Raw genomic sequence first — 225,085 nt, forward strand, 5'->3', positions numbered from 1 at the left:
ACACACACATCCCAAGATCACCTGACTAAAAGAGAGGGACAAAAATAAATAAAGAAAAACAGCTTGACATTGCAGCATAGCAGAATAATAGCAGAATAATAGCAGAATAATAGCAGAATAATAGCAGAATAGGGTGGGGGGGGGGGGGTTTTGGCGGCAGCTCGTTGTCAGGTCCAATCACAGTCTTTGTGTAAACTGTGGTTTGGGTATAGAAATGTTTGAAACTATAGAACCACTGTAGGAAATGTTAGGGTTCAAGTCAGTAAATTTGATTAAAATACTGGGTTTCTATAGTTTCCTTTCACAGCATAAATAATTTTCTGAGTAACTGCATTGAATTGTTATCCCAGAGTAGCCTTTGTGCTTTGGTCAGAGTTACTTTCTCCAGGATGAGTATAACTCTAGAACTTTCTCAGTCCAAGTGATGAAGGAAGAACTAGAACAGCTTCTGGACTCTCTTTCTACTGGTTGCCTTTCCAGGTTTGGTGCGGGTCGAGGGGTTTTCACCATGAAAATGGACCTCACTGGTACCCACACTGCAGCCTCTGTGTAGCTGGAGAACATTACTGGCTTTGTGGGCAACGACTTCAACAACCTGCATTAACCAGAACTAGCTGGGACAAATGTAGCGGTAATGAGAACACAAGGGTGGTTTCCAGAAGCTTCAGAGAACCTAGCCTCGATACTTTAAAAAAAAACCCTTTCAAAGTGGTGTATTTTTTTGTTCCTTTTTAAAAACGGCATTTGTGAAAATTGCGCTTACTTCTGAAATCAGATTCGTCATGCGGATAGACGCATGGCAGTCATTCAGAACTTAATTAGGTTACTGCTGATTTTCCGGATAAAAGTATTATTCATGCGGCGGTCTGATTTTCATCTGTGAAAAGACACGGCTCTCCTGTTACCGGAGTGTGCTGGGGTGTCACGGGGGGGCGGCTCGGAGGCGGAGCACCAATCAGCCGCCACGTCCCGATTCCCCACAGTGCCAGCCCCCCACGGGCGTGTCCTAAACCCCTGACCCACAAGCCCCCTTTTCTCTGCTGTGCTACCCGCCCCCCCGAGGTTCATTTACAATGTGAGAGAAGATGACAATGATGGAGAAGAAAAAAAGAAGGAAAATAAGAGAAAAAACAGAAGGTGAAGAGGAAGAAAAGGATGAAAAAGAGAAGAAGAAGAAGAAGAAGAAGAAGAAGAAGAAGAAGAAGAGATAACTGGATATTAACTGGTCCATTCATGAAATTTGCACCCCAGAGGTGGGGATGGGGGGGGAGCAGATGAAAGTAGTGCAGTATTATAGTTTGCTTCCTAATTATGAGTGAGGAGAAAGCTGATTGCTATTTAAAACAATCGCCTTGAGCCATTTTGCTTTTATTTGAATATTTAATTCCCCTCTGTTTTCCTTTCTAAATCTAAACAAATGAGCCCCTTGATGTAGAAAATACATGTGGTGTTTGTCAAACAGCACAATTCCTTTGACCTCGATTAGGACCTGGGGACAGGCCCGACGTCTCGGAGAGGGGGGGGCGGAAGGGGGCCCAGGTGGGAGGGGTTGCGTGTCATGGGATCGGGAATTATGCGTGGCAGGCCTGTCTAGGGGAAACATTTGGGTTTCACAAGTTGGCACAAGTGAAGAGCTGCAGCCATAATAAGGGACCTCACTTATCCGCAAGAGTGCTGATGAAAGTCTGAAAACGCTGCCCACCGAGGCTGGAGCCACGGCCATAGTTATGCTCATTATCTCATAATTAATGATCGTCGTCTTAGTCTTATGCCAGATTTGAAGAGTCATGTCCAGACAGTAAGAGTCTTGATGGACGAGTTTTACTGGAAGTTTCTGTTAATTATCTCCTTCAAAGAGCACATTGACTAATTGCACGGCATAAAACCTTTCATTTCCAGCATGCACCCTGAGATTAAAAACGTGCTGACACTTAATGCGTTTCTGACACACCTGAATTTGATGCATTAATGTTGTTTTTCAAAAAACTCATATTTGAATAATCTTGCCTTGCTGGAGTACTGCGAGATTGCAAATAGACTGTTAACAGCAGCTTAACTACAGAATGCTCTCACTAGTTCCTCAATAAAAATGCTTTTTTTTGTGGTGAATTTCCCTTTTCGATAATCCCTTGATTTTAATTAATCATCAAATCAAATGTAGTACTCGTGGCACATTGGGTAGTCTTTGGAAAAGTGTAAATGCTGAGTAAAATCCTCAATCCGCCAAAAGCAGGATATGATGTGTGACACGTGGATGTCATTGACTGGGACTGCTGCGATGACCCGCAAACATGCTGTCCCCGGTTCAGTGCTGAGGACGGTCCCCTGGCCGTGACCTGGAGATCCAGCAGATGTGACGGGGATGGTGGGTCGGTGCCAGCAAGCAGGACCACAAATCAAGGACGTCCATGGAATTATTGGGTCATGAGGTGTCGCCTCTGTGCTCGGCGACGGCTCTTATGAAAACATAACTCCACTCTGCTTAACGAGCCGTGAGCTGTTCCCCCGCCTGCGTGGTGCTAATTCATGCCTGATTTGCTGTTGGATTTGTTGTCCAGATAATTACACCACTGTGACCTCAAATTAGCATAATTATCCACCCTGGTATAAAACATCGATAATATGTGGTTGCATGCAGCAAAACACAAAATTTATCAGAGGGAAAGACAACTGCATTCTTAAGATATCAGCAGCACACAGCAGGAAGGAAAGGTGCTGATACAGTGTGATTTTTAAGTATCTTTTGTGTACATTTTTATAGGAAGTGGATGGAACACTGGAAAAGAATGAATCTCAGCAGTTGAAGCTTCTTGCCCTGAAGGTTGCCTTTTCAGATCCCGAGGGGGATTCTGCTACTGTACCCTTGAGAGATATAGTTGACCTGGATTTCTATAGTCATGTATCCATCTCCGTAAAGATCAAAAGGCTTGTGATGAGAGTGTCTTGCTAAAGCAATCTGAAACAGGAATGTGCTTTTATCCAGTTTAGAGTCGACCTACACTGAGGAAACTGGTTGATTTTAGTATACTACAAATGGTCGTCAGTGATTGATTTTATGCCATTGTTTACGAGGGGTAATATTGAGTATAATGAGGCAGAGACGTACAGCAAATGGCTCCGGTCCGGAGAGGGAAGCCTGTCTCTGCTTAGTTTCAGACAATGGCAGTTATTCTCATGCTTTATGGGGTTTGCGTTTGAATCTGTGGCTCGTAAAAATCTCCAATCATCCCCGAGACTGAGATCTGCTTTTCACGCCAGGGTAGAAGCTGGACTGGACTCACCTTTCCAGGGTTCTTGACACGTCACTGTGGCAATGTGAGGTGACTCCAGGGCTCCTTCTGATTTTAGGAGCTGTCCGTTAGGGAGGCTTTAACGAGGGCTTCCTAGCTTGCCATCAAGCTTCAGCTTGAAAGCTCGTCATGAGTGCTGAGCTGTAAATTACACCTGTTGGCCTGCAGCATAGTGTAAGGTTCATACACCGCGGCTCTTCCCCTGGTCTGCAGGAGTGAAATGCGACCCAGGGTCACTCACAGAATATGGTGAGATGTATGTTGTTTAAAACAAGCCATGTGACAGTCCCTGGGGGGGGGGGGGGCACCGGGAGAAAGGGAACAAGTTGAGGACCCGAGGCGACGTTAAGCCTATTTTTTAGGCTTGTTTATTGGCTTAAGTCATGAATACTTTGCCATCAGCCTCCCCCCAGTAAAAATCTAGCCGCCCTATCCATTCATCTCTAACTATGCTCCTGTTGAGGCCAATCCCAGGTCATGCTCTGGAGGATTTCATTTGAGGAAGAAGATGTCCAGCAAAACATTATTTCTCATAATGGTTTGCCATTATGGGCCAGTCAGAAACATTATGCAGTACAATAAAGCATCTTTCTTGTTTACTGCTTTTCCCAGGATGTCTGGGTTACTGCTATGGAAATGTCATCCTCTCCCTCAACAATGCGACTGTATTGAACTTGTACATAACTGAGAAGCATTAGATTAGGTGCAATCCACTGGAAAAGCCCTGCAGACGTAGTTTTCCCATAATTCAGCTGGGTACCCCTCCATAAGATGAAGTCAGTGACCTGTGTCTGATTCAGTATATGTGCCAGTGGGCCTGCATTTCAGCTTAACTTGGAATCAACACGTCTGGTTGTTCATCTGTAACCTGTTAAACATCAGTTAGCTCTGGGCTTTTCACTGACCAGCTCTGTCACCAAGGGAGGTGTGATGTCACACACGCTGCCTATGCTCTCCGTATATGGTCACGCCTTCTTCAGGGAGTGGGGAGGGGGGCTTGGCGCCATGGTAATTACGGCGTGCCCGATTGGCTGGGGGGCTGCCGGCTTCTCCTAACTTCTGCTGCGGGGTTCTGGGAAATCCGAGGATGCCGGCAGTGCCAAACGGTGGACCGCGGAGGGCACGGCGCGCCATCTGTCAGCAGCCCGTTCTGCCAGAGTGTGCCTGGCTGTTCCAACAAGGAAGCTCTTTGCCGTCGCGGGTGGTGCCTCAATCGCTGCGTGGGGCTGCAAACCGTTCCGTCTCAGTGTGCGCTTGGGGAGCGAGCCAACAGCACGGGATTAACCTCCGTCTTCCTCGGTGCCCAAACCAACCTCAAAGAGGAATTTCCACCGTCGTCCCAGACAGGAGCCTGCGAATGATGGCCGTGCTGCAGAAACCCTGCATGCAATCAGCCCAGAGCGGAGATGTTTGCCTTTTTATTCGTGTTCTTGGCTTCAGTACAGATGAATACATCTTCCAAACCATACAAACTGAATTAATGCTGCTCACTACAGTGTGAACCTGTGAAATACATTTTAAAAGTGGACAGATTGACACATACACTTTATTGATCACAGGGGGAGATTTGCGTACAGCAGGAAGGAACACAAAGCGTGCAGATACAACATACGCATAGAATACAACATAGCATTTTCAGTGTATTGTCATATATATTCTTAAATGCTATTTGGGCATGCGTTATGGCTCGGGGGGGTCAGGATGTCTGAAGGACGCATTGTGGTATCCGATAGGACAGAGGGGGAATCTCCAGTAGGGCTTCATAGAATGCCATAGAACAAGGTTGCCCGAATCCAGTCTGGGAGAGACCTACTAAACCTGGTACTTAGCTCATTAAATTGTGCGTTGAGCCAGGAAATCTGCAAACTGTGCCGGATTCTAGCCTTCCAGGACCAGGACTGGGGAACCCTGCTGTAGACGGCCAGAATTGTTCATAATGTTCTCCGCCACCATCCTCTTCATCACTGCCCCCCAGTGGGTCCAGGGTCAGTCCTGTGATGGAGCGAGACTTCCTGATGAGTTTTAGCAGGTGTGAGCATTTGGCATCGCCAGAACTGATGCCGTTCCCCGGCAGATCACAGCGTTGAAAAGTGCACCGGCTGCTGTGGACGTCCCCAGTAGCTGGCCGTACGCGTCAAAAGGCCGGAGCCATTCTGTTATTCAGGTGGACCCCCAGATACTCGTAGGACTGCGCCACCCCCATATCCTCCGAGCCGTTGGTGAATGGTCTCAGAAGCTCCTTGTCACACCAGAAATCCATCGCTAACTCATTGCTTTGCTGATCTTGAGCTGCAGGTTGTTTTCACTACGAAACAAAATTCTCCACTGACCCCTTAGACTCTTACTACAATGGAGGAGTCATCTGAGAACCTCTGTGGGTGGCAATTCACTGGTGTTGTACAGGAGGTTCATTTTGTAGAGGGTGAACAGGAATGGAGACAGCGCGGCTTTATGAGGTTCCCCAGGATAACTCGTCACCAACTTCGACACACAGCACTAGAACCTCACTGCCGTCTATTGTTCTGGAAGCCTGGTTGGGGGGGGCAAGCTGAGGCCCCTGAGCTTGTGCCCGGTTAGAGGGGGTCCATTAAGGTACTGGAGAAGTAAAAATAATCATTTTGATTCCGTCACGTCCCGATCGTCCGCTCCTCCTGTGTGCCACGCCCCCTCGTTAACCCTGTGTGGATTCCCAGTGTTTTACGGCTGTTTCTAATTGTTGTCATTAGTTCATTGTATTTAGTCCGTGTTTCCGTTTGTTTCCCCAGTCCGTCATTGTATTATCATTCTGTATTGTCAACCTGTATTTGCGTGCCTTTCATCAGATTAAACCCCGTGTTCCCCGATTCTTGGCTTCCAGTACGTTTGTCTGCGCTCCGGGTGTGTACATCATGACAGATTCCATCCATTAAAATAAACACATTCTTAGAGATGAATGCAGATGACAATGGAAGAGTGATGCTTGTATGTTATTACATAGTATCACAGAACGGCAGTTACTATTAGCAGGAGTATATAACAGAGATTGAGGTGCACTAGTGCTTTTAGGAGAGTAATAGTCATGTACTGTCTATTTTTCTTTTATGTGAAAAGTTTAAATGAATATTTCTTGCCATTTAAGTGAAACTAAAGAGAGCTTTTAATATATAAAACCTACACAATCAGATTAACAGTCTGGCACTCTGAACACAAAAGGCTCACAAGCAGCAGAAAAGCCCTTTATTTCATGATACAGATGTTCTTAAGTGACAGCATAATTTAGTTTTTAGAGGTCAGTCATGAATTTGGCAGGTTTTCTTACCAACCTAACAAACTGATGTAATAATTATAGTTTATTTTTATTAAAAACAGCAGCAAAATACTGTTTTCTGCATTTTAAAATGTGAATTATTACAGCAAAATGGCATTTATGATGAGAGAGTATGCTTTAATACAAACTACACATGGTATAAAGGAGGAAGTTAAAAGCACAAAATTAAATTTTCTAAAACTGAAACAAATGTCTGGAATAAAATAGAAATCTTTTTTTATAAAAAAAAAAGAAAAAAAAGTAATGTTTCACTATGACTCTATACTGGAGAAGCGGTTTTGGAAGATGAATAGATGGAATTTAACATTTTAATTCCAGAATAGTGCATTTTGATTCTGCCTTTGACCCCCCCCCCAGGCCTTGTTCCAGTGGTACGATCCCACTTTTCCATTTCTTGAACCCCCAGTGTGATTGATTCCAGCGAGAGATTATATCTAGTTTGCTGGGCTGTCTTCTGTGCCCGTGCCTCGGCGACTGCAATACGCTGCGGATTCAGGAATCTGGAAACTGCCCACAGACTCCCGCCTTATGCCAGGAGAGACTGGCATGCCGGGGGGCATTTCTGGGTCTTCCTGTCTCGCCAAAATCCTACTGTGGTTCTTTGGATCGTCCAGGATTTGAAATGGTGACCGACTGGAGCCAGTACACTGGGACCACGCCAACCATCTCTGTGTTTACGGGGGGGCATGTCTGCCTCATCACAGATACATAAATATATTCACCTCCATACCCATTACTTGTCGCTGACAGGGGAACCAGACCTGAGACAATAGAATTTGGTTCTGTTTCATGGTCTAGACCAGTGTGGTCAGTTGAGACATGCATTACGTGACACTTAGCATCCAGATTCCATGCGTGCACACACACACACATACACACACATACACACATCCATCCGTCCTTAAGCCCTGTTTCATGTTTACCTGATGCAAGGCTCTCAGTCTGCCCCGGAATCTGGCATTGCCAGTGAAGATACTTGGGGTGGCTGTGTACCTGTGAAATTAGTGAATCCAGGTTTAATCTATTTAAGGCAGACAAATATACACTTGTTTTCTCGTGCCAGGCATCGAGGTTGGGCATTTGGTTAGAAAATAAAGCATGCAAACACTGGGATTCGCTGGAATGGAGCTGGTTGGTTTAATAAACATCATTCCTTCCTGGCGTCCTTTAAATAACTGCTGCGGTTTTTCACAGTCGTCATTTCTCTCATGTTTTGTTTTTCGTAAACCATTCATTCCTCTTCTGCTCTTCAAATGCTCTTGCACTCCCTCTTGTGTCCGGTGTGTGTCGTCGTCATTTGAGTGCCCTTATGTCATCTTTCTATCCATGTCTTGTTTGCTATAGACTGATTACACGGCAGTCTGTTACCCTCCTCCCACCCCCCCGTGCCCCTGTTTTTTGCTTTTATTTCTCCCATGGCCAATATTTTATTTTAATAACGGTTTTTAATGCTGCGTATAGTCATTTCAGCATATATTAGTACAAGCATGCACATTCTCCGCTGAGTTAAACAGGAGAAATTTGGTGTATTTTTCCTAAAGGTGACAGCTTGAAGGCCTCGACTAATCAATGTGAACTCAGAAAAGCATAAGAAGCAGAACTATAAAATCAGTAGGATTAATTTTTCAGTGAGTTTTCCATGCTTCCTCAGTCTGTCACCCGTCCTGCTCTCACAGGTAAAATCCAGACTGGGTCATTTGCTTTAGTGTTGGCTTTATTCAGGAGGGAAGGAAGTGGGCTGGCATTGTTCCAGGGTCACCTGCCAGAGGATCACAAAGAGCTGGCATTGGTGCATATCACGTCACTCCTCCAATCAGTGTTTGGCCCTCCTACATACCGCAGCCGATTGGCAGGTTGAAAAAAGATATGGAACACGATTGGTGGGAGACCGTGTCACATAGCAGTTCTGCCCGGGGATGAATAAAATCATGGTGAAAGCTATACGATAAAGACAGACATAGAGTTTGGGTTTCTGTTGCTTAGCAAATTCTAAGCCTGCATCCAAAAGGGAAAGTGTAGTAATTAAGAATTATATTGCTGATTTACATTTGAATTCAGTGGAATATTGTTCTGGCACAGTGGCCCAGTGGGTAGTGCTGTACTTCCTCACCTCAAGGGTTCTTGGTAAGGTTCCAGCCCCCAGCTCTATGTGTGAGGAGTGCATAGTCTCCCTCTGTTTCCAGTGGTTCCCTCCAAATTAGTGTCTCCAAATTGCCCATCTTGTGTGACGGTGAGTGTGTGTTTCGTGATGGACTGGCATCCCATTCAAGGCCTCTGGATAAGAGGAGCTGGACGGATGGATATTTTTCTAAAGAAGAAAAAAAAAGGTTAAACAGCTTGTTCCCTGCTGGGATCTGATCAAACCACCATGTGTATTTCAGGGGTTGCACCATAACAGGATATCCACACTGGACCTTTTTCAGGTGAACATGCAAGACTCCTCAAAAGATGGCATCTTCCCGTAACTTTTGAAGCCCATAAACAGATTTTGTCCTGGCCATGAGATAAACCCAAGATGAAGACCAGCTTTTGTGGCTCAACGTATAACCCGCGAGACAAGCCACGTCACGTCTGCCACGCGTGACCTACAATCCGTATCGGCAGTCGGCAGGTTGCTGATCTCCCTGGGCAAAGGTTTCCATGGGAACGACCTCTGGATCCTAGTGTGCTGCTTTACAGTCTGGGTCTGTCTTCAGATCTGCCTTCTTCTGCTCTAATTCCCTTCCGAGCTCTTCCTCTCTGCCTTGCTCTTCATTTGATGGATTCCCAGAATGCTCCTCTTCATTTCAATGCCTGCTATCTGCTGCAATTAATAGCCTTCCCATCTGGTTACGTCCCATCGTGCTATATGTTGCACAAACGTGACATGTTTGCATATTCAGTCAGGAATATTCCAGCTGGCTCCTCTGATGCTTTGAGTACCACTGGGGTTATCGGGGGATTCTATATATGTTACATTTTACGTCTCGCATCCATGAAAATGTGCTTGAAGGCATTTTTCCCTCTGTGTCTTTGTGGCCTTCTGAAAAAGGGGCCACCGAAATCAGAGCTTGAGAATCCGGCGCAATCACCCGTAATCAAGAGACACGGACCCAACCACAGAAGCCCTCTGACCTGACTGACCTCTCCGGCTATTAAATCTCTTTCAAAGGAACTCATTCGTCTCAGAGCACCATCTGAGCTCCCTGACGGCAGTAAACAGCATACTGATGGAGCAGGACACACGCTACGAGATGCTTGGTGGTACTGAATACTTTATTTAAAAATGCATAATAAAAATATGACAAGAAGGTGTTTGTTCATAAAAGTCTCCTAAGGGTAAAAGAAGTTGTCCAATGATTACATGGTTCTGAAAGAATGAAAAAAAAAAAAAAAAGTGATGATAAATTTGGAGAATTTCTTCCAGATGTAGAGGGTTGTTAATCTCCTTGGTGAACGTGGGCATACAAGGAGAGCAGAAAGACTGGGCGTGTGTGTGTGTGTGTGTGTGTGTGTGTGTGTGTGTGTTCAGGGGCCTCCTCGGCGAGGAGACTGGTCACAGCGCCTGGCATACTGCCGGGGGGGAGACGCGGGCCGCCATTTCCGCAGATGGCGCGGCTCAGACAAAGCGGCCTGCCTACGGCTGGGGGTCAGAGGTCACGGCGGAGGGCTTTGGGCTTGTCTAATCCCTGGCTCCCCTTAAATAACCCCCCTGCCACACCCTGTGGGTGAGGGTGGGGGCCGTACTTGAGGGAAATCCTCTTAGCTCCTAAATCACGCTTTCACACCTCCACAGGCATGGCGTGCTCACAGGAAGGTCTGGCAGGAGCGTCGTCTTGGCACAACCTGCAGCGATGGGATCTACGTCTTCATAGTGAAAAAACGTGCATTATTATTAAAGGTGGGGGGGCGCTTACTTTGAGGGGGCAGCAGCCTGAAGCCAAGTTGGGGGAAGGAGGTAGTTAATCGAGTCCGTAAACAACATTTAGAGCCCAGATATTGTAAATTCACCCTATCAGTTGGAAACCGAATCCGGAGATTATCCGGATCGGGGTTAAACGTTTGACGGATCACTTTCCAAGTCGGAATGTTCACACTAATCTCCTCTCACTCCTGGGAGTTGAGTCCCTTGCTCTTTACCTCCAAAGGAATCTTAAAAGCACACGGAAATGAAGTTCTTTTTTTGTTTTTTAGAGACTCAGGAACAAACACTAGCTGATCTGCAGAGGTGGCATGTTTTCAAACAAACTTGAAGCTTTCGCGGAGCTACAAAGTCAGAATTCATTTGGAAAACTTCATTTTGACTTAAAAAACTAATCAATAACCTGCAGTCCTGAAAATGCCCAGGAACATACCTGAGCTGTTCCGAAGCAGAACCTTATAACTACTGTTGCAATCCATCAAAACTTGACTAGTTTCAATGTGTATCTTATAGGATGATGGAACCCCCCCCCCCCCCATTGCATGTATTTGTTTATTCCAACACTACACCATCTAAGGAAACAATCCAGCTAATCTTGGAGCCTCCCATAAGTCGAATCATGTGTTCTGGTGACAGAACTCAGCAGAAGTTATTAATGGTTGTGGGGTTCCCAGACGAGATGATTTTGGCAGACGAAGCTAGCAGATCTATGAGCGGGATTTCTGGTACGGAGCGATCGCGCGGACCGCAGAAATGCAGGAATGTCCTAGCTAATGCTTTTCCCCTTTGCCGCTAATCCCTGGGCTGGACTGATCCTACAGTAACATGCACGATTTAGCTCTCGAAAAGCCAGCCGATGAGAGAGCCGCTCTTTTTGCAGAGGGCTTACCACTCAACCTTGTATCCTGCAGCTACATAAATGGAAATATATTACAGCTTACTGCTTTTCTAGTACTAAACTTGGGATTATTTTACTTTAACAGGGTTAAGGTGGCCCTGAAGGTCTGCTAGTCACTTTTGCATTTGCGTTATATATTTCAATATTGATATTGCATCCATACATCAACCATCCCCGTTTACCTAATACATGGTCATAGATATTACATATATTTACATGTATGGTGCACATTTCCAAATATGTTCAAAATATGCACCATATGTCTAAAAATATGTGACGTCTTCGCATACGGAAGATAAATATATTTTTGGCCAATTTTTTATATTTAAATATGGGCACAGTCTATCCCTACACATTCAGGAAAAAAAGGTCAAAATTTGTACCTTTGCTTGTCACTGAGGCTGTACCCTCAAGGGTCTGTCAATTGTACCCTTAGATGTAGGTAATTGTACCATTAAAGGTACAGAAATGGACCACTGATGGTACATTAATGCTGTTTGTACCTTTGGGATGTTCCTCAGAGTACCATTTATGTACACCTTAAAAAGTACAATTACAAGGGTACAGCACCAGTGACAAGAAAGGTACAAATTGTTTCTGAGAGTGTATACTACAGGACACATTAATATTGCTACAGACGTATAATATTTACTGTCTTGCGTTTTCGTATCAGTTCAGACTTATGAGCTCTGCTGTAGAACATGATACAGATGCGGAAAGGTAACAATTTAAGTTATGCATCCATCCATCCATCCATCCATCCATCCATCCATCCATCCATCCATCCATCCATCCATCCATCCATCCATCCACTACCCACTTATCCTGCTCAGGCTTCACGGAGGGGCTGCAGGGGGGGCTGCACCCTATCCCAGGCAGTACAGGGCACAAAGCTGAGATACACCCTGCATGGGATGCCAGTCCACTGAAGAGCACAAACACCCACACACTCACAATCATACTCTGTGGGTGATTCGGAGACGCCAGCGAGCCTGAATGCATGTCTTTGGACTGCAGGAGGAAAGCAGAGGGACCCGGGGGGGACCTGCGTGACACTGGGGGCGCATGCAAATGGCGCAGGTAGGACTGCAATTTAGATAAGTTCATTAAATTGATCATTTAAATTTAGGCTAGCCAAAAAGTCAAATCAAAGTAAAGTGAAGAATTATTTATGTTTCTGTCTCGTACTGGAGTGGATTACTGTCCCGTTTTGCAGAGTGTTATAAAATCGCTGAGGTTTTCTGTTGTCAGGGGTGAAAGTAATCAATAACTTGGGGTGAAGGTAATTTATTTCATCTGAGGTGGACAGTGACGGGTTCAGCCAGGTACAAAATTGCCTGCGCATCCACCCGAGACACTGCCAGCGTGTTCGTGGTGCCCGCCGGTGTTTCACGTGGCAGCTTGCGGGCAGCCTGCAGGGAGGCGCCAGCTCCCTTCACCCTGCTGCCCGTGGGAGTAGTGGGCAGTGACGTCAGAACGGGTGTCATGGCGGAGAGACAGATGCCACGGGGCTCATGGGCATCTTTTGAGATGCCTGCCTAGCCACGCCTACCACATGTGATGTCATCATAGGGGGCCATCAGGTGTGAAGTGGGAGTTGTAGTTGTAGTTCCACCTCCCCCTCCATTTATAGTATATTGACAGGTCTATTGAATCAGAATTAAAAAGGCGTGTTGCCCACGGCGACCCTCCTTAAAGGGACATTGCCACGTAAGCGTCACTGCGGGCACTGTGGCACTGTGGCACTGCGGCTTTGCTGGATGCAGCCTTTCCCCAGGAAGCGGTTTTTGTCTTGGGAACTCCAGGCTTTATTCAGAACATCTGTGCCCTCATCTCAGCAATTGAGGGGGGGGGGGGCAGCCACAGCAGATATTTTAATGACAGCGACGGGAAGATGCTCGACGGACATCAACCATCGTGGGGCGCCATGTCTGTCTCCTCAGCGGGGGAGCCTGCCCCCCTCCCTTCACATTTCAAGGTGACTGCTGCGCACGTCATTTACTTATATATATCTGTGTCTACTGATTTATGTGGCACAACTTTTTTTTCCCCGAATCTATTCTCTTTAAGTACATCACTGTAACCTGACCCTCCGGCTGGGACTTGAACCCGCAGTCTTCGGAAATGCAAGACCAATTTCTTAATGCTTAGACTTCCTACTGTCCTTTTTGCTAGAAAGGACATTTGCGCTCTAAATTAAATGAGACAGATTTCATCACCTTCTGCCTTTACATATCATTTACACTTTTTATTTTTCCTGCCTAAGTCTTGCCCCGTGTCCTGTTACTAAGTGTCATCCTAAGTCTTGTTACCTGTGTTGAATTACCCAGCAGGAAATGCATCACACTGTACTCACTACTTCTGCTTTGAATCTCAAGACTAATACTTATTTGTCTAAGACTAAGATTAAGACTTATTTGTCCCTCGGGGACAAATAAAGTTATATGAATTTGAATAAGACTCGTGACGATACTGTTTGAGGGCTGAAGCGCGGCGGTGGATGGGGTTTCAAGGCCCAGCCATTTGTAAATGAAGCCCATCTGACCAACATGTACTTATAACCAGCAGGGCTGAAGAAGGAAGAAAACGTTGCAGGGCATAGCAGAGCAGAGCAGAGTAGAGCAGAGCAGAGTAGAGTAGAGTAGAGTAGAGACCCTTCTCCACATGTACCGGGTCTCATTCTGCTCCAGTTTCTCTCCGTTTTATGCATTCAGCAGTTCACCTTTCTTAATCACTCCGCCCCTGTTTTTTTCGCCTGTGTAACTCGTCGATAAAACGCATTTTCAGTTGGTATCTGGTGCTCCTGACCTGGGTGCAACCAGCGTGAACGTTGCCATGGACGAGAGACAATTTTCACTTTCTTCTATATTTCGCACTTGCCTTTTTATCGTTGCGATAAAAGACAGTCTCAGCCCAGCCCACATGGGACCTCAGAGATAGGTGCCGGTTCTGTTCTATGGATCCAACTCCCGAGTCCCTCTGTGACACGCACCAGACGGTCGGTAAGCATCTTCCCACGGACCCTCAGCGAATACTAATATCGAGTTTGTGAGCTTTTCCAGGAGTGATGCGAGCCTGCAGAGTTCCCCGGCGGCATGGTTCTGGAAGGATCCGTGTACCGCACAATAATCCTGCAGCACCGTTGCTCCAGTATTGTGCTTCCGGGCCTTTGTCTCTTTGTCAGACAGGGAGTGGAGGGTCCCCAACGCTACTGTTTTCTGGGAAATTACTGTTTATTGGGAAGCGACGTGCTTGTCACTGGATTCAAATCAGGCGGCAAGTACGATAATTAATGCGTGTGAGGGATGCGAGATTATTGATTAAAGCTACACACACTGACGGGGGATTCATTTTGATTTTGGCAGACAGGCAACATATGAGACAATAGCTTGATATCTGTGTCTTTTCATAATGGGATTGGGGGGGGGGACTTTATTTTCCAGCTTAACAGTGGAAAGGAAAACACAAAAAAGTGAGGAGAGACGGTAAAAGGGGCAGCGAACGTGACACCTGCAGTGAGAGAAACACGACAATAACCTTTATAGGCCTGCCAGTCGGAATTAAGTTCCCAGGAAATGTTTAGAACGGCCGGCATTCCTGAAGACGCCTCTCTCTGGGATTGGCAGCCGCCCTGAAGAAGAGCTACTATAAATGGGAAAAGGAGAACCTGGGAAAGCGGCGCTGACGGCCGCCGTTATCATTCCGTCATTTGAGAGCAGAGTCGGGGTGTTTCCGGACTCCGAGTCTGTTTTGAGATTCGGGGAGTGAGGGGTTGTTCAGTGTGCCAAGCCTCCCCCCTCCCCCTTCGCAGATTAGAGAGCTGCAGAAATCCACTCGGGGGGGGGGAGCAGGAGTCATGGAACTAGACACGAGCTCCATGAGGTATAGCGCCCTCTTTTGGCTTCCCATGCTCTTTTACACTGGCTCTCTTGTCTATCAGGTCAAGGCAGCCAGGGTTAAAGGTCATGCTCATTTCAGCGCAACATACACAAGAAGAGATACGCATATTGCGTTTTTTTTTTTTAAAGAAGGGATTAGACTGCTAAGCCCCCGGCTGGTCTATGTGTGGTCTGCACAGACAGCCCCCAATGTATCACCACTAACTTATGCTGTTTCCCTGAGTAGGTTTTAAACTGGGCTCTGCTACGTTTGGTCCAGAGCAAAGCTGATTTTTCTGATTTTTAATTTTTTTTACAGTGGCGGGGGTCCCCTCCTCCTTTCCATGACACTGATATTAAGGAGTAGTTCTGGTTCAGACATCAACACTGGAAAGGCTATTGTCGACCCCGGAGAGACCTGTCACACACCAACACACTCAGATCTTTCTCAGGAAAACTAAAAACCACCACTAATCTTACATCATTGACCAAGATGCATTAAAAAGGAAAGCTCTCTTTTCATATGATCATTTTAAAATTTTTGATTATTTCTGATTATTGTGCAGTCCAGTATAAATAATCTACATAGACGGTGTTAGTAGAAGTCTTGATTTTATTAAAACAACTGAGAAATACCTTTGCGCACAGTTTACTTTCATCTCTAGGTGGCAGTGTTGATACAGTTTGGCTACTTATTAGCTAAACACTCGGAAGATATTCCCCAGTGAAACAAAAGTGGCGGGGGGGTTGGGGGATATTTACATATTTATTGAGCCCCTCAAAGCTTCTACGTACTGCATTTGGGCTTCAAGGAATTACTAAAAAAATTGAATTTCAATTCGGTAGCACGGAGCATAGTAATTAATCACTGACCTTTGCTGATTTTTTCAAAGTTTTTTTTTTTTACCATTGCGTTGTGGAGCGGAACTGGCAATCTCCCATGACCCCTATCTGACACGTTCCCCGCTAATACAGAAATCCCTTCATCTAACGTCCCACATCAGTTATGATAAAAAGTACATGACAGTTGCCCGGGCTCCCCAGGGAGCAGCCTTTCAGGGTCTCTGGCTGCGCCGCCTGCGTGTGTCAGTGAGCCATCGGCGTCCCCGTCCCGCACCGCGGCGCTTCCCTGCGTGCGGTTTCTGTCCGACAACATGACATCGGGAAGAGGAGCCGGGCCACATTGTCAGAGAGACGCCAATGTTTTTATCCTCAGAAACCCACAAGAACGTGTCTGTTTCCGATAATTCCGGTATTTTAAAACCAGTTGCCGGAGTTATGAGCAGTTAGCCTGCAATGTTGAAGATGTTCCATCACACCGCCCTTTTAACAGAGATGAATACCTCGTTTAATTCAGTTTTTCATAATGGGAAAATTACCACCAGCACTGAAATTATGCATAAAAAGAATCGTGAAATGTATTATATTATTATACATTTGCATGTTCTGTGTATTTGGAAACACCTGATTTACACTTGAAATGATCACACAATGTCAGTTTCTGAGCAGTTAAACCCTCAAGCTGGTTTTGGTCTGACTGCGGCTTAATGCAAATGATGCTCATCAGGTCTTTACTATGACGAGCAGGTGCAATCGTGCCGTTACCACCCCCAGGTTTTGTGCAATGTAGCTCTGCTTCGACGAGACTCAGGGCATCTGACTGTTAACTTCCAGAACGGTAAACGCTTCAAGGTCGACGGGGGCTCAGCCAGCGTCAGCCCGACACTGGATGCTGTTCCGCTCACGTGATTGGCTAACACAGCCAGTGCAGCACAGACACTGGATTAAGATATGCGTATATACATATAGCCTATAGAAATACGCAATATCACAGAAACAAAACATCGTAATGAAGCGTAATAAGATGATACAACCCTGTGACCCTGCATAGGACAAGTGGGTAGGGAAATCAAATTCATTAATGGAAATTATATAAAAGACAGGTTTGTTAGCCTGTGATCATCAGCGTAGAGTCGAGAAGCTTAGAAGGTAAGACTAGGAGAGGTAAGACTCAGCTGGCCTGACTACAGTGGTATATTTTGGTGTATAGCTTTGAAATGTTTGTGACTGATATGTTAACATTGAGTTCGTGTGTGGACCAAGATTCGGTTTCAGCATTGGTAGGGAGCACATCAGCCCCTAACTCTCAGCCCCCCCCCCCCCCAAACACACACAGTGCTCCCATAAAATTGGTAGAGACATGTCCTTACCATCCAGACCCAAATCTGCACCTGTGGTCCATGGGTGGGTAGGAAATCCACGTCTGTTTCTTGACCGCAATTTATCTTTAAACTTCATCCACTAAAATACATCGAAAAACAAAAACTTGGAAGAATAACATCGGATTTATCTGACAATAACAATAGATGGAGAAGCGGTTGCTGTCTATCTCTCACAGATCAGACTCACGGTGGGGGCTGACCCCAAGTTCGGCTTCCCATGTCGGCCTCTTTTCCAGCCCCCGGGAATGTGTCTCAGCCTCAGCTGCTGGGTTTACTGGGAAAAGGACTGTCCTCTCTGCCTTGAGCCTCCCACCCAGACCAGATAGTCTCTGCGACCCAGTGGGCTGGTGCCACGGAATACTGGGAATGTGTTAAACTCCTTACGTTGTCAAACTCAGCCAGGCAACCCCCCAGATGTATAATCCTTTAATAGTCATTCATTATCCGAAAGTATGAGGTGAAGAAAAGCCAAACCATGCCCAGGACCCCGGTCTGGAGATCAAGGAGTTCTATCTTATCAAGAAGGGCCTCAGAAAGCTTTGTAAGCCCATCTGCTTCTCGGTTCCTCTGCTCTCCAGGGCACGTATGTCCGAAATACGCGTACGTGTAAGAATGCTGGCCAGCCCCGCAATTTAACACGCGCCGTAACACGCCTTCCTGGAAATTCCCCAATGGAGGGCAAGCATTAAAGCCACCAACTGATTTGGGCTGAAATGCCCCGTCAGTGTTTTATTCTCAGAATTACAAATTGCATCATAATGTGTTTTATTCATCTACCTCTGAATTTGGTCTGCAGGGAAATCTGTTTGAAAGGGTTTCAGCGTGGAGTGAGGCAGACCGCACGTGTTAATGGCTCAGGGCTGATTCAGCCAAGAGGAAAAAATTAATGCTAAAGCTTTTGTAAAATGGCAAAAATGTCTCCCAAACATTAAATATAACTACACAATAACTCCACGCTGCTGCATGTAAATAATTATGTTGTTAAGCATGTCAAAAATATTGTTTTACTTATTTTATTGGAATGTTTGCACATGTCATACTGAATTTTTAGCAGCGTAAGTTTAGAGGGTTGCAGTGTCGGAGTCTGATATGCCGATCTGTGGGCTGCGCTGGGTTATTAAGGGATGGATCAGTACGATAATCATGCTGCGTGGCAACCGCAGACATGTAAACACTGCTTTACCTAGTTACCAGGGTGAGGAACAGGTGAGATTCAAAGTTCTCATTAGATTTCACACATTAGATACCTTAGCAACACGTTCAGAACAAGGAACACAAAAAGTATACAATTTAATGGTAAATGATAGGCATGCAGTTAAAAAACTAAAGTATTACGTGTCTAGTTTGTTATGAATTTGTTTATGGTTTAACATTTAATATATAATTTAAATGTTAGTGTATAACTGCATGCAGTGGTGCAGTGGTTAGTGCTGTTGCCTCACAGCAAGAAGGTCCTGGTTTCGGTCCCGGGTCCTTTCTGTGTGGAGTTTGCACGCTCTTCCCGTGTTTGTGTGGGTTCTCACCGGGGACTCTGGTTTCCTCCCACAGTCCAGAAGTGTGCAGGTTAGGTTGATTGGTGAGTCTAAATTAGCCCTGTGTGAGTGTGTCGGCAACTGCCCTGGGTTAGTTCCCGCCCGTGCCCATTGTTCCCAGGATAGGCTCCAGTCCCCGTGACCCCAGTTGCGGTTTCGGGAAATGGATGGATGGATGTATAACTGCATAACAATAAGGGAAAAATGTACATACACAGTGCATTTTATGTATATATAAAATCTATTGCATTAAACTGATAACACTTATTTTTCTAACTGATAAAGTATATTACAAGGTAAATAAATAAAAGTTATGTATATTAGATTCTAGATCCCTAGTCATACAGCTCTGAGATCATACGAGGTGACTTGAAGAGGAACATTGTTTTTTGTAACCTCATGTTTTCATTTATCTTTGCTGAGAATATCTCTGTTAAACCTCCACTGCATTGCGCTGACAAATGGCTGATTCCACAGGGATCTGCAGGCCTCAAAGCCTCCAAGCCAAGCCCTTCACTTACTGAGGTCACGCTCCTTCTCACGGCAAGAGGAAAGTAAAACATTACATTCTAAATTCAGTACCTAATCATTTCTAAGTTGTCTTTCATGCGTATGACTAAACATGATACAACAGGAATGATGAGTCATTGCTGTTGTTATTGATTTTTTGTTCACTGCTAATTAAGCAGTTCAGATTGTTTGGGCAAACGATCTTCCTTCTTAAAGGGACAACAAAATAAATGTAATGAATTTGATTTTTAATCACCAAAAGTCACAAATTACAGTTTAATGGTAATATTCCAACTTTTCCTACGGACACCTGGCCACCCTAGTTTGGCTCACTTTGTCTGTCACACCCTCTAAAATTGTCACAACATGCAAAAGTGTTCAAGGGACTTAATTCTTATTACTTTTCCTTTCACAGATGTCCTCTGATTCAGCTGCATTACCTGCATGCAGAACAGATCACACTTCATGACCACCTTCAAAACGTCACTGTATGTCTCGAAGCTACGCGGCCAAATGGAACTGGGTGTGGACGTCACACAGGCTCTCTGTTTGACGGAGCGTAATCCGGACCGGTTCTTTGCAGAGAAGCTGCAGCGGGGCTGTATATTAAAACAACTTAAAACATCTGACAGATATTTGCTTTCAGTTAATGGGAGGTTTGAATTGCATTCATACACTAAAATTCTGTCAATCAGGTTTATGTCAGTTTGGTTTTTTAAATAACAAATAACACCTAATAATCACTCTTGGAATGGTGGATAGATTAAATGGATTTAACTCCAAAGTTCATTTCTGATTCTTATTGACTGTGAAACTGCAGTCGTTGTGTCACATTATCCAGCTTGCATTCAGACCTGTCTGAGTTACCACTGTCCTCTGAATGTGCACATGTGTGTGTTTTTACATGCCTGACATGTTCTATCCTCATGCTGATTAGGATTTAATAAGCAAATGATTCCTCCCATAACCCCTTCAGTAGCAAGGACAGGTGTTGCCTTTTCATCTTTAGGGCTCCCCTTTTGCAAATGTGTCTCTCCATTCTGTCGTCTGCCTTTTTATCCATATTTGTAAAAACACCAATTAAGAAACAGAAGAACCAAAAAAGACACTAAAGCAGAATACAAATAGTAATTTTTTTTCTGGCCTAATTTTCATTGATTTTTAACCAGCCTATTTTTTTTTTTTTTTAAACAAACTCACCGCAGGCCAAATTAAAGTACATATCATACTACCTCAAACACAACTCATCCTTCATTTGATAGCCTGTAAAACCACCCTTGTAATCACAACATGCCGGTCCTATATAGCGTAGCAGGTATTTCAACTTATTCGTAGAAATTAATACATTACTCTGTAATCTGTTACCTTGGAAATCAACACTGAAAAGGCAAACTGGGCAACAAGTTTTAACAAATAGCTAGACGTCAGAGAGGTGTTAACAATATTCCTGGAATAAGAGGAAGAATCTCAATGATGAAAATTAGTATAATCTTGTAGGAAAACCTTGGCATAATATAGAAAACTGCTTGGCTAATGTGTTAAGCGTCATTGATTGTCAGAACGCAAGAGGGCTCACATCCACTAAGTCTGGAGTTCCTGCCATACAATTAAATGGTTTTATGCCAGACAGTCCGTCCATATTCAGTCATTTATGGTGGCAATGATGACATGACTTTATGTGAGATTTTGAAGAGTTTATCCATTTTGATTTCCTTGCTTTCCAGCACTCAGGATAACCCTGGAATTCCCTTCACTTGAGTCTGGAACAGAAAATGTAATTGTGGTCTGTTTAGAGAGTAAATTAATCATATTTGTGGTTTGACTATATCATAATTCTGCATACCTCGGCCACAGCTGATAGATTAACAAGGAACCGCCCGCGTTACAAATGTGTTATGTGTCAGATTTGTGGACAACTGTCATCACTGCATCATTTTATGTGTCCAGTCACAGAGCCTGATGTTAACTATCCTTTAGTTCTATTGGTGGCAGATGTTAGCTGAATGTCCTAAAATTCTATGTGGGGAGGCATCCACAGCCCATATTACTCTCTGATCAAATTATATATAATGATTTGCTAAGTTAAAGTCGGCTTTCAAATATTTGCCATCATTCAGGTTTTCAGGGCCCTATGGCCGTTCTCAGCACAGTGCTGCATATCGCAACTGCCTGAAATACTTTTCCATTTCAGTAACGGTCACAGTAACAGTGAGCCAAATGCTGAAGTTTTACTGCACCCTTCCATACAACATGGTGGGGGAAAAAAATTCAATACAGGATAGGTGGTTTTTGGTTAGTGGCCCAAAAGGGTCATGGAGTCCGTCCGAGCCTGTTTGGCAGATTGCCCCTCTTTGGACGCCCGAGTTATCCGGATAAACTCCTTCCCTTTTCGTTCCCCATTCATATTTCAGCATCTTCCCAGAATCCTTAGGATTACCCTAACATCTGCAGAGAGAGGAAATCGGTTTTATACTGCTTAAAAGAATTTCCAGATTTCTGTTTGTGGCCTGGCACATTTAACACCATAAATTTAGTCTTCTTTTTTTATTTTTTATTCCCGCCAACCAATAGTGACAGCCCAGGGTCACTTATGAATCAATATTCCGCTCGACAAAGGAAGAGGAGTTTAAAGTTTCTTCCTCCCACTTACCATTCACGGTCACATTTTTATTTTCATAACAAGAAAACCAGCTCCGACTTGGAGAATACGTCACTGCGTGGTGCGAGTACAGCGACACACCAGTCTAATCACGTTACCGCTAGTGTACTGGTTTACACTAAGCTAGCTGAAGAGATTACATGAGCTTTGTTTATGTTTCGAATTATCACCGAGTAGCGACAGGAGATACACAACAGCACGCTCTGTAAACAGAAGTGACAGTGGCTCCCTCTGTTCTGGAAGTTCAGATTTTTGTGCAAGTTAAACTAATTTGAGTGTGAGTGGAGGAAAAAAAGAACTGTTTTCTTTTCAATCGGTGAATAAAAATAAACATGTATTTCTGATTTTTAATATTTAAAGTACAGCATTAAATATCCATTTGTTATTCTGTAACTTTAACATAATCATCCGTACTTTTGCTTTTCCGATTGTTCTGATGTGTCGGAGATGTACTGCTGTAATACTTTATATGGTATAGGTCCCTTCATTATCAACTTTTAAAATACGTCTAAAAACCCATTTTTATTCCCTGGCTTTTGGCCTCAGTGAGACTTAGTGAGATTTTTCTTGTAATTAAATTAGCTAGTAATGAATTAATTTTTTATTTTTTTTTGCATTTTATTTATTTCCTATGAATAGTTGATTATTTGGTTTTAATGTACAGTACTTTGTGTCAGCTGTGGCTGTTTTAAAGTGCTTTATAAATAAAGATGATGATGATGATGATGATTGCCTCAAAGAAAGTTTTCTAACTGCGTTTTTTTTTTTTACGCAAATAAAAATATCAAGTTTTAGAACTGCTGTTTCCGCTTTCACGCTCTTCGCTTTTACTTTTGTATAACATGTATTTTGCAAAGATATCTCAGCTTGTAATTCATGCTAAGGAATAAAAAACCTGCTGTAGGTTAAAATGAAAGTGAACATAAGTGGCAGAATTGCATCAAGGCTTAGAAAGTTGGTAAATTCAATATGGTTCTGGGACTAAATTTTGTCTTTCCACTTGTATAAACATACAAAGTTTGCTACAGAAGTGAAAAACACTGATTTTACAAATGACCTGCCACTTTATGACACATCAAAGTCATATTTTGATTGCAACAATGACTAAATGATTATGACTTACATTACTGCTTTTCTATACAAACAATTGTTTATAATGTTTAATCCATCAATTGTGAATCGGCTCAAAAATCTACAATAGAATGTTAGAATGTTTAAATCCATAAATATTAAATGTTTTGTGTAAGTCTAGGAATATGAATTAACATCATACTTCTTTAGCAACATCAAAATGATAGTATCACAGCGATTACATAAATGAACACAAATTCTTAATTAAATGCAATGTGATGTAAAAGGTGAATATGAACCTCAGTTTAATGTATATGTGTATGCATACAGTATTAAATTGGTAACTGTACTTGCATTCCTACAGTATTAGAAAACAGTGCATATCCATAAAGCTGTTTCTGATTTGGCCAGAAGTTCCATAGTGCACAAAAACAGCCTTCGAAAAACATAGAAGCAAAAAGGAAATATATGTGTGTGTTTTCTGTGCATTTCTATATGTCCTGTTACCATTCGGGACCTTGCCAGGCAAGATAAAGTCATCGCAATGTGGAAGCAGTTTGTTCTGAATAATCTCAAGGAAACCAGCACCGGGTTTTAGGACATGGGAACTAATTGTAGGATTTCTCTTTGCTCCAATTATTTTGTGAAAAAATGATTCCCCCCTCGGAATCGAACACTGGGGCCCCCGTACCTGTCTGCAAACGAGGCACGGCATCTTGCCCGGGACGTGGCGGATTCTTTTCAGCCAAGATGGCCGTGTGTTTTGGTTTCAAGAAGAGGCCCAGTCCTACTATTTCAGTGCAGTGTCTGATCACGCGAAGACAACTATTGTTAATTAGCCTGACACTAAACGTCAGCTCAGTTTTTTGATGATTAATAGGAATGAAACATCTTGAATGGGTTCCATTTCCACACCTATCACATTATGCGATTCTTACATAGTGTAAGTACTCAGATGCAGGCACATTGTTTGTTAGTAGCTGATAGTCGTAGAAATACAACATTGCTTGCTAATAGTAGTAATAATATTAGGTCAATAGGTCAAAGTAACAATCACTAACATTTGGTAATTATAGCTGTAAAATAAATCATTAGGACTGAGTATTAAAACTGATTCATGCTATAAGTGTACACACACACACACACACACACACACAAACACATAGGCCTACATACAGACACGCACAATTTGTGGAAGCCTGTCATTGTGAATCACATGAACCATGTATCTAGATGCATAACTTGATCTGTGAAGATTTTTATGCTTATATAATGTTCCACAATGTTTTTTCCAAGGTTACATTTTGATATTAAAACCGCTTATTCTGGGTGGGAAAATAATTGCAATTAAAATTCCACTAAATTATTCACATGTACTCTATTTACCAGATGCTATTATCCAAGCAATGTACAACTGAGACAAATAAATGTTATTTAGAAATCAAAACTAACAGAAAGTCTGTTGACCTTCGTCATTCATTGTTTCGTGTTTTTGCATATTTTATTCATTTTCATTTAGTTGTAATTTGGCATTTGAAGTGACTTTCTACTTTCTAATAACTTCAACTCTAATAATTTTAAATGGATCCTAAATTATAGTCCTACAGTTATTTCATTAAATTTAGCCAAAATGCTTCATTCTTGTACAAAAAAAAAACAGAACAAAATAAATATATAACAATAAAATAAAATAAAATAAAATAAAATAAAAATAAAAGCTCCCGGGTCGTCTATGACTGGGACTTTCTGCACTTTCCCTCCAAGAAAGTAAGAGTATTCTTATTTAAACTGTTGTTTTAACTCAGAAATCGCCTCGCTTAGTGTAATGTTTTTTCAACAGTTTTTAATACCTGTTTTAAATATCATAGGAGGCTTTAATTGGGTGTGTAATATAGAAGATAATTAAACAGCCCGCACCTGCATTTTATGAGCCACGGTGCACAAATAGCGTCCGATGAATAACATTTTTCCGCACATACTGTACAGGCAAAGAGCTGCTCTCATGTCAGAGGGGAAATGTTTCCTCGCCTTGCATTACAATGAATCCACTTGTTTGTAACCTACTTCCGACTTGTTTTGGCCAAGAAATCGCAGCATATCTTCGCTAATTGTAGGTTTAGGTGACGAATAATCAGCTCAGTCGTATTAGTCGACTTAAACCACGTAATGCATACCCTAATAAACCAGAGCTACCTTACGCGAATTTTCATCAGAGACGGAGTATTCGGGATAGGTATGGGGATCGCGATTCAGACCGGCTGCTGTCACGGCTTCACATTCAGGTCAATCTGTGGATTAACAGTTTCGAGATCTCTTAGGTGCTACATTGTACTTAATCCGCGCAAATCACTTCTCACCTGTCAAGAAAACAAGGGGAACAAAAACAGTCCCAGAAAAATGTGATATATAACACGGTTCCTTAAAAGTTAAATCCCCGATAACAGGGAGATTTTACATACTTGAAAAGTCTGTCCGTACTTCGTTTTTTCATGCCCCTGGTCCTTAAACTCCTTAGAAGTAACAATCACTGATGAACTGGAAAACCCCCACTTCTTTATCTGCCTGATTGACAGCGGGTGGAGGAACTGGAACATTTCAATGGGGTGCGCGTCCATCACCATTCCCATCCCCATCATCCATCTCTCCATGTTGAAAGCCAGCAGAAATCCGAGGCGCAGCCAGCGTTGCACCCGGGTTTTGAAACGAATGACTTTAGTGCATGCTGCGCTCTATTCCCCCAAACGTGACGTGTACGACATGCCACAAACGTATAGATTAGGTCTGGTTGGATAGGCAGTGGCACCCCCCCCCCTTTGTCTGGGTCGTTTTGGTCTCGCCCAAACTTGGTTCGTATTTTTGTTCTCCTTCTATGAGGAATCGCTTCATTCTGTTCTCGCAAGAGGCTGCATACGTCTATATACAGTCCTATGGTCAATGGCTGTCTGGACGTCTTTTATTTGAATGTCTGGGCTTTGTATATTTCTGTCCTGAGAAACCCCATGCAGTAATGGATACCTTATGGATTTTATGGATAATACCCGCAGCATTTGCTGTAGAAGGTAAGACGGTCTCTTCCCCCCCCATTGTGTTTGGGAAGCGTTTCACAGAACGTGCGAATGTATCTGATCGCAAAATCTCATTCCGTGGGGTGTGGAGAAAGAAATCAGTGCTATTTGCAAGCTGGGGAAAATGTGTCTTTAAGGGGCTGGTGTGTTGCGATATTGATGTGGGTTATTAAAAAAAAACATGCATCAGTTTTTGATGAGGAATGCACCAAACAGGTTCTCTTCATTCGCACAGGTATGAGATGCATCGCTTTACAATAAAGGGAGAGCCGGGTTTTAAAACGAACCAATTGTACTTTCACAAATTCTTATACATTCCTATACCCCAAGAGGTAAAAAAAAAAAAAAAAAGTAACCGGGCTTTTGGACAATGTGGCATTGTTTTCCTCACTATAAAATTATTAAAAGGTGTGCCGTAACAAGTCTCAATTCAAAGCCGAAGGGTGCTTGGCTACGTGAAATAATTTAAATCCATCAGCGTGTGGTTCTTCCATCCCTGCTTTAACCCTTGTGTAGACGACACCGCTGTTGTATCACGGTGAGACTGATGGCCAGACGGGCTCTGACAGTGATATTCCCATCTACAAATAAGTGCATTGGAGATAAAAGTAGGTACACTTATGCAGACGCGCATCTGCATGTTAGGAAGCCTTTGCGGTGAGAGACCGGCTTCGCCTGTATAAGCGCGGCGGCTGGCAGTCAGCTGGGGAGCCGATCCTCCACTGAAGTGCGTTTAACGGGCCGGTGACAGTAGGACGAGCCCGTCTCCGCATCTCCAGACTTGCGGCAAATGTTCAGCCCCCCCACCCAGCCCGGCTGAAGCGCAGGCCGGCGGCGAACGCATGCCTCCGCATTTGTACGGCTGCAGACTCAAAATGTCTGGATCTATGTAGCGGCCATGCGGCTTTCCAGTCGTTTACTTCTTTTTTTTTTTTTTTTTTTATTAAGCAGAGCATCTCGAAAATTTGAATATATTATGCAGTACTTTTGCAAATTCATTATATACTGTAGCGTGTGTTTGGCGGTAGCTTAATTTTCTGGTTACATGGGTGGTAATGGGAATAGAATACTTATGGATGTGTTATTAATAGTAAAAAAAATAATAAAAAAAACACAACGGGAGAATTTAATTTTCTAAGCTTTTGGTGCACCTCAAGGAATGTATAAGCGGCACCCAGGATTCACAAGTTGCACAACTATATATTTTAAACATGCATGAAATACTATTTTTCATATTAAGACAGATAATGTCATATATCAAATTTCCTTTGAAGATTTGATTGATGTGCTGAAGGTCTGTTACGGCCTACATGTTTTCATGAGGTATCCAGCAGTTGCCTGAAGTCTGGCAATGCCGTGAAACTTTCATAAATACGCTGATTTATAAGGGAGGAGAAGGAGGGAGAGCGACTGAATATCGGCACCAAGAACACTTTCTTTAATTTTTTTTTCTTCATAATTTTAATGACCAGCTAATTCCTAGACCAGTTTCTGTGATGCCTACTGAAGCTGTTAAATTTCTCTTAAACCTACATGGTGGCATATAAATCCCCCCCCCCTTATTTATTGTGTTAAAAATCTTTTTTGCACTAAATACAATCTTTACCCTGTAATTAGTGATTTGAAAAAACAAATTATTCCTTTGTGTACTATTAGGCCTACTGATTTTTGTTCTGTGAATAAGTACACGTTCTTTTCTTCTGATTTTTTTTTTCCACTAAAAATTGTTCACATCCGAGGGAATTAGACATCATGTCTGGCTTTAATTTTCAGATGATTTCATGTATTCTATATTTGTATTTCGTACAATATTAATTGCACGATTTTTACTTTTTATCTGTACTTTTCTGGAGGAATTTCCACTAAATCCTTGATGTTAGCCTGCGAAGTGTGCATGCTCGTTGTTGTGAGGTTCCAATATTTCTGAGAAGCCAGTGGTTGCTCATGTCCACCAGTGCCATGACGAAGTCCTCCTCCCAGGCCTTACATGGTTAAAGTTTGTAAACGTCCTTAGTCAATGTTTGCTAAATGTTGGGGAGATGATCTGGGGGGGGGGGGGGGACTCCATACGATTCCATTTTTATCTCCCTCATTATGTAGACCTGTTCAGAAAAAAAATGCATGAGCCTTCTCAATAATTCCACCCTTTTTGTAACAAGCTGGTGGTTAATTCTATTCTCAAGCCACTTGAGGGAAACAGTAAGTTGCTCGTGTGAAAAGGCTCCTTCTCTCTGAAAGTCAAATCTCTATCAAACATAGGAGCGACATAACTCTAGACTCTGAAGTTTAATTCTCCACTTTAAAATGATATTGGTACACAAGTATCTTTTCGCCAGTTTTGACCCATCGCCAAATGCATTGTAGGATTGGCTTTTGTAACAATATTTGTGGTGGCTAGAAATCTCACGTATAGACAGATGATGCACTTGTGAGCAGTGGAACACATAACTACTAATGAATCTGTTCATTAAATATCAGCTATATTAAATGTATTGGAATATTATTCCATTTGTTTCTTTTGGGGAACTTTCCTTTTTAATATGGTGAACAAAATATGTTGAAGTACATTAATCAGTGGTCGTAGTAGCCTTTTTTGATTTTTTCCGATAATGCAGGTGGGCAAAAATAGCGCTCCATCACAGTTATCGGCTGAAAATATAATGCTATCGAGCACGCAAAATTCGACGCAATCACGAATTCACGTCATCCTGCTGCCCATCTGTATCTCGCTGTTGGGATTGGCCAGTCACTCACCCACTCCGCCCCTCTGCTCGTCAGTATCACCCTAGCTAACTGTCCAATCAAACTACAGCACCTCAGCTTTGTATTAAAAATCAAGAGTTCACAATAGATCACTATGGCAGCAACAGGAAAAAAATACAAACAAAATAATATGCTACGTGATGGCCGTGATGTAGTCGCAGGTTGGTATAGGATTGTTGCACTACGAAATCACGACTGGTACTTTTCCCAGCAATTGTATATCTTTGATGTTCACCAAACATATCGTTTTGATGTCATCACTATATTTATTAGGCAAAACAAATTTTTGAAAGTAATTTTTCCTCTTGCAACTGATTAGGCATTAACTCAAAGGGGTGGGTTTTTAAAAACTTTGCCTTGTTAATGTACTGAATGTTTTTAAAAAGTCTTCATAGGTACTTCATGAAATTCATCAGGCATTAAGAAATAAAAAATGTAATAGTTCTGTGTCCCCCTGCGCTGTGACTGGGGGGTAGGCCTGAGTAGGCCTAGCCTCAAGTGTGATTAGTCATTTACTACTCTCCAGCACAGAAAGCAGATGAATAAAGATCAAATAACAGTTTCATGTTAAAAAGTCGCAGCGCAGGCAGGATGTTTCCCAGGCGATTTATTTTTTTACCAGTTTAACTACAGTGCTTTTGAACTGGTTTATAGGTTCATTACACATCTTTGGAAGATGGACACACGCTGTGTTAAAAAAAAAAACCCAAGTCCATTTACATGAAGTCGGCTTTTTGGTGTTTATGAAATTCTCAGGTCAGGCTCAGCTTCTGTCAGTGACGAAGTAAAATATGTACAACATTATAGAACGTGGTCTTTGTGGAAAAATGTTAATTCTGTATAAACAGTATTTTTAAGCTGAATTTTACAGTATTAGCCAAAAGATATATTTGCTCAGTATTCTGCTTATCCAAAGATGGCATGGTTCGTTTAAACAGACATGGAAAATATCATCTTAAAACAGACTTTTGGATTAGACAGAGTGCAAGATTTTCCCCTGGAAACCGTTAATGATTTGAAGTATATTCAAAATTCATAATCATATTACCAGTATTCTATAAAATGCATGCAATATATATTTCAAGATATAAATCTGCAAATTGATAGGAATATGAAAAAATACACACCCATTCTCCGCATGATTACGATTATTATTTGCTTTGGACAAAAGTGTCTGCTAAAAAAATGCATGTTAAGGTTCTGTGCATGAACAGTTCCTCAAGCTATCTGGTCTTGTGTTAAAGACTTTAAGTTGATTTATGTTGATGGTTTTTACATCACATGACCCGACAAGGTAGTAAGTTCTTTTCAAGCCATTAAGTTTGCGTTGATGGGTCTGTAATTGCCAGCAGCGACATTGCCTGGACCACCTGCATCTTCCTTCGTTTCCGCTGCAGTTTTTCTTCCACAGTGATGGGCTGATTTTATTCAGCTAGCACCCGAAAAGAAACACAACAATCCCGCCTGCGTGTTTGTTTGGCCTGCCCTTCAGATATCCAAGGACTGCAAATTAAAGTAGCACATTCGTATGTAGCGTTCCGCTGATTAAATAGCCGTCTTCCCTTTTCAGATCGCTCTGCCCATCCGCTCGGCGCTTTCAGTCGGTCGCTAAGTGGTAATAAATTGCTCTTCTGTTTTAATCACGGTCCCGCGTGATGTGAAACTCCTGCGTCTTAATTAATGAAATTAGAGGGCCCTGTGGTGTAGGGTCCGTTTTCTTGTTGGCAGTGGGCGGCCTTGTTTATCTGTTTGCCTCCCCCTCCTTGGCTCTGTGAAATGAGCAGCAGCCAGGTGGAGCCCCACCTTTTTGGGAGGGTGGTGGTGGTCTTATTTTATCATCTGATGAACAGCGAGGGCAGTTTTAAAGTGCGGAACTCGCCTGAAGGTCCTGTAAACCTTTCATACTGGTTCATACTGGTGCGCACTCCAGTCCAGACTGCATAGTGCCCTGTGTCATTTTTGTATCTTTGTGTCATTTCTCTGACCTCCTGAAATAATCTTTTCAGCGGGTCTCAGTGTTTATGGTCCTGGTGCTGTACGAGTTGAAACACTTGCAAATTTTGCCGTTTTCTTTGCATATGAAACGTACAAAAACATTCATCGTTTTAAATGAAATTCAAATTCATTGAGTTTGAATGCATGAAAAAGAAATCTCTTTGGTTGTTTAAATCTAGTATTATTAATACAATGCTTTCTCTAAAGAAAATATTTTCCGTGGGTACAATTTTTTTCACGTAAAAAAATGGAAAACTGCAATTATTTCATGCCTGACTGACTCGAAATCATTTTAAACAGCAGATTAGGCATTGAAAAAGCCCACTTGTTCGTGTGAATTCATTTTACTCCCGTTTTGTGTTCTCTACATTCATTCAGGCGCTTTCTTCCATCTGGAATGCAGGACCCACAGGGATGCCACCTCTTTTTATACATATATCCCGAAGCCTTTGTCTCTCCTGTTCCCGCTGCCGCTGTTGTCCGTGCGCGCCTGCCCTCCGCTTTGGAGGTGTGCTGCGAAGTGTGCAAGATAACTTGGAAGGCAATTCGCCTCAGGTCTGCCTTTTACAGATAAAATAGTTTATCTCCATGCCCCAAAAAAGAACCAATGACGGCGTCGACGCAAAAGCCGACACCCAGACCCTTCTCACAGCGATCATCAGGTGGACCTTCGGTTTTGAGGCGCAGTTGTCAAACTGCATCTATTATAATAGTCATTCACAGCATCATCGGTGAACGTGAAAAGCCGGAGTCTGTCTTCAGACTCGCTTGTACTAATTTCTAGTTCATATAAGGCAGTACAGAAGGCAATAATAGAAAAAAATAAATGGAAAACTCCCGATTTACTCTTACTAAGGGAAACGACCCAGAAATCTCCGTTTTAATTTCGGGAGGCTGCGTATAACGCTATCAGGCTGCTAGAAATCCCCGTGGTTTACGGATTGCTCTCTGTTTACATTTCATTTACGCTTTATACGCATATTTAGTCCATGTTTAAAAACAACGTCCCAATAACAACACACGCCTTTCATATACATTTTAATGACTTGTGTAACCTATCTGCCTGTTTGAGCAAGTCCGGCGCTTTCATTCATTTTTCTGCCAAGTTCTGGCAAGCCGCTTTCAAATGCAAATGGGAGCATTTAACCGTTTCCTTTTCCCCTCGTATTAATTTTTTTATATATATATTTCATCTCAACAATCATTCGCTTCGACCCTGTTTTTACAGAAATATTTTCTGCTCGAATCGATGCACGGCGTTGTCTGAAGTGGGATTAAGGGCAGCGGGGCGGCCAGGCCGGTCGCATCGGGAGCCTCCCGGACCGCGGGCGATACCAGACGCAGCCCTGCTCGCCCGCAAGCCAGCCGACACAAAGAGCTCAGCCCCATTCAAACCGTAATCTTCTCCGGGCCCGCGCACCCCCACCCCATGCTAAATTTCAATTAGTGCTGCTGCCAGTCGCCTCTCTTCAGACCCACCTTGCCCATGCGTTAAATCCTCAGATTATTCATTTTATTTATTTGGCCGCGAATAACCGAAGAGATGCCAATTTGCATGAAGGGGAAGCGCGATCTCTTCTGACTGTGTCCCTGTAGGATCTCCAGGTCCCTCTGTGTCACAAGCTGCACCCCGCCAGCCATGTGAAGGCGAAGGATCGTCTACGGCGTTTTTATGTTTGTACACACATACGCATGGCCGTGAGTTATTTGATTAACTCTAACTTTCGCGAGCAAATAAATCAGATAAGGCCACTCAATGTTATGTGTATTCTGGTTACAAGTAGTCTTAATAATAATAATAATAATAATAATAGCCAACTCACGTTCTTTGCAATAAAAGGCATTTTGAAAATGAATTTCTAAAATTTATATGCAAAGCCGGTGTGCACGCAGATCATAAAGCACACGGATCAGCGCTGGTCCCGCTTTCCCGGTTGCTCCGTCATAGCTCCCGATCTGTGCCGGTAACCGGATACTAGCCGGCTCACGAGGCCGCGGCGTCACTTCACGTACCGGCGCGTCAGATCCGTGCTTTTGCTCTGTTGCGTCCTGTTGCAGGTGTTCCTCATTAACAAAGACAAAACGTCGGTTCTGTGCTTTTAAAATTTAGGCACGGCTATTATTTGTTTATTTGTTTATTTACTTGCTCGGTCCCAATTCACCGACTCCGTTTAATGCGCATTCCTCACTGGTTATGCTGCCGGGAAATACCGCCGTGTTTTTTTTTTTTTAATTTGTGCAGATGAAATTACCTCTCAACAGTAATTCCATACATAGCCTGGTCTAATGCGCGTTTTAATTAATTATTTTTACAAATCGTTCTTGTGTGAAACAAATAATTATGAAAATAATAAGTGGTGCTAGCCTCGGAAGACGCTGTAAGAGCCATTATACAACGACTTAAACAAATATTTTGAGTCAAGCATTAATTTAATGTTACAGCGTCTGTCTTGTTCAGGTTTTAACTTTAAAAGGCTCAACTATTCGGCATTGTTGATACTAAAGTCGATTTTATTTATTTATTTTTGTGTGCTTAACCTGGTACTAAGTATAGGCCTCCTGATTTGTTTGAATATTTTTGTGTTGATATTATAAATGATGTTAAGCGAAAGGGCTGTAGATTCTTTAATTATTATTACCTGGACCAGACAGGTTGCGAAGTAATGACTCCTCAGTAATTGCTGATTTGCATCTTGTGTATAGTACTTAGTACAATAAGTAATAATTTTGCTGTTGTCAGGACAAAATTATTCTTGAGCTATTTTCCTGTCAGAAATGTGCTAACACAACATTCTGCTTGCCCCATAGCTAATTTAGAACTTATATTTTAATGAGCCCAGGTGACAACTTTTAAAATTTAATTTTCAAAACTCGTGGTGGAGGTTTGCCTGGATTGTTCCAGTTAGGAATTTTCCTTACAGTTCTACATCTGGGCTTGAACTCACTTTTTCTTGCACTTTAGTTAATGGGTAGGATGTCTCGAAGGTGACCACATGGATGTCTGTCCAGATGTTTAGGTGATTTGTCTCTCAATCACACATCAGCTTTTTACAGATGCGTAGGCTTCAGGCACCATTAGGAACCTCCATAATCTGCTCAGATCAAGTCCAGACTCTCCCTATCCCTCCAGTGGCCTGTCCTACGAAGCGGTGGTTACTGGCTTATCGGGGTAACTTGTCGGATTTAAGGTACCACAGTTTAACTGGACTTCATATTTGTTCACTCACGATTTGCCCAGACTACCTTAAATCCGACAAGTTACCCCGATAAGCCAGTAACCCCGCTTCGTAGTACAGGCCCCAGGACAAAGCCATCCATCATTTATTCGCTGACATGTTGTCATTTGCAGGGGCTTCCTCTGCCAGAAGACGTTGTCCACGCCTTGGAGTGTGATTAGGTACCTTGAATGTAGCTGTCTCTTGGCATGTCTGATTCAACCACATGGTCTGCTGTGCTGTACAATTACACGTTTCCCCCTGTGATTTGTGTAGCTTATTTTATAATGGATCCCTTATACAGCTGAAGGTTTTTTTAAAAAAAATTAAAAAAAAGAAAGAAAAGAAAAAGTGTTAATAGGTGCAAAATCACAAACCATGATTTATTATGGTTCTTGGTCATGTTTTACGGCATCACAAAAAGTGGCAGGTAGACCAAGCTGATTTCTGGTATATGTCCTCCAGCATCCATGCCATGGACCTCTAAGGAGCCTCAGTCGATTGGCTCAGCACGTTTCAGTGCCACTTTCTGGCCCAGTATCCATACGCCCTTGCAGAAAGTCGAATAAGGAGAGCCCAGACATCATTAAACCCGTAGTCTGTGACGACTGACTCCTTGGGTCTGTGCCGGGTCCTAAGGATCCTTGTGTAGGGTGGGCGAGGCAAGGGCCCTCGTCTTCATGGCTTTTGCCATTTTGGGGGGGCCTGTTGGTGGAGTGGTGTGTGGGTGGGGAGGTGTATGAGGAATGTAACTGAGAGATACAGTTACATGCTTCTACCCCGGGCACCGGAGCTGACTCTAAGGACGCAGAGACGTGGCACAGGTCCTCAGAACGTCCTGCTTCCACCGTAATGAATCTCCCTTCAAAGCCCGGCCCAGTGGCCTGTCCTGCGAAGCGGTGGTTACTGGCTTATCGGGGTAACTTGTCAGATTTAAGGTAGTCTGGGCAAAATGTAAGTGAACGAATATGAAGTCCAGTTAAACTGTGGTACCTTAAATCCGACAAGTTACCCCGATAAGCCAGTAACCCCGCTTCGTAGGACAGGCCCCAGTCCTTGCCGTAAATGTCACCCCGGGGGGAGAGGTTTCCCCATGCGTTGGCCCTGCCGCCGAGGACCCCCTGCCTCCCCCAAGAGCCCAAGCGAGTCTGAATGAGGCAGCCGGCTGCGGCCCTTGTAGCCTCCCTGCCTCAGAAAGGGGCAGACGCACAGAAATCTGGCTGCAGATACTAAACTGGGGCGAAATTCCACTGTGTTCTTATACATACAACATGGGGGGGGGAGGGGGGCATTTGCCCTAAAACAAGAGAAAATGTCAAAATTGTTAAATAATTTTACCATCCATATCCGTAATACCATGTTGAGCAAATAGGAATTATTAAATAAAATCGGCAGCAGTTTAATCATTAACAGTATGCGATTGCTACTTAAATATTTAGCCCAGTTGTTCTGAATACAGCTTAAGGGCTCCTCCAGTCTCCACGTCACAAATACCTTTTCTCTGGGCCTCCTGGCATAGCTGTGGAGTAACCGAACTCGGTCATGACATGAGGTTCAATGCTACTTGATCACATGGCAATCCAAGTGTCCTTTGTTTAGGGTCAGAACTGGGGCGTGTTGTCCAGTTCGATTCTGTCAACCTCATTTATTTATTTGTTGTATGTATTTTTGTTCTCTTTCCTAAAAGCATGTTGGGACACTTGGTGGGGGAGGGGTGATTCTGAAGAGGTAATTGAATGAGTCTGGTTATGTAAGTAGATTAGCATAATGAGTCCCTGGTCAGGGACACCCACAGGCTACGTATCCAGGTCGCCTGGAAAAAAAGGGGGGGTGGGAGTCTGCTTAGGCTTATTTGCAACATGCCCGGCATTTATAATCATCTGCTGGGTAGTTGTGGGGGGCAGAGCAGGGCTGTGGCTGGTTACTCTACTGAGCCATGGTGCATGTAGATAGATGGATAGGTAGATAGATATTTATGTACTTACTTGCATACTTATTTACTTGCATACTTGCATACTTTATTGATCCCAAAGGAAATTTAGGCAGTGTAGTGGATTGATGATGAGACATGTTCTATTAACTTACTGTAACTCACTGTACAGGTTAAAGAAGGACAGGCAGTCTCTGACACACACACACACACACACACACACACACACACACACACGGTTTGCTTTGTGCACTGCTGGAGAGTCTTGTAGAGTGTCTATAATTGCTTGCATTAAAAAAAACAGGGGTCATCTGTGATCTAAACGGTACTTGACATTTGGCCGTAACTCTCCCCCTACAAGAATCATCCATGGATCCCCCCCCCCCCCCCTCGGAACAGGGGTGAAATATTTCAGACTGACCTGTCGATCCACTATATGGCCTGTGACTCCTCACGGTCCCTCAATCTATCACACCCTGTTCCTGTATTTTTACATGGGGGGGGGCACTGGCTTGTATGCAGGTTGCAGAAGGACAAGCTGATTTGTCATGGTGCTGTGGCGGTGCCTTGACCTCACTCCTGTCCTCATCTTGTGTTTTATTCCCTCCCAGTTACCGTCTCTTCCTGAAATCAGCACCTGTCATCATTGCCAGCTCTCTAAATCACACAGCCCTCCAGCGCATTGTGACACCAGAGCAGCCTTTTATATAAAAAAATGAGCTGCTTGTTCCTTAATACAAATATTCATTAAATGTTCCCCAAGATAAATATTTGACACCAAAACGTTTGAACTAAGGTTTTTCTGGGGTAAGCAGATTTCTGGGTCTTTGTTTATAGATCTCATTATGGAATTGCTCTGTAAGTCTCATCTGAAAATGGAATTAATCTCATTTTGAATTACTTTTAATAATACCGGCATCTCTTCCCGATGGAGTTCGCCGTCCGCCCGTGTAACTCATCAGAAACTGGGACTAGGACTCATTAATGGGGTGTAGCAGCTCGTGGACCTCTGGTGGGTCCTGGACTGTTTGGCTAGAGGTCCACGCCATCTTGTCACTGTGCACCATCGTGCCTGTCAGCTCCTGGACGAGAGGCTTGAGGATCCTCCTTGGCTGATCCTATCTAGGGGTATTTTTTTTGGGGGGGCCGGGGCAGACTGCACCAGTCATGTGGTGTGTTCAGGTTTATTCAGGAGCCTAACACTTACCCGTTTGTCAGAAAGGAAGTCCCCCACTGAAAACGTTCAAGCGATATCCAAGGCAGAGTTCTGCGGCTCTGTGGCTCGCGGGAATCCCGCTGGTGCCCGCGGGTCATGGGTTTCCATCCAGCCTCGGTTCTTTGTGAATGTGGAGTCACCGTGTCTCCCCGGGTCCGCGTGGGGTTTCCTCTCAAACGCGCCGCATGGCTAAACCGGCGCCTCCGTTTTAAGGCTCCCGTGAAGCACTGGCTTGTCGTCCAAACTGGGACTCCGATCCCAAGCCCTCCTTCCCACAGGCCCCAGGCTGCCCAGAGCATGCCTGCATAATCGGTTGTTGCAAATGAACACACAGAACTGACCAATCACCGGCCTTCATGCTCAAATCGCAGCACAAAAGGCGGGGAAAAACATCTGTAGTAATCAGAGGCATTTGTTTGCATCCTGTTGCATTATGCAAATGCACGAGACACTGAGGGAGACGATTAACTTCTGCGGCCCCATGAGTTGTGTACTCGTTCCTCACTGCCCCGGGTTTAATAAGCAGACCCCGACACCCGCTTTCTGCTGGGGGGGGGGGGGGGTCGTTTTTGATTTCAAAGCTCCTGGGCGGGCGGGCAGGCAGGGGGGAACGAGTGTTGCTGGTGAGGGAATCAGAAGAAGCCTACAGACGGGACACCGTGACAGGTGCAGGGGATCCTGAAGGAGCGACCCGCCGATCAGCCGCAGTCGGATTACTCAGGCCGCCTCTGGAGCCGAGGGGCTCAAGTTCTGCTCTGGGGCAGAGCCGCTAATCGCCGGCCGTCTCCTCTGGGGTACTGGCCTCTGCCAGGTGGCATGTGTCACTCAGTAATGGAGACGCTCTTTTTGAGGCGTGTAGGTCTCTGTGGGAAATCCCATACGGCTCCACATTCTGGTACGGAGTTCTGCCCACTGCTCTCTGGGCTTGAAGCCCCTTTGTGCCTCTCAGAACCCACCCCAAGGGGGTGCTGGACCCCATGAAAGCATATCATATTGGGCCCTTAACCCAGACCAATCCAGTTATGTTCCGAATATCTTATGGCCCACGTCACTCGGGGCCTCACCCATCCGCCCCACCCCCCATTTTTATGATACACCTCCGCTAAAACTCGGAGTGCAGAAACCGTGTGGAAATGGAAGTGTGGGTTTTTAGGGATGCATCACACTGACGGGCTCCGGATTCCAAGTTCAGAGGAAATTCTTGTGGATTAAAAACCGCTGACATGAGTACTGGGTATCTTCAGGAGACAATCCAACACGGAGGCAGGGGTCTGTCCCCATCGGTACTCAATCTCGCCAAAGCGGGTGAAGGATTGACCCTCTCCGCTCTTCCACCTGCACGCTTCAAGCCTTCAAATTCATAAACGTTTTATTGGGACACGGACGCTTGGCAATTGGCGGGCAGGGCTCTGCGGAGATGGCTGAGCTTTACGGACTGACGTCTGGGAAAGGAAGCTCTGCTGTGGCACGGGGGTGCCGTTCAGAAACGGGAGCAGTGAGGCGTATTTTCCATGCCTTCCACGGGCGAGTCATTGCGGATTGACAAGAGGCTGGGGGATCATTCCGAGGGCGGCTGGAAAACCCATAGAGATTTGAGGGGGCCATTTGATGCCACTACACTGCGCCAGAAGCCCAGCAGAGCCTGTTAAACCTGAGGAGTACAGTCTACGCGTGTGCTGAGCCTATGCAGTTTATGTATATATATATATTTTTTGTAGTGAAATACCGTTAGCGCTTAGCGCTTAGCGGTAATGTAAGACGGAGCGTTTGTTGGCAGCTCTTGGGTTCACGTTGCATTTTTATTTCTCCACATATGCAGGAAGGTCCAGTTATACATTTTTGTACACCTGCTTGTGGACAGCAGGTGTGTGTGTGTGTGTGTGTGTGTGTGTGTGTGTGTGAGCGGATTTACCTATCCTTATGGGGACACAATATCCCCATAACGTGATAAATATCCGTTTTTTTTCCCTTATGGGGACCGGTTTTCTGGTCCCCATGAGGGAAAACTCTATTTTATAAAAATCGGTGACTGCTATGAAAAGACTAAAAATGCAAAAACTCTTGTATTTTGTTAGGTTACTTATGGTTATGGTTAGGGCAGGGTAGGGGTTAAGGTTGTCATAGTTAGCGTTAGCATTTTTCCCATTGAAATGAATGAGCGGTCCCCATAAGGATATGTTTACCCTACATTTGTGTGTGTGTGTGTGTGTGTGTGTGTGTGCACGCACAGGTCTTTTTGATTATTTTATATTTATTCAAGCTAGAAATGACAATAATAACCCTATTGCTCAAACAAAACAAACTGTTCAGATTTCACAGAATTAGGGTAAATTTCCAGTGTTTACAAACCTCATGCATCCCCGAAATAGGATCGATTCTAATGGTCTGGCTTATCGAGCGCCTCAGTGGAGGTGAAGCCAGTCCTCTGCTGTCCCCAGGGCTGGGCTGTGAGCGAGCTGGAGCGGTGATCTGTGACTGTGTGCAGGAGTCAGATGGCACATGCCTGTGGTCTGTTTACTCTGCTGAGTGTTTTTCCAGTTTAAACTGTGCTTGACCACTGCTACTGTGTGTGTGTGTTTATGCAGTCCAGTCATTTTTATTCGTGGTAAAGGATTTACATTTTTCTATCCTTTTTACACCTTGCTGTTCAATTGCTTTGTTTTAATATGAACTTGAACATTTTCTCCATAAATTGGGTGCAACAGTAGATACCACTGAACTTTTAAGTCTGGGATCTTTGCATTTGTCCGCATTCAGCTGTACAATCATAAATTAAATAAACCTGGAAATGCAATGTGTTTAATGCATAACTGTCACTCAAGTATTTAATCTGCGTGTTTCTTCGTTTGTTCTAGCCCAGAATTTCATTTCTGTAATCCTTTTTTAAAATCTATTCGCATAGATCTTATCTGCATTTGTGTACACAAACCGCAGATTTGGATTAATAACAGCGCGAGCATAATGAAACAACGGATGGTTTCAGCTCAAAGAAAGCTTTGGAGAGACCTGAAGGAGCTCATCATAGTACCACCAAATTATCAAGACATTTATTTGGTTCTTAAAAATTTTGTTTTTTAAGTTAAAAAAAAAAGAAGGAATGGAGAAAAATAATCTTTCAGTACACCCAGCGTTTTGGAAGCAATCACATTGTTTTTTTGAAAATTTGGAAATTGCATGTTAATCAGATTTATTACTGATTTTTTGTTACAGTATTTGCACATTTTTGCAGACTTTTCTGAATATTTTTGACAGTATTTTGAAAGTTGTGCAATTACAGCTAATCCATTTTCCTCTTCCACTCAGACTTTTCAAAATCAATGTGTTCTTTCTTGCAGAGCGATTCTAGCCCAGCAGACAAGCACTGATTTGAGCTTAAATGACTTTAAGGAGTAATTGGAAGGGTCTGGAGAGGCGAGTGGAGCCGGCATCTAAATTAACATCAGTCCTGTGTAATTGGCAAGGCTGAGCAGGAACTCTCGGGGTTGTGAATCTCAGCTTCGTAGCGAGAGAGAGAGACAATAGCACCACAGAAAACCACCTTAAGAGATGACCACCTTAAAACCCATTTGTACCAGAGTGTATGTAGCAGACAGGCTGATCCCATGCAGTATCTGAGGGGGCTGCCAGGGTGGACTGTTCCATTGGCAGATCCACTAAATATTCGGAAGGTGATTGAAGGGTATGGGTCCGATTCTGCGGATGGACCATTTGTCTGTACACCTGCCTTCTGCTCGTAGCCTCTGAGATAGGCTCCAGACCCCCCGCGACTGTGAATAGGACAAGCGATTTCAGAAAACGGATGGATGGATGGATGGATGGAGGATGATTCACAGAGCTACAGCAATTGGTGGAACTGGTTGTTCTGGTGTACTGGTGAGGTGTTTTGGTTGATTTGCTTGGGTCAGTTGAACTGGCAGCCTTTGTTAGTCTAAAGGCTCTGTAGGTGTAGCCACTGTCCTCATTTCATAGGTCTGGGTTTATGGGAGGGATCGATATGACCCAGACCTTGGTATTACTGGATCATGTGTTTGTTTTTAAAGTCATGGGGGCCAGAGCACGGCACATACAAGCAACACGCATGAGCTGAAAAACAAACAGCCGCAACACTTACACAATCAGCTTGAGTTATCCTGTTATTCACAATTACAGGGTTACAATGGCAGGTTATGTATATATTACATCGTGGGGACGGTATTTTCAGTCCCCACAAGGGGAAACTGAATTTTATGAAAATCGGTGACTGCAATCAAAAAACTAAAAATGTCAAAGTCTTGTATTTTGTCTAGTTACTTATGCTTAAGGGTAGGGTTGAATAGAGATTAAGGTTGTTATTATTGGGATTAGGGTTTTGCCCATAATAATGAATGGATGGTCCCCACAAAGATGTGGATACAAACGTGTGTGCATGCATGCGCGTGTGCGTGCGCACGCAGTTCGAATTGGCAGAGCATCCAGCTCCATAGGTCAACATAATTTTCACATTTTTTCAGTCTTTCATCAGCAGTATAATTTTGATGCTGAACATCTCCGGCAAAATGTGAAAATCATTTTCATCTTCAAAATAAGACCCTCACCTGTGTCTCCTCACCGGCTGGCTGTGAAACATTGCGGCATACAGCTGGCGTTCTCGAGTTACCGCCGCGCTAATTTACAGTGCGCCTCATCAGAGGAATTCAATGGGAATCTGCAGACGCCTTGGGCTCGCTAATTGCTCCTCTGTCTCTCAAACCACTTTGACTCCATGTAGACACAGGAAGCAGTTCTGCTCCAGCTCTCAGGTTTCCTCCGGTCCGATCAGGGACTCTCAACTTCAGCTTGTCCTCTTCTTATCTCTTTTGAATCTTTCCGGAAAAGTCAGACAGGAGGATGACAAAATGGATAACACATGCTCTATCGCTATCCAGATTTTGTTTACCCTGTTTAGCTGACAGCATTGTCAAATTCCCCTTTGGCTGCCCTCTAATTACTCAGAAATGTAAAGCCTCCACACTGCCGGCATTGCTGTGTGTCCTACACAGGCAAACCACAACCCAGAAGCATCACACTGGCGTTAAAACAAAGGTCCGATGTGTTTGTCATACTGTCAGCATCCCTGCAGCGGCTGGAAGGTAAATCTAACGTTTAATTTGGGCTTTTAAGGCATTTGGAGCCGCTTGGCGCCGGTGGAGTTCGGTGGCTATCGTTCTCATTTTCCCAACAACCCTGCATTCGGGGATCGGCGTTCGCGGAGTTCAGGTTTCTAAGTCCAGCCTGCCTGGCAGAAAATATTTTCACCGTCGTGTGACCGAGATTTGCTTCGGCTGGCAAACCCGTGAATTGCGCTGGTGCAAGCGCGGCCGCCCCGGTCTCGCCGACCCGTTTTCCCTCCTAAATTTAGCGGCAGTTATCTGCTGAGGCGCTTTGTTCCCACTCCGGATCGGTGCCGTGTCAGCTGGGCCTCTGGCCGGACCCCAAAACGCGGCGGCTGCCCAGGCAGAGCTGCCCGGTGGCTTTGCCCCCCCCCAGTGGCCTTGGCAGCTGCGGGCGCTGGCGCTGGCTGCATTCTTAGCCCGTCGCCCATGCTGCTTCTCAGCTGCACCCCAACTGTGTGCGTGTTTATGTGTGTGTGTGTGTGTGTGTGTATGCGTGTGTGTATATGTATATATGTGTGCAGTGGCGTGCACAGACATTTTGGGGGGCAAGTGCTCCAGGGGGAAAAAAGGGCACTTTTTGCATATGTGGAAAACCTTTTCTTTTTATAATAAAAAAAACGCACAGGTTAAATGCAATTTGACTTTTATTTTAAAACATTCTCTAAAAATCAAAAATCACACCTACTAAAGACAGTCAAAGACATTAATTTCAATCTTACCAAAGTAGGACAGTAGTTGACGTTAGTTATGGAAAGGCTAATCCACAAAAACGGAGAAACGTCCATAATTCTATTATTCATAATCATGTCAAGGTTTTAGGTTTTTCTGCAGTTCCATCTCTAAAAAGTGTGATGTCTTCCCGTCACTGACTTCAGTTTGAAAACTTTGTATTTATTCACAGATTTCCGTGAGATCATCCTAAAATTTGTAACGAAAAATGGGCTCAAAAGAGCCCTCTGCCTAACGGCATGTAGCCTATAGCATAACGTGATATTTTCAATAGTGTATGCAAAAAGGTCGGAATTGATGGAGAGTGGGGTTGCCTAAATGGTTTAGGTTACATTTTAAATGTGTCGTTTTTTTGTTTATCCATATGGATGGATGGAGGGGGCAAGCTGGCAAAGTTTGTCATGTGCAGTTTCTGACAGGCTACTTCACAACAAAACAATTGCAGGTTGGTCTTAGAGGGCAAACAGAATAATTTCACTCGATTCATGGGTTACCTGACTGGTTGGGAAGGGAAAGAGCTGCCGTGTTGTCCGCCGTGGCTCCCAGTCGCTATAGTTAGCCTACTATGCCTACTCCAAGTAGTCCTATGTCATGCCGCTGCTACACGCCTCACAACAAATGAACTGCAAGCGTGTTCACGTGACACGGTGACAGTGAAAAAGCGACAGGGTTCGGGTGTCTTTGAAGAAGGGGCACAAATCAAGCCATTATTTTCACACCTTTTTAAATCGCGCAGCTTTAAAAAAAAACAAAAAATCACGTCTTTCAAAAGGGCACTTTTTTGGACTGAGGGCAAAAGGGCAAGTGCTTCAGCACCACCTCGTCTCTATCTGTGCACGCCAGTGTATGTGTGTGTGATTGTGTATGTGTGTGTGTGCGTGTATGAGGGAATCGGATAGGCCTGTGACTTTGAAGGTCTTATAAATACGCTTCTTCCACCAGGCCGAACTGCACACTCCAGTTCGAAGTCTGATATGGTTTCTGTATCCTTTTGATCTTTGCTGAGGCTTTCTCTGAATTGAGGGTGAACATCTAGACCGGTTTTTCCCAACCCAAACTTCGGGGACCCTTAGACCTTCCACCTTTTTGCACCCTCCTATCTCCCTGCCTGACAGTCCACGTTTTTTGCTCCCTCTTGGGAGCTGGAACTTTCTGGGGGGGGGGGTCCCTGGGCACCAGGTTGGGAAACGCTGATCTAGACATCGGAACTTTTTTTTTTCTCCACACCTTTATTGCACGAGCAGTACGAGCTCCACCTTTGCAGAGACGGCCATCTGTAACTCACCAGCTGGGGACTTCTATGGCTGTCGTTGCTGGCTTTGCATGGACATACATGTAGACTGCCTGATTGTCTTAACAAGCCGGCAGTTCGCTAGACCATGTCAGCCGTGAGGAGTGAGACAGACGACACGCTGTGTGAAGACCGACGCCGCAAGCACTCGCCTCCTTCAGGTCGCGGTCTGAAATGCGACAGGTGATGCTGCTTATGGTTTTCCTAGGTCACAGAACGTCAGCCACGATGGAATTAAAACTTTCAAAATAATACGCGTCTGGCTTGGATCACTCAGACGACGTTCCTGTAGAGTAACTCCCCTCGTGGTCGTTAATGATGTGATGCCCTCTTAACCCCCCCCCAATTCAAACACTACAGCAGCTGCAAAAGGAGGAAGGAGCTCATCTTGGGAGCTGTCCCCAGCTGTCAGCCATGTCTCCAGGAAGGTAACAGGGGTGAGACATGGACACACTCGCACACACACAGCCCTGTACACATCTGGTTCCTTTTCTCAACCGTTCTCGGTCTCCCGTGGCAACCCTCCCCCATCCTCTCGCACAGTGCTCTAACACTAAAGCATACCTAACTGGAATGACCAGCCTGTCTCTTAAGAAAACATCCTGTACTCTGACTTGAGGCCTCAACCCTCGCCCCCCCCCGGCGCTTGAAAGATGACAGTTTTACAAGCACACAAGTGCGTTAAGCTAAATTGAAGCAATCGCTCAGTCTGTAGAAGCATGAAACCGCGTTTATTTATTTTTTTCCCCAATCCCCTCCATTCCCTCCCCCCCCCGGGGAGGCCTGAAATCTTAATGGACCTAGATGGAGGGGTGAGGGATTCGATCTAAATAAACTCGTAGCTGTCAGTTTGCGGCGGATTTTAAGGCTTGCTGTGCGGCTCCTGTCAGTCCAGGGTGGGGCCCCTGACCTCGGTCCTGGAGCGCCGAGTCCCGGCAGTTTCGTCTCTGACCCTCAACTTCATTCGGAACCTCCAGATGTCAACAAAATTAGTGGTTATAAATGAAGTCTTCATCTGCTCCATGCTCCCTCCCGGAATGGGTCAGTCGGCGTGATGAAGCTCTCGCCGCGCTTTGCGTCTGAGCAGGCATGTGCAGGCTGTTGTTTTTTTTTCCCCCTTTTATGGGTTTTTTAGCCATTATATATGGAGGGACGTTTTACTGGAGCGATCCTGCTTAAATTCCTTGCTCGAGGGCAGTACAATGTTCAGACTGAACCCTCTACCAGTCTGGCTTCTGTGGGTGGTGAGTTGTGCAGAGTGGAACCAGGGGATCTGTTCATAACACACTAAACGTGTAAAGGAACCCCCGACCCCCCCCAGCCCACCTCCTGAGCCTCTGGATAAGGGGTGGCAGGTAGGTATGGGACTGAGGAATCCCCTGGGACACTCTGCAACAATGTGGAGTACCCAACCGTGGAGCCTGGCGACTTAATTACTGTGGTGTGCATAATTCCACACTCGGCTACTGTGTAATGGGGTGTGTGTGTGTGTGTGTGTGTGTGTGTGTGTGTGCGCGCGCACGCACGCGTGTGTGTACGTATTCTTCCTCCCCCACATTCCCTAGAGGAAATACACTTTACACAGCATAACAGTGCACAAGAACACCCTCTATCTCCCACCCTCCTGGGACTATCTTACCTTTTCATTCTGTATTCATAAGTGCAAAATGTCAATATGTCAAACGTCGGGGTGGGGGGGTGGGTGCAGCTTGGTTCTCTGGGCCGCTCAGTAAACTGGATTTGACTTACAAATTATAACCTTTTCCAGAGTCCTGACTACACTGGAAAACGGCCGAAACGCTTGGAAAAATGAACGCAGTGAACAGGGGCTTCTCTCCTACCAGGTGCCCCCCTCCCCCAAAGCATTGTACAAGTTTGCGGTTTTTAATTGTGGATGGAGTGTGTTTTAGATACGCAGAAATGCCTCGCAACCGGCACTCAAAGAAAGGTATTCCACCACAGAGGTAATTTGGTGGTTTGGCTCGGCAGCCTACGTAATGTGCATGACACACTGAGCTGCTAATTGATGACATACTGCGTCTCGTTAAACACTTCTACTGCATCCATGGAGCCAGTAACGACTGCGGGATGGAAAATAGCAATTAACACAACAGCGATCACACACGCAAGCCTCCTGGATACCCAAGGGGCACGTGGGTAATCGTAACGGCAATGATGCTCAGTCGTTCGGCCTTCAGTCCGAAGGGTTTTTTTTTTCCTTAATTTGCCTCAGGTTGGTACGTGTGGTAAAGACAGTAGCTATGCAGTTGGGGCTAAACTCTCCAGAAGATGGGTCTTTGGGGGCTTCAGCTCTTATGCCCTCTGGAAACATACTTAACTGCGACACTGGAATTCCTTCCACATCAGATTCCTGCTGCACACATCCACATTTTCAAGGTACATGCATGTACCATTGCTTTAGATCAAAATTAAATCCAGAAGGAAGAATTGCTTCACTTGTTCCCGGGTCAGTGTGCCTAGAAGCAGAATGAGGGATTCTCAGTGGAGGAAACACAGCAATCCGCCGTAGCCACTTCAGAGGGGGAAGCCAGAGGACGGGCTCTCCAGCATCCTCAGGTGACCGTGGGGCATCACCAGCCAGTCACAGTGCCCCAATCTCTCTTTTTTGGGGGGGACAGTCCGATAGCCTCCACCCCAAGTTCTCCCCCGCATCATTAGTGCCCCCCTCCAACTCTCTAGTCACTTCCCTAAACGTTAGTGGAGTTTTCTGCTTCATTACGGCCAGATTGGCGCTGCGTGACGTCGCCATGGCGACAGGCCACCGCCGCAGTTTGTGACGGCTTAACCCTCGCCACACCGGGCTAGCCGGGGGGACTTGGGGTGGCCCATTGGTGCTTGGAGGGACACAGGGGTGGCATTGTGGGACGGCAGAAAAGGCTGTCACCTCAAATGCGGCATGGAAAGCATGCAACAGCCGGAGACCCTGACACCTCTTTTCTTGGGTAGATTTATAGCCCGGGCAGTTTACATGCGTGAGTAGAGTGTGAAGGTGCCTCATGGAGTCGACCATCTGTGTGGCTCCTACCAGCCCGAAACATGGCCCTAACACTACACAGGGCTTTGTTGTGGGACTGAGAGGACTATCCATCCATCCATCCACCTTTCAACTACTGATCCAATACTGGATCGTGGGATGGGGTCACAGAGCATGGAGCACCAATGATTGGATGCTAGTCTACGGTGGGGTAGACCTGCTCGCCCACACAGTGAAAGGACTACTGATGGTTCAGTCATGAAGCCTTTTCGTCCAATCAGTAGGACAGCATGAAGGGACAGGCACTTTGGCTCAGTCAAGGCTGCAAACAGCCTCCCTGTTTCCTGTATACTTATTGCAGTTGTTATTCAGTCTTGCTGGTAAGCTTGAGTCATGCCATTTGTGGTTGCTTCTTTTCTCCTTTAAGCAGGGAATGCTCCTCACATTGGAACAATGCCGTCCCCCAGTACCAGTGGGTATTCACCCCCAACAAACGTAGAGATGCTTGTTGGACAAAGGCTCCGTCAACTAGCCGAGAGCATGCTAGAGAGCAAAGGTTCTGGAGTTGATGGTGGCCGTGGTTAACTTGTCTTCAGAAGAGAGCCACTGCATTTCCAGATTCACCTCTGACCTGAGCCATCACTGCTCCTCCAACCTCCGTGATCGATGGTCTCCTTTCTCGCGTTCAGGTCGGTCTTGCCAAAACGGGAGGGTCATGAATCTGCTAGGACACCAGACTCCCTGAATTGCACAGATGGTGCGCCCTTTGAGTTTGCTCTACATCTGAGTTTGATTCCCTTATCTGGGCCCAACTCCAGCACGAGGTACATAGCCAGTGTAAGGAGGGAACCGTAAGATATTTAGAGCATCAATGATTTGTGTGAAAAAGTATTCAGTAATGACAATGCAAATAAGGCCCATTAGTAGATTTGGCTCTGCGCTGAACGTTGAGCCCAGTGCAGTGTGTAGATGTAGTCTGTGTAGTTCTCGTGCTGTACAGCATGTGTGCAAGTCTGCAGTCACCTAGGGAGGCATCCAGTGCAGCACTGGTGTATGATGGCTAGTCTCTCAGGGTTATATATGCCGTCTTTATTACCTGTGCCTTGAAGAAATGGACAGATAGCAGAGGGGAAAACATTTTACTGGAGTGGTATGTGATATAAACACAGGACCGATGTAGGGGACGACTGTTTTATGGCACCATATCATTGTGAGAAGAAACTTTGTTTTTTTTTGTTGTTTTCTTTCTCTTCCCTCTAGTTGTAGATGCATCTGTGTTTCTGCTGCACCCGGTGACTTTATAAAATGCCCCCTCCTCCCCTGAAACTGCAGACACATGTTTCCACCTGCGCAGATAATGGTCTGGAGAACATCTCTGTAACATTTAGGCAGCCGGCATTTACGAGCTGTGGGGAGCTGCTGAAACACAGACCATGTCCCTGACAATAGGGGTCTCATTCTGTGGGGATCTGCCCCCCCCGTCCTGCCACTATCCCACCACAATCCACTCGCTCCTGCGGCAGCATTGCAAGATCCATCAGCCCTGGCTGCACGCCAGCAGTTCCCTTCCTCCGCTGCTCATTCATGAGCCAAAACCGATGCGTCGAATACCCACACAGCCACCCCACTGTCCCATCATTCAGTTGTTTCTGAGATGTTTCTGTCTGGACCATGCTGGGACAGGACTTGGGGGGGGGTGGGGGGGGGGACTTCCTTCAATGGCTGGCAGCAATACAAAAGTCGCTGAGATATCTTAAAGTGAGCTCGGAACTGCATAGATAACTCTGATGTGGGACAGCAGACTGCATTTCTTTCCATTAAGTCAGTCTGACTTGACCGGAGAACCATGCTTGCTGAGTTAACCGGTTCTGATAGTGTTCCCTGTTTTTGAAATTCGGTAGATTTTTCAGGTGTGTAGCATCACCTGAAGACGCTCCACTCTTCTCACACCAGTTCTTTTTCCGATCTTCGCTTGCCTCTTATCGTCAAATGCCCCTTTAAGGACACACTGTCAGATCAGAGGGTACAACTTGGCAATAGTTCACAGTCGCGCATCTGAGAAAAACACTGCAGGGTGACGGAAATATTTAATGATATTTGGCCAGCGGTTTAACAGACGGATTTGACTTGAGTTTGGGAAGAAATTGGGAGCAGAATTTATTGGTAAGGCCATCATGGTGGCCAGCGATCTGAATGCAGGGAGTACGTCTGGCAGTAACGCTATTTGTTGTGCCTGCACAGCCCTGCTAGGCCGTGAAAAATAGGTTGATCTATCATTTGTTCCTGGATGTTCTGATTTGTATCTGTGGAGATTTTTTTTCTGGCGACGAAAGGCGGAGGGCAGGCTTTCCGGAAAGCTCTCCATCCCCCCCCCCGCCGTGATTAAATCTGGAGGTACAGAACGTTCACAGATGTGAGTGACTGCTAGGCTGAACCGCTGTCCTGACCGTGCTGTTGTGGTGTGCTAATGCGCTAAGACCGATGGCACGGCAGCCAGTGCAATGCATGTGACTTGGAATACACATGGTGAAAGCGTCCGCTGCTTAGGGCTAAAATAAGCAGGCTTCAGCTGTTTCTCGGAGAACCTCCCGTTTAGCTGAAAAACCAATTGGAACACCCCCCCCCCCCCCTTTCTGCTGGGTCAGGTTTCCCAGATGACCTACCTCATCTGATGGTGAGTTACCAGTTGCAGTCACAAGAATACAAGAACGCATTCTTAACTAAATCATCATCATTATTATTATTATTTATTTTTTCACTGAATGCTCCCATGGTGTCTTGCCGCTGAGGGTAATTCCATGACAGGCCGGACATGGCCAAGATAGGGACACAAACCCCAGTGATACAGAGGCGATGGTGCTGCGCTCTCCCCTTCATTGAAGGAGCCATGGGTCATTGGAGAGATGCCTCCCAAAGCCCCTAACCGCCATCCATCCTCAGATGCCAGTCTCCGGTGATTTCAGAGGTTTTGGTGGGGGCGTCCAGGGTGCAGTGAAGGGTCCATACAATAAACTCAAGTCTAAAAATAGACAGGGACATCCATGCCAAGAAACGGCTTTCGGTTCACGGCGGGGGGGTTAGAGGAAGAAGCCGATGTCACTCATTACATGTCACTTTTGTCTCCTGTCCATTAGGATAAAGTCCCGGAAGCTGTATCGATACATGCTAAAGCAGATAAAATTGTTTTTTTGTTTGTTTTTTTTTTGCTTTGCTTGTCTTCCAAAAGGGCGATTAGTTTTCCTGTCTTTTCACCAATGCTGTGACTTTGTGCATTTGTTTTGTCAGTATTTGCCCAGTTTCGGTTCATTTTTTTAGTCAACCAGCCCTTGAAACATACAGTTACTCTGCTGCAACAAGATTGCTCTTAGAAACAAATGCAGCTCATGCCGTAGAGTATTGAGTCACCACATTACGGTTGTTTTTGTTTTTGATTTGACACGCAAGTGTCAAAAGATTTAACCGAGAATTGGCGTAGGATGGCTGACTTATGCCCCATTCTTTCCTGTGTAACCATTAGCCTTCTATGGATAAGAAGATTGCAACACAGTTGGATGGACTGCTGGCGTTTGTGCACAGAACGTGGCCCCGATGCAAAACTGAAGTTGATAAAAGTCCTTTGGTAATTGTGAGGCTTGTAGTCTGGATAGAAACACCGATTGTCTGAAATCCTTTTGTAGTTTGTACAGTAGAGTCATTTATCTGGAAATGCGCTTAATCAATCAAGACCTCAGCCATGATTGCATGATGGAACTTTGGCAATAACTGCTTCTATAGAAGCTTCTCTGGTTGGGATTTTTAAGGTTATAAAGTAATCTGATGGGCAGAGGTTTGTAGAGGGATAATATTATACAAGTTCTGTCAGGTTACTTTAGCCACTTATGCTAATATCCGCTAATACTTCCAAAGTGATGTTTAGTAGGCCTGGCTGATGGATCGCTGTGTTTTTCCACATCAGATGGAGTTCTACAAAAAGCAGGGTGTGTCTGGTCTGGCGTGATTTTTAAGTTCAATCCCACCCTTCAGCTTTTCCTTCCCCCGGGACCTCCTCCGTGTTGGACGTGCTGCCTGTGTGTAAAGTCTACTTTGGTGGGTTGCTTGACAAAGGGTGGTGATGATGATGACTCTAACAATAGTAATTATTTATTAAATGTGCTCTCGTGAGCCATTCCGGTTCAGCTTTTGGTCTGAAATGTCGCTCATGGCAGGAGACCGCCTTGTCGGGTGTGAGAGGGTCAGGTTGGCAGGGTAATGGCATTTCAGACCCTTCCGACACCCCTACAGTCAACTTGTGTGCCCACACACATACCTGTGCACATAGCTTGTTGCCTATGAACATGCCCAAGCATAACGTACTTTGATTTATCGACGTGGTTTTCTTATAGCTTACAACATGAATGTCACACACTTGCCACAGTTAGTGTTGAGGCAGAAAAATAACAGACAGGCAGCAGCTAGTATAGTGGATATATACCTGCAGGATGCAGGTTTGAGTCCCAGACTGACCCCTGCTGTACATTTTTAAACCTGAGCTGTTTCATATTAAATGTGTTTTGTAGTGAACTTTAGCAACCAATGAAAGTATGGCTTGTAGCTTAATGATAAACCAATCAGCTGGCACTTTTTTTGACATTTTATTACAGAGGTTAATGCTTTATGGTATAAAGGAGTGAAACTCACGTCTTGATATAGATTGTTGTTTGAATTTCCTGTTTAAACATGCTATAATTGTGTTTGTTTGTATTGGAGAACTTGGTTGTAATCACCTGTAGATCTGTCAGTTAATGCGATTACCAAGTATGTGTGTTGAGAGTTTAGTTCCCCAAAATCACCAAAAGGTGTTTTTTTTTTGTTTTTTTTTTTTAACCAGATGAAGTCACGACAAACTCTTATAAAGGAGTTTCAGCCACCTAACATGGCAAAATCTCACACTAATTTTTATTCCTGTGGTGAGCACTACAGCTTTTCCCGCCGCCTGGGTAATTTTGTGCTCTGGGTGCCAGGGAATGAAAAGATACAGAGTCTGAGGTTGCAGTGGAGGTTGTGTGTGTTGAGAAGCTCATTTGCCTAATCTTGGGAACTAGAGTGGATGCTGGATGTGTAATGAGCGGTAGGCTCTGATGGGGGTGGGGGGGGTGTGGTGGCTTGGGGGGGGGGGGACTTGTTCAGGAGCCGTGAAAGACACGAAGGTATTAATCAGACAAAAGGCCGACCACAAAGTTTCAGTGGCTGGGGGGGAATGCAAGGCGTCCGCAGAATACTTAATGGCTTCACATCCCAATCGCTTATGTGGCCCCCCCCCCAAAGTTGGGGAATAAAGGGGGGAGGGTGGCGGCGGGGGACCAGCATCCCAGAGGCCAGATCTGACTTCTGAGTGACAGTTCATCTCTTATGTCGCTACACATCCCAAGTTTACCTCTATCCCTGTCGCTAGCCCTGAGGCTGCCCTGCCTCGCCTGTCAAACCGTCAGGTCAAAGCGATCCAATCCCCAGATATCAACCAGGAGTCTGCATATCTGGCCTCCCGACCGAGCCGTACTATAGCTGCACTCTTTCCTTATGAATGGAAACGAATTTGCCAGCCGAAAGTGGTTCTTTAATTAAAAAAATGCACATGGTTTGACCCATGTAAAGCCAGATATTGATCATTTTGCATGTTTTTTTGTACTCAGTTTAGCTTTTAAATGTGGCTTCATCGAAATGTTTCTCTGTTCTGTTTCCTTGGCAATTCAGAGGCTGCCAGTTGTCTCCTGTGTTTTGGTTTGTTTGCGCGTAATTAATCCTCATTTCCCCTCTTATGATCGCTGGGGCTCCCAATGCAGACCGCCCCCTTTGCAGTCTCACGTATAGCAGACCACTCCCACAAAAAAACCCATCTCTAGCAGTGTAATTTTGTAATGATGGGGCATTATCCAGATCAATCTGCTAGTAAATTCATCATAGTTAATCACAAGCGACTCCTTACTTCTGCCTTGGCTCTGACTTTGTGCTGCTCGGGTGGTCTGGCTCCCCCACTGGATAAAGCAGTGGTGGTGGACAGATGCCAGTAGACCTCTTCTTGGACCTGCACGCCTGCAGGTGGACATGTCCGCAGGTAAGAGTACACTGGTAGGCTGGAGTAAAATTAACGATTGCAGCAAAGAATTAGTGTTCAGTTTTTGCTGATCCAGTAGAGTTTTACACATTTTTAAAATGATTTAAAGCCCAAAAATATCTCTGTATAATAGAATTCAGTTCTTACTGAGTTTATTTTGTCTTTTGACTCCTTTTCATTTTCTGATACAGTTACAGAAACTGAAATCATGAGAAAAGATTCAAAACACAATTTCTCAAGCGTCACAAAACCCTTAAGTGTGTTTGAAATTCCTGTACAATTTAGGACATAACATACTTAATTCCCAGTCTCAACATGCCAAGGAATGGACTCCTAACGCCCTCCTAACGCTTTTCATGGGCCGAAAGCTTGATTAGGGGAATTCGCTTTCCTTCTGTGGTTTTTGACTTGGGAGAAATGAATTGTGGGTAACTTGAGGAACTGGCCAGTAGATTCCTGCCTGGAGCAGAATGGGTGCTGGAGTTCAGATAGCAACACGGTTCTCACAGCAACACGGAAAACATTTGTATCCCTGCTTCTCGTGTTACCTTTCAGAATCCCATGGTATTTCAGGGTGTTGCTCAGTGTGGGCTGGGTGGTGGTTGGCCTTGTCTTGTCACATGGTCGATTTGGCCTAATTGTACATCGGGAACTACGTGGGGCTCAGGTGGACTGAATGCTTGTCATCACGTTAGCATAGCCGTGATAAAGCCGCCTCAATTTGCATCTTTCAGAAACATGGCAGTCCCTTTATTTTGGAATCTGGGGGATTAGCGTGAAGTCACCAGAACAGGCTCTATCCCCCAAGTACTTGATTTCAATTCAGAGTCGCAGGATCGTCACCATGCAGCGGCCGCGTGGAAGACTGCAGCGGCGGCAAAGGGAGGGCGAAGCATTAGGGGTGTGCTGTGTAATCCCGGATTCAGATTCATGCACACACCGATCGTCCTACCAAGCAGGCACGCAAATATCCATGTCGGCGGGCGCGCACGCAGCCTCATGCCCCGCGGTCACGTCACTGCGGCAGCAAATGCAGACATCTCATGCAGGCACACTCTCCAATCCTGGAGTTGTTGGGGGTGGGGATGGGGGGGTTTCGAAAATGGATGCGCACACGCTTTTGTGGAGATAACCCCCCCCCCCCCAAGAGTCCATTAGGGGTAGGGTGACCGACCATGTCATGAAAGACTTTCCCACGTATTTGCCTTGAAGATTCCGTGGATTTGCAGGAATGTACGGCGCATGCAGCCCAGGGCCTGTTACCGCGGATGGTCCCGTCACTCGACGCCTGTTCTGGATCGTCAGCTGAAACGATCATGGAGCCAAATCGCTGAGAGCCTTTTGCCGATTAACAAGGCGGGTCTCTGGGCCCCCAGGCGGCAACACTGACTCACAGCCATACTTTCTCTCCGCCTGTGATCTCAGCTCACCTGCTTTTGGAAGAAAAAAAACCACAGATCAAAGCAGCCCAATTCTCTCAGGAACTTTGCAAGGAATGCATTTGTCCCGAGAGTCGGTCAGTCATCAGTGTGGTTCCAGTGCTTTGGCGCTATAACTTTCTACCAGCTGGAACCTTTCACTGCAGCACCAGGGATAGACTAACAACACCCCCCATCCCCCCCCACCCCAGGCCCACCCCTCTCGATGTTTCTGTTGCTCCAGCTATGCCTGTTCTAAGGGTAGCAAATGCTAGTGTAGCCTGTCATCATACCATTAAGTCATGCGTTAATTAGCACAAACGAATCAATTAACAGCCTCACATCGGGCTTTGTTCCCCCTTGCGCCTCACCCACACGGCTAAACGTCGTAGTGCCTTAGCAGTTGCTAATTAGTCTAATGAAGTGGCTCATTATGGTGGAGTTCTCAGCTCTCCACCACGTTCAGTGGCCTCCTCAATTCCTTGCTGCAGAAGCATCTGTTTCAACCCTATCCTTTGTATTGGTTTGCTCGAAATCATCCTTCTAAGAGATTCCTTCGGTGGAGATCTCTGGCCACTTGCGCTCTGGCTCTGTGGACCTTTGTCTCCATTCTTTTCTTCTCCATGTTGGTTTGGTTCAACAGCATCCTTCTAAAAGCATCCCCTGGTGGAGATGTCTGGCCACATTCCTTCTGGCTCTGCGGTCCACTGGCTTCACCTTGGCCTCTGTGGGTGGCCTTCCATGTCCTTTTCTCCCAATGGAAGACAGAGGATGTGAACAACTTCTGGGGTGAAAGTAACATCCATGTGCTCCAAATTTCCACCAAAATCTCTCCACATGCATTGAGGCGGGACGATGATACAATAAACCATCCCTCGCTGCATTCTGAATGGACGCCAGAGTAGGAAATAAAATCTTGAGATGGTCCATGTGTTGTTCAAGAAGCTTCCTTGGCAGTCGAGGTGGATGTTGTGCAGAAGTGGCGAGTTATACTTGAGATCCGCAGACGTGGCTCTTGGTGACCTCAGTGCATTAACATCACATTACCCAGAGAGAGTCACAAGACTGGGTCTGAGGAAATCTTCCCCACATGTCATTATGCCAGCGGTTACTCGTAACATCTCAACACATTAATTTTAATGTGTCATGCACCAGGATGCTGAAGGTTACTTAAGCTCCGGCACTGAAGGACCATTAAAAACACCAACTAACCAACTACTCGGCCTAGTAGGTTTAGTTATAACTAATCTTTTCTAGGTTATTAGTAACCCCTATTAGCACCTGCTAACCACCTGTGACTAAGTGTGGTGCTTGTATTTACCTTAGATAAGGGGTATGTGACACTGATTTTGTATGACATAAATGTTATAAAGCTCTGAAGCTATTTTTCTTTTTTGTCCAAACAAGAATTGGTTGATAATGGGATAAATGATTGAAATAATTTTGAGTGGGCTGATTAGTTATTGTGTAGTAATTGGCCTTTTCCTTGGGGGGGGGGGGGGGGGGGGGGGCTTGTTTGGGGCTGTTACTCAAAGCGTAAGCCTATGCTTCTGACATTTGTAACTTTATGACTCCATCCACCCTTGAGTTCCCCCCCCCCCCCACCCTCACATGCCCTCTGGACCCCTGCCTGCCTGGATCCCTCTTTATTCCCGCTTGGGGGGTGGCTCTCACACCCGGTTCTCCCCCCCCCCCCTGCCCCAACTCCTCATGAATCACTCCTAACATTAATAGGAGCTAAAGCGCTGGCACCATACAGCCACCATAGACGCGTAAGGCCCTGGACGTCTGCGTGCCGTGGCTGATTTGCATGGCAGTTGACATTTCTTTAGCTGTTCCGTGCAGACTGCCCCATATGCATATGACTCCCCCCCCCCCACTCCCCCATACCTTCATCTTTAACAGCGGGGCTGACCATGTACTAATCGCCGAACCTCTCTGCTCATGATGGAGGAAAGCTATATAGAGGTGTTTCTTCTAATTTGTGGTTCCCATGTTTTCCTTTTACGGTCTGAATTTGCGGCTTTCACAGAGGATGGGTCCAAACACGTTGGTAAATGCCAGTGTGATGACCCCCCCCCACCCAGCCCCGTCGACGCTTCGTCCTCTTGTTATCAGAAAAGAGAAGGAAGAGGGACTGTTTCTCCAGAACAACTGATGCACTGATACATGTGTGCACATACACACACACACACACACACACAAGTTTGTAATTCTATCTTTGTGGGGACTCACCACAAAATGGGGAAAACTGCAATAACAGCATGACAACCTTAACCCCTACACAGCCCTAACCTTAACCATAAATAACCAAACAAAAAAAGAGACTTATACATTTTTTGTTTTTTGGTTGCATTTCCAGAACTTTGCGGGGACCTGAAAAATGGTCCCCAAAACGTCAAAACAGGTTTTTATCACATTATGGGAAACGTATTATAAACATTATCCACGCGCACACACACACACACACACACACACACGCTTGTGTTCACCTTTTTACGGGGACCGTCCATTCATTTCTATGGGCGTAACCCTAATCCCAGCAATGACACCCTTACCCCTAACCTTAGCCTTAAGTAACCAAACAAAATACAAGACATTTTTAAGGCATTTTTAGTGTTTTGATCGCATTCACAGATTTGCATAAAATTGAGTTTCCCCTTGTGTGGAACAAAAAATGGTCCCTACAACATCAAATTAAGAGGTTTTTATCACATTGTGGGGACATTTGGTCCTCAGAATGTAATATATACATAACAGTCCCCTGCCCCCCCCCCGCCACACACACACACACACACCCATTCTGTAAGGAACCTGACACCTTTACAAAATCCCCCAGCCCTTCACAAACCCCAGGAACACTTGACTCCTGCCGAATCATCCACTTGGCACGGAGCCTTCAAGAACAGGATGAGGTACCTAAAATTGTCCTGGATTGAGGGTTCCGATGAGGATTCCTGTTTTTTTTCTGGCAGGTGCTATTGAGAATTAAACGCGTTATGCAGAAACACAAAATCAGGAAGAGGTTTGTTCTCTTGTTTCCTTGTATATTTATTTTTAATTTGTTTAGTCTTTTCTCTAACCATGTCAGCAGAGTGTGGAACCATATTTGTGTTTTTTGCTGTGTCTGTTTATGGCTGAGGCCTGTGTGCGGTTATGGGCTTTACACTAAGGAAGCTGGCATTGAGCAGCACCCCCCCCCCCCTCCAGTGCCCTCCAGTGTTCGTCAGGGTCTTGGTTAATGGGGGAGGGGGTCATTTCACTGGAGAGATGAGCAGGCGAATGGGCCGTTCTCTCCCAGCGACATCTCAATCACCCATGGCGTCTGCCTTTTGTATTGTCCAGCCAACGGGAAAACGGCGTGGCCCAGCTACGTCTCAGTAATGTAATAACCCAGCCACCACCCACGTCCATTTCGTACCCGACCTGCGGGGGGGTGCACAGCACGAATGGGTGGGAATTAGCTCCCTGTGGGAGCCATGTGTTGGGAGATGGCGGCAAATTGTTGTGATGCTTGGCGCAGGAGAGCAGAATTTTGTGAGAAGAAAATGATGCATCTTGCCACGCTTTGCTTCCTGGCAGCAGAAGCAGATTTTGCACAAGCTTTGTCAGTGTAGTTTGTTTGTTTCGCCTGGTATGCGCAGTCCAACAGAGGCAGGCGGGATTTACATGAAATCTTGGGGAGTTAGTCCGTGGTGTCACTTGAGTACCTTCAGATTTCAGCTTAAATAAAAACCTTAATTTTGTTAACTGTCTGATTTAATGTTTACTTTTTAAAAGTCAGTAGTGTCTCCTGAGATATGTAGGTGGAGCAGTGATATTCTATCTACTGGTGTTTTTTATTTTATACTCTTTGGTCACCCATTGTCAGCTGGCCGTCTTTCCTTCACTGACCTCGGTCCCTGTAAAACAGGGTACTTATATGGGATTGGCGAGAGGAGCTCGGCAAACGAACATGGTAAACAAATTCCAGGCACTGCTGACGCACACAGAGTTCTATCCCACAGGGAAATAATTCACTTCATGGTGTGACGTGACAGTAATTAGCCTATTAGCGAAACGGCTGCTGTCAAACGCGGGTGTGATGGTACGCATGTTCTCCCAAACACCTGTGCGCCCACGTCTCTGCCGTATGATTCTGCGGGGGGGCATCTGAGGTGAAGGAGCGCAGAGGGGCCCGGGGCATGCCAGGTGCATCAAGATCTCCTCGCGGCTCTGCGTCCCGTCTTCGCCTCGATTGTTGGCCCACAAAGCTTTGCATTGTTCTTCTCTGGGTAAGTAGTTAGTCGACTCAGCAGAAAGGGCTTTCTCCTTCGGCCCGGCTGGCGTGCCTGTTGAGGATCAGGCCGACTCAGTTGGAGAGACATAGAGGCCGTAAACATGCGGTGGGTGGTCTGCTCCCTGTCCGGCTTGGCGCGAAGCAGCGTATCCTCTGCTCATCGTGTGGGTGTGAGTTGTCTCCGGGATATTTTCTCCCAAATAGTGACTGAAGACTGGCGTTTTTCCGGCATGTCCTCAGCTACAGCTGCAGGGAGTGTCGTTGTCTCACACCTCCTTGACACTTTCTCTTACACTCCAGCCTCCCGTGATACCCCCCGCTTTTTCTCCATGGAAGTATGGCTGTTACTTGAGGGTTTGGTTGGGTCACCAGCTGCCCAGATGGGGGGGGGGGGGGGGTCATAAAGCACTGAAAGGGAGCCACATTTTCGGGACTCGGGGAACATGCAGATCGGAATGTCATGTCAGCAACTTCAGTGGTCATTACCCGAGTAGGTCGACTGGTAACCCTTCATCGCGTCCTGCTCCAGTACCTGCTGATGAACATACCAGCAAACCACTGACCATTTTTTTTCTGGATCTTAGACTAACAGTAGTGGTGAGGTTCTACCTCATGGACCAGGAATCTAGAGAGGGTCTCACTTGACCCCCCCCCCCCCCCCCCGCAACCCACCCATTCCCACCGTCTCGGTATTTGGAGAACTGTCATGGTTGAGGGGAAGTTCACCCCGATCCAGGGAAATGAAGTGCAGAGAACAAGATTTTAAAGGCTTCTCAAAACTCTGTGGTGGAGTTGAGATCCACACCTACTCGCGTAGAGCAACAGCCAACCCATGGATTTTGGACTCAGCTTTCGGATCTGGAGCTGCTCCTTGCCGAGTTGCTTGCATTTTTCATCCCAGTCCCACAATTCTGCCTCATATTTAACTGAACACCTTGATGCTGAAACATTTATCTGTGTGTGGAAAATATTACCCTGAGGAGAACTGACAGCGAGATCCTATCAGGCGGTCTTCAGTAAACCCGGCCAGCCCCCGGTCCTCAGCGGATGCTGCATTGTTGACCCTCAGTTGATCTGTAGTGTTTTTTTAGGTCCTGCTCTCTCTGGATGTGTAACTGTAGCCTCTGTGGAACCCTCTCTTCAGCTGAAGACTTAACCTCTCTCATTTCTCAGCACATGACTTCACAAGACCAGCTGTGCAGAATAATTACTGCACTCTAATTAACTCTGGGTAGAAGTTCTGTCATGCTGGAGAAGGATATGAGCATTGGGAAGCCGTATTTATATATATATGTTCATGGAAATTATCAGCGTGGCCGGTGACTGCAATGAGAGATGGCCTTGTAGCTGATCAGGGATGGGAGCCGTAAAACTGATTCCTGGAAGATGTGGAGAAAATTCCTCCGATGGCCGCCCAGCTCTCAGCGCGTTTCACAATCTTTTCCTTGGTAGGGGGACCTAATCCGTATTGGTTGTTCTGGTCTTAGACATTTCGACCAGAATGACCTCAGTGGGGAATGGGGCGGCGGAAAGCCGACTTTTTTACGACCCTTTGAGATCCGGAGGCAAGTCCTACCCAAAACCCACTAAGGGACACGATACTCATATGTCCAAAGGGATGGAAAATGCTCTCTATCTGTTTTTAAGCTGCTTTCCCCTCCACACCACACACTGCTAATATAGACAGAGTTAATGACTTTGTTTTTAGAAAAACAAAGCTCATGAAAAGGGAATCCCCAGCTAGCGCTCTCTACTGGAAGGGGCGCTGTCTCCATTTTCATGGTAGACAGAGTAAGATCCACTTGGAAAGACCTCTTGAGAGTAAGCAGACGGCTCTGCTCAGCACGGACGGGAAGCAGAGCCGTGTGTGAGTGTGTGTGTGTGGGAGAAACGTGGCCCAGGAACGTACAGCTGTCTCACGAACATATAGCTGACAGTCTTTTTCCCTCTATAAAGTCCCTGAATAGGGTTACATACGTTTTATAGCCCCATTTAAACTGTAGCTATTCACGTATCCATAACTGTAGCTAAGCTATGACTGTATGCTCCATCCATCTATCTTCCAGGCGTTTATCTTGGTCAGGGTCAGCAGGGGATTTGGGACTGCATGGGAAAAACGGCTGCACTGTACCTGAGAACTTGCCAGTCTGTGTCGGAGCACCTGTATGTATCCTGTATGTATCCTGTATGTATACATGCTCACATGCTGTGGAGAATGTAGAAACGACACTTATCGTAACTGCATGTTTTTGGGCTTTGGGGAAGATCCAGAGTATCTGGAGGAAATCTTCCCAACACTAGGGGAGCTGAAGCTGCAACTTCCGCACACAAGGAGAGGAGATTCAAACCTGCACACATGTGGCCAAGGGGGCACCCATTACCGTATTTTACAGTGTATTTAAATAATACATAACAGCTGTACATTTGGGTGGAATATTTTTATTTTAATGCTTGTTTTAATTTTAAATCCAGTGCATGGATTAGATGGTAGAGCTTTAAGGTTTAATTAAACATGCATCGGAATGGTGTGTGTGTGTGTGTGTGCGCCTCTACGATGGTTTGGTGCCCCATCCTGGGCTGTTCCCTGCCTTGCATCCTTAGCCTCCAGGATAGGCTCCGCGACCCCGAATAGGATAAACGTTTTCAGAAAATGTATGGATGGATAGACATGCATAATATATTGCTTAACATCAGTGTCACGATATCAGCATCAGTCCAGTGTGTCAGTCTAGCCCAGTATCGCTGCCTAATATTAAAACTTTAACGATATTCAAAGTTAGCAGCACCAGGCCTAAAGACATAACAAGTAGGATGAGTGATTCTGTCGGCTCGTTCACCACTTACAGGAGGTGTCAAAGTACCAGGCCGTGAGATGGTTTTATATGGCCTGTTTTTAATTCATTATTAAATCTGGCCCACTGATGAATCTTTAGTTTTCCACAAAAAAAGGAAACGATGTAACATCATTCTGTTAGTCTGTTAGCGGTATTGGTGATATTAGACAAAAATATATTGGTTATCGATTTCAGTCATAATTTTCCCATCGTGTACCACTAGGTTTAACGTGTGTCGTACTGTGTGTGTGTCTTTGAGGAGTAGAAAATTGGGGGCGTGAAGCGAAGCTGATTATCCCACTGCAGCAGGAGAAAAACTGAGATGGACTTTGTTGTTTCGCTCTAAGCGATTATGGAACCATGACGAGCTGCCGGAGCCTCTCTGGGGCCCCTGAGGACCCCGGGGCCTCTGGCCCACTGACCTGCTAATGACCCGAAGTCATTAGCAGGTCTTTCCTTCTCTGAAAACCTGAAAGAGAGACAACCGCAGGTTTATGCCAATGGTGCCACCAGGCTTGATGCGCCGGGCAGCATTGTTGTGAAACCGGAGTCCGATTCTCCGCTTCTGTATCCGGGCCTCTGATCTTCAAAGCGGGACGAGGAACGGGCTGCACCCCGCCTATCCGCAGACATGGGGGCCGCCATCGCTTGTGGGCGTAGCGAAAACCTCAGTGTAGCAAAACAGCCAGTGATTTATACTACAGCAGACAGTATCCAGGAACAGAAAATGTAATGACTCACATTATAACCTGTTTCTGCTGGCCTGCTGGCTTTTTTCCCCCCAGAAACCTTGGCTTCCTTCCCTCTGCTGACTTCTGGGGAAAAAAATGTATTTTGAGTGAGAGCTCCTTCCACAACCGTCCATCCGCTGGATGTCAGAAAGAAAACTGGGTCCTCTGGAAGACCGTTTATGATTTGCTGTAAAGGAGGCGAGGAATTGCTTGGAAATTGAGCTCTTTTTATCTTTGCAGATTCTGGTTTGTTTAATAATTGAGTGGGGCTGCGTGCCCCCACCACTACGCTCCGCCTCCCCTCCTTCATAAAGGACATAAAATTAGCTGTAAACCATCCCAGTATGGCAGAATAATGGAGGGGAGGGCCGTCGATTATCCGGCAAGTTTGCGTTTCGGCCTGCCTCTCTCTGTAAGGCGGACATGCTGTAAATCTGCCAGGCTTACATGGTTGTTAATGCCTCTTCTAGAAGCTGCTTGTCATTTAGCACATGGGGGGATGGATGGTGGCCTGGTGACCCCAGGACCCTGACGTTCAAACCTGCCCCCATCTATGCTTGGAGTCCCCCTTCCCAGGTGTGAACCAGGCTCTCCGGTTGGGAGGTATGCAGTTTTCCAGACTGGAGCTGCTCTTGGTTCTCCCAGCCCCTTGTATTTTCCTTCTAGGCAGACTTGAGCTGCGTTCTCACCTGCTCCTCACACACGGTTCTGGCTCCCCTGCTCTTTTGTAGGTAAGGAATAATTGTTTCCATTAAGCCAATTTGCTTAGAATTTAAGATGTCTGTTTGAACAGAGGTGCTTTTATGTCCCTTTTTTTATTTGTAGGATTTTCACGTACAGTATAAAATACGCAGTACTGTCTGCAAAAACTTGTGCAGGGTGTCCAGAGGTATATTCCGACCAGGCCGAGGGCTTTCTGGAAGGACGCCTCCGAAGGCGTGGCTTCTGGGGGGAGCACTTTCTGCGGCTCTGTCTCTCTGCGAGTTGTTTACATCTGCAGTCTTTCAGATCTGAAGCAGACATGCAGCATGCTGGGGAAAAAAATTGGGGAACCGGCCAAATGGGACACGCTTCATTTTACCCTAGTAAAGAGGGTCTCCACAACATCGCCATGCCTCCTATTTGACCGTGGGCACGCACCTAACCCCTAAACACCAGTAAGATCTGTTCTCTGAAGGTCAGGGATGTGCGTCTGCACTGAAAGGAATGGCCTTTACCAAAGGAAGAAGATAAAAACTGGTTCTTTGGAGAGAGGATGTACAGCAGGCGCTCTCAGAACAGCGTTTTCAAATAAATCAACTCTTGGCAAAGACTTTGTATAATATTTCCCTCTTTCACATTCTTTTTCAAAGTGCTTTACACTTTTTCTTCTGACCTATCTAACACCCCAGGCTAGAGCCGAGGTGTTTAATACATGACAGTGTTTGTCTGAAAAAAGAATGAAACATCCTTTCCCCCCTAAACTATAAAATGAGTCATATATTAGGTATGAAGCCTAAATGACAAATTCTGGTACATGTGATTGCAAAGAATCATTCAAAGTCTCCTTTCTTGTGTAATGAAATTTGGTAACACTTTAAATTAACTGCGCCTTAATAATGCCCTTGTAATACATTCGTCAAACATTCAATGCACCTTCATAATGTGTTTATAAGCAACATATATGTATACCCTACCATCCAAACATACCTTTAATATTCATGAGTATCAAACATTACATGATTATATGATTATCAAAATATATATCAAAGCTGTTAAATTATGGTATACTTACAAGCTGCTTATGAATCCATTATGGAGGTGCACTGAATGTTCAGTGTATGTGTAATGAATGCACTATGAAGGTGCAGATCACTTAAAGCGTTATTCAAAAGTTGTTCATTAGCTTCTAAGCATTTTCTTAAAAACAAAGAAAAGATGCAAGGAACAGTTTTAACGTTAAATAACGGGTCGGCTAGTTTGCAGGTCCCTGGATCACTGTAGCGTAACAGCCACACGCATTGCGTAAACAGCACCAAAATGGATTTATTCAATATCAGTGACCTTTGATAGAGGGTTATATGTTTGCAAAGAATAAACTGATGAATAGTCAAATCCTTTTGAGCGGGTTAGTATCCAGATTGCAGAAACGTCAACAAAGCCAGTGCAGAAAATCTAGTCATGTAATTTGACTTGTGTGCCATGTTAAATTTAGTTTCTGTTTAGTTGTTTTTTTTTTTTTGCTTTTGTTCTGGTGTTTTATAACAAGAATAAAATGAAATTGTGAAGAATCCAGTTATACATGTATCCGGAAAAAAAAATATTTCAAAAAGAATTGTTTTTTTTTTTGTTAAATAGTTGCAATCGGTTACTGTGGAAAGGATTTCATGGCTGGAACAGAGTCAATACAGACCTCATTCCTTCATTTGGATCTGATGTGGAGGAGCATCTGGCCGATGCCCCTCCCCCTTATCAGAAGTGCAACTGCTAGCCTAACTTTGTAGCCATGGATTCATGTTTTAATTTTTTATTGGGACTTTTGCGAAACATCACATCTTCATGTGGAAAGAGCACATTTTAGAAGATTTTGTCAAAACATCAGGGTAACGGGGAATGATGTAAGACTCACTCCAGGAAAATTAATTCAGCTTTTATTTTTTTGGCCAGTGTGTGAAGTAGTCGTCTGTTGGTAAAGCAATTGGTATCCCAGGACCTGCCTGAAGCTGGCTAGCTTTTGCAGTGAGGACTCACAGTGAACAACTGGTGCTTGATGTTTAAAATGGGGCCTGTGACACAGATTTAATATTATTATTATTATTTCTGCTTAGAAATTCTATACGGACATGATGTTCGCTTTCTTAACGGGGTATGGGGCTGTCGGGGGCTTCCATGGATTATACTTATTTTTGATTGTGTGATGGCTTGAGTCCCTCCCCAGTATCCCTGACTCTCATCAGACCACCATTCCCTGGTTTGCCCCTCTCCCATTTGGAGTGGCACTGATACACAGTGCTGGTCACTCATATTTCTACATCCCTCCCTTCCAGCCCCTGCCTCACAGTGGGGCCTCTAGGGCGCCATCCTGGATACTGGCAATATCCAGAGTCTGCACAATTTTCTGTGAAAGAGTGACGTCTCTACAGAGACATATGTAAGGTGTTGCGGCCTTGGAGAGCAGCCCCAGCCCACATGGGACTGATTCCGGCTTTGGGAAACTCCTGCATGTGCACACAGAACCTCGATGTGGGCTCAGCATCGGGCTGCCACACCGCACGCACCTACAGGAATACCACTGGTACCCTTATGAATCCGCATGTCGTGATCTTTTTCTCCCACTAGTTTCACAGTGGAAGCTAAACGCCGTAAGAGGGGGAGGAGCGATGTCACCTTGCCATTCCTCCAGAAGACAAAGGACTTTATCTGCAGTGAATGATGTGAGATTGTGCCAAACACTTATGCTAGACAGTGGAAGCCTTTGTCTGAATTACTACAGAAAGGAGAAAACTCCAACGGCAGCTCCTCCCCTCCTGTGAAGTGTGGTCGCCGCGTTGATGGATCTGTTCCAGAACAGGTCCTTGCAGTGCTTGGGCAGACTGCTTCACATTGCTTGAATAGACATCAGCAGAATATATTCCCTGGGTAACAGGTTATGAATCAAACATACGTTAACGTAACGCACAGTGTGACGATATTGCCTTGATTCCGTTTTTTCGCTCATTGGCCTGGAAGGTGTGGAGTAGCAGCACCGCTTCGCACGTACGGGGTCAGAGGTTCGGTTCCTGCTTCTGGTTCTGAGTGTGGAGGTTGGAGGTTCTCTACCACGTTCCAGCGACATGTGGTTTAAGTGAATCCGTGCCTGTATGATGTGAGAGCGAGGTGAGTAGTGAGGGAGGAAGGCGTGCTTTTTCACACAGATACGTGCTCTTTGTGCTGGAGCCGTGATGCCAGGGAGAGTAAACCTGCAAACGGCGTTTAGGGCCCGGCGCCCGCTTGGGCCCTCGCACAGCGTTTAGGGCCCGGCGCCCGCTTGGGGCCTCGAGCACGGCGTTTAGGGCCCGGCGCCCGCTTGGGGCCTCGAGCACGCCGTTTAGGGCCCGGCGCCCGCTGGGGGCCTCAAGCGTCCTGCGGCGCTGCTGCTCTTCCTCATTTCTACTGGAGCCTAGTGAAGGTTTCCCAGAGGGGAGCTTATGATTATAATGCATTTTGCATTCGTTACAAAGTACGAGAAATTTCCAGTATGGATGAATTCACAGTGACAGAGTTAATGGGGGTCTGCTAATCAAGGCCGTGATTTTAAATGAAAACTGAAGCGAGAAAAATGTGGCGTAAAAAAGTGTTTTGTTAAATAAAACCGAGACCAGGATGAAAATTGCGTGGAACAGCAAAAGCCCAAAATAAAATTAAAATATTGCTTTAAGAACAAAACACTATTTGGTGCTACTTTGTTTCGTTATGGGATTGGAGAAAGGGGATGTTTGGGAACTAGTGTGGAACTAACAGGTGCGTTCATCCGAGCATTCCTCATCAAGCTGTGTATCCTGAACCGAATCGTAGGGCGGCCTGGAGCCAAAATTGGACACTGGAGGGCACATGGAGGTGTTCTCAGGACTGGGTTCCAGTCCATCGCAGGACACACACACTGGGCTATTTAAACACACCAATTGACTAAACTGCATCCAGTGGATCAGTGGGCAGCTCTCTTGCCACACACTGCCAAGGGTGGAGATGTGTTGGAAGTTCAGCACATCAACTGGCTACTGCAGGTACTAACAGTCCATTACTGGGATGCCTCCCATTGAATGGGTCTGGCGCGGCTCCAGCAGAAGGCTGGATGGCCTGATTGATCGCTTGTCCCTTGTCCAGTTCATTGGTTGCAGATTACATTCCAGAGCACCTGGGGAGTCCCTGGTTTGTAGGTCTGATGAAAGTGGGGGAGTGAAAGATTTCCAGAGCTGAATGTAAGTCTGCAATGAGGCACAGGGTGACAGAGAAAAGGGCTGATGAAATGTTCTGACTCACTGCGCTGTGGCGTTTTTAACTTACTGTAAAATGTGTGCTTGACGGTTAATTTTTTTTCTTTTTTATGAGTTAAACACTTTGGTTGGAAGAGTCTGAAATTCTGTCTGGCTGCCAGCGAGATGCATGTTCTTTTAGGAGTTTGCGCCCTTGGGGAAAAACCTCCTGTGAGGCACATTTGTCACGTGGGTAAAATCTCTGCTGACCTGCACATTACAGGCAGAATGACGCATCCCGGAAGGTCCATTTAGCCACTGCTGCCTTGAGGCAGCCCTGCACAGAATATTGAGCAATTCTGTTTATGTGCTAAAGTATCTGGACTTAGTTGACTGTCGCTTTTTGACTTTAGCTGCCAGATTGTGGGGGTGGGGGACCAAGGACCATAGCATAAGTCGGGGGGGGGGGGGGTGGGGGCTGCTTTGGGGCGGCTGGGGTCATCATCATCGCCAAGACAACGCTAGCCTTCCTTCTTAACAGCCTGCATCATCCGCCGTGTAAATAATTTAAGCCGTGTCAGACTGTGCTGGTATTTCTGGAGCACCCCTTCTCCCCCCCCCCCCCCCCCCAGTGGCATGTTTTCACCTCCTCCGGAGTATATGGGGAGGGGGGCAGCATGTCAAGGCTGTGGTAATGAATTGGTGCGTCTACTGTGGCCGAATGATAGGCAGGCTAATCCATCTTTCTGGGTCAACTGCCACTCCAGCCTGCCCCTGGACTGCCGATAGCAGGTAACCGTGGTGCATTATGGGAGACGGCGTGCGTCGCATATTCCCGCCAGGGACACCTCCTGCCAGGCGCTGCCGTATATTTCACCACTGCCTTTGTCCCCAGTTCTCATTACCGTTATGGGCTATAATTCTCATTTCCTTCTGTAAGCTTTGCTACATCACATTATATTATCAATGGCTGTGCAAATTCAATTTCTCCTGCTTAATTACAAGATTAGGGCTTTATGATAAATGGGGGGGAGAGATGAGGTAGAGCCCGCTATTACGCCTGCCTAGAACTGCATGTCTTGGAGATATTGCTCGTCCCTAAAAATAAGTGGGGGCACATGTAAAGCCCTCTTAATTAAAAGTTAGCGGTTCGCACAGGAATATAAATCAGAGAGCTGGCTGCTGTTTGGGGAAGCGGCCATCGCATTTGTCCTTCATTGGCCTCCTCTTTCCGGGAGAGGAGAGGACGGAGTCCTGCTCTGTGTGAGGTTGCGTACGGGATGGACAGTCAGAGGCAGACGGAACGCTGCAGTCTAACCCAAAATCAGTACTGTGGGGTTGGGAGACAGGATTTAGGATTTTGGGAATAGGATTAGTACTTCTACCCACTTAATGACAGGAGTATTTATTACCAGGAATAGCAAATAACTGAGAGGGAAACCATCTTGCTTCCAAGTAAGGGTAAAAAATATCAGTTTTTGTTAATAGCTTGTAAATCTGCGGTCTAAAGTGTGGCATCAGCTACACAAGCCGACAGGACACCTCTTCTTCTACAGATGTAGCAGTTGACAGATTGCCTTTTTAAAAACCCTAATTCTGTAGGTTTTCCTCCTTGCCGGCCCTGTGATGTAGTAATTTGCCCAGCGCCCCACTGATCCGCCCATTCTCCCCTCCCCCGCTCCGCTCTCCGTCTCGAGCCCGGAATGAACAAGCAGATGAATGGGACCCGTCTGCCGGTCCCTGCAGAAACCTGACGGACGATGCTTATGTCCGCCGTCTCCCTGGGAAACGGCCAGCACAAAGGCCCTACCTGATTTCCGGAGCGCCGTCTGCCTCCATCGTCGCGGCGACCGTAGGCAGGCCTTCTCTGCACACCGGCTAAAACCCAGAATCCCAGAGATTACCTTGGGAACTCCCAGATCCTTACTTCGGCGAACACAGTAGCTCAGCACACTTCTTGTAGGTGTGATTGTTATTCATACACCTTCACACCCCTGTTGGAAGATGTTGTGTAGCTCTTGCTTCAGTACCTCTTACACCTGTACCTGGGCATTCCCTGGAAGCTCAGCCTAGCTGCTCTTGCTCCTCCACAGAGCTCCATCCCCCCTCCCTCCCCCAGCGTTTGCTCCTCTGTTATTTATGTAACTTTTATTGTGCTGTTTGTTGAGCTCCATGACATTCAGATGCTGTGCGTTTTGGCTGTTACTGGGGGTGGGGGAGTTCTGGTGCTCCGCCCATGTGGGTTACGCGTCCCGGCAAGGTAACCTCTTCCTCTCTAAACTGAGATACGGCTCCCCAAGGATCTGGGGGGGGGGGGGGGGGGACTGAAATGGTTGACACGAGGACCCAGCCTGTAGCGTTAATGTTTGCCGGCTAGTGTGGCGACATTGGACCTGTGTGTACATGGCAGGCAAAGAGACAGAAATGTGTTTCGTATCAGCCCACCAAACTTGAAGCGCAAACAAGCACGGCGTGGACCCGGGGGGGGGGCGCATAACGGGGCACCCCCATCACTTCTGCTGCTATTTGCTATTCCCATGTGATGTCTCCAGCTTAGAAAGAATATAGGGTACCTATTTATACGTAAACAAAGCTGCTTGTTACCTCGGCTTACGGGCTGTGAATCATGGGGGGTGGGGGGTGATGGAATAACATTGCATACATTATAAGCACCGTGCGTATTTTTCCCAAATGTGGCCGCCTGGGGGCCGTGGTAATGAGTTCGAAGTGGGGAGCACTTATAAATCCTGGACGGTCACGGCGGAAAAAGCTCCACGTGCTTCTTGTTGAGTAATCTTAGGAAGCCCCGTACGTTTAATGCTTACCCTCCTTAGGGATGAATTCCAAACGCTGCTCGGCAGTGGGGGCGCAAAAGGGGGGGGGGGGGGGGTGGAGAAGGTGCCGAGGAAAGAAAACAACAAAAGGAAGCAGCGGCTCTTTCTGGAGAAAAGACGGTTGGGAGTGGCACCAGGGGGGGCCCTGGCGTGGCGGGGGGGCCGCTGGCTTAACGCGGCCGCTTGCTCTTCCACTTACATCCCCCCTCCTCCCGTCCGCTTTGCTGGTTCCAGTCCAAACACGGGACTCTTGTCTTTCACTTGTCCTCAGGTTTGAGGGCTACGCACTTGGCGAGGCCCCCCTACTGGAGCAGTGTGGCCCCCATTGTCTCCTGCTTGGCTCTGTGAGGGCCCACGGGTGCGGGGAACGTTCTGGCGGCGTTTGGGATGGGTGCACTCACTGTCAGCAGAGAACCTCAGCCAGTAGAGGTCGCTCCCAGGAACCGGGAGGCAAAGGTTTCTGTAAAAACCTGACTCAGAACACAAACTCAAATCAAGAGGGGTCATTCAGTTTCTGCTTGTTTGTTTATTTTATGGGCTTTTTTTTATTTCCATGGCCTATTCCAAAAAAATGTAATTATGTCCATATTAATGAAATTGGGGTGTAAAAATCCAGGCCAAGATTTTGTTTCAACCCACTAGTTGAGCACAGTCACAGAGTACTCAACTTCTTGGTTAAATTAGCGGGAGAACATTTTAAAACAAATTTGAGGAAGCACTTCTTTACACAGCATGTAGTCAGAGTATGGAATAGTCTTCCTGCTAGTGTAGTGGAAGCTAAAACCATGGGTTCCTTTAAATCAGAGCTAGATAAGATTTTAACAACTCTGAGCTATTAGCTAAGTTCTCCCCAAGCGAGCTCGATGGGCCGAATGGCCTCCTCTCGTTTGTAAATTTCTTATGTTCTTATGTTCTTGTGAAACAAAATCGTGGTCTGGATTTTTACTTTCTGGACCGGAAATGTCCACGTTTGTCATTTGTTGTAGGGAAGAAGGGAAGGCAGGAATGTAGTCTGTTGTCCACAGAATTTAAAATATCTTTCCCACTTCTTGAGCACGAGCAATTAATTACCTGTGAGTGTAAAGCACTGATCATGGCTTACACATTGTCAGGTGGGGGTTTTAGAAACCCATACCGAGGGGGGGAACTCAGAGGTGAAAAGTCAGATCGATTATCTCTCTCCAAGTCGGAACTCAGATAAAAACATTATGAAAAACGTCACTTCCTGTCCTAAACACGCCTCCTTTCCGACGTTCATGTCAGAGAGTATTTTGTTGTCCGAGATTCCCTATGACGTCATTTCAATATGGCCACTTACACAGTCAACAGTAAATCTATCTTATAAATATTTTAAAATGCATATTTTGTTAAATGTATTAATAGTTATAAATGCAATTGCACGTGTTCAATTAAGAGAATACCATATTATGACTGTCAACAGTATCCTAGCATGCAATATCATATTTTTGTATTTCTTTTGTTTTTGTTTGTTTGTAGTTTGTTTGCCTCTTGAAAAAAGAATATCACTATGAATCTACTAAAATATTATAAAGATTTTAAAATGGTTTGACTATTTCATGTTTCTTGTTTGTTTCTTGGAAAAAAGAATCTCACTCCAAATCTGCTAAAATATAAAGCAACAACACACAGCAGCGTTTTCATGGAGGCAGCCATGTTTGTTCCGAGATGTGTAGCTCGAACGGGAGACTGGTCAGACGTGACATCACGCACCTCAGAATTTACGACTTCGGAGAGATAATCGAATGCACCAATAATATCTTAGGGCCAGCAGAATTGATGAGCCCCTCTCTGAGTAGACTGCTCTGGGGTCAGAGGTCAGGGTGCATCTACTGGACCTGTTTGATGTTGGCAGTCTCTAATAGCCGCTCTTACCGGGTTTTCAATGCTCAGACATGTTGCCTTCGCCTGGTTTGCTCTCTCGGGGAGAGGCCTGAAGTTCCAGTTTCACTGCCATGTTTAACATACGATTGTGACGGTTGGGGACGGACTGGGGCTGACCCATTTTCATTCTGTGATAGATCAGCAGGCTAACTGTAAATTCTACCCCCCCACAGAGACGCTGATGGATTCCACCACGGCCACAGCTGAGCTGGGCTGGACGGTGTACCCTGTCTCCGGGGTGAGTGACAACAGTGTAAGTATTTTCATTTTTTTCCCCCTTACACATTTTTGTTTCATGTCTTTTTTTTAGCACTTCATGTGGAACGATTTACGGCGTTATTGAATTTGCTAAGTACGTGTTTTCTGCTTTTTAAGTTCATAGAACTGCTCGTTGCCCCATATTTGTCTTTTATTCTCTGTTCTGTTTTCAGTTTTTTGTTCTGTTTTATTTCTCTGCTCTTAAACCAAAAAAATATGGATGAAACGCGTCACAGTGTCCCAAAGTGCGTACAGCCTTCTCCCGCCCAGGGTGGCAAATGGGGCTGCACCTCCGTCAGCGGTTTTTTAAGGCCGTGGTTTGGCCACAGTCCCCTGGCGGGCCCAGAAGTGATGCGGTCTGGGTCGAAGGTCGCCGAGCCTCGCAGACTTTTGGAGGACGACCGGGGGATCTGAGGGAACGAGGCCACGTCTGCAAGTCTGCGGCACCCGGAGCTTCTAATCTGCGTGTTTGTATCTCTGAGGGCCTCCAGTCGGTTGTTCTAATCTAATTTTAAGGAGCTGTGAGGAGCATGCTGGTGGTTTTCAACCAAATGTCACTATTTTCTGGTGGCTTTTGCATACACACTGATGCTACTATTTTTCTAGGGGGTGGGGCAGGCAGGCAGGATCCATCCATCCATCCATCCATCCATTCTCAGAAACCACTGATTCAGTAAAGGGGTGCAGTGATCATGGAGCCTATTCCAGAAGGCACTGGAAACGTGCTGTGGGCAACCCAGAGAACCTAATTCACCTAATTAACCTAATACGTCTATCTCCAGAGCCTGGCCAGGAACTGATCGTATGCAAACATAAAGAGCACAGCCCAGAATAAGATTAGGTTATTTTTCTCTAGTGATCCACAGCTTGTGACTCCAGTCTTTAGACTAAATATTTAACCGTACTCTAACTTCTTTGCAGTTAGGTGATTCTTTTGAGTGCCAGTCAGGGGCGTGTACAGCGGTGGGTCCGCTGGCTCCAGCTGAAAGCTGATTGGCCCGTGGAGTGCCCCTGCCCCTGTCACTCGCTGTTTCAAAGCATATCATTGGTTAATGATAAGGTTGACACTCGCACATGCATTATGGTCCCTATTATACCCGCCTGCATCAAAAATTCCTATAGTTGCCCTTGGTGCCAGACAGGTGCTACGTATATTTTTTCTGGCCTAAAAAACCACACCTCTTTGTGAACCTGCCTTTAGAAACCAACATGGGGCAGCAGGTAAGATTGTTCCTTGACAGCGGGTCGAGCCCCCTCCTTCCCTTCTCTCTGCACACGATCTGGCATCTTCAAAACAAGCTTCAGTAGAGAGAAAAAAAACGTACTATAATTTGCCGGTGCACCCTAAAATAAAAACAAACAAACAAAATGCGCTCCATTTTATTTAATTATTTATGCTTCTGTGGAATGGATTTGGGCTGGTTTAAATTATACACTGCCTTCTGTCAAAAAAAAAGCAGAAACAGACAGACAGGAAAAAAAGACAACACTTTCTCAACAGTTCTTTTGTGGAACTACAAAGTTTTTTTTTCTTATTTTTTCTTAATGCTAATAGTCTGAATTCACCATCAGTGCCGTTTCCTCAAACCTGAGGGCAGGCAGACGGCCTCTTCCCCGCTGCCTGGACCGTGGCAGTGACAGCAGAGAGCCTTGGGCTGCTGACTCTCCTTCCTGCTGGAGCCTCAGTCCTTCCTTTCTCACAGGACCTTGCAGCCATTCTGCATCACTCATCTCCTCATCTTTACCCCTCATAGAAAACTTTCAAGAGCCCCATTAGATTTTAGAGCTGTGTGGCACAAAACTTTCTGCCCAGAGTAAAAGAACCATTAAACAAAAACTTTTGTATATTATATCAGTCTCTGCCTGGGGGTAAATGGTGCCCTCAGATGGTGCCCCTTGTTGTTTCTTGGGGCACCGCAAGGAAAACCGGCTTTCCCTGTTTTCAACATGCAGACGTAATATTAATCCAAAATGAGCTATTATAAAATGAGCTTGTATTTTCATATCTCGGGCAGTAGATGGTGTGGCAGTTAAGGATGTGGATTTCTAGCTTAAACTGTAGTTTTATGTCCCATGAGGGACTGATTGCCGTACCCTTGAGAAATGCACTTAACCTTCTGAAATGTTCCGGTGAAAATATCCCAGCTCATAAATGGGTCAGTTGCCTCCGATAAAAGCCAGGCTGCGAAACGGCAAATACCATGATCTCAGCAGGACAGATGATTTATCTTTCCCCCTAAATTTAAATATAAAACAATTTTTAAATTAACATATTTATATTCACGCGCAATCATTCACTGCTGTGTTTTTTTAAGCAGCTTATCCAGGATCCAGCCCTGGTGGAAAACATGAAGATTATTAAGATTCCGAACAGGGAATTCACACTGCACACTCGTGCAAACGAGCCGGTAGCCACACGTGCTGAAAGTCACGCCAGCAATCCTGTGCATCCCGATACACTAACAGGCTCAGACAGAAACAAGATGAATCTGTACCGACATACATGCATTGAGCTGTACAGACTTCCTGTCACTGCCAGAAGTGCCCAACCTATGCTTCCTGCTCTCCCAGTCTCAGTGTGGCGATCCCTCTTCCCTGGGCGCCCTGACAGCTCTGAGGCACGGTGAATCCCAGAGAGGAAGCGTGGGGGGGCCGGCGACATGGGGGCGGCGCACGTGTGAAAATCATTACCGCCGCTGCGCCGAGGCAAGAGCCTGTCAGCAGCCTCGCCGGGGTGCTAACCCCCCCCCGTAATGGATGGCCCCCTTGGGGTCTGGCCGGTCTGACGGCCCGCGGCGTGTTCTCGGCACGGCAGAGGAGCTCGGGGGTCCCAGGTACACGACGGCGCGCGGCGTTAATCATTCGTTATGACATGTCAGCAATTAGCAGCAGGCAGAGGCGGAGATTTCTCCATCAACGAGATCGTCCTCACAAAGCGTCCTTTGGCTGGGTAAGAATGTATTTTTCTGTATTGCTAAAAGTTTATGATGGTGATCTTCAGACTAAAATTAAAATAGGAAATCAAAGCTTTTTTCCTGCTGTCGCTGAAGGCAAATTGGTTGGACAGAGCAATCTGCCTATGGGTGCGGAGGGAGGGGCAACAGCACGCCCCCCTTCCTCATTTTCATAGAGACCCCCAAACAGCTAGCAGCAGCTAAGCTCTAAGGCTTCTCAGCGGCTCTGAGGGGGGACGTCTTGTGTTTTGGGTCCAGCACATCTGCATTCGCGCTCTCTGAGCTCCTGTGCAGCTCAGCGAATCATAGCACTGGAATGGGTGCAAGTGGCAGTTCACTGGGCCGTCCCAGATAGGCATTAACGGCCGTTACGAGCAAGCCCCCCCCCTCCCACCCTGTCCATGCAGAGGCACCTATTGGCGGGACGTGTGTCTCCACACCTCCGTCAGTCGCGTTTGCCAGATGGCGCTGATGACACGGTTCTACTGAACCCAACCCCCCCCCACAAAATCTGTCCAAGCCTGACATCAGACGGGGGAATCCCCCGGACACTATCAAGCGAAAGCTGCGCAAAAACAGATGGCCCCCGAAACGGGCGCGTCTGGCTACCGGCGGGGGCGTCTCGCGCCGTGCCGTGTTCAGTACTGAGGCGGCTTTGTGGAGGTGTTCGCTCTGTGTGTGTGTGTCTGTGTGTGTGTGTACGTGTGTACGTGAGCTGGGGATTCCCAGTGTCACTGAGCGCACTGCATGACACACAACCCATACTGCCGCGTACACTCACACCTCGTCCCGATGATCCCAGCTGAGCAGTCCTGCCTGTATTATAATATCATTTCTGGATATGCTAAACCAGAAATTGTTTCAGTTGAGGAATGCATGTGAAAATTTAGTTTGGAGACTAATATGTGTGTTAGATTAGTTTAGTTTAGTGTTGCTTGACGAATAATTGCTTATTGAAGTAAGTCTGACAGTCACATATGCTTCAATTAAATAGGTAAAATTTCATCAAAAGCATGCTATTTAAAAGGTTGTTATTCTGCAGTGTAAGGGTTTAAATACCAGATCAGGTGATTTGAGTCAGGTGATTGATTTGGTTAAGGCCCTAACCTTAACCATATGTAGCCAAACAAAATGTCTTTTGGCATTTTTTAGTTTTTTGATTGCTGTCAGAGATTTCTCTAAAATTGAGTTTCCCCTTGTGGGGACCAAAAAAATGGTCCTCACAAGGTCAAAATAGCAGGTTTTTATCACATTGTGGGGACATTTGGTCCCCATGATGTAATGTATACATAACATAGGCAGACAGAGAGACAGACACGTCTCATGACTCCCCCACAGGAGCCCAGCTTCTGTATGGCCGTTCTTTTCCTCTCACCCCACCAATCAAACGTTGTTACACTTGACAGGTTTCTCCCCGTTGCATTATTGCTAAAGCTGCATCCTTTCAGCTCTGAATTATTTACTCACCAGGGTGCATGGGGGGGGGGGTTCTGTCAATCCTATATATGCTTTCTGCTCCCTTCTGAGTGGTCATCTGGAAGTTTCCATAGCTATCGCGCTGCCGGGACCCTCTGTCCGCAGATCAGCAGAACCGTCCGAAGGATGCGTGTGATACGCCTCACCCCGACTTCATCACACCCAGGTGGGGGCGTGAATACACGTCTTGAGGAGGGGTCTCACCAAAAAGCGGGTGTCTGAATGTTGGGTGTCACAAAACCGATTTTCGGGATTTTCGTAGAAGGAGCATCACAGATCAGCGAGCCGCTGCTTGAGCGGCGGGAGTTTGACTTTGCGGGAGAAGCTCACGGCTCCTGTGGGTCTTATCTGCCCCCCCTCCTCAACCCCACCCTCAGTCTGTCGTTACACAAGGTCTTGGAGCTGTTTCGGGAAGGAAAGCATTTCTTAGACCATAGTAATAGTAATTACCCTTCTTACATAGTGAGATCTAATCTTACCGTATTCCGTACGTCACATTATATCATTACAGCTAATGTGAGTGAAAATGTATCGCGCTATTAGCACGCGGCTGCTATTAAATAAGCCAGCAGTGGTCTGACTCAGCAGAGGCACGGCAATTCTAACTGACACCTGGACAGACCCTCAGCCCAGACTTTCCCGGTTGCGGCGTGAGCCTAGTCCCGCGTTGAAGGTCTCCATTTTGGCCTTTCTGACATTCCCTGAACCCCCTCAAAAAAGGTGGCGTCGCGTGGTATTGGCCAATCCCAGGTGTGTGACCCCGCCCCCTCTATGCTAGCTAGTCTTCGCTCCTTAACCAAACAAGGAGCAGTAATTGGTGGCGGCCTCTCTCCAGACCCATCGGTGTCGGTGGGTGATGTCATGTGAAACAGCCCTTTGATTAGCAACGACACTCAGACATTTTCTGCATTTCGGTGGCTAACAATAATACAGCGAACGGGGAAATATGACAGCGCAGGTCAAAACAAGAACTGACGCCTGGTACGGACGCGAGTTCGGCTGACGCCTGGCTGTGGCATTTCTGTCACATAGCTACATAATTTCTTCTTTGTTTAGCAAACACTCTAGAGTGGTTGGGGGAAAATTAAATAGATTGCTGGGCCAAGAAAGGGTGAAACGTTTCTATTTCCATTTTCACCCCAAAGACCTTAATTCCCTTAGTCCAACCAACCACCTCCTTCATACCTTAAAGCACATGACTGTACCAAAGCTGATCTGACGCGGGGGGAAAAAAACTGTGAAAATGAAGACTCTTTTCCTAATTTCACACTCGCTGTTTGATCGCTGGCCTCCTCATCACGCTCCATTGGGTTCCCTCCATGACAGGATCAGGAGGGGGAATTATTTCATGGTAAAACTTAGTTTCTAAACCCCTGTCGAGGTGGTGGGAAATGGAAGGGCCCTCACTGACTGTCCCACCCCCTGCTCTGATTCTGGGGGAGAGGTGACAGAGGTCGGTATCGATGGGCATGGCCGCCCAGCGCAGAGCCAGTTCTTGTCGATTTCTGTGGGCCAGTTTATCAACGGCCGCCACATCTGTCACTCCCTGGCTTTCTGCCAGGATGCAAAGCGTGATTTATCTTAAATGTTTGTGAAGTCTTTAATGGCTGTTTACCTACAAATCTCAGCGCTGCTTCATCATTCGTTAAATATTTGCGCGGGTGCCCCACCCCTCCGCCGTGAGGGAGATCCACACGGCATTTATTTGTTTTTGTCACGCTGCGTGTCATCCGCAGCCGTAGTGACAGGAAGCAAAGCGTTTAGCGTTTAACGAGCCTGGTAGCCGTGCGGTGAGTGCGGGGGGCCGGCAGCATGAATGGAATGAGAAAAAATGAGAGAGACGGGGTCTTAAACTCGGAGGGGGACTTGAGCCCTTTCCCCATCTAAATCCTCATTAAGAAACCACTAATTTGGGGAATTATATCAGCTGTGAAGTGAGGAGTGAAGCCTTGTTTGGGGGGTGGCCTTGGTAAATGGACAGGGCTGGTGCCCCTGGGCAGAGGGGTTAGCGAGGCTGTAGAAGTCTCACGTCAGAATTTCCGATTCTCACCAGTGAGGAGCATTGGGTTAGCCTGGGCCCTGGAATGTTCCAGAACACCTGCCTGATCTCTCACAGTGATGCAGAAGTGGAGCAACTGATTGTTTCGTGTTTTTTTGTTTTATTTTGGACTACACCCTACTTCCTTTTTGACTGCAGAAATACGCTACGGCAGATGAATATTTATCATGTGTGTAATAAAACACTGAAGCGAGGCTCTCATTTCATTTTTAAATACAACAATATCAGTTGCAAACCTTTCCGACTCCTGATATTGATTTGACCCTTAAATCTTAACTCCAGCAAGCCATGATCGCTTTAATTATAAGACAGATTAAGAAGTTTACAGGATGTAATCCAGGGCTGGGTGGGGGCTTGGCTGGGTTCCCGAATGCCACAATCCTCCAGCGAGCCACTTAGGACTCTGAGCATACGGCTCCTTGCATTAATCAGCGGTAATTACTGAACTTGATCGTGTTGTCAAGTAGGTTCAGTCATGATCCCAATTCATCCTTATGCTTCTGAATTATGTTAATGCGTCGATTGGTCTTTGTTGAAGGTGTATTTATAATACAAAAAGGCCCAGGAGCCCAGATATTCATTAAAGGAACAGAGTGGCTCCAGATGCAACTAATATCAGTTATTTTAAGGGAGTACTTTGTTGCTGTATGTACTTCCATTTGAGGTGACTAAGCCGGCTAAAGTAAATTTAGTCTAAGTCTAAGTGAACTTTATTGTCATCTCCACTATATACAAGTATACAGAGAGACAGAACAAAAGGCACGTAGAATTTGCATATACAGTATAAATACCAGAAAATACACTATAAAAATATAAACTCTAAACATTAACCTAAGTAGACAAGATGAAAATATAGACTCTAAACCTAAGTAGACAAGGAAAATGTGCAAATTAGTTAGATGCAGTGTTTTGATGGTATGTGCAAGTATTACCATTCAGTATGACTTTTTATTTTTTTTATGGTTCTTCAGAAGATACCCCATAATAGGCATGTAGATCCTGTGGCACTTAGATGGTGATCGATTGTTCATTAGCATGAGTTTTTTTAAGTGGTTGGCATGAACAAGCAGGTTGAGTGTGACTGTTCCCCGAGTGGTTTTGCGAACCTTGGAACTGAGGGGTGACGATGTGACGATCATCCCAGCCGGCCTTAGAGACCTTTGACGGGTTGTGAAAACAGAACGTATGATCTTCTGGTGTGGAGGGAATGCAATTGAAGCCAAGTTGGCTCTGCCGACACACTGCAGATGCCAGCACAGCGCCGACCGAGACGGAGGACGCTTCCAGACACTACTGAAACACGCGGGAGCGGGAGGTGGTGAGGTTCCTGCACTGTGCTTGGGGGGGGGATCTCCGTCCTCAAGGTTTCAGGCGTTTCTTTTTAATTAGCAGCTGACCGATGCCTGAAAGGCCAGGTGATGGACAGGGAGCAGAACGCAGGGGCGGCCGAAGGTGTGCTGGGGGTGAGAAGGGGCTGAGGTTCCTGCCACCTGAGACCAGGAACCGAGTGGGACTCATTTTCAGTCCAGGATTTTCATGCTGAAGACCTTTTGTCTTTGTTCTTGCGAACTTTGATGAATGATGCCACACTTCAAGTGTTATCATCCCGATAACTTTACTAAGGACATTTCAAGAAGAAAATAAATAATAAATAGCATATTGAACTGGTGAAGCAGTCTGACTGTTTCCGCCTCGCCTGGTCTCTTTCTAACATCCATCGTTTGAGGAACCTCCCGTGATTAGCAATAGCGAGCGGTTACCTGTGATTCCACTGCGACCGCACGCTGCGATCAATCAGTTCGAAATGACACGCGATCACGCTGACACACGTGCCACTTTTTTGTGTGTTTCTCTATGCAGAGCAGTCGCGGTTTATTGCATGTGCATGTGCATGTGCATGAGGAAACTCACTAGTTAGCATTCCGAAGTGCTGCTACAGAATTTTTAAATTGGCAGATTATTTGGTTGACCGGCACAGCAGCTGAGCTGTCTCCCGACTGACCACCCAGGGACTTCCTGAGACTAGTTTTATATACTTATATCTACCCAACTGGACCTCTGTTCCTTCAGCTTTTATAAATTAATTGCATTTATTTATGTGACTCAGGATTTTGATTCTATGTTTTAACCATATGACATATGAACTTATTTTGTATCTAACGAAGCAGGTTGAGGAGAAACGGGTCAGAGGTCACCCGCCGATGAGTGTGTGCATTTCTGAAGGCTTGTGTCTTTGCCCCTGCAGTGGGAGGAGGTGAGTGGCTATGACGAGAACATGAACACCATCCGCACCTACCAGGTGTGCAACGTCTTCAGCAGCAACCAGAACAACTGGGTGCGCACAAAGTACATCCGGCGGCGCGGCGCGCTCCGCATCCACGTGGAGATGAAATTCTCCGTGCGCGACTGCAGCAGCATCCCCAACGTGCCGGGATCCTGCAAGGAGACCTTCAACCTCTACTACTATGAGTCCGACTCAGACACGGCAACCAAGACCTTCCCCCCTTGGATGGAGAACCCCTGGATCAAGGTGGACACCATCGCGGCCGATGAGAGCTTCTCGCAGGTGGATCTGGGCGGTCGTGTGATGAAGATCAACACGGAGGTGCGCAGTTTCGGCCAACTGTCCCGCCAAGGATTCTACCTGGCCTTCCAGGACTACGGCGGCTGCATGTCGCTTATCGCCGTGCGCGTCTTCTACCGCAAGTGCCCCCGCGTCATCCAGAACGGCGCCATCTTCCAGGAGACCCTGACTGGGGCAGAGAGCACTTCGTTGGTGGTGGCGTGGGGCGTGTGTATCCCCAATAGTGAGGAGGTGGATGTCCCCATAAAGCTGTACTGCAATGGCGATGGGGAGTGGATGGTCCCTATCGGGCGCTGCATTTGCAAGGCTGGTCACGAGGCATCCGAGAACAAGACGATCTGCAGAGGTGAGGCTGTGGGGGTCCTTCCTGTCCTTTCTGTCTCGGGGGGTACACTTTTCATCTAGACTGGTTGCAGCCAACTGTTCATATCTCAGACGCCCGTAGACTCGTAGGGAACGGTGCCATACCATGCGTGGTCTCTGGCAGCACAACTTCCTCTCCTTGATGACCGACGGTGTCTCAAACGCCCCTGGTCCTTTGGTGCCTCATTTGTTGTTAGTGTCCCGTGACCGGTTAACGTCTTCCTCCCTCCCTTCCCTGATGGCCGTATGCCTTCAGCAGCTGCAGGGCTCCTCGATGGAAGCGGCCACACCATTAGTTTGAGTAATGGGATCAAAAGGTGTCATTTATCGCCCTGGCAACTCTCCCCGAAACTCTTTCGGGGTGCGACCAATGGGCTTTCTGTGCCGCATGCGACTCGGAAAAGTTCCAGTGACGAGTCGCAGTGGTCATTTCACTTCTGTCATGGCCCCCTTGTCTTGTGTGGGGCCCGGATCAGCGCACACATGCACACACACACACACGGAGTGACACAGTACATGAGGAAATGTATATGAGTCAGGATTAATTCCCTTCACCGTCCTGTGGCAGGGAAAGGAACCCCTGGATTTTGTACCTCAGTCACATGCCGGCTGCGAGCCCTTTCCTTTACGAGGTGGTCATTTCCCACATTCTGCTCAGTGTAACGAATGTAATTTCACCCGTCCTTCCATCCATGGCTTGAAAGGACCGTGCTTTCTTTGTTGAGGGTGTCCTGTAATGTAACGTAAGGTAATTCCCACATGAGAAATAATATATCCGTGAAAAACCCGCCGGTCGGGGAATGTAATTTCGTATCCTTATTCTATTATTTATTTAATCATCCTGTCGTGATGAATGGTTTTCCTATTACGCTCTAAGTTTTAGCCTTTTGTCTCCAAATTGTCTTGAGTCGTTTTTGATAGCAGGTACTTTGTAGGTGAATCGAGAATCTGTTTTAAAGATTTGAAAAATGAAATTATTACCTGTAAAAACATAGTACTGCTTAGTGGCTGTAGAGGGTAAGACAGCTTTCTCCAGGGTACCATAGCTGGACTCTCTGATCCTGGAGTTGGGATCCTGGATTTTGTGTTTCTTGTCAACATAAAACCCTCACATCCCAGTTCTCTGAGCTCTGAGCTCTTGTTTCCACCCGCTACCGATTTGACTGTTGATTCAGCAGTCATCCTTCTCAGGTACTAATTCATTTATCACAAAAAAAATCACAACACATAATAGACTGAAATGGTGCTTCAGTGGATATTAAGATATTGTTTCTTCAGTGGGTTGGAATCGGTAGCCGTGGGGGTGGAGCTTGAGCCATTTGGGCGTTCTGGGGTCTCATGAGCTGATTGACTCCATTCAGCATCAGAATTACTGTAACCTGCATAGATCTGTCATATTACAGTAACTAGAATAGGTCTGTTGCATTTCTGTAACCTGCACTGATCTGTCACCTCATTGTAACTTGTGCAGATTTCTCACTTCACCTCATCCTGCATAGATCTGTCACATTTCAGAACCCTGCATGGATCTGTCACATTGCTGTAACCTGTATAGATCTGTCACATTACTGTAACCAGAAAAGATATGTTGCTTTTCTGGAACCTGCATAGATCTGTCACGTTACTGCAACAAGCAGAAATCTGTCACATTTCTGTGTCCTGCATAGATCTATCACATTTCTGTAACCTGCATAGATCTGCTATCCCGGGAAGCAGCTTTCGTGGTGCCGTGGCCCTGAGCAGGGGATGCTTCACAGCGAGCCTCTTCACACTGACACTGAAGGAGAGAGGCCGAGGCAGGAACACTTCCTGTTATTTATTCGAGTCGCTGTCACAAATTTAACAAAACCTGCAAGAAACTCGCAAGAAGAAAAGCAAACGCTGCTGGGATGAATCAAGACTTGGGTTTCAGAATGTCAGGCTCTCTGGGGGGTGGGGTGTGGGGGGGGGGGGGTGCATGAGAGGCTCCACGTCATTTTTCAGAACCTCTCCATCCCCCGCAGCGTGGCGGAATGCAGAATGTTAACGAGGGGACTATCCGCGTGCCTGCCCCCCACCAGCACACACATGAACACACACACACACACACACACACACACACAGGTGGTCTGTTTTTCAGACAGTATTATATCTGTAAGAGTCACGGATGCAGAGAAGAAACTCGTTAAACTCGTCAATAAATAAATAAATGAAGCAGGAGAGGAATTAAATGGTTATTATGGGCTGTGTTTCCTGCACATATGCTCCATGCATGGAGAGCAGAACTCAGACACCCCCCCCCCACCCTGGTTGGATTTGTTGACAGTGTAAGCCGATCCAGCCGTGTGGGACATGATCTCGCCGTAGCCTGCAGTCATTGCCTTTTACGCACCCACGACCCCCCACTATGGTGCGTCAATTCAGGAAGGGCTGCGTTACTTATGACCGGGGTGACACCATGGTAAGGGGGGGGGGGGGTCGTCACCTGGTGTGGATGGTGTGGGGTGAGGGTCCCCGAGACAAGTGTGCTGTCAAAACAGGAAGATAAATAACCACAGACCGAAGTTATATTGTTTGAGCAGCTTGTAATTACGCTCAAATCACTTAAAGCCTCTCTGGGCTTTTCTTTGCGGAAATAATTACAAGCCAATGTGAAACCTGTCAAAATATTTGACGATATCCAGGGACATTTATGTTTCTTTTTGCCCCTGATCATTTTACTTACCAGGTTTGATTTCCATTATTGGAAGCACTTAAGGAGATTTTAGTCATCTTGCAAGCAGACATTATCATGCGAAGAACAGCCGAACGGAAAGATGAAGGCCACATGTTGCTGTGGAATGATGACGTTCATTTCTGTAACATGCATCTGCATTGTGTCCATTGGTAAAATTTTAAACATTATGCACCAGGACCTGTTTTGTTACTTTCGTCACCTCAGCTGGGTCTTCATGCAAGTCTCTTCAGCCAGCCCTGTGTGCTTTTTAGTAATTTGCATTTTTAAAGTCTTCCTGTACTCATTCAATGGCAGCCAATTATGGTGCACGGAACATTACATGGAACATCGCTTAGCCGAGCCCGGTCGGTCATGTGACCTGGTGCCTGTAATTTTATCATCCGTCTTGTTTTCTTAGAAAACCTCCCGGCAGCTGGGTTGAAGATTCCCGCTGTCTCGTAAAGGGCTACAGTAGATGAGGGCAGGACAGAGGACGACCGCAGCTTGGATATCGTCTGACAACAAGCTGGAAAAGAAGCCACCAGTGTTCAGTCGGTAGCAAGAACACATCATAGTTACTCAGCCCTCTTAAAGGAGCCCTCTGGTCCAGGGGCTACAGTCCTGCCATAAAGATATCCATGTGGTTTCTGGGAATATACAGTCAATGCCTGTGACAAGAACAGGGATGTTTCTATGTGTAGCTGGGTACCATGGAAAGAGGTTGGTCTGAAGGACATGGGAAGTGTGGTGATGTCACCTGGCTTTGTGTGGGGTGGGGTGGGGATATCCTTGCAAATTGCCCAGGGGTGAGAGTAAGTGAGGGGGTGGGGAGTGAAAGTGGGCTTCCCTCACATCTCGTTAATTCAGCATCAGAAACCTGTGTATATAGAGGTGGAAGATTCAGCCCAGTGAATAACCACCTCTCAGCAGAAGGGCAGTGGCGCCCCCTGTCCCCCCCCCCTCATGCCCTCCCTGGCATGCATGCTTTCCAGGACATTCCGTTCAGGCTGGGCCAGGGCATGAAGCCCGGTACCCTTGCATCTGTGGAGAGGAGACTAAGGACGTGCCGTAGACCTCCCGCGCCAAGTCAGATGTAGACGTACCGGGTCAGTATTGCAGAGCCGTTTCTGTGATTGGGGGGGGGGGGGGGCGTGCAGCCAGGAGGTAATTAGCGGGGGTTTCTCTCCGAGGCCAGCTAACAGGAGCAAAATCACTCACTCCGTTTGGTCTGGAGATGTTTAAGGCTGGAAATGGACAAGGCTCCGAGGTGTCTGCTGCAGTCACGGACGGTGTGGCTGTTTGTGCCGCCCTGCTTCCTCGCTTTCGTCCTCATTACTCACCTAGCAACAAGCTTGCGGGAGATTTCCACTCGAGCAAGAAAGAACCTCCTCCCCAAAAATGGAAACTGATTCCCGACAGGAGAGACAGCATTCTTTGTAACTCTAGACGAAAAGAGAACTGGCACCAAAGCCAACTGATTGAAATTTGCCGTCATTTTGGTTTTTTTTTTAAAAGTATTTGTGGGCTTTTATTGGGAGGATGAAAATGGCTCTTCAGTGATACGGAATGAAAGCGTGTTTTAAATAAGTAGAAGCTTTCAGGAAAGCACGCAAATTCGAATCTACGTTTTGCGCTCATAATAACAGCTCAGCTGTCCAGCAATTTGAAAGCAAATGTTAGTGGTGGGGCTCGGCTACATTCAGGACATGGGTGCTGTTCCATCTGCAAGCAAACATTGCAAACTTTTGCTTAGTGTTACTTTGAACAGCAAAAAAACTAAAATCATCTCATATGTGGGGAGTCTGGATAACACTATGAAGATTATTCCTAAATTACTTTTGATTGATTCATCTGTGGCAAAACCGACTTTCAAAAAGACATTTCGTTGACTGTGACTTCTCTACAGGGCCTTGTCCTTGCGCTTGCCCAAACCTTCTGCCTCCGCCCTCAGATCTGATTGGTTGCTGCTGGGTAGGGGGGTGGGGTCTGCAGCCCCCAGGGCAGCTTCTCTTGGCATATGGATCTGTGGTGTCGTTGCGAGCTGGACCTTCAAGGCTTGTCTGTCACCACTTGTGAAAACAAGGAAAGGAGAAAGAAGCCGTCCAAGCGGAGAGCTCTGGCGTACGAATGGCCGCTGAGCCAAAGCATTATCACATGGAAAGTCCTCCATGCTAATTTAACCACATTGCTGCATCAGCATTGAAGGCAGTTTTAACCCGTTCCGCTAAGCTCAGCTTGACGTTGTTGGGTGGGGGTAGGGGCTGAGGGGGTGAGAAGAGGGTTTATGATTCTGTCAACGCTCGACAGCAGGTCTTATCTGTGAGATACTGGAGCCCAAGCTTTCGGTCATTTTCTGAGTGCTAATGTATTTATTATCCAAAGTGACCTTGCCTAAACCTAACCCTAAACCTAACCCTAACCCTTTTCACCATTTGTACTGGGTCATGAGTAAAACTGCAGGTCCTCCTTGGACATGATCTGGCCCCACCCTTCCACACTGTGGGCCTGATTACAGCGAGTCTCATTCCTGGGTTCTTTTGGGAGGGCGATGTCAGGCAGTACGTGAATCTGGAAGATGGCCAGTTTTGCAGCTACCAGGCAACTATGCATGCGTTACCAGCACCTGTCATGGGACAATTATTTCTGAAGGAACACTAATGGCTATTGTGTGTTTTTCTTTTTACTTTTTAAATACAATAAATAAATAAAATTTGTTTTGTTACTCATATTTAATTGATATAGGTTTATTTGCTGTGTTGACAATTTTATCCAAAGAGTTTTCATTTTTTCATGCAGTTTTGCAGTTGGGTATTTCCCCAAGGCCGTTCTGCTGAACCTTTGGCTTCCGTTGAACCTGCTCACCTCATTTGTTTGAATATCAGAGTACCGGCTTGTCGTCATGACGTTCCGGTAACCGGCCACGTGAAGCCTGAGCTGCCAGCGGGCTCTCCCCAGCCCCCCGCATTCCCGGCTGGCCCCGTCTCCACTTACCACTGGGTGCAAACAGTCGGCGGTGAAAGATTAGCCTGCCGCCTCACGCTGCTGGCCCCCAGGCGCCGGTAATCGTGGCTCGGCTTGGAATGGAGAGTGTTTCCGGGGGCAGCCGCCATTGTAATTTGTCACGGAAAAAAACGTTTGCGGGTGAAAAATAAATAAACGTTTTCCAGTGCTGGGGAACGGCCCCTGGAATGGGCGGCTTCCCGCTGAGCCCCTGGGGAGGCACGTGACATGAGTTGTTTCGTATTCGTGGCTGTCACTGAGAATCCAGCTATGATGTGTGGTTTTGCCATCGGCTGCAGTGGGCTTCGGGGGGGGGCGGGGTAGGAGGAGTCCCGGCAAAGTGCACTCCAGGCCATGGGTTCGACCTCCTACGTTGTTTGCCACCCTGCGAGTCAAAAGAAGATTCTCCACAACACACACCCAGCAATGTGCCATCCCATCTCCCCCCCGAGCGGGAGTGTTTGTACTGGATTTTCCCCAATCTGGGGGGGTCCACCTTCTCTTTGCTCATCGCTGAGGATTGGAATTCCCATGATGCATTTCAAGGCCACACCCACTTCCTAACCAACTTATTCCACCTAATATAAACTCAAAATCCCTTATATAAAATCATCTATAAACACCTGGTCGAAACCAATACCTGGTGGCTCTGTGGTTCTGCATTTGATTATAACTAAGACATGTGAAGGTCAAAGGTGAAGTTTTGAAGTGACCCCGCTCACCTGAATTCCTTGGAATAGGCTTGATTACACTCTATGGTAGACAGGTGGTCCTTATTATAGACCTGGGAGTCACAGATATGTGTGCTGTTAATCATTGGCTACACTCAGGCCATTTCAAGGTTAAGGATTATACCTTGCAAAACAGTGTGTACTGATTATTTTTGTACCCAGAGACGAATTATGTGGCCATGGTTTCTGAGTGAAGAGGAGAGAAAATAATTCTTCACTGTTCATGATGACAGACGGACATGTCTGGCTCGTCCTGGCGACAGTTGACATTCGGACACCACTGGAATATGTAATCAGGATTGCGATGGGCAAAAAATTGTCCTTGTGATCGTTCTCCTTCGGTTTTATTTATTTATTATTTGTTCAAGTGCATGAAAGGAAGGAGAGCGAGTGTGGAGAAGGACTGGAGTTCAATGTGGTGTTACTGCAAGAAGAGTGTGACAAGCTGCTTCTGTTCGAATGACACAAGGGCCACTGTCAAGCTGCATTTCGGTTACCTGATTCGTTGCCGACCATCAACTTAGACAGAACACACGCTACCACTGACGTGTCTTCAGAGCTCGTTTCATGGATCAGCACAGACATCGGCACCAATTCAAAGGCCACCACCACTGCCTTGATCCAAGTTCTTGTGCTGTTGGCCCAGAGACCAAAATGGTCTCCAGTGTTCATCTTTCATAATTGCACGTTGTCCCAGCTGGCCGTCTTGGGGAGTATAGTCTGGATCGGTAGACAGGCAGTGATGACTTTCCGAAGGCCAACTAAGGGAGTATAGTCAACATCGATAGACAGACAGTGATGACTTTCTGCTGGCCGTCTCAGGGAGTATAGTCAACATCGATAGACAGGCAGTGATGACTTTCTGCTGGCCGTCTCAGGGAGTATAGTCAACATCGATAGACAGGCAGTGATGACTTTCTGCTGGCCGTCTCAGGGAGTATAGTCAACATCGATAGACAGACAGTGATGACTTTCTGCTGGCCGTCTCAGGGAGTATAGTCAACATCGATAGACAGGCAGTGATGACTTTCTGCTGGCCGTCTCAGGGAGTATAGTCAACATCGATAGACAGGCAGTGATGACTTTCTGCTGGCCGTCTCAGGGAGTATGGTTTGCAATGGTAGACGGGTGTAGACAGGTTTCCACTGGCCGTCTCAGGAAGTATAATTTGCATCAGCAGACAGATGGAAATGGGTTTCCACAGGACAAGAACAGTAACCGTAAGATGACAAGTGACTGTGAACTGCAGGCACTTAGGTGTGAAACGGTATACACTTGTCAGCCTCCGACAAGAAGATTAAGGCCTCTCTTGTATCACAGACACATACTTCTAAGGATTACCGCTTGTTGGCTTTGTCAGATTACTGCCGTGATCCCCTGCACTAGGGTTTGAGGTTTTCTCCTTGTTTCCCCATCTATTCAATCACTGCACCCCTCCCTCCCCATGGTAACAACAGCTTCATTTGGCACAAAGTCTGCCAAGATGCCCTTCGAAAGTCCTTCAGAAGTTCTTTACACTTATCTGTAGAGAGGCACTCCTCTCCTACTTCCGTTGAACGCTAGCAAGAATCCACTCCCGGTGGAGGACAGATATTTCGAGAGACATTTCCAGAGTCTGGTGCATAAATTAAACTGCGGTTCTTGGCGTATCCCCTTTAGGCTTTGGTGCCGCTAACCTCTTGACTTGGTAATTCTGAAGTATATTTTGTAAATGTAAAACAGCAAGTCAAATCTCAGGACATGTACTGAAAACCTTGGAGTTGTATGTTTTTCCAGTGTGTCGCATCTCAGGGCATGAACTGATTGCCTGAGGATTACGACCCCATGTCAGTACCTGCTGGACCGGAAAAGAGAAGCTGCCAAACCCTGGAGGCGACCGCTCTCCACGTTTTGCTTTTTCAGCTAATGCGGTGTATCGTATCACCCTGGATTAAAAGCACATCCATAGTCATTGTTCCGTCAGCTTAGTCTGAGCTAAAGAAATGCCTGTTTTCAAGTCAAGTCAGTTTTATTTGTCACAGGTTTAGTCAATGTTCACACCACATGGGCTGTAGGAGGGTTTAACCTCTGTCTTCATTTCTTCTGTGATACATAGATAGTCCTCTGTTTCTTCCTTTGCCTTCTGTCTGTCCTGTTAAGATGCTATACTGTCCTGACATTGATGGGAGGCCAGTACATTCTTCATGGAGCACAAACATTCACACTCGATCACACACTGAAGTCACCAATCCATATACTTCTTATTTTTGGATTAGGGGAACTGATGCAGGGAGTGAAACCCACAACCCCAGAGGTGTGAGGCTGCAGCACTACTCACCACGTCCACCAATACGCTTTAAGCTTGAAATAAGAAGCACCTAATGCAAAGGTGGTGGGTTTTGTGGGAACGCTGCACCTGTTTCTGAACTGGGGGCCAGAGTCAGTGTGACGTGGATCTTGTGTGGCTGCACTCTCTCATTGGTTGCTTGTGGTCAATTAGATTGCTGTGATGCCTTTTTATCCCAGTCGGCAATTTATTCCCCACATCCCAGCAAGCTGTATGGTGTAAACAGATGCTCAGTATACTAGGAGTGAAGAAGAGTGGAAAAAAACAGGTGAGCGGATGAACGATGTAACACACATGTCCAGCAGGCCCCCTCAGATGTGAGGCATGTCAGTGGCCTTGAGCTGCTCACATGTCAGTGGTGCTGCAGTGCAGTACGGCCAGTTTGGAGCGTTCTGTTAATGGGGATTTCATGGGGTAATTTTATAACTGCTCCAGTGCCAGCAGAGTCTAGGTACTGGTGCTATTAGTGTAATCTATTTATGATTCTTATTATTCTTCTGTTTTATTATTATTATTGTTATTATTATTATTATTAATGCAATTGCTTCTGCTGTTGGTAGGCGAAGTTCATGCAAGAGCCAATTTGGTTTATAGCCTGGCTTTGTCTGTCTATAAACATCATGCTAAAATCTTTTAGATTTTTTTTTTAGGGAGTGGCCTAAATTCTTTGCCTCTTATTGAGAGGCTTGCAGATTTTACGCAACTGGCCATGACATTATGACCCTCCCCCGAGGCAGTTAAACCCAACCCGGGACTCGGCGCTTGACTGTGAGTCCTTTCGGCTTCCCAGATGACCCGTGCCACCTGCTGCACTGTAGTAATGGTGGATGGGGGCAGGGAAAGGAATTTGTTCATGTTTCAATGACGACCCCGCCCCCCTCCACGTTACTCAGGATGGTTCCTTACCCTTTCTGTCCCCGGCAATCATGGCATAATGTCCCATTTCCCCCCCTCCCTCCGCTAAAGCAGACCGTAGCTGTCTGTAGCTCCACACTAGTTATGAGAACCCAGGAGTAACCACTCTCATTGAGCTTGGCTGGCCTTTGTGTTGCTCCTCAAGAGATATAGAAGCCTTCGACAAATGTATTTTCTGAACACTGACCCTCACGGTTTATGATGACATACAGCTATGTTTCTCCCGGTTTCCAAAGGCCATCTACAAAACTGAAGTGCCCGTTTAGAGCCTGTTCCCCCCCCCACTCACTATTTCTATTACCAGATGCTGTTTTTTCTGTCTTTAAACTCCAGATATAAAATGATACATCGAGGAATCTGCAAAACGTCAGAGGGGTTCAGAATGTCGGCTGAGGTTTCTAAATATATGCGTGACATTGACGTTGAGCGGAACGTCTCGTGGTTCGCCGCGTTGTGGGATTTGGCCAAGCACCACGTGGGAATCAACCTTTAGCGAGATCCTTTAAGGAGACACCGGCGCCTAAATTAATCGTTGGCCCCCATTCAATACATGGGCAATGCCGTTCCATCTCTGTGCAGCCTTAAGAGCCTTTGTACTGTGACCTTGTTTCCAAATATAGAGCCTTCACGTATCGATTTGACTCCTCGAAGACACGCTTTACATACGGTGACCTATTTTGCCTATTTGCACCCGACACGCAACAGTAATCAGAAGGATCTCTCCTAATTATGTGTCAACGTCTCTGGGCAACATTCTGTCACTTGTAGGGTGCCTATTTAATAATGTACATGTGCAGAATTCATAACAAAATAGAGAGACGGTCAAGAATCAATGCCAAAAAGAATTAACATAAGAAAATGTAATATTAAATGTATAACATATCTTTGAAGCTCATATGTTTGAAGATTTTTATCTGGGAAATAAGTGAATATTTGGCCAGGAAAACACAATTTAACATTAGAATATATGCAAATGAACAATAACAGAATAGGAAATAACAAGAATATCTTTGGTTCTCCAGAAAGTTACTGATATCTTGTTGGATGGCTAGATGTTCCCAAACCTCTCCTCAGGAGCAGCCCAACCATTCCATGTATTTCTTTCATTTCACCACCAGCTAACATTTTACTTCATTAGTTCAATCACTTGCCCAGGTATTGATTGGGCAAACATGATATGCTAGTGGTCGAGTCAACAAATACTTGGATATATTGGATAGTTACTGTAAATATTAGTATGACTTTAGCAGAGGTTTTGAAATGTCTAAGCTGACATACTTTGCCAGACATATCTTAGGTTTATTTCAATGTGACAATCATTTAAACATTATTTTCTTTGACTAAGATTTTTGCACAGTACTATATGCGTGTTCATATCCTTTTTTTTTATTGTTGTTGGACTAAACAGCATTGGCAGGAAGTGATGTCACGTGAGCATGGCAGCTATCACTCCTCGTGGGCTGGTATGGAGGCCTACCTGAAAAAGCAGGGCCACATTTTCGAATTATGTGTGTGGTGAGGCACCAGTACCAGCGATATCCGTGGTGCTGGCGATTAGAACTTGCTGGCCAGGTGCCAGCGCTCTGGGTGTTGGGGGGCTGCCAAGCTAATGGGTCCCAGAAGTGGACTGGTTTTCCCAGTCTGCAGAGCTCCTAAAACGGCCTGGCTCACATTCTGGATGCGAGGCCCTGGTGGTCGGTACAGTGCTGACAGGATGACAGAGTTCTCCACAAGCTCACTGCGGCTCGCTGACATAGACAGGAAGTCCCATCCCATCGCGTGAAGTCGTGTGGAGCTACACCAGGTACCTGAGACCCAGCTGGACGGCTTGCGGGTGTGACGCACTCAGCCTGTGACGTAAAGCTATTGCGTAAATGTGGTCACATCAGCAGACGGCATTTGCTTCAGCACTGCTGCTCCGATTCCCGCCGCATCTGAAATCCAGGAAGGGGCCCTCCCCCCTTTTCTTGAATCAAATTCCAGCATGCTAACTCGCTGCACCACTGTGCAAGAGCCCACGAAATCAAGGAAGTCGTGAGTGACTCTTGGCACAAATTTTTCCCCGACTTCAGAGAAAGCCCTTGGTCCCAGTTTCTCTAAAATCTGCCATGACTGTACTTTTCCCTCCAGTTCCTCTCCCTCGGTCATCCCAGCCCACTGCATCTATCTCCTTACCCCCCTCCCAGCCCACCTTAGCAGCCATTTCAGATAATCCCACTGTCTCCAGGAAACAGGGACTAATCCATGAGTCTCCCCACGCAGCCTCCCTGTGGCGACGGCCGCTCCAGGGTTTGTTTTACACGTCAGCTGGATCAAGCAACTTTTCACGGCACCCGGGGTGGGATCCTGGTAACAAAATCAGTATTGAGGTAACTATGTGCTGAGTATCTCCACATGTTAGCAGAACCACTCAGTTCGTCGTCCCTGGGCCCCCGATGAAGCTCTTTTTTTTATATAAACACTCTGAGGTTTCTGTTTCAGGTGTTTACCTTTGTTATGGCTACCAGGGCAGTCTGTGCTACTATCATTTGTTATGAAAACGTATACATTTCTCCTGCAGCCTTTGTGTTGACTCAAAGTCCAGACTTTCCGCTGTCTTTAGATGGGGGTAGTGACAGTCGTATCTCTAATCTGCTGCACTGAAACCTCTTGCCACCTAGAGGCTGGAACAGATTAGAGGAACCAAAGATACTTTCCCCCACCCTTCAGAGGGGGAGAGGATAGGCTACTCTGCCTGCCAGATCTTCTACCCAGCCTTCCAAACCATCACTGTCTTCCTCCATAGCATGACCAGTTTGAAATACTAAAAAATATAAACACAAGTGTGACATATTTCTTAAACCGACCATGGTAGGAGTTGGCTTTGTAGATGGTGAAGTGTGGATTTGCATTGGGATGTTCAGATGAAGGTTTTAACCAGCCCTATCCCCCTGTTTCTCACTGTGGGTCATTATAATGCTCACGCTTGCCATAAGCGATTCTGCGTGGACTTTGCTCAGTTGTACAAATTGTAAGAAGACTCATTAAAAATAACATCAAACCTGAATGTTCTGAACGTCTGGTTCTTGTTTCATTGAAGAGCTCCTCTGGTTCCTGGTTCTGGTGAAAGTGTCACTCCAGGCCGTGGTTTTCCGCGGCTGAAGGGACATGCGCAGTGGGGGGTTGGGTGTGGGGGGGCAGCTTTAGATGCTGTAGACAGTGGGGGTCATATGGTGACCTGAGGTTTTTTTGTATCTCCTTGGAGACCCTTAAATTCACTGCTAAGTACTGTCTGAATCGATGTCTCAGCTTAAACTCATAGCTGGGAGTAAAATAATCCTTGTGGCGTCGGTGGTATCTGAACGTGGCCAGACCACTGTGTGGTTGGACTCACCACTGTTGTCTGGAAGACTGCAGTGGGCTTTAAACCTGGTTGAGGATGAAGCCTTGTGGTAAAGCACAGACAATACACTGTGTGCATTTAAAAACAATGTAATAGTAATCCAGCTGTTTAATCTAATCTCTGAGTTCAGATGGGTCACTTATAGCTATATAAATGCATCACAAAGGCAGATGGCATATTGTCAGTCAACTGATTATCTTGTTAGGGAAAAAAAAACAAAAGATTATAATGATCGAGCCAAGAGGAATGACACCTAAACCGAAACCGTGAAGTGGCATCGTTTACTGTCCTTTTTGGCATAAACAAAGCGAGTAAACAATCCGTCTGGGTCTGCAGAGGTGTGGAAATACGTGACAAGTCGATGTGAAGGTGTGTTTGCACGTGTGTGTGTGTGTGTGTGCGTGCGTGCTCTTGTGTTGGGGTGGGGGCAGCAATTTACTGCCCGGGGATCTTTTAAAGGAGTTTCCATGGCAACGGGGGCCTTGTGTACCCTCCCCTCCCCCCTGCCCCCACCCCACGCTTGCTGCATGTCGAAACCCTCTTATAGTACGAGCAGAGCGCTGCATTTTGCTGACCCCCCCGGGGGCCCCCGTCTTAACAGGCAGCATTGATTGGTACAAATTAAAGGCAACACAAGGCAGAGGCGCCTTTCTGTATCTGGGTTAAGGGGACAGCAGCTGAAAGAAGATGTTTGGGGGGGGGTAAACAGCCATAGGAGTTTTGAAGAGGCAGCGCTGCGTGGTTCAGTGGTTTAAGGGCAGCTGACTGATGCTGTCATCCACAGGTGAAACCAGCATCGCACACAGCCAGGGGGGGCCGCTGAACTGGGTGGGTTCTTGAATGCCGAGCCCATATCTCTAACCAGCACCAGCATCATTCCTGCAATTCTGGAACTACTTTAACGCTCAACACGTGTCTGTAATTCATGCTGTTTGTTTAATGTCAAGTCTATATTTCAAACTGATTTATTTACTATGACAGTCCTTATTTTTCCCAGGATTTAAGACGTAAATCTTTGGAGTTTGGCTTTCTTTTAGACGCATATGACAAATTAAGAAGGCCACACCTCTGCCTTACGTGGTGCGCGAGGTTACAGTGAACAGGCAGCTTGCGTGCTTAGCTGGACAAATCCGAAGCATAAATTATTATTATTTTTTTTTAGATTTAAATATCACCCCGACTTAACTGTGGAGCATCAGACTCCTTCCTGGATTAGCGTTGCTGCTTGTACAGAAAGAAAGGTTAAGATAGCTAACGCTCTGAAGAGTCAAAGCCAAACAGTTTAAATAAAATATGTGCAGCGTCTACCAGAGAGTACGTCATAAATTACATGCAGGAATACTCCGCAGAACGGCATGAAAAAAACACTCCTAGTGAAACGTTTGCTAGCAGGGCTAAAGAGGGTAACGTTTGCTAGCAGGGCTAAAGAGGGTAACGTTTGCTAGCAGGGCTAAGGAGGCTAACGTTTGCTAGCAGGGCTAAGGAGGCTAACGTTTGCTAGCAGGGCTAAAGTGGCCAATGTTTGTTAACAGGCTTGAGGTTTTGATCCAAGGGGCTGTTTCCGTCAGGGAGTTTCCCAGCGCACTCGCTCACGCATGATCTCCATGTGAGGCGACACCGACGGCAGCAGCTGTCACCGTGTCGCTAATGGTTAGGATCCCTTTTGGATGGAATTGATTTAATTTCTGCTAAATTTACACCGGGGACGCAGGGGCAGAGCCCCACCAATGCGATACCCTCACAGGGACTTGGGGGAGTTTGCGGAGCAGGGAAGAGTGGGGGTGTAGGTGAGATGGAGGCAGGATTGGGTACAGCTGCCCCCACTATGCTAACCCTATTAGCGGCTCGTCTTTCCTTGTCATGTGGTGCCCTCGCAGTCTTGGGGAAAATCGCATTCTTTAAAGGCAGTCACCTCACGTCGCACGATTGGAGAGCCACTTTTATTTGGTCCAGTGTAAAACGCTGGTAAGCAGTGCTTGGCCCTGAAACATCACCATTGCTTGCTAGTGGGTTTATGTTATGGGACAGCTTGTGTTTATGGAAAAGTGATATTCTTCTGGCACAAGTGCACGCCTGGCATGATGTCACTTTAATAGAATAAAGTGTTAATAAGACTGACCACTAAACAGAGCGGCATGCCAGCCATGTTTCCGAACCATTGACCATTTCCAAGGAAACGTCTCTTTAAGGAAATAGGCCTTGTGGAATGCAGGCCATGAACAGCAACTGTTTGACCTGACTGGACCCAGCCCTTAAACAAGCTGCACCGTCACTGAGCTGGTGCCGAGGGCATCTGCGGAGCCCCACGAACGAAGGAGAAAAAAAAAAAAACATCCCATAATGTACACTGTGAATCAGGGGTCTGCCAAAGCCCAGCTGTGCCCTGACAGGCAGCCCGCTTTGTGCCGTAAATCCTGCGGGTATCAGCGTTCTCAGGGAGCACAATTGATCGTTAACCCCGCACCATTATGATTAAAAGGGAGCAGATTCTGTACACACGCCCTGTTGGGTGTCACCTTAGTGGGCAATCGATTGTCTACGTCTCTGCAGGAGCAAATAGAAGCGTGACCCCTTTCAGGCCCTCGCTTCTGTGGGGGTCACCCAGACTCACATGTCAGTTATTTCCCAGTGTTCCTTTGTTTTTGGGTTAGACCAGACAAGCGATTGGCTCACAAAGAGCCGGTGACCCCTGTGTGTTTAGGCTCCTCCCCTTCATTTATACCGTCCAGTAGGATGTTAAGCAATAAATGACCTGAAGTGTATGACATGGCCTGCATTGAAGATCCCCGCTGGGGCTCCCCCCACCCCTGTTACCACTGCCCAGCACCTGTCAAAGGATCCTAGGCATCAGAAGTGCCACTGTGGGGGGGGGGGGGGTGGAGTTCAGAGCTGCACTGTGTGTAATTGACATCCCCCGTCTCCACTCACGATGCAGGCTTCCTGTGTCGACCCACCCTGTTGCAGGCTGATCGACAGCCTGCCCATAATGAGGATAAATGTGCTGTGGTTGGCCACAAACCGCCGGCATCTCCCTCCCCCCCCCGGGGCAGCCTGCATCCAACACGATTGGCCCTCTGGGTCCTCATGAGCGACAGGTGTCAAATTATTGATAAAAAACGATCCGGTTTGCATTCCTTTGTCTGCTTCCACACCGCAATTATGGACGCAGTTCTTTATGCGTCTCCGTGCTGCGGGAGGGGGTAGTAGGAAAAACAGCTGTGATGAAAATTCCAGGCTTTGCCGCCATGCTACAAGTGAGAAATCAAAACACTTCTTCCTGCCAATAATATAACATTCGTCGTCTGGAGTAATAATTCCGGTTATTTTTCACGAGCTGACATTTTACAAACTGGGTTCTGCTCAGTGCAGGAACGTAACTGCCACTTCCTTTCTGAGCGTGTGACTCAAGAAGCCCGTTTTCTGTGCTGTGAGCTTACTCCTGCGTGCGCAAGGTGCGAGAGCGACCCCCCCCCCATGCTCCCAGCTGTTACCGAGTGCATGCACCTTTGTCGGGTGGCTTCCTGACCCATTTCCCTGCACTTACCATTTCCACGCTGGTTATTTTATGCAGAATATGAGTCAGCACGTTTCCTAAAAGGTCCCCATTACCGTTATTTGATCTGCTTGATCCCCTTAGCCTTCTGTGCACCTTCATTCCGGCTCTTTAGCTGCTGCCCCATCTGTTGGCCATGGATGAGAAATACAAGCAGAGTTTGCTTTGAGGTACGGATTTGACTTTGGATATGAGCCTCTGTGCTGTTTCCATTGTAGATGACAAAGACCTTTGAAAATGCAGACACTAAAAGCACTCTAATTGGTCCCTGCTCATCACATGGGCCATTTTTGATCCCACTAGGTATACTGTCCCATTGTCTGATTGCTTACCTGGTCACCCTGCACAGAACTAAACAATATGCTGATATGTCGGGTATACAGGGGCTGTGTTCAATGGCCCTTTCCCTGCTGCTGATCTGTATGCAGCTACATAGCAAGTTAGTTTGCAGAAACACGTTTACTGGTGGCTGCATCGATGTGCGCATGCCCAGTGTGGGCTAATAGCTTCCTCATATGTGTTTTGTTCGTTTCAGTGTATGGAAATACAGTCGTACATGTGAAAACACCTGTGTGGATGGAGATCATTTCCATTTTGAAATATCCATTTTTAAAAGATAACGTAGAAGTGTGTACATTGATAAACATTGCCGAACCACTGCCTTGACGTTTATGCGTATGCAGCCAAAATCGTTGGCAAAATGTTTTCTTTTCTCCCTCAGTCAGTAGGTTAGATGAGAACCGAATGTATTCATATTTTTAAAAGCAGAATCCTGGAAAGCATTGGGTGGGATGTGTCCCACCTGTCACCCCCGTGAGTGACACCTATGACAGCATCACATATGGCCAGGTGACAGCAGAATGCTCTCAATTATGCCTCAAGGTGGGCAGATCCCATACAATGAGGGCAGTGGACGTCCTCTTCCTGCCCCAGCCAGCAGGGTAATGGAAAATGTGGTCTAATTGCCTTCACCTTGTCCTGATTGGAGTAGCTGGCAAAGATAGAGCCTTAATTAAATTACCAGACCCTGCAAGCTTTTGCCAAAGAGGAGCTTGCTTACTGATTGGTGGGTGGCAGAGGGATTAACAAACACATACGCGGAACTTCTCTGTTACTACACACTCTAGACTGAGGCAGCCAATCAGAGAGAAAGGATGGGCCGTGATTGGCCAGATGGGAGGCAGCATTCTGGAATGAAATGTCTTGTCGGTGGGGGAGCAGATGTTGCTGCTGTGGGCGTATCTTCTTTATGGGATACTGCTAGTGTGTGGTACAGGTGACCACGGTGGGGGACGGAGGGGTCAGTATTTAAAGAGAGAGAGCGAGAGAGCGTCCAGTCATAGTCTGAGCTTTTATGCCCACATAGAAAATGCTGGCCACGTTCACATTTACCACCATCAGCATTTTTTATTTTTTTTTTGCTTTACTGACAAAACCTCAGATCTCAGTTTTTTCTGGCATTTTTTTTGCATATTTTATTTTGGCCCCCATCTCTCAGATCCTCGTGCCCATGGCCAGCCAACACAGACACACACACACACACACACACACACGCACGCACACACACATCTCACATTTTTCTTCTTGCTTCCAATTTTTGGTCAAAGGCAGCAGATTGGAGCTGGGCTTCGCGCTGTGGAATGGGCATGCTGCTGTATCAGCGGGGGGGGTTAGTTCTTCCGTCAGCCGAGCAAAGAGACAAAGAGACCAGCCATTTCAGGGTGCAGGGGCTGGGGGTGGGCTGAGATGGTGCAGAGTTACCCATGGATATGCAACTGCTTTTGGCTTGATTGTGGCATTTATCCGAGCCGGCAACTATCGGTGGGGCGGGTCTGGGCGGGGTTTTCACGACAAAGGCTGCTTTTGCACACCCCACCTCCCCCTTCCAGTCCCACCGAGACAGAGCAGAAGGACCTGGCAGTCATGGACCACTTTTCTGTGACAGCGCCACCTAGTGCTTTTGAAGAGAAACTAGCTCCTACCAAAAAAGGGAGGGGGGGGTCAGCTTCATGATGCCGTTCCATGGGTTTTAGGGACCCGGCGTAAGTCAACCCCACGTGGAAAAAAATGAGCAAATCGCTTGTCATAAAAGTGAAAGTGCTTTCTGGCACAGTGACTCCTCGTATGATTTTTATAATGGCGAGTTTGGCTCGACAGGCTTCCACATGTCCAGCATTCGCTTCCAAATGAATCATGTCTGTATTCATTATTAAAGTCATAAACGCGGGTAGCGGTAGTTAACTTCTGCCTTTTCACCGGCTCCTGCTATTAGAGAAGCTTTAGTATTTTCCCCAAAATACCTAATATTAATGTGACGGCTAACTTTTTCTTTTTATAAACCGAGGATTTTTTTTCCCGCACGTTCTTGGGCTTGTAAATTGAATGTGCTGATAAAATCCCATTTGAATGCTCAGAATTCCGTCCCATCTCGTACGACTCCATTTTTCGTCCGTAGTCCGTTTTTAGCTCTCTCGGAATCACCGGAGCGTTTGTTTGTAGGTTGATGCCTGATGGGGAGTGGCTAAGCGGCTCTGTGCTCTGACCGCTTGGAGCTGTAATTAGGCACCGTCGGCAGGGTTCTGGAAGGAACCCAAAGTCACATCAGGAAGCCCCAACGGCTCCCGTTGGGTGACGATGCGCAGACGATGATCCAACGATTCCGGGGCGCTGGATTCTCAGAAAATGCAGTCGGGACCCCAGGAAGGAGTCAGAGCCTGATCAGAGCCCCTGACTCTCCGGGCTGGTGGTGAGGCTGGAAAAGCAGGCTTTTGGATTCCTGGGCTCAAAGGAATATCAAACATGTCCCGGAATTTAAGTTAATTATCCAAGATGGACACGGTGATTGAATTCTCCCCACAATTTGCAGGATTTCTGAATCCTTCTCAGAGATATTTTTGGAGAGTGTGTTTTCCATACTGATAGGCTAAAAGAAGAGATACTGGGTCTTAAAATAAAAATTAATTATAATGTAATTACTTAACAGTTCAAGGCCCCCCGAACAATTAACTGATTGATGGATTTATCCTAATTAAGCCGAATACTAATTTGTGCCGATGTTTGAAGCCAAAGGAATGGAATCACGTTAAGGACAAATTTTGTTTTTCACTCCGCTTGGAAAATTGTCTGAGGAGCAAGATTTATTTTTTAAGTCCAGTTTAGCCTCAGTAATTACGGCGTCAATGGGAAGAGGATCCCTCATAAAGTGAGAGTCAGGACAGGACAGACTGGCGTTGTGGGTGCAGACTGTGTCTGTCCCCCTCATTCTCTCCCTCCCTTTCTTTGTCTCTGTCTTCCCCTCTCAGACAGTATCAGAGCCCCCCCCCCCCCACCACCTTGGTCCTCGCCAGTCTCCCTGTACAGCTCCCCTCTGTTTAAAATCTGTCCGTCCCCAAGCCTCGGACCCCGTTCCAGCCGGCCGTATCTAACATCTCGCTGCGGCCCCCCTCGCTACACCACAAGACGACTGTGAGGGAAGCCGGGCCGGCGAATGTGGGCCCCCTCCCTGCCATTAATCGTGCGGGGGTGGGGGGTCGAGATTAATATTTCTTGCCTGATTTAGCAGAGTGAGGAGAAGGTGTGCTGCTCATTCTCCGCATGCACCCTACCCCCACCTTCACTGCCCAGTGAGACACAATCAGGACCACAGCCGGTACTCTGCAAATAGTGCAGATAATGGTGCATCATTCCTAATTAATAGATGTGATTAATTATTTGTTAGTCCAGCCCAAGAAAACTGGTAAGAAGATTTACTATCTTATTCGGGGGGGGCGGAGATAGGTTTGACTGTCTGCAGATATCACACACCTGGTCTCCATCAATTCCCTTCCAGCAACCTTTAAGTCACAGTGACTCCAGTGGTCAGTCCATCCTGGGGACAGTGTGTCCTCGCAGGGTGACTTTGGGATCGTGAAGTAAACGAGTGCAGCCTGTGGAGGGCAGGACCGACTGGGGGTGGGGTGCTGGGGAGGGGGGAGGGTTTGCACGTCCTGTTTGTCTTTGTGAGATTTACAGCGGAGCCTCAGCAGACCTCACAAAGTCTGCTCTGGCGCTCGTGCGTCTTCTGGGTCTGTTCTATAATCCCGACAGTCAAACTTGGCCAGGACCGATGGGGATTTCGGGTTGGAAATGGGGAGGGAGGAGGTTACAGCAGCCTGTTGCTCAGATGTGTCGGGGGGTGGGGGGGGGGCATTAATGACTGGAGATTGCTGAAACCCTTTTCAGATTGTGTGGGACAGGCTGTGGCTTGATTTGGGCGTGGCCATATATATCAGGCTCCGCCCCATTCAGCCCCTCCCTCTCCTCTCAGTTGCACATATCGGCTGAATATGGTGCTTTGGAGGGACCTGCTTTTCTGACACAAAGCCTCTGTTTCAGCTCTGGATCACACACCCAAGGCAGCACTACACTTCTTGTTTCTTCTGCGCTGTTGTCTTCTGACTTTTATTAATTCATTTTTCTACCTGTTATATGTCAAATAGTGAAACTTGTTTGATTTCTTTTTGTGAAGCACTTTGGGGCACCTGATAGTTTCCGGGGGCAGCCCCTCTGGTGCCCAGAACCAGCACCAAGATTTAGGACCCCGACGAGAACTGAAATGCCTGCGACGTCTTAGCACAGTGTTTCCCAATCTAGTCCTTGGGGACCCACCTTTTTGCTCCTTCCCAGCTCCCAGGCAAAAATGTGGACTGTCTGGCGGGGAGCTGGGAGGGAGCAAAAACATGGACTGTCTGACAGGGAGCTGGGAGGGAGCAAAAACATGGACTGTCTGCAGGTCCCAGAGGACCGGGTTGGGAAACACTTTCTTAGCGAGCTGTTTATGGTGAATAATTAAAGAATGGCACACAGACGACAGTCCCGCTGGGTGTTTGGTCTGCTTCCTGCTCTTGCTCACCGTCGCCCCCCTTTGTCCGCAGCGTGTCCCTCCGGCTTCTTCAAGCCCTCCCAGGGCGATGAGGCGTGCCTGCAGTGCCCCATCAACAGTCGCACCACCAGCGAGGGTGCCACCAGCTGCGTGTGCCGCAACGGCTACTACCGCACCGACTCGGACCCCATCCAGATGCCCTGCACCAGTACGTATCGCCCCCTGCTGGGATTTCTGTTGCATGACTGCTAAGTGAACCCCATAGATCCACGCTCTGCTGCACCTTTACGGTCCAGGCTATGTGTGAGGCAACCCCCACCTCCCTGAATGTAATCACCATCCTCACCTCTGCCTCCCCCACTTGGAGATATAGCAGTCTTCATAGGGTGAGGACAAATGGTATGTGGAGAATTATAGCCTGGAGGACTCCCCCCTCCCCCCCCCCAGACAGAATGAGCCTCAAAAGCTCCCCAGGCTCACCTAAAGGCTTTGCCCCAGGCACCACCAGATGGGTGGCAGGGGTATGGAGGGATGGGGGGGGTTGGGGGGGCAGATGCACGGGAGAAGCAAAATGCTCTTTGTAGGACTCGGTGGGAAATACATTAACATAAAACTGGCGCAGCAAGACCAGCAGATACTTTGTGCAGGAAAATGACGTCATGTGATGTGGGGTCTATACAGTGAGACAGATCCAAAGCGAAGCTGTTCCCCAAACATCCCCCCCCCCCCCCCCCCCCAGGGCGGAAGGCACTTAAACGCAACCAAGTCCACGCTCAGGGGGCTCTTAATGGGAGCCGATTAGCGGACAGGCAAATGAGCTGTCAGCTTGGGAGGGGGGAGGTGATTATGTCTGAGGGTGACCCACAGCCGGCCAGAAGGGGGCGGTGTGTCACGACCCGAGGTGATATACAGAAAACCGCCCCGTCCGGCACGTGCCCCATAGGTCGTCACTCTTTAATTACTCACAGTGCAGGGCTTTCTCTAGTCATCTGAAAAATCACCAGCTATTCAGAAGGTCCCTGTCCTGGTAACATCACCAAAGGTGTCACATTTCTGTTCAGTCATGCAAACTCTAATGGTTACTTGTTTACAGACTCTTAACATTTTTTTAAAGGAATTTTAAAGGTTATCGCCACAAGTTGAAAAGAGCTGCACCCTGCTTCTGAAATATTTAGTGTCCATATAGAGCCTCATGTTGTCAGTCAGTGTGACCCTCCCTAAAAGAACATCACCCTCTCAATCAAAGTTTGACCCCTTGAAGAAGAACCGCATTCCGTCCATTCCTGTAAATGCTCTTTATCCAGAAACTCTCTATTAGCCCTTATCCAAATAAACCAAGTGCTTAAGACCCCCATGACAGGAGGAGGGGCCTTAGCTGAATAGAGAAGGACCTCCTAACTGCATTCTCCACCAGACGTCCCCTTCTCTGGAAGTTTTAGTTGTATAAATGCGATATGGAGCTCCAGTGGAAAAGAGCAACTTTGAAGACCTTTTGAGGCCGAGTTCTCCTGTGGGCAGCTGCTGCTGTGTCCTCCTGAGGAAAAGGGCAGGGGGGGGGCAAGTTTCCATGGAAACAACCTTCCCTTTCAACGTGGAACACATCTCTGCTTTTTTTTAACACCTTCCCACTGCAGGTGTTTTGCCTCGTAAGCAGCTCCGAGTTACAGTGTCTGCTGAACAGGAGTCATGCAAACTCACAGAAACACCACAGTGCTTTCGGCTGGGTGTGAGCTGAGCGATCACAGTGTCCTGGGAGGACGGCAGAGCTGGCAACTTACTGTCATCATCTCCATAATTTTTATTAATATTACTATTGCTGTTGTTGCTGTGTAAGGAACGCAGTCAAGGTTCATGCACAGAATCTATAGCCATTTATTTTCACAAAGACAAACACCACAATGAACGACAGCGTTTGATCCTGTAACTGAACAACAAACTAAACCCAAGCCGTAAGTTGAAGACGAGATACACGAGCAAGAGGTCTGTATACGCAATAAACGTCGGGAGTAAGTACCTGTACAGTGGTTAGTAGGGGAAAAACTCACAATACCTCACAATGGCACAATGGACAGAAACGGTATTTATGATACAGCAAATAGCTGGCAGGTGTAATTGATAAACTGGTTCTATTGAATATATGGACTGGATTCTGGATCTGGAATCTGATGGGTTGGAGGACATATCTTATATCTTCTTAGATATGGATAAGGTATGAATGTTCTATGAATGCATAATGAATTATTAAGCATTACCTATTATTATTATTGTTGCTGTTGTTATTGTTTATTTTTAATACTTTTTTTCATAGTAGGACCTGTTTATATAGTGATAAGTTTGACCAGTAATGTCCCAGCTGGATGGATATTGTTGGTTCAGGTTAATCGCTTATTGGACCATTCTGCACCCCCCTCCTAACTGTAACCCTCTCCGTCCTCCTTTCCCCCCCCAGCGGTCCCCTCGGCCCCCCAGAGCATCATCTCCAGCGTGAACGAGACCTCACTGACGCTGGACTGGTCGTCCCCGCGGGAGTCGGGCGGCCGCGACGACGTCGTCTACAACGTCATCTGCAAGAGCTGCGGGGGCGGGCGTGGTGGGGGCTGCACGCGCTGCGGCGACAACGTGCGCTTCACGCCGCGGCAGCTGGGCCTGACGGAGCCGCGCGTGCACGTCAGCGAGCTGCTGGCTCACACCCGCTACACCTTCGAGGTGCAGGCCGTCAACGGCGTCTCCGACCAGAGCCCCTACTCGCCGCAGTACGCTGCTGTCAACATCACCACCAACCAGGCCGGTGAGTGATCTGGGGAGTGACCGGAGGGGGGGGTTTGTGTTTCAGAGGGTGTGTCTTCAGTACGATTTTTAGTTCTCATCTCAGAAACTGTCTTCCCTACATCCGGATCAGTATGCGATTTCATGTAGATAATGGCTTTCCGTTAACCACGTTCCGGCCGTTCCAAGCCACTGTCAGAGAAAACAAGACTCGACCTGTCTTTGATATTTGTGTCCTGGAGCAAAATTTCACTTTCAGCGGGTTAGGTCTCTGTACCTGTTACCGGATGGTCGTCGTCTTAAATCCCGGGCTCAACAGCAGCCCGGTGGCACCATGCCATCCAAGTCACATGTGAATCGAAGTTTCACGTGCGCCTGCAGCCAAACGTTCCACGCGGCTGTTCCCATCTCTCTTTCACACACATAAACACAATGGAAATTGTTGCCGGACACCTTCAGAATTCTCCCTCTCTCCTTCGTCTTTCTTGCTTCTCCCCCCCCCCACTGATTCTGCAGTGTATCTCATTAGTGCGAGCAGCCGTGAAAATCCAATTAGCCCAGAACGTTACCCGAAAAACGCTTTGCATGTCCGCCCGTTTGCTCAGATGCTCTCATACGATCGCATGCGTCAGGTCGAGAACAAAGACGCACTAAGTATTTCCCTGGATTTTATTTTAGCCCATGTTTTGTCTCCTGAAGCGATTTGGACCATTTCAAATCAGAGCTGCAGTAAAATCTGAAGATTAACACAGCTTTAATACATTTTCCCTACATGTTAAGCCATTGCGGATAGGAACTTTGAATTTTGGGGGGGCGGGGTTTGCTTTAGCGTGAGAAAAGCTGCATCTCACAGCAGAACGCTGTGTCGTCCCACACTAGTCAGATGTAGGCAGGCTTAGACACAATTTCCTTCAATCTCACCACATCAAATGCAAGTTAGAGACATTCTGTAATTAATTGCAATTCACGAAACGGCCAAGAAGCACAAAATACGTTTGGAATTAATTAAAGCCTGATAATGGCCATTTTTATGGGAAAAAAAATTTGAGATTTGATTTAACAGAACCTCTCCTTCTACAAAATGTCAAGTGGTGGAATAGAGGTGGTTTTTCCAGAAAGTGGGGCTGTGTTTACACAGGCGTGCTGGATTTGGGACATTCCTGGCTGGCCAGCTATACCGCTCTACTTTAATTAAGAGCAGACATGTTCACCTTGAGCCTTCCAGAAGCTTGCCAAATGTGTTAGGAAGTTGTAAGTAAGAAGGCTGTTTTCATTCATTAAAATCCAACCCCCCCACCCCACTGGCATTTGTTCCTGATGAATTTAATCTGGGTCATTTTTTTTTTTTGGCTAAAAGAGACCTTCTGCGGTCCGATTACGGATTTTAATGAGGCTCCGCTCCTGCCCCTCTCCTGGAGCGTGGGGTCGCAGCAAAGCAGGGCAGCCCGGCTGTTGCGATTGGTGGGACTCTGAAGTGGGAGGGGTGAGAGCGGGAGTTCTGGCCCCATCTCTGCCCGTATGCCTGTCACTAGGGATTATGGGTTGGGGCTTTCTGTGGAGGGGGGAGCACTGGGAAGGCTGAACTCTGGTTCACATTGGCATCCCATGATTAGCCCCCCCCGGGAAGGGGGAGCCCGTTGGACTGAACCGTGGGTCAGCTGGAGTTACCCATGGCTCTTCTGTAGCGCGGTGGGGGCCCCCAGGTTACGTAAACATCTCATCTCCCTGGATTAGTGGCGGCGGCTCGGGGCCCCGGGCCCCGGCCCCATCGTTTGCTGCGCGCACCCATGTGTTAATTGGACATGTTTAGAAACCCAGCTGCCGTCTTCGGGCAGAACATTCCGTGAAAGAAACAAACAAATAGATAAATTGGAACTGATTAGCGCGAAAGCTTTTCTCCCCTCGCTCTCCCTCACATGAGTGCTTTTCGTCCTTAATTTGGCGACTTGTTGGAGGGGGGGGGTGTGAATGTGCAGGGAGGAGGTTTCGGGTTTTAATTTTTCAGCTTCTTTGCAGCATGGAGCGGCCGGGTTCAAACACTTACCGCTAGTCACCCTTGTTTGGGCACGTCCCGTCGCATCTGGTACGCCAGCGACTCTGTTCGGAGCCGATTCGTAGCGAGAAATTCAATTTCTGGCTGCCTGACATGCTGCAGTGAGCGCGTACCAGAACAACGCCAGCCGTGTATTATGGTGGCCGTGTGAAGAATGTATTTTGGCACACGGTTCATTTGCAAACACCCAAATGACAGAGATGATTTAATGATCACACCCTCTTAAAACTAAGTCCTACATTTCTGTTTAATATAATAATTATAAGTAATAACAGAATGATCGTATGTTGAAACGTATATTACACATTTGGAGTTGTAAATTCAGGCACAAATAAAACTTTGGGAAGGCACATTTTAATGTTTTATTACAAATAAACTTTCATTCATTAAATATCAAGTTTTGAAGTGTTAAAGGTTTAGGGTTTTAAGACCTTCACAGCCACAGAGATTGATAATCATTCAGTTTGTTTAAGAAGACATTAAAACGGAGAAATGGCAGATAACGGGTAATATGGGTTTTTACATGGTTAAACCACTTGGCATATGTAACACCTGGTTAAAATTTTAATGCAAAGTTTGAATATTCTGACATTTAGCGATATTTGCTATTTATGCCAAATATCATTCTAGAAATATTATTACAAAATGAAAGAACTCATTGTGTTTTTGTGGTATTTTGGAGTGCTGCCCTTGAATACAGATCATTGAAGCACTGATTGGCTGAGCCTCCACATGACAGAGGACTCAGGTTCTCTTTACAGAATTTCCCCTTTTTAGGGACAATTACCATAGCTACTCTGTATCGGTTAAGCGGGTGGACAATGGCGGTAACAATCACGGCACAAAAAAATGTACAAAGATTGTTGTGTCTGGGAAAACAAACAAAGAACCAGGTGTGTAATGTTAACGTTGAATAATGAAAAGCCTGGCCTGCGTCTCCCAGCAACAAAGGGTGCTGTGTCAGAACCAATAACAAATGGGCCAATTGGCATTGAACCACAGAGAGTGTGTGCCTCTGTCACGGTCAATTCAGGTCGATGCTGGTTAACCATTTATTGCACACACGCAGGATGATTGCAGTTAGTTGTTTTCAGGGATGGGATGCTGGATGGGGGGGGGGGTGGATATTGCTGCCCCCCCCAAGGCCACCGTAACCACACCCCACCCCCCACCAACCATCTCCTCAGCCTGCCTGAAAGCTCAGATGTGTCCTACAGGTGCTGTCGATTTCAATCAAACTCATTCACCTTTCCCCTTTTCCCACAGAAGGGCAGCTCACACTGGGGGGACAAAAAAAACACCGGCTTTGTCAGCTTGATGAACGACAAGTGCATGCAAAAGGACTGGGCTCAGTCAGTTAATGAACAATTAAGAGGTGTGATAAAGAGGCTGATAGTATATCTGAGCTTATTCAACACATTGGCTGTGTACAGGCTGCACCCTTGAAGGCCGATCAATCGTTAACCAGTCGGTCTTAGCTGGGTTATTAATGGCTATACTCTACCATGCAAAAAAGAAACAGAAAGAAGGATTTATCTTAGTCACATGTTTTTTTTTTCTTTTTTAAAAAAAGGCCCAGCAGGTTAACAATTTAACAGTGAAAGACTTCATATTTTTGAGGGGGGGAGGGCATTAATTACCACTCCATTCTGCTGGGAAGTCCAGCCAGCCCGTCAATATCCACGTCTGGAGTCCTGCCCCCACGCTGCACACAGACCCCGCAACCCCACCTCGCTCGCCCAGACCTGCCCGCTGTGCGATCGATTCTGCCCATGATTGCGAAGCACCCTTAGACATTGGCCCCATTTAACACCGAATATTTTTAGCGCCAACTCCGTGCGTGCCACATGCTATGCTCCGATGGTAGACGGACGTATTGTTAAAGAAACAAAAAACGGCCCGCAAAATTTTGGCAGCCATTCTGCTATTGACTATGTACATATATCAGCTATACACGTGCCACATCCGGGCATGAGAAGATCGGCTGTGCATTGACCATCAGCGTCGTGTGTGGTACATGCTCTTATATGACAAGCAGCTATGTATTGTTAGCCATATAGCATGTTGTGCTACATGCCAGCATATGGCTTCTGTCATGTTGTAAGAGTGTTATGCTACATGCTAATTTTTGCCATTTGACTCTGTGTAACCTGTTAGACAAAGCAAAGCGTTAGCCGCTAACGTGCGGCGGGTGTCGCTAGCTGGCCATGCCGGCAGGTAACTGCTGCCGTCGTGTGGTGCTCTTGATGCAGAAGAACAAGGGAAGATTAATGAGTTAATTATCTGAGAGACAGCCTTGCCGAGCTGCGGCCGAGCCGCTAGAGACTCCAGCGTTAGTGGTTGTCACGGAGGGGTGGAGCGACGCGGTTTGACGTTTAGCGTAGCCCGAAGGTGACCGCACATCCCCAGGCGCCGCCGGTCAGACCCTCGTTTATCTGTGAGCTGCTGAAAGTGGTCAGTAATTTTTTTATGTCGTGGTCGATGTCTGGAAAATAACTGACAGAAGGGGGTCACAGTGACACATGCTTATTACTAACCGCTGTCCTTTTAAATCGGTTGTTAAATTATTATTTACTTCATATTTTAAGTGCTTTGAAATCAGTGGACGTGTCTGACACAGGCTGAACGTAACTGGGCGGAAATTAAGGGTTTTCAGCCCTGTTCCAGCCAGGAGCTAAAACCTACCCCAGGGACAAGGCATAGAGACCCGGTTAGAGGCTTTTACTGAGAGGGGGGAGGGATCACGGGGAACATCACGGGAGAAAATACAGGATAGTGTTTTTTTGGCACATAGTGTGTGTGCGTATATGTCTGTGTGACCCACAACAGCACCATCAGCCTAACACCCTCATAGCAAGCCCCTCTCCACCCACCCCCCAGGACTACATACACCTGACCGTCACCTGGGGGGAGTGTGTGACTAGCGTCGAGCAGGGCGCATATGGAAACTGGCAAGAAGGTATCCAGAGCCCAGCGCTGGCGGCCAACCAATGGGCTACCTCCATGCTAATTAGCCGGGGTGTCGTCGGAAAGGAAGCAAAGGTCAGCACATTAGCATGGAGAGGGGGCTGTTTACCGTCATCTGCATGCAGAGTCAAGGGACTTTCAGCAGGTGTGAGACGTATGCTGTGACTGGCCCGTCCAAAACGCCTTTAATTAATAATTGCCCCCCCCGGCAGCGTTCGTGTTTAAGAATGCAACCCTTAAATAATTCAAGCATCAAGCTACAAAATTATACTGCCATGATTTTTTTATTTATTATTTTTTTTCCAGACAGATTATTTTCCATTTTTTTCCATTTTTTAAATGGGCTGCTTCAGAACAAAGCATTTTGTTGTTCGCAAGCAAAAAGTTGACTGAAAGCTGATGTTCATTCACTGTATGTCCCACTCAGCCAGCGATATAGGGTTACATCCTGTGCTTTTCCGTCTCACTTTAGTACATGTTCTCATTCCGGAATCTGAATCGCATTGTAGCCCTTCCTGAGACCCAAAGCCTGTCTTTCTTTTCTCTGTGGGTGTTTCTCAAGACTCAGAACACAAAGATTGTCATTTTGTAATTTTACTCCCAAGAATGAATTTGATGTGCAATGAGTCATGGGATTGGTCTCCTTGCGAGGATGCAGATAATGTATCCTTGATATTTGGGACAGGGCTAGAACAACATCTGGGGATTTTTATCATCCTTCTATACTTGGGTTCTTAGTACTGGAACTGGTTTTCGGCTTTGGAAATTGACGTAAAGCAGGTATCTGAGAACACAGTTATGACCAAATACATGTATTGAGAGATGCCTTGTGTTTCTATTGTGCTTCCAATGAAACAGTTATATTTTCATTGCTTTCCACCATCCATCTTTTTTCTGAAGCTACTTATCCTATTCAGGGTTGGGGGGAGGCAGGGGGAGGAGCCTAACACAGAGGTTACAGGGAAAAGGCAGGGAATAACCCAGGATCGGGCGCCAACCCATCACAGGGCACACTCACACACCATTCATCCACATTCACACCTATGGGCAAATTGGTAACTTCAATTAACCTTAGTGTGTTTTTGGGCTGTGAGGGGAAACCGGGGTACCCAGAGGAATCCACACAATGACACGGGGAGAACATGTAAACTTGAACTCTGCTCCCAGAGGAGTGAGGCAGCAGTGCTAACCACTGCACCCCCCGTGCCACCCGTCGGATCAAGTCTAACAGTTACCTTTAGCTTTGATACATGAGATTCAGCAGTGAAAAGCACAGAATGTGTGTAAGTGACCACAGCGTTTATTCGGATTTCTCATTTGCTGCTATTTCAGCAGCTCTACCAATTACCATTGCTTTTTAACCTGCTGCTTTTCTGCAACTCTGTGTCAGGAATTGCAGATTTGGGCGTTTAAAGACGGAGTTGAAAGTTTAGTTTTTCATTTTAATCGAACAGCTGAAAGCGAAGAAAGAGTGTAATTACATTTTCAGCCCTGTCCTTGAGCAGATCACGGTGTGGGCCAGCTGATAATTTTTTAGATGTTTATTCATTTTAAAGGTCCAAGTAATTAAAGCTGTTATTAGTGTAACTGACCACGCAGGCCTACATATTAAAACCGTTCTCCTCATTACACATGGTGTAATCGGATGTAAATACTGCTTATGACTTCTTAGTTTTATGTAATTAATTCAGGCAGTTGATTTGTAGGCACTGAACTTGGTGCGTTAAAATGAGCATTGCGCCGCTCTCCTTCTGACGTGGGTGGGAGGTGCGTTTGGCCGCCTTTCCCATCAGCATGCTATGGGTTTTGTGTTGTCACCTCGCCACCCGTGTGAGGGGGAGCAGAGACTCTGGCCTCTGCTTGCATGGACTGTTCCGGAATGGCCCGGACAGTTTGATGGTGATAAATGGGCGAAGTGAAACTTGAGACTTTTCAGTCCCATACATTTGCCGTCTCCTCACGCCCTTCTAGCTTAGATGACGGACAGTGGGTGATTGAGCTACGTTGCCTTACTCAGCGGGACCGATTCCCGGCTGTGAATGTGGAAAACGCAAAGCTGGAGAGTATGCAGCTCCTGCAAATCCATGCTTAAAGCACGGAATGGGCCCCTCCTTAACGGTACTTGTATGCAGTCCACAGTACTCAGCGCAATACATTTCATTTAAAAAAGATTCACTTTGTCAGACTGATTCCAGTCTAATTTTATGGCATCTTCTGAACTGCATTTATTTGTGTTTTTTTTTTTTTAAATTTACGTAGGATAGATGTTCAGAATAAATATGCATATTCACCATGACCGTCAGTATAACTGCGTCAGTCTAGCTGACGGTAACTGAAAACCACACTCTCTCCTGCTGTCTTTCTCTCTTCCCCTCACACTTGCACTCACAGCACCTTCACCTCCACTTTTATCTCCGAGGACTGGCCACATCCACCCTGTACTGGGACCAGCAGGTGTAATGCCCCCCCCCACCCCCCCTGACCCCCCAGATCTGCATGCACAGCTGTGTCTGAAATTATCCTTTTTCTGTGCATCTGCCTCTGAGTCAGATCATGGGGGTGGGGGGATGCCGGGGGGTGCTCTTTGTTTACGATTGCAGATTTCTTTTGCAGTCAGGTAAACTCCAGTCCCTTGCTTTCCTCTTGTTTCGGCTCAAAGGTGAGCATCTGCCCACACCAAAGGGCAGAGCCTGTCTCCTGATGGGGGCCACATTTACCAGCGTCCCCCTGGGCCGCGCCTGCATGCTATAGCCCCGGGGAACTGTGCTCTGTCCATCTGCTCCGGGCCGGTCCAGCCGGGAGCCGCATGTCCGGCGGTGCCGGGTGCAAGAAGCCGGATCCGCTGACGCCGCAGCACGCCCTCTGCCCCTTGCTGTCAGCCCAGACCCCCAAAACCCAACAGACCCCATCATAGCCCCAGATTCCCTCCCCCCCATTGCGGGGCAGAACTGCTGAGTTTGCCCTGGAATGGTCACACGCAGCGAAGCTACTTTTTCGGAAGCACCGGGCGATGGAGGCACCTAACCTTTCAATGGAGTGAAAAAAAAATCAAAGGGCTCGGCTTATTCGGAATAACTTCGCAATCGGTTTCAGACGTTCCGACACTCCAACGTTACGGGTGCTGCGAGCACAGCTGAGATTAGAAACTTCGCGGTAAGCTTTTGTGAACTTTTTAAGCTTCTGAAGTACCTATTTTGGAGCCAGCTTACGGCATTTGTGTGATTACATTAATTCTCAGATCTCCTCCACCACAGATGGTTTAGCGGCTGACGAACTGAATTCTCACAGCGCTGCATTACTGTAATGGAAAGTCTTTGGAGACATGAAAACTCTCAAATGCATTACAGATGGAGAGCGGGGATAATTGCCAGTCTGCTTTCCATTCTGCCGTTCTGAAAAATACACGCGTGTGCCGGGTCTCTCCTGTTTTAGGGACGTCACGCAGAAACCAGGAATGGCGAGTGTTTGAGGGAGGAGATACTCATTCCAAAATGGTGGGATGTGTTTCAGAAGCAGATACCCCCCTCCCCAAACAGTCAGGCACCATCCCCAGCTTCTGGTTAGAAGCGGCTGATATGCAATCAAAAGATTCCACCAGAATCCAAAGTAGGGATCCCAGTCAGATCCAGTGGTGCCTGGGAACATCCCAGTATTTGAGGATGACGTCACGAAGATCATGCCACATTTATTCATTATTCTGAAAGTTTTACCAAAAGCAACTTTTAGTTAGTAGAGGGAAGGGTTTCAACCTATGTGTTCTTTGTGGGATTTGAACCCACACCCTTTGTGTTTTTAGCATAATGCTGTACTTGTTATGGTTCAGAGCCCTTGGGAAATCGGGTCCTGTGATGGCTGCTTTTTTCACACCTTCTTGGTGTTGCTGCTGGAGGAACAGGGGAGACACTGTGGCAATCAATCAATCAATCAATCAATCAACAGTCCCCTGTCCTGTAACCACGACATGGTGAATTTATGATCTGTTTGGCCCCCTCCTATGTGGTGGGGGGGGGGGCATGTGCCAGGCCTGGTGCCTGTCAAAATCCACTCAATGGGTTCGCTTCATGAAGTCATCCACTGTTGCCGAGAGACGCCCCTCTACGAGTTGGGGGGGGGCTGGGCCTGGCCAGGCTTTGGGGGGCCAGGATCCCTTGGAGGCCAGGCGTAGCGGAACCCGTTAAAAGGACCGATGACAATAGAGCCCCATTTATTTACCCGTCGAACCAGCTTCTGAAACGCATGGAGCAAAATTCCGGAAATTGCTTTGGAGTGTCTGTGAGCCTGGGAGGCAATCCCTGGATGGGGCCCTAAATGGGGTGAGGGGGTGGGTTTAATCGACTGGAAAGGAATTTCACATTGTAAATCACAGCCGTCATCGATCACTGAAGTCGCTGGACAGAGGAAAGATCTCACTCCTTCTTTATAGCAGGTCTGTGTTTCGCCTTGTGGCCAAGTGTCACGCAAGGTCGGCTGTGGAGGGTACAGCGGCATCCGCTGATCAGCTGGCCGTAGCGGCAGCCATTACAGTCAAGGCACGAGTCATCCGTGCCCCCATGCTCGTCCCTGTCCTCTCTTGTTTTAGGGAACAGTCTCCCTCACACACACAAGCACGCCCCCTTCATACCCTGTCATTTCCATCCTTTCAGCTCCGCAGGGGCACGCTGACGGCAGTTTGAACCCCTCCCTGTAATGAAAAGGATCGGCTCTCATCCCATCATATCTTGGCTGTCCGCCCTCCATATGCTAATGAACGCCAGAGCGTGTGCGCGTGTTTGTGTGCGTGTGTGTGCGCGTGTGTGGGGGCCACCGTGCCTAGCATCACGGAGACATTTATGGTCGAATTATATGATCGTGTTCAAGTTTTATTGCCGTAATATTGTTTATTTACTGTGCTTCGTCATCATCTTTATTCGCTATGGAGGCACGGTGCCAGAAAGCGATTCATTCAATATCCCATTTCTGTGTAGTACTTATGCTTCCAATTTATTCAAAGGCATGCATACATTTTATGTATATGAATTGAATCAGTGTTCTTAGTGCCAGCGTTACAGGTCTAGAGTTCGAATTTGACGGAATGAGAGCAAAGCAGGAATAATCGGGGGAGAGGGAGGTATAATCCTTCCTCCCTCGACGACGCTTAAGACTCTTGGCGGTTTTTCCTGGCCACGGTGCTCTGGATCACTTTGCATTCACCTCCTCCCTCCCTCTGCTGGCGCACGGGCAGGATTTACCTGCAGGCAGTGCCACGTGGCATCTGGGCTCAGATGCGGGGCCCTGGTAAACAAGCAGGCTTGGGTCCGGGGTGGTGAGGCGGAGTCGTAGCAGAAAATGCTCACTGCCAGTGAACCGTAAAAGGGCAATTGTGCGGAAAGGTGCGACTGCGTAAAAGATCTTATTAGTCGCGATTATTGCCACCACACTGAAACGGGGGTTGCCTGCGTGGGGGCGGCAGTAAAGCCGTCGAGTTGCGCAACGTCGAGTGGGAATTGATATGATCAGTGGTGGCAGACGCCGAGGCGCCCCGCACTGGTCGCGTGGCGTGGCGGCAGTGCAGCAGGGAGCCCTGGCCGACTGGCGCAGGATTTGGGCGTGGTCTCAGTCTCATAGCTCCGCCCATTGGACTGGCTGGGGGGAGGGGTGGAGCTCCGCAGTCCCGGATTGGTGGGTGTCACATATCTTTAGCCCGGCGGGGGTTACCCATGGAGACTAGTGAGGCATGCGTGTGAAACAGAGAGATCCTCATACACTGTAGTGAGTTTGTTGGGCTGCACTGCCTGAACTATATATATAGTATAAAGAGCATGTGTTGTAATATTTGGAATATTGATTTTATCAGCAATCTGTTAATTACTGTTCAGTCTACACCTTTACCCCCTGCCTTTTCCTTCATATCCTCCATATCAGCATTGGCTAATTACTCCATTTATCATTCATTCCCCCCCACACACATGTCCCCAGCTCCCAGACTTTAATGGGCTGCTGTCACGTACCATAAGCCCATGATAAATGGTGATCTATTTGTATAGCTGCTGGCTTCTTCATAGGCTGGCCTCTCCTCGCTGCAGGCTGGTCTCTCCTCGCTGCAGGCTGGTCTCTCCTCGCTGCAGGCTGGTCTCTCCTCGCTGCAGGCTGGTCTCTCCTCGCTGCAGGCTGGTCTCTCCTCGCTGCAGGCTGGTCTCTCCTCGCTGCAGGCTGGTCTCTCCTTGCTGCAGGCTGGTCTCTCCCCACTGCAGGCTGGTCTCCTCACTGCAGGCTGGTCTCTCCTCACTGCAGGCTGTCCTGGAGCAGTGGCATTAGTGCTGCTTTTGACTTCTCACCTCCGTCCGCATTGCGCTCTCCCACCCTTCGAATTTGGGCTCCTTCTCCTCCATCATCCCTTTATGCTGCCCCCCCCCAAAACTGTACAGAGGGCTGTGATCCGCCCGTGACCAAAAATTGTTCCGAATGCGCACCGCAGACATGAAACCCAAATGCTGAGGGGGAAAAAAAATGGTTAATTGTGTGCGACATATTTGTGGTTCGGGCAAATTGTTCTGCCGTTTATTTGCATCCAGAAATGAGCTCGTGCCACAAATTTGTACCACTTCCTTTCAAATTAGTGGACGCGGGCAGAAGTGGGGCGAAGGTCGGGCACATGGAGCCTGCTGCAGAGGGGGCCCCCGCCCCCGCCGATCCTGAGCGATGCCGTGACTCTCCAGTTTAGGCTGTGCCCAGTGCCGTCCGCGTCCCCGGCTGGGCGCACTGCTGGCCTGGGTCATGCCGGTTTGCAGATTTAGGAATTAGGAGTGTTTTATAGGTGGACGGCGGTCAGGAAGGGAAGTTCCCATAAAGATTCACCCATGTGTGAGTGTGTTCAAAATGAGTATTTGAATTTTGCAATTGAAATTATGGCTGACCAATATGAGGCTATAGTCAGAACTTTATTTGTTAATTGGAAAGTGCCAGAAGCCGAAGGCCATTTGAGAGCGCCAGTCCCGGGACATGTGACAAAACACAGTGCTGAAAACATGCTGTGTATTTTTGAGAATAAATGTAAACTAATAAACGATGTGAAATTGTGTGCAAATTGGTCTGGAAATGAACATATACACCTGTTTTATTTTATGTTATTATGTTAATGGTTTTATTTTTTTAACCAAATCCGCCAGATCCACGCAGATAGATCTCAGAACATGTTCCAGCAGAATCTAGAACAAAATGTAGTAATATTGATGCTTGAATGTGTTTTGAGACTGACGTAATTCGCTAATGTGTAGGATCTGAATCGTCAGCAGCATGTGCCTATGGGTGGGTCCTAGCTTAACTCCACCCACCCTGTCACCTGACTCTTCTGTCCCGCCTTCTTTCTGTCTCTGTAGCGCCTTCAGCGGTGTCCATCATTCACCAGGTGAGCCGCACCGTGGACAGCATCACGCTCTCCTGGTCCCAGCCGGACCACCCCAATGGGGTCATACTGGACTATGAGCTGCAGTACTATGAGAAGGTAAGGGAGCAGAAATGGGGAGTGTTGGATGTGGGGAGCAGAAATGGGGAGTGCTGGAAATGGGGACAGGGGGTCACTTCACTGCCTGGTGTGTGGGACTTAAACATGATAAAGTGACAGCTTTGACCAAGGACTAGTCACCAGGACACAGCGGGAATCAGGCTGTCGGGGGGGGGGGGGGTCATTACACCTGTGTGCTAATAGAAAATGTATTGATTACAGTAGGAATAATATTATCTCTGTCAAGATAGCTTCTTAGGTTAGTGCCCCATCTTGGGCTGTTCCCTGCCTTCTGCCGGTTACGTCTGGGATAGGCTCCGGACCCCCGGAACCCTGAACAGGATAAGTGGTTACAGAAAATGGATGGATGGATGGATGGATGGATAAAAGGAAGATTCCACTTATTCCCAACCCAGGCTCCTCTTTAAGAAAACAAAAAGAAACAAAAACATTCACCCAACTTGGGTACACAACCAGAGTAGAAGACGATGAGACGATTGTACCTTTAGTCCAGACTGAGCTGTCCCTAAATGACATGCTCATATTCATCTGATCTTCTGTGCTGGATCTCCAGGATCAGTCAGAGTACAACTCGTCCACCGTGAAGAGCCAGACCAACACAGCAGTCATACGGGGCCTCAAACCCGGAGCCATCTACGTGTTCCAAGTACGGGCCAGGACTGTGGCAGGCTTTGGCCGCTACAGTGGGAAGATGTACTTCCAGACCATGACCGAAGGTGGGTGAGGAGAGGTGGTGAAGGTTCACCCTGTGATGGACTTTGCCCTGGACTGTCAATTTGTTTGATTTTTAAAAAACTGAAGATGCTGCATGACAGTAGTACTGATCCTGCCGTAAAGTAGGTCAGGCTTGTTTCCATAGTGCTCCAGTTTTCTACAAACCGCAATCAGTCTGATACACATCAGCTCCTCGGTGCCAGGTTTAGAGGGCATTGCGTGACGGATTCCGTCTGCCCGCCCATTTGATCTCCTTTTTAATTTCTCAAAAGAACTACTGATTTTAGCTCGACGAATATTAAGTTTTTGCAACTTGGTCATTCTAAGATGACTTAACATCAACTTTCTGCATTTCAAAATCACCTGTTGTCATTGTGTTTCTAAGGGGCAGGTGCTAGCTATGAGGGCCTAATCACTTTTACATAAAGCTTTTTGATGCTTAAGGTTTTCCCGGAAGGATCTTTGTGGTTCTCCTGTTTAGCATCCTGTTACATGGTGAACTTAACAGGTGAGCTCAGTGGTTCATACCTCCACATACCCTGTTTGGGTTTAGGGCTTTGAGAAGATACCAAAATACCACCTAAGAGGTGCAAAGGTTGACCTCTTGTGGGATTTGAATCTGTGATCATTGGGTTACTGGCCCTGGCCTCATGCTGTTATGCTTACTGACCTACAGTTGTGGATATGATTAATCTGCTGTCTGAATTCACTTGCATCCTCTCCCCATAGACCACTTAGTGTACCCTGTCCAGCCAGCAGAGCTGAAAATCCAGGACATTCATCCAGTCCAGAGGGACACATATGGGTCCATACTACACTTACAAGGAGCACTACCGTCAAGTCTAGCAAGCCCATTGAAATTCTCCCTAAATATCCCATTACTAGCATCGCTTAGGGACAGAATTAGCTTGATAGCAGCCTCCCTCCTGCTCTCTACAGGAAGCAGATAGCATTAGTAAGACCTCTGCCAGCAAAAGGGCCGGGCAGCACAGTGCAGCCCCTTACAGCTCTGGCCCTGTGTAGGAGTGGATAGGTAACTAACAGGTGATTGGACAGAAATTACATCGCGGCTAAAAAAAAAAATTCTTGAAGATAAAACAAACATAGGAGACCCAACCCAAGAAGCAGCCGATTCCCAGAGTATGGGGCAGGGGGATGTCGTAGAAAGAGCCAAACCAGAGCTACTCCATTGTACCCTCTGGCCAGAAACCATCATTTCTTAGCTTTTACTGCTCATAAGTCTTACACTTATTATCATTTTTTGTTTGTAGACGAATATAACACCAGCATGCAAGAGAAACTGCCGCTCATCATCGGCTCGGCTGCGGCCGGCCTCGTCTTCCTCATTGCCGTGGTGGTCATCGTCATCGTCTGCAATCGGTGAGTCATTCCTGTTCCCACCCTTTTCTCTGTGGCGACACCAGGCATCATGATGTATTACCCGCCCCCCCCACCCCCCCCCCAGGCCACCGTTATAGCTATTTGTATTTTACCCAGGAGGAGGGGCTTTGAGAGGACAGACTCGGAATACACAGACAAGCTACAGCACTATACCAGTGGCCACAGTGAGTAACATCCACACGCCTCTTCCACAAAAAATATGTTTTCCTATGTAGACCCCGCCCCATTTCTTTTTGCCACACCCCCTCCATGAATCTCCTCTCCTACTGGCTCTTTCCTGCAAAAAAAAAATGTTTAATTTTAAGTATCATTCATCACACTCTCTTTCAAATTATGTGCCCCAGCCCTAGAAAACATTTTTTAAGCACCAGAAAACACAAATCCAGGTTCTAAATAATTTTGTTAACAGATATTTACAGATTAGAGTAGTCTCACATCTATGGGGATGACTGGGATTCTAATTTAAATCCATCACAGCTCCATTTCTACTTTGAGCTTAAGGGTAATCGCACCCCAACCCCCAATTCCCTCAGCTCAAATATTAATGCAGGGACATGGTCTACCCCCCACCCCCCTCGACCTTAGTTATCAGTTTAGACAGAATCCTCTATGCATAATCAATAGGATCAGGTTGCACCAAATGCAGTATTTACAGAACTCGTTTCTGCTTGAGTACAAACAGCATAGCGCCTCGGCAGTGGTACAACCCCCCTCCCCCCCCCCCGGCCAGTGGTACACCCCCCCCCCCCCCCCCCCATCCTGCCACCCCGGTTTAATCCCACAGCGTTGCTGCTTCTTGGCCACACAGTCTGTGGCTCTGGATCATAGCCCATTTCCCGGGTCATGCAGACGCTACCAGTTGAGTTCAGTTGCCGCCCTTGAGGATAGTGCTTCTCAAGTCCTGTCACCAGGGCATCTCTAGGGGAACAGCGATGCCAGAGTTGCTCCCTAAATAGGAATAACATGCTGAACAAGCGGTTAACGCTCTGCATGGCAACTCCTGTCCCCAGACTGAACCTCAGCATATCTGCCCAGGGAGAAACGGTGCTTATACATATTCACTAGCAGCAGAAACTGTCACTTGTTTCTCTTTGTGTATCATCTTGATTATTGTTATGGACCAGTGTGAATCTCCATGTCTGCCAATCATCTGGGGCGAAGATGCACCCCAGACCACCCCTGCTTATGAATATTCATGAGCGGCGACAAAAAAACGGGAGGGGAACCCGCTGAGCGGAGAGCTTGTCACTTAGGTAGATCTGTAACTGGGTTCGGGAAGCTTCTTTTCAACAACGTTGGTCGAGGCATTTGACTCATAGGCTTGTTTGCTTGTTTCTTTTCTCAATGTCTTCTCTGTTAATCGTGGGTCTGCTGGACCTGACCACAGAGGCCAACTGTCGCTCAGATACGTTTGTACTCATATACTGCATGTAGAGGCCAAAGAATTGGACCTGAGACCAGCTGTTCCCTAGTTCTTCCAAAACTCACCCTAAGTCAATTTACTTGTCTGCCAGACTTAAGGGAAACAATTTATTTCTCAGACCAGTGTGATAAGGGCAGTGTTCTAAGCCGCTAAAAACTCTTCTCCCACTGTCTGAACTCCCTCTCTCTGGCAGAGACTCACACGGTAAGCTTACCATGCCTGGGCCGTTTAGCAAGCAAGTGCAGTAAGCTCACCCAAGGCTGCTTATCTGTCCGTCACCGGCAGCTGCAGCATTTTAATCCTGACTCTTAGGTGTGCTTTACCTTGGACCATGTCAGTAATATCAGGGTTTCATCTTTCCCATAATGCACCTCAGCAAAGCCCCACACATTTCCACGGTTCATCTGAAGTAGTAGTTGTTGCTGGCTCAGTGAGTCGCAGCAGATAATTTCTGAATTCGGTTCAGCTTTTGTGTTGGGTAAAAGCAAAGTTCAAACACACAGAGCCTCAACAGAAAATTGCACAACTTCCCTGATGTCATTCTCTTCCTTCATCTCCATTCCTTGCATTGTTTCCTATTTGAGGAATTGCCTGTATTGTAGCTGCTTGTCCTTTTTCCAAGTGACTCCAGGAATGAAGATCTATATAGATCCGTTTACATATGAAGACCCCAACGAAGCCGTGAGAGAGTTTGCCAAGGAAATTGATATATCCTGCGTGAAGATTGAGCAAGTTATTGGAGCAGGTAATCGGACACCCAGTCAAGTGTAGTCCCAACATCAGAAATGGACTTAAACAATTAGCAATAGTTTTGCAAATATATTATCATGACAAACTAATTAGTATTATTCAGTTTTCTTACTGGGACATAAATGCCATTGATGGAGGAGATGAAGTTCACAAATTAGGAAGATGAGACACTAGGATAATGAATTCCAAAGCTCTGAAATAATTTGTGGGAGAGAGAGAGATGTTGGTTTGAGTTGCAGCAGCACACAGTCACAGCAACCTAACCATGCCATCAGCAGGTTGGAGTAAAGGCATCTTGGTCTGGCACGTCTTTCCAGGGTCACCAACACATGCATCTGGTGTGACACACATTCAGACTCTCACACTCACATAAGAAATCTTAAGGCAAATTCCATTACAAACCTAAAATTAGTTACATCAAAAGCATTGGGGGTAGTTTGCAAACCCTACAGACTATTTACAAGGTAATAAAACTGTTACGTACATGTAAATGTGTGTGCAGACTTGTCTCAAAATGAAAATCTCACTTGAACCAGCTGACCAAAGTTGGCAACTCTGTCTTTCCAAGGGGAGTTTGGAGAGGTCTGCAGTGGGAATCTGAAGATGCCGAACAAGAGGGAGATGGTGGTGGCAATCAAGACCCTGAAGTCGGGCTACACGGAGAAGCAGCGCCGTGACTTCCTGAGTGAGGCCAGCATCATGGGCCAGTTCGACCACCCCAATGTCATCCGCCTGGAAGGTGTGGTCACCAAGAGTAGCCCAGTCATGATTATCACAGAGTTCATGGAGAATGGCTCGCTGGACTCCTTCCTCAGGGTGAGTGGGCTGGGCTATTCTTCTGCTCCATCTTATTTACTTTGTAACTTTGAGAAACCCCAGTGCATCATGGTCACACCATGAATTAGTAGTTGTAATGAAAGTTTCATGAACCATTTGCTGTATTTTTTTCATCCCACTAGATGGTGCTCTTGGTTTGCTTTGGGACATGCTTTGATCCCTTTTTTAAACAAAGGGTGAATCTCAAAACCAAGAATGCAAAGACCGTACTTGTGGTCTTGGCAAGACCACCATCTAGGGATTTTTATTGTACTCGTGTACTTGTGTCCTTAGTTTTGGAACTGATCTTCAGCAATGGAAGATGACATAAAACAGTATTTTCGTACTCATATTGAGATTCACTCAGAGAGCACCATCTAGTGAGTTCAGAAAATACAGCAAATGGTTCATGAAGCTTCATTTAGCCATCACTACTTAGTAGGTAGCCTGCTTCAACTTCAGTGTTGGATTTTGTCCGTTGCTGGACTCCTCTCTAAGCTAAGGCCTCCACTGTAAGTTTTGCCCGAGCCTGTTACCATACTGCATTAATAAATGCACATCTTTACATTTTCAGCACTATCCTTAGTAGAGTATTACTTTGTTGATGCTGAGTTTTGCATTAAAGTGGGAATTCTTAAACCAGGCACCACCAAATGAAAACAGACCAGAACTAGGGACCCCATACAGAGTTGGTGGGGCATTACTGACATGACTATTCCTTACTCTGATGGGGGGGGGGGGCATGAACGTGAATGTTTTTCACGATGTGTGAAATACCGACATTCCGTCAATTTACATCTCTGTGGACTCCCTCCCGCGGCTCTCCGGACCCCAGACTGAAAACTGCTTTAGAGGTATCGCTTACTGTGCCCCCCCCCCTGAAATGGACAGACTCCAGCTCTCCCATAGTCCTGTCTCTCTCTGCTTTCCTTCTTCATTACAGGTCCACACTCTCTGACCCCAAACCCCAAAGCTCAGGAGCAGATGAAAACTGATAACAAACTCGTTTTGCATTTTATCACTAAAATGATTGATTATACAAATTCAAAAGTAAAATGAAGCATCTATCTCATCAGGATGTCATTTTCCACAGTTTGTCATCTTGTCACCTCACACAATTTGTCCTGGAAAGGTAGCTAAACCAGTCCACGGACATGATTCCTGATTTCTCTCCAGAGTTGATTTGGCAACTTCCAGATTAATTTCTCCCTTTAGATATGAAGTGCAGGCATTGTCAGGTGCTCCATATACAAAAGCACATCATTCTACCTCGCGAAGAACTACCATAACCACCATGAAGATGATCAATAATCACGCAGCAGAATATTTAATAGGTTTCTTTAGTTTTTTTTTTCTTCTGCAGGCAGTTTCTGAGCTGCACTGCGGCTAAAGGCCCTTTACACCGTGAAAGACACTGAGGACAGCTAGAAAAAAAACTAAAACGTGATTCCGATGCATAAACAGGCCCTGCGGAGGGGGGGCATGAGGCCTTAACCTGTCCCGTGTATGGCATGCATTATCATGCGATGCACAGAGACAAGGATTAGGAACCATTAAAGATGTATGCTTTTGCATGATGTCACAGGTGCACATTTTTCAGTTTATTCATTATGTTAATGCATCATAATCTCATGTATTATTCATGACGTCCACGATGACATGCCAGCAACTGGCAGATACTGTAGGCCCCCACCAAGCCGCCTCCCCCCTCACGTTTCCACCTCCCTCCATTTTCCTTACTTCGTTCAGTTTCAAATTATTACACATGGAAAAAAAATTAGCCTCCCCGAAAGTCAGAGGTGCCAGTAATATTTACATTCCTCCATAAATGAAACTGCAGTGTGACAGTGGAATTTTAATAGCAGGAAATTTTTAATAGGAGGGGACCTTCGTGGAGTCATTGCCATTAATTGGCTTCACTGCACTTTTGAAGTGCAAAAGAAAAGCCATTTTTTATTGAAATTTCTGAAACGCCTGGTCTTGAATAACAATGGATTCTTCCCCCCCCCCCTTCAGTTTTGTTTTGATCAGAGAAACTGTGTTCCCCAAGACATCAATATTTTTTTGGAAGGAAAAAAAAGATATTTTAAGAAAAATCCATGTTTCACAGCAGTGTGTCACAGCTCTGTGAATGATAAACCCACCATAAACAATACCTTTATTCTCAATTGCCTGTCATTTCGTATGTCATCCTGACAAATGTAGACTGAATTTTGTTTTTTTCTTTCCCACTGGCGAATTAAACATGCTTTTTTGTTCCTTGTCTGTGCAAATAGTCAGTGGTCCTGTGATCAGATGGATATGTTCCAGAGTGCTAATGTAATATCCTCTGACAGAGAACAGAGAAGGCGTCATCAGAGGAATAAGCGGTTTTACTGTCTGTATGATTTGTTGAGGGGGAGTTTAATCCAGTGAGAAAAAGTGTGAAGGTTGGAAAATCCACTTCCATTCCCTTGACTTCTCTGTAGCTGTTTGCCAGTGTTAATGCCCTGATCTGTGTCAAAGGCGTCCAGAGCGATTTGCCCACTAGCCTAGCAGATGGCTGTCTCTCCCGGCTGGAGACCTCGAATATTGTCGGTTCTCTTTAAAGCTTCATGGTGTCCGTCTCCATGGGTTGTGTGCCGCAAGGTTTTAGAGAGTTTCAGACACGGTGATAGATGATAAAACATATGGTAAAACCTGAAGTCGAAAATATATAGTTTCCTGCTGGGATAAAATTAAACAAAGACAGGAAAAAATTGAGCACTTGGAAGGAAAAACACAGAGACACACACACACATTCCTGTCAGCATTTTCCTTTTACTGATGTTGGAGAGTGAGAGATTTGTTTTCCTTCCACTTCAGCCTTGTGGAAGGTTCCGTTTCAGCTCTGTGTCATTCCGGCTTCCCCACACTTGTGGCGGGTAAAGAAAGCAAAGAAAAAGTGGCGGGAAAACATAGAGCGAGTGTAAACTCCTCACGACCTATGGAGTAACGGGCAGCCGGTTCTGCTGTGTCTGCACGTAGCAAGCGGGGGAGCGGATTGATCGAGGCCGACAGAACAACGTGAGGCATGGAACGCAGGGTGAGATGGGGGGAGCAAAAAACAGCTTCATCAAATAGTAATAGGCTTAGTGTGTGAAATAAGTGGCAGAGTGGTAATTAAGCTAAGCCCCTGGTCCTGGCAATATATGGTGACCATGGCATGGAGCCTCAACGATGCCTCGCGATTGGCTGAAACCCACATCAGCAAAAGCGTGAGCCTGCATTTTCTGAACAATAATTGGCTAGGTTTTTTTGTCTCCAGTTCCTGGAGTGTATTTGTGTGTGGGGGGGGGGATGTTTGAGCATCATGAATAATGGATGGAGTTTTTTTGCGGCAGATCGCGATTGGGGACGGAGGACAGTGAGCTAGACGACATGGTGCGAAACTGCTTCGCCTGTTAATGAGGGTGCTCTTTGGGGTGGGGGGGTGGGGGGGATGCGAGACAGGGAGGCAGGGAGAATGGCTGAATCGCGTACGGCTTTGTGTACCACTGCACTGAGTGTGATTATGGCAGAAAGAGCCAAGGTTTGGCGTAGCCGTAGCTCCTGGCGTCCGGATGAGGGTCGGGGAATACAGGGGAAGGACTCAGGTAGACGTCACTGGAAGTCGGCAGAAGGAGCCCAGGAAAGTTGACATGCTACTTATTCAAATCGACAGTGGTTGGAGCATCTCAGAAATGGAAGCATGCTATTCACAGCTACTGATGGCAGTCGAGACATACCAGGAATGCTAATGGAAATTGCAGTTACTACTGTCAGTAGTAGGACACTCCTGTAATGCTATCGTGCTATTCAGAGATACTGACAGAGCTACTAGCAGCACACGAATGCTAGCATGCTACTCACAGATAGTTACATAGTTATTAGCAGTACACGAATGCTAGCATGCTACTCACAGATAGTTACATAGCTACTAGCAGCACAGGAATGCTAGCATGCTACTCACAGATAGTTGCATAGCTACTAGCAGTACAGGAATGCTAGCATGCTACTCACAGATACGGACAGATATTTTGAACAACTCATGAATGCCAACACAGTATTCACAGCAACCGACAGTGCTGCAAACAGCTCAGGAATTGAGGAATGTTAACACGCTATTCTCAGCAACTGACAGAATTGTAAACAGCCCAGGAATGCTAACATACTATTTGCAGCTTCTAACAGAACTACAAACAGCCCAGGAATTCCAATGTTCTACCAAATACTGACAGAACTGCATACAGCCCAGGAATGTTAATATGTTATTTGCAGATACTTCCAAAATAACAGCAAACTGAGAAAGCTAACATGGTGGCTTTGCTTTCCTCCAGCAAAACGATGGGCAGTTCACGGTGATCCAGCTGGTGGGCATGTTGCGGGGCATCGCCTCGGGCATGAAGTACCTGTCTGATATGAATTACGTTCACCGGGACCTGGCCGCCCGCAACATCCTGGTCAACAGCAACCTGGTGTGCAAGGTGTCCGATTTCGGCCTGTCCCGCTTTTTGGAGGATGACACTTCAGACCCCACCTACACCAGCGCCCTGGTGAGCATGCACATCATCAGCATTGTATAGTATGTTAGAAATGGCTGTACCTTCTCAATTGCGTGAAATGTGCAAATGACGTGTATGTTCAGTGCTCTTTTTCATTTGATTTACAAGTCTGTAAAGTGCTTAACAATAGCAACTGACTTTGGATAAGACTAAACATGTAGACCATCATACCTGTGCGGAATCTCATTTCTCTTGGTCGTCATACATGTGTTCTCATGCTGTCACAGGTTGCCCTTCACATTTTAGGGAATGGACTGTATCACTTGTACTGTGACTACACACCAAGGATGGTTCCCCGAGCTGCTCGTGCCTCATATCACGCATGAAACATTAGGAGTTAGTGCTACTTCTTATCCTATTTTACTTGAATTTGCTTCCTTTCTCATTCCTAGGGGGGGAAGATCCCTATTCGATGGACTGCACCTGAAGCAATCCAGTACAGGAAGTTCACATCAGCCAGTGATGTCTGGAGCTACGGCATCGTCATGTGGGAAGTGATGTCATACGGGGAGCGGCCTTACTGGGACATGACCAATCAGGACGTGAGTACTTAATGCTGGAAGTATTTTGTCCTCTATAAGTCTCATTCAGAATTCCATGCTTTTTTTATGTTCTGTCTCCAGGTTTATTTTATTGTTTACAAATGCACTGCAACTGATTTCCCTCCTGGAGAGAGTCTCCCCCTAGTGGTTAGGTTTCTCGATGGCCGCCTTCTGCAAAGGTAGTCTCAAGAAAAACATTTCTGACTTTTTGAGAACTTAGGCTTAAGCATAACAGTGCAGCATGAGTGACTTTGCCATTCTGGATTTGCATCGGATTTGCTGGCTTAGAAGGGAGGGTGTACTTAAGGAAGAAAAACACGCTGATGTAGATCGGCGGTTCAGACAGTGCCCGGCTGCAGCCCCCGGCTCGCGTTTCCAGCGGAGTGTGTTTCTTTCTGAAGGAAACAGCCTGTGCTAACACTTAAAGCATCTCAAGAGCTCCCTGCTTGCCATTGCTGATCAAAGCAAGCCGCACGCACTTCTCCGCTAAGTGTTTGCCAAGTCCAGAAAGGCCGTTGGATTTGGATAGTAGGGGGGTTGGGGGTTGGTTCCTTGAAACAACAACAGGGGGCATTTTTCTGGCTCGGGTGAGTGCAGTGGTGAATAAGGTCTAAGATGAAGGTACACGCCCATGAGACCAGCGTAGATCTCTCCTCTGCTGATAGTACACCAGGCAGGTGCCTTTGAGGATGGAAGAGGCCTCAGATTGGGCTGCTCACTCTTTGTCAGTCTCTCCAGAGGGTTTGACGCTCCGGTTGCAGTCAGCTTGGCGTGTGAGGCTTAGAGAGATGGAGTCCAGTACCACAGGTATTGTCCAGAACTGAATTCTTCAGCTCGACATGATTAAAAAAAAAAAAAAAAAAAAAAGGACTTCGCCTAAATTACTACAGTGGAACTAAGATCTCTGAACCGAAGAGTGTAAAGTTTTAGGGTACTTCAGGTGCGCTTGCTTTGCCTTCCACCGAAGCCACAAGTGTAAACGTTTTTTGTAAAACAAGCCGCCATTCAAAGCAAGGTAGAAAAAATGGTACTGGGAGGAAACGATCTGGGGCCAGTTGGGGAGTGGTCTGCTCTGGGACGTGAATGAAAAGCAGTGTCTGTAATATTATATTCATTATTTTCAGTTGTCTAGCAGATGATGATATTGAAAGTGATTTACACATGCTTACAGTTCACATTTACGCAGCTGGGTGTTCCTATGTTCCTATTTAGGGATTTTTAAATTTAAATACTTTCTCATGGGCAAAAGAAAAGTGCAAAGAGCAGGGTCCCCCCCAGGTCGTTAAGACCATGTGGAGTTCTTAACTGCTACACAAGGCAAAGTTGGGGGATTCTTAGAGTTACGGGCAGGCAGACTCTCTGTAATAAAGGCCCACACATATGTATTTGGAGATCCAGGCAAGCCAACTTCCAATGGGAAGCCTCCCTGGGCTTTAATCCCCGCCCATTCCTCCTCATGTGCTAATTACAAGGGTCCTGTAAATCATTCCCCTGGCCCTTCTAATGCAAGGCTTGCCATTGGCTACATTTTATTTATGGCAGGATTACCATTCATGCCTCCTAATGAAAAACACACCTATGAAAGCCGGTTGTAAATCATACTTTGATGCTTCTTTCTCTTCATACTGAGTTTTCATAACTATTTATTGAAAGTATTTATGTTCCCTACCCATGTTACCTCAATCCTGCCTCCAGGCTCTCCTTCCCAGGTTCGTTAAATGTATGGAATTTCGTATGTGAATTCTGTGGATTCGAGGGACCAAGGGCTTCCTCTTATATTGCTTCATCATCACTTGCCTCCACCCCCGCTAAAAATCTGTGCTTTTTTTCCCCCAAGACAAACACATTCCTGTAACTTTGTAGCCGACCCTAACCCCCCCTCAGCTCGCGGGGTGTGTGGACACTGCACGTAGCCATGGCGTGCTTTTTCACTCTGAAATGGAGGGTTGCAGACCTCCATTTGTCAACAGGAACGTTTGCCCCTCCCAGTAGAACGCTCCCGCCCTCAATCAGAGATCTTTTTTCATGGACTGGGCCGAAAGACAACAGCACGAGTGAAAGAGGTGCAGCTATAGAAACAGTAACAGTAATGCTAAGGGGACTCATACATGCTAGCGTCTCTAATTTGTGCGCATTCTCATCCGGAGCTCAGGCACGGCTGGTACGGAATAATCTCCGGCACCCGTGCCATGATCACCTTCTGCTCGCCAAAAAGCACAGAGAGGCTGGACGAGGCAGCCAGCGGCCCGTGTTAGAACAGACATCTGGGGAGCCGTTAGCATAGCGTGTTAGCGGAGTAGCCGGTTGACTTCCCATATGGTTTTGCAGCCACGGATGTACATCTTTGTTTTTAAACTGCCTCACAGGATTGTTCTCTTACTGTTTTTCTGAATAGTTTTCTAAATATTTGCAAAGTACAGGCTAAGACTTTTGTATGGTAAGATGTTCTATATGCAAAGTAAGGAATTGAACAGAGGTGGATAGTTCAGGTCCAGAAAGCAAAAATCAAGACCAAGATTTTGTTTCACCTAACTAACTAGTTGAGTGACTGGTTGGTTGAAACAAAATCTAGGTCTGGATTTTTGCTTTCTGGACCTGAATTGAACAAATTGTCTTGACTAATTTACACGGCTCTGTCGGACTCCCCTGTGACTCACTGTGTGATCCACATCGTAGCTCTCAGCAGAGAACATCAACTGGTATGAATGTGAGAGCACAGTTGCCTGGTCTCAGCAAACCCAGCTTTTAGCGGCACGGTGTGGAGATCCAGAGCAGTCTTTGACTGATGTATCACCAGCCGCATCTGGCCACACCTTGCTTTCCCAAATGCATTTTTTCCATTCGCTTATGAGATTGCTAAGTCAACACTGAGTTTCACCTGCTTGCCAATGTTGCTTAGTAGCAAAATAATATTGTATTTTTCTTCAATAACTGCAAAACCCAGGGCCCACACAATGAGACGCCCTTTATCTTCAGGCAACAGTCTTGGATTGCCGTGTCCATGAGGGATGAGAAAGGGGGTCGAGTGATATTTTTTTTGGGGGGTGGATGAAAGAGAGAGAGTGACACCAAAACTATGGTATCTGAAAGAGATCAGGCATCTGAAAGAGAGTTGAATCAGTCAACATGAGGAGATGCTGAGGCACATCCAACCATAGGAGGGCCAGGAGATGCACCATCATGCCGTCGCAGGCGGCGGACTTGGGAGATCTGAGTCTGTGCGACACAGTGCTAGGTTCACAGCATGACCATTCACGATAGCCTAAAGCACTTGGACATACTGTAGCCAGTTCTTGATATTGTCCAATGGGAATCTTCTCTGTTTCTCCCAATTCCTTACCCCTTACCCCCCTTGTAGTCCCTGGTAGAGACCACTAGGCTTCTGTATGTTCCCCTACAGGTGATCAATGCCATCGAGCAAGACTACCGACTGCCCCCGCCAATGGACTGCCCCAGTGCGCTGCACCAGCTCATGCTGGATTGCTGGCAGAAGGACCGCAACAACCGGCCCAAATTTGGCCAGATCGTCAACACGTTGGACAAGATGATTCGCAACCCCAACAGCCTGAAGGCCACGACGCCGCTGTCCTCCAGGTAGGGGCCCAGGGGGTGTCATGGGGCCCGGGGGGGGTGTCACTAGCTCATGTAGGAGTGAATGGAAGAAAAGGGAAGATAATAGGGTGGTTTCATCTTCCAGTAGAGTAATTTGTCTGGATGCTTTTATAAGCATAAATCATCAAGTGCAAAATTGCATAATTTGTTTGTGGTGGGCATGCAGTGCAGAGCCTCAGTAAATTACCACCTTCCTGCTGGAAGTGAATGAATTCTTGGGAAACTGAGCCAAGCCCACACAAGACCCCTGCAGCTGAGTATCAGATATTGGTATCATTTAAATACCTGTACCGAACAAGTGATTCTTAGGTCATATTCTTCCCCATTGGTGGATAGCTATAGTAAGATTATACAACAGCGTGAAGTTTTTTGTTCTTGTAATGTTGTTTCTTAGACTGGTGTGGCATCATTGTTTTGCCTGTTGTTCGACAGCTTGGGAGTTCTAATAAAATGATGCCCAGTCTGGGAGAGGCTTGCTTGGCTGTCACCAGCTGAAGCATATCTTGTGCCCCCCCCATCCCCCAGCTAAAATTATATTCTTGGCTGGCTGTGCCAGTGATGTGCCATCACGTACCCCTTCGAGAAAAAGCACGGGGATGGAAGGCATGGGTGGAAGGGGCATGAGCGTTGTGGTGAGACAGCACGGCATTGTGGGAATAACATAACATCCTGAGACACCCACCGTGATCGAGAGGTTCCCGCAAAGCAGGCAGCACACATACACACACACACACATGCACACAAAGGTAATGGACCCACACAGAGGGGAAAGTCAAGTGTCTTTTCGGGGGAGGGGGGCTGCCATGGCATCCTTACAACTTACTTTATCATTAAGGTAACTGTTATCTGCCCAATCCATAACATAGCTGTTCTACATACACCGTAAAAAAAATTCCATTGTTTTTACGGAAAAAAGCTGGCAGCTGTGGTTACCAGAATTATTCTGTAAGAAATACTTATGTAAACTACTTTACAGAAACATTTGTAAATTTTACTGGATTTCAATGTAAAACAACCACCAACTACATGTAAAGTTTACTTGGTTTCAGTGTAGAATAAGCAACGATTAGTAAATTATGCTGAAATAACTGGTACAACAGCAGCATGGCCCTGCTGAATTAACAGAAAGAAGATGTTGAATCTACAAATTCACTATGTAAAATGTTACAGTTTTGGTATGTGAAATTGACAGGGTGTTTTATAAAGCTGTTTACTTTTTTGCCGTATTTTTCTTACAAAATCATTCTGGTGACCACAGCTACCAGCACTTGCTTGCCGGGGAAAACATGCTCTTTATTAGTAGTCCTGAAAAGACCTACATCAGACACCCAATGAGCACCGAACCACTTATATACAGGAAACACAAGGTTGTCAGACGCTCAACTGTAAGACGCATACACGGTGTGAGATTTACGTAGGCTAATTACATACGAGGATCGGACAGGGTACACATAAGACACAGGTAAACACACGCACAACAATAAGGAAATATAACCATTAACAATAACAACAAAAATACAAGCGCTATTTACAACTGCACGCGGGGCACGCAGGGCATGCTGGGACATGATCCCCGCCGGTGCTACAGTATTTTTTTTATCACTCCAGTGGAAAAATACCTTCTTATCAACTGAGCAGAGGTGTTGCCACGAGGTGAAGTTCTGACGGTAGCCCCGAATGTACTGCAATTTCAAAAGCTGCCTGACAAACCAGAAAATCCTGTGGGCTATTTCTTTGCTCCTAAAAAAAAAAGCAAGTGTTGATATATCACTTAAAGTTTTATCTGTAAAGCACAGAATATTAATTTGTAAAATATAACACGGTTTCTTTCAATATAAACAAAGTTGACGTGATTCAAAAAATATTATTTTCACACCGTTATGTTGTAATTTTAACTATATTGTATTGGTTTTTATATTACAGTTTGTATGCGTTTAAAGTACAGTAATTTAACTCTACCAAAAAAATATTTTTTCGAAACATATTTTTACTGAAAAATTAACGGTTGTTTTTTGTTAAGTATTTTACAAAATATTAATGTCAAATATATGCTGCTCTATTGTTTTTCCTTTTACAGTTTTTTATGTCGTTATTTTACAGAATTTCTCTGTTAATTTCACAGACATTTTTTACAGTGTACCGTTGACGCTTTTCAGGGCCTGTGCCTGCCTCAATTAACACACATTTCTTTAAGTGGAAAAAAACAAACAGTCCTTTGTAGATGCGTGTATTTTCTGCTGTTTGTTTCAAGGACGTATGCTTCTCGTTACAGCAAACATACTCAGACTGGAAAAGTGGTCACCGTCCAGCTTAATTTGTGTTTTTCCTGTGAGGTCCAATGCTTAGCTGAAATAGCAGTGTAATTTTTAAAAGTTTATCTGTGCCGTACATTTTGTTTCATGTTTCCTTTGGCAACGGGAGGGTATGTAAATAGGACTCTTTTTTTTTTTTTTTGTCCCAGTAGATCGGTGACTTGGATGGTCTCCGGGGGCCAGTCATAATTCAAAGCAGTTGTACAAATTCAAAAACAGTGCAAGGTTAAGTGAGCTTTCTTCCCAAGATGAGTCCATGTGAATATGCAGTGCATATGAAACATACAGATTTTTAAGATAATGCTTTAATGGCTTGCTTTTATGGAGCTGACAATTAAAGCAGACGTAGACAATCTTTGTGAAAAGGCAGAGGAAAGACAGCTCACGTGCGGCGATAGTAACGTAAGAACGTGTCTCGGTGGAAATCACATACGCGCCTCTCTGCATGTCTTCAACTTACCTTTAATTAAACACATAATCACACGGTACAACACATACAAAAATGCAAAAGTTTGCCATATGATGATCTAGTGGGTAGCTGTCAAGGACACTGTGGAGATGATGATGGTGCCTTTTCAGCCATCTGAGATGGCCAGAGAAGAAAGAGCTGTCACATTTATCTACATTTAATCTGTGGTTTATTTTATGTAAAAGATGACGTGCTACTCTCTTCCGTCAGCCTGTCCTTGACAAGGAAGACCGACTGTGAGAAGCTGAAACATTTTTTTTTGTCAAGTTCCTTAACAGGACTTAGTTAGCTGTGATTATTAGGTGCCGTCAAGTCGAAGTCAGCTTTTGGCAACCATATACAGTACAGGCCATTTTCCAGAATGTCTTCTGTCTGTGTCTACAGGCTGCAGATAGCGGTAGAGATTGTTAATATAATCCATCTACTCTCAAAGAGAAGGAAACTGACCTGAGCATCCTAACCTAATCAGTGTTTGTGGTCAGAGGGGACTACGTGATAAGTATTCCACATTCTGTATACTTAGACAAAATAACATTCCCTGTACTTTGTTTTTTTTTAGCAAACACTACAAGATGTGGGCCCTCAAGCCTTCATATCTCCTCATCCACTGTCTTGCCTCTGTTGGTTTTGATTCTCTGTTATATATGTCAGAATAATCAGACCAGATGTTGTCCTTATTTTGGTATGCAGTATGTCCTGATTTGTATTTCATGTGCCTTTTTGTTTGCTTGTTATTCTGGACTTGGAGAGGCCCCCAATGGCACACAAAATGATACACAAAAAACTCCTGTGTAGCTCATGGAATGATGTTGCATGGTGGACACTTTATTGAACCCCAGCAGGAATTGTTCCTAGAAACCTATTTTTTTCTTTCCCTGATATGTCACCAGCCCTGTGACCCACCTTGCTGTAACTGTTTTGTCCCCAAGCTTGCTTTTCTCTCTCTGATCTGTAAATCTGCTCTGCCTGAAGTGTAATTTTACTGTTTCACCACTGTCTTCCTCTGCTTCATGACTGTGTTCCTGTTTCACCTCTGATTTCCTCTGTTTCACCTCTATGTTCCTCTGTTTCACCTCTATGTTCCTCTGTCTCACTCCTGTGTTTCACTCCTGTGTTTCACCACTGTGTTCCTCTGTTTCACCACTGTGTTCCTCTGTTTCACCTCTGTTTCACTCCTGTGTTTCACCTCTGTGTTCCTCTGTTTCACTCCTGTGTTTCACCACTGTGTTCCTCTGTTTCACCTCTGTTTTCCTCTGTTTCACCTCTATGTTCCTCTGTTTCACCTCTATGTTCCTCTGTTTCACCTTTATGTTCCTCTGTCTCACTCCTGTGTTTCACTCCTGTGTTTCACCACTGTGTTCCTCTGTTTCACCTCTGTTTCACTCCTGTGTTTCACCTCTGTGTTTCTCTGTTTCACTGCTGTGTTTCACCTCTGTGTTTCTCTGTTTCACTGCTGTGTTTCACCACTGTGTTTCTCTGTTTCACCTCTGTTTTCCTCTGTTTCACTGCTGTGTTTCATCTGTGTTCCCCCATCTCACGTCTGTGTTTTGCCGTCTCGCCACTTACTCTCTTCCTCCCTCTCTTCCTCCCTCTCCCCAGTGTCCACCTGCCCCTGCTGGACCGCAGTGTGCCAGACTTCTCCAGTTTCAGCACTGTGGACGATTGGCTGGATGCCATCAAGATGGGCCAGTACAAGGAGAATTTCGCCAGTGCCAGCCTCAGCACCTTCGACGTGGTCTCGCGGATGACCATGGAGTAAGTGTCGCCCAATGTGGGGAAATCTGTCAGGGCCAAATTCAGTGTCTCTTCCAAACACCTAAATCTAGGACGACACCACTGAAGGACAGATCTGGGGGATCTTGGTAATTTTGATTCTCCACATTTACTGTGGTAGGAATCCAGCCCTGTTTTCACAAATTTTTTCCGCTTTATATAAATATTACAATGGGCGTTTCCATCGTTGCATTTTTGCTGTGTGGATCAAAGCCAGTTTTTCTTCACACAGTTTCCAGGGAGAATTTCAATATCATCTGGATCAGCAGTTCCCTAACCTCTCAGTGCCCCCCGGCCATTCCATATCTTTATTATATTTCACATCCAGCACAACCTGATTCAGAAGATTATGTGCTTTGAAATTAGTTGATTACATTTTTTCAGATTGTCTGGTGGTTGAATAGAGCAAATATATGAGTGGGCTGCGGGCTGGTTGAAGAAAGCGTGGGAACTGTTAATCTGGATTATGGTTTTACCTTTTCATAGTGCAGAGTGCTTAGTGTGAGGGGAAACAGTGTCATTCTATGCTGGAAGCAGCCCGGAGGTGAAAGGTCATTGTAATAAAAATAACATTTTATAATTTTTTCCATTAAAACATTGATTCACAGAATCCGGATACATGTGGCGCTGCGTTCGGAACGGTCATTCATTTCCAGAGCGTTGTTTCCGCTCTCTTGTTAAACCTCAGTAGACCTGGAGTTAATATGTTAAAAAAAACCTTTTGATGGCGCAAGAGAGTCGGATTTTTGGGGAGCGGAAGTGCAGCCAGTTGATGGCTACTTTCATGTAGTGTCACCTCAGCGAGTCGAGAAACTGGAGATAGACAAGTAGAAGCCAGTGTCGTTTCGGGGCCGAAATTCCCCGTAAGTTCTTAGGGAAATTTACGAACGAGAATGAAGACAAAGTACCAACTGTCACTCCCTCACTCTTTTGACAAGTTTTGAGTTACACTTTGGCTAGACAATGTACCAACAGGCGGGGAAACGTTCATTACCACAATTGTTTTGCAAACTTATTACTGACAAAATACTTATTGTTGAGCCTGTACATGTTTTTCATTCTGACACTGGGAGATTGTCCCTCCCTCATTGTTACTAATGATATTTTCATAAGTGAGGTACATTGTAGTGTGTGCAAACAAAGGAAATGTGTTTGTTAATAACGGTGTTGTGCAATGTATCTGAGTGTGAGAGTGATATTGTTTGTAGATTAGTTTGGAATCTAACAAAGCTATTAAATCTTGATGCAGCGGCTTGACGGTTGGCGTCCGATCCAAGTGCTCAGCACAATGGGATTCTTTGTCAGCAGTGAATGTCGGCACCTGGCCGAAAAGGACTCACTCTTGCACAATTCTCTCCTCAGCGATATTCTGCGGGTGGGGGTGACGCTAGCGGGACACCAGAAGAAGATCCTGAACAGCGTCCAAATGATGCGAGCTCAGATGAATCAGATCCAGTCTGTGGAAGTCTGACCCACCAGAGAATGGCTGGGGGAGGGGGGGCATCTCGTGGGGTGTGTGTCGGGCGGTGGGGGGGGTCTTTTGATAGACCTGGAACCCGGTCTTCCTGCCAGATCTTCTTTTTTTCCTCCTGTGGCACCCCTCTTCTGCTCCCCAGCCCCCCCCCCCCCCATAATGCTCCATGCCTCACTCACCCACCTCATCCCCAGCTGAGTGGACAGGAGGCCTGAACAGTGGATCAACAATATCCAGGCCTCAAATCATGGGGCTTACAGCAGGTGGACTCAGCCCTGTATTCTTACCCCCAACTACTACAAACCCCCTCCCCTTTTTGTCTAGTTGATTTTATTTTTGGTTTTTTTTACTTCTGATTTTATTTCTTCTTTTTAAGGATTTTGTAAAAAAAAAATGTTAAAAGAAATAGCTAAGAAAACACAAATCTATATGACTATAGATTGTATAATTATGTAAACAAAATGAACTGAACCATAAGGGTGCCCTTTAAAAGGGCAACAAAGCGAAGCAGATGTGGAGTTTTTTTTTGGGGGGGGGGGTGGGGGTGGGCACATCTCCCAAACAACCTGAGATTTTTTTTTTTAAGTTTTCCTTTGTTGAAAATATGTAAATTAAGAGGAGCGTCGCGTCCTCTGATGAAGAGAATCGATGACAAAAGACGCTGAAAGAAATGGAACAGCAGCTCTTATAGACGACACAGTAAATTGGAATCCGTGACACAGATCCTCCTGCTATGGAATAGACGTCTTTGGGTGAGCCTTGCCTCTTGGATCGGTATGAGGAACCTCATTGATATGGCGATTTAGAACGTGTAGACAAAGGAATCTACAAAAAGAAGTTCCTGGTTAAAGAGGACCTTTCTCTCACAGTGACTAATCTCTTTGACAGTGTGGAATTTGTGATGAAGATTTTCTTTGCATCCCTTTAAATGGGACAAATAAGGTTCTGTTTTTTTTTTTTTTTACTATTATTTTTATTATTATGGTCTGCCAAATGGAGATGCCCCCCCCCACCCCCCCCATGCCATGGATGTTGCCATCATGTACATATCAGTCGCAAGCAATCTTGTGATGTCGCCTCTGTCCAGACGCCGTCTCTGAACCTCGCAGGTGTGTCCGTGTCAGGATGTCGCAGATGTTCTGGAAGGACTATAAGGCCGGTATCATGCGCTTCTGTTCTTTCTTTGTTTTTTTCTTTTGAAACATTAATGGTGGACTTTGAAAGGACGGTAGCATCTGAAACGACATCATACATTTTTCTTCCAGTTTTTTTTTCGGGCTTATTCTTCCCTCGGTTGTTTACAAAAAAAAAAAAAAAAACAGGGAAAAATGTACTTATGTGGAGAGAACCTGAATGAATCTGTGTTTGGGTGTGAGCATCCAGATCCTCCATCGCCCCATTAAAGCCCCATGATCCTTGTTCCCAAGCTCACCGCTTTGCAGGAAGGCAGGATCAGTTTGTCCGGCCCACCACCGGGGGCAGCTTTGTCTGTGTGCCCCCCCGGCCCCCAATGTCAGTATTTCTAATGAAGTATTAAGGTTTTACAAGTGGAAAATGACTAGGGCATCACCATCACCTCCACCAGAACGATGTAGCGTTTTTTTATATAATTCTGTGGTGCTTTGCAGATTCGGGTAAGCAAGATCACTTGTTAATTTGTTGCTATTATTATTATTAAAGTGAAATTCTGGAAAGCACAGAGATTAATGCACATTTTTCTGGCTAAGTGGTGGAAAAGATGCAAGGAAAAGATGCCCTGTTGCCTGTGGACATACCTTGGACTCTATGGCAGAAGTCTACTTTTAAAGAACGTGCTTAATTATTAAAAAATTAAAAAAAAACAGAAGCACAAGTCACAGACCACTAACACTTTTCGTTTTTGGCACCAGAAGGAAGAAGCGGCCTCTCATGACCCCACAAATGGATTAGCTTACATAGTTTACAGGTTTACTGGTGTTTGTTTAGCTCACGGGTTTGACTTCCATTAATCCAAACTTACAGTCTTCTGGTGTCAAGTCGAATTATCTAGCTGTGCTACACTGCGCATTTGTCTGTCAGTGCAAAACATAGCTTAAAATATATAGATGTACTTTCCTTATATGTTCATCAAAACAGGCTTGGGTCTAAATGTACCTGTAAGTGTATTGCATTTTTTTTCTTTCCTTTTAGAAAGTTCTGTCTGTGGGTTGGCGCCCAGAAAATGTCTAATAATAGGGTCTCTTGTCGAATTTTTATGGCGCGTCTGTTTTGATGAGTTCTGCTTCCTGGAAGGGTTGTCAGAGGATTAGAGGAGACTTTTTGACAAGTTTGTTCCGGGCCGCTTGAGAACTCAAGAATAGGTTTGGCTCTCGTTGTTCTTAGTGTCGCGAGGTAGAGGATCCAGCATCATCTGTGCCTTCAGGAGAGATGTCCGTCACTCTGTAAGCCCTGAGCCAAAGTGGATCTTCCCCACCCTTGAAGATTAGTGGTGTCAGGAGAGGGAATACTAATCTGACAAGTGATCTGAAAATCTTACCATGGATAGACCACCTCCCCCTCAAAAAAAAAAAAATCCTGAAGCCCATTTTCCTGTGCTTCACTTTCCTGTGCTTCACTTTCCTGTGCTTCACTGGCAGGATGTCTCAGATGTTAGCAGGACGCTCTGGTTCATCAATGTGCTGATCCAATGCTACTTGTCAGAGCACCACCCCCCGGCTTCAAAGGTATTCTTCACTGGCAGACCTTGGAACAAACAAGCTCGCCTTCTGATGCCTTTGTACTGATCCAGCAGATCCCTGAGGCCAGATACGATCCAGCTGCAGTTACTCAGGGCATACCTGTGTTCATTTCAGTCTCCCCATACCTGTGTTCATTTCAGTCTCCCCATACCTGTGTTCATTTCAGTCTCCCCATTCCTGTGTTCATTTCAGTCTCCCCATACCTGTGTTCATTTCAGTCTCCCCATACCTGTGTTCATTTCAGTCTCCCCATTCCTGTGTTCATTTCAGTCTCCCTATACCCATCTAAGTGCTTCCACTGAAAATGTAAAAACAAAAAAAAAAACACTGTTCTTCCAACACTATAAAAAGAGCTCCCAAATGCTCCAAAAGCCCTCGTGCCCCATTGCTCCTCCATAGAGGAGGTGAGGTGCAGGCAAGGGTCAGGGACGGGCAAACGTGTCACTGCAGTGCACACCTGCCCCTCACTGCATCCATTGTTCTGAAGCAGCACACTGCCATACTTGTCTGCTGTTTTGTTCATGCTTGTATGAATTCTTAAGAGCCTTCAACGGGCAATTTCCTGTTGAAAAAAGAACCTCTCTGACTGCCATTCTCATTACATGGCAGCTTAATTTTGAATACACCAGCATCAGGCAGCCTCATACAAGGGGACTTGCTATCCTTAGGTCAGTGTCCCCCTTGCCTGGTTAAATGATGCCATTTTAATTTGAGGGGAGAGAAAGCAAACCCAGATCGAAATCTCATTCTCAGCCACGAGGCAGTGCAAAGGTGGGTAGTCAACAGCCAGGGTACAACTCACTACTCTGCAACCTAGATAAAACCTTTTATGCTCTCCAGATTTTATTTTCCCTATACACAACGAGAGCTTCAGAATTAACTTCATGAATAGCTGTTTTAATCCTGAGAGCAAAATACGCAGTCGATGCTTTGGTATGGTGTTAAGTCCCTGATTTGTCTTGATCCTCTGCTGCACAAAGAGGTGTGTTAAGGGGGAAAATGTCAGAACACGTCGGTAAGACTCCTGCACTTGATTTCTGTGTAAAGGAATGTGCACAGCATGCTCCTTATAGATAATTGGTTCGCCCAAGCTGAGACGTGGAACAGGCAGCGGGAAAGGCATGTAGAAGAGAGGGCTGTGTGTGATATTGTTTATCTAATGTCGTACATCTCTTGCACAGTGGTTATTCAGTAAAATCAACACTGGCTTACGGACAGCGTGATACCCGGGCCGTATCAGTTTGATGTGCTTGTTATAACTGATCGGGTAAAACGGTGCTACTATGGTGAATTTTGAAAATCTTGATATTTGCGATAATAACAAACAGCACACGTTAATCTCTGGGTGTGAAATAGAAGCTGGAATTTGATATTAGTTGTTGACTAACCTTAAGCTAAGAGAATCATAGAGTGGGGAAAATGACCTTTCACCTCACTGGCTCCCTGGAAGCTGACGTGACGTTACTGGTTACGGTAAAATCAGTAATAGAGGTGGAATGTTTTGAAAAGTAAACTTGGTGCTGTCAGTTTTGGGTCCTTAACTACAGAACAATCCTCTATCCTCAGAGTTAAGCTAAGCAGGTAGTTGTCTAATTGTTGTTAATTGTAACAATTTAGGTTTTAAATCAAATGTTTGAGATGGAAAATTGTGCACCGATGACATAATGTCTAATATAAATTAGAAAAAAAAAATGAAATAAAAAAATATATAATCGCCTTTAAATATGAAAACAAAACATTACACTACTCCAAGAAGGTATGTATAATTGTGGGAATAAAATATAAAACATAATTTACAAAAAGGAATATCTTTTACATATACAGTAAAATGCACTTCGTATACCAGTATGTGCATAAATGGTATGCCTTTTTGATAAACACATGATGCTATATGTATTGAAATATAAATATATATTTTACTATTTATTTACTTTCCTATATAGGTGTGAAATCACACTCATGAGACAAGGCAAAAATGTGCTGGTATACATGTGTTTTTTGCATATTGAAAGTATATTCCTGCTTTGCTGTTTGAGTTTGGAGGGGGAGGGGAACTGTAAGATAATTGAATTTCATTTCCATGTACAAAGTCAAGAAACAAGTATCCAGTAATAGGTAAATCAGGGATTGCCAGACTCAGAGAGATTATTAATTATAGTTTTCTGTAGTTAGGTTTTTTGTGCACTGTGGTGCGGAAGACTTTTATTACAAAACACCTGTTTTTTTTTAATTATATTTATTTATTTATTCTGTTTTCACGTTGCCATTGCGCAATTTTTTGTAATGTTAGCGCACCTGCCGTCCGTGTCTGTGGAAACATGCAGCGACCCGAAAATGCCGAGCTGTGGAGTGGCGGGGCCGAGGGAGATTTCCGTACACCTTCTTCCACTGTCATTTCAGGCTGTCACCCAGATAGGATTTGGTTGATTCCTCCACCAGCCATTCTGGTACAGATGGAGATTCTCATAAGGACCTGTATTAGGTAGCACAGGAAGTTAGTGCCCACCCCCCAGTGACATACATTCTGATTGGTTGGGTTCCTAAGCCGTTTTAGTTACGACCAAATGAAGCTTTATGAACCATTTGCTGTTTTTTCTAACACCACTAGATGGTGCTCTCTATTCAAAAAAGGGCTCAATGTATGCCCCAATGCAAACCAACAGCGCCATCTATTGGGGGGAGGGGGTAAAAAAATACGGAAAATGGTTCATGAAGCTTCATTTGGCCATCACTAAGTCATTTGTGCCCCCTGTGGTTTTGCCCTTGTTAGGGGTGACTTCCATCCTGCATTAGGACTCGCTGGGGTCACCCACTGAGCTTGTGGGTGCAGGGTTGTCTTTGTAGCACCTGGTCTCCGAGTAGCAGTTGGGCAGTCTGCCTGAGCATTAAGCCCTGTCAAAACAGCACTTTTATCATGTGTGATGTATTCAGTTCACAGGGTTTAAAAATAAGCACTTGCATAACTTACCTGTTGTTTTTTGTGTGTTTTGTGCTGTTTGTGAAACATCAAACATGTAAGCATTATTTTTTCATAAATCTTACATAATATGTATTCCATAATAATATGCAGTATACATTCTAAATATTTATTCATTACTGTTAAATTATGGTGAAGAATACATACATGAAGGTGATAATTGATTAAGAAATTTCAGTATTCATAACATGTATTTAAACATTGCCATTTTTGGTCAGAAGGGTTTTTTTTTTGCAGTGAAATTGTTTGCTTTTGGTGATTTTCTCGTCTCCTTTGGGAGAGGCAGCCACTTTGCACCTATCCCAGCAGTAGAAAGTTCCGTACAAAGTTCCTTGCTGCGGAAGGGAAACAACAGGTCCAATCTGGGTGACAAAATCATCATGATAGACAAAAACATCCCATTGGTGAGTTTCACTTTCATTCCCGGCGTCTGTCTGCCCGCCTGGCTCACAAGTTCCTCGCGAAGGGAGCCGTCGTGATCGCATGCTCCTCATAACATTCAGGTTTCACTCTTTCAGCTTCTTCCAGGTCTGAAGGCAACGCTTGCAGATATTATGACCTCTTAGGATGTTGTTTTTTCAGACCTTCCACTGAAATAAAAGTGCTTTCCATTTTTCCTAATTATAGTCATCTGCAAAGGTCAATAAAAGCCAGACTAGCATGTCAAATGGTGTGAGGGTGGGGTTCTTTCTGGACCACTGCTTCCAGGCATGTGCTGTGTTCCAGGTCTTGTGTACTTTCCCTGCAACATTGCAGTTTTCATTGGCTTGCTTCCACCAGTCCATCTTGTTACACCATTTGAGCGCCGTGGGATGGACATGGAATTGGCTCACGCCAGTTATTGCGCTAGGAGGAAAAAAAAACAAAAACACCACAGCGCCCCCTGCTGTTTTGGAGTCACGGTACAGCCAGCCATGGCAGACGTTCCTTTGAGCTCCCATGTCAGGCCCACCCACCTGAGCCTGGCCCATCCTAAATGCCCTGAGAGGCACAATCAGGGCGGGAGCCCCCAGCTGTCTGCGAACAGCCCTGTGGGTCCTCAAAACTGTGACTGAAAGGCAGAGCCTCCTGTTCTTTGTATAAATGTACATTGACTGTAACCCTGTGAATGATGTAACAATTTCATTATTTGTAATATTGTTATTGGTTTATTTTCTAAAAATGGAAACCCCAACACTCGACTCTCCTCAGTAATAATAATAATAATAAAAAACAATAAAGTTAATTTGCTGTGTTTCCTGGTTTTTTGATTTTTATTCCTCTGCCTTGTGCTACATTGTAGGAGTTGCATAAATATTTTTTAAGCAAGCAATTTTTATATACAATTGAAAATTACAATGACAATAATTTAGATTATCTGTTGGGTGCCATTTTTAATCGCATGAGTAAGAAATGCTAATTCGTAACTAGCTTTACTGGTAAATGGCAGGTTCTTTCCAGCCATGCCCGCCATTTTCCTGCCCCCCCGTCAGGACCTGTCGTGCATATGTCCACCTGCCACGAGGCAGGCCAAGGGGGTGCTGGGTTCAAAAGTTTATCCCCAGACACCTGCTGAATCCCCCCATCCCCCAAAAAAACGGCCACCCACCTGGCCCTTTCCATGCACCAGTAACTGTGGTGACATTGGACCTGGCGGGGAGGAGTCAGTGAAAACTGGGAGACAACCACCGTTTATGTCAGACAGGCATGAAAACTATGGAGCAACAATGGAAAGGAGGGTAAAATCTGTGAGGCAGACCAAGTGAACCAGGGAGGGTTTTGCAAATAGGGGGATTAGGCTTTCACTGGGTTTGTAGTCAGCACCATCCATTGGGCTCTCAGATAATCTGCATGTGATAATCTGCAGTCCCCAGCCCAGAACAATGAAAACTAGTGTCACCTGGCATTCTCGCTACCTGAATTCCTTTGCTTGTGTAATTGACTGGCTGTGTGATATTTTAAATTGTCCCCTGAGTGCTGCTGAGGTGATGCTGAGGTGGGCTTCCCGGCATCAGAACCAGATAGCCCTCTGTCTAGGAAGCTGACTGCCCCATGATGAGGCAAATGAAGCTTCATGAACCATTTGCTCTATTTTCTGACTCCACTAGATGGTGCTAACTGTTCATAAAAGGGCTCAAAGCATGCCCCAAAGCGAACCAAGAGCACCATCTAGTGGAGTCAAAAAATACAGCAAATGGTTCATGACGCTTCATTTGGCCATCACTAAGTCATTTGTGCCCCCGGTGGTTTTGCCCTTGTTAGGGGTGACTTCCATCCTGCATTAGGACTCGCTGGCGTCACCCACTGAGCTTGTGGGTGCAGGGTTCCCATGGCCTCCGTGTGCCCATGGCCAAGTCTTGTATATCTACTCACCTGGGGCCAGTCAGTTTGGAAATCTGCAGTTTGGCATTTACACTGACGCTTAATCTGAAATGTGTCATGCTAAAAATCCAGTGCAGCCGAAAAAAAGAAAACATACAATGAAAAATAGAGATTTTCCTGCCCCTACATGTATACACTAGTCTTACATGAACACATAATTAAAACTCATTCATTCTTTTTTAAAATAATGTTAGACTTTGACCCTAGAGCTGTGCTTCTGAAGGTGAGCATATGAAAGACAGGCTGTCAAAAGCGTAGCAGCATGTTCTGAGAGCCAGTCTGTAGCAGGTGCAGTTGGCACCCCAGAAGGCCACGCTCCTAGGATCTAGGATGGGGGGGGGGGATCAAGGTACAGAAGGCGCAGAGCGAGGTCACATGTTCCGGGGGTCTGATTGCCAACTTAACAGACAGCATGCCGAATGACCTTTGTGGCCTCACACCCCCAGGGCGTTGTCGAACGATTTTACGGGAAAATGTCACGGGCTTAGTGGGTGACGTTTACCACCAGTGCAGAAGTTTTCCTGCTGCAGATCAAATAGGAAATGCTCCCTCTGGCTGTAGTCCACATTGTGACCCTGCTTTTGGATTCCCCTTGAAGAGTTTCAGATCTTTGTGATGTTCCTAAAGTCTTGAATCCCGAAAAACCAGCACTGTAGCATGAAAAGTGTCACATGTCAAGAACAACTGAAGTTGTCTTCTCACGGTCTCAGTTGCCGTTGACAAGCGATGTCCTTTTTGTCCTGAAGCTAAAACTTCATTGAAAAGTCCGAAGTTAGCAGTTAATTCTGTAACTGCTGCCCTCTGCTGGACAATCATATGCTGGCACAACACATAAAAATCAGGATTTATAAAAAAGGGTTCATCAATATCCTGTAAACAAGGTCGTATTTCTGTCTGTGTGAAGACCACACATGAATCAGATGCAAACACAAAAAAGCTAAGGGGAAATAAATAATAACTAAATAAAACGTGCTGCATGATATTTAATGTAACCGACAGATTAATTTAAAGCTGTTTTTCCCCTGTTTTGTTCTCTCACTTGCATTTGGGGCTTGCAGCAGCTATGCTGACCTTGAGGACAGGTTTGCTCACCCTGTCGGCCCACAGAGGCCAGACTGCAGCACATATCCATGACCTTTGCTCACTCGGGGGTCCGGGGGGAGGGTCGCAGCATTGGACGCCAAAGCGGAGGTGGCGGTGTCCTATCGTCCGCACGGTCCAAAATAAAACCTGCCAGGCGTGGCTTTAAGAACTCTCAGCAGGCGCAGGCCTCTGACCCTGTTGCCATGGAGATGGGCTGGATTATTGGCATGGGGGGGGGGGGGCTGTCACAGAGGTGAGGGGCCTCTCTGGTAAGGCGGTGCTTTAGGGTCCCATTATGGCCTATTTGGAGCAGAGAAAAGGGAGATCGGCAGACTGACAGAAACAAGCTTTTGTTCTCTCATGAAGGTGCTCCAAATGGCCCGAACCCCCGGCCTAGCCTGCCCCCCCCCCATTTCGATGTCATTGTTCTCTAATTCACCCCTCTCCTATTCTCTCTCTCTGTCTCACCCGCCGTCAGTTGCTCTCTCTTAAATACAAATCTAAACTCCACCATTCAACAAAAATAAGACAGAAAAAAATAGCTTTGCCATTAAATGGCAACAATTAAGTATGGGGCCAGTCTACTCTGCTGTTGTTACATAATCCATGATCCATGTTCTACCTTCTCCAAGCCCCTATCCTGAACCAAGCGCTATGTTCTCCCACCATGACTGATACGCTGTCCAGCAGACTCCCCTGTCCCAGCCTTCAAAGATGGATCTGCTCTGTCGGGATGTGAGGGTACGGCCCCTCGTCCTGTGAGAGCTGCCCCCAGCCATGCTGATCTTTGTCACAGTATAGGACCCTATCTGAGCACGCCCCCTTCAGGACGACATGTGGAACATTTCTATTTCTTTTCTTTTGACAGCACGTGATAGTGGATTTGGTCCAGGGAGCTTGTCTCTTTCTTGAGGCATTGCAGTAAACCACACAAAACCAGAACTTTTCTTCAGAGAAAAAACTGTACTTATTCATACTTGATCCATTTATGCACAATGATTGTTATAATGATGAACCATTCATGTTTTATGGAGCACCAAACAAATGTCAGGAACTATCAAAGATGATACAAAGCAGATATATTTTCCTCTGGATCCTTTCTGTATATTTGATCACGTTCCAGTTTGGAATATTTAGTTTATTCCTCGTTTTAACGGCATTTTGAAAAGAGGGTAATGCTTCCATCTAGTGGCAACTTCAGAGTACTGCTCGATTTTTTTTACGTTAAGATTTCATATCAAAGCCGTCTCTCTGTCCATAAATTCACTTATCTCTTAGGCTTCAGATTAGCAGGGTAAACAGCTTTTCATGGCCATCCGTGGAAGCATGCAGAGATTATCTTCTATAAATAACTGTGGAATATTAAAATTTGTTTTACCGTATATGGTTCACAAAAAAAGTTCAGCAAATAAAAAATGGAAAGCTGAGTCTTTTCCCATTCTGGTCTCAGTAGAAGGCCTGCTTGCAGTTTGTTTGTTTACTGTTCATCATTGCCGTCTCCTTTGAAACATTGTGCTGCAACAGATTAACATTTATCACACAAACAAACCTTTGCTGACCTTATATATTAAATTAACATTTTCCATTTTTCTCCAGCTCTTCTGAAAACAGGACAAAAAAAAAAACTTAATGTAATTTAGTTGTTTGATGTGGTTCCATACATCTGTTTGTAGGGATTTGGTTTTATGCTTTATGTGGGCAAGGGATCTCAAACGATAGTTCAGGTTTGTTTTCCTTACAACATTGGATACAATGGTTAATCCTTTACAGCACCTGGAATTAATTGCAAATGACGTGAAGGTCTAAATCGGCCACAGGGGGGCAGTGCAGGATAGTTGTGGAAAAAACATAATCTCTCAGCTCACCTAGACCACCTGAGGTTCACCTGAGACAAGCAGACACAGCCATCAAATAAGACAGATACTGTCAGTGTCATAAAAGCTAAGAGCAATGTTTCCCTTAGGATAATTCCCCCAGAGATCGCCATCCTCTGCTATTGAAGCAAACTTTGCCACACGATAAAGGTTATTGCCCTGCCATAGGCTACTGTCCTCTACTGTAATCGTTTGTAAATTATAAAATATTTGTTCAAAGTGTTATGGAAGCTAAGTCTATGTGAAGTGCTACCAGAATGCCAGTGGTTAGACTCCAGGGGCCCCAGTGTGCTCGGATATTCAAAAGTAATAAGGTTTTACTATGGGTCATAAAAAATAAATCTCATAAAATTGAATAAACAAAATTATTTATGCTTTTTAACAATACAATGTACAGAAATAGAAGCTGGTAGCAAATTATGCTGATAGCGAATCATATCGAGCTGGTGATGGTTATTTTGGGAGTTTTTAGTTCCTCTCCTCCGCTGTCATCTGGCTTTCTTTCTTTCTTTTCTTTTCTTTTCCCTGTTTTTGTATTATTCTCTGTTCATGATGTTGTAATGTATCATAGCACACCCATGTATATTGATTTGGGGCGACTCTGTTGTGAAATTCGCTATATAAATATAAATTGAATGGAATTCAGCACACCTTCAGCTTCCAGTTTAGACCTCCTGCTGCTGGTCGTGTTCATGGAGGCTCACCTGCCCTGCATTGCCGGCAGAGTGCCTGAGAGAGAGAGAGAGAGAGAGAGAGACGGGCTGCTCAGCAGATTTCATTAGCGTTTCTCCTAGCAGCCGCTGCGGCGACTCCCGAGACGTGTGTCTAAATAAAGCCGCGGGTGTGATGAAAGAGCGAAGCCACTCTGCCCCCCCTCGCCGATCTCTGCTCAGGATTGCCTCCCACTTCTGAAGTACCAAAGCCGCCTAGAATGGCCAAGGCCAGCTTCACCCTCATTCCTGCTTCTTCTTTTTCATATTTCTTCTAGGGGGGCGTGGCATGTCATGCATCTCTTACGCTGGCTGTGGGCCGTTCTGTGAACGGGGGTCGTTACTAGGAGGAGAAAAATAACGATGTACCTTTTGTCTCAGTAAATCCTTCAGTAAATCCGCATTAAATGAGTCCCTGCAGTAAATATCTAATTAATAAACAGGAAATAATTAGAAATTTTAAGATAGGCAACTTGTTTGTTTTGCCGAAAATATTCACTACCCCCCTCCCCATGGGTCACCCAGCGCATCGCAGTCCCAGGAGGCTTCTGAGGCACGTTCATGTGACCCCCCCAGGGGAGAAATCAGATTGGCATCACGTCCCAGGAGGACAGTTGTCTCTAATCTTTTCCATTAGCTGCAGCTGTGTTGCCTTCCCACAGGGGGCGATGGTGAGTCCACTCAGCCGTGTCTGATGGTACACCAAAGCTGCCCCGGGCTGGCTGTTACCTGCCAGTTGCCATGTGCACAGCATCACCGAGAACTGTGACGCATCAGCTCCGATATGCAGGAGTCGTGACAGTCACCTGTAGTTTCTAAGTGGCTTGTTAGAATCACTGCATTTACCATGTGACAAAAGGGTGGGTCACAGAGTAGGCAAGACAGAAAACGGGGCTGACACAACAGAAATAGCCACTGTGGTGAGAATGAGACACGCAGGTGTCGGGAGAGTGCTGGACTCGGCCCAGCTCTGCCTGAGGGACAGCAGGGAATGAATGACGGACTGGTGAATCACATGAACCGAAACAAACCAAATCAACGTCCCCCCTCCCCATCTGACATGACACATTTTTTTATATTTCTGCTGTGAACATAATAATATATATTTGTTTTGACTGTCCTAATTTTGTAAGCGAATTGCCATGGGTGCCGTCCGAAAAAGGGCAAGATGAGAGATTGCCACCAGGGCTTGCTTGGGACACGCTACTCTCCTGATTTTTGCCCTGATATCGTTCGCTGTTCCTCCAGCCCCGAGGTGACCACGTTCCGGGGGAAATGCTGTGGTCACACCTAGCATCTCTGCTTCTGTTCCCTGTCCTGGCTGGAGATCCTCCGGAGAACAGGAGGCCCAGGAAGCCTGCCAATGTGGTATCATAACATCTATCAAGGGCTTCATATTTTTTGCATAGACAGTTTTCATAGAGTTTCGGTCAAACATCCAGGTCTTCTGTAAATCCAGAAGATAGGATTAGCCTGGAAGTTTCAGACTCCAGCCCTGTCTGTGAAGGCCAATCTGAGGTCAGGAGTCGGATCCTAATTAGCCTGGATAAAATGGAAAGGAGAAACAATTACCTGGATGCAAACATACATACAAATGGACAACATATACATTTTTTGGAAATCTTTAAATGGTAACGCTTTACATTAACTGCACCCTCATAATGCATTCATAGCCAGCATATAAGTATACCACATCCTAACATACCTCAACAACTTCAATATACATTAATGACAAACATTACACGATTATAAAGTTTGTTATTATCATATAATGTTTGTTATTAATTAGGGCGGTGAAAATTAAGGGGTTAACGCGGATTAATCCATCATCATGATTAATCTGATTTAAATTTTTAACGCAATTAACCAATCTGCAGCGCAGAATGACTCAAAATCCATGAAATGTCTCTGTCAACCCATTTCAGCCAGTTTTGGTGTGTTCCATTTGCCCTGGGAACTCGTATTCCGAGTCGGATTCTGAGTTTTGAAGCCGGAAGTGACGACATGCGCTCCCGTTTCTCGGAGATCCGAGAAATATCTCGGAGCAGCACAGAGGATCCCGAGTTCAGAAACCAAGATGGTTGCGCCGTTTATCAACAGAAGGGAAAGTTATAATTTTATACTGTTTAAGCACTACTTCTCATTTGTGGCTCATTAAATCAGTCGCACACACTATACCGTCCAACTTATCTGTGGACGTGTTGCTACGGAGTTTTATACATAAAGCACCGCGTGTAATGTGCTATCAACTGTTATTGCTAACAATGGCAATTAACTGGACTAGAATTGGATTTCATGATTAGTTGGATTATTTGTCGGATTTACGGTAGTTCGGGCTAATTGTAAGTGAACGAAGATAAAGACCATTTAAACTGAGGTACCTTAAATCCGACAAGTTGTCCGGCTCAGCAGAAAATCTTGCTTTTTGATATGGGTCCATGGTATTGCACTTCTGTGGCAGATGGAATGCATCCGACTCGTGTTCAAGATGTTCAATAAACATGTTATATATATTCCCTTTTTTCTTGAGTCTGTTTGCTCATGCAAATGAAATGCGATCAATTTAGATTAAAAATGAATGATATTTAATCGTAATTAATCGAAATTAATCCACAGCAACCCTGTGATTAATCTAATTAAAATTTTTAATCGTTTGATAGCACTATTATTAATGTATATTAAAACTGTTAAGATATGTTGGGATGTTGTGGTATATTTACATGATGCTTCTATAAATGCATTATGAAGGTGCAATGAATGTTCTATGAATGCATTATAAAAGTATTATGAAGGTTCAGTTAATGTAAAGCCTTACTGTTTATTAATGTATATTAAAGCTGTTAAGGTATCTTAGCATGTTAAGTTATACTTACATGTTGCTTATGAATCTTTTACGAATGCATTATGAAGGCACACTGAATGTTCTACGAATGCATTATAAAGGCATTATGAGGGTGCAGCTAATGTAAAGCGTTACCCTTTAAATTAACTGCACCTTCATATTGCCTTTATTATGCATTCATAGGACACTCACAAGCAGCATATACAGTACGTATCCCTTAACATCCTAACATACCTTAATAGCCTTACTATACATTAATAACAAACATTATATGATTATGCGATTGTGATGTCTGTTGTTATCATATAATGTTATTAATGTATATTAAAGTTCATACGGTATGTTATGTTATACTTACATACTGCTCAAGATGCAGTTAATGTATAGTATGACCCATTGTTAGTACATATTATTAAGTAGTATAACATCGTTCTTTGAAATTTTTGGTAACACTTTACTTGAGGGGGCACAAGTAATTTAGTTACTCAGTTACTACTCAAGTACAAATCATGAACAGATACTGTAACTGCATGAAATACATGCATGATTGATTAATGATGAACGAACATGGGGTCAGTACTTGATTAAGACTTAGTAAGAGTGCACTACTACAGTATTTATGCCCCCTCAAGTAAAGTGTTAGCAGATTTTCTGTATAGTGTTGCATGGGCCTAATGGTTGAAACTAAACTGAAATAAACTGGAGAAGTAGTGTTAGCCAGTAATGGCCTGGCCTTCCGTCCGGGGCGTCTGCTGCTCCGTGACCCCCCCTCCAGTGATTGGCTCCGGGCTTACTGTAACCCTACACTGGCAAAGCAGTTACAGTAGGTGTGGCTGGAAACTGGAGAGCTACAGATCTTACACAAGGTCAGGTCTCAGGCACAGCAATCTAAAGTCTCATCCCCACATAGACGTGATGTGCAATGGCTTATGAATATAGTAATGAGAATCTGTACACTGCACAGGCTATACAACAGGCACATTTTTACAACTAGGCCAGGTACCACACAAACCCTGCCGTAATATCTGTGCTTCTGGGTTGATTTTATATCCATCTGTAAACCTGTTCTGAAAAACCTTTAAAGCAGTTGGGGGCATTTCGACATTTTTGCGTATTACTTGAGGGGTATTATATACATAAATTCTGGCCCAGTTTATCTTGCAGCTTGTTCTATATTCATATTCCAGGAATTATATATAAACACAAAGAGCTTGAACCAGTGAAAAGAAAGTACCTAATAGCTCGAGTTAAAGGTTTAAGAACAAATGGAGAAGACGCAGTTTACGGGGGCAGCCTTGTCTTTCGCCTGCTGCTAACCGTGATGGAGAATAAATGTTTGTTCCTGTTAGCCTGTTGTTTCTTTGCTCACTAATGCGTTACCCCCATTGGGATGGTGCTGGTTATGCGGTTCTCTGCCATTATTTCTGTCCCACAGCCCCACAATTGCCGCACCCCCAGCATGCCCTGCACCTGCATCTCAATCCTGCTCCCCCAGGCCTACCCATGTGCTACCAGCCCATAGATTTCTTCCAGTGTGCTTACCGGCAGTCCCTAGGTTATGAATGAAATCCCTTCTCTAATAATAATAATAATAATAATGATAATAGTAACTACATATGGTACCTTGAGCCAACGAACTACTGAAGCCGCTCAATGTTTTCATGAGCTTAATGAAGTAGTGCATGCGTTGGTTATTACGAACCATTGTATTTAACCAGAATATTTAATATAATAGGCTTTATAGTAGTGCCTTTGTAAGTACCAGTTGACTGTTGGTCAGACTTTTTTGCCCTGAGCACTGCCTGTATTTTACAGCAGAAGGCAGATTTTTGACATGTAGTCAGATGGTTTATTATTATATGCAGGGATTGATATACTGTAACTGGTACGCAAGTACGCATTCACCTTTAAAAGCGATACGTGTGGCAATCGATTGTTGCAACAGCGTGAATGTGTACGTGTTTTATGTGCATTTGCGCTGATATGACAAAAAATTATCATGTATTTTAACCTTTATATGCTAATTCGTACTTCATTTGCGGTTTAGAGGTTCAAATGCAGGGTAATTTAGCGAACTTTCCTGGCGTGTCCAGCTGTGTACCGTCAGTGTATCTGGGTGCCATTTCTGCGCCCTTCCCTCCCTGGGCAATCGAGCCGCCCCTTCCGTTGACAGTGGCCAATTAAGACGCTTGCTTGAGGGAGAGGGCATCAATTAGCCGGCCTGCTAAATAGCTCTCATCGCCAAAGACATGAACGGTCCTAGAGGGTCTGCCGACCTACTGACAGGGTGTTAAAGGGCTGTTTAAATAGGACATTGTGCGTTTTTAGCACTTTTATGAAAGAATTCATTAAACATAGCTTAACTGTAGTGGAATTTTATTTTACTTAATCTAATCGTTGATTGTCATTATTGTTTTAAATACAGCAAACAAAGGAACTATGATGACTGTATATTTGGCAGTGATTTTTCACAAAGCTTTTCAATATCACTTAACAGCAAATCAAATGTTAATGTAAGACCCATTAATTATACTAGTAATTCTGTGGTTGCATGATAGGCAAAAGCCCTTCTGGTCCATCACTGGGGGTCACCTTTCGTCTCCATGCATCGCTGTACTAGGTGAGGCATCTTGTAAATCCGTGCCAGGACTCCACCTGCGTCTCATGGACGATGCCAGCCCCCACGCTCAGCCCACTCCTCTATGCCTCCCGATGCACCTGGCTTCCTCATCCTTGTATGATTCACCTAATGTCCCCTTTTTTAACCCGTTCTGTTTCCTGGAGTGAGTTACCATTTATCGCTAAACGTGAATGTGGGGGGAGTTGGTCTTGCACGGTTCGTAGCGCACAGATCAGCTCCCAGATCTAAAAGGATTGCACTGGAGACAAATTAAATAAGAGCAACACTGAGCATGGGTCCTCCGCCCAAGCACTGGGCCCCCGAGTTGGGGGGGCGGGGGGGGGATTCTGAAGCTTAAATGATGTATGACGGTCTCCTCCTTTGTGACATTGCTAGCAGTGACAAATGCAGAAATCCTGGCAATAGCCTGTCCCCAGTTTACTCTGGAGGTGCTTTGCCCTTGAGGAAATTAACTGGGACTATAAATGGATTGCAAAATTCACATTGGAGCACAATGCTGAATGATGAAAGAATCCGTTGTTTATAATGTTAATCCAACTGCAACAATTTCCCAGGTTTAAAGCTTGGGTAGGTGAGTTTTTTTTTTCATTTTTGTAATAGCAAGCCACTAAGAGGCATGGAAAAAGCTATTCTTCAATATCCGTAAGTGTGTTAGCCATAGTTTAGCCAGTTAGCATAATTTAAGACAATAAAGCATTTTAAGGCACAAGGCAGGAGCTCCAGGCTAACAAGTTAGCATATGTAAGTTAATGTGACTCATGGTTCTGGACCCAGGCTAGTCAGTTAACATGTGCTATGCACAAGGTAGTAGAATCAGGGTAGTCAGTTTGCATGTTCAAGGCTCAGTGTGATTGCACAAAGCCTAGCCAATCAACATGTTTATAGCAGAAAATGTGAGCTCCAGGCTAGCCAGTTGGGCTCGCGGTGACAGGACATAGGCTAGCTAATCAGGAGCAGGAGCTCATCAGAAACCAGAGATATCGTAAGTCAGGTTAAAGGTGTCGTAGGTAAGGCATTGGTAAGTCACACTTTAACAAGAGAGAAATACTCAATTACAACACCATTTCCAGAAAAGTTGGGATTGTGTTTAAAATGTACATAAAAACAGAACACAGTGATTTAGAAATTATATAAATCCACATTTAATTGAAAATAGATCAAGAATGAACTGAGAATTTTAATTGTTTTATGACAAATATATGCTCACTTTGAAATTCTGGCAGAATGTTGGCATTCTGCTTTTATTTACATTTTGCACAGCATCCCAACTTTTTTGGAAATGGGCTTGAAATACTGAAGTGAACAAATCATGAACAAATCATGAACAAATCATGAACAAATCATGAACAAATGTAGTCGCTATTTGAGAAAAGATGCACCATGATTCATTAATGATGAACAAACTTGAGATCAGTATTTCACTTGTGTTATTTGATTGCTTGAGATAAAACATGTGTCACGATTCATTAATGATGAACAAACATACATCAGTATGTAAATAAGACCTTGTTTGTGGTTAATTAATGCATAAGTAATAGTGTAATAAATGCAAAGCCCTCCTCGTAGGAAGCTTATGGAGCTAGTGTCAGGCATTCTACAAACCTCACTGATACCCTCACCGACCCCTGAGCCCACGGCTTCCAATGTCATTCCCTCTTCCAAGGAGAAGCTCATTCATTACATGCCAGCTCTCAGTCACCAGGCCCCACAGCTTGTCAGGTGTGTAACAGGAGATGTGTGTCCCTGTGCTCTGTGACGGTGGCACTGCTTCACGTGATTGTGCACATATGCAGCCTTGTGCTCAGTTACCCTCAAATCCTTTTGTTTCCCTCAAAAAATAAGCAGCACAGAAGCATCAATAATTTAAATGTTCATGTGACGTTTACTGACAGTTACTGACTGCTTAGCCGTGCTTTTTGATTTATAGCCTGAGAATATGGTAAAAAGGGATCATTTTACTGGTATGAAATGTAGAATAGGGTAGATGGAAGCCCACTGAGGACTTTGAGGACCCTCACTATTACAGAAAGAATGGAATTCTGAATTATGGCATGATCGTTAGCTTCCAGGCATCTGTAGCTGGCTCATTTTGCACCAGACATCCTTTGCTAAAATGCATTACACTAAATAATATGGAATTTATCATATTGTAACCTACCACGAAGGGTTACACCCTTTTGGTTTGCCTCACTGTCGCTATATGTACATTTTTCGAATAACTTTATGGGTTGTTAAGCACCCTAATTGAGCTATTCTCAGCATAACTGAGCTCACATCATAACCATCCCAGGACAAGAGGGAGAGCTACTACTGGGGAGATGCAACATGTGTGTGTGTTGAGGGGGGGGGGGGCTGCCAAAAGAGCCCCCAGGGATTCACAGACAGTGGCGACAGTAAGGATGGCATGTTCAGCGTCATGCCAGAGAGTGGCACTAGTGCTCCCTGGGAATGCTGGGATTGCCACCACGGGACGGAGAGCTGCGGTGTCCCCAGCTTCCAAAGCTCTGCCTATCGTGCAATATTTACGGCTCCCATCACTGCAGAAAACGATTAGCTGCCTCGTCCTCCGTCTCGCCGACATGTGACAGTGACAGAGTGGCGCATCCTTGAACGGAGTGCTTCCAGACACCCTGGGTCTGGTGCACTTCCCTAAATGAGCAATATGTCTTCACAACACGTGAGCGTCTCCTTGCACTTCAGCTAAAGCTAACATTTCAGTTTCATCTGCACAGGTGGTGGCAATAAATTAACATTTTCCTCTGTCACTGAGTCTTGTTTGCAAAATAGCACCAAGATTTAAATGAGGGGAAGACTTTATCCTTGACTGACTTTGCATTTTCATATAGATGGAGTAGGTCAGGGTCTGACAGAGGTCATAATATGGCTAGTAGATTTAATTTTGCAGGGGGTTGATTGAAAAGCATGTTATTTATGACAACAACGTATTCCCCAGACAGGGAATACATATGGTTTTAGGACCAGTCTGCTGCCGCCGCAGACGCTTTCTCCTTAGCACAATAACTCAAAAAGTATTTGACAGATGTTTTTCAAACTTTGTAGACACATTTTCTGGATGATAGTCTGGAACTGTGTAAATTTTGAGACTGATTCCACCAAAACTGAAGCAGCACTGCATAATTATACCACAGAAAACTGCAGTTTCAGCACCTTCTGATCAAATTAGCACAACAACTCAAAAACTATTACATGGATCTTTCCCAAATTTTGTAGACATATTCTCGGGGTGCCGACCTGGAAGTGATTAAATTTTTACAGATCCCATTACAATTGAAGCAGTGCCTTAATGATAGCAAATAAAAGGGCAGTTTTTACACAATCTAGAAAGAGCAATAACTGAAAAAGTATTTGAAGGATCTTTTTCAAACTTTGTAGACATATTGTATGGCTCAGTAATTGTAATCAGAACTGGATGAGGAACTGGGGAAATCGATCCAGATTTGAACTAATTCTGCTTAGTGGTAGATAAGGGAAGGTCCAAGGTTCAATGTACTTTATTGTCATCAGCAGCTGTGTACACGTACATAGCTTGATGTTTCTCCTTGGACTAGGGTGCAACATCGACATATAACAAAAGTACAACGTGCACACGGACAAAAGCAACACTAAACGGTACAATAATATGTAATATAAGGCAATGGGACATTGGAGTATTTCTGTACGTAAGTATAAATATAAAATGAAATAACTGGCGTAGTGTGACAGAGAGTCATTTAGCGGTGTCCTGGGTATCAAATTATTGCACATAAGGAGGTTAAGGGTGAAAGCAGATGGCATTTGACCTGAATGTGATAAGTCAAACAATATTTGATGGATCTTATTTCTGTTACATACATAATGGATGAAGATCTACACCTGACTTTATTTTGAAACAAAATGCCCCCAAGATGAAGGAGCAGTGCTATTTGGCAGCAAGGGAAGGAAAGGGCAGCTATAGAAGACACTTGGTCTTGTGAACACAGTAACTATAAAAGTATTTTACAGATCATTTTTAAACTTTGCAGACATTTTATGGGTAACAAGTTGTAAGTGATCAAATTTAGAGACAAATCACACCAAAAGCAATGATGCTTAGTTGCTTGATCTTCTGAACAGGATTACTGTATTTGACCTTTGATGGATCTTATTACTACTTCACAAAAACATTATATGGATGGAGATCTTCTGCTGATACACCTGAGATAAATCACCCCAATTGTCAGAGAGAGTGATCAGCCCCCCCTGGCTGCTGGCCCACAGAGTATGAGACACGCACTGTTTTACTTGTACAAGGGGAGCCACACCTTCTACAGTGAGTTACAGTGATGGCTTCCAAGGTGTGGCCCCTGACAGAGTTTATTTATACTATAAGGTAAACATACTGATCAGGTTACATTGTGGGTGTGAACAACATTTGGAATGGGATAGGATGCAATGGGAAAGTGGGAGTGGGAACAGGAACAACAGAACGTACAGCAGAGGTGGGCTCATCTGCTGCACGTGATGGAAAATTACTGGTAAACACTTACACAGTGGTTTCATGAAACAAGTTATGCATTCTTCAGAATACACGTGAGTGATAATATATATACAATTTCAACCCAACACCAATATTGAAACAGCAGCAATAGTTGGCAGCAGAGGATGGAAACAGCAGTGATATGAAGTAATTGTAGGCTCGTGTACGCCATTTTAAAATTCCCAAGAACATTGTAAAGATCAGTGATTCTCAACTGTGAGGCACAAATGCTCTAAAATAAAGTGTATCATTTTATTCATTGCCACCATTTTGTCACCAAATACAAATTGGTCATAGTGCAAATGAGAAACAAATCTGATATGTTTTAGACATACAAAGAATAATATGAATGATATTTTAATACATGGATATTTAGATAAACACATAAAAATACAGCTAACCACGTAATTGTTGGAGAAAGGTTGTGGAAACTGGCATTTAAATGGAACGTGCAATGAATTGGTGTAGTTTCAGAGTTATGGGTCACAACTAGGGAACACATTCTTGTCATGCCAACAGCACCTTTTCTAGCTTTTAATATATTCCGAATGAATGGAGACTGCTACACCATGCACCCCAATTTACATTTTGTCGTGTTTAATGATTAATGGTCATTGCAAAATAGCACCCCTGATTAATGGTCATGATTTCTGCTGGTTTGAGAAATAAATGTGATTAGCTTTCTTAAAGTTGGTATAATGTGGATCCATCTGATGCACAAATGCTAGTCATACTGCTCTTGATAATTGAAGTCCAAGTATTATGTAATTAAATAATATTCAAAGACTTTATGCTCTATATCATTTAGCTTACACAGGGAGCGATTTGGTAAAGCACTCGTATGGATTTTTCATGTGTGAAAGGAAAATATAAGCTTGTTCTTGTTTTGTTTTCTGAAACATAACACGTGTGTCTTGGCCGTCAAAGAAGATGTACTGATTTTTGTGTTCGTGTAAAACTATTATGTTATATCTGTCAATGTGTATTTACATAGACATTTCAAACTCCTCTACGCAAGTCACCTCAGTATTAGCAGTAACCATCCAATAAATCCTAGCATGCCATGTTTGGCATAATCATCTTATTTAACTTAAATGAAGTTTTTTTCTGAGCAAATATACACTCACTGAGCACTTTCTGGAACTTAGGAACTTTAGGAATCAGGAACTTTAGGAACTTAGGAATTAGGAACACCTGTACACATGCTTTTTCATGCAGTAATCTAATTAACCAATCACACAAATACCGGCACACAGATTCTAGTCAGGTGCTTCAGTGAATGTTCACATCAAACACCAGAACATGGGGAAAATGTGACCTCAGTGATTTTGACCGTGGCATGATTGGTGGTGCCAGACGGGTTTGAGTATTTCTGTAACTGCAGATCTCCTGGGATTTTCACACACAACAGTCTCTAGAGTTTACTCAGAATGGTGTGAAAAACAAAAAACGTCCAGTGAGCAGCAGACGGAAATGCCATGAGGATGAGAGCGATCAGGAGAGAACGGCCAGACTGGTCAAAGCTGACAGAAAGGCTACATTAACACAGACAACCACCCTGTACAACTGTGGTGAGCAGAAAAGCTTCTCAGAACTCACAGCATCCTGACCCTTGAGGCGGATGGGCTACAAAAGCAGGAGACCGTGACAGGAGCAAGAACTGTTAGCCAAAGCCAGAAAGCTGAGGCTGCAGCAGGCACAGGCTCACCAAAGCTGGACAGCTGAGGCTGCAGCAGGCACAGGCTCACCAAAGCTGGACAGCTGAGGCTGCAGCAGGCACAGGCTCACCAAAGCCGGAAAGCTGAGGCTGCAGCAGGCACAGGCTCACCAAAGCTGGACAGCTGAGGCTGCAGCAGGCACAGGCTCACCAAAGCTGGACAGCTGAGGCTGCAGCAGGCACAGGCTCACCAAAGCTGGACAGCTGGAGACTGGAAAAATGCAGCCCGGTCTGATGAATCTCGATTTCTGCTGAGGCACACAGATGGGAGGGTCAGAATTTGGTGTTAACAGCCTGAATCCATGGATTCAACCTGCCTTGTGTCAATAGTCCTGGCTGGTGGCGTTGGGAATGTTTTCTTGGCACAATTTGGGCCCGTTAATGCTAATCGATCATCGCTTGAATGCTATAGCCTATCTGAGTATTGTTGTTGACCATGTGCATCCCTTCTTGGCCACAATTTACCCATCATCTAATGGCTGCTTGCAATTTCATAATGCGCTTTGTCACAAAAAGCAAAAGCATCTTAAACTGGGATTCATTAACATGAGTTCAGTGTTTTTCCGTGGCCTTTACAGTCGGCAGATCTGAATCCCATAGAACACCTTCTGGGTTTGGTAGAACAAGAGATTTACACCATGAATGTGCAGCTGATACATCTGCAGAAATTGCATGATGCAATCATGTCAAAGGAATGCTTTCATCATCTTCTGGGATCCCTGCCATGGAGAGCGAAGGGGGATCTTACCCAGTATGATTACAGGGATACTTTATAAACCCAGTGGGGAAAGTCTCTTCATGCTCTATGCAGGTTGGGGGTCACAGCAAAGGGGCACCTAAGGATTAAGGGCCTTGCACAAGGATATGTGACTATCCAGGCTTGATCTGGTGACCTTCTGATCACAAGCACAGAGGCTTAGCCCACTGGCCCACACCTCACCCCTAGCAAGTAGTGTTCCTAATAAAGTGGTGACTGAGTGCACACTTACTGCCCAGATTTAAACATTTACTTTGAATACCTCAGACTTTTGCACAGATCAGTATATAAGAAAATCCAGCAAGAAATTGCTCTGAAAAGTCCATTGATGGTTTCTCTCATACATTACACAAGATTGTATAATTTTCATTATATTGGATTGGGGATTAGCCTAGCGGCTAACTCTGACTCGTATGGTCTATTCTCCATTAATGGTATTGGATGTACCATCTGGATAGGAATGTCAGTTGAAATGGAGGGTCTCTGAGGCATAACTTCTCAAAAGATTTAACGCTGTACTAGTCTGTCAGTTTGCCTCTGTTCCCCGGCTTCACCTTTGCCACTGACGCGAGTCTCAGAGTCCTCTCAATTACACAGCTCCTCTTCAGAGAATCATTTATGGGTGGATCGTGCCTAAACTGTCCCCATCACCCATGAATAATTTGATTGATTGAAGTCAAGAAAGAATCCACCTATCAGTCCCGAGGCTGGTTTTCGGCATCAAGTATTCAAGTATTGAGGAAAATAGATAATGTATCTCTGGCAAAGCTTTTATAATTACGGAATTTTAAGTAACTTCACCACGTACTCAGCATGTTAATTATCGGGCTTTACTCGTCATAATGAGACTAAATGCATTCTTCAGTTTTTCCATCTTGGTTGAAAAAGGTATGATTCTGACCCAAGCCCAGCTGCATTTGAGGAATATTAAACCACGTGAGAATGCTGGAATGTTATTTAAGAGCCGTTTATGAATTATTCCAGAAGCCTGCCCTGTGTCAATTGCTATGGCTTCCAACTGACTCAAACGGAGCTCCTGAACATCTGAAGGAGGCGTCACACAAAGCATCAGGTTTCCAACATGGATTCCAAAAAGCGAGGTGACATTTGCTGTCCCGTCCCCACCGTGTAGCCTGCTGGAAAGCATCCGGCCCACCACGTGGGGGCCCAGCCCCCCCAGCAAGACTGACGACACGCTGTGCCTGGCATTCATCATTTATTAACAGGCTTCAGCTTTAATTGGATCAGGGGAAAGTGGTCTGCCATTCTCTCTCCCAGCAGGTTAGCCCAGCAATAGCAGGGAAATCCAGACTCAGGTGCCCTAATCCAGTAGCTCCAATTGTACTGTTAACATTTACCCATTTTTTACGAGGAATAAGAAAGATTTGCCATGCTTAGGGACCGGCATCTGCTTTCCGTCCACTAGCTTGACGGGTGTTAATAAGGGCCGACCATCTGAGATATCAGGGCCCCAGCGAGCGAACCCTCAGCGGCGCTGAACTCATTAAACTGTGAGTGGAGAGCGGCCATAAGATGGACAGGAACCGTGCTGGAACCGGCTCTGTGCTGGGAGAGGAAGCTACGTGCGATGCCTCATGCCTGGCTGAAAGCTTGAGCCATGGCGACATTATAAACCCGTGAAATGTTTGCAAATGTTTACTGCTTGCTTAGAATAATAAAGAAGTAGTTATGAGTCTATGACCTTAAATGTTTGCATTTCGGTAATAAAGGGTGGCATGGGGGCGCAGTGGTGAGCACTGTTGCCTTGGGGACCAGGGTTCGAGTCACCGCCATGGCTCCATGTGTGTGGAGTTTGTAAATTCTCCCCGTGTTGTCATGAGGTTTCCTCCAAGTACTCCAGATTCCCCCTGCAGTCCAAAGAATGCTGAGGTGAATTGGTGCTACCAAATTGCCCATCGACGTGTGAGTGAGTGTGCCCATTAGTGAGTTGGCATCTTGTCCTGGGTTGTTCCCTGCCTTTTGCCCGTAGGTCATGGGACAGCCTCAAAACCCCTTGTGACCCCAAATAGGATGGAAAATGGATGGATGGGCTACAGGAACTGGATGGATGGGCTACAGGAACTGGATGGATGGGCTACAGGTAATGGATGGATGGGCTACAGGAACTGGATGGATAGACTAATAATAGAGAACAAACAGTGAAGCTTCACATTAAGAATCTATGAGGAATCCTTTGTTGTAATACACCTCTACTCGAGGGCTAGCTGTCAGACTCAGTCGGTTAATGACCACGTTACTTGTGTGTAGCTTAGTGATTAGCCCTGGAGGGGTTTCCTTCAGTGTTTTTGTGCTCTGGGGAAGCTGCCTCACAAACGACTGAGGAAGATAGATGGTGCTAATCATGGTTTACAGATTTAATGCATGAACGATATCTCTAACGGAGTGTGACGCATTGAGTAAACAGAACTTCACCTGTAGTCTCAGGGTTAGTAAGTTAGCTACCATAGTGTGCAGTTTATGCAGTCAGTCAGCATACAGTTATACACCCCAGCTATTACCGGCAAAGAAAACACTTTAAAATAGGGGTTTATTGAAAAAATAAGGTTGGCGAAAGCCTGATCCTTCGGGGCAGACGAATTCTGCAGCAGTTCCCATGATGCTGCTTCTTCCTTAGCATGTTTCTGCAGCAGTTTCCATGATGCTGCTTCTTCCTTAGCATGTTTCTGCAGCAGTTTCCATGATGCTGCTTCTTCCTTAGCATGTTTCTGCAGCAGTTTCCATGATGCTGCTTCTTCCTTAGCATGTTTCTGCAGCAGTTTCCATGATGCTGCTTCTTCCTTAGCATGTTTCTGCAGCAGTTTCCATGATGCTGCTTCTTCCTTAGCATGTTTCTGCAGCAGTTTCCATGATGCTGCTTCTTCCTTAGCATGTACGCGGTGGTTTTCCCAGCTACATCCCTGGTCTCCAAACTACAAACAGAAACACACGGCCGTTTGTTTGCTTCCGTCAACGATTTGTTTATTTTCTCAGCTCTCAGTAGCTCTTGCCAGCCATTGTATTTTTTCCATGGTGAGTCTGATATTAAATTCCATCAGCACTGCTGTGCACACCACCTCCCCCCCCCCCCTGCCAAGTGTAAAAACGGAGAATTGCATTTTTTTTTTATTATTATTTAAAAATTGTAATGCACGATGAAATTGATGTGCTCATGGGCGTAAATTATAGGGGGGGTGGAAGGGTTATAACCCCCCCCCCCCCAATAATAAAAACCAGCCAATACACCCCCCCTGGACCCCCTTAAATGGGAGGAGACTTCAACCCCCCAACTCTTAACCTACAGTTATGCCCTTGGATGTGTCCATATTGTAAAATCATCTTGCAGACTGAATTAAAGCCTTTACGTTGTAATTAAGTTCACATGAGCGACGTGAAATGATGCATTCGGCCTGTGGGTCTCGATGTGACACCTGTGCTCTAGTCATTTCCAGTAACATTATTTGGGGGGCGGGGGGGGGGGGGGGGGGGCACTGGGCCCTGGGTGACGACTGAGGGAAGTGACAGTGTGGTCATTCCTCAAAGCTAAGCTGCATATAACAAACTATAATGGGTGGACCTGCATCACCAGGGCAACAGCCTGTGAATATTCTTCCTGAAGTAAAAATGCACCGTGATCTTAACCAGCACAACCCATATGGAAAAGTTTTTTTTAAATTACATATGACTCATGCATTTTATGCAAATCATATAAGCTCTTTATATGACACTTAAATACCATCCATATTAACTTAATGTGTTGTTAGACATTTAAGTCATTTATTGATGTATAATGCATATGAAATGAATGTACCATAATTGATATAGGTCCAACATTCATTAATCATATATGTCCTTTATTCATGTGAAACACATATCAGTGTTTTATCAAATATTTCAATTCGAAATTGATGCACAATGAATGAATGTTTTGTCAGTATATGTAATCTGTAAGTAACAATAATATAAAAGCAATATAAAATTTATTCAGAAACAACGAACAATGGACATGTATTTCCCACAAAAGAATGTCGTACAAGGAAAACACTGACTTGCAGTAAACATATAAAAACATCATGTGCATATATAATTGAAATTGGAAAAATGATACATAGCCTTATATTAGCCAAATGTTTTTCTTCATATGAGAAAGTGCACACACAGCTTAGGTGGAACACAGTCAAAGGCTCACACAGGCCATCATGAGGCACAGGGTTAATGCTATATCATCCTACGGTGACCACCATCTTGACAAGAAAGACATGTAAAACCTAAGAGAATTAGATGTCACCCTGTCAAAAAAAAAAAACACTAACTCAAGCTCCAAGTCATTGGTAGCTAGCGGTGGGTATTATCCATATGTTTGGTATCTAAAATCAGTTCTACAGACTCGGTCATGTTGATCGCCATCAGTCAGCGAGGCCCCCTGTAGTTCTGTCTACCCATGTAATTACTACTCCTAGACCGACACAAATTTTGATCCCGAAGGATAAATGTCAGCCTCAAGAAATGTCAGGAAAATATCAAACGTCAGACTTGACCCTTGAATTTGACTTGAGTGATTAGTTATAAATTAGCACTTGTTATGTAGCGTCACAGACCTGGTCATTTTTGAATTCATTTCTCTAAATAATTCCTCAGCGTACATCTTTGTCCAAAGTGAACTTGTATTTTTCCCGCTTCATTTCTACGCTTCATGTACACCATTAATACTAGCATAGCATGAAGAAACTTTGAACTGCAAGACCTTTCATAGGATTTCAAAGGGCAACCTTTTGGCTCAGTAAATTTCAACCTCTCTGCCATCAGCTGCTCCATGACAATCACCTTCCTTAAATTTCAGTATATTGGATCCTCAATGAAGAAACACAAATATGTAAGAAAACTGCCTTTAAAAATCTGGTCAGTGCACCTTGTGCCATACTGAACTGTGGGAGAATCCGCGCAGGACCGCAGCGCTTCACACTTTTACTCTGATAACCTTGCTTTTTTCCCTGCGCTTCCTAATTTCAGGGAGCCTCTGGCTGTTTTCCGCTTCCTCTGCTATTAAATTTGTTTACAGACATCTTGCCAAGTGTATAAAACGTAATTTGATTCTACCGTCTGAAGCAAATTGTAAAGACAACATTTGTGTGCATTTTCTGTCAAAAGTAAGAAAAGAAATGCCCTTTAAATTGTGACAAATGATGCTTTGAATAAACAAAACTTTTTTCATCATAAAAAGGTTTAAAATGAAACCAGCACCGTTATATCGAAATATCTTAGTGATTATCACAAAATCGGCTTTGGATTGACTAAAAGGAAGGGGAATTCTGAAGAAGAAAAGTAAAAATATCCTGTATAATATTACAAATGCCCCTGGTACCATCAATTGTAAACTAAAGGACAGTGAATCTCTTAATAGGAGTGAGGAAGGTTGGCATTGGTTAAATCTCCTGGCATTCTACTGTAAAAATAATGGTGCCTAACCTTCTATCAGGGCTGAACCTCATGTAGCACAAAGCTGTCAGATGTAACCCTACCATGCCATGTGCCCTCAGTAATAGACCTCTCCCTGAATAGACCTTGATAAGGTTTCATCATGCAGCACTGTTTTTTATAAGCTAATATGCTAATCTCCAGGGATACTGCATAGTAGTGCGTGGTAGTGGATCGCAATAATCCAGCTACAAATGAATTTAATGTATGTGTCAGCTCAGTCAGATGAAAATTTCTATACTACCAAGTGCAAACTTTTTAATCTGTAAGCATCGATTGTTCCGCAATATAATTATAACTTATAAAGTCACTCCTCAGTTCCATCGGTAAAGTTACATGTCTGGAGGAATTTCAGACCTAAAATAAATTTGGCAGACCAGTCTGATAATCAATTCTTGATTCAATACAGTTTTAAGAACTTAATAAACACCTGAATTTTTAGTAACATAATCATTCTACACTAGATTCAATTCACAGTGGGTGACAATTCATATCCTGTCAGTCATCTTCAGATGTAACCCAATTACCATTCATTACTTTTTTGGCTCCCCTAGATTCCCATTGGTTTCAACCATCCAATCATAGACAGCACAAGCTCATCTTATGAACTATGAATTCCAATGACGCCCTCAACTCCTGTCAAGTGCCTTTTACTGTAATGGTGTGCAAGTCATTTGTGAGACGACTCATCGAGTAGGAAGGACTTCTTCGTACTGTAAAGGGATGAGCAAGTGATCATATAATCTCAGGGATCTCACAGACACACAATCAGTCTGGTGACCTTCAACAGGCATGAATCTTGAATGCTTGGTGGCAGCGTTATTGGGCTAGATGAAGGGAGGAGCTGGAGATTGAAGAGTGACTTTAATATGTCTGGGGTCTGGTTCACGGCCCGGTCATCGCACCAAGGCCACACATGCACTTAACAGTGCCATTTTTATCGCTGTTAATTATGTCTTCATCTTCACCTTGAAGCTTGAGGAATAAGTCATAGCAGGTTCTTAAAGGAATTTGAGTCATGTAGATTCATCATATTTCATGCTCAACAGCTTTGCCCTTTTTTAGCGGAAATCCAACCCCCTCTTTACCCCCTGAGGTTGGGCATATTAAGTCTAGATATTCCATGCAAGGACTCTTGGGAAGAGTATGAATCACCTGAACTCTCATCCGTGGACCTGCCCAGGGGCGTCAGAAGTATTTTGAATTTGGGGGGGCACACTGGCGGGGGGTCTGGGGACCCTCCCCCAGAAATTTTCTAATGAATTAGATGCATTTCCTGCAAAACCCAGAGTGGTCTTTCAGTGGTATGTGTATTCTCATGTCGAACAAGTGGAATGGATTCTTTCGCGAAGCAATAGAAACAGCGCTGGGTGAACTAATATTTAATGTTAAATGTGTCGGGGGTCCAAACGAATAATTATGAAATGTGAGGGGGGCACATCCCCCTCAGATTTAATGGCAGTGATGGCCATGGGCCAGCCAACTGGGCTCAAGCCATTTTTGGGTGCTTCAGTGAGGTTGCCAGCAATGTGAGTCTCTCTATGTCAAAGGCATGGTGTTGCATGGCCTAGGACTTTATATAACTGTATCTTGCAATAATTTCCTGGGTTCCCTCCTATTTGTGGGATTGCTGGATCACTCAGGTTTCATGAATCATGCCTTTAACATTAATATTAATGTTACCTCTCATGGGACCTTAATTGGGGATGACTTAATTTCGATCATAATTGTTAAGTAAGCTCCATGATTAAATTATAATTAAAGATTTTAGTCTCTCTCCCTTTTTTTTTTAACAAAAGCTGCAGCTTTCAGCATATGGTGGCACAGTTCAGTTCTTTGATGTTTTAATATGTAATAAGTTGTTAATAATTATTAACATATTTGATTATCTGATAGGGGTGGTATGGAGTCGTGGTGGTGCAGTGATTAGTATTGGTGCCTCCTTCCTCTGGGACCAGAGGTCAAATCACTCCCCACGCTCCATGTTCTTCCTGTGTTGTTATGGAGTTTCCTCCAGGTATTCCAGTTTCCCCCCTGAAAAACATGCTAATTATTGCCAAATTGTCCATAGGTATGAATGGTGTGATGTGCGTTTGTTCTTCTTCTCTTGGTACGGCTTTCCTACAATACTCCAGTTTATTCTTATATTCCAAAAACATGCAGTGCAACAATTGTACCAAGTGTGCAACTGTGAGTGTGTCTACATCTACATCTATGACACCTTGCCATGGACTGGTATCTCATCCAGGGTGTACCAGGTGCTGCTCCAGACCAGGAGAAATGGTTGGAGAAAAGATGGATTTATGGATTTCTTGTTAAATGAAAACAAATGAAATTCAGATTTTTCTGATGCCATTCCACCAAATGACATGTGTGTATCCCCATTTGTGAAAAAACTCACACATGATACACTTTAGCTTCCTGTCATCCCACGAATGACATCACATTGTAACCTCAGGTTTTACTTTAAATACCTAGACTGACAGAACAGGGGACGATAACCGAACTTAATTCTCCTCGCTATCAGCGGCTGTCAACCAAAAATCTTTCCTGGCAAGACTCAACTCGGTTTAAATGTTTTCAGCTCTTCACCATGGCAACAGAGCGGTGCTGAGTTTCCGCAGGGCTGGAGCGCTCCGCCAGGAAACCATACAGTGACACGCCGTGACCGCCATCCCCGGAACCCGTTGCCCTTCTGGGCCTCCCGCTGCCACCACGACAGCATGGCATGCACTTTCCTCGAGTCAGCCCCCCCCAGGCTCTAGTTCCCAGGGCACCGCATTGAAGCTCACCGGTCCCCCTCGACATTTCTTTGTGTCCAAGAGGCAGATGCCTCATTAATTAGGGCCCCTGAGGTCGGCAGCGCATTAAGCAGCCTTCTCCCCCTGTCCGCGACACCCCCACCTCCACCCCCGCCCCCGGACCAGCCTCTCCCGGCTCGTGGTTTGCTTGTTTCTGTTTACCTCTCTGCTAATCTTCCCTGCTCGCTGGCTGGCTCTCTCTCCTGCTCGTTCTCACTCCCTCTCCCGACTCGACTCGTCCTCTCTCTCTCTCTCCTTCTCTCTCGCTCTCTCAAGCTCCCTCGCTGTCTCTCCTCCCCTTCTTCCTTCAAAAGCACGCAGGCTGCCACCCGATCCGGTCGACTTTGCTAGATGATCCCTCGGAGACACGTCGCCGGGCATCTCCCGCGCTCCGCCGCCACGCTCCGCCACAGTGGGACTTTCTGGGCATGCTGGGATGGCTCTCCTGGAGCTCTGATTTCTCCTCCTTCTCTCCTCTGGCTGCCCCCCTCCCCTGTCCTAATCTCCCACCCTCTGACCCCCGCCCCCCTCCCCCTTCCCTTCGGTAACCCTCATCCCAACCCTCCCTGTCCTAAATCCCTGTCGACCACCCCCACCGCCTCTTGACCATGTTGCTATGTGTACGCTGGATCCAGCCTCTCCTTGCTTTGCTCTCCTCTGCCTTACTGACGTGGGGGGCAATCTGCCCGCCCAGTTGCTTGTGCCCGGACCCCCACACGGTGGACTGCAGTGGCCGGGGGCTGACTCGCCTGCCAGAACCCCTCCCGCTGGATGTCCGCCGCCTCCTGCTCTCCAACAATTGGATCCCCAAGATTCCTTCTGACTTCCTGGTCCTCTACAGTGACCTCGTCTACCTGGACCTCCGTAACAACTCAATCACCCAGATTGAGGCAGGCACCATCAGCCCCTCCTCCAGGCTGGTCTTCCTGGACCTGGGCAGCAACAACCTGACAGAGATCCCGACGGGAACCTTTGGGGAGTCCCGAAGCCTCATCAAGCTACGCCTGGGAAGCAACCCGTACCTCAGCATGGTCAGCGAGGACGCCTTCTTGGGCCTCACTTCCCTGCGTGAACTCGAGCTGGAGCGCAATGCCCTGTCCAGCCTGCAGGTCGGCGCCCTCAGCCAGCTGCCATCCCTTAAGGTGGTGCGCCTTGAGGGGAACCCCTGGGTTTGCGACTGTGACTTTTCCGAACTCTTTGCCTGGCTGGTGGAAAACAGGGACAAGCTTCCCAACGGTAAGTCAGCCGGGTGGCTGCCACACGTGCATGATGGTCGGCATATCCTTAGCATCGGTGCCCATAAATCGTAATCAGATTCCTAACCTGCTGTTTTGTGGTCCATCCCTCCCTTCACCAGTAGATCTTTCTGTTTACTTGTTTTGTTGTGTTGTTCTCCTTTAAACAACAAAACCGGCTTCACTGGTCGTCCTCATTTTGTCATCCATCGTCTCCTCTCCCTCTCCCCCCAGGGCGAGTTTTTTAAAGAACTGAGCTTTATAAATCCTGTGAAAGAATTTAGTGGGAACCTTTCCGGTGTCTCCAGGTTCTGCCCCTCGGCTATCGGAAAACAGCTCCCTTTGCATTCTGCTCCAGAATATTCCCCGCCTTCACGGTCCCCACATGCCGTGGGTATCGGGCACCTGTCACCGGCACCACAGCCCTTTCTCCTCCCAGTTTGGGCAGATTCTCATGCCATACGTGCATCAGCTGTCACTTGTGCTCTGACGACTCCCGGAAACCACCCACCGGCACGTCGCCTCGGAGACATTTACCAAAGGCAGGTGCACGAGAGGAGAAGGAAACAACTGAAAATGGCCTGAGACACAAACAACCTCCCGCATTGGGTCACAACTAGCTATTTATCAAGGAGCAAACGAGATGCCTTAATTATTTATTTGACTTCACTCCCTTCTCCTTAGGGTGAAATTGGGCATGTCTGCTAAGTGTTTGTTATTAAACCCTAAGTTTACTCGACCTCAAACTGTTGTACCTCTCACTTTTTACAGAAATTTGCCAATCAGGCTGAACATCTCACTGTCCTTGTGACTTTCTGAACTTAAACGAGGATCCCAATTGAGCCTTTAAGGCCAGGAACCCTGATGTATATACTGGACGAACTCTGCGTAATGTTAAAGAGAAGTCTGTCTACATGTATAACAGGTACAGCATAACCACGTGCAGCCGCTTGGTGAGAATCGCTACATTTGCAAGGTTGATTTAAAAAAGAAGTCTTTTGACAAACTGGGATTTTCAAGGTGTATGAAGAGAGTTTCTCTTGTCCTTTGGAGGTTATGTTTAGCATAAGCAAACAGTTGGTAGACTGGTACACCTGTTAGAGCTGACTATCCATTTTTCTTTCATGGCTTAGGGTCTGCCCTGGCGGCTCTTGCAGCAAGAGGGCGTTAACCTGCCACAAATGAAACATTTGTCTGCATTTTCAATTTTGTTTTGGATCGAAGTCTCTCGCAGACGTATGTTAGAGGCCCGAAGCAGGACAAGAAGCTGTGTGTGCACCATCCATCTCAGTGCGATTCGCTTCCCCTGCTGGTGATGTGGTGCCGCAGCACCAAGGGGCATTAGTCACATCTCTGTGGCTGTGGAAAACACACGTACGATCCTGTATTTGTGGTTACAAATGGGCTGTTTGAGGGGACTTTGACCTCAGGGCTGTTGTTCTGCACACGTGACGTCTGCAGAGTCACACGCGCACCGCACAAGTCCATCTCCGCCATGTCATTGCCATACCCTCTGGTATGACACAGGGACAATTAGAGAAATACCCAGATACTGGTTCAGACATAAGCGCTTTGCCAATTCAGTCAATAGCTGCTGCAGCATTAGATAGTATGGGGGGTTAAAGCCACAAGCTTGTAATCTGAAAATCCCCGAGGGGTTATTCTGCTGTATATTTGATAAAGTACGTTAACCTAAATTGCTCTAGCACTTGGCTAAATATGTGGGCAAAAATGATGAGTCTCTAGATATAACGCTGTGAATATAGGCCTGTTTGCCTCGGTGTAACCAGGAAAAGTCAAAAATACACGTCACAGAGCTCTCAGGGAGAAAATGTGATTACAGGCTGAATGCATGTGCACCTTGCAATGACGGGGGGGGGGGGAGGGGACTTGCTTCTGCTACACTACACATTTACAGCCCTAGCAAATGAAATTTGGAGGGGGGGCGTGTCAAACTCATCGCTTGGCTGCTGTAAGAAACCAGAGTGACCTTTCAGTAGGAGGTCAGTGTTGGCTGGTGTTTATGGGGTGATGGCGTCTGTGAGCATGTCTCCTGTGAGTGTCAATTTCTGAAACGGCGGAAACTTTCCTCCCAATAGACTCCAGCTAAACAGAAAGTTGCAGCTCAAGGAAAAATAAGCCGATGAATGTCTGCTTTTGATGTCCAGGCAATAAATCTTCACCATTCTTTGTGACACTTAGTGTGGAGAGCAAAGGCACAAATTGTTCTTTAAAGACCCAAGTGATTCTAGCAGGTAAAGGGAAAGACAGAAAAAAAAAATACTGACTGTACAGATCTTAACAGCTGAATTTGCATTTTAAGACTAAGTTGGAAAAGTTTGGCCAGGTAGTCCTATGGATTGAGTGTGATTCTGGATCCTTTATATGCTGTAATTTATCCCATCACATCATTTGGCAGGATAACTCTGCCACATCACTAAAAACAGTCAAAGCTTTGCTGAGGAGAATTTCTTTGAAATGGTCATTGGAAGTTTCATCTCATTGCATGGCCAAAAATGTGTAATTCAGAACAAGGCAGAGAATATCATTTGTTGTTTTTCTTTGAAAATTCATCAGTACATAAAGCGTTTTAATTGTGAAAAATGGATTAATGTCTTGCTTCTTGAAGAAAAAAGAAAATCACATTTGATACAAGGGACAAAATTGATCAGTTTGACAAAAATGACAAAAACCAGCGGAGAGGAACCTTATCCAAACCTGGTCTCCTGAGTGCCCAAAAATTAGCAGGTACCTCCCAGCTAAAGAGGCATGTCAATCAGCCTCAAAGTGCCCATAATGTCTGGCGTGTAAAACAAATGTTTGGGAGATTTCTGGCTAACAGCCAGAATTCACCAGCCACACTGCCACCTACCCCTGCTTCACAGAAGTTTTCCCTGGATAAATTCTGAGTAAATTGGTTCTGGTGTCTCTGACTGTTTGAGAATCTAGAAAACAGGCGCCAAGCTCTTCCGACAAAGCCTTTGAGAAACATGGGAAATCAGAGATCAAACACAAAAGCAGAGAAGACCAGGCTGCTCTATGTTAAACATACTCAATGGGGCAGGGTTTAACACTTAACTTGGCAAATAAGCTAATGTCAGACTTACTCACTTTTCCCCAAAAATAACAGCAAACTGTCACTTCCTGCCCAGAACAGTCACACGGACCGTAGCGAGAAACACTGTTCGGAGGCGTTGTTCCACTACACCAGCGATCCACTGAGTAGCAAATTATCTACCAGAAATACACCGGTGGGAGTTCCTCAAAATGTGGCACATTCCAAAGTAGGGAAACGGCTGGACTGACACCAGAATTTCAGATGGAGGCTAAAGCGAAGAACGCCCAAAGCACTAAGTGTTTGACTGCGCTGTTGTGAGCCACCTTGACGCAGACTACTTCCTTGTGATGCCATGTCCTTGAGTGAACCTGCGTTTCAGTCATTTGTAGGTTACCATGCAGAATTAAGTGCTTTTTTCCCCAACGGCCACTTCCTATCATATAGTCAAAATGAATGAGAAAATCTGAGCTGATGCCAGCGGGTCAAACTCTCCTTTATTAGATCAACATGCTTTTGTTGGAGAGCAAACACGGCTGCAGAGGTGGATGACCAGCGAGTCCTCTCATTATTACGCCTCAGATGTTTTGTCTCCGCAAACAAGAGCAGGCTTGAGCCCTAACCTCAAAAACCACTACTGACAGATGTACTCTGCTCCTTCGGGGAAGGTTTATGAGATATTGTGGTCATGCTCATGTGTCCAATAGAACCTCCGTAGGACATATCGGCAAAGTGCCTCTGGACGTGTCACCTGGACTGTCGCGATGCCTCATGTCTGCGGAAACTGCCTCCGGAGGCAGCAGCGATGGGCTAAATAAGGTGGCAGGGATGTGACAGCGGTGATAAGCAGCTCTTCCTGGTCCTGAGAGAGGAATGAATACTTACAGAAGATTCCAGAAGGCATAATGAACATGTTGAATGAGTAATTAGTGTAGTACTGTTTTTAAATATGCTCATCTTTTCACCTTAAATAAATTTGTCCAGAAAGTGTGATTAACTTTTGATTTATGAGAGTGGAGCATAAAACAATCTGTCTGACATGCAGGGAGAATGATTTCACCCTCTGAAACTGAAACGGGTAGACAGCGAGCAGGCAGTCCAGAACTCTCCTACCCATACAGTTTCTCACATGTTTGCGGGGGTGAGGAAGTCCCTCGTTTAAGGCACCTGATGTGTGCTACCCTCTCCGCTGCTTAAATTCAAGTACATGGAATATTGAACAGAAGTTAAACATTACATTCAATAGTTTTTCTGTGTCAGATTTACTGTCCTGAAATAACCACTTTGCCAGGTTGAATAGCTAGACAGTACACCAGCTTGAATGGTAAAAATGATGTTTTGTCTCTTCATCTTTCCATGTTTCTTTTCTCTTGCTGAATTTCTGTCTTCCCTGAAGGTCCAGCATTGTAACGTGTAGCATCAAATCATCTTCTCCTTTAGCTCTTATGCAGCTTGAAAAAAATATTAGATTTAATTTCCCAGCCTAATAACCTACACAGAAAAAATAACAAAGTGCAACATTTTTTTTTTGTTACATGCATGATGTCTTGAGAATACTTGTTTAACTAAAACACCTTCATTCGTTTCATTGTTTCATTGCTAACATGAAAAAAACTCACATTTTCTCAAGAAGACAATGCAGATTAGAATGCAGTGCGCTTTGTTTCATAATTAAAATGATTAGTTTCAGCTTGTTCCACTACCACACAAAAATGTTTTGAATAGAACGGAGACAATGGCCTGGTTCATCCACAGCGTTTGCTGGCACGCCGGGATCTGTGAAACTGCAATGATAAATACTTTATCTGATGCATTTCTGTTAAGAGTCTTTCAATAAATGGTCCATTGATTCTGCACAAATGAAATACTGCCAGAGGTGAGTGAAATATCTGGCTGGGGGTCTGTAAATCATGACATCTCACACACACACACAAACTGACCCCTCGAACACCCCCCCCCCAAAAAAAAGAGGCTATTCAAATCATTACACTGAAAAAATTCACGCAGTATTTTAAAACTTCCCTCCCATCATTATATTTTATACTCTTTGAGACATAGTGATTTGTGTATTCATGTCACATCATATATATTTTACTGTACCGTATATACTTCAGTATTGACTGGGAATTTGGCAGTCTGCCTCCTGCAGGTTTCGGTTGACCGTAACGTTGATGGATGGACTCCTCTGAGGAGCGGGGATCACTTTCTATTCTTTGGTGTGTGCATCAGAGCTTAAAACAAGGTCCCATCCATCCTCGTTGACTGCCACACCTCATTTTGCTGTACAGCACACCGCCTGTCAGAAGCATGCTGGGAAAGAAAGGTGTGATTTTTGCACCAGATGTTTTACTGAAAAAAAAGAAGCGCACCATGAATTAAATGCTTTAGAACTGGAAGCAAATTTAAGTTGTAGAAATAGAGCAACCTGGAAAAAAACCAGAGTAGGCAGAATGAAATACGTAAAGTATGAATGCTTCAGTTGCGCATAAATGACAGCCACAGTATTTGGATTAAAACCATCTCTTTATTTACTAACGAGGTCAGGCTGTGTAGTTAGTATGAGGTGGAAATGCCTACAAGAGACTGGTTCCCTGAGTAGTGCCTGCCTTATGGTTGTAGCTGTCCCAAGATGACACATGCCTATAGCCCAAAGAGTTTCCCAAGGACTGTCCGCCCTTGGTCAGTTGACCTCCAAACTCATAGGTTTCTCTCCTGCTATGTGGAATGTATCATTAACCCTTCAGAGATGAACAATGCAGATGGAGCACAGATTTGTGGTGGAGCAAAGATTAGTTACACAGCCACAGTGTCTTAGCTCAGCGTATCAAAGGTACCATTTTGAAAATCAATCAACTAAATGGATTTTCAGGAATCATCTATATATTTTTCTATGTATGTACAAAGCTGCCGGAATTAATGTTGGGTGTCTGGTCCATTTCAGTCCAGCTGTCTTACCTCCCTAATAAGTTGTATCCATGGGACTTAGGGCTCATTGGCCACAGAAGGTCCTGGCACTTTTGCCCATTTCCCGTAGCCAGTGCTTCTCTGTAGCTGTAATCCTCACCACTGCAATCCCCCAATCTCAGCAATGGCTACAGCTCCAGTGCAGTGATTGCTTTCCAGTGCTCCGTCTGATTAAACACCCCCTCCCCTGGACCTCTGCCACTTAAACAGGGAGATTGTACAAATGATTACAACCCACATTTACAAGTCTGATCTCTATCTTGTAAATAACCTTCACGACTTACACTGCTGTGTAGGAATGACACAGTGCAGTTTTGCAGGGTTTGATAACCCCACTCAATACCACAGTGGAAGGCACAGGATCAGTTCCCTACATTTCAGTGTTTCTCTTGTACGTTATGTTTGTCCATACTATGTATGCATGATTAATTTGATTCATTGGCAAACAGGAAATAATCCTTTTCAGAATTCAGGGACTGTTTCCATCAGTTGTTTACAAATATTGGTGAGATTACCAAATTACTACTTGGATCTAATATTTCCTCAGCCCTCCACCCATATGCTGTAAGTTGGCTTTAACTGTATGTACATAATATTTATTCAAAGCCATCTTGTTTTATGGAAATTAGGTACATATGCTATTCCTATAATGTATACACATGATGAGTCTAAAGAGCCCCCCCCCCAATAGATACAATGGTAACTACTGGCCCAGCTAAAGGTTCATCTAGGAAGCCAAGATGAGGAGCACTTTGGATTGGCCACTATTGTCAATGGACGCCGCCGTTCCGGACCCCGAGGTGACCTGGTGCAGTGGGTAACCCGAAATGTCACAGTGCTAAACGATGGTGCCCTTCGGTCAGCTGGGTCACTGTGACCCAGCATCTGAAATGCATGAGTCTTGCTTAAATAACCTCCTCTCCTCCTCTGTTCTCTCACAGAATAGTCGACCAGGGAATAGCAGTAAACACCATCTGGAAATACACTGAACGTAAAGGATGCTGTGCGAGTTGTGGGAGCCGTGGGTGGGAAGGGCACCATCAGTGAGGCAGGAAGGACAGAGCTGCTCACTAAATTCACCACCTTCGAATCTCACGGTCACATAAATAGAATAAGCAGACTGTTACCCATTAATGATTAGCTAAGGCATCTCTCAAAGATAAAATTAAACTGCAGGAAGGAGTTTTGTTAAGGTTGGGTTATATAATGCGAGCAGCATCTGAAACAGCTTTACAAATGTTTAAAGCAGAAACATCCAGAGCCAGAGGTTAACGGTAACTAATCCCAAGTTCCCTGTGTCAAATTGAGAAAAAAATCTCATTTTCAGAAATAAAATACTGTGGCGATAGAGACTATTTGGATGGCAAATGCTGGCATCTCCTAAGTCCTAAATCTCACCTCAGGGTTCATGAACCAAACACATTGCTCTAATAAATTTGTGAAGCTATCAGTTAAGTGTAAATACTGCTTTCTTCCTCAAGGTGTACTTTGTCATCTTTCAGCTGTCGGTTTTCTTACCAGGTGTGTTAGCTCACATTCATCGTCATCCTCGTATCATCCTCATCATCGTCGGGTCGCTGTGGTTTGTTTTTCTGAGGAAAACTGTGAGATTCTTCAGTCCTCAAATTATATTTGAACTGGCAGTATTATGCTGATTGAGGGCAGCCATTTGTATTTTTATTTTTTTTATTTATTTTCTACACTACTGGGCTTTGCGATATATGGAGGACCAAATGAGAAATATTATTTAAATTTGAGAGAAGTTTCTTTTCAATTACCCTGGTGAAACATTTTGGTTTAGTTTACTATTTGGCCTAGTCCTGATATCATAAACTAATTACGACACGTTAGTTGAAAAACACAATACATCCCTGGACAAGCTACATACGCATAGCTATCTGAGAGACGAGTTGGCAACAATGGAGATCACATATTTCTCTCAAGTTTTTGGTGGGAATCCAATGATGAGAAGAGCAGTTAGCACAGATCAGACGTGTTCGCTGTATTGAGCAAGACACCAACAGCAGCTCAACTCCACTGATATGTGTCATTACAAACAATGTCATTTGATAGCCAAAATGTATTCTGATCTAAACTTGAGACCTTCCTTGATTTACAGCTAAGCGTTCCCTAGATGTAACACAGTGTGAGAGACAAAACAATCCCCAAATCGTCGTGTTTGGTGCAGGGATATTTATGCTCATGTCCTGTAACAGAGTTTGATACGAAAAGCATGGTATCGTTTTCTGTTTGCTGGTTCTTCTGTCAATTTAATTACCCAAAGTGGTTTTTACAGTGAACTGGAAGTGCCATAATGTCATGGAGACAACAGTGCCAATAACTAGATGGAATACTCTAAACTCTAAAATAGAGCTTTTCCTAATGTGAAGATTTTGCTTATAATAAGCATTTAAATATACTGTATATATATATATATATATATATATATATTGCAACAGACACCTATCTGCTGCGAAAACAATGAGGCAGCCATTGCAAACACGGTAATTACCCACAGTTGCTATTAATATCACTGTCAACTGGGTGTTAGCGTTAGCTGGGTCCACAGTTTGCTGTGGAATAATGGGGCAGTGCATTTGAGGTCAGGGCCCAGTGAGCATGTCGTCAATGAGAAATTTGTGCTAAGCAGACAGTGAGGAGCTCAAGGAGCCTCGCAGGCAGGGTCGCCACAAATGGGGGAGGGGGAATCATGATGATTGCAAGGGGCTCTAAAAAACTTGGAACTTAATTAGATTGGTCTGAGTTGGGGGCCCAATATGGTGTGGTTTCATGGGGCTACAAATCTCTAGAGACGCCCCTGTACACGGGTGCAAGCGATCCTCGCTTCCTGTGACACACACCATCGGTTTTGCAGGTCACACCATCCCTGTGACAAACAGTGGAGCTGTTGTGTGTGGGGAATGCTGAAATTCCACACTCAGCATTGAGACGATCTCCCCATTTCGGCCTACGTCCTATTCGGCCTAATTTCCTAACATCTTTTGAGGCCGCTTAAAAGACAAGACAGTAGAACACGAAGACATAAAAACTCCAAAAGAGGATTTATTTTAAGATGCTCTTTTATTCCAATTCTCTCTTCTTTTCCAGCACATTGTGTCATTGATAAATCACAATGAAGGCTCTGTGGAAACCGGGTCAGAATCTGCATGGGTGAAAATATTCCTTTTCCCGCTAGGAAACTATTGATTTATGTGGCGTTCTGGGAATAGGTGTTTTGGAGTCCACTGCAGGAAGGGTGCAGGGAGAGGTTGCTAATCAAGACACAGGAGATGTTAAACAATGCAAACTTTGGCTCTGGAGGTGCATTAATCAATCTGCGGCGGAAGGTGGAGCACGCAGACGGGCCAGCTCATCGTGGGAAAGGCCATCAGCTGGCTTCCAAAATGTGCAGCGCCGACACAAATAGAAGCCATTAATCACAACCAGAAGTGAACCAGATTCACGGGAGCTATATGCTACCGAAAGCTCCACTTTGTCTCTTATTTGACTTTTCTTGCTAAAGACGTAAAGATCCTTTGTTCTAACAGCTTCTCTGTGTAGTATTTTCTTTGACTTTTGTTGGTGGAAAGAGGTATACCAGGTTGCATTTGTTGACTTTTCTGTATGTCCTTTTTTGCTAAATACCTGTTTTGTCAACGTAGCGATTGCAATTGGCATTTTTTGCCCTTGTTCTCCTATTGGATGCTGCAGTTGACAGCTTTGCAAAGGCAAACAAAGGCAGGTCGTCTATCATTCTCCTGCCAGTGTACAGTTACTGTTGTGGTTCTCAAAGCTGCATTTGATTTTGTTTTGCTTTGTTTTGTTTTCATCTTCTCCACCAGTTATTCAGGGTTGGGTCGTGGGGGCTGCAGTTTAAACATGGATGGCCAGGCTTCCCTCTCACTGGCCACTTCCTCCAGCTCCACTGGGGCAACCCCAAGGCGTTCCCAGGCCAGCTGAGAGATATAATCTCTCCAGCGTGTCCTGAGTCTGTCCAGGTGTCTCCTCCCGGTTGGACATGCCTGAAACACCTCCCCAGGGAGCCGTCCAGGAGATAGATACCTGAACCACCTCAACTGGTTCCTTCTAACGCAGAGGAGTCCCTCCCGAATGTCCGAGCTCTTCACCCTATCTCTAAGGCTGAGCCCAGCCACCCTGCGGAGGAAACTCATCTTGGCTGCTTGCATCTGCGATCTCATTCTTTTGGTCACTAACCAAAGCTCATGACCATGGGTGAGGGCGTTTGTGTGTGTTTGCTAAGCAAGCTGGTTGAAAAGTGGTGGCAAGAGAAACTGAAAGATGATCAGAAAGTGATGCACAAACCCAGCTGACTGTGGGCTGCTTCCTTCTCTCTTTGATTTTTCTCTCAGGGCAGGTGTTTGGCAAAGCTGTGGGGGGTTGTAGACAGGTGGGATGTGCGTGACTGGGGTGGTGGTGGTGGGGGGGGGGGCAGATACAGCATGCTTGGTCTTGTGACTACAGCTCCTCAGGAGGAGTGGGTAGGAGAAGCAGCTCCACCTATCACGTGCCGGGGCACCTGACTCTCCTTGATGTCATGCAACGTCATTGGCTATATGGTGGCTATTCAATTCACAGCACATCTTTGCGTTTCCGCCAAGATGTTAATTTCTCGCAGCTGTGTGCCTGTCACGTGGAAAGTGGTAAATTTAGTGCAAATCGGCCGCCATATCCAAGTCTTGACATTTATCACATGGCACACGTACACGTTGTCCGCATGATCTTGATGGTGACTATTTTTGAATCAAGAGAGGGTGCGAGAGAGAGGGAGAGTGAGAGAGTGAAATGGAACATCTGCCATTGGTTTGTTTCGCCGTTAAAGGCTGCAGTTCATTCTGTGCAAAGCAGAAATGCAAACAGAGCAGCACGCTGGAGCAGCTGGTCTGCAAATGGATGCCACAGATCTGATTTTGGCCTTTCACGACACAAAATGCTTCTCAGGTTGAGAAGTTCATCGCTCACTTTCCGTCCCCTGGTGCAAACATTTGCTGACCATAATCTAGGTATCTAGACTACTGTAGACCACAACAAGTTCAACGTGACCAACAAAATAATATCCCGAGCCAATCATCTTTGGAAATGTTGCTAGAGGTCACTTCTGAATGGACATGGCAATGGTGGAATTTGATGCTTACCTATTTAAATACTTTTGTAAAAGTGTTAATGTGTTCTGTATACATCTATCTTGCATAACCACCTACCCTGTACTTGGTCACAGTGGGCCTGGGGCCCATCCCAGGAAGCGCAGGATTTAAGGCAGGGCGCTCCTTGGATTCTGGGTCATCCCACCCCCCCCGAAACACACACACACAAAATGGGGAAGTTAAAATATGCCCTGAATAATGCAGCAAGATAAAATGCGGTAAAAGAAATTATTATTCCATAAGTCACACAAAATGTTTCCATCCATTACAAAACCACCATTCCACACTAAATCCCTCCCTCTTACGCACGATGTAGCCAATGAACTGTACCGCTCTTAAAGGAGCAGCACCCTTAAAATATTTTTCATCATAAATCTATGCAGGCCAAACATACATTTCTGTAGGTCATACTGTTATTTTACGATCACTTTGCAAAGCATCACATCACATCTGTTAAAGCAGAATCTCACAGGGTGAAGCAGGACAGTCTAGATCTTGTCTTGTTTATCTGCTAGACGTAAGGTGTCATACACACTACCATTACAGAATCTGAGAAAGCTTCTTCGCTCTACTGATGCCCCCTAGAGGCAGCGAGTGTCTGTCACCCCGCACTGTACGGGGGTCTCCCTCTCAGAAGTCCCAGTCAGAGAGCTCATCAAGCCCTGGGTGCTTTTATTAATTCGCTCAAGCTAAATTAAATCCCCACACTGGTTCCCAGGCCGCTGTGTGAATTACGGGACCTCGGGGGAAACGGAAATCGATTAATGAGGCGAACAGCTAAAGATGCGACACAGACACATGCCTTTACATCCCCGCCCAGCTGGGATGCCATTCGGCAGGCGAGAGCCTGACGGCGTGTAATCTGCACGTCCTTCTTGCTAAGCGTAATCTTTAACGAGTGACAAATTGGGGGGGTCCTTTATCCCCGCCCCCCGCCTTCATCTTGCCCCTTCTATACATGAATAACAGAATGCATTTAAGGGACCCAGTATTCCAATATATTTTTTCCTCAATCCATGTATAAAGGGACAGATGGTAAACAAGGACATCAAGGAAATATAGGCTGTTTTTTTTTTTTTTTTGTCAGCAGTTAAATTTAAATTTCTTTATTTTCGTGGGGATTTCACTTAACTGAAGATGGGGGCACAGGGCGTTGAATCTCGGGGGCCTCAACGACAGCGAGCAGTGACATCATCGTCCTGCTACATTATTGTCTTTATCCTGGGTTTGCATGCATAATCCTCATGGCACCTAGAAACTGATCCTGAGTCAGTCAAGCCGGGTCGCATAGTAACACATGCCGATGATGTTCAACGGTGAGCCAACGGTGACTTTTGAGTCGGTCACATAATCTGTAGCCGTGTCACTTTTCACTAGCTGGATAAGCAGCGCGTGAAGCTGCATGAAGTTTAAGCTCAACCTAAGATAACATGGTGTGTAGCACCTGACATTAACAGGCTTTTGAAGGGGAACGCCGTGATTGGAGGAACCGCAGGAGATGCAGCTCGGAGGCACAGAGCAGGTGAACGACAATATGGTTTGATTTTGCTGCACGCATGTGGTTTCGCATGCTGTGCCAGTATGTGGGATGGTACAAGATTAACACCCTTGCCAAGTGAGACCTAACATAAAATCAACACAACAAATATTGAGACTTCGATGGGAAGCTTCACACAACAAGTGGCAGGAATTCTAAAGTGTTTATACCTGGAAACCTAATGTCAAAATAACAGGAGTGTTATTAAGCCACAATGGTAATAACTTCATATTGTTGTACTGATGACCCTCTGGCTGTAGGCTGTGGATGTCCCAGATCGGGGTAACAAGTAAGGGATAATGTGCAGGCAGCCGGTAGTTATCGCAGAAATAAGCCCCGACAGTGTGATCAGGACCCGAAGCGAAGAGTGTCTTGTATCACACTGAAGGGGTTTATTTCACGATAACTACCGGCTGCCTGTACATTATCCCGCTTATTACACGGCTACTTGCCACATAAGGAAAAAAACTGAGCATGAATATGAATTTGAAACATTTTATTGGCATATTTGTTTTAAATTAACATTTTTAAACGGTAATCTTTGTTGGCGCGGAGGGATTTTAAACGTACAAGTAGTACCGGCTATGCGTTATTACTTTGGAGCGGTCATTATTTGAAAAGAACGAACCTGCAAATGTCTCAACTGACCAATCAGAATCAAGCATTCCAGAGAGCCGTGTAACAAGTCCCTTTGCCCTCCTGTTTCCAGTTACCAATCATATAGCATGGATTTGGTATTATTTGGGTAGAATGTTTGGTCATGTTCATCAGCATTTCCTGAACTTCATTCCCCTTAGTGTCTCCTGTGCTGAATCCCGAAGTGCTGTGCTTTTTTGATCCCTGTTCTGCCTTCCCGACCCGGCGTCACATGGTTCTGTTCGCATTCCCGCCTACAGCAGGTCTCACACTTTTATTTTACATGGTTGCCACCATTGTTGTTCACACCAGCTAGTAAGTTGCACTGGAAAGTGTCTGGCAAACAAATGGGTGCAAATGTGCCATAACAGGGTACGGGGTATAAGTCTGTCACAAGGAAGAATAGCAGGCTTTTGTCACTAATCTTTATTACGAGAGAGAAAAACAAGAAAAAATAGTGTCATGGGCCCTTTAAGAACATAAAATTGAAAGGCAGCTAAACCGAGAGTGACACTATACCCTAATTCCAGCAGCTGTGAAGTAGCCTTCAGCTGAACTTTCTCCACACTTCTTCAAGCCTTCTGGCGTTGCTCGCCTGCTTCCATGCAGCTGACCCTGAAGCTGACCCCGTAAAAACCCTCACAAGGACATTAGTCTAACCAGGGTTAAGATAGGTTTTAGCTCATGGGTGTTTTAGAAAAAATGTTCTGAGGACAGAAAGAAAAATAAATGGTTTGGAGGGATAACCAATCAGATTGTACAGGAAGTTATGTAATTAGAGTAATGGTCCCGTAACGGGCTCCTCTAGTTGTTTGAACCCACCTCCTCTACAATCTGATTTGTTAGCTCTCTGAACCAATAATTTTTTGTGCTGCCCTCAGAACATTTTTGTGTAAGTAGAACTCCCATGAGCCAGGTATTATTAACTGGGTTGCTTGTATGCACAAGGCCAGGTGATTAATCTCCAAGTTAGCAGCAGAGATCACTTAGCTACACCCCTGTGCAGTCACTGTGCCTCCCTGCGGCCCACAGCATGGAAGAATAGTTCCGCACTGTATGGTTATTTGCAGTGGCGGGACATAATGACCCTGTCTCTCCCCATCCGCAGGTGTCGAAGGTTTGGAATGCATGCTGCCCATGGATGGCCAGAGGGTGACGCTGGACCAGCTCACACAGGACAGCTTCCAGAAGTGTAACGAGACCCTAACCCTCACCGACTTACTCATTATCATCTTCTCCGGCATCTCAGTCTCTGTGGCCGCCATCATGACGAGTTTCTTCCTGGCCTCCACTGTCCACTGTTTCCAGCGTTGGGGCAAAGGTTCTAAACAAGATGATGATGATGACGAAGAAGAAGACTGAGGAAGGGCCACCCCCCCAAACCCAAGAGCGGAGGATAGAGCTTGCATCTCTCATGATGACTATGTCCAGGGGTTAAAGGTCATATCACTCAGTGATAAAATGCCTGACCGCCGTGTGTCAGAGCTATTGAAAACATCTGATCTGTAGCTCCAGCTTTCAGACGTGGACTTGCACACGTGAGTGTGCTCACCCCTTAAAATCGAGTTCTGCATTAGTGTCTAAACTGCCACGGATCTCCATGAACGTTGTGCTCCTTTCAGAGCACTTCCAGTGTTTTCCAGTCGAACTTCGGTCTGCATCTCCATGTGAATGTGAGTGGTGCATCTCACTCTCCTGGTTGGGCTCTTGGCCCTGTGATCCAGACCATGCAGAACCTCGTTGCTAAGAACAGAACCCAAAATAAGGGGTACAAAACTGCCAGTTTTCAAAAAAGCAAATAATAACCATGAAAAATTAATTTACGTACATTTTTTGAGCCAAGATACTGCTTTTCTTCTGGCCCAATATCCTTAAATTCTTCCCCATATATACATGTATGTATATAGAACCTTCCCAAAAAATAGGTACATAGAAATTTTTAAAGCAGTATCAGATTTTGCAAGTCTCGTATAGTTCTAAGGGACGAACACCATTAAATAAAACAAATAGGTTAGTTTAGAGCTGAGCAAAAATTGCACTTTAAACGGGAAAAGCTGTACGTAAGTCCCCTAGGCCGGTGGCCATCGTGGTTTTTTAGAAATGCCGAACTCTGGGATTCTGGGGACTCTGCCACTTGTCGACTTCCGCTGTGAGTGTTCTCATCTCTGTTCATCTCTTACAGCAATACGGCCACACATGCACATAATCTCCGGTAAACTCGTGCGTCAATGAAATGTAACCTCGTGTTTCCAAATCCGTGTTCTTTGCTTGCTGCTGACTTATAAACTGAGCTTATAAACAAAGTCTTAAAGTGATAGCACCTAACAGAATTACCACAGATATCTAGTAATTTAGCTTGTCATGATGGCCGTGTTTAAGAAGTTGACTTATATACTGAATGAAAACTTTGAGAAGCTAGTATCACATGCCTGAAAAATCAGTAAAATATCTCCAGGAAAATGTGATGCCTGTATTAGTCAGTACGGGATGTGTTTCCCATCGTTTTACACTGTACTCTCAAAGAAAAATGTATACAACGTTTGATGGTTGTGGTTCTATAGGACAATTAACTAGCTATGGATTGTAGGTGAATTGCTAAGCTTGTAATGCTAACTTGTTACTTTTAGCAGACCAAAATAAATTTTAATGCAGGTGTTGCAATAATTTCAGGGGGCAGACAGGTAAATTTGTGAGGTCCTTTGGTTTGATAGACACTCGTAATTAAAACCCTGTTGGTCTGCTTGAGGGATGTCACACAGCGGTGGTATTGGTGTGTTCGATCTCTGTCTGGATTTGTTATCGGTCTCCCCTCGAAACTCTTAACTTGAACCCAGACTGCAACTGATGTCCAAAGAGGGTCGTTGGCATTTCCGTTGTTTACGGGCTGTTTAATCGAAGGAGTGACTGTGTCCATTTAATCCGTCTTCTCTACCGTTCTTGTCTACTTTATGTTGACTGCCAGCCTGACCTGTCAATGATGAATCACAGTAGCGTAGCGCTGGTTTCCTGTCCTGTTACTCCTCTGATTGTGTCTTCTGCCTAGTCCCCATAGCAATAATTTGGGGAATCATTTTGGTTTTATATGTATCAGAAAATCTGTAACAGTGTTTCATAACATATAACTGCTGTAACCGATTCCTATGAGAATATTGTATAATACATGCCAGCATTATAAATTTATATAACTTATAAATAGTGCCGTTTTTACCAAGGAAAACGGTTCTTGGCATTGTGAGCATTTCCATCGCCTATGTACTACTAACCCTGAATGTTAAGCTGGATTGCTTGTGGGTCTCACTCCATCCAGCTGGGATGCTTCCTGTCCTTCTCACATGGGTCTGAAGGAAGGTGAGAGGCCACAGTCGCAGAGCAAAGCGCCTCTTGGTGTCTGATCTCTCTGCTATTTGTAGCACACATTCTTTTTAATTAAGATAAGCCCAAGTGCTAAAGCTGAAATGTTCATTATTTACACCTATTTCTCGTGGTTCTGTGGTCACATATACCATGTTCCAAATTATTATGATGCCATTTTTGGTTTATTCTAAATATCAACTCTATTTAGGTAGTTTTTATTGTCAACAATGCTATTGAATATAGATGTGAACAGAAGCGAATAATACCTGATAACGTTTTTTTATATATATTCTGAAACAAACACAAAATGCAGTGTTCCAGATTATTATGCTGAGTGCAGTTTTGGAATAGCCAGTGTGCCCTAAGTGACTCGAAACAGAAATCTGTTATATTCGATAAATAAAAAAGTTGTTCTTCAAAAAAAACAAACATCTTAAGAGAACTAGATGCCTGTTAATGTATATGCCCTTGGTGAAATTACATTAGTAACTCTCTCTCACTGCCATCCACTCATATGAATTTTCCTTTTTTGAAAACGCTCCAATCCATAAGTTCTCAATAAGGTTGAGGACCGAGGTGATGGTGGTCCAACCATGATTCACCCTTTTCATGCCCAAGGCCTCCTAGGAGTTGGTAGCCTTCTTAGCTGCATGTGATGGTGACGTTCCTGCAAGAACATCATTTCATTTTGGAAGCCAAGACTTCTTTTTATACCAGGACAGGAAATGTTGTATTGGGACCTTCACATATACTGCCAATTTAACACCATTATGGATTCTAAAGGGCCCTACCATCTCTCTTCCCATAATTCCTGCCCAAAACATTACTCCAAGACCACCTTGTTGATGCCAGAGTCTGGTGGGCGTAGGGAAGCCATTGGCCAGCCATCAGAAACTGGGCCATCCAGTGTAACACAGCATTGATAAATCTGCTAGAAAATTATCTTTTTTGAATGTCTGAGCTCATTGGATAATTTTATGTTTGCGAGTCTCGGTCAGGGGTGACTGAAATGCAAAAGTACCACAACTTCCAGCCTGTGGGAGATCCCACATTGAGATGTTCCTGGAATCTCAGGATCGGCTGCAGTTTTAAAGCTTGATGGTGCAATTTTTATACGTAGCTGCCCCTTTTAATGAGAACTGCCAAAAGAAACTTTCTGTAATGATCCTTCATTTGATGTACTTCATCTGATCTCTGAATCACTCACAATTTTTTAACAGTTATCCTGATAAATCAATTGTTTTCATGCTTTTTGCAAGACATTACACTATTTCACGCTTTGCAGCACCAGAACGATCTCTCTTCTTTCCAAAATTTAACGAGAACTGTGACTTGCCAAATAATGTGGAACGACTCCTTTAAGTAGGTTTCCGTTCAATTATGATCACCTGACAAACCAAATTACGAAACTCTCTGGGATTGGTGTATTTTATCTAAAGAGGCATGAAAAATGAATGAGCTGCAAGAAGATCACAATAAATTCGTATTTTGCTAGAAGGGTTACTGATACGTCACTTGCATAATAATTTGGAACACTGTAGTTTTACTTGTGATTCAGGTTGGCCTCTTCACCTCTGTGTATGACCTGGTCACAGAAAGCCTTCCTTGCACCCATTTGTACAGTGTAGTGTGTCATAAAGGTTCAGGCTTTGCGAGAATTATGTCTTTCATCTGCCACATTTATTTTTTGTCCTGTTTGGATTTCCGCATGAATATAGATTAATAGGCCACACCCTCACCTTTCTGTCCCGCTCTCCACTGTCACTTTCTTCCACGTCGAGGAAGCCGGCGCTTTTCGGAGAAATGGATTTTTACGTTTTTTTTCTCTCTTTATCAGCCATGCTGGTGCAGCATGACGTATTGCAGAAAACATGGAAGACTGCAGCTACCAGCTTTAACGAAAATAGTCCCGCCATTGTCTGATAAGCGCTTCTGCCTGCCAGAGACACGGCTTACTGGAAAGGAGGGAGAGGAAGAGGCAGAGGAAATGCTGGAAATTCAGCTACAGCCATGAGGGGACGTCGTTTTTGTGGTTTCGTGCTGCGTTACTGGCAAATTTGTGCAGGACGCTCCCTGTTTTTCTGTCACAGTTTGTCCAGGAGTATCTTTTCGGATCCAACTACTGTGTAGTTGCAGGCAGATCCAATCACCTGCATTGCAAACATGCATGCCCATGTGTTGTCAAGCTTTCGGAATGAGACCAGTCACCTCATCTGTTTGTGTTACTTTCACTCATCGGCGATGGTAATGGGAAAAAAAAATCTGTATGTCTAAAAACAAATTATTTATGACACATGACTCTTATTTTCAAGTTAACGTCCAGATTCATAAGTATATATTTTTAAATAAAAAATTTTGGGGTGATTCTGCATTGTGTTTTTCTCACAGATTATTCTAGGTATTCTGTGATTTTATGCCATTTATCAGAGATTTCACACTGCTCCTGACCATAACAACAGATATTTTTTTTTCCTGAGCAAGTAATATTCAATGGAAAGATACTCAAAATATGTCCGATTTTATTATCCAAGCACATTCCAAATGTACCACTGATTGGAATTAAAGGACACAAACTGAGATTAAAAATAAATGCTAGAATAAACATCAATAGTACATGTGTGATTCCTAAGAAGCTGTTGTATTGGTTGAACCATCGAGGTTGTCCCAGTCCTGTCAGTTACATATAAAATGTGGCTCTAACTGGTTACAAATACTGGAAATGAAGTTGCCATCTGCAGATAAACTATATCGAGTTGGTAATTTGTAATTAATGGGAGATAAATGGTCATTAATGAGGAGTTTATAAGCCCAGCAAAGACCAGGGAGACACTCCAGCAAATAATTCAGAGAGCACCGTAAAGACCGTGACAAGATGAGGAGCATATGTCCCATTTCACAGGTTTATGCAAGCCACAGTTTGCTGGAAAAGCCCGGAACATTCCAAATGTTATGAACAGTCCCGTCTGGCATGGAAATGTCTAAATTATGAGCGGGGTGATATGAGTTATCTGTGTTGTTTTGGGAATTGGTTATATCATAAATGTCAGAAAATGTGCTGGACTGTGTATGTGGCTACACTGTGCATGGAGACAGTCTGGGACAGATATACATACACACTGATGTGGGTGGGGGGGGGGGGGGGGGCTTTCCTCCTCTGTCCAGCATCACAGCTGAATGGAGCATGTATGTGCGTGCTGATGCGTGTGCGTGTTGTGGGAGAGCAGCCGTAGAGTAATATTGCTCTTTGTGTTCTGCTTTATCATCCTCTCCTAAAACCAGGGTGGGATGGGCGGGGGGTGGGGGGGGTATGCTGGCTGGCAGACAGTGGAAACGAGGGTCCGCCTGCTGCCGTCGTGCCACGTGTGGTTGTCATGGTTACAGGGTTGGGGGCCAGCAGACGGCAGAAGGGAGCGAGCAGTGTCCCCCCCCCCCCGCTTTCTCTTTCACGATGCCGGGGGCACCTTGCGAGCCACGTGCCAGGCCTCATTGGCCGAGCCGCCATCGGTGGGGGGCACAGCCGCTGGCGGCGTCATAGTGATGCCCCAAGCTGGGCGTGCTTAGCATGCCAGCATGTTTGGGACGTCGGCTATGTTGCTGGGATTTTCTGCATGCTTGTGTTTTTTCCACCACTGTAGGACATAGAGCTAAAAGACAGAGCTATAGGACACAGAGCTGGAGGAAATAGAGTGAAATTTGCAGTCTTGTTTGTCCGCTTAGATTAACTAGCTAGCTTCTCTTGAACTCAGTTTCATTCCCTCTCATAACTTTCCCTTTCCCTCCCTAACCCTAAATTTACCAACTAGAAATTACACAGAGAAGCCAACGTATAATGGTGTAGGAGAGACTTTGTCAACACAAGTGCGAAGGATTCAGTGAATCTCAAAACTCCGAATGAGACAGGGCGAGGTGACTCAGGGTCATTGTAATTACTCAATAAATGATCCTCAGATGAGCATCGTGGGGGCACAGCGAGTGGCGTGGATGCCTCACACCTCCACGTGCCCCCCTCCCCCAAAGGAGCCCATCTGGACACTATTCAGCATTTGCCCTCAGTTCAACTGAGAGAGACACTGATGAAAAGGATCAGTTGCACTATGAAACCGGGGAGAACTGCTTCAGAATCTTGGCATCAGAGACACACAGATCTCTGCTCTCCCCTCTGGGGGCAAAGACACCCCCTTGTAATACTTACTTTTACTCTGGGCTAAGCTGATGTTTTACACCTGGGAAATCTCCCAGCTGTTAATGTAATTTATCAAAATTTTATTAATATCTGCTACACACATACTGTATAGACATACTGCTTGCCAAGCCACCCCCGTCCATCCATTTTCTGAAACCGCTTGTCCTATTCAGGGTCGCGGGGGGGTCCAGAGTCTGTCCTGGAGGCTACAGGTGCAAGACAGGGGACAACCCAGGATGGGGTGCAAACCCATCACAGGGCACACTCACACACCATTTACTCACACACTCACACACCATTTACTCACACACTCACACACCATGTACTCACACACCATTCACTCACACACTCACACACCATTTACTCACACACTCACACACCATGTACTCACACACTCACACACCATTTACTCACACACTCACACACCATTTACTCACACATGCACACCTATGGGCAATTTGGTGACTGCGGAGTACCCAGAGGAAACCCAGTGATGACACAGGGAGAACATCCAAACTCCTCACACATAGAACCCCGGCAGAGACTTGAATGCTGATTCCAGAGGTGTGAGGTGACAGTACTCCCCCCTGCCCCACCGTACTGCCCCCTAGCCATCCCCATTATATACTTTTATATATATTTTACATATATACCATTTTTGCTTCCCTTTGATGTTTAGCAGGAGTCATTTCAAAATTATATTCCTTCCACCGGTGATATTTTATTTTCCATCATTACATGTTATTTTCTCTAGCACTGTTTGAACAGTATATGATTAAGATATGTTTGCTTATGGCTAATAAAATAGGAGTGAAAGTCAAACACCTCAGGCTTTTTTTGTGCTGTGCAGCTTAAAACAATCATATTGATTTGGTTTAAGAAAAGCTTATGAAGAATTTGATATAGATAAGTAGCTTTGGGCCACGTTTATCGAGTCAGTAAAAGGAAGTTGACCAGAAATGTTAGTGTGTGAGAGTTTGTGAATTCTGAATTAATACAAGAATGATTTCCTTTTAAAGGAGATAAATTGCAATTCAGAACACAGATGAGCTCAACATTGAAATGAGCTCAGATCTGATGTCACGTCGATACGGTAAACACAGATGCTTGTTCAGTCAAGGACATAATCATTAAACATGAGTCACTTTCCTTTCTGGCAATGGGGATGTCGGCACAGAAAATACAGAGAAGAAGCAAGTCAGGCAAGGCAGCGAACGGAGACACGATGGGCCAGGACGTGGGGTGGGGGGGGGGGATTTGCGTCACCGGTCGTCTGTGACAATCAGAGCGTGGTGATACCTAGACTTTCAGCCAGCCGGCCAGGATGAAAAGCGACGGACATCAGGCGTCGCCGTGGGCTGGGGCTTCGCAAGTCTGCCCTGGGGAGCAGTCTGTCTCTTCCTCTTATGCTCTCGAATCAATCAGGGCCTGCCCTCCTGCCTCTCCCCCTGCCCTCCTGCCTCTCCCCCTGCCCTGCTGCCTCTCCCCCTGCCCTCCTGCCTCTCCCCCTGCCCTGCTGCCTCTCCCCCTGCCCTGCTGCATCTCCCCCTGCCCTGCTGCATCTCCCCCTGCCCTGCTGCCTCTCCCCCTAGCCCAGCCGCCTCTCCCCCTAGCCCAGCTGCCTCGCAGACCAGGCTAACAGCCTCTCACGCCTCCTGGGCCACTGGGGCACATATTCATCATACTTTAGCCATCCTTCATGCTGGGGCCAGATGCCAGCAATCGAGCAGGGCGCCATCCTCTCGTACACATTAGGGACGGTCGTCGCAAAGCCGGGCTGCAGTGAGTCTGCATTGAAGACGGTCGATTGGCTGAAGAACTGTGTGGCGGGCCTGTTTTTGGCTAGAGAGGGAGCTGGGCCGTTTATCCGGGCCCCGTTTTATTAACTGCGCACTGCAGGCTACCCATATGGGCTCAGCATGGGAGCCAAATAGCACGCGGCACTAAAATAGCCCCCCCCCCCGGGGTCAAGCTTCAGTTTGTTTACGGGCCTCGGTGATGAAAACCATGCCCCCCCCCCATTCTGTTTACCGACAGCTTTAGTCCACCTTCAGGGCAATGAGGAAGAACCCGCACTCGCAGCTTGTGTGTGAGATGGTCTGGCCTGCACCATCATAAGGTGGGAACCTGTGGTAGTTTTCAGGGGCAGATTCACCTGAAGAAGCTTTTCTAGGAAGTGTGTCCATGAAGGTAAGGAGAGTTGCCAGTGTCTTATCAAACTGTCATCACACTGGAGAGTATAACTGGATATTTACAAGCCACTGGAGATGAAAAGTTGGCATACCGAGTCTTTAATTTATCCATATGCCCCCCCCTCCCTTCCCTACTCACCGAGGAGCCCCTACACCAGTGGCTGGGTTGTAAACACATAAGCTGTCCAGTCGCCCGTGTCACCATATCTGGTGACAGAAGCTGACCGGACAGCTGTGGGACCAGCAGGATCTGCTCACTTACACAAGCGTTCACCCGTCATGCTCCTCCTGCCAAACTCCCCAGAGAAGAGATCTGTCAGAGGCGCGGGGGTCGGGGGGTGGGTGGGCAGCACTGCAGAAGGCTCCAGCACCCACTGGGACACAGAAAGGCTCCAGGTCCTGCCCTTGATCTGCGGACGGCTGATTCTCTGCTTCTTCACCACCTGCCACTATCAGGGCCTCTTGTCTGTGTCCCGGCGTTTGGAGGGACCTTTCGAGCCGTCAAACTGAGCAACGATGCCAAATAAAAACTAGAGCCCTTAAAAAATGAAGTAAAATTAAAGTTTTGATGATAAGCAGTAAAGCAGAGACCCAAAATGACTTTATTATGGCAAACAAGCACAAATTGAGGGCAAGGCCCCTTTAAGAAACAAAAATGTCAACACAGTGGAAAAACGAACCCCCCCCCCCCCCCCGCCAAATCTCTGACCAGCGACACAATACACCTGGCGAGCCGTCTGCCTCTTACAGCCCGGCTTTCCTCGTAGCACAGCCGGCTGACCCAACTGGAATCTGAACAGGGCTAGCAGGCCAAACAGGGTTAGCTGGGTACCAGTGCTGTAGGTGTTCATTGGTGCGAGGCTGGTGATCGCTCACCACGATGACACCGATAATAGGTTCATACCATTGTTCTGCCAGGTAAGACTCAGTCTATAATGTTTAGTAATAGCTTTACAAATCAACCCCTGAATGAACCCTTTCAGAGAGATCAATTATAGCCAACAGCGTGAGTGGAACGGAATACTTTGGCCATATGCCAGTTGGACTATACAGTGAGGATGAGTATTTGCATTAGTTTACTGCACTGAAAGTAAAGCATTAAAGCACCAAGAATTTTAAAAGGGATCAATTATGACACATTTATTGCCAGGGGGGATATTGTAATTAAAATGTGAAAAGTATTTCCAGTCAGAAAATTTCCATAATTAAAACAGTACGGTGTGCTTACAGGTGAAGTGCATTCTGGGGGCAATGCATTTGGGACATGCAGCCTTGGATGGTTCCTCTGACCTGTACAGGGTCCAGATGTGTTTAGGCACTTCCTGCAACATCATCCAGGTACAACAGCCTCTTTAAGGGAAACGATTGAAGGACTAGTTGGATGTAGCAAAGTAATTGGATTGTGTTTTTTGAGGAGAGAGGGTGGCTATATAGTTATGAAGCCCCTGCTGGATGGGAGGAGTTATTACAGCTCTTGTTTTGATGCTAGCAATTGTGGGTATATCTGTGTGACCTTATTGTATGGTCAAGGACATACTAAGCGGCATGACTGTTTCTCTCACTCTGTGTTAGTCCATTGCCCACGGACAGTCATGCTGACTCACTCAGCGAGCCTCTCTCTCACACATCTCACCCCCTCCCTCCTCCGGACGCCTGAGTGCCACCCCGCGTTGTTCCTGAAGTCCGCCCACTGAACCAACCCGGGAATGTGTGCGGACGTGGAAGAAGAATTGGGTGGGCTACAAACCGAGCCAGTCGTTTATACCACACTGCTGCGCCCACAGTCATTTGGTCCAGTTGACTAATGTCTACAGGCAGAACTGCATTGTGGGAAAAGATACTATAAAAATAGGCAACCGTGTCTTTAACAGCTAGTCCAAGAACATACCCAAGACTATCAGTTCCCCTCCCACCCTGACAGAAAATGAATGAAACATAAAATAATTTACATTGATATGCTGCAGTATATGGTGTCCAGTGATTGCAGCCTTTATTCCTTTATGTCATATGAGTTTATAAGGCCTTTCAGTCACTTCTGATAGAGTGTAAATGGGTCATAATTGGTCTGTCATACTATTGTTGAGTAATCTGAAATGTCTTTATTCTGGCCTTTGCCCAAACTGACAGGGCATTTTGCATGTCTTGTCTTTCCTTTGTTCCCAGAATAGGAATGGCATACAGAGAGAGCCAAAGGCTGACTGGACAGTATCCTTCTAAGAGGACAAGAAGCAGCTGATCGCTTCTCCGGAGCGCTGGGATTAACGGGGGTGATTAAAGTTAGACCTACCATCGGTCAGGGGTGACAGAGCAAAAGAAAAAAAAAACAACAACAACAAAACAAAAATAGGAATGAACAAAGAGGCTTTGACATTCCATTGTGTTCACGCCGGGGGATGTTTTCCCATCTAGAGATTTTAAATAAAGCCAAAAATAAAAAAGCGACCCTACCTCTCGATTTCAACTGAGAAATTCTGAATATAAATGGTATTATCAACGTTCGACTCAATGCAAATATCATTGACCTGATTGAGGAGAGCAGTTTGGCTTCATACCCAAGGGATGACCTTCGTTGCCCGTTAACCCGGCATCCACTGAAGTGACTCTGTGACACAAGGCTTTGGGTTGAGACGGTTGACATCTTTCCTCGTTTGCACCACTGAAGGTGACAAAGGTGCGAGAGAGACTGGGGAGGAGCTGATGCTCAGTCACCCAGAGACTTTCCCTGCTAAATAAAGACTGGCTTAAGTAATTGCAAAATTAATTAATGTAAATAACTCCCAGCAGCACCAGCACCTTCAGGGAAGGCTGTGGAGGAGAAGCCCAGTTTGCCTCACACATACCGTCCAGTGGGAAGCCTTGCCAGGGATTGCATTACATCCGACACTGAAATCTGGCTATAATAGCAGCTTAGCATCGCACTAAGCACCCTCAAAGTTATCCGCTGACATGCAAACAAACGCAGGGTGAGGCAAATCGAGGGTAATGGCACTGTCACGTCAGAACCGCTGCATGGTTCCGCTTCCTGACGGTTCGGTGACACTTGCACCGTGCTTAAAATAAATTTGCCAAAGTCTTCATGGAAATTTACACCCGAGGGACCAGCAGCGCAGCTCAATATGTGCTGACAGACTAACATGCGGCTGCTGATATGTCTCTAAACGATATGGAGTGACGTGTCATCTGAGGGGAGGTTTGCATATTCTGTGTGTATTTGCATGGGTTCCTGTTTACAAACATGTGAGCTAAGGACCCTGAAATGGCATTAGTGTATGACCTGCAGGCTCCAAACAATCCCAGCCTTCTCTGGCCCAGTAGGCTTTCAAAGTCGACAGTTTGTTTATATATTTAAACCAACATAATCGTCATTTTTTCTTAAATTAAATTTACAGCAAACAATACACATTTTAAAGTTGCGACTTTCATATTTGAGTATTGTGGTTCCCTCTAGTGGCTGATTTGTATTATCACACATACCGGTTGATATTACTTGTGGCCCCATAAGCACTTGAGAATGAGCCATTAATCCAAACACTCGTTATTTGAGGAAATATAGCATAACCTATTTGATATAAGTTTGTTATGTGCATCACGATATGATGTGAAAAGTGTAAAACCCTTAACGTAAAACTCACCTCACATCTTGGCATACAGTAGACCCTTTAACTCAAGTCAAGCAGGTTTATTTGTCATTTTGGTCATATACACAGTGTACAGTGAAACGAAACATTGTTCCCCCAGGACCAAGGTGCACAAAAAACAAAAAGACAGAAACAGCATGTGCAGTTTTCAGGAGTACAGAGCAGCCGACAACTGTGACCGTGTGCAGTTTACAGGAGTACAGAGCAGCCGACAACTGTGACCGTGTGCAGTTTACAGGAGTACAGAGCAGCCGACAACTGTAACCGTGTGCAGTTTACAGGAGTACAGAGCAGCCGACAACTGTAACCGTGTGCAGTTTTCAGGAGTACAGAGCAGCCGACAACTGTAACCGTGTGCAGTTTACAGGAGTACAGAGCAGCCGACAACTGTAACCGTGTGCAGTTTACAGGAGTACAGAGCAGCCGACAACTGTGACCGTGTGCAGTTTACAGGAGTACAGAGCAGCCGACAACTGTAACCGTGTGCAGTTTACAGGAGTACAGAGCAGCCGACAACTGTGACCGTGTGCAGTTTACAGGAGTACAGAGCAGCCGACAACTGTGACCGTGTGCAGTTTACAGGAGTACAGAGCAGCCGACAACTGTGACCGTGTGCAGTTTACAGGAGTACAGAGCAGCCGACAACGGTGACCGTGTGCAGTTTACAGGAGTACAGAGCAGCCGACAACTGTGACCGTGTGCAGTTTACAGGAGTACAGAGCAGCCGACAACTGTGACCGTGTGCAGTTTACAGGACAAGACAAAGTACAGAGCAGCCGACAACTGTAACCGTGTGCAGTTTACAGGAGTACAGAGCAGCCGACAACTGTAACCGTGTGCAGTTTTCAGGACAAGACAAAGTACAGAGCAGCCGACAACTGTGACCGTGCTGGTTGTAATGGATATTTGAATAAACAGTATTATGACAGAGACATTATTGTGATATATACTGTATTCTAGCAGCACGACAGCAATACATAGCAAATAAATACAAGTACAAACAATACTAACAGCAGGACAGAGAGTGTGCAGCATATAATAAATGAAATACTGTATTTCATAAATATATGACATACAGTTAATGATTCTTAAAGAATAGCATGTGGTCTTTTTACTGGGTGCTGGGTCATCTGTGGGCAGGACAAGAATACAGTAAAAGCTTGGTCTCTGCAGGAAGCACTGATGGGTAGATAAATTTCCCGGATAGTTGGATGTTGCAGTTAAGAAACACTGTTTCTTACAGTTACTTGTATATTTTCACACACACACACACACACACCCACACACACACACACACACACACACACAAACTCCATTCATTTCTATTGGAAAAACCCCAATCCCAACCCCTACCCCGCCCTAACCTTAACCATAAACATAAGTTGTACAAAACACAAGATTTTTGGCATTTTTGGTTTTTTGATTGCAGTGACAGATTTTTTTTTTTTTATAAAATTCAGTTTCCCCTTGTCCCCCCCCCCCCCCCCCCACACACACACACACACACACACACACACACGCACACACACACACACACACACACACACACACACACGCACACACACACACACACACACACAAATGATTATACCGTTATTGTAACATGAAGCTATATACAATGCTCAAAAAAATTAAAGGAACACTATAGCATCAAGTCAATTAAACTTCTGGGATATTTACGTGGTCAGTGAAGTAGCAGAGGGGGTTGTTAATCAGTTACAGCTTCTTTGGTGTTAATGAAATTAACAACAGGTGTACTAGAGGCGCAACAATGAGACAAACCCCAAAACTGGAATAGTTTAACAGGTGGAGGCTGCTGACATTTTTCCATCCTCATCTTTTCTGACTGTTTTTTCACTAGTTTTGCATTTGGCTACAGTCAGAGTCACAACTGGTAGCATGAGGTGATACCTGCACCCTACAGAGGTTGCACAGGTAGTCCAACTCCTCCAGGATGGCGCATCAATACATGCCAATTGCCAGAAGGTTTGTTGTGTCTCCCAGCACAGTCTCAAGGGCATGGAGGTGATTGCAGGATACATGCAGTTACTCTAGGAGAGCTGGACAGGGCCATAGAAGGTCCGTAACCCATCAGCAGGACCAGTATCTGCTCCTTTGTGCAAGGAGGAACAGGAGGAGCACTGCCAGAGCCCCACAAAATGACCTCCAGCAGGCCAGTGGTGTGAATGTATCTGACCAAACAATCAGAAACAGACTTCATGAGGGTGGCTTGAGGGCCCGACGTCCTCTAGTGAGCCCTGTGCTCACTGCCTGGCACTGTGGAGCTCGATTGGCATTTGCCGTAGAATACCAGGATTGGCAGATCCGCCACTGGCACCCTGTGCTTTCCACAGATGAGAGCAGGTTCACACTGAGAACATGTGACAGATGTGAAAGGGTTTGGAGAAGCCATGGAGAACGTTATGCTGCATGTAACATTGTTCAGCATGACCGGTTTGGTGGTGGGTCAGTGATGGTCTGGGGTGGCATATCCATGGAGGGACACACAGACCTCTACAGGCTGGACAACGACACCTTGACTGCCATTGGGTATCGGAATGAAATCCATGGACCCATTGTCAGACCCTACGCTGGTGCAGTGGGTCCTGGGTTCCTCCTGGTGCACGACAATGCCCGGCCTCATGTGGCGAGAGTATGCAGGCAGTTCCTGGAGGAGGAAGGAATGGATACCATTGCCTGGCCCCCATGCTCACCTGGCCTAAATCCAACAGAGCACCTCTGGGACATTATGTTTCAGTCCATCCGACGCCACCAAGTTGCACCTCAGACTGTCCAGGAGCTCAGTGATGCCCTGGTCCAGATCTGGGAGGAGATCCCCCAGGACACCATCCGGCGTCTCATTAGGAGGATGCCCCGACATTGTCAGGCATGCATACAAGCACGTGGGGGCCATACAAACTACGGAGTACGATTTTGAGTTGCTGCAATGAAATTTTGGCAGAATGGACTAGCCTGCCGCATCATTTTTTCACTTTGATTTTCGGGGTCTCTTTGAATTCAGCCCTTTGTAGGTTGATAATTTTCATTTCCATCAAACGATACGGCATCCTTTCATTCCTCACACATTACCCAGTCCATATCAGTATAGATAACCAGCATGATTTTTTCCCCCATTGAGATCTGATGTGTTTTCAAAGTGTTCCTTTAATTTTTTTGAGCAGTGTATATATACTAAAGCATGGCACTCCATAGGATTGCACAGAAATTGTATTGTCCAGTGCTTTTGTTTTCAATACTTCAGTATAACTTTATAACTTTTGATAGAATAATGGTATTACTTATTATTATGAAGATTTCATTTTTATACTAATATCTTACAGTGGTGCCTGATACTTGAGCACGCCAGTTACTTAGGGCTGGCTTTGCCTTCAGGCTGTCTGGCAGAACCTTCTGGACAGCCCTTTGCCTGCAATGCATGGGTTATGTAATGAAGCCTTACTCGCACGCCATTGGTCAGTTTCTACTGTCTACTGTGCAAACTTGCCTTGCAGTGGAAAGCATTTTTTACCGGGTTAATTAAAACTAGGCGTCAGACAGCAGGTAACTAAGCTCCCAGAGAAACTGAAAGCTTTATTGTTTGGGTTTTAATAAAATTACACCCAGCAGAGAATTTAAGCATAAAACAGAAGATATGTATCTATTTGCTTCATTGCCTAATAAGAGTCACGTTTTGTTTCCCTGAGTCTATTGTATGGACTTCTCCTATTTTTATTGTTAATCTGGGTGCAGTTTCCTTCGCTAACCAAATGATGGCACTAGCTCACTTCTGTACTTTTCGCTAAAAATATAATTTTCTCAAAATTTAATTTTCGGTTGATTTTTCTGTGGATTAGAGGGCTGGAAAAGAAATGAGTGCTGAAGACAGACAGGAGCAATCCTTCAAGAACGAGGCAGGCTTAGAAAAATGTACTACTCCGATCAGTATGCCTGCTTATAATGGGGAATCATTCTCTACGTTGCGCCCCAGAGCTTAAGAGTATTCCAGCCTTCTGAGATAAACCTTGAAATGCAGAAGCACAGAAGAAAAGGACACTTAAATTGGTTCAAGGTGCATGCACGTGTGTCTGCGTGTGTGTGTGTGTGTGTGTGTGTGTGTGGTCCAGGTATACCTTACCTTGTGAGGACCAAATGCCCCCACAACGTGATGAATACCCATTGTTTTACTGGTCCCCATATGGGAAAACTCTATTTTATAAAAATCTGTGACTGCAATGAAAAAACTAAACATGCAAAAACATGTGTGTGTGTGTGTGTGTGTGTGTGCGAATGGTTTGTGTGCATGTGTGTGAATGGTTTGTGTGCGTGTTAAAATCTGACGAACGTGGTGAGGTTAAACATCCAAAAAATCTCCTCTACTTTGAAATACCATCTTTCAGAGTGATATGCAGTTGTGGTTGGATAACTTGTCCTACTTCGCTATGCATAACACCAACACACACTAAGTTTCTGATATTGACTGTATTGATGCTCTTCTGTTTATTTTTAAGTATTTAGATATTTATATATGTATTTTGGACATGCTGGTCTGCCAAACCACTACTTGACCAAACCACAGTAAAACGGTTCTGGTACCCAGTTGTGTTCATCTGTCCCTCTGGATGGTGTTTGGGTCCTGGTTCTGGGGTAGTCCGCAGTCATCATTTTTGTGAATTCTTAGTCAGCCATAACTGGACAAACACAAGAATCTTCATCTCTTCATCATCTTTTTGGTAGTTATTCTGTAGGCAAACCAGTTCCTCATTTTTGTTACTTAACTGAGAGAGGAAGCATTCTTAACATTACCTAATATTTTATAAATGAAAAAGTTATGGCTTTGTGACTGAGTGAACCTAATTAAACTATTCCCTGAGTTGTAAAATTACACTAATTAATTTAAGCAAATTAACGTAACTTTTTTGTTGGCAGAAACACAGTCATAACGCTACTGATCTGTTAAATTTGTTAATGAATGTCACGCCCTCCTTTAATTTGCAGTTGTTTAATTGAGCCAGGTTAACTAAAAGGTTGGGTACTTCGCGGTCATCCTTGTGTAGCATCCTTGTCGGGTAAGTGGGGAAAGCCTACATTTCTCTTACTCCGTGGTGGAGCCGATGGAGGTTGGGGGCGGGGAGGGTCCCCTCCCACTGCCAGAAATCGGATTGGCCTCCTGGGTGTCCCCCCATTTTCATTGACTTTGAGTGCTGTCAATCATAGAACTCAGAACATATTTTCAAGGAATCACATATCTGAGACAACTGTAATTTTAGTAGCTCCCAGAATTATATAATTATACACAACATCTAAGGTTTGCATGTGTGGCAGCTTGATTGGTGGTCCTACAGTTAAGGATTAACAGGTAGCTGGCTGGGGGGTGAAGGGTCTCCAAGGACAGCGATCACCGGCGGGGGGGCTTCGCTCGATCTGGGCTCTCTATGAAGTGCGGGACCCCCTGAATCTATCGTCCTGTCTGTGATGTTTCACTGGCAGTTACCAGTTATATTTTGTTTTGTAGTATTTTATAACAGGTAAATGAAAAAAAGTATTTTCATGTAAGCCTTGTGCAATGACTTTCGGCATTTCTGTGTAAAGAAAAACAGGGCATGACTTCAAGTGCCCTGGAAATGTGAGTGTTCCCTCTTCACCAAAACAGAACGGTACTGCATTCGCATCACTGCCGACGCTGCACCCATCCATCTGTTGATCTCCTGCTCAGATTTTCCCTCACTCCTGAACAAGACCCTGAGATACTTGAACTCTTCTGCTTGAGGCAGTAACTCGTCCCCCACCCGGAGAGGGGGCAATCCACCCTTTTCCAGTCGAGAACCATAGCCTCAGACTTGGAGGTGCTGATCCTCATCCTGGCTGTCTCACATTCAGCTGCACACCGCCCCAGTGCATGCTGCAGGTCACATCCCAACAGGACCACATCATCTGTAAAAAGCAAAGACGCGATCCTGGGCCCCCCCAACCGAACCCCCTCCGCCCCTTGGCTTTGCTTAGAAATCCAGCCCTGGTGGAGTCCAACATCCACCGGTAACGAGTCTGACTTACTGCTGACAATGCGAACCAAACTCTCGCTCTGTTTGTACAGGGTCCTAATGGCCCACAACTGTGGACCCCGTACCCCAAACTCCTGGAGTACCCTCTACAGGACCCCTCGAGGGACACAGTTATTTGCCTTTTCCAAGTCCACGAAACACATGTAGACTAGGTGGGCAAACTCCCATGAACCCTCCAGTATCCATGCGAGGGTAAAGAGATGGTCCAGTGTTCCGCGACCAGGACGGAATCTGCGGGACAGAGCCTCCTCTCCAGCACCCTGGCATAGACCTTCCCAGGGAAGCTGAGGAGTGTGAGCCCTCTAAAGTTGGAACACATCGTCTGGTCTCCTTTCTTAAAGATTGGGACCATCACCCCAGTCTGCCAATCCAAAAGCGCTGTCCCCGACTACTGACTACTTCAGTGACCTCAGCCCCAGAGATGGTCCTACTCCATGTCTTTCAGCTCTACTTCGAAATATTCCTTCCACCGCCCGACTACATCCCCAGTTGAGGTCAACATTCCTCCATCCCTGCTGTAGATAGCATTAGTGAATCCCTGCTCCCCCCCCCCCGAGTGACCTGACGGTTTGCCAGAACCTTTTCAAGGCTGACTGAAAGTCCTTCTCCATACCTCACCAAACTCCCAAGTTTTTTCCTCAGCAACCAGCCAAGCCGCTTCCCACTTGGCCTGTCGGTACATGTTCGCTACTTCTGGAGTCCCACAAGCTAACCAAGGCCTGAAGGCCTCCTTCTTCAGTCTCACGGCTCCCTTTACTGCTGGTGTTACCACGGGATTCAGGGATTGTGGCTCCAACTGTCACCAACAGCCTTACAGCCGCGGCTCCACACCGTCGCCTCAGCAACGGAGCGCCGGAATATGGCCCATTCAGGCTCCATGTCCCCTGACTCCCTCAGGAGAGAAGAGAAGTTCTGCTGGAGGTGTGAGATGATGATCTCCTGGACAGGGGCCTCCACCAGATGCTCCCAGCAAACCCTCCCTATGCTTTTGGTTCTACCAGGTCTAGCCGGCATCGGATCCAACTCACCACCAGGTGCTGATCAGCTGATACTTAGCTCCTCTCTTCACCTTTATATTGATACTGTAACTATCAGTAAGATTAAATTCTGGTAAAAGTCACATTAAATATCAATATAGGGCAGACTCTTTTGTTATTAAGTTTGCGTCTGATACAGCAGTTATACAAAGTCTTGTATAAATAGATACGATGACATAACTTTAATTTGTAAGAGTGTATTTGACCAGCAACCCTGAAAACACACCCTTTCACGCCCCCCTAACATCTCCACGGTCTTGTGGTAAGTTTCACCGCCGTCGGAACTCATTTTCAGAAACTATTTTTGGACAGCTGTCTGGGCGGCAGGTCACTGCTAAATGCCTTGTTCCCCATGCGAGGGGACAGGACCTCCAACAAGCTGTTTCGAAATGATATCGGTCGCGGTTAATGACTAATAATCACCCAATATTTACAGCGTAGTCAGGGTAATGGAAGGAGACTATTATTTATCTCCCCCACCCCAACTGCCCATCCCCGTTTGTCGAAGTTTTATCTGGATTGACTCAACAGACCTTCCCAGGCAACTGGAAGAATCTCTTCGCTACACAGATTCATCAGAGTCCCTGTGGACTTTCTATTAATGCCCTACTTTAACTTATGGTACCAATTTAGAACACACACACACACACACACACACACAAATGCACATGTAGGGTAAACATATCCTTATGGGGACCGCTCATTCATTTCAATGGGAAAAATGCTAACGCTAACTATGACAACCTTAACCCCTACCCTGCCCTAACCATAACCATAAGTAACCAAACAAAATACAAGAGTTTTTGCATTTTTAGTTTTTTCATAGCAGTCACCGATTTTTATAAAATAGAGTTTTGAGGGCAAAACTCATAAGGGAAAAAAAAAGGATATTTATCACATTATGGGGACATTATGTCCCCATAAGGATAGGTAAACCCACTCGCTCCAGACACACACACACGCACACACACACAAACGCTCCACACACACACACACACACACACACACAAACGCTCCACACACACACAGACACACACGCTCCACACACACACACACACACATACATTCGTATTCATAGCTTGGATTTTTATAAAAGTTTTGCCTTGTGGGGACCGAAAAAATAACAGGGTTTTATCACATTGTGGGACATTTGTTTACCTGGACCACACACACACGCACACGTACACACACACACACACACAGAATTACATACTGTCTGCAATTTAAAGACTTTAAAATAAAAGACTTCTGGCATTTTTAGATCTATGATTGCAGTCTCAGATTTTTATAAAATCGAGTTTCCCCTTCTGGGGACCGAAAAAATATCAGGTTTTAATTATATTGTGGGGATATTTGATCCTATTTACACATGACCCACACACACAGACAAACACACAATTAAGTTAATTAGCCCAATCGCACACGTTATCTGTCTTATGTGACGAGCTTAACACTACAGTGATCCCCCAGTGATCGTTAAGTCCGATCACTGGGGGCTACAGCCCGGAGTATTTGAGCTCCGATGTTAATCTTTCTTCAAAACAAAAAAACAAAAAAAAAAATCAAGCCCCAGGTAAACGTGATATAGCCCCTGATATTTTCAATAGCTAGACTCCCCAGGCCTGCGGTACATCCACTTTCCCAGATGTGACCCATGGCGTCTCGTTCCTTTCCAGCTTCTGCTTTTGCGTTTCTGTGGAACTGCAGTGCAGCACCCCCGTAATAAACCGGGTGCGTAGGAAATATTTCATTTGGTTTCATTCATGCACCTAATTAATAGACTTTTGCGTTTACATTATTAAGTTGTGGACCCCTCCCCCCCACCAACCACACACACACACACATATATACACATCAAACTCTCACCTACGCAATTGTAATAAATGCATCCCAATAGCTTTCACTGTAACCTCGTCTAAGCCTTCGTTTTAACGCAGTAAGCATTAAAATATGTGTAGCGCGGGTGAATGACCGCTAAGTTTTTCCTAAATAATATTTGCAAATGTGATACGTCGATTTAAACGCGAAATTACTGTAATTGCCTACTTAATAAGCTATGGGGGTTTTTTCTGCACTATACACATAATACAGTGCATCGTTGCCAAAAAACTCAGAGCGTCCACTTTGCTGCAACTTACTGATGAAAAGAAACGCAGAACTGTCAGCTTTCTACACATTGCCGATATATTCGAATCATTCAAAAGTGTCATATCTAATATAGACTAGATAAAATCCATTACAGTTTTGAATAATACGTCTAATTATCTTGCCAAACTTTCACAATATGGTATCCCAGATTACTGGACACTAGCTTTTTTCTTAATTAACTTTTGCTCCGCTACATCTACAGCATAATAATGTGTAGAAAATGCGTTTTTTCCGTAAAATCGTATTATGGACATTATAGATTTTTGGCCGCAAGGGGGCGGAAGTGCTCTAGCTGCTTCTTCAGCTGTTTGCGTCTCACTCAGCTCTGGTTTTACATGCGTTTTCTCACACTCCTGACAGCTGGAGGTCAGTGGTAATGGGCTCCTCTTCACTAGGCAGAGGTAGTATATCTCCAGAGTGAATTTTGATGACTTATTTTTTTTGGGGGGGGAGCCATTCAGAATTAAAAACACAGAAACCGGCCCCACAGTAATGCGGAAGCCATTTTGAAGTACAAAATTCTTTTTTAGGCTGCAGTTTATGTTTCCCCGGCCTTTTAATTGTGTCCTAATTTTTTTCTGGCACTGTTTCACCAACATCCACCCCCCCCACCCCCCCCATGGCCTTGTTATTCTTTCCTACAAGCATGATCTAATTTTAAACTTTCTGATTCCAGTACCTATGCCCAACCAGACACTAGCAACTACATTATCCACCAAGCTGTAATACGTCCAAGAAACCACAGCAAAGAAATATACATGCAAATATCAACTGAATACATGCAGGGCATGTTGGCTGTAATTGAGAAGTACAATTGTATTCATAAAGGTCTTAGGAATGCTGGTAAGTGAACATGTAAAAATGAAATATGACTTTATCAAAAGGAATTTTACATATTTGGTACGTTCCTCTTTGCCTTCTCATCACAAACTGATAAGGTCACATGACTCTGCAGAGAACCATAGGTGACTGCCTCACTGCGATCGCAACAAGACTGCAGTGACATCTGTGAAAAAGATGAGGTGAGGGCTGTTTTGCATGCTGGCCGAATCTCCCGGCCCTTGTGTCTTTGCTTCTAAGCCCCCAACCCCCCCCCACCTCACTCCCATCCTGTTTCATTTGGGGAGGGCATTTGGTAAAACCTGCAGGTCAGTGTTGCATATCGCCTGACAGTCCCAGTCCTACCCCTGAATGGATGCTGTAAGCTAATGTGCAGTTTCCCCAAGCGTTGAGTAGGAGGGGGGTGCAGGAGAAGCTCTCCTCAGCAATGTGTGCGCACAACAATGCTGTGGGGGGGCACTGGCCTGTGCGTTCCGAGGAGTCGCCCCCCCCCCCCGAACCAGTGAGTTCTGGGAAAGAACGGCCAGTGTGTTTGGACCAGGTGTTCTGTCATGGGTTGTAAACCTCGTGTCTGCTGGGGCTGGCGTCGGTGCATGCGCGCGTGTGTCTCTGTGTGTGCGTGCTTGTGTATGTGTGGGTGTCTGAGCACATTCCTGTCCCCCGAGTGGGTCAGAGCAGTGACGGTTACTTTGGAGCTGTTTCTGAGCGCGTTTATATTTCGTGCTCTTGGCTGATATTCTTACCCTGCCTTCGCTGATTCGATGCCGCAGTGGAGAAAAGGTAAAGTGCAGTGCCTCTGTAATATATTCAGTCTGCTGATGGCTGAGCCTAGAATATGAAGCATAGAGGTATAACAAGGTGCGGCGCCTCAGCTGTGGCCTGTATAATGCTGCAGTAATTGATTGAGTACTCAAAACCCTGTTTATGAGATCTGTGGAGTACTCACACTCTGTTTCTCAGGCCTATAGAGTACTCACACCTGCTTTTTCAGGCCCACGGAGTACTCGGAGCGGTCCGTGAATTGTACTCGCGGCCTTTTTGTACTCAGGCCAGTCCTTCTGGCTCGATGCCCATCGGAGTTCCTTCTCCCACCCCTGGATCAGTGTCCCAGCAAGCCGCTCTCCGTCGCCAGCTAAATCCCTGTCTTTCAGCGGCCTCCAGCTCCATGTCAGCCGTTCTCTTCCCCGGCCCCTTTCCCACCGGCTGGGCGGATTATCCACCCCCTGGGCCCGGAGTTCATTAGTCATGGTCGGGCTGGCAGGTCCTGATGGAGATCCTTGTCCTAGCTCTTGACCAAGACAGGACCCAGGCAATGTTCCCAGGCCTCTTTGTGCCCTCAGGAGTTGCCAAACCCCAGGGCCGTGTGTCTCCGTGTGTGCGTCTACACGGAGAGAGGAGACCGGCTCCCAGCGTCCTAAAATAAAGCTGTTTTCTCCCTCAACACCCCCAATATGAGAGAAGCCCCTAGTTTGATGTCCTACCTTGCTAGTTTAGTCCCTCCTGGAACCTCATGTCAGCTTAGACAATCGACTCCACTATTGCCAGCTGGAATACGACAGTTTGCACTATTGACAGATCATTTAATGGGGACGGCCTTCCCGGAATCCCTCTCGCCTCCTTCCGATAGCCCTGGAGAGTGTAACCGCTGTCTGCATGTGGGGAAACCCTCGCAGACACTTCCAGTGTGTTACTGTAGGTGTAGAGCTCGCCAGCAATGTGCAGAGAGCACTCAGCTCTTTAAAATCATGGCTGGTGCCAAGAGACGACGATCTGCCTCGTTAAAATTCCACGCCAAGGTAGCTAATGGAAATGCAGGTCGCGCGAAAAAAGGCACGCGCCCGCCGTTAGCCAGGTGCCCGGCGGCGCGCTGCCCGAGTGCAGGGGCACGAGTGGGACCATCTCGCAATCTGCCGCGACAGGGTCAGCGGCGCTGGTGGGACTGGTTTTACAGCCCGACGGGGGTCGTACCGATTATGCTTCTGTTTCTGATGCCCGTCGATGTTGGTACCTTGGGGTCTGCTGATTCAAATCCCAGGAGGACTATCCCACTTGTACCCTTTAGATGAATAATTACTCTGAATTACTGCAGTAAAAACACCCAGCTGTTTAAATGGGTGAAATCATGTTTCAAGTCAAACTAAAGTTCCTAGAAAGCGCCAGGGTGTTAACCAGATGTGTCCTTACCCTTTCAGTGTGAGGGTGATTTAAAAATCACTCTTTCGCTTAAGGAGATGGGGGCTGCATTGATCTTTGGTTCTTTGTTCTGTCACTTCTTGCCCCTTCCTTGTGCATATGTAACCAGCACTTGGCTCCAGACCAGTTTTGGGACGCCAAAGTATGCCCTACAGAAGCTTCTAGATTCACGAAGCGCTTTCCTCCTCCGGAGCGTTCTAAGTAAGTGAAAGAGGGCAAGGAGAGGGATATTAGTGGGATGGGGGATGGAACTGAGCTTGAACGTGCTTTGTGTTATCCAAGAGGAAAAAAAAAACAGGAAAGAATCGGAGTTGGCCTCCGGATGAACTCAACAGGGATTGAGCTCTGCGGGGTCATTCCAAGTTCAAGCCTTTCCCTGACCAGCCGTGTGCTGCCAGCACGGGCCACAGGCTGTCCATGCGCGGAAGCCGCAGGAGGGCCTGCGCCGAGATCGCCCGCTTCCCGTGGGGCCCCCTGCTGGCCACTTCCCGACACGGCCTTAAGACAAGACAAATCGCTGGCAGAGCAGTCTGAAGGGCAGATTCCCTGCTTGCAGATTCTAACCATCGCAGGAGATCCTTGATGCTCAAAGCAGTTGCTGCCGCTGGATCTGCAGAATTAAAGCATGTTTAAGTTAATAAGAACTCAGCACCACCTGTTACGCGGATTTCAAATAACGCAGAGGAATGCGGCCAGTTCCCCTTGCTTATAAAAACAACAGAAGACTTTTTCTCCAACATAGCGCTTTATATTACTGTTCTGTTTTGAATAACGCAAGAAATTATTATTGCACATCAGAATAAGCTGATTATTTTGCAAGGCCTCAGTATCTGTTTCTCATCCCCTGTTAATTCCCGATAAAAACCTTTGTTTTTATAAAAACTTCTTATAACAATCATTCTCGGATCTACTTTGATTCTATGTCACATAAACGAAAAGCTGATTTTCCTAACTTGCCATTACTATGGATAATGGAGACTTAAAAATAACCCAGAGTAATAGAAACACTTCAGGCCTCCCAGCTGTTACAGATTTCTACCCAAAATGCACTTGATGAAAATCTAATTTATGCGCCTCTTGACTATGTTCTGCTATTTTGACACTCTTCACTAATTTTAAGCCAGAATTGCCCAGTGTTTTCTTTACCTGTTTGAGTAATCTCCTCGTTTGTTTCACCGCTGAGCGCAATGTTTTCGTTTCATGTTGAGCGGGGCAGAGCTCATGTGGTGGCATGCTTGCCTACATTCGATTCTGATTTGGGTTCTGATGGGGGACAATCAGCCCTTTCCTCGGGGGTTAAACGTATCCAGGTCTGAGCAGTTGACAGTCCATGTGCTAAGAGAAGGTTTGGTTTCATACTGCCTGAGATGTGCAGGACAGGAGGTTACTTCTGGCCTGGTGAAAGGGCTAATTCGAAAACCCAGGCTGTTTTGTGTCCAGGAGTTATTTTGGCATACGTGAGGAGGCTCTGGGGGTGGGGGGTGTTGGAAGGGAGTTGCCAACACCACAGATGGAGCGCAGGGCTGCCAAGGTTTGAGTGAGATAAACGAGGGCCAATCAGTCATACCCATAGCCGTGGGTGGCTGCTTAATCGGGCGGTTTCCATGGACAGCCCCCAGGGGTCCTTTTGACCGGTTAAGTGGACCTGCCTACTGTGGGTAGGTGGAGTGGGCCGCTGATTAAAGCTCTGTTAGGTCTGGTGACTGGCCTGTCTAACCCTCTGGAGACAATCTGTCACGGCTGGAGACCTGATCAAGCGAATCTCACCAGATTTATATTCAGCTCTATCAATGTATATGTCATGGAAGGACATTTTGATATAAGCCAGTGCTAAGCAACTAACTAAAAATAAAAACAATAATCAAAGAAGAAAGGAAGGTTCCAGATTCTGGTTTTCTGCATCCTGTATAAATTCTAGACGTTAAATGGCAGCCAGCTCCGCTGACTTATTCCCATCCGTTTGAATCTCACAATCGCAGTCAATCTCATAAAAAATGACACCTTTGAAAATCTAACCGCTAGTGTAAAAAACGTTCTTAGTTTTAACAGTTGACATCATGTGTCGATTGAGCATGTCAGACTCCCAGCGGCCTCATCGCTGGGCCACTCAACCGAGCTGCAAGCGAGCAGGTTTTCTGTCCCGTTTCCCGTAAACGGCGGGTTTTTCCTGTCCAATATGTGTGTGGCTCAGCTCTGATTCCCAGGGGAAGAAGCAACTCCCTTCTTCGGAAATCCATCACCCCTCGAAAAAATGAACTAAGAATTCCTGTACGGAGATGTAATTCCCTATAAGTTAAGACATGGGGATGCAAAAACAAGTCAACTGCTGGTATGAGACTTTACTTAACGATATGAAATCATTGAATAACATGGCCACATCTCATTTGACTATATGTCGTACTTGTGCAGCTATGTATGTAACATATAAAGGAATAAAGGAATGTTGAATAAGAGAACAGGACACACAGAAGTATTGATGTATTGATATACGTGGCAACATTTACTTCCCCTTCTTGAGTCAGTTCACAGCTGTTCATAGATACATTAAGGCTCGCATATTTATTGGTAAATTCATACAAATATATGCAGGGGTCCTTGCCTGACACTCCCTGGATCCATCCATCCATCCATCCATCCATCCATTTTCTACCCCTTATCCAGGTGTGGGTTGTGGGGGCAGCAGTGTGGTGCCCAGCCACCTCCAGCTCCTCCAGTGGAATACTCCGGTCCTCCCAGGCCATCTGAGAAACATAATCCCTCCAGTGTGTCTTGGGTCTGTCCCAGGTTCTCCTCTCTGGAAGCTCTGGAGGAGAGAAACGTTCCCCAAGGACAGTGTGGAGATCTGTGGGTGCTCTGCATCGGAGCGCTTTCTGCAGACTCGGGAAGAACCAGCAGAGAGTGTGAACTCAGCTTTGAGGTTACTTTGAAGGAATGAAAAATAGTCTTTGCACTTTTACAAGGAGAAATTTACCTTCATGCCTGCTCCAGCTACTCTGTGAGCATACTGATGAAATTAATTTTCCTTTAAGTGTCATTAACCCCTTTAAATGTTGCACAGGAAATATAATTACATTTTTACAGGATTAGTCACACTTTTAAGGTTCCTCTGCCTAGTGAGGACAGCGACGTCGTGGCCCTGGGACCAGTTTTATGTAGCTATGCATTTTTTTCCTTACCTGTGGCTGACTTGGTTTTTTAAACAGAATTTTCTAGAACTTTTTTCCTAAATGCTTTTAGGGGAATATGGTGGCTCACACCTTCCGGGTTGTGGCTTTGAATCTTGTTCTATGTGTGGGATTTTCATATTTTCACTTTTTTGTGTGTATTTCATCCGCCTTCTCTGTTTTCCCCCACAGATGTGCAGCGAGATGAATCTGCAAGTCTAAGTTGCCCGCTGTCTATGTGTCCTGCGGTGGACTGGCACCCCGTCCAGGGTGTACCCCGGCCTGGCGCCCTGGGGTGGACTGGCACCCCGTCCAGGGTGTACCCTGGCCTGACGCCCTGCGATGGACTGGAATCCTACTCCCCCTGTTATACTCCTGCTGCCTGGGATAGTCTCAAAGCCATCCCGTGAAAGCAGGTGGAGGATGGATGGATTGACTTCCGTTTGTTTCTGACTTATAAGGTTCACTGGCCTAGTGAGGATGGGGAAGCAGTTACCCTGGGGGTTGTTTTTTGTCCCTTGAAGCATAGCTATCACCAGTCGCACCCCCCCCCCCCCCTCGCCCTCTGTAGACTGCCATTGCAAATAGGGGGTGATTCAGTTCTCATGAGATGAGACATGGAACAGTTTGGATGTGAATTGCAAAAATATTCCCTATGTTCTGCATCACCCTCAGCTCCCATTTTCTCTAAGGAGACCTTCTCTTGCTGTATGATGATGAAGTACATTTGAAAACTTTCCCAGTGCAAGGTTCTGCACATTCTTTTATAGTGGAATGCTCCAAAGAAAAAAATTCAAGTCCAGGAGAAAACCAGAAAGGCCTTTTTTGAATTTTTCCTTTGCGCCAGTAGAGGACATGAAATGTTTCCTCAGAGCGTTCCGTCTCAGCTGATTAATGAAAAGCTGTCATCAAAGTCTCTCTTGCTCCATGTCTTTCGTAGGGTTTCCTGGGATTTAAAAAAAAAAAATCCAGTTCCAAGCCTTGGCAGACAGTCTTCCAGTTTGGAGGGAGGTGGCGTGGAGAGTGGCGTCACTCTTTAGAAGTGAAATATCCAGGAGTTATGGAGCCGCACCGCAGTGGTAAATAAGGCAGGTGGTGGAGGCTGCTGTTCTGTGTTATCGGAATGTAGTTTGTTACCAGACAGATGAATCCAAAGCAGAGTTTACAGTAGTATTTACTTTCTCACCTCCTGGGTCATAGTTTTGAAGTTGGTCCTGCAATTTGTGGATGAAGATATTAACTTCATTTAGCTGGGTGGGGGGGGGGGGGGGTTGTCGGTTCAGGGCAATTCCTGGGCACCTTGTTGGTGAGGCCACGTTTGGTCCATATTCTGGGAATATTCTATTATTAAATGTAGCAGTCGCTTTTCTCTTGTGACAGACACACATCTATGCTGCATCCTCACATTTTATTCTTGTACGGTAGGAGCCTGAAATTGCTGCTGGTCAGAAGAAGCCAAGAGACCAGCGAGAGGTTGGTTCAGATTGGACAAGAGCTGAAGTAGCAGGCAACAGGCAGATGTTCTTCACATCCACAGGGGTCACAAGGAGTTGTGAAGCAGCATAGAATCTGATCATTTATGTCCTAATGACGGCTATTCAAATTCAAGAAATCATTACTGCAATTAATTACTTAGGTTTATGATTCGGCACAGAAACATAAATGATTTTTTTGAGTAAAGTCTAAAAAAAAATCTTAATTTCGCCTCCATGCAGAAATATTTACTGCGTGGCTAAAGGTTAGACGTGGTTATTAGACATGCTGCATATATCTTACTGTTCAGGGGAGTTTCATGCTGAGCACCAAACATATCCTGCCACTTGAGTTGAGCGTGGCTGTTTCATCGAGTGCTGAAGTCTTTATTTAGGTCATACACAGTACAAGTCTAGAGCAACAACACCGCAAGAGAGGCAGACTTTGAAGTACATGTAAACAGGACATAGCTAAACAAAAGCAAATGTGCAACGGCTAGCGACAGGCTAATGCTAATCAGCGGCACAATCGCTGCCCTCATCAAATGTAGCTCTGTGGCTAATGGGCCCTTATGAGAAGATGAGACGCAGTGTTATTCCCGTCGGAAATGTTTCTCGGGTTACTGGGAGGACCTGCGGCGCGTAAAACCCACTTAGTCGCAGTTCTCGGACACCAGAAGCAGCAGGACTGGCTCAGGGGACAGGAACTTTGTGAAGATGACAGCGGCCTGTGGTTTAGCCAAAGGAAAGAGCCAGTGTTCTGCTTTTCCCAGCAACACGCTGGCTGCAGGCAGGCCGAGGACGGGGTCAGGGAGAGGTACTGGGAAAGCCGGCGCAGGGAACTGGGAAAGAGTGAGGAAGGAGGTATGGGAGCCTCCTTATGGACTGGGCGAGGGGACAGGGCTGTTTGTGTTTATACGTGTGTGGGCAGGCGGGGGCGGGTGGGGGCACTGGCTGGGCTGTGCCATCGCACGCTGGGGTTCCACAGTCTGCCTGTAAAAGTGATCCCAGGAGTTCAGCCAGAGTTCATACAGGAAACGTGTCTGACCCATGCTGACAGATACACACGCACACACCCACGCACACGCAAACATGCGTACACACAAATGCACATGTGCCGTATCTCTATCCCCCATTCATTTCTATGGGCGTAACCCTAATCTCAACATTGACACCCTAACCCAGCCCTAACCTTAACCGTAAGTAACCAAACAAAAGACTTTTGGCCTTTTTAGTTTATTCTACTGCAGTCACAGATTTTTTAAACTGAGTTTCACCTTGTGGGCACAAAAAGGTCAAAATAGCTGATTTTTATCACATTGTGGGGACATTTGTTTCTTTTAATATAATATGTACATGCTCATGCAAACACACACACACGCACAAACATGCCTTTCCTCGTCTCTCGCACACAAGGTCTTATTCCCAAACAACAATTAGAAATGTTATTTTGGAAAACAAGGAACGTTAAGGAAAGGACTGGGATGCATTGCTAAGTGCGATGTAACGCGATCCTGGCTCTCAGCACTCCGGCGACCTCCACGACTTTGCGAACGGCCAGCTGTCATTTTTCCGACCTGTTTATCACCCAGCAATCATGGTCATTTTGTTGTTTTTAGTCCCTCGATTTGGGTCCTAAAGGCTGAGATTAAGGCTGATGTTTCTCAGACCTGTTCTTGGGTGATTTATTTTTTTTTTCCTTCCAGCTGTCAGTCAGACTTTCCGAGGGGGCGTCGGCCAGTGCGTGCAGGCGGCGCACACTGACGGTCCCGTGTCAAGGGCGCTCATGCTCAGGCATGTAAACAGACACGGGCAGGCCAAGCAGAGCGGCACAGGAGGCGCGGAGAGGATGGGAGGGGACACGGGATCCCGCTCAGCCCCAAAGCTCCACTGCCCTGTCGATGAACTCCCCCCCCCCCCCCACCACTGCTGCCCCCGCTCCAGGCCAGGCAAGCATCCAGGGCCAGCTCACTTACACCCCCATGACAAGTGAGAGAAAAGATGGAGGGAGCCGGCGGAGGAGGGGCAGAAATAGCCATCAGGAACGATTCTAACACTTTGGCAGCAGCGTGTGTCAATAGCTGGAGGGTCCCTGCGGAAGCGGGAATGCCGTGTGGCCGGACCGGGAATGCCGTGTGGCCGGACCGGGAATGCCGTGTGGCCGGCCCGGGAATGCCGAGTGGCCGGACCGGGAATGCCGTGTGGCCGGCCCGGGAATGCCGTGTGGCCGGCCCGGGAATTCCATGGAGCCGGACTTATGCCTGATAGCAACTGGGTAGTAAAACCAGCACAGAACAGTGATGTCTGTCCCCTGAAAGATGGTCAGATGAGCTCTCCCAGTACGTAGAGGGATCAAACCAGGGCAGGAAGAGGTGTCCAGTCTTAGGATGCAGACATGCAAGGAACAGTGCAGCCGACCAACACATCAAACATGTAGCCAATATGGCAAGTCGATATAATAACATATATATGTTCTGTCTTCATATATCAAATTTGTCTTGATTTAAAATTGTGCACTCAGTAATCTGCTTGTGTTGGCATTTATTAAGTCATATATATGTATAGTTTGTGAATGATATAAAAAATATATAGTTAAAATATAAAAATGTGGGATATATATTTTGGTGACACAGCACGCCGACACCGGCTGAGCGAGGAGGTGGCTGGGTCTTGGCTTCTCACTGCCGTCACTGACGGCCGGCTGGCTCCGCTCCAGGCCCTCCCTCTCGCCTGACCTGGAGTTGAACCTCATTAACCGGGACACAGAGAAGCGTGGGGGGGTTGGGGGTTTGAGGACGGAAGGATATTTTGGTCTCCTTTCACAGTGACCTGCAGTACTGCCCGATAAGGCGGCAAAACTTAAAGAGTGAGCAAAACGCCTGATAACAAAGGGCTATTCTTATCCTGCGAGCAGATGCGGGACACGGCGCAGGATACGGCGCAGGATATGGCGCATGCTCCTTTGCATGGTTTGCAGGCCACGGCACAAAAAGGGCCTCGAGCTTGCCGGATTAAAAAGACGCTTTATCACGTGTTTTCATTGCCGTTGGCGGCTCGACCTGTTTCTCCTCCCGTGACTATTGTATGCCGTGGATATTTGCAGAAGGAGCTTGCGTTAAGCTCTTCGCTCAAGGGTTCATCAACAGGCCGCTCCTGGGAGCGATCACGGGACCCCTTCCTTAACCGTTAAGCCACCAGCTGACTTGCGTCTGATTTTGGGCCTACTGACATGCAACACGCCATTTTGCTCAATTCCAGTGCGTCTGCAGCCCCTGGTTTCTGGCTGCGTCATTGTTTACAGACGTGGGCAGTTGGGCGCGAGCGGGGGATTGGAGGTTGGTAAGCGGTGTCCTCGACGGCAGTGTAATTTGCAAAGAATATGGCTGCTTTCTATCCGCGCTTCAGGCAAACGCTATTAAAAGCAGCAACTGCGTCATTTCTGAAAACAAGCGCACTGCACATGCTTCTCTTTAAACAATCAGCTTTATGCAAATTAGGTTGTATTAAAGAATAAAAAGCTTTCTTGTCAAGACCCCGTGACAGCGAGCGGATCCGAAACGTACGGAGACCTCAAGGCTCGCCAGTCGCAAGTAAGTAGAAAGAAAGGAGAACAGAGGAGCTGACAGAGGACAACATTCTGTCACCAGGTCTGTCGAGCCCCCCTGGCCCCTGGGTGCCCCCTCCTCGTCTCGCCAAAGCCCGCCCTGGGCAGACGGCACGCTCCGTCCGCCTTGCGCCGCTGGCTCCGACTGGCCGGCGCCGGAGCCCCTCCTCGCCCCCGGTCACGAGCGAGGTCCCGGAAAGCCCGGAACAGTCCGGCCTTTGTGGGCCGGCTGGAGAGGCCGGCAGGGCCGTGATTAAATGACCGCAGCCTCAGATTCAAGCCAGATGTAGGAATTCCAGCATGCCGTTCTCTGCCGCCGCTGCCAGGAGAGAGAGAGAGGGATTAGGGGGGAGGTGTGGTTAAAAACTGCTCCTGCTCAACCACACAGGCCCTTTGTTTCACTGTTACCCTGAAGGTGGAGGAAGGGGGCGAGGGGGGGGCGGCTATCTTGGTCTCTGCAAGCCCCGAGGTGACAGATGTATAGTCATTAAGGAGACCATCAAGGAGAACAGGCAGCGCAGAGGACGCCCCTGTCATACACGGTCCAAGGACCCGATGCTGGCTTCCAACCGTGGCAGCAGGCCTGATCTAGGAAGCAGACGTCAATTAGCCAACTCCCTAACCTTACTCTGACTCAATAAATCTCCATTAAAACTCTGCACTTGTGACTCTCCTAAGCCATTTTGACTAAATGAAAATTCACAAAATGTATCCGCCTGGAAAAGTCATGCTAACCAATGCTGGGGAAATAGTCTACGCGACTTCATTTTTTCCATTTTTTTTTACCAGTTATACCAGTCTCTTCATTTTTCTATTTTATTTTTTTAGTTCCCCCACTCACTGCAAAATTTGGCTAAGATTCACCCAGCACCCAAGCGAGCTGAGGTGGGTTTGGAAAAACACGCAGACACGCAATCCATCAACCTCTCCTGCTCCGAGGAGAAATCAAAGTGCAGGCCAGCTTCTGAAGCTGTTTCACACGGAGACCAAAGGGGACAAATTGCTGAGTGAGGATTTTTCTCCCCCCTCCCACTTACGCCTTTGATTTATGAGCAGATATGGGTTTCATTTCAGCTGTCTCACTTTTATTAGGCTTTATCTACAAAGGGCCGCAAGTTCGTTAGCGATGTGACACGTGTCCTGAGCTCGTGCTAAACCTGTTCCATATGAAAGGTGGCCACGGCAGAGCCGCACGTCACCACCTGCGTGGTGGAGCACGTTGCCGATGGTCCTGCTACCTCACCTGAAGACTGTCAACCAATAGCTGCTTGTTCTTGTTGCCTGGGTGACCAGGGTCTGTGACACAATGACCCGGTCGGTATCTCGCACAAACTAAGGTCACACTGAAAACATCTCGGAACGTTTTAGGAAGAATGCACGAGGCAGTGCACGGTGTCATGTTCTTCTAGACAGTCAGGGGATTCTCTTCGGTCTATATCAGTTTTCAAGAGCACAATTTTTTGGGGGGGGGGGTTGACCGGTTGGACAACCAATAACACTCCCTTGGTTTTCTAGCCACTTGGTGGTGGGTTTCTGGAATCTTAGTTGCAGAACACTCCTGGCTGCCATGGACATGCCGTGGTGCACTGCATTTATTTACTTTTGGGTGTATCTGGGGGCTGTGTGCTGGCTGTCAGATGTAGGGAGGTGCAGAGGTCACAGGGTCCCCAGGAGGGGGCCAAGATTTGAAAGAGGTTTCTTGTTGTCCCACGTCAGCCAGGGCATGATGTAGGCCTGGGCAACTCATTGTACCACTCTGATGAAGGCTGCTTGTGTTGGCCGTTGTCGGCCTATAAATCAAGGCTAAATTACATGGCACCCACCCCGGCCCACCCTGCATTCGTCCTCCCGGTCTACCAGCAAATGCATTCTGCTATGCGCTTGGCTAACAAGATGCCTATCCCTGTGTTTTCATCCACAAGCTTCAGCGTCTTAGCCAGAGTGGTCGAGTGCAAAGGCAAGAGTCTGAGCCGACGGCCACCGCCCCGTCCGGCAGCCATCCGTCTTGCTCCTGCTGACCCCTGGATGCCGTCTAATCTTTGAGGGATGGCCAGCATAAATCTGACGCCTTTTCAACGGCTGTTAAGTTCCCTGAGTTATTTGGCCCACAGGGTCAAGAGAGCTATTAGACACCACGGAGATCTTCTGGACCTCATGCGGAGATGGAGCTGCAGGCGAAGGTGGTGCATGACGTTTCCGGTGCATTCGTAGAGGAAAAGCGAGCCCTTATGAGGGAAGGGGCGGGACTTCCTTTGGAAGGCCTTAGGGGCGTGGTCAGGGTGATGCATGCAGTCACATGACCATGTGCGCTGGACCGTATGTCCCCAGCAGCTGAGTGCTCAACCTGAAGGAGCTCATTTGTCACCTTGTGGGCTAATTAATCCAGCCAGAGGGACCCCCTGTGTCTGTGGGCGACCTTTGACCCCTGAGGTGTGGAACAGGCAATTACTCTTTTAGGCTTCTGTGCACACAGTCTGCCGCCGTGTTCCTGGGCACATTGAGTGTGTGTGTCAGTTTGGGCAACAAAACTAGGCATGTGTTCCCGCACCCACGCCAGCAGGTGGACGGCCCCGGTCGTTTCCCAGCATGCTTGGATATCCTGCCCTTTCATTCCATGTTGACGGCTGTGTGTTCTGTGTGGGATCCTGGGTACACTTGCCTGCAAATGCACATCACAGCACCCAGAAATACTAGCTAATATACTTTCTGTTTCTTTGCACTTTATTAGCGTAAAAAAGTTAAAAATGAAAAAACAGACCTTTGAAACGCATCAGTTGATTGAGGACACTTCGGTGGTTGAGAGCTATGGGAAATCAGCAGCTCTCACAGTGATTTAAAAATATAATTCAAAACTGAAACCGTGACGGAAAGGGCCCTGGTTCGGATTCCAGTCGGCCACCAGCTGCCGGACCTTGGAGGAAGGCGGTTGCTTTGTAGAAACAAAAAATCCAGCTGTCCAAATAGCCAAAAGTGAACAATTTCAGGCTACGTGGCCTCCTAAAAACGCAATAAAAAATAATTAGTCAAACTGCCGCCATTAGCATCACCAGGCAGTGTGACTCTCCACCTTCTGTTGACCTTTGAAGGCTCCCTGAAGCTGACCTTCTCCCCAACTTTGCCCGCTGGTGTCTCTGGACAACCTTATGAGTTAATCAACAGATGGAGCAAACGCTGGCCCAGGTAAGCTCAAATCAAACAGTTTCAGAGTAATACCCTGCATTAATTTTTGTCATTTTGCATCAGGTATTGTCACTTTTGTGTCTACTCAGTTTCTGTTGATCATATTAAGCTGTACTTATTTAAACTTTTCTCTGGCATCAAAGTCACGTGGTAACAGAATCAAATCTGTGTGCAAATCTCTGCTACCAGGATTGGATAAATAATGCAACACAGTGAATATGGCTGACCAGCCCCCTGTCAAATGAGGATATTCTGGGAAAATTCCAGCTTTCCTACTCACTGTAATTCTTGGCACTGTATATCATGATTGTAACTGTAATTTTATAATCAGTAGTTATGCCCACAACTTTTTTTTTTTAACATCAGTTGTTCCAAAAATATGCATTTGTGGAATATGTAATGCAATCATTACCCCAAATGCCATAGTTCTAAGTATTGTCCACATTAAGTAGGAGTGACTGTGTTGAGAGACCTCACTTCTTTTTTCAGACACAGTTGCGGTTCATTTTCGGTGCTGTGTGTACAATCTGCATCTTCTTTCGTGACTAAGCGGCGTGATGGGCTGATTCAGCCTTTATGACGGTTTAGTTACCCTCTTGTGGGCCGTTGTCTGGCACCAGGTCCGCTACGGCACTTTGCAGTGTGCAGCTCACACCTGACGTAGCTTTTTGCATCGGTAAGTCCCCTGTAGTTCCGTATTTACACGTGATGTTCCGTGCAGGTGCTGTTAGTGCCCTGAGCCGCAAGCTACGATGTAGCACAGGGGGACAGTAGCTGGATTCGTTCACCTTGTTAGGAGCTGATTGGACCCAGGTGAGGACAGTTTCTGTAAGGGGGAGGCCTCTCATGATCATTTCATTTCTACGTTAATGCAGGTAATTCAGGCGCTCTAGCCAACTGCCTGTTCTGCGTGTAACTAAACCTCTGCATGTTTCATTCTGCTCGTATACAATTAGATTTACAATAATCTGACATATGTGGTTTTTATTTTTTAATATATTTTAAATTTAGTGCAGTTGTTGTTTATGCATGATATATATTTTTCTCATGACTTTGTTTGGGCCCCTAACACCCCTGTAGGTTGCATAAGTCTGGATCCAGCACTGGTTACGATGGTGTCACAGACCCGCACTATGTTTTTCGGGGCTCGTCCTGGAGCTGGCGGCTGCTTTGCCACCCCTTCTGCCCCCCCCCCCCCCCCACAAGTGTCAAGCGTGTTGCTGTTCAGCGCGGTCGCTTGACCTGCTAGGAAGTAGCCGTGCTGTAAATCACCGCTCCGCTCACCATGCTGGCCCTCGTCTTGCAGCATGGCATCGCCCCCCCCCCCCCCCCCCCCACTCCCCCCAGCCGTTTTCAGGGCCGGTGGGTTTTAAGAACCATGAAGCTCACCCCGAGGTCAGCATTGCTCATGGCCCCCACATTTCCTGACTTCTCACTCTGCCCTTCACACCCCCTCAGTCTTGTAGGGGGGCTTTTTCATGAAATTAGACTCGCTTGTGTTGCACTAGCTCAACCGAATCATGACAGTATGTGGGGTATTTCAGGACGTAAAAGGCTGCAAAAGATCAATATTGACCGGTTTGTAGAAAACAAGATTTAATGTGATTTTTAAACCGGCTTTAGTGATTTTAGAGCTCATCGGTCACAGCGACCAAGAAATGCTTCTGAGTGACCGAGTAACCAATTTTCAGCATTCAATTTTTCTTCAATTTGAAGAAAAACCCTGTAAATTTCCACCCAAAAGTACTATAACTTATTTAGAAGTGTCAAGGCAGTGTGGAACACGGTCAGCCGCTCCTGCTGTCGATGGCATCTAGGCACTTTCGGAGTTCCTTCTCCACAAGTTGCCGCGGTCTTCTCCCTTGTGATCCGCACCGTTGTCGTGCCCGTCCCGATCTGCCCTGCTGATATGTCGTTCCAGACACAACCGTTGATCAAAAAAACAAGCGACACCAGGGGGAAATGCGTGTCACTGTGGTTACCGCACGCTCAGACACAGAGCACGACCTGTTCTTTTAATATAACTGGCGCAGCCTTATCATTTGCATTTGAG

At 45.8% G+C, this 225,085-nt stretch overlaps 2 protein-coding genes and 2 long non-coding RNA genes across 9 annotated transcripts; 3 read left to right on the forward strand and 1 right to left on the reverse strand.

The window, feature by feature from the left end:
- Positions 1 to 8,015: 8,015 nt before the first annotated feature.
- LOC140592252 (uncharacterized) lies at positions 8,016 to 25,966 on the reverse strand. Its single transcript, XR_011992555.1, has 3 exons — positions 25,728 to 25,966; positions 8,708 to 8,905; positions 8,016 to 8,356 (listed from the first exon to the last, which is right to left on the reverse strand). It is a non-coding gene; the product is annotated as an uncharacterized lncRNA (long non-coding RNA).
- Positions 25,967 to 25,969: 3 nt separating this feature from the next.
- On the forward strand, positions 25,970 to 139,923 carry ephb2b (eph receptor B2b). Of its 5 annotated transcripts, none has more exons than XM_023827556.2 (16): positions 25,970 to 26,327; positions 72,793 to 72,872; positions 81,612 to 82,296; positions 103,829 to 103,984; positions 106,226 to 106,564; positions 118,918 to 119,042; positions 119,617 to 119,779; positions 121,049 to 121,157; positions 121,275 to 121,342; positions 123,224 to 123,346; positions 123,920 to 124,167; positions 128,505 to 128,720; positions 129,122 to 129,271; positions 132,672 to 132,865; positions 137,264 to 137,419; positions 138,800 to 139,923. In XM_023827556.2, the coding sequence occupies exons 1-16, from the start codon at positions 26,138 to 26,140 to the stop codon at positions 138,906 to 138,908; spliced, it is 3,111 nt and encodes a 1,036-aa protein (XP_023683324.1). In that variant the 5' UTR covers positions 25,970 to 26,137; the 3' UTR covers positions 138,909 to 139,923. The 5 variants fall into 5 exon arrangements, with proteins under 5 accessions (XP_023683324.1, XP_023683326.1, XP_023683327.1 ...); XM_023827558.2 differs by having other exon boundaries at positions 123,233 to 123,346; XM_023827559.2 differs by having other exon boundaries at positions 121,278 to 121,342; positions 123,233 to 123,346.
- A 32,032-nt stretch (positions 139,924 to 171,955) lies between these two features.
- On the forward strand, positions 171,956 to 191,866 carry LOC111852038 (leucine-rich repeat-containing protein 38). Of its 2 annotated transcripts, none has more exons than XM_023827515.2 (2): positions 171,956 to 172,615; positions 187,077 to 191,866. In XM_023827515.2, exons 1-2 carry the CDS (start codon positions 171,988 to 171,990, stop codon positions 187,328 to 187,330), a joined length of 882 nt encoding a protein of 293 aa, XP_023683283.1. In that variant the 5' UTR covers positions 171,956 to 171,987; the 3' UTR covers positions 187,331 to 191,866. The 2 variants fall into 2 exon arrangements, with proteins under 2 accessions (XP_023683283.1, XP_023683284.1); XM_023827516.1 differs by lacking the exon at positions 187,077 to 191,866 and adding an exon at positions 172,923 to 174,039.
- Positions 191,867 to 209,285: 17,419 nt separating this feature from the next.
- On the forward strand, positions 209,286 to 218,679 carry LOC111852053 (uncharacterized). The gene is made up of 5 exons (XR_011992476.1): positions 209,286 to 209,601; positions 214,969 to 215,192; positions 215,717 to 215,855; positions 216,202 to 216,249; positions 217,955 to 218,679. It is a non-coding gene; the product is annotated as an uncharacterized lncRNA (long non-coding RNA).
- The last annotated feature ends 6,406 nt before the right edge of the window (positions 218,680 to 225,085 follow it).

This window comes from Paramormyrops kingsleyae, chromosome 8 (genome assembly GCF_048594095.1).
Source record: "Paramormyrops kingsleyae isolate MSU_618 chromosome 8, PKINGS_0.4, whole genome shotgun sequence".
Lineage (NCBI taxonomy): Eukaryota > Metazoa > Chordata > Actinopteri > Osteoglossiformes > Mormyridae > Paramormyrops > Paramormyrops kingsleyae.

Coding starts and splice junctions, on each gene's coding strand:
- LOC111852038 (XM_023827515.2), top strand. CDS start 171,988: ATGTTGCTATGTGTACGCTGGATCCAGCCTCTCCTTGCTTTGCTCTCC. Junction 172,616..187,076: donor CAGGGACAAGCTTCCCAACG/GTAAGTCAGCCG, acceptor CCCCATCCGCAG/GTGTCGAAGGTTTGGAATGC.
- ephb2b (XM_023827556.2), top strand. CDS start 26,138: ATGAGGAATCGCTTCATTCTGTTCTCGCAAGAGGCTGCATACGTCTAT. Junction 82,297..103,828: donor GAACAAGACGATCTGCAGAG/GTGAGGCTGTGG, acceptor CTTTGTCCGCAG/CGTGTCCCTCCGGCTTCTTC. Junction 121,158..121,274: donor ATCGTCATCGTCTGCAATCG/GTGAGTCATTCC, acceptor TATTTTACCCAG/GAGGAGGGGCTTTGAGAGGA.